The following is a 275,080-nucleotide window of genomic DNA, read 5'->3' on the forward strand; positions in this document are numbered from 1 at the left end:
ATTTCAAGGAATCTACTAGAGGATGTGCTCCAACAAAATAAAAGTAGAAAGGAGAAAGCATGGACCCAGAAAACAGGGGGATGCTGGCAAGCAGCACAGAAGAGCCCCAGTGTGGCTGCTGGGCCACAGGCCAAGGGCGCACCCAGTCCAGATGTTTGCAGGAAGACCGAGGACTCACAGGGTATCACTGCAAATTCAGGGTATAGATTCTCAGCCATGAATTCCCACCAACAGAACACATAGGCACCAGAAGTTCAGACCTGCATAGGAAAAGGTGGCATAACTAGACAGTATCTACATTTTATTATCAGCTTAAAAAATAGTAAGATTGCAGTTACATGAGTATTTACTGGGCAGTTTACTGACATGGGGGCTCCAGGTGCTGGTTCTTCTCCATTTGCCCTCAAATCTATTCTCCACCCTCTTCGCCCTGCTGTTTCTGGAGAGGCCGACTTCTAGGGATTGCATCACCAGGCTGCTCTGGCCTGTTGGCTTGAGATAGGGTTTGTCAATGGGAAGTGCTAACAGACCATCATCAGGGGGTAGGAGAATACAGACACCAGGATACGACCCCCCCTCCTGGTCTGTTTCTCTGTGGCCACACCTCTCATCAGGCAGCCCTCCCCCATGGCAATAGCTCTATAGCTCTCACCAGGCTCAGAATCATAACTTCCCCTTTGCCCCTTCCCGGTGAGGGGTGGCAGTGAGTTCTCACAGCTGCTAGTCGCTAGGTGCTTCACCTTTGATCCCAGTTCCCCATGTCTGCCAATTCCTTTGAAAATTGTCCCTAAAACCTTTAAATATGACATCTTTCTGCTGCTGCGATCCTAATAAATGTATTAAGTCTTAAGAGAGTCAAGCTTTTACAAAGGCATTAGTATAGTAGTGTAGAAGATAAATTTTTTTTTATATCTTCCCTTCTGAGATTAGCTAACAAATCATTCACAGTGGTGATGGTGGTGGTGGTGGTGGTGGTGGTGGTGGTGGTGGTGTGTGTGCGCGTGCTCACGTGCAAGAGAGAGAAAGAAAGAGAGAGAGGAGGGAAGAGAGAGAGAGTATGAGGAAAGAAAAACAGATTCTTTAGTACTGGTGCCTAGGCACTGTGTTTTAAAGAATAGGCATGTTCTGCCATGTAAAACACTTGCTAACAGTTAAATATATATTCAGTACTTTATTACTTTTCATTTTAAAAATGTTAAAAATAAAATTTTATTACAATATACTTCAAAGTCCTTACTCTAACACTACTATCATTGTCTCTATTCCCATGCAAGAAAAATCCTAAGTAATAATAGTTGTAATTCTAAGTAGTAATAATAGTTGAAATCACATATATATAATCTTGCATCCTGATTTTTCCACTTAAAAGTATATAATGAGCATGACTTCAAGTTGCTACATAATTTTCATAATCATTACTTGCAAATTCTACTGTGTATCTAATCATATGGAGGTACCATTAATCACAAACCACTGCTGCTCCATTTTCTCCAAGGCAATTTTCCCATAATCTGTATGAAAATTGTTCCTGTGCACAAAACAACATCAAAAAAATCTGACAGCCATGAGGGAGGTCTTTCCTTCTGAGTAAACCAGGTTAGGACAAAAGTATGCTTGCTCTAAAATTTAGAATGGTCTGCAAGATAGCGGGGTGAGTTGACCAATGCTTTGTATGTACTGAGAAGAGAGGAGCCCTGGGAAGAAGCCATCTTAGAGAATGTGGAGCTGCGGACCCTGGCTGAGACCAAAGACAATGCCTGAGCCCCAGACGGGGCCAGAGGTTCTAATACAGCAGTCAGTCTGTCACCAAATATTCAGGAGATGCCGGCGGCACACAGCCACACTACTGGAGATCCATGGATCTCCCATCCAGGTACTAACCAGGCCCGGCCCGGCTTAGCTTCCCAGATCAGATGAAATCAGGTGCGTTCAGGGTGGTATGGTTGCAGACGGGATCCATAATCTCAATGAGATCAAGATTTCCTGCTCCCAGGCAGAACACAGAGCACTGTGACTGCTCCAGGGGCCCAATGACAAGCAGGATCGACAGCATCCGCATCTACACCTAGTCCCTGTGGGGAGCTCATAGGCTCTGGGCGGTGAGTGGCAGCTGCCTGTGGCCCGTGGTGGCAGCAGCCCCATGCCTTCCAAAGCTGATGGCAGCGGGTATTTCTATAGGGAACTGGAGCCAGAGCACTGGGGACTCCATATGGCTGTTCAAATGACTGTTCAAAAGTAACCCACCAGCAATTCCCCAAATAATTGGGGAAACCCTGTGAGGCTGTCTAGCAGTTGGGATAGAGTTGGTTTTGGTTTTGTTTTAAATCAGGGGTCCCCAAACTACGGCCCGTGGGCCACATGCGCCCGGCCCCCTTAGGCCATTTATCCGGCCCCCGCCACACTTCTGGAAGGGTACCTCTTTCATTGGTGGTCAGTGAGAGGAGCATAGTTCCCATTGAAATATTGGTCAGTTTGTTGATTTAAATTTACTTGTTCTTTATTTTAAATATTGTTCCCGTTTTGTTTTTTTACTTTAAAATAAGATATGTGCAGTGTGCATAGGAATTTGTTCATAGTTTTTTTATAGTCCAGCCCTCCAACGGTCTGAGGGACAGTGAACTGGCCCCCTGTGTAAAAAGTTTGGGGACCCCTGTTTTAAACACTACTTCTTACTATTAACGGAGCTTTTAATTTTTCTTCCGGGTGAGGGTAGTCTAGGAAAGATAAATTGTACTTCACGATGTTCGTTAAGTGGAAGATCAACAAAAAGAAGGTAAATATGGGGAATTTACCCAAAATATTCTCAAAGAAAAATTTGCTATTAGACTGACAACAGGCATATTAAGCTTCACTGAAAAAGAAAACACCCAAGGGCTTCCAGCTACATGGGGAAATGCAACAGTAGTTGTGAGGTCTCAGGACTTGAGTAAAGAACTTTGTACGAATTAGCCCCCCAAAGAGGCAGGCGCTACAAAACAGATGCAGTGGAACTGCTCATTTTTCTGTCCAAGCAGAAGGGTGCCAGCATTCAACTTTCAGGCGGAAAGTTTGAATTCATTTCTTTGATGGCTAAGACACTTGACATTAACCCAACCATCTCTGCAGCTGATTTGCATGTCATAGATAAGAAAAAAAAAAGTCAAGCAGAATACCTAGACTAGTCTCACAGGTGAAGAGTTTTCCCCAAGTATATTTGATTAAAAACACGTGGACTTTCTCTTTTTAAATTGAATACATTCGTAAGCATTTAGAATAATTGGATTAGGGTGGTTTGGGTTACAAGCAATAGAAATCCAACTTGAACGGAGAAAAAGGCAGTTCATTGGAAAGATCCTGGGGGTAGTTCCTCACGGAATAAAGACAAATGGGACGGTTGAAGCTGCCCATGGCTGAAGGGGAGCTGGTTTGGGGTGACTTACTCCAGAGACAGGATCCTGGCTGGACCCGCTCTATCTTGCACTTCCGCTTTCCTCAGTACACTGGTTCCATTATTTTTCAGAAAAAGATGGCTTTCCTCCATAGCGAAGGTGGACAAAGCCCCCTCCACAATTACATTTTTTAAAATGTGTTTGTTAGAAAAATCCTGAAGGACTTTGATTGACCCAGCTTTGGTCACCTTCCATCTTCAATTAGTCATTGTGACAAAGGAGATGGTGCCCTACCTCTGGCCCAGTCTCAAGTTGGCAGATTCTACTAGCTGGGGAAAAGGCACAGACAGGGCCACTGGGAGGTTATTCTAAGCCAGGCTGGCTCTCCATTGGTGACTGAGACCAGAGATTAAGAAAATAAAGAAAACTGATTGACGATTGCATCAACCTCAAATTAACAATTTTGAATGAGCATTCTAGTTTGGTTTGTCCATTTGCATACATACACATTTTAATGTATAATATTATCATAGAGCTACTTTAAAATGCATGGTTTTGAAATCTATTTGAAGAAACAGGCCTAAAAACACAGAAACAATGCTCATCTCTTGGGAACTCTTGAGGATCTATCCTAAAAAAAAAGACCTTTGCTTATCAATATCTATGAAAAATGATTAGGTTTTACTAAATTATTTCCTCCCCTTATAGGACCTAAATTAGCCAATGCAGGAAGTGCCATTATGTGGCCTTTGTCAATAAAAAGATTACATAAAAACATAGCTCCATCCTCACAGGATATAGACATTATAAAAGGGAATTTTTCATTTTTATAAAAAATAACTTCGATTTTACAGTTTTTTTCCTATTTGGAACTTTCTTTTTACTTTATTTTTTTTCCTTCTTGTGCTTTTTCCTCTTTATTCTTACATTCTTATATTATGAGTTTTTCTTTTTACAGATCTAAAGTTCAAGTTTATGAATTTACCTCTGAATAAAGTCTTGGCTGAATCACATCAGTGATCTTATGTTCTAAATATTGTGATTGTTTTACATTTCCTCCTTGGTTCCACAGTTACTAAGCCGGGTGCTTCTTTATTTCTAAGTAGTTGGAATATTTGTCATTAATTTGGGATATGATCAGGAAACATGATGCCTGTCCCAGTAGAGCCCAAGCTCTTCATTGATCAGGCATCCCCAATTCAACTGCCCCGCACAGTGGGACACTCCTGCTTATCAGCAGGGCTGGCAGCCTCTTCAAGACTACTCTTGAGGTGGCTATGAGGATTCTACTTAGCAGTGCTGAGACCAACTGCCACGGGAGGTAAGACATAACCGACACACAAATTAATTGCAAGAATCACACAGGCAGTTTACTACTCACAAATCCTTTTGGAGTGCCTGGGTATAGCTTAAGGGGGCCCGTTCGCGTGCTCCTCTCGGCTGTCCTTGGTCAATAGTGTGGAGACAGTCCACATTCAATGTTGGAGTCTGGGCAACTACCACAGCAAGGAGGTCCCCCAGCTTTAGTACCTTTCCTGGCCAATGCCTTCTAACAGGTGTCAATCTATAGGATTATCACCTCAACCCACCTTTTAACAGGTGTCAATCTGTAGGATTATTACCTCAAACCATCTTTTTGGGAGTTCCTTGCAGGTAGCCCTTTTTATATTAATTTATATTAATTTTATATTAGTTATATTAATTTATATTAATCTACTGAAATGTTACATCAAGCCACTTTTAAGGTGTTCCTAGGGAAGCTGTAGGTTATGTTAACCTCCAGAGTTATGACACCAAGCCACTCTTTTACCTATATATAACTTCACACACAAACTGGGCCCTGTGCGATAGGCAGGGTCTGTTTATCATATCTGCACACACTATATTAATTCCTACCCAGATGGCATAACTTTATTTTTAATTTCCTTAATTGCTTTTAATATTATATCCTAATTATTTCTATATATCTTCCATATTTTTCTATATTTATATATATAAATATTTACTATAACACATTACTGCATTATTGCCTTTTAATGCTTTTTGAGGAATTTACTGTCATTTATTGTGTTTATCTTAGTATTTGATTCTTTTTAACTATCTGTGCATACTTTAAAGGGTGATTAATGGCCCTGACTGGTTGGCTCAGTGGTAGAGTATCAGCCTGGCATGTGGAAGTCCCAGGTTTGATTCCTGGTCAGGAAACACAGGAGAAGCACCCATTTGCTTCTCCACCCTTCCCTCTCTCCTTCCTCTGTCTCTCTCTTCCCCTTCCATAGCCAGGGCTCCACTGGAGCAAACTGGCCTGGGAGCTGAGGACGGCTTCATGGCCTCCACCTCAGGTACTAGAATGGCTACAGCTGCAATGGAGCAGCACCCGGGATGGGCAGATTATCGCCCCCTGGTGGGCATGCCAGGTGGATCCCAGTGGGGCGTATGCAGGAGTCTGACTGCCTCCCAGTTTCTAACTTAAGAAAAACACACAAAAAAGGTGATTATTCTATGTTTATGGATGCATAAAGTTTAAAATACATTTCTATTGACCTAACCCTATTACTTACGATTGTCTACTGCATCTACCAAACTGAAAACAGGGTGACAATGCCTTCTACAACTGTTCTGTACATACCTTCTGTATTTATAAGTTTTTGCTCGCATTTTATAATGCATTTACAACACAAAAAATTAATTGTATAGTCCTTTGTCAAATGAAGAACATTTGTTTTACATAAAATGTGTACTTGAGACAATTATTTAGATGTATCTCCTTTATTTAATTTGTTTCCATTTCTACCTCTGTTCTCCAGCTGTGATCTCCTCATCTTTGTTCCAATTTTAGTTCTCATTTTCCTGGCAAATATCTTTAATTACCATATCAGGGAGGCATTGGATATCAGGGTTTCTAAATCCTTGCCCACATATGATTTTTTTCTATTTCTTACCACATTAGATGGCCTAAGGAAGCATATCAGAGTTTCCAAACCTCATGTCTCTCTGGAAATTCCGATATGCCAGTTTTGGGATCATGTTAAGAATTCCTGCTAAAGGTAATGTTGTGTGACTAGCTGGTAAACACCTGCCTGTGCATTCTCAGGTGTACTTAGAAAAGGTAAAAGTTTGAGAACCAGTCTTTTAGAATTTAGTGTCATCGATACGGCTGAGGCTGTATTTTGTTTCTGTATCGGCAACCTGACTTTCTGTCAGGAGGTCCCCAACCAGGCCTGGGCCAGGGCCACCTCTGTGGCGAGTGCTGGTCGGCGCTGGGATTGGCAGCCTCTCCAGAGCCACATGCAGTGGAGAATGGGGGTTCTCTAAACAAGCGGCAGTGCTGTTACTAGAAGGTGGGGGCAGCGGTGCCAGGCAGCCAGAAACCACGTGTCCACCGCACACAAGCTGATGGGAAGGGACTTCACTAAACCAAACAGGATCTTTATGGGATTCTCACCGAGAGTTTGAAAATTATGTAATTTAAATCGAAGGGATTGGATTGAGGTCATTTCTGGACTTTGTGTCTCATTTCTTTTTCTAATGTACACAGGTCTGTTTAATTGGTTGGAAAATTTTTTTTCAAGTAAATAAACATATCTAAGACAATTCCTTAGGTGTATATGTACATTTTGTGTATAGACTGAGTAGACTATTAACTGAAAGCTACTTATTTTGGAAGAGAGGGTGGGGGCTGCCGGCCTAAGCGGAGGGGGGCAAATGCTTTCAAACTCAGGCAATTAAGGCATAAATTATCCCCACAGTTTGTCCTCATGCTTGTTATTTCAAAAACAAAGTGAAAATAAAATTAAAATACCTACGGGAATATTTTACAATACCAAAGAACAGAAAAATAGTATTAAAAAGTTACCAACGGCAATATAACTTAAAAATAACTTCAACTAAAACACTAAATAATATCAACTAAAAAAAAAAAGTTCAACTAAAACAAACATATTCAAATAGAAGCCACTGTAGGCCAAGATGTGGTTGACTACCGCAGGTTTTCTGCTCTGCTGGACTGACCACGTGAGGCCAGCGTTCCCAGCAGGGATGCCCAGAGCCTTTCGTGGAGAACAAGACCAAAGCCAAAGTCCATACTGAGTCTTGGCGTTTGGAATTCAGAAAGTCCTGTCTGGTATGCCAACTGGAGTCCGTGAATCTTTCCCAGACTTGTTGCCCACAAGTCCGTCTTTTCCATCCTGTACCATAGAGCTGTTTCTATTTTTACACCAAAGGCAGGGCTATGTTTTTACCCCTAGCAAATGCTCTGGGTCTTTATTTCAGCCTGCTGCCATCTAGAATCTGTGATAAGGCGCCTTTCCTTTACCTCCAAGTTTCTGGCAATCCACACATGTTCCTTTCTGTATCCTCCTCCAAATATCTAAGAATAAACAGGACACACTTTTTACATGGTAGTTTTAATGGAACCTAGACATTTGTAATGCTAGGAAAAATCTCCATTTCTTTCAGTGTTTATAGAGAAAGAAAATACTCTATGACCCTATTGACTGGTTTTATTGGGGGTGGGGGGTCGGGGGTGGAGCTGGACCTACTGGACCCGGAGAGAAGAAACTCTTCTAGATCCGTGGGAGCAGAGGCGGATCTATACTCACGGCACCACCTTGAGGGCAGGGCCAGGGTTGAGCGGTTCTGCAAAGGGATTCCTGTCTAAAACTATGGTGAAGGGCAGAAGAGTCAAAGTTAAAAAGAAGAGGCCCGGCCCTGGCCGGTTGGCTCAGTAGTGGAGCGTCGGCCTGGCGTGCAGAGGTCCCGGGTTCGGTTCCCGGCCAGGGCACACAGGAGAGGCGCCCATCTGCTTCTCCACCCCTCCCCCTCTCCTTCCTCTCTGTCTCTCTCTTCCTCTCCCGCAGCCAAGGCTCCATTGGAACAAAGATGGCCCGGGAGCTGGGGATGGCTCCTTGGCCTCAGCCCCAGGCGCTAGAGTGGCTCTGGTCACGACAGAGCGATGCCCCGGAGGGGCAGAGCGTCGCCCCCTGGTGGGCGTGCCGGGTGGGTCCCTGTCGGGCGCATGCGGGAGTCTGTCTGACTGTCTCTCCCCGTTTCCAGCTTCAGAGAAATACAAAAAAAAAAAAAAAAAAAAAAAAGAAGAGGCCCTGGCCACCTCCCCAACAAGGAGGCTTTCTCCTGTTTGAGCCTTTTGTTGCTGCTGTTTTTCTTTTTAGCTACATAACATAAACATGGAGGCTGTGGCTAAATGGCTCAGTAGATGAAGTGTTAACCTGGCATGTGGTCTGACCCTCTGTCAAAGTACAGCAATTGATAAAAACACAACTAAATGGAATAACTAGGTGGAACACGAGTTGATGCTTCCTTCTCTCCCCCACCCCATTCTATGGAAAATTATTTGTTTGAAACATCGTGGCAAAAAAAAATACAACTACAGCAAAAGCTTGGCCCTTTATAACTAAAGACAGGCTCATGCTGTCATAAAAAGGCAGCAAGGATGCTCCTGCCACCTGGCTCTGGGGAAAGGTAAGCATGTCCATCAGTTCACCTGGTTAGGCAAGAGGAAAGGATGAGGAAAACGTCCCAGAAGGTTTAGCAACATACAACCATCTCAGCCATCAAGAACTACACCAAATACAATCAAGTTGAAAATCCAGCAGTTCTAAACATTTTACTGACATCTAACTAATAAATTAACAGTCTGTGTGGGGTCTAAGATCCTCCCACCTTCTAAGTTCTTTTGGCTGGGGTAATAATCAAAAACACAGAAACAGACTAACAGGAGAAAAATCAAAATCTTAATACATGTGCACAGAAAATTCACACAGGCGTGAAGATTCATGAAGATTCCAAAGACAGGGAGGGAACATTGGGCATTTAAGACACTTTGGGCAAAGGAGAAGAGGGGGAAATGGGGTCTTAGATGTCAGAAGTGAGGACGGGTGATTTGCAGGTAGTTGAGGAAGAGCTGAACGCACCAACACACACCCGTGGCAGGAAAATCCAGTTAGGCAGCCAGAAACCATGGGACATGGGGGTTACCTAGCTAACAGGCACCTGTCTGATGTCTTCTTGTTTACCACATTAATTCAGATTAGACTAAGGCTAACACCCCAGAATATCCTTCCTGAAGCAGGTTTCTCTGTCTGAACTCTTGGGCAGGAAGAAGTGGAATGGAGGGTCAAAGGCTCCCTCCGAGTCTTGTTTCTTAAACAACATGAAAACCAGTAAGTATCTCACAAGAGTAGCTGCTGCAGGATGGCAGAATTTTGGTTACATTGATCTGCAACAGAAATTCTTTTTTAATAATGAAAGAAAGGAACACACACCCTGAAGATAATCTGATTTTGCTTTATTGAATACTATCCCACACCCAATATTTACAGATGTAATTAAGTGAAATGTATAAGATTATCGTATGGAACATTTTAAAAGGTTAATGTGAAACACTCCTAATGGAAATCAATTCATGTGTGTTAATACAATAATTCCTTTTTCAGCCAATATCCAACATGGTTCATTTCATAAAAACTCTATCTTCAAGAAGTGATACATCTGAGGAAATATAAAAAATTTCAAAAAAAATATTTCCGTATCTAGTCATAATCTTCCAGTTTTTCTGTAAAAGAAATCAGTAACAGTTATTGACATTCTAGCCACTGTGGATCAAATATAGATTTTTCTTAAATGCGTGACTCTTTAATGCCATATTTAACTTTAGTTCAGAAAACCTATGCATCTTTAATCATATTTTCATTATATACTTATTGGTAAGTACTTTTTTTGTTTAAAAGGAAACATATTCAAATTTAAAACCAGTTCCTAAGTGTTACTTTCAAAATAGCGACAATGCATATGGCCACAGGTTTGTACCCTGACTCTCCATCATGCTGGTCCATGGAAGGGAACAAGATGGACCACAGAATGAGAAAGCCCCCTAACCATTCTCAGTGTGACTCATTGTAGAAGCCAGTTACTTTCACAGATATTAGGAGAATACCAGAAATCAAGCATCTACCTCTGCATGTCTGAGAGAATACCAGGGACATGTGGACTAATGGCCCTAACTCAACAGACTGTCAGAATAGAAATGCAAAAAACATGGTGAGGAGGTCAGAGGAACAAGGGTGCATTACTTTCTCTACCTGCACAGAGTAAAGGTCTCTCTGGTTTAGGTGAGCTGGTTTTACCACCATTCAAGAAAAGAATATGGTATTTCTTTTCTTTAAAATATGGGCTGCACTATTACACAGTGTTTAATTCCTGTCTATACATTTTAAGTGATTTCAAAAATGTCAAAGATAAAATAAATCAGTGTGTCAGTAGTAGCAACTTCTATAGTATTAAAATCCTAAAAGCTGCTTGACCAGGTGGTGGTGCAGTGCATAGAGCATTGGACGGGGACGCAGAAGACCCAGGTTCGAGAACCCAAGGTTGCAGGCGTGAGTGCAGGCTCATTTGGCTTGAGCGCAGGCTCACCAGCTTGAGTGTGGGGTCACTGGCTTGAGCATGGGATCAGAGACGTGATCCCATGGTTGCTGGCTTGAGCTCAAAAGTTGCTGGCTCAATTGAGCCCAAGGTTGCTGGCTTGAGCCCCCTGGTCAAGGCACATATGAGAAATTAGTCAATGAACAACTAAGGTGCTACAACTACGAGTTGATTCTTTTCATCTCTCTCCCTTCCTGTCTGTCTGTCCCTCTCTCTCACACACATACCAAAAAGCCCCTTAAAAACTAACAGCAGTGTTTAATGGCATTCATTATTGCTAGACTCACACCGCTGATGGGGCATAAGCACAACTTAGATAATCATAGTGAATAAATATCATTTATTATCTACAATTTAAAAACATTCACTTGCCAAAAATATTCTTGAAATGTTGGTGGTGCTGGATTTTTTTTTTTTTTCAGTAAAAATTTCCCTTATACACAATAGGTTTCCTGTTCAACAAACGTATTTTTCCAGATAATATAAGGGCAAATTTCAGAATGTCATGTATGGATCATCATAGAGTCGAGATCACTGGAGTCAAAATTAATGGTGCTTGAAGGGTCATTTTTAAATAACAGCAATTATTCCTATTTATAAAGAAAATAGCTAACAAAAATATATAGAACTAAGGGTAAAAGTTGGAACAAAAGGGTAGGGTATATTTGCAATTAAACCACAGCAGAGAATATCCTCATCTAGTGATTATTCAATGTTAATGAATGCATGCATCTGTTTTAGATAATGCTTACTATGTTTCTATTAAATGCAAATACGCTATAAATTTAATTTTTTTCCTAAAATCCACATTTTGTCTGACAGTTGCCATATACCAAAATACAACACACTGATGATCGTTGTTCCTTGCTATCAGAACACTGTTGTCAGGGACACATGCTAGCTTTCTCAAAATGCAGGGCAGACGTACCTATGTGGTCAATAGTTGATCATCTTTCGAAGGGCATCATAGCACTTCCATTTGTCTGGGATGTAGAACGGCTCAAAAATGTGAGGAAATGGAGTGTCATACCCACATACTCTTGATATAGGAGCCTCCAGGTTCAGGAAGCACTCTTCCTGCAGATAAGAACACACGTAGTTAACTTCAAGAAGATACCTTTTTTTTTTGCAGAGATGAAACATTTCAACTTAAAATGCAATTACATCCAAGGGCATTAAAAGAAGTCTATTGTAATGTGAAAAAGCAGGTTTAAAAAACGCAGGTAACAAATAGCATGTTTCGCATGATCCCAAGTTTACTTAAAATGTTTCCATATATGTACATGCGTTTTATGTCTACGCACATCTGTTGTTTAATCCAAACCGGGACTGTACCAAACATGCTGTTCTACAAATATAAATGTCATGGTTGACAAAGTCATAAGTTCACAGTAAACTATAGCTTGAAATTAGTGACGGTATGTTTTCTCTTGATTCCTGTATTCTTTAAATTTTATATACAATAAACATGTATTACTTTCATAATAAATGCTTATAATCTACTCTATGCAGCCACACTGAACTTTTACCAGTTATTCAACTATGTTCTGGTTTCTCTCATAATCAGGCTTTTATAGATGGCCTTGGTCTCCTGGCCACTGATCCCACAAGACTCTGTTTTCTGCCAGACTAATCTCTGCATATTCTCATGTACCCCTCCAAGGGTCACCTCTGCTGGGAAGTTTGTCTGGACACCTCCCAGCCCTGCACCTGCCGTGACAAAGGAAAGGCTTTGGCTGAGCCCCACGGCACTGAGCTCAGCACAATCCACTGTAGCACCCTATTTTGTCTCCCGAAGAGATGATGGACTCCTCGAGGCTAGATACCTGGTGTAAAAATGTAAAATCTCAATTACAGAAAATTCTTGTCGTAGATCATCTTTAGGGGAAAAAATATTATTCCAGAGACAAATTTCAATTTGAAAATAAATTTTTAGAGAGTTAAAAGACATCTAAAAAGAGAAATATGTAATTAAACTACTCTTAGGAAAATAATAATTTTCTCACTCACAGCTATCACCTGAAATAAAACCTTTGGGTTTTTCTTAAATATACTTGAGCTCTACGTTGCTTTGCTTCACAAAGGATTTGAGGAGATCCACATTTTCTTATATATTTTACTAACTGTATTTTTATATTTACATTTGATTGAATTTTTTTCCATGAAGGGGTCCTGCTGTCTGACGCTCAATCCCTACCCTCTGTGCATATCTTCCAGTGAAAAGTATATTGGGGCAGAACTGGCACAGAAACAGGACAAATTAGCTCCAAAGAGCACCAGTTGGTCATCTATACACTTCCCCTGCCCCCAACAACCACTGTGATTTATAGTATCCAGCACCAATAAGCATTAGTTTTTCCTAGCTATAGGAACTCTTCAGTAACAACTTGAGAAGCTTGCATACATAAGATTTAAAAAGCCACTTAAGAAATTCCACTACTAATAAGCTCAAAAGAAATGACAGATCGAGTGAGTGGACTGTTCCTTGATCGCAGCAAGTAATTTTAAAGTGATTTAAATAGTCAAATTGGAATTAACTCAGTTTTATTATTTCCGGTGACACAGGCTGCTTTTCCATCATCCCTGCATACTGCATTTTTTATACACCAACTATCCATGGACACTGCAGAATACGGAAAGTCAAGGGCAAACAATTCCACAGAATGCCTCTCATATTACACTTGTTATATGATTGTTTCGAACTAGCCCTGGAAAGCTGGCCGACAACAAAATGATGTGTCAGTATTTATAAAAATCACTCCATTTAGCATAATGACTAAAATAAACAAACCCAATTTTTTTCAAATAGCAATGCTTCTAATTCCTCAAGAACGAGCATCATTTTTTACAAACAAGAGTCCATCTGTATGTTTGCATGAGCAAAGAGGACAATCTGCAAGGTCACACTTGAACTGTAAACAGTTGTCACCCTTCGACAGTGGGAATAGCAGGAGGTGAGAAAGAACTCTACTTCATATATATAAGTATTGTAGGGAATTTTTATGACATTTGTAATTAAATGGCGCTAAAATAAAGGGAAGGAGTAAAGTATAGAATTATCTTCTAGTGGGAAAAACAGTTTCTACTTTATATAATTAACAAACACAAATGTTATTTTACATGTAGCACTTCCTTAATTTGAAAACAGTTACAGTAAATTATGTGGACTTAAATGATTATAATCTACTATAGATTAGAATATAAAATGTACTGCAAAAGTCATGGAAGATAATTCAAGGATATGGAAGGCTATGATTCAATTTTATAAGGGTATCCCCTGACCAAATGAAACAGTTTGAAATGTTAATGCTTTGTTAACTAAAGTCTATTAAAGATTCAAATTATTTCTTCCAAGGACTTGTATTAAAACATCCTTTAAAGTAATTGGAAATAAGACATTTGGGTCAAGCAGCAGTAGAGAATTACTTCCCGCCGAACTGGTTCACTTACAAATGGTTTATGTGTGAGTGTTGTTTCTTTGGCAACCATCAAAACAGGGCCTCCTTGTTCTGTATGAGTTTTCTTCTTTGTACAGAAGCTACACACGCACAAATACTCACACGTTCACACAGTCTTAGCAAAGTATTTGAATCTCACTGACAGATTTGTAGAACAATATACCTGATTAGTTCTCCATGAAGCACAGATCTCTCTTCATTATGCACCACATTATGACACCATAACTATAGAAACCATGTGCCCTAAAGTTTCAAAACAATCCAGAAGAATCACGTTCTTTTCCATTAATCGTATTCTTCTTTGTATTCCATATCCACACTCTTATTTTAAAAACTGCAGTTGTTGATTTCTGATTCATCCACAGAAAATTAGGAAGAAATAATTACTTAGCCTACAAGATCAATGTGAGGATTCCAGGTAGTATCCATCACAGGAGCTAAGATGGGAAGGAAGTATCAATTGCTGGTTTCTCTCCCGAGGGAGCTTGACGTAGAAAACAATGATGAATGTGACTGTAAGATTCCAAAGCAGATCATACCATGATCTTAACATGTACCACGATCTATAACATGTAACCAGTGGCAACAGCAGAGAACCCAGACAGTTGCCAAGAGAAGCTTTTCTCCAGCTATTTGTAGTGCAAAGTTTCACCCTGAATCCAGTAAGGACGGAAAGTATTATGTATTGATAGTAACACCTGCATATATTTTGTGGTGGTATGTGCTTTCACATAAATAATCAGATATTTAATGAACAATAGATATTCTTTCCAAAAGACTATTGCATGAAATTCTAAATACAGTATTTGATTTCTAGGTTTTTCTGTAACTATGATCATTTTCCTTCTAAAATATGTTAAGAAGAATAATGACTAGTACAAGCATGGTGCTAAATGAATTCTATCTTATCATTTTCACAAATCCATGAGGTACGGACTATATCCCATTTCACAGATGAGAAAACCAAGCTGTAGAAATGTGCCCATGGTCAAACAGCCACATACTTAGCCAAGGTAGATTCCAAAGCCCATGTTCCTAGTCAGTCTTCTGCAATTCCAAAGCACTGCTATTGATGGTATCAGTACAAGAAAAAGAAATAAGAATAAAGAACAATGACATGAAAGGCAGGCTGGGATTAAGTTTTACAATAGAAGCTCTAGAGGACGATGGGGTTAAGTCTGGCCTACGAAGCCTTTTTCATATCTGTATGGAAGGTAGAGGCTAAGACGTGTGAAGAAGCTGAAGGTATCTTCAGCATGAAGGTAACACCCAGAGCAATAAACAGATGGTCCTCACAGGCTATACTAAATGATTCAAATAAGCGCATCTCAAATTGTTTCTACATTAGCCATCTGGTTTGCTATGCATATTATAACCAGAAAAGGAAGCAGACAGTGTGGAATAACAATTTCAAGTCATAAAAACCATAAACTCCAGCAAAATAAATTATTTGCCTAGTTTCTGTAACAAAACAAATTTATAAGTATCATGTTGAAATTGCAGAGGGCAGAGATCTTGTAAATTTTTTAGCAGGTAAAAGAGGTAAGTAAAAATAAAATATAGTCCATTACTATTTTAAGATAAATGAAGTATTACAGGTTTTTAAAAATCGTACTGCAATTATTTCTATGTTTTGGTGACAGTAATGTAGGGTATAAAACTATGTGTATGCAAATGCATGCATATGAGGGCTTCCGTGGGGTCATTCAAGATCACCCAACACTGAACCCCATTTTCTTAAAGCCTGAAGTACCTTGAGCATAAATCCTCCCGTCGCCCTGTCACAGGAGTTACAACACTGAAATCAGTCTCAGGCATTCCACACTGTGGCTTCACTTACTTTCAACAAGTCTTTCTGTTGTTTTAATGGCAGGGCTGGTAATATAGTTGATACAGCATGGAATCTGGAGTTTAAGTGCAGCATAAGGAAGGAGAGAGGCGACCACAGAGCAAATCAGTCAGATAGCATGCAGGCTTCAAGGAAAGCAAACCCACTGCTGCCCCCTGGTGGGCAGCAGGGACTTAGACACAAATTGCAAGTTCTGAGGTTCCAGTCAAGAACTTAAGAAAATGGTTTAAAAATTTCCTCCAAAAAGAACATAATTTCCAAGCAGTGCTACTATATAAAAGTAGCCTCTCAGAAGGGTACAAGTAAAAAGTAGATAAATTAATGTAATCAAGGCATGTATACTTCAATAGTCAAGAATGAAGACCATATAATATCATTTGATTTATTATTTTAAAAGCAATCATTTAGCTATTGTTTTTTAATTCAAGGAAATTCCACGCTCAGATTTTTTTCTAAGAACAATTCCAGATAGCTTTTATTCAGGTCTTCTATGACAAAAGGTTGGATATAACCCCATGTGCAGGAATATACACATATCTTGAGTTGGAAAGTTACAGAGTTTAAAGTGAGACAAGAAAAATTTAGGTCTTTTATATATGTTCTTACTTTCTGGCTGATAAAGTTCCTTTCATTTTCGTAAAAAGCTCCTCGACTAATTTTTCTAAATATTTTAAAGGAAAGTCAGAAAAGCAGGACACTGTAATGAGAAGCTCAGCACAAGTCAGCATTAGACATGCACTGCCTGTGGGATTATCTGATAAATCAGGATTGTATGTTCCTTTTCGGAATGATGAGAAGATCAGTCCACAACTTACTTTTAAGGTAATAACTCAAAATACTAATTTTTCAACTACTTTTCAAAGAAAAGATCTAGGTTCTACCACATAGAATAATTGTTATTATCCCACCATAATAAATTTAAACTGTGACAATATATTTTTGTTTCCAGGAGGGAGATGTGGGAGGGTAAATTAAGCTATAAATGCAATGCGCATTGAACAAGACACATTGATTATAAAGTTATTTGTTCTCTAGGAGAAAACATTAAGACAGAGCTCTAAATGATCTGTGAACATGCTGTTTTGAACCTGAATTCTGGTACCACTTGGTCCTTGTCTATTATTATTAATAATAAAACAATGGAGACTTTGCTTCTAAATGCAACTAGTTGTTCAGATGTCGTAATGAGCAGTGCAAAACTAAAACTCTAAATACGAGGAAAACTAAACTAATATATCAAAATGATGTATATTTGATAGCTTTAAAGCCCATGAACTTAGAAACTTATTTTTGATTATAAACTGATTAGTCCTCGATATTTAGACTTCCCCTAGCTTCCCAGTATTATCTTAAATTGGTTTTAAATCTGCCATAGCTAAACTTGCACATAGCTAAAATCTGAGTTTTAGCAGATGAGAAAAAATAATTCTGTTGTCTTAAATCATACTTTCTCAGCAAATGAGTCAAACCTGTAAAGACACTATGTCAGCAACTCCAAATTATTGAATTAAATAAATATAATTTTAGTAATGTAAAATACTTTTCATTTAAGCTAATGGTTTAAATATTATGTACCATATTTTTGAAACAGAGCTTAAAATATATTAGCCTGTACCAATTCTCTATACAGCACAGATCTATGAAATTAATTTCTCAGACAGCAGAGTCTCTAATCTACCTCCAAACTAACAGAATGCTCCCCTAAATATTAGAGCTATGTTTTTTTTTAATTTTTCTATACCACTCACACAAGATGTATTCAACAAACACTTGCTGATATAAAGTCTCTCACTTTTAAAATATAGTTGATACTATATAACTAAATAAAACAGTATATGAAATATAGTTTTACCCAGATTTTATAACACCTGAAACATTACAGTCAAGCCGAACTATTTTAACAAAGCATGTATGTAAAATCATAATCTGGACTAAATTAAAAGCTGCGATCTCTATTACTTAACTTCATTGGAATGTCTTCGATGTCTGCTGCCTTTTAAAAAAATTCCATTCTTCCTCTTTAATGCGAATTACTGACAATTTGGTACAAATTTTGTTTTCTAAGATTTTCCTTTCAGCTACTTAAAGAATGAAACTAAATTCTAAATTAGAATTTTCTTTAAATTCCAATTCCATTTTTAAAATGGAAGCTTATTTTCTGAAGTTAGAAATACTATTTCTGATCTAAACAGGTTTCCCTGGATATAGTCTAGCAACCTAAAAGAAGTTCAAGAATGATATTAAAATATGCACAAAAATAATTCATGGTTTAAATTTAATAGTTTTGTCAGAATATAAGCATGTTAATGTGAACTTATCTCTGAATCTTAATACACTAACTGTTTAAATTGTAGAACAAATTTCAATATCGAAATTTAACATTAAAGTCAATAATTTACCATACAATATAGATTGCTTTCTTGTCAAAATGATAGTTTTATAAATTCATTATTTTAAAATCAGAAATAAATAAAAGCAAGTAACAACTCAGGCCTAGATTTTATAAACGTTATCTAAAATCACTTTTTTAAAAAGTACATAGTGTTCATTATGGTCCAAGGACTATACTAAATACTTTATAAATATTAACTCATTTTAATTTTCATAAAAACTGAACTAGCAGTCACAAAGTTAAAACTAGCACTGCATCCAAACCACTCTGGTTTTCCAGGTAAAATCTGCAAATGTTTGGTTCTGCTTTCAAATTTTCCCCTAGATACATACAGTCTTAAGCTATGATCCATAGCTGCCTCACAATTTACAATGGCTAAAAAAATAATTTCTTCATTAAGTCTTCCTGCAACACATTCTCTTTATTTGCTGCAACCAGTCTCCAACGATGACTTGAGGTTTTAAAAGTTCAAAGTCCAAAGTTTAAATTCTTTTGAGATACATACTATGCGCAAATTTTGACATTTAAAAGGTACTGTGGCTACATCGCTTTTGTTAAAACAATTTATATTCAACAGAGTAGAAAAAAAGGCAATGCTCTCAAATTTCCACAGACCCTTAAGCTTCTTAAATTTTATAGTTCAAAATTCTTCCTATGGAATAAAGCATGAACAGCAGCAAAACTCGCGAGTGAAATTTCCTTAAGAATGTAGATGCATAATGACTAACCTAAGCGACCAGCAGCCCCAGGTCCTCTCACAGACAAACGCTCCGTGTAAGGTAGGGCTTTCGCTTGGCTGGGCACCAAGAAATGTAAATACTCGGTACAGCAACATCTGATGATGCTACAAAGCATTCATTTCTCTCTGCTTGTTTTTTCCACAAAATTCTTCGCATAGGATTCTGACATCATTAAATGGTGCTCAGAAGGCAGAAATGAATCCTGGCTGAAGCAACCTGACGATTCCTTTGTCTCGTGACATAAAAAAATAAATTCTCTTAGAATTTGGGGGACTGAACTTGCACTAAGAAATTTTCTGTTAGGATTTGTCACTTTCCCAATTTGGCAACCTATTTTTTTAAGTTCAAGACTAATTACAAAATGAAACTACTAGAATAGAGTGGTTTCACCCTCATCTGGCACAATCTTCCTAAAAAGTGTGAGAAGCTGGGTTTAAAAAATAATAGCTAAAATATTTCCTATTTTATAAATGATATGCTTTTGTTACCATATAGAGGGTTTTAAAAAATTGTATTTTCCTTTAAAAATGTTTGATTGCTAGTCTGTCTTTCAGTTCATTTAAAAGAAGGCTAAACAACTTGCTAAATAAGGCAAGGAAATGAAAAAAAAATCAACTTTAAAGATATAATGCCAACAGAAATGTGTCAATGTTGTCAGTGAAATTAAACACATTTTTTTAACTTAATCTTGGGTGTCACAGCAACACAGTCTTTAAGCTTGGTTTTGCTGAATGAAATCATACCAAGTTATTTTTCAGCAGTTTAATTCTGGTTAATGGTCAGTGCAATTTACTAGGAAAAGCACAGCAGAAATACCTGGTCTAGGCTATCATCAATAACTAGGGAGATGTGATCAAAAACTCATTAACTGGATCCCAGTAGTAGTTGTATTTCCAAAGTTTAATAATTGAACAAATTAGTAATGCAAACAAGTTTCTGGCAGCAATCTCTAACCTGAATAAGGAATGGCTTGTAAATACTTATTATTTATATGAGGATGACTTTCAGTAACATAATGAATTTCACCTGTTCATTAAATCTAGCAATTGTAATTATTAGTCTGTTATCAAATTGAAAGAAAATGCCAGAATCCAGACTATATTTTCCTGTTTACTGTATTTATATATCTATGTTTCTACCTGTAAAGATGGTTAATATTTCTTACAGAGATGTTTTTCAGGTTAAATGGCTATGCATCTGCATATGTTTATTTTCATATTAGAATTTCAAAAATGGAGAGATATTTCAGAATTAGGGGGTTAAATATATATGCTTCCTTTTTTTGCTCCCAATACAGGGTAAATTGTATGCTGATAAGAGGAACCCAAGTCTGCATGTATTGCGTGCTCAGCACGGACAAATTTGTAACACACCTGATAAAATCATAGATAGTCTAGTGAGGGAGTGGTTAGGGACTGAGATCTAGTTCAGGACACTTTTATAGTTAAATATAAAAATATAATATTAGAATTGCCCAAAAGTACTGTTTATTAATAAATTTAGGTGAACTAAATATATATAGTTCATATAAAATGGTAATGTTCACATAATTTATTGAGACGGACCAGAGCACTGACTTACAACTTTTTATCTACTTACTTGAGTCTGAACCCTATCAATTCCATCCGGTCTCTCAGTGAAGAAATAGAGGCTAACACACACAGCACTGACTCTCTGGAAGAGATCACTGGAGTTTCCCTCTATGTCATGTATCACACACAATGCTGTACATAGCACACACGGACACAAACAGTCCTGTGCTCCCTCAGCACATTCTGGACAGTATCTCGAGAAACAACACAGCGGCCTACAGTAAAAAAAATGTATTTGTCCATACGTCTAAAGGTTCAGAAAAAGGACTATGTACATGCGTACAGAGAGAACAGAAAAGCCAAACGTTCACTAATTAGTAACCAAAGAGATGTTTTTATTCAGTAATAAGCAAGTGTAATTATTTGTATAGTCTCACTTAATTCTTTCAACAACTCTGTGGTGGTGGGATAAGAGAGGAGCTCACAAGGTGCTTGCAGTTTCGCTGGTATTTGAACCAGCTCTCCTGGTAAATCTTGAGTATACTGAGAAAGATTTAAGAGTACGCTGTGGGCCAAAGAGTCTTGCTTGGACACAAGTTAATATTTATACCTGGTGCTACCATGATACCTGTGAAAGAAAAACTGGTGGAACCATCTCGTTTTTATCAAATCCAATCAAGATTTTTAAAAACTTTAATAAAAAGCTCTAAAGAAAAAAAAAAGCTTGAAAGATTTGCTACATTGCTGGTTATGTTGTGCGCCTTGTTGGCAGACTAGAAATAGATGGTAGGTTATACAAAAATGAGGGGTGGACTAAATTTGGACAATGGGTCAGAATTTGCTAACCCTTGCCTCCAAACAATCATATAAAAATGATATTCTAATTTTTCAGAAAAAAATGGACTCGGAAAACTTTGGTCAAGGTAACATTGGTTTAAATATATTTCTATTATTCTTTCTCTTATTTCACAAGAACCACGTAGCTCTATCTTTTTCTGTTGTGAAAGTTTCTAGGAGGGGCTGAGGCCAAAATAAAAAAAGAGGCTTAGCAGTTTAGCGCCTCTTTTGGGGGGAAAGGGCAGAGAACTGATGACTTTTAAATGAGAGTTACAGTTGGTTAGGATGGGATTTTTAGGTTTGCTTCTTTTAGATACTTGCTGGGGAGAAGATATGCAAAGGAGGGAAAAGGTGAACAAAGCCCCTTCTTTCTGCTGAATTACTAGCAGCTGACTAGATAGAGGGCAGGACCGGAGCTGTCAGAGAAACTGCACATTCAACCCATGGGAGGCGGGAAGTTAAAATTTTCTTCTAAAAGTAAATAAAAAAACCATGCAAGTGCCCCATTAGGAAATTAATTTTTTTTCTTTTCTCTTATTTCCTTTTATTTATCATAGAATCTAGATGAGCTCAGATATCTAATTTCCTAAGAATGTAACAGCTTTCTGATAGGTTAAAAAAATATTTTAAATAAACCTATGGTACAAATTTTACCCTAGCCTCAACTTAAATTGGAATAGGAAATTTAATCCTCTTCTCACAGCAAATTCTATAGAGTAAATTCCATACCTCATTTTGTAGAATTCTAAAAATAAAACTACTACAGAAGAAAATTTCTGAAGTATTTAAAGAAAAGGCTTTTAAGAACAAAATCAAATTCTTTTTTGTGCAATGAAAACAACAGACAACAGATAAGACATTGCAATTAAATTAATCTTAAATTACAATGTAAATTTAAGTGTGGTATATGCATTTCCCTGTCTCAGACTGTGCTTGCCAGCTTTGATTAGTGGTTATTGGCACAGTCTCTGCAGCTGAACTGGGTTGTTTATTAAATAGCTGTGGGCTCTCATATTACAGGTGTGAAGCTAGCTACAGACAGATAAGTGCCATCAAGTGGACATGGCTGTGAGTAGGTGGGTCTAGCCCCGTGCATGGAAGCAGATAGGTCCCAGTTGCCTGGACAAGTATTTCAGTTGTCCCTAGGAAAGTATCACTTTTAAAAGCTCGATTAAAAGATTATATATGTATGTAATATATCTGGGTTACAATGCATTAGAATTTCATCATTTTCAATTCCCAGTTCCCTAAAAGAGCATGCAGATATTTGACATAACAAATCACTAACCCACAAGGATTTTCCTTAAGTTTCCTCAAACACTAATTATGTAGCAAATCTAATTAAGTGCATATGATTCACTTCAGCAGTAGGTACTTCAGTTACTTCAGAATTGCCAAAAGGGATCTGAAGTGCCTATTCTCCCTCCAAAACAATCATGCCGTGCGCCAAACTGATAACCTTAAACACAGCTGCAAAGCACATGTGCCGTCTGGTTCTGTGAATACGGTGTTCACACATCAAGCGCCCTGTGAGCGATTTCGGATTCGGAACTACTGATGGCAGCTTTATGTTCCTGTTACACGATTATTTTACTTGAGTCTTAAGTCCCTTGTTTTGCCCAGCATGGCTTGCGCAGATTTCTAGAAGGCCATTATTTCCCTTCCCCTCACAACGTGCGCTGAAACTCTGAAAATCCCCCAAATTGATAAAAGTACAGCCAATCATCGTCTTACTGTTGAACTGGGTTTCCAGCTCTAAAGATCACATGAGAAAGAGTAAAGGGTGTTTGTGTGTTTGAGAACATTCATGAAATAATGAACATGTGATATATTTAATCTCATTCTGAAGAAAACCACATATACTGTGTTTATTATAAATGCTTTTCTTTTCATTACAAAAGGTAAGCATGCAAAAAAAATTTACAGGCCAATCTGAGCTATAGAAATTAAACTGCTTTTATTTCTGTAACTCAATTTCCATGGAAGGAAATTCCTTTCAGAGGGGCTCTCCAAATGGGGTGGGTTGCCGGATGCTTAAGGCCATGACCGAATTCCCCCTGAGGCTGTTAGATTGCTATGGCAACCACTCTCTCTATCAATAAGCAGCAGTTCTGAACACTAATATTCTGCAGAAGAAAAAAAAGGTTTCCTTTTCTGCAACAATATCAGTATGAACTAGTTTCAAATAAATAAGGTCTTTGCTAACTGAATTATTTCACTAGAAGTAAGCTTTATTATTAAATGCAAAATTAGTGAAATCAGCCATTGGAGTCCAGTTTCAAAAAAAGGTAAACCCTGTACCATCTAATCTAAGAATGTTACCGCTGGAGTGAGTCATATGAGTAGGTCCAGACAGAAGAAGAAAATCTCTCTCCAGAGAGCAAATGACGTATAAGAAGCAAAACTGACAACAAGAAAACAACATACGCTTCCATGCGGCTCTTGGAATTTTTAAAATAAGCTCATATTTTCAATAATTATACTTCCTATCTGTGGTTTTTTCCAGATATCTAAGTATTACTGTGCAGAGTAATAAATAAACTGATTACATATATTAAATTTGCCAGCTTTGTCTTCAGTGGCTCAAATATCAATAGGTAAATCTTTTAAAGTTGTGTCTTAATTTAGGTGTGTAAAACCAACATTGTAAAGGGTTGTTCATGTACACTAGTTTTCACACTGCATTAGAGGAGTAATGCCTGACACAGAGTAAGCATCAGTAAATCACTGTGAACCAAACAATCAAGTTTTCACTTATATTTTCAGTCTAGGGCACTCATGACCTTAGTCACTAATGAGACAAAAAATCAGCTAGACAGAAAGTGGGGTGTGGAGATGTTTATGCCTTAGCAATTACTACACTGTCTTACTCTTCTACCAGATGCCACAACGTTGCCACTGTCATCATGTCCCTCCCCTAGTTAGAAGTTTTTCTTGGCTCCCCAAAGCCTTTTCTTTATTTCTCCTTATTTCCCTCACAGCCCTGTACAGACATGCACAGACCTACCTCCATTGCAAATCTTACCATTTTATAGCACAAACCTGTCTCTTCTCAAAATCTGATTTTTCTATTCTCTGCTATCTTCACACAGTCCACTTTCCAAAGTCAGCTCTAGTGCCTTTTTACAGAAAGCCTTCAGGACCTTGATGGTGATTTTTAAAAACTTCATTTGTTCAATCATTTGTCAATCAAATAATTTAGAGGCCCATGATGTCCCTACCTCCACAGAGTTTCACACACTAGTGGGGAAAATACACAAGAGCAAGTCTGAGAAAGACTGTCCACAGATGTTGTGGCGAACACAACGGGGAGCTCTAAGTTGTACAGAGTGCTCAGGGAAGGGCTTTTTTGAGAAGGTGGCTCTGCCAGGTGACAAAATCAGTACAGAGGCACGGGGCAGAAGGAGCCTGGTGTGACACAGAGGTGGAGAGGAAGCAGTGGAAACTTCAGCACAGGTGTGTGTGTGTGTGTGGGGGGGGTGCACAACCAAGTAACAACAAGCAACGGAGGGGAAGGAGGGACAGACAGGTGGCCAGACGGCCACCAGACCAGCCCTGGCAGTGACAGATGGTCTTCATATTTTAGAGATCTATCTGTTACAGTGCACGTGCAAGAGTAGCTATGGAGAGTTATGTGATACTCCAGGTGAACTCAGGGTTCATCTATAGGAAACTGAATTATGATTAGAGATGAACCCCAGGGTGGCTGAGAATCTCAGACACAAAACAGTACAGGGAGGAGGTAGTAAGTCAGAGTACACAATAGGAGTCTGTCTCATTTTTGTGTAATGTAGGGGAGACTGTCATTTCATTCAGGACAAAACGTTTTAAGGATCAACACTGAAATGCCCACTTCACAGAAAGTTAGGAAAATAAAAATAGGAAATTTAAAATTGGAAGTATAGTACTTTGCTATATAGTTTGTGGCTAACTGGAATCCTTTCTTGGCTAGTATTCAAATATCTTTTCTGTTCTAGTAATCTATTTATCATCATATCCATATACTCATATTACTGATTTCCTCTTCTTATTTCTGCATCTCTCTCAGTGGATTTTTATGATTATGTACTGTAGAGAAAAAAAGCTCAAAATCGAGTAACCTAGCAATGTGCACAAAGTTCATATTTTTAAATGGCACCTGTTGTTCCTTTGGTAAGGAGTAGAAATTCACTGCAGATAGAAACAGATTTTCATTGCTTTATCTAGGGGTGGTTAGAGAAAAACTTGCCATTCCTTATTCTTGTGTCTTGTCTGTATTGTCAGTGACCAAGGTTAATTACAATTACAGCAAATTCAGAGCTGGTCCCATAATAATTTTGCTACCCAGCAACTTGGGGTGATTGTAAGGTAATCTAAATATGAAGGCAAAATACAACCTTTATATTTACAAAGTTCAGAAGGGTATATTTATATCTGTTTAGCATTCACAGGGGGTCCTCCGGTTACGACACAGTTCCATTCCTATGAGAGTGACAAACTCAAATTTTGGTGTAAGTTGAAACACACCCTAGCCTAAGTCAATTACCTATCCTAACACAGCGCTAAAATCATAATCTAGAACATACAAACCACATCCGAGCCACAGAAAAGGAAAAGGACATTACTGTACTGTACAGTGTACTGCATATTCTGCCGCATGCCATCAAACGAGTTTGCCCTCATAGTCCGTAAGTACAATGCAAGCTGCAACACCCACATCTCAATTTTTAAAAGTTTTATGGCAGTGAGCATCGTAAACTCAAAACGTCGTATGTCGAGACTGTTGTGACTCAATCACCCCCAATTCTATTTTATAAAAATTCAGATTCTTTGAAAATTCTATTATTTGGAATTATTCATTGGAATCTCTAGGTACAAACTCATTTCTTACAAAGTTTTAGTGAGTTCCAATTCATTATCTTTTCCTGTTGTGAAAAAATGTTTCCTCTGTGAAATACAGAATGACAAACCATCTCAATTTCTTTGGGTAGAGGACTTGGGTCCTTGTCTGCAGTCTGTTGTTATCAGCTGGGTAAGTGACAAGACAGTGTGGCTCTAGCTTTTCTATTCCATCATGCCAGAGCGCAGCGATCAGCATGATGATAAAGGAAACCGAACTCCAGTGCTGAAAGAGGAAATGCCCTTCCTGCCTCCCTTTAACAGGAGGCATCTTGGCAAACAATGTCTGGCACACAGCAGTAAGCCTGAGTGTGACCTAAAAAAGTCCAGTTTTCACTTATCTTCACATCTTTTATGCTGGGAGGAAGGCAAGGGCTGGAAAGTCATTAGCCCTTTAATACTGGAACAGAAGCCAGCAGATTTTGGGGAGAAAATAAGAATTTCATCCCTGAACTCCTAACAGAGCAAACTCTCTCAGGAGGTTGTCAGCTGACTACTTTGACAAACAAATAGCAAAAAAATAAAAAATAAACAAAAAAAATAAACCCAAGGACCTTAAGAAGTCATAAAGTGCTTTTTAGGTAAAGTTAATTCTGAATAAATACTGAAAGGGATTAACTTCACAGTAATGAGATAAAAAAGTACAAGATGAGACTTCCAATTAAGATGGTAGCAAAGGTAAACACAGTACTTGAATCCTCCTACAACCACATCAAAATTACAACTAAACTACAGACAACCATCACTTAGATATAGCTGAATGGAAGTCCTACAATAAGGAATTTAAAGAGAAGCCACACGGAGACAGCTACAAGGGGGCAGAGATATAGGAGGGGCTGGTCCCACACTCATGTGTGGTAGATAAAAATAAAAAATCAGAGGGATACCTGGGCTGGAGAAGTCCCCTCTGAGGAGTGAGGGGTCTCAGCCCTACACCAAGCCACCCAACCCAGGGTGCTAGTGCCAGGAAGAGAAGTCCCCATAAGGTAACTTCTGGCTGTAAAATCCAGAGGGGATTGTGGCTGAGTGAGATGGAGGGAGGGCTGCAGGAGTCTCAGGCAGTTCATTTTAAAGGGCCAGTGTACAGACTTACTGAGACACACTCAGTCCCTCTGAGCTCCAGCACTGGGGCAGTAGCCCATAAGGCACCAGGGACACATGGGGAGGAACTGAATTATCTGGCATCAAAGTGAGAGCTGGGAGGGCAGCCTCCTGCCAGACAAAACTGTTTTTAGATGCTGTTGTTTCTTTGATGAGCCCTCTTCCCACAGAGCCAGCAAACAGGGGCCACATCTGATTCTCCATCAACCTGGCTATCACTTTTGCCCTGCCCGGGTGACTGCTTGACACCTGCTCTGCCCAACTTGTGGGTCCACTCAATCAGTTTCCAGTGGCTTTTCTATAGGAAGGGCTTGTCCTGGCCCATGCTTCAGACTTTCCTAAAACCTCTCAAATAAGCAGCATCTGGCTTCCGCATACCTACTAAGTGGCCCCAGGCCTGGCACCAGCAGCAGCCTGCCTTGGTTCACAGCTTGACCTCACTTGGGAACTTCCAAGTCCAGCACAAGTAGCAGCCATCTGCAGATCATTTTGTGGCTCATGACAGGTGGATCCAGGCAAAACACAGGTGGCAGCTGACCTTGGCCTGCACCTCCTGGGAAGCCCCAGAACCAGCGTGCCTGCAGGAAAGCTTCAGACCACGTTAAAGCACCACCAAACCACCTCCTCAAGCAACACACTGAAGTGTGCATTCAGTGGGCAACAGAAACCCGCTGAAGTAAGTCCTTCTATGTGGAGTGGGCCCCTGCATAGCTGATACTCCACGGTGGTCAGATTCCTGGTCAGTGGTTGAAACCTGCCCTTGCTACGGATCAGCCTGGGGGTAAAGCCCTCCCTCTGATGTGTCAACAGCAATCAAGGCTCAACTACAAAAGAAAGGTGTACACACCCCACATGGAGGAGGCACACTTGGGAGTTCCCAGCTCAGGTAATCAAAGAGCCTGTGCTATTGGACCCTACAGGACACCTACTACAAAGACATAGCAGCTCTACCTAATATAGAGAAATAACACAGGGAAGCTGCCAAATGAAGAGATAAAGAAACATGTCCCAAATCAAAGAACAGAACAAAACTCCTGAGAAAGAACTAAGTCATCTAGTAAATGTAGAGTTCAAAACATTGGTTATAAGGACACTCAATGAACTTAATGAAAACCTCAGCAGCATAACAAAAGACATGAAATCCATACTAAAGAATCAGAAATAAAGCATACACTAACTGTAATAAAGAATAATTTACAGGGAATCAACAGTACGGTACAAGAAGTAGAGAATCAAATCAGCAATTTAGAATATAATAAAGCAGAAAACACCCATCAGAACAGTAAAAAGAAGAAGAAGAAAATGAAAAAAGAGGTAGTTTAAGGACCCCTGGGTCACCTTCAAGCACACTAACTTTCACATCATAGGGGTGCTTGCTGGAAAGAGAAGACAGAGAGAAAGAAATTGAAAGTCTATGGGAAAATGACAGAAAATTCCCCTAACGTGGTGAAGGAAATACACATAGAAGTCCAAGAAGTACAGAGTCCCAAACAAAGAGGTCACGCCAAGACACATCATAATTAAAATGCAAAAGGTTAAAGACAAAGAGGGAATCATAAAAGCAGTAAGAGAAAAACAGTTACCGTATTTTTCGCTCCCTATGTCTTATGGAGCGAATGTTCATTTTTTTTTTTTTAGCTGCTGCAGGTTCCCAGACAACGAGAAGAGTATTTGAACATTAAAATCTCTTCTCATTTATTAATAACAGTGCTAATGGTTGTTAATACTGCAGTTGAGTTTACATTGTGGAAATATTATTGTGGTATATTTTATTAAATATTTTAACACACCATTTGGTTCAGAATATTTCTTCTTATTTTCCTCCTTAAAACCCTAGTTGCGTCTTATGGTCAGGTGTATTTTATGGAGCAAAAAATATGGTAGTTACTTACAAAGGAGTTCCCATAAGACTGTCAGCTGATTTCTCAACAGAAACTTTGCAGGTCAGAGGGACTGGCATGAAATACCCAAAGTGATGAAAAGCAAGGACCTCCAACCAAGATTACTCTACTCAGCAAAGCCATCATTTAGAATCAAAGGACAGATAAAAAGACTTTCAAAAAGGAAAAAGTTAAAGAAGTTCATCACCAGCAAACCAGTTATAAGAAATGTTAAAAGGTCTTCTATAAGAGGAAGAAAAGAAAAAAAAGATATAAAATATGAAAACGGCAATTCAATTAATACATATCTATCAACAATTAAATCTAAATAACAAAATAAACAAGCAGAACAGAAGCAGATTCATAGAGAACATTTTTAATGTTGCCCGATGGGAGAAGGTTAGGCAGATGTTGTGAAAATGGTGAAGAGATTAAGAAGTTCAAATTGGTAGTCACAAAAGAGTCATGGGGATGTACAGTACAGCATAGGGAATATGGTCAATAATGTTATAAAAATAATGTATGGTGTTAGATAGGTATAAAATTTATCGGAATAATTACTTCATAAGTTACATAATGCCAAATCACTGAGGTGTACATCTGAAACTAATATAATATTTACCATATTTCCCCATGGATAAGATGATCCCATGTATACGATGCACCTTAATTTTGGGGCCCAAAATTTGAAAAAATATGTATTACATAAAGTTACTGAACTCAAGTTTTATTCATCATAAAATCCATACAACTCCTCATCACTGTCAAAACTCCCAGCTTGTCCTTATCCATGTCTGATGACGAATCACTGTCTTCAACCATTAATGAGCACAAAAACAAGTGTGAAAAAGCAGGAAATGCAAGTAAAACAATCTACAACCACTGTATAATATAAACCTTGTTTTTAGACCCCAAATTTCCCCCCCTAAAAAGATGCATCTTATACATGGGGAAATATGGTATGTCAACTGTAATTAAGAACTTTAAAAAAAGATAGAAAATCCATGTACTTATATAATCTGCTGGTTCTCACTGGTTTCTGCTGAGTTCTCACAATTGAATCCAGGTCTCTTAGTCCATTCTGAGATGAGGCCAGGTTTCTTGGGGTTTACCTGCAAGAGTCTGTTCTGTGCTGCTCTGGTGGTTTATATAGTAAAGAGCCGCCAGACCTTAGCAGAAAAGCTGACCAACATGAAGTCCATGGGAAAGTCCGGAAGACTAGACTGACGATCCAAACCTGCGAAGAAGTTGTCGAGACCCCTGGGGTTGGCAGTGTTCCCTGGTTATAAACTCTGTGCTTGGCAGCACTGAATAAAAACCTGAACATGTTGTCACTTGACAGGGAAGACTTCCTGGAGAAAGTACAGGAGGGCGAGCCCCCTCAACCTTCATTTCATACGCTGACAATGACTCACCTTCAACAACAAATACAATCACTTGCAGACACATCAGAATCCCATTAATCCCAAATAACTGATGCAAAATACACCTTGAAAACATCTAAAAACAATGTTCAACACCTTCAGAAGAAAATCATGGATGGTCTGAATGAAAACATTCATCTCTAACAGGGTTGAGAACTGCTCTCCCGAGAAGGTGAGGAACGGAAGCGAAGAACCCAGGAGCTGACGGGGCGAAGGAGTGCTCAAACACATGGGTGCAACAAGAACTGAACAAGAAAGAGAGCCACTTAAATTCCCTGGCTGAAGTCCCAGAGAGGCCCGTACCTTGGAAGAAAAGGAAAAGAGAGACAAGGGAAGTAGACATCACCCAGGTTCTTTATTGGAAGCCGATCTGAAGAGTCTCATTTTGTCTGCTTACTTAAAAATTGCACAAAAAAGAAAAGTAAAATTATCCAGAAAACTGTGCAAAGAAAATCAAATGAGTGACGTGCTCACAGGGCAGAGCAACCGTCTCCAAACAAAGCAAGCATCATTACAGTCTCCACATTCACAGCTCAATGGTGAGACTCAGAAGCTTCAGCTGAACTCAAATGCGGCCAGAATTACATCAGAAGCATATGAAGCAGCTTCTAGAAAACCAATCAAGGAGCAAAGGCACCGACCGGCAGTTGAGAAGAGATGGCACCAGGTGTACCATAACATGAACTATACCCATCAGAAGTGCAGCCTCTACCAGGAGATGGCAGAAGACATGGAAAAGGAATTGGAGGGAACCCCCTACTGTCAAAACCAGGTTCTTTGCTATGAGAAGAAAGCTCAAGAAAGGTAGATGGCAACCCTGTTGGCTGAGAGACAACTCACTGAGCTAAGAAAGGAAAAGGATCACATGAGACAAATAGTGGCTAACGTCCAATTCACCTCCAAACTTTTCCTGAAGGGACATTTTGCTCCTGATGTTCCTCATGCAGCCCACAGAGGTCTAGAATTACCAGGGATCCCCTGGGTCACCAGAACCCCAGGAAGGAGGAGGGTCATACTGGGAGGTTTCAAGGATCGAGGGTGCCAAGCAGGTTTAACTCATCTTCCACAGCAGCTGGGCCTGAACACCCACCACCATGGCAAGACATACGACTGTGTCTTCTCTGTAGAAAAATAATTTGAATTTATCTCTTTCAGTCTTTAAAGTCTAACTGCAGTCATTTAATTAATGTTATAATGGCCCATATTTAAGTTTAAAGGCATTATAATGTTGTTAGTAGCTTTTCAAATATAGATTTATTTAATATAATTCTTAAGAATACGTTACTTTCGTGCCATTAGATTGTCTAATATCAAATAATATAAGTATTATATTTTGACTTAAATAAAAGGTCTACTTTTACTGAAACCATCATTTAAGTTTGAAATGGACAGAGAACTTAAAACAATAAAGATTATTTTCTGTAAAAAAAAAACAATCTTTCCATAACACATCTTAATCTTAGAGTCCTAAGGAATTAGGACTACAGGGGTATTATTAATCTAATCATCAGATTCTAATCCATTTCCTGATTTCAAGATGGACTCTATCAATAGATGACCCGGGGCTGGTAAACCCTGTCACCATGGATCTCTAATGAAGTTATTCCATAGGCTCCATTAGTGGGGAAGGGAATGAATCTCTGAAGAATTAGGCATTTTCATTGTTCTCCAATTAGGTTACAGGTGGTCCAGGAACTTGAGACCACCTGTAACCTAATGCCCAACCTCTGCCAGTTCCCCCAGAAACAGAATTTTCAGGTCAAGCTAGGAGGAAGCTCCTTCTCCACAAACTCAATGGCCACTGGGGTCACCTCCCAGTTACCATTCCCTAGCGCTTTCTCTTCTGGCAGAAGTCTTGCTTACTGTTGAGGTTTAGTATTGAGGTACTTGAATGGAAAAATCCTTACCAAGTTCTCTTTGTTACACTGCTCTCGTGTCTTTTCAACCTAACTTGCAGACTAAAAAACAAAATTAGAGGTCCTTCAATGCACACTTGGTGTCCCAGCTCCCTTTTAGTTCTGTTAAGCTTCTAGAGGGTAAAGACCAATGAATACCTCACACCTCTTCATTCCTCTTATAGCACCTAGGGTAGCGCTGATGGGAACAGACTTCAACAGAGAAGTGCTGAAGGGCAAGTAAGTGAGCCAATGTAAAAGCCTTTCTCACTGTCTCCTTAAGTCTTTCCTGCTACCTCAAGGCATTTGCAGAAATGTCAATGCAAGGGTTTAAAAATCCCTACCCAGGCCCCGGCCAACTGGCTCAGTGGTAGAACATCAACACGGCATGTGGATGTCCCGGGTTCAATTCCTGGCCAGGACACACAGGAGAAGCACCCATCTGCTTCTCCACCCTTCCTCCTCTCCTTTTTCTCTGTCTCTCCCTTCCCCTCCCACAGCCACGGCTCCACTGGAGCAAAGTTGGCCCAGGTGCTGAGGATGGCTCAATGGCTTCTGCCTCAGGCACTAGAATGGCTCTGGTGCAACGGAGCAATGCCCCAGATGGGCAGAGCATCGCCCCCTGGTGGGCATGCTGGGTGGATCCCAGTCAGGCTCATGCGGGAGTCTGTCTCTGCCTCCCTGCTTCTCACTTCAGAAAAATACAAAAAAACCCAAAATAAAATAAAAATAAAAATTCCTACCCAAACCCCCTCCCTCAGGAGCTAGACTCTAATATATGCATGCTGATTGCGTAGTGATTTATTATTCTACAAGTGCCAAAAAGAAGAGTCACCCCTGGACTAAATGTTCTTTAAGGTCCTTGCTGTAGCACCCCTTAGGTCTGGTGTCTTTAGACCCTTTTCTGGGTCTTTGACCTCCTGTCTGTCTGTTTCACTGTACTGCAATGTAGGTTAAGAAACAAAGAAACTAATACTCACTGTGTGCCAAGCATGCACTGGATTTCTCTAAAATTCATACTTACAATTTTTAGAAGCCTGTGAGATAAGCTGAAAAAAACTGAGAGTCAGAAGACTAGGTAAACTTTCCCAGAACCTCAGAGATGCTAACAGACTCTACACTAGAGCCTGGCTATTACTTCAATATTAATACATCCTTATATCTCCGGTGCCTTGTTATGGAAAGATGCACGTCAAGAAACTTTTAACCTGGTTTTCTTTTTAACTTTTAAAAATTTAGAAATAATTATAGGTGATCAGGAAGTTGCAGAAATATTAATTACAGTCCTATGTATTCTTCACTCAGCTTCCCTCCATGGTGACATCTTACCAAACTCTAGTACAATAGCACAGCCTGGAAACTGACATTGGTATAGTACTGTTAACTGAACTACAAAACTTTTCAACATCTGTTTAACCTATGTATTTGTGTGTGTGTGTGTAATTGTGTGAATTTTGTCATTTCTAGATTTGAATAGTCACCATCACAATCAAGACATAGAACCATGTCCTCACAATGCCCTTTTTTATATTTGCACCCTCCCCATCTTCAATCCACTGGCAACCTGTACTCTTTCCTACATCGCTATAGTTCTGTCATTTCAAGAATGTTTATAAACATGGACTCATTCAGTATGTTAATTTTTGAGATTTTTTTCACCAAGCATAATGCCTTTCAATTTCATCTAGGCTGTGTATATGTCAATGGTTTGTTTCTCTTTATGGCTAATTAATTTTTCATGGTAAGTATGAATATAATACAATTTTTTTAGCAACTCTCCCACTGAAGGACATTTGAGTTGTTTTTAGTTTTTGCTATTATGAAAACGCTGTTGTATTTTTTTACTCGTTTTTGTGGGGATGTAAGTTTTCATTTCTGTCATCTATCTTATCTTTGGTGAAATATTTTTTCAGTCTTTGCCTACTTTATAAATTAGATCATTTCCTTTTTTAACTGTTGAGTTTTGAGAATTGCTTACATATGCTATGATATGTGATCTGTTAGATACACAGAGTAGTTTACAAATACTCACATCCAGTCTATCCATAGTCACCTTACCAAATCTGTAAATCTTACCATTTCCCAGAGGTTCTAATCTCCCCTTGAGAAGATGGTTTTCACCGTTTAACTCCAAGAATCAAACTTTCTGGGGTGCAAAAAAAAAATTGTGTTTTCCCACCTTCACTCCTTATTAAAGAGATTCTGACACTTCCCCGTGGGGATATCTTTTCCCACCCATTTGTTTATGTTGATAAGATGTTTTTCACCAATATGCTCTTATGCACAATTTTTAACCATCAAAGTGTTCCTTATATCTGTGAGTCTGTTTCTGTTCTGCTTGTTTGCTTTTGTCTTTTAGATTCAATTGTTGATAGATATGTATTTATTGCCATTTGAGAAGAAGAAAGATGTTCAGCATCATTAGCTATTAGGGAAATGGAAATTAAAACCACAGTGAAATATCACTGCATTCCTACTGGACTAGAAAAATAATGAAAGTGACACACAACACTCAGGAGGTGTGGAGATCTCGTACATCAGTGCAGGGAATGTAAAATGGTACAGACACTCTGGAAAAGTCTGGTAGTTTCTTATAAAACTAAGCATGCATGTACCATATGACAGCAATTTTCACACTCCTGGGCATTTATCCCACAGGACTCTGGCCTTTGTTAAGCAGTAGCACTGAGATTCTATACACCAGTTACCTTGTTGCAGAAACCGTTTTCTGCAAATTTTCTTACCAAATTTTAAAAAACTTTAAAGATAGTCTCAGATTTACAGAAAAAAAAAAAAATGTGAAAATAACATAGAGTTCTCACATACCCAAGCCCAGTTTCCACTACTACTAACATCTTACATTAGTATGACATATTTATCATAATTAACAAACCAATAATGATATATTATCATTAACTAAAGTCTGTTCTTTATTCACAATTCTTGGTTTCCCCCACTGTCCGTTCTCCCTTCCAGAAACCCCTCCCGAGCCCACGTTACATTCAGCCCCCCTGTTTTCCTGGATCTCCTTGGCTCTGATCATTTCTCAGATGTTCATTGTTTTTGATGACCACGGCAGTTTTAAGGAGTCCTGGTCAGGTATTTTGTAGAATATCCCTCTGCTGGGATTTGTCTGATGATTCTCTCATTATTGGACTTAAGTTATAGGGGTTTTCTTTCCTCAAGTGTTTTTAATCCCAAATTGTAATTCTAAATTGAAGACAGGTGATTGAAGTCTAATAACTTAAACTTCCAGGAACTAACAAGCAGTTTTCTGTCCACTCTCCTGTTAAAAAACTGCTTTGTTTTTTCTTATGGACATAATCAGCATCATTGAACAAATCAACTCAAATGCATGTCAATTATGACTATACACAAAAAGAAGCTTAAGACAGATAGATATAAGTTTTCTCTTCATCTTTAGATCTCTATGAACAACCTTCTTTAATTCCATGAGCAGAAGGCTTTGACAGTTCTTTAAAGCTCTGATCAGCATTTGTTCTAGACACTGAGTTTACAGTCTTAAAATCATATACCAAGGAACCACATTTTTCCATAAAATAGTATACAGAAAAAGGACAATTCATTGATAGAATGGCTAGATTCTGCCACAATTGCATGTTGTGAAGTAACAAGTTTTCACAAAAAGATTCAGTAAGATATGATGCAGACTGCTGTATGTTCAGTGTTTAAATGAATATATGATTTTATTACATCAAGTTCTAAAATACCATAAAGATATTTTTTTTCTAAAATATCTGATGCTCAGCAAAATACTCTCACTAGACCTATTTCTGTATGTCATTCAAATGTCGCCATGCACAGAATCAGTAATTTGCATACGTAAAATAATTTATTTTGTTGAATCACTGTGACTTCTCTCCATGTAGTGGGCAGTACTGGCTGTCTATCCAGCACCCATTCCTTCTTTTCCCCTCTAACAGTACCTAGACTTTCCTTAGGTAGCCACTCTTCTTCTTCCACCTCTCTCAGGTATTTTGAGGGAAGCTGACACTTCCCCCAGTTGAAGGATGGGCCTCCACTGACTTAGCAAATTTCGTATTCTATTCTCCTGACTTCAGACACTGGCTCAGGAAATATGATCTCTGTGACCTAATCAGGGTGGATCTAGAATTCTTTCTTAGACATGCGAAAGCCATGTGGCCACCATGAGGGACATCAGTTCTGAGATCAAACATCTGATACCCAGTCCCCTCTCACCTGACTTAAGAAAGAAAGGACAAGGTGAACACAGACAAGAAAGGAAGGCGGAGAGAGAAGGATGGGGAGAGAAGGGAGGATACTGGGGAAGGGGCAAGTGCATCAAACTGCAGGATCATCCCTGACCCTTAAGTGGTTGATTCACAGCCATAAAGGAGTGGCTGAGACTGGCCGCTATATATTCTAACACATACATGTTAGTGATGTGAGTGTGTTACATCTCCTGCTATAGTTCCCTGAGGTACCGTCCTGTCTCCCTTCTTCCTTTCACCATGAAAACTTATCAAAATGGCAGTCTACATTTCCTGTCCTGGTCCCCTTCTCCACCCATCATTCCTGGGGATTCCGACTTTATGGCACTCTCCTAGAGCAGGGCTCACGCTTGACTGCATATGAAAATCATCTGAAGAACTTGAGAAAACTGATGTCTCAGTCCCACTCTCTACCCCCAGCCCAAACTCTCATTAATTACTCTAGGCTTGGTCAAGGCACAAAGTTTTTTACAACCCAGGGAGATTCTACTGTGCAACCAGGGTTGAGAACCAGCGCACTGCTGACCAGACGCTACACGTGACAGTTGAATCACTGAAGTCAATGTGTTTTCCTCAGCTATCTCTACCTTAAGCTGAACTGATGGGGGGAAACAGTCATCATATAGGAAAAGTAATATTTTTCTCACTATTAATCCCCTAATGTTGAAAAAAAAGGAAAACAGCAAAATCAGTGTGTAGTATAGAGCTCTAGCAATATGGAGTTGAGTTGGGATGGCTAAAGTGTGGGAACACTGAGGGAAACAAACACTGAGAGATGTTATGCAAGGAAATACTGAAAGAGAAACCAACAAAGGTCAATTTGTATTATGTGTTCGCAAGCAACACAATATTTCAAAAGGCACTATTAGCAGAAAACAAATTAAAAAGGTAAGTTTCTGTAACTGAAATAAATAATGGTATTATTATAAACAGGCAGCTAATACTGAGCATACAAGGTGCCAATACTAAGCACTTGACTTGCATTATCTCATTGACCTTCATGAACCCTACGGCAGGGAAGACTCTTTGTTATCCTGATATTAGGGTGAGGAAACTGAGGTTTACAGAGCTAAGCAACTAAGTCAGATTGTGTGTGCCAGAGACAGTATCCAAAATCAGCCCTGTCCAATTCCCGAGACTGAGGTCTTAATTGTTATATTCCTCTACAAATTGTTATTGATTCAATTAAAAATCAGTTTAATTTTTTTTTAAACCCACAGGCAAATTAGGCTATATATATTTAAATCAAATTTACCAAGAACACTTTGAGCAATTACAGGACAGCAAGAACAAAAGACAAAGGCAAGTCTAGCCTAAGACGTAAAGTCCAAAAGCCACGCAAGTCACTCTGGGGATTCTCCGTCCATGTTTGCTGGTGATGATGGAGAAATCATAATTCTATACTGTTTTTGATTCATGCTGTTTTTATAACTTTAAAGTCCGCTCTATATGAAAATATTTCTCAATAACTCTGCTTTTCATTTCCACACAACCACAGGTCACTACCCCGAAGGCTCCTCTCATGGTGGCTGAGCAGATCCCAGTTCCTAAGGAACCCATTTTCTTTTCAATCACATACACCATAGGCTAGCTTCCCTGGACTCAGAACAGGAGACGTGGTCAGCAAGGGAGAAGTTACGGTAGTATTCCGCTAAGTGCTCATCTCTTAGCTGCTCAGTGATGCACACACGTATGCTCCAGACAGGGGTGCCCCAGGTTGGATTCCTCTTAAATGAATCCAAGAGGAAATGAATCCATTTCCTCTTAAATGAATGTTCCATGAAGGTAAGTATCACATTCCATTCATCATCAAATCTATTTGATATTCCCCAAATATCACAATATAAATGAAATGAGGTGAGAAAACCTGTTTAATTTCATGTTTGTATTTTCCTCCTGGAAATCTCAGATGTAACTGTTTCATTTACGATAAGTAATTGGGAGAGAAACAGAAAATCAGAAAAAAATTTTGTTTTGACTACTGCAAAATATATTATAGCTTCCAAGCATAGTAAACATTAGTTTACTGTTTCATATTAGGTGAGATACATTTGAGATGATAATACATCAGGGTAAAGAACTATTCTTCATTTAAGTGTAAACCCCCTTTTATTTATTTATTTTTTATTTATTTATTTTTTTTACAGAGACAGAGAGTGAGTCAGAGAGAGGGATAGACAGGGACAGACAGACAGGAACGGAGAGAGATGAGAAGCATCAACCATTAGTTTTTCATTGCGCATTGCAACACCTTAGTTGTTCATTGATTGCTTTCTCATATGTGCCTTGACCGTGGGCCTTCAGCAGACCGAGTAACCCCGTGCTGGAGCCAGTGATCTTGGGTTCAAGCTGGTGAGCTTTTTCCTCAAACTAGATGAGCCTGCACTCAAGCTGGAGACCTCGGGGTCTCGAACCCGGGTCCTCTGCATCCTAGTCTGACACTCCATCCACTGCGGCACTGCCTGGTCAGGCAAGTATAACCCCTTTTTTAAAATTTAGGCAAATTTTGGTTCTTTGAAAGTTTTTGAGCATTCAGTAAGTTACAGTCATGTTAATAAGAAATATAAACATTTTTAGGTGTAAAAGAACTGCTAAGAGTCAGACACAGAGCTCTTATCAGGCTCACAGATTAGGAATCCAGCATCATCCTCACAACCATGTGGACATTAGGTCATCTATGTCTGTACGGGTTAAACCACCAAGACCATTCCACAGGCACCTGTTCAGATAATCCTCCATGAAGAGAAACACAACTACAGAAACAGGGTTTTCCAGAAAAGGTTACTCAACAGAACTGGAAAAGATCCCAAGTTACAAGTCAGAAGGTGCGTGGTTTACTGTTCTCTACGCTCCTTTGCATCCAGACATTTAAGGGTAGAAAATGTGTGTCACCTCCATCCACAGCTGATATTCTGCACCCATGGCAGACCTTACTAACTGATCTTGGCCCTCTTTTTTCCTGAGCTCAGCGTCCTTTTCAAATGATGCTAGGAGCTTCTCTCAAGTGTGACAGGAGTTGCAGGTAGGGTGAAAGTTGTTATCATCCCTAGATAATCCATATTATCTCATTTATTATCTGTTATAATCTTACCACTCCCATAAGGTAAGCTTGTTTAGGTCAGGATAGACTTTATCTTGGGTATATTGTCTGTCTCTGTATTTTTATTGGATTTTTATTAATTTCACACTTGCGGGGGCATATCAGAGATGAGAAATATCTCTGAGATGTTATATTTTGTTTACATTTCAAAAATATGGTCAATATTGCATATGTATAAATAGTACAAGAAAATATTTGTTTATGTTCATTATAAAGCTAAAAGTTAGAAAATATCCGAGGACATATTTGCTACTATTTATACATGATATTATAATTAATAAAGTTTTAAAGTATAAATATATTCTATCAAATTTGGTAGGAAAAAGACATTATTTATAATGGCTTTATAAAAGTTGAAGTCTTGCTTTCTTTATTTAACAAACAAAAACACATGTGTTCACTTTGATATAACTTGGATTTTATTTTGCTCATTTGAGACTAAGGAGAAAGTGCTCATATTTGGTATATTTAAATTTAGCAATATATATTTAGCAATCTGCACAGTGTTTCCTATTTCATTAAAGATTCATAAGCAAATATAACATGTGGCTGATAAGCCAATCTCAAAAATGAACTAATTCTACCACTCTATTAATATTTTTAAAGAAGCTATGTTGAAGTTCACTTTAATTTAAAATTATAATTATTACTTTAATCAGAGTAAAAATTAGTTTGTTTTAAATTATCATTCTCCAAATTATCTCACCAAATTTACAAACAATAAATACATAATTTTAAAGATGAGGTCATCTTCCTAATATAAGTTACACATTTTAAAGTATCTTGTAGGAAACGGAGTTCCTAAACCTACATTAAACACATTCCCTCATTGGGAAGTTGTATCCTCATGGCTTCACTACACAGCACTTATGCAATACAACCAGAAGACTAGGTTCTTTCAACAAATACAGGCAACTCCAAACCCACAAATAAGTAAGAGAAAAGCCAGCTCAATCAAGGTATTTGTTGCATATAATGATGGCATTGAAGTGATGAGTAAGTCAAGACAGATCATGATTATAAATGGTGAAAGTGATACTTTTACAATATTATTAAATATTTTCTGTATGTTGTATACCATTCTAAAAATTTAACATTATTAACTCATTCAAACCTCACAATGGGCAGGGAGTTGGGGACCATTAATGGAAAAACTGAGGACAGAGAGATAAGAAGTGTGGGCCCTGGCCGGTTAGCTCAGTGGTAGAGTGTTGGCCTCGTGTGCAGGGGTCCCGGGTTCGATTCCCAGCCAGGGCACACAGGAGAAGCGCCCATCTGCTTCTCCACCGCTCCCCCTCTCCTTCCTCTCTGTCTCTCTCTTCCCGTCCCGCAGCCAAGGCTCCACTGGAGCAGGGTTGGCCCGGGCACTGAGGATGGCTCTGTGGCCTCTGCCTCAGGCGCTACAATGGCTCTGGTTGCAACAGAGCGATGCCCCAGAGGGGCAGAGCATCGCCCCCTGGTGGGCATGCTGGGTAGATCCCAGTCAGGCGCATGTGGGAGTCTGTCTGACTGCCTCCCCGTTTCCAACTTCAGAAAAATACAAAAAAAAAAAAAAAAAAAGTGTGTGCAACAGCACACTCTTGGTAAGGTGTCAGCCAGTATCCTGATTCCTATTGGTTGTTTTTAAAAGCAAGAAGTGAGAAAGAGAAGAAAAATGCAGGCTGTGACATGTAATTCTTTTCCACATAAAAAAATTCTGCAAGCATAGCTCTTTCCATAAAGACTGAGTGAAAGCAGAAGAGTTCTCTGGTTAGCATGCTCATGCAATCTGCTGCCCCGTCCCAGCTGCCTCTGGACAACTCCTCCTGAATTCCCAAGGAGAAGTGAGGGCTTATCTAGTATGTATTCCCATTATAACACACAGATGTGCAGACATAAACATATATATCAAAACCCACATCCTATACCATTGTAATGATCATACTGCATGCCTGACTATTACTCTTGTCAGCTTCATCTGGTTTTAGGAGTCCCAAACTGCTCTTTATAAAGAAAGGAGGAGGGGGTGATATGAGGGGTGGTGGATTACTGCCCAAACACCCACACTATTAGGACTTGACTGCCATTTTTACTAAGTATAGTGTATGCTCTGACAAGCAAAATTGAGGAAAGTCGCAGGAAGGTAATTAGCAGGCTGATTGAGCACTCAGTGTATCAAGCATCTCAAGACAAGTCCTAGAGTTGCTGGAGGAAAGTAGAGGGAGAGATGTCCACAAATCCAGTCTATTAAATAGAAGAGAAACAGTCAGGTGGAGAAGCCCTGGTCTGGAGCCAGATGCACGGGGTTTTATGCTTTCAAAATGGCAATATCCTGGGTCCACTGTGATAACAAAGAGGGGTGGGTGGTCTCCTCCAAATCCTCAGAATAATGGCGGGGGAAAATCTCTACTCAGAAAAGAGGAGATTGTGGTAGGAAGAGTAATTGCCCTGAAAAATGCCTACGTTCTAATCCCCAGGAAGTGTGAATGTTACCTTTTCATGACAAAAGAAATTTTGCAGACATGATCAAGGGCCTTAAAATGAGGAAATTACCTGAGATTATTGAGGTGGGCCCAATCTAACTGCATGAACCCTTAAATTTGGAAACTCCCCAGCTGTGGTCAGTGAGAGGGAGGTGTGACCGTGGAAGGAGGCAGAGAGATGCAGTATGGCTGGCTTTGAAGATGGAGGACACGCCATGAACCAAGGAAAGCAAGCTACCTAGAAGCTGGCAATGGCTAGGAGATCCTAGGGAGTCCTCTAGAAAGAAATTCAGCCCTAGGGACGCCTTAATTTGAGCCCAGTGAGACATGTCTCAGGCTCCAGACCTACAGAACTATCAACTAATAAATTTGTGCTGTGTTAAGCTACTAAGTTTATGGTAATTTGTTATGGCAACAATAGAAACTTAATATAGAAAACTTTGAATTCTAGGTCAATTCTGCTCCCTTAATGTGGAGGGGAAAACTGAAGTGGGGTGGTGGTGGTGGTGGTGGTGATGGTGGTGATGGTGGTAATGGTGGTAATGGTGGTAATGGTGGTGGTGGTGGTGGTGGTGGTGGTGATGGTGGTGGTGGTGATGGTAATGGTGGTGGTGGTGGTGGTGGTGGTGATGGTGGTGGTGATGGTGGTGGTGATGGTGGTGATGGTGGTGGTGGTGGTGGTGGTGGTGGTGGTGGTGGTGGTGGTGATGGTGGTGGTGATGGTGGTGATGGTGGTGGTGGTGTTGGTGTTGATGGTGGTGGTGGTGATGGTGATGGTGGTGGTGGTGATGGTGATGGTGGTGGTGGTGGTGGTGGTGTGTGTGTTAAAATCTCCAGCCTGAAAGAAAGGTCACATCTGACTCGGACAGCTCAAGGAAGGCTGAATGGAATGGAAGGACAAATTTTAAAGAATTAGAGCAAGCACAGAGAGAATAAGAGAATGACTCATATAAAAAGTTGATACAGTGAATCTTGTTTATCTTTGGAGAAATGCTGCTCTAATTCTAAACCCCGCCCCATGATTCTCCCTGGGAAGCCTGATTTGAATTAACTTAGAATGTCTAAAAGCAAACAAAATGAAGCCACACTGTTCAGTGCTCCTAAATGGTGTCTGCCCTCCACTGCAAGCCAAGGTCAAGAGTAATCTGTGCTTGAGACAGGGAGGCGGTCTACAAAACATTCTGTAACAAAGTTCCCACCTACGCTGCAGGGAAACAAAGCTAGCCACTGAGGGATTGATACAAATAAGATCATCTTCCTCTCCTTCTGCCAGTACTTCTAGGCAAAGAAAGCAGAAATCACAAGACAAAGTTAGTAGTACACAGCCCTGGCTGGTTGCCTCAGTAATGAAGCATCTGCCCGGCATGTGGATGTCTTGAGTTCGATTCCCTGTCAGGGCACACAGGAGAAGCACCCATCTGCTTCTCTACCCTTCCCCCTCTCCTTGCTCTCTATCTCTCTCTTCCCCTCCTGCAGCCAAGGCTTCATTGGAGCAAAGTTGGCCTAGGTGCTGAGGATGGCTCCATGGCCTCTGCCTCAGATGCTAAAATGGCTCCAGTTGCAATGGTGCAAAGCCCCAGATGGGCAGAGCATCGCCCCCTAGTGAGCATGTCGGTGGATCTCGGTTGGGCACATACAGGAGTCTGTCTCTATGCCTCCCCGCGTCTCACTTCAGAAAAATACAAAAAAAAAAGTTAGTGGTACACAAAACACTGAATTTTAAGAGTTCATTGTAAGAAGTATCTTGATTTCATCATTTTTCAATTAAGAGTGAAATTAAATTAAAAGAAGAATGGACATAATAAACACATTAGCTTAAGTTGATACCAATCCTATCCTATAGTCATAAGGTATTCACTTAGCTCTTGTTGGGAAAAAAAGTTCTGATGGAAAGGAGCATACTTTTATCCTTGTAAAGATTTAGAATGACTATGTAATATGGAAAAAAAGATGCAAAATGGGGGAGAAAGCCAGTTTGTGTTAGTGTTTCACTGAGTATTTTGTCACACAATGATACAGAATTACTTTTATATACAAATTAAATCATTATGATTCAAGAAAAATATACGACAATCAAATATAGCTTATGTTCTTAAAATGAGTAGACTCAATTAAAAATAACTCACTGGGGTTTATAAATGTTTTAACATCTGTTTTATAATTTAACTGTCAAACTAAATTATCCTAAACTTGAGACTGACTAACCAAGCCTACCAGTTATTTTTACTGTTTCAGAATCTTAAAATGATAGAACATGAATAAAAACCTTAGAAGTCACCCTAGTTTAACAACTTGCCTGAAGAGATAAATATCACTGACAGAAACTTTAATTTATCATTTATTTTTTTCCTTATAGAATCTTCTAGGGGAAAGTTTATGCTCTAAGTTGTGCAAAGGAAAAAAAAAAGAGAATGACATGGTCATTTATTGTGAATCTACTTTATGTCAGATATTTTGGTAGGTGCTTTACATATTTTTAAAGAATTTATTCTTCATATCGTCCCAGCAAAATACTACAAGCTACATCTTATAGATTAAAATTAAAAAAGGCAAAATACAAGATACTACTATTTTCTCCCTAACTAAAATAACTAAAACTCAATGTCTATTAGAACAAATAAATATTTCAAAAATTTTTTTAATAAAATGAATGAGGCTAAAGAAAATGTGAAACAAATAATAGATTAAATGCATTCTTGATATTCAAATTTACTGTCAATGATTTATAATTTTTTAATAGTAGACCAAAAGAAATATTTTTAAAAATAATTAAATAGTAAGACAAATAATAGCAGGTACACAATAAATTATGTTAATTTGGATAAAATTATGAAAATTGTGTTTGTATACATACATATTTATATGTAAATGGTAAAGTAAAATTGACATTTTTTTGTTTAATCTCAAGAGTACTCTTTAATATTGACATATTAAACAGTACAATATAATAATCTGGCACTAACTTTGATGTGCATAGTGAAAACACATTTAAATACATTCCATGTTAAAAATTAAGTTAGTTATATTTTCCTCTTTAATTTCTGATGAGGCTTGAAATGAATTCACAAACTAAATGGTGAACAACAGAAGATTATTTAAACTACTGGCACTTGATGGCTATTAAACAACATTTTTTTTGTGTGTGTATTTTTCTTAAGTTGGAAACGGGGAGGCAGTCAGACAGACTCCCGCATGCGCCTGACCGGGATCCACCGGGCATGCCCACCAGGGGGCGATGCTCTGTTGCATCCAGAGCCATTCTAGCACCTGAGGCAGAGCCATCCTCAGCACCGGGCAAACTTTGCTCCAATGGAGCTTCGGCTGCAGGAGGGGAAGAGAGACACAGAGAGGAAGGAGAGGGGGAGGGGTGGAGAAGCAGATGGGCACTTCTGTGTGCCCTGGCTGGGAATCGAACCCGGGACATCGCATGTCAGGCCGACGCTCTACCACTGAGCCAACTGGCCAGGGCTTAAACAACATTTTTTTTTTCATTTTTTCTGCAGCTGGAAACAGGGAGAGACAGTCAGACAGACTCCCGCATGCGCCCGACCGGGATCCACCCGACACGCCCACCAGGGGCGATGCTCTGCCCATCCTGGGCGTCGCCATGTTGCGACCAGAGCCACTCTAGCGCCTGGGGCAGAGGCCACAGAGCCATCCCCAGCGCCCGGGCCATCTTTGCTCCAATGGAGCCTTGGCTGCGGGAGGGGAAGAGAGAGACAGAGAGGGAAAGCGCGGCGGAGGGGTGGAGAAGCAAATGGGTGCTTCTCCTGTGTGCCCTGGCCGGGAATGGAACCCGGGTCCTCTGCACGCTAGGCCGACGCTCTACCACTGAGCCAACCGGCCAGGGCTTAAACAACATTTTTTAACATAATTAACAGTATGATATAATGCTCCTGATATGCTAAATGGGATAAAAAAGAAAAAGTAGAAAACAAAAACACTTACACAATGCATAATTGCACAAGTGAAAAATAAAATGATACACATATACACATAGGTATATAGAAACAAATATGATAAGAAATAACCGGAGTGACATAAGAGAAATGGCCCTGTGAGGAGTGCGCCCGACAAATCTCACCAAAATTTCAACAAGTTCATCAACCAGAGAAAGAAAAATCTATCCTTGGAGTGTCCGGGAGTTCCACACACTGAAGGCAAAGTGCTATTAACAAGACCACCCTCAGATGCCATTAAGAAAAAGGAAATCGAATATCATGGATACAAAAGATAGAGAAGTAGCACAGATAGATGTGGAAAAATCCATGGAGAAAAAATTTAATATATTGGAAACCTTGGAGCTAAATGACAGAGATTTTAAAATAGAAATCCTAAAAATACTCAGATATATACAGGAAAACACAGAAAGGCAATTTAGAGAGCTCAGAAAACAACTCAACGAACACAAAGAATATATTACCAAGGAAACTGAAACTATAAAAACAAATCAAACAGAGATGAAAAACTCAATTCACGAGCTCAAAAACGAGGTAACAAGCTTAGCTAATACAACAGGCCCGATAGAAAGTAGGATTAGTGACATAGAAGACAAGCAACTTCAGGCACAACAGAGAGAAGAAGAGAGACTCAAAAATTTTTTAAAATGAGAAAGCCCTACAGGAATTGTCTGACTCCATCAAAAAGAATAACATAAGAATAATAGGTATATAAGAGGGAAAAGAGAGAGAAAACAGAATGGAGAATATATTCAAACAAATAATAGATGAGAAGTTCCCAAGCCTTTGGAAAGAACTAAAGCCTCAAATTCCAGAAGTAAACAGAACACCGAGTTTTCTTAACCACAACAAACCTACTCCAAGGCACATCATAATGAAAATTGCAAAAACCAACGACTAAGAAAAAATTCTCAAAACAGCCAGGGAAAATAAGAATACAACATATAAAGGAACACCTATTAGATTATCATCAGATTTCTCAGCAGAAACTCTACAAGCTAGAAGAGAGTGGACCCCAATATTTAAAGCCCTGAAAGAGAGAAATTTTCAGCCAAGAATACTATACCCATCAAAGTTACCTTCAAATAAAAAGGAGAAATAGGCCCTGGCCGGTTGGCTCAGCGGTAGAGCATTGGCCTGGCGTGCGGGGGACCCAGGTTCGATTCCCGGCCAGGGCACATAGGAGAAGCGCCCATTTGCTTCTCCACCCCCAACCCCCTCCTTCCTCTCTGTCTCTCTCTTCCCTTCCCGCAGCCGGGGCTCCATTGGAGCAGAGATGGCCCGGGCGCTGGGGATGGCTCCTTGGCCTCTGCCCCAGGCGCTGGAGTGGCTCTGGTCGCGGCAGAGCATCGCCCCCTGGTGGGCAGAGCATCGCCCCTGGTGGGCGAGCCGGGTGGATCCCGGTCTGGCGCATGCGGGAGTCTGTCTGACTGTCTCTCCCTGTTTCCAGTTTCAAAATAAAAAAAAAAAAAGAAAAAAAAAGAAAAAGGAGAAATAAAAACATTCACACATACAGAAAAGATGAGGGAATTTATCATCAGAAAACCCCCACTCCAAAAAATACAAAACGGGGTTCTTTAACCAGATTCAAAGAACAAAACAAAACAAAACCACAAGTAAAGGCTCCACCAACAACACAATAAAACCAAACTTAAACTGTGACAACAAAAGCAAAAAAAAGAGGGAGAAGATGGAGATTAACAGTAGCAAAGGACGATGAAGTGCAGAAACACTCATAAGATAGGGTATTACAATAAATATGGTAGGCACCCTTTTCATTACTTAATGGTAACCACCCTTGAAAAAACCACCACAGAAGCACATGACTTAAAAAAGGTAGCAACAGAGGAAAGAAGTATGGAATACAAACAAACAAAAACAAATGATAGAAAAACAAAAGGGAAGAATCAAACAAGATACAAAACTAACAGAAAGCAATTTATAAAATGGCAATAGGGAACCCACAAGTGTCAATAATTACACTAACTGTAAATGGATTAAACTTACCAATAAAAAGACAGAGTAGCAGAATGAATTAAAAAAGAAAATCCAACTATATGCTGCCTACAAGAAACACATCTAAGCAACAAGGATAAAAACAAATTCAAAGGCTGGAAAACAATATTCCAAGCAAATAACATCCAAAAAAAAAAAAAAAAAAAAAAGGTGTAGCAATACTCATATCTAATAATGCTGACTACAAGACAAAAATAGTACTCAGAGACAAAAATGGTCATTTCATAATGATTAAGGGGATACTGAATCAAGAAGACATAACAACCCTTAATATATATGCACCAAACCAAGGAGCACCAAAATATATAAGACAGCTACTGATTGACCTAAAAACAAAAACTGACAAAAATACAATCATACTTGGAGACCTCAATATACCGCTGATGTCTCTAGATTGTTCATCCAAATAGAAATCAATAAACATATATTGGCCTTAAACGAAACACTAGAGCACCTAGATATGATAGACATCTACAGGACATTTCATCCCAAAGTGACAGAGTAGACATTTTTCTCTAGTGTACATGGAACATTCTCAAGAATTGACCATATGTTGGGACACAAAAATAACATCAGCAGATTCAGAAAAATTGAAATTGTACCAAGCATATTTTCTGATCATAAAGCCTTGAAACTAGAATTCAACTGTAAAAAAAGAGGGGAAGAAAACACACAAAAATGTGGAAACTAAACAACATATTTTTAAAAAATGAATGGGTCAAAGAAGAAATAAGCGCAGAAATCAAAAGACATATACAGACAAATGAAAATGACAATACGACATATCAGAATCTCTGGGATGCAGCAAAAGCAGTAACAAGAGGGAAGTTCATATCACTTCAGGCCTATATGAACAAACAAGAGAGAGCCCAAGTGAACCACTTAACTTCAGGAACTAGAAAAAGAAGAACAAAGACAATCCAAAACCCGCCGAAGAAAGGAAATAATAAAAATCAGAGTAGAAATAAATGAAGTAGAGAACAGAAAAACTATAGAAAAAATTAATAAAACAAGGAGCTGGTTCTTTGAAAAGATCAACAAAATTCACAAACCTTTGACAAGACTCACCAAGAAAAAAAGAGAAAGAACTCATATAAACAAAATCCAAAATGAAAGAGGAGAAATCACCACAGACATCATAGATTTACAAAGAATTATTATAGAATACTATGAAAAACTATATGCCACCAAATTCAACAATCTAGAAGAAATGGATAAATTCCTAGAACAATATAACCTTCCTAGACTGAGTCAAGAAGAAGCAGAAAGCCTAAACAGACCAATCAGCAGGGAGGAAATAGAAAAAACTATTAAAAACCTCCCCAAAAATAAAAGTCCAGGCCCAGACAGTTATACTAGTGAATTCTATCAAACATTCAAAGAAGACTTGGTTCCTATTCTACTCAAAGTCTTCCAAAAAATTGAAGAAGAAGCAATACTTTCAAACACATTTTATGAGGCCAACATAACCCTCATACCAAAACCTGGCAAGGACAGCACAAAAAAGAAAATTACAGACCAATACCTCTAATGAATACAGATGCTAAAATACTAAACAAAATACTGGCAAATTGAATACAACAACATATTAAAAAATAACTCATCATGATCAAGTGGGATTCATCCCAGAATCTCAAGGATGGTTCAATATACATAAAAGGTTAATGTAATACACCATATAAACAAAACAAAGAAAAACCACATGATCTTATCAATAGATGCAGAAAAGGCATTTGGTAAAATACAACACAATTTTATGTTTAAGACTCTCAACAAAATGGGTATAGAAGGAAAATATCTCAACATGATAAAGGCCATATATGATAAACCATCAGCCAACATCATATTATATGGCATAAAACTGAGGACTTTCCACCTTAAATCAGGAACAAGAGAGGGCTGTCCTCTCTCTCCACTCTTACTTACCATGGTGCTAGAAGTTCTGGCCAGAGCAATCAGACAAGAGAAAGAAATAAAAGGCATCCATATCGGAAAAGAAGAAGTAAAGGTATCACTTTTTGCAGATGATATGATCTTATACATCTAAAACCCCAAAGACTCCAAAAAAGATTACTAGAAACAATAAACCAATACAGTAAGGTCGCAGGGTACAAAATTCACATACAAAAATCCATAGCCTTTCTATATGCCAACAATAAAATATTAGAAAACGAACTCAAAAAAATAATCCCCTTCACGATTGCAACAACAAAAAAAAATACCTAGGAATAAACATAACAAAGAATGTAAAGGACCTATATAACAAAAACTACAAAGCATTGTTAAAGGAAATGGAAAAAGATACAATGATATGAAAAAATATTCCTTGTTCTTGGATAGGAAGAATAAATATAATCAAAATGGCCATATTACCCAAAGCAATATATAAATTTAATACAATTCCCATCAAAATTCCTATGACATTTTTTAAAGAAATGGAACAAAAAATCATTAGATTTATATGGAACTATAAAAAAACCCGAATAGCCAATGCAATCCTAAGGAAAAAGAATGAAGCTGGGGGCATTACAATACCTGACTTCAAACTATATTATAGGGCCGTGACAATCAAAACAGCATGGTATTGGCAGAAAAATAGACACTCAGACCAATGGAACAAAATAGAAAGTCCAGAAATAAAACCACATATATATGGTCAAATAATTTTTGATAAAGGGGCCAACAACACACAATGGAGAAAAGAAAGCCTCTTCAATAAATGGTGCTGGGAAAACTGGAAAGCCACATGCAAAAGAATGAAACTCAATTACAGCTTGTCCCCTTGTATGAAAATTAATTCAAAATGGATCAAAGACCTAAATATAAGACCTGAAACAATAAAGTACATAGAAGAAGACATAGGTACTAAACTCATGGACCTGGGTTTTAAAGAGCATTTTATGAATTTTACTCCAAACGCAAGAGAAGTGAAGGCAAAGATAAATGAATGGGACTACATCAGACTAAGAAGCTTTAGCACAGCAAGAGAAACAAACAACAAAATAAACAGACAGCCAACTAAATGGGAAATGATATTTTCAAACAACAGCTCAGATAAGGGCCTAATATCCAAAATATACAAAGAACTCATAAAACTCAACAACAAACAAGCAAACAATCCAATAAAAAAATGGGAAGAGGACATGAACAGACACTTCTCCCAGGAAGAAATACAAATGGCCAACAGATATATGAAAAGATGCTCATCTTCATTAGTTATTAGAGAAATGCAAATCAAAACTACAATGAGATACCACCTCACACCTATTAGATTAGCTATTATCAACAAGACAGGTAATAGCAAATGTTGGAGAGGCTGTGGAGAAAAAGGAACCCTCATTCACTGTTGGTGGGACTGTAAAGTAGTACAACCATTATGGAAGAAAGTATGGTGGTTCCTCAAAAAACTGAAAATAGAACTACCTTATGACCCAGCAATCCCTCTACTGGGTATATACCCCAAAAACTCAGAAACATTGATACGTAAAGACACATGTAGCCCCATGTTCATTGCAGCATTGTTCACAGTGGCCAAGACATGGAAACAAACAAAAAACCCTTCAATAGAAGACTGGATAAAGAAGATGTGGTACATATACACTATGGAATACTACTCAGCCATAAGAAATGATGACATAGGATTATTTATAACAAAATGGTGGGATCTTGATAACATTATATGGAGTGAAATAAGTAAATCAGAAAAAACCAAGAACTACATGATTCCATACATTGATGGGACATAAAAACAAGACTAAGAGACATGGACAAGAGTGTGGTGGTTATGGGGGGGGGGGGCGGGGGGGGGCACAAAGAAAACTAGATAGAAGGTGATGGAGGACAATCTGACTTTGGGTGATGGGTATGCAACATAATTGAATGACAAGATAACCTGGACATGTGTTCTTTGAATATATGTACCCTGATTTATTGATCTCACCCCATTAATAAAAATTTATTTATTAAAAAAAAAAAGAAATAACCACTGGCCCTGACCTGTGGTTTGCTCAGTTGGTGAGAGCGTATCCCAATATGCCAAGGTTGCAAGTTTGATCCCTGGTCAGGGCACATACAAGAATTACCAATGAATGCATAAATGGGTGGAAAAACTAATCAATGTCTCCTTCTCTTTCTCTCTCTCTCAAAAAGAAAATCAATAAAAAAAAAGAAGGAACCTCTGCTTTATGAACCTTATAGTTTTTTCCTCCCTCCCTCCCTTCCTTCTTTCCTCTTTCCCTCCCTCCCTCCTTCCTTCCTTTCTTTCTTCTTTCTCTCTCTCTCTCTTTCTGTTTTTTGCAAGAGAGAAAGACAGACAGACAGACAGGAAGGGAAGGGAGAGAGATGAGAAGCATCAGTTCTTCGTTTGCAGCACCTTAGTTGTTTATTGATTGCTTTCTCATATGCACCTTGACGGGGGGGGGGGGGGGAGACAGCCAAGCCAGTGACCTTGGTGTCATGCCTATGATCCCACGCTCAGCCAGATGAGCTGTGCTCAAGTTGGTGACCTTGGAGTTTTGAACCTGGGTCCTCAACATCCCAGGCCAATGCTCTATCCAGTGCACCACAACCTGGTCAGGCAGAACCTTATAGTGTAACTTCTTATTTTTTCCAATTTTGCTTATCTTATTCTACTTTATATTAATTTGTATATTTATTTTAGTTTTCATTAGACTGTAAGTTTTGGGGGGGAATGTCTTAGTTTCACTTGTAAAGACCTTTGCTGTATTTGGTGTGTAAAAATTTTTGCTATATTAAACAGAATGAAGTGTCAGGTAGTCTATGATTTTACTTTGAAAATAAAGTCTATATTTTTAAAGATTTTTTTTGGAGTCACATTTACAGTGTTATATAGTCTGAAATACATCTGGATACAATTCTATTCCAAAGGAGTATCTCTGATTTCAAAAAGAAATTCTACTCCATTGTGATGTGTATGCTTCACATTCTGCTAGAAGAATGAGACAGTGGGGACTAACAAATGTCAGCGTGGACATTTAGACCATCTGTATTAAAATAAAATATGCCTAATATGAATACAAAAAGTTAAGTTTTCTAAATGATATTCTGTAGTTTTGTGACCCTTTTGAGATTGATATTTTTCATTAAAAGGTATTTTGTAATCATTAATGGACACATTTGAAAAGTTAAGTTTCAACTGACTGAAAATTTAAGAGGTCTACTCCTTTTGTGCTGTGTGTGAAAAAAATTTAACACAAAATTATTAGCACAGAACACTAGAGAAAGAGGATAGGGACATTTAATACCAATACAGTCCAATATTAGAATATGCAAGAGAGAAAAGAAACAATTAGCTGTATTCCTATTATGCGTGTGGCAATGCACTAGGCACTCTGCATATATTAAATTATCTCATGTAATCCTATATGTAAGATGGGTCATCCCCATTTTACAGATAAGGAAATTGAGATTTATAAAGGAATATAACTTTTCTACGTAAACAGATGTATTACATAATACAATCTAACCTCAGTCTGTCTAATTAATAAAGACTTTCTTGCCAAGGCCATTATGCCTCTTGTGAAAAAAAAAGTTGGTGGTGAAGACTAGTTGAAGGGCTGAAAAGCTACAAGTAATATAACCTGAATGACAAGAGAGGCTTGAAGACCAAGGCTGTGCATCTTCAAGGGTAGAGAACAAAGTTTTCTGAACAAATCTTAGATGGGCTGGAGCTTGGCCTGATGAGGAATGCTTCTGGAAACTGATTCATCTCACTCAGTCTCATGGCAAACATCACTCCGGAACGCATGTGGTTTACCTGTGCCAGCCACGGACGCTGATTAGAGGGCAGATTGAGGGCCAGGCTCCAGCAGAAGAACCTCCAGCAGGCATGGAGCCAGCGTCCTGGAGGAAGCTGGGGTCGGAACAAAGGGGGTGTTCATGCTGGTGTCAATCCACAGCTGCATGATTCCTCGGGAAAATGCAAAGCTATGCTTTTCTCTGAGAGAATGTGTCATCACCTGAGTCATTTGTTTCCATAAGTTTCTGTAGCATTTCCATTAATGAAAATAAATGTTTTATCTATCTGATGGTGTCTTTCCACCAACAAATACCCTGTTGTCACAACCTTGCCCAGGTTATTAAATAGCTTCTTCCTATGAATGGAACCCCAGTCCACCAGCCCTGGCTGGCACGTGTGCTTCCGGGCTGAAGACACTTGCACTCATTCTTCAGATCTCAGAGAAAATCCTAAGCTCTTCATGAGTCTTCCGGACTGATTTTCTTAGGCGCATTCAGGCATCCTTCCTATGTGTTTAGATTGTATTATGCATGTTCCCATTGTACTGGTTTCTCAGTAATCACATGCTCACTGACAAATGTCTCTCCCCACTAAAATGCTACCTTCGACATGACCACTCTTTAATCCCGGCCTATGGTACAGTAGGTGCAGTATTCATTTGTCAATTAAACCTGCTATTTGTTGAATTTATCACTGAAGATATATATTGATACCTACCAGCAATTTAACATTGAATTTAACCTAATACAAAGTATTTTCAAAATATAACTCAAGGATGAAAGCATTTTTAGAAAAAGAATAACCATATAAAGAAAAACAAAAACAAAAAAAACAGTAATAGCTAATCCTTCCTGAGTACTGGGTGCCCTAGTTGTACATGTATTAATTCATTTCATCTTCACAGTAGCATTTTGCAGAATGTACTATTTCCCACATTTTCCAGACGAGAAAACTGAAGCAGAGGCAGATTAAAAAACCACCCAGGATCGCACAGCAAGTAAGGGGTGGAGCTGGGACTCGAATCCCGGCAGTCTGTCTCTAGAGTAGTTTCTCTTAACCACTGCCAGTCCTAACCCTCCTTGTGTTAGCAATTTCTTTTTCATTTAGTCCATGAAAGCAGTTCTTTGAGGCAGGAGGAATATACTAGCAGGACATGTCAAGTTGAACCAACTTGATCTGATCTCTTGGCTCTGCCTGTGGTTGAGTGGCAGGGTGGGAGCCATCCCCTGCTGGGGTTGAGTGTTCTGTGACAGACAATGAGACAACTGATGTCAACGTTATCTACATGTGGGCTGCTCCCACCACGTCAACATGTAGCACATTACCTCTCACCTAGCCCTTCCTGTTTCTAGTATTCTATAACATTTTAGAATCAGCCTGCCAAGTTTCAAGAATAACACCTGCTTGGACTTTGTTTAAAGTTGGACTGAATCCAATTTACTATTGTGGTGAATCTCCCTATCTATGAACGTAGCCTTTTTTTTTTAATCATTAAAGAATGTTTTTCTTATAATTTTAAGTTTTGTAATTTTTCCTTAAAGGTCTCAAATGATTTTTAAAGATTATTCCCCCATATCTTGTCATATTGTGCTAGCTTCTGATTTTAAAAGTAGTACTTCCAACATTTACTATTAAATATAATGTTTGTTGTAGGTGTTTGGTAGATAACCTTTATCAGGTAAAGAAAGTTACTAATTTGCTAAGGAAGTTTTTCTTCTTTTAATGATAAGCAGGTATTAATAATTACTGAATGTTTTTTCTGCAATCACTGAAATGATTATATAGTTTTTCTTCTTTTACTCAGCTAATGTAATAAATTATATTAATAGACTGTCTATTGTTAAACTGCCATTCCCAAAAGAAACTTGGCTTGGTCTTATTTTATTATTATTATTATTATTATTATTATTGTTATTTTTGAAAGAGACGGAACAGTTCAATGTGCCCTCACATGGGAATCGAACTGGCAACCTTCGTGCCAGGGCAATGCTCTAGCCATTAACTTTGTTTTGAATTCATTTCTGAATTAAGTTTGCTATGAGAACTTTGCATCTAAATTTATGAGTGAGATTGGCCTACATTTTCCTGTTTTTGAATTTTCCTTGTATGGTTTTGAAGTTATACTGACTTCATAAAATTAGATGGGCTAGTTCTCTCTTCTGTTTTTTGGATGAGTTTGTATATTAAACACTGAACTCCAGAAAAACTTATTTATAAAATAAATTAGGCCCGAAGCTTATTTAGAAAATAAGTTACTGCTTTAACTGCTTATACTATAAGAAGATTTTAGTTTTTCTTGGGCAAACTTTGGTAGTTTTTATTGTTCTAGGAAGGTCAGAACTAAACATTTAATTAACATTTACAAAATTAAATTAAGTTTGGGGAAACATAAGAGAACAAAAATTTGTAGCAAACTCACTAAATAAGATCCAGAAATCCAAAATACAAAATGCAGATTGGTAAAGAATATTAACATCTTTACCCCACCAAAGACAACAATGAAAACATAGATCTACCAAAAGCTCCTTATGAAGAATGAGAAATACCAGCGTAATGCTAACAGGTTTGCTCTCTTATACTCCTGACAAGTTATAAATCCAACTTAAAGTATTTTATCTTATCAGGACGGTAAGCACTTTTGAATTAATCACTTATTATTACTATAGCTTTCTCTGTCTTTAGCAAATGTTAGACTATTTTCTAATTTTTAGCAAATTTCTAATATTCCTTTGTGCTCCTAGAGAAAAATCTTTAGTCCGGTCCCATTTTTTACTTTTTCCCCATTAAATTATTATTCCAACTTAAAGATGTTAATCAAATTGCCTGAAACTGTGACACTAAGTTATGCTTCAGTCTTAACTGAAATTGAGCATTAAATGCCAATCAGAAATAAAATTATAAATCCATAATGTATGTGTCTGATCGGCTTTAGTGACATCATTTCCTCCTTCAAATTTTTGAAGAGATGTGAGGTAAAAACAGACCTTAACCCGAGGAACTTGTGAGTTAAAAATTTTATGACATCTCCAATTAACGCCCTCCCCATTATTCAAGGTTTCACACTAGAGAATTTGTCTATTACCTTAATGACTCATTTAGAATCCTGGGGGGGAAAAGTACTGCTTGCTATGTTTTCTAAAACACCATAAGGGATTTGAAATATAAAAGCTGTATTTTCTAAAAGCCTTCTAAAAAGTACTCATTTAACATTTTCAGACAAGAGTTTTCTTTAAGAAGTGACATCTGCTCATCTTTACGACCAAGATCAATTAAGTCAGCAGTTACATTGTGCACCCAAATTTCTACCAAGCAACTAAGAAGCTCCCAGAATGCTATTTAAATATGGCCTATAAAATAATTACATTTTAAAGGTATGTTGGAGAAAAGTGAACGTTTAGAAAGCTATAAGTAAGGAAAGCACTGAAAGTATTGTTGAGAGAGAGAGAGACCTTGAATTGGGAAGAACGAGGTAGAAAAGTAAAGAAAGAGTACATGACTGAGTCTCCAAAGCATTCACAGATGTTGTTAAACTTCATCCAATTTTTCTTGAGCTGTTTAGGAGGTCATGTCCAATTTCCTCACTCTGACATTTTAGATACTCCTGCAACCTCCATCATCATGCTGTAGGTTGAAAACAGGGTTAGCCGATTTCCCTAAAACATCAGTCTAAGCAAACAACCTAATTTAAGAACCACTACTTCCACACTTTCTTCTCTGCACTTAAATAAGCAAAATTAAAAGAAAATATAATGATGGTACAATAGCAAGAAGATTAGGGCAATGGCAAGCTAAAATTAAAGCTGAGAATAAAACAGATCTGAAGTCAGGAGCCAACTACCTTCTTCCAGGCCTGAAGGGAAACACAGCTTCAGGACGCAGCAGGATCCTTTCCTGAGGACTCAAGTTGTGAGCTCTGCCTGAGCAGCAAACAATACCTAGTCTCTAAGCCTGCAAGTCACCAACCCTACAACACTGCTGCGCCTCAAACAAAGTGAGATGCAAAAGGTTTTACAAATACTTCAAATCTATTCAACAAGTAACTCAAATAAAATAATCACTACTGAAACTAAAACCCAAGCACATAATGAGTCCAGAGAAATCGGTGACTAAAACTACTTGGCACAGAATAGGCAATTGTGTATTCTAAATGTTATTTTTAACTGAGTATACTTTTAACTGAGTTAACTAATGTAAAAGAATAAAATCTATGTTACTTTTCAAAGTATTTCTATCATCAAATCAATCCTATCTGTCCAGTAGCTTTTGTTTGTTGATAGTGTAAAAACAATTTTTAAAAAAGAAGTGTATTCAAATAACTTGCTACATATTTCACTTTATAAATGTTGATTTTTAAATTTCTGCTTTTTTATTCCTCCAGAGCAGTGATTTTCAACCTTTGTTTCTCACGCACTCATAAACTAATTACTAAAGAAAAAGGGGCCCTGACCTCTTCTTCCTTAGTAACTAATTTATTTGTGCCATGAGATGAAAATGGTTGTATTTAGTCAGGGGCACTGACCTTAGTAATTAGTGTGTGTTTGTGCCATGAAAAAAAAAGGTTGAAAATCACTGCTCCAGAGCATAGCAAAATAAACTTTTTAAAGGATATTAAAATATAGAGAAGAGTCCTTCAGTTATGTTTCTATTTTTGATGTGAGGATCTTGTTATCTTATAAAAAAAGGTTATAATACAATGCTGAAAAACAGCATTACATTTTGAACATCAAATTAAAGATCCAAACTTTCACACTCTGAGCTCACAACATGCAGACATATCATCTAACAATCAGTTATCTATATTATTTGAAGAACTGTAAACTAAGAACTTGCTTGCCAAATATCTCCTATGAGCGATATAGAAAATGTACTCGTGTTTGAAAACTTACATTATATACCTTTTAAAATTATATATAATAAAATCTTCCAGTTCTTAAAGAACAAAACAATATCATAAATATGATATTATAAATAATGCCTACTTGTGTTTTAAAATTGGCCAAAATTTATGACACAATTTGATAATTTCATAAAGTTTGTAGAATTATCTTGCTGCTTAAAAAAAAGGAAATGATTTTTTAACTAGGGATTATTTACAGAATCTATTTTTCTATCAGTAAAACTTGTAACAGTCATGTATTAAAACAAACTAAAAAGAAATTGTAATACTAATTCCAACAGGCCCAAATCTTCCTAAACATTCTCACAATATTTCATACAAGTGTCTTCAACTTTTACTACAAATACTATATCTGTTTTTCTATCAGAGACACATTTTTGGAAAACCTAGTCTGGAATAAGATGACCAAGGTTCAAATCTGCTACCCACTAACTGTGTCATTTTGATCAAGTTGCTAAACTTCTCTGTGCCTCAGTTCCTTCATCTGTAAAACAAAGATGACAGTGGTTACTATTTTATAGTATCACTCTTTGTTAATAGCTTTGTGTTAATGGTAAATGTAAATGTCAATATATCCTTTTTTTCACTTTTCATTTTTGCATTTTCCTTAAATACCCACAAATCAGTAACAAATGGTTTAGACATGAGCTAAAGAGAAAACACCCTTTAGAAAAAATGTATCTCTTCCAAACTAATTACCGTACCTAGTTTACACTTCAATGCCCCAATATTACCTGTAATTGAATTCCTTAATTACTTAGCTATATTTTTAAACCTTAAAATGTATAAGACTTTTAAAAAATTACTGAGAAACTTGAACATTCTTGGAAAACTTCTTTTAGGATAGATTGCTTCTATTAATATTTTCTTGGAGACCCACCTAAGTGGACCTGTTATCTGTGTAATAAAAAGCAAAGACAAAGTAGAAACATAACTCTGAGAAGTTATGCAGGATAATGAAAATATTGTTCTATGTCACCATTTACAAATTGATGCAATTTCCTAAACAAAAACAAAGAAATGGGTGATGGACATCAGGTTGACTTATTAGTAAAAACATTAAAACAAAAGTCAATTCACATCATCAATAGCTAAGAGAAAAATGTACATAATACAAATAAATTGAACAAAATTATAGAATAAAGGACTGACCTTCCAAGGAAGGATATGAATATTTGAAGAGTTTCTATTCACACTACATAAGAAAGGGGAGGAGAAGGAGCAGGGTGAGGGGGGAAAGGTGAGAGGGATAGAACTCTTACTGTTCTCACTTTCTGGTGGACTAGTTTTCTGAAAAAGAGATCTCGGTATAGGCAGCGTTGACTCGGTAGAGTCTTACCTTAGTTTGCTCAGCCCTTGCTGATTCCTAGGCAGCAGCTGGCATCTGTCCCCCAGGTAGGGTTATGTGGGCACTCCCAAGGGTATGCAAGAGATCAGAGCAGAGGAAGTAGGAACTTGGGTTGGACATTTCTCTTAAGATATTTTTTTTTAATTTCATATGTTCTGCCCTAATTTTTAGTTTCTGTTGTCTATCACCTATTTTTACCAGACTTATTCAGTTCTAACTCTTAAGTGGACCTAGCTATTTTTGAAAACACTCCTTTCTTTCCTCATCCTGACATAGAATTATGTAAACCCCACTAACTGAAGCCATAAGATGCAACAGAATTCCCCTCTGAGTTTAGGTAATAAAATGTAAAGACTTTTCCCTGTGTGATTTTTACATCCAAGTTTTAATAAAATAAAGCCCTATATACGGTTCTTGCCGTACACACTAGAAATTCTGCCCTTTTCAAGCGTCACCGTCATCATCCCATTTAGACTAACTCTGATATCTGCGAGTCTCAAACACAAGTAGTGCTGCCGCTCTACAGATGTTGTTGCCAAAAAAGACTGCTTCGTTCCATATGTTCACATTGCAATGTTTGTTTCAGAGCAGAGCTCGTATTTCACTTTATTCCAGAATTGTGTTTCAGCACAACTTCATATATTTTCCATATCCCTTCACATTATAACTGAAAACAACAAATCTACAATATAGCTTAAAACTAAACAAATATAAAAGCACAATTAATGATAGAACTGGTTGTTGCTTTCAAGGTCTGACCAGCTAGCAAATTCAAATAGGTTTACACTGACATATACCAGACACGCTAGCTAGCTATATGAGAAAATGCTTTTATCACCTACCGAAAACATATAGCTTTGCCAGAAAAATCAGCATTTCACACACCTAGTTAGTCCTCAATGTTTCATGATGATTATATCATGATTACAGAACTAAACATTTTGCAAAATAAGAAGGAATAAAATAAGTTTTTGGCATTCACAAGAGAGTATTTACAAAACTCTTAAGAAAAGCCTGACCTGTGGTGACGCAGTGGATAAAGCATTGACCTGGAATGCTGAGGTCATTGGTTCAAAACACTGGGCTTGCCTGGTCTTATTTGGGAGTTAATGCTTCCTGCTCCTCCCCCCTTCTCTCTCTCTCACTCTCTTTCTCTAAAAAATGAATAAAATCTAAAAAATACTCATAAGAAAAATTCTAGGATTCGTTCTAAAAAATAAGTCCTCTCTGTCTTTTGAACAAGCTTCTTATTCAGGCAGTAGGTAATGGGAATAGGTCAAAATGGGAGTAACTTTTTTTTTTTAATAGTTGGACAATCAGAAGTGGGTGTAATATCCTACACTTCCTACCAGATTGCTTTTCCTTAGCCTGACATGGAAGCTGAAAACTCTGTGGTCACTTACTATATCTATCTGAACATTTCTTCTTTAGATAAACATACTCTAATATAGAGGTCAGCTCTCCTTGACATACAGATAACCAAAAACTTCAGGAAAACCAAGGCAAATATGAAATAACACTTAAAATGCTTGAACTGTATAGAGCATGAAAAGATAGGAGTTATTTCACATGATCATACTCTACCTCTCTGGCAGCAAAAATCAAAATAAAACTTCACTGATAAATATGGATATTAAATTTTACCAATGAAATAGTTATCAATTTAAAAATATTATAGACAATAGAGACTGTTGGCTTTACAGTTGTAAGAAAAAAGACTTTCAACAAACAAACTAGTTTTCACCTGACAGGCCCACCAACTACCCTTCCCAGTATCTCAGGAAAAGTACCTCTATTTGTATGTATAAATATATAACATAAAATTCTTTCTTCTCAGAAGATATTACAATATACGCTGTGTCCAGAGGAAAACAAATTTGTGAGCTGGTAGCAAATAAGCCAAGTTTTGTGGAGTTTTTTTTAAGATACTTAAATAAAAAGTTTTTTAATTTATCTAATAATTTTTGAGAGGTAGGACATCAATTTTGTTGTTCCACTTATTTATGCATTCATTGGTTGATTCTTGCATGCATCCTGACCAGGACTCAAACCTACGATCGTGGCAAATCAGGACAATGCTCTAAACAACAAGCTAGCTACGCAGCTAGGGCCTCAAAAGCTTTGGTTCTTAAATAACCTTTTCAATAGAGGTAACACAATGATGATGTTATACGTAACTCTGTTTCAGACTATTGCCTAAATGCTTCTTCACGGATGAACAAATAATATTTTGTTCCAATTTTAAGAAATAAAGCAAGTAGTAAGAAAAGTCATACAAAATAAAATTTTCAAGTACCTAGCAAGTTTCTTCAAATAACATAACCAGCCTTTCAAAATGGAAATTTTTTTTTTTGAGGACATTTGTTCTGAAGGAAAAAATGAAAATTGGGCTTCCTTTTAGGGGAAATCATTTAAAAATGTTTTACGGACCCCCACTTGTTTTTTGTCTTCATTTCAAATTTGGAAAGAATGTCTTTGTTAATTATGTGTCATAATAACCCCCCTCTTTTCAACTTTGGCACATTATCCTCTAATAGTGCCATTAAAACTACAGTTAGCTATGATAGCCTTGGAAGGAATTAACAATGTAGGAGAAGTTTCATATATAACAAACACCCTATCCCATTACACAATTTTAAAAAACCACCAGTAAAAAAAGTTAATTCATATAGTATCCTTAGGGGGAAACACAAACACACACACTTCATATTGATAAATGATCCACTTTAAAAATGCTTTTCAAATGTACTAAGTAATTCTATCAATTTTTTTTGATCAACCATGTGAAAAAAAATTTTGCCTCCATCCAACCTCATTCCTTTACCTTCTTCCAGTATTATAACACTTCTTATTCTGGCCTACTAGAATGGAGAAGGCTTTCACAAACAACCTACCTAGAATTATGCTTAGTTTGTCCGTGGTGAGAGAAGAATTATAGTTTTGTTACAAAGATCCACGTTTGCTGAAACTAGCATAGAGAAAACTGTCAAATACAGCAAAGGGGAAAAAGAGAGAGAGAGGAAAGGAAGGAAGGAAAGGAGGAAAAAAGATACTGTGGGTCACTGATGCTAAAAAGGAATCCAAGTGCCATGCTCTCTAATAGGAGGATTAGCTGCACCTAGGCTACTGTGACTCCCGCGACTCACTGGAAACACAGAGTAGTCAAGGTCCTCGTTTTGTAAAATACGTGGGTTTTATTAAAATGAATACTGCATTTAACTCATTAGGTAAAATGATAGCTGAATACATAATAAAACATTCTATCATATTAAAAGACTATTTTATCAACAACTGTATATAGTATTTCATTTTTTTACTGTACCTGAACTATGGTTTTGGAACTGCCACAGGAAAGCTGGTTTTAATAAACTATAGGATTGTGTCATGTTGGAATATTATTCACAAAGTACATTCAATTTGGTCTGCTTGCATACTTGGGTAGAAATCTATGCCCAGAAAAGTTCATGGTTAAAAAAACAGTGCATAAATTTATTGTTAGGGTGACGAGGCAGGATATTCTTCAGCAATGAGCTGTAAAAGTAAGAGTAAGTTTCAATTTAACTGCTAATATAGAACTAATCTTTGGTATTTAAAATACTAGTGGAATAAAGGGAAAAAATAGTGCTAGAGCATTTAAATATACAGCCATCTCAGGGAAAACTGAGATTTTGTCTGGTTCAGAAAGCACCAAACGATATAGGTACAGTGAGTTTATTATACTATTTGTATTCTAAAGATGGGAATTTAAAATCAATCCAAGAAAGAAATGTAGCAATGAGAAAGGCAAGCTAATCCTTTCAATAACGGGAACTAATCAGAACTTGTTTTAAACAATGATACCCCTATAACTGTGGATGATATAAATGTGCATTTTGAAATGTCATCTCAAGGCACTTCTTAAAACATAAATATTTAGATGCTCCTAAAAGAATAGTCACGTATTATGCTCTTTACCTAATAGTTTGATAGAGACAAATAGGTTCTTGGTGCCATCAGCAATACAGAACTATCTTAATAATAAACATTAGATGATCCTCTCAAGATCTGAAACAGAAAAGTCTCTCTTCAAACGGATCAAGAATTAAAAATGAAGTGCCTTCTTTAACATTAACCTGAAATAAAAAATATTCAACATTTCCCCAATCAAATGCAAATTTCAGACATTTCCGCAAACTAAAACATCTTTAACACTTTCATTAATATTGATGAATTTAAAAAACCGAAACAATTATAAACTAGATGATTTCTGCTTATAGCTTTCATTTTCAACTGCTTATTTTTGCAGTAAGTGCTGTATGCAACTTGTCTTAATTTTCACAACTATTTAGATGGAGTAGAAAATTCATGAGAAGTAATTTCTCTTTTAATGTCTTTTAACTCAACAATGTTTTGGTAAACTGTGAACTCGTTCATAAAAACAGATAATGACCCTTTAACAAAACAAACTAATTTGGGCTATAAACTTAATAACACTAAGTTATCAAAATTAAATGTGCTTTCTACAGCAGCAACTTTACTGCCCACCAAGATGCATGACAAACTAGCTCAGAAATTCGACTCTGTTTCCAGGAAGTCAACTCAGTCCCTCACTGACTGTAAATAACACACTGACAATACACGCCTAACATTTCTTTACAAAGTCAATATGCTTCTTCATATTTACCCAAGACATTATACAAGGTGTCCAGGAGGGTTCGCCAGGTCATAGATACAGGCTAATTTATAAAATTTTAATAATCTTATTATAGTGTGAAAATTTTTAAGACAAGGTGGTATCCTTTAAATTTTTTTAAATACTTCACACCAAATAAGGAAATACTTTAAAACAATTATGCTAATTTTCTTTGAGATTACAACCAGATGTTCAAGTATTATTGCTCTGAAAGGAAAGTACAACTCTTCAGCTGCTAAAATACAGTTTAAAAAGATCAAACTATAGAAATCACTAACTTTTGACCCTGCTGGTTGGTTCAGAGGTAGAGTGTCAGCCCAGTGTGTGGATGTCCTGAGTTTAATTCCCAGTCAGGGCACTTAGGAGAAGTGACCATCTGCTTCTCCACCCTTCCTCTCCCCCTCCTCTTTTCTTTTCTTTTCTTTTCTTTTCTTTTCTTTTCTTTTCTTTTCTCTCTTTCTCTTTCTCTCTCTCTCTCCTCCTCCTCTTCCTCCCACAGCCATGGCTCAATTGGTTCAAGTGCATCAGCCCCAGGCACTGAGGATGGCTCTGTGAAACCTCTGTCTTAGGTGCTAAAAAAAAAAAAGAAAAAAAAGAAAAGAAAAAAAAAAAAAAACTAGCTCTATTACAAGCACAGCCCCGGGGTGGGGTGGGGCGGGGCAGGGGGGGGTTCTGGGTGGATCCCAGTCAGGGCACTTGTGTGAGTCTGTCTCTCTATCTCTCCTCCTCTTCACTTGGAAAACAACAAATAAAGAAATCACTAACTTTTTTAAAAAAGTATATTTTCCTTCAGAGAATCAATTTTCCACATTTAATGGTTTATTCATTCTATGAAACTTCATTGGTAACTATATGTGTCGCTGCTTGCTTTAGCCTCACTAGAGAATTATGAGGAGATAAAAAGCACTACCAGAATATTCAAAAGAAGCAACAGTTTGTCAGAAGGACACAGAGTAGAAATGTGAAGGATAACAGCATATAATATTAGTAAATTAACAGCGTATAATATCAGTAACTTTAAAAAGACAAATAAATTTTTTGTTGTCTGGTCAGCAAATTGGAGTAATGTATAAGGGGCAGCAATTCAATCTATTAGTCTTTATGACGAGAAACATCTATATATCACATAAACCAACAAGAACATCACTCTTCTTCAAAGAAGTGGCTAACACCAGCGATGCTTGGGGGGCAAAGGATTCACTTAAATTATCCAGTGCCTGCTTAGTGCCAGGCGTGGTGCTGGTCCAGGATTGCAGGTGTTATCAAGCAGACACAGCCCTCAAGCTCACAAAGCTTGCCTTCTGTTGGTGGAAGGACACTAAACAAAAAGACACCTGCAGACACTCAAGCTCTGTGACGACAGTTCCAGAGTCTTGTGAGGGAGATGACGCAGGCGGAGGAGCAACTGTAGATGGGCATCAGGGAGAGCCTTTCTGAGGAGGTGGTATTTCACAACTGAGCTTCCTGGAGAATCTACACACTCCCTTCTACCTGGTGACGAAGAGCCACATTTTTGTAACAGAACCTTTCAGTTGAGCTCGTTTCCTTTTGAACATTCCAGCAGAGTTAATTTTTCCCATCCAACTGGCAGATCAGAAAGTCTTAAGAGAGAGGGACAGGAGTGGTCTTGCAACATCACCAAAAGGACATAACAAAATGCTAACCAGAGGTTAAAAAGAAAGGGAGAAAAAAGAGGGAAGTTTAGTGTAGGGTGGTCAGCAATGGGGGAAGATCACATGAGGAACCCAGACCCAGGAACTTGGGCTAGAGCCGCCCACAACCATGCGCGCCAAAAGAAACTTCCCAGGAGTCCCTTGGAAAAGAGCGACCGTCTGCCAGCCAGTGAGATTTCACCACGTCATATTAGCTCAAACACCCTAGAGACCCTTTAAGTATTCCCCATGCGGTCACCCCATGCAACTTCCCTGGCCTCTGTCCCCCGGACCAGGGAACATTGTCAGGCAGGATGCGCTCTGTACTCAATAAAGCTTTTGCTTATCCACACTTCGTGGCTACGCCCCTTCTTTCTTCCTCGGCAGGGAAAAATACCTTACATTTAGTATGAATGCACCTTTGAATTCAAAGGGGACAACATCTGACTAGAAAAATACCAAGGATTGTGTGAGAGGATCGGGGGTATTTTATCATTATCCAGGGAGAAGAAATGTGGAAGGTTTTCTCTGACAGACTTCTGTCCAGAGGCTTTCAGAAGGAATCATGGCCACCCATTATAAAGCTAATACCAAAATAAGGGAGGGAAAATAACCAGGGGATTCAATATTTGTATCATTGCATGCTAGTAATGCTAGTCTCAGTATTACTGACCAATTAACATAGGAAAATTAAATAATCTGAATATCCCAATGTCATGCTGCTTTTGTTTTTACAACGAGAGCAAAGAATCAAACATATCAGCATGTTGGGAACAACACTTACAAAATTAACAAATCTATGCAATGGGGTTTCACTGATTTTAAAACTATCCCATATCACAAATATGAGTAACTAGTATCACTGTGAATGACAATTCCTAAACTCAAATGTACATAATTAAGAAACCATGTCACAATAACATGAAATTTTAAAAATCAACTTTATGAAAAAAACCAGCTTTTATATTTAAAACAACTTAGGGAGAACTATAAGACTTATCACGCCACATGGGAGAGACATTTAATTATAATACAGCTTTTAATTATTATTATGTTACATGTATAAAGAAAATAAAGAAATAATTAGGAAGAAAATAAAAATCAAAAAAAGTCTTATTTTTTTCCTAGGTACAAGGGAAAAAAAAACCCGTATATACATAGATTTCCTCTTTTCATAAAACTGGGCAAGTAAAACACCTCTAGGCTTGTACAGTGAGTTTTTCATTTACTGTATGCACACAAATGTTACAATGTTGTCAACTATACTTTTAATGAGGTAGTAAATCCACAACATTCCTGTTGTCATTAATATTTTTTCAAATATTTTACTATCAAAGGAACAACACCGAGAAAAATGCCCGTATACAGTTTTGTGTGCAATGCCAAAGTGACGATTGCTAGAATTCCTGAATCAGATGAAGACTTGATATATATTCTCAAGTTGATTTCCTGTAAACAGAAATCAATTTCTACATTCACTCTGCACCATCTCAACACTAAATATAATTATTTTTTAATCAGTACCACTCTCATGAATAACAAATGATACTGGTATCTCCTTTTTTAAATTTGCATTTTTAGCCTTAATAAATAGCATATGGTTTCATGTTTATAGCCATTAATAGTTCTAAAAATTGACTCTGACTTTTAAATAAAGGAGCTATTAATTTCCTTATTGATGTTTAAGAATATTTAATATAGTACACACATTAATCTTCCATCATGTGTCCCAATATTTTCCCAGCTGTCATTCTCCTATCAAATGTGCTTGTTTTCTGTCACTCAAAATGCTTCATTTTATGCAAATATATTACTGTGACAATATGACTGATCCTGTTGCTTTCTTTTTTGCTCAAAAATTCTTACCTATCTCAATATCAGTTATTTCCTATGCTTTTGTTTTCAGTTTTCTTTTAAAGATTTTATTTATTCATTTTAGCAAGAAGAGAAGCGGGGGAGGGAGCAGGAAGCATCAACTCCCATATGCACCTTGACTGGGCAAGTCCCTGGTTTTGAACTGGCAACCTCAGCATTCCAGGTCAATGCTTTATCCACTGTGCCACCACAGGTCAGGCAAGTTTTCTTTTCTTTTTCAGTTCATTTAGAATTTATTAGAGGAATGGAATGCAAAGAGCAGATTTGAGGGTTTTGGGGGGTTTTTTGAGAGTGGGAGGGCAGAGAGAAGCATCAACTTGTTGCTTCACTTAGTTGTATACCCACTGACTGTTTCTCACAGATGCCCTGACTGGGGCTCGAGCCTGCAACCTTAGCACTCCGGGACAATGCTCTATCCACTGCACCAACGGCCAGGGCCAGGCTTGAGAGGTATTTAAAACCCAACTGCTGAATGGGCTGGAGGTAGAAGAGAGAGAATGGGGCTGGGAGAGGGAAAAATTAGGGAGGCTAACAAGGAGGGGTTCAGATTAAGAACACGGCATTCCACGCTGAGCATATAGCATTAAGAGACTGAGTCCATTTCTGACTAATTTATTCCTTTCCTGTCCTTAAAAGTTATGTTTCTTGAAACAGTAGTCTACATTCCTTGTTTCCAGTCTTCACCATTCATTCACTCACCAGCCCAAATACATGTGGCTCCCAACCTGGCTCTCCTCTGCTGGAACCAAAGTCTTCCCGTTGCTCTGTTCCAGACAGCTGTCAGTCTTTAGCTGACAAACTCTGAAGACATTCAGGAACGTTGCCCATATACTCCATGGGAAAACGCTCCCTACTTGTCTTCTCTGATGGCTCTCTCCTCCTCCCTTCCTTCTCTCTGGCCACTCCATTCCACTCTCTTTTACAGATCTTCCTGTCTTTTTCTTCAATGCTGGTATACCTAAGGACTTCTTTAGGAACTCCCCTTGTAAGGATTATCCTTTTCTTCTGTGGTCATACCCAACCCCGTGGCCTCAGCCATCACAAGATAATGATTCCTCAAACCTTTCCTACACCTTAGTTTCTCTCCTGCGCTGCAGAGACAAACTTTCATCCCCATTTTAAATCTTACAAGTCTAAAATAAACTCATCATCTTCCAAAAAAAGATGTGCTTAAACCTGTTTTTCAATGATATTCTCCTAACTCAGTGTAACTGCACCTCCATTCAAAAATCATCCAACCTAGAAACCAGGCTAACTATTCTGAACCCCTGCCTGCCTCTGTTACCCACCTCAGTCCCGGCCCTACTCCTATTGTCAGCGAGTCTTTCCGAGTCCCCCTTCTCCTCTAAAATTCTCTTTCTCTCACCCCACTTCCATAGCCTAGGTTTAGAAGATCCACAAATCTCTCACATAAATTACTCAGTTTCATAATTAATCTCTTGTACTTCCTGCTTCAGCCCCCTCCCCTTTCCCCAATGCATTCTCAACATGGTGTCAGAGTTTTCTCTAGATTGTAAACCTTTCAATGTTATCCTTCTGCTTTACACCCATTTGCCTTAACTGGTATATATTGTGACTGTTTTTTGAATTTCTACTACTTCCTATTTTGCCAGGAACATTTATTAACTGTATTTTAAATACATTATATGGAAGAAGTGGATTTATTTCTACTCTGGTCATGTTTACTTCGTCCATATGAAAACAAATTCCTCAGTATTATATTTAAGATTCTTTAAGATTTAATTCATACCTACTGTTGACCCTTACTTTGTACTATAAGCTTCACATGCTACTCTTCAATTTAGTATAACCTCTTTAATCCCTAGAATATCAAATATTTTTCTTGCCTTCTTATTTGTATTCTTCCTTCCACCTGGAAACATCCTCACCCACCTTCACTTACAGGATCATACTGATCCTCTAAGAGATAAAATTTGGCTGTCACATCTGGGTTAGATGATTATTTCATAATTTCACAGTCTTCTAGATATTTCTCTATTCTAGATAGGATTATTATCTATTTAGCATCTATTTTTTTCTACTACTTTCTTAAGTGTATCTAAAACAAGGATTCTAATTCTTGAATGAAATGCCCAAATTAAGGCTGTACCCACAATGGTCAATAAGTATTGACTGAAAAAGTAAGGGTGAGCAGCACACCGGAGTCATAAAAAGATGTGAGAAATAACACTGGAAATATTGGTTTGGACAGATGAGGCCCTTGAATGCTGACATAAAGATCTATTTCTAAAGCCAAAGATCTATTGAAGGTTTTCAAGCAGAGAATGACCAGAATTTGATGCATGTTTTCAGAAAATAATGAATAGGAATGTGATATGAGAAGCTCAAGAAGACAATTTAAAAAGTTCCAAAAAAGCCTGACCAGGTGGTAGTGCAGTAGATAGAGCGTCGGACTGGGATGCAGAGGACCCAGGTTCGAGACCCCGAGGTCGCCAGCTTGAGCGCGGGCCATCTGGTTTGAGCAAAAGCCCACCAGCTTGAACCCAAGGTCGCTGGCTCCAGCAAGGGGTTACTTGGTCTGCTGAAGGCCCGCGGTCAAGACACGTATGAGAAAGCAATCAATGAACAACTAAGGTGTTGCAACACCCAATGAAAAACTAATGATTGATGCTTCTCATCTCTCTCTGTTCCTGTCTGTCTGTCCCTGTCTATCCCTCTCTCTGACTCACTCTCTGTCTCTGTAAAAAAAAAAAAAAAATTGCCTGACCTGTGGTGGCGCAGTGGATAAAGTGTCGACCTGGAAATGCTGAGGTCGCCAGTTCGAAACCCTGGGCTTGCCTGGTCAAGGCACATAAGAGAGTTGATGCTTCCAGCTCCTCCCCCCTTCTTTCTCTCCGTCTCTCTCTTCTCTCTCTCTCTCTGTCTCTCTCTCTCTCCCTCTCTCTCTCCTCTCTAAAAATGAATAAATAAAATAAAATGAAAAATGAAAAAAATAAAGTTCCAAAAAAGTGTTGAAAAGAAATAAAGCTCATTTTGGTAAAAGCTAATTGCTAGAAACTGGCAGATAGCATAGTTTCATGCTAAAATCCTTCCATATAAACTATTTTATCATACAAATTTCTTACCACTACCAAATTGAGCATGAAGTTGGCATTTTGAGCCTAGTACTCAAGAGCAAATATTTGAAGTTCAAATTAAAATTTTTTAAGAATAGACATGCAAATGGTCGAGCCTGCCCAAGAAAAAATGGGGAGAATTATAGGGCTGATGGTAGAACCTTGGCCACATTTACACTAATGAACAAAAGAGAAAAAGACATCTACAGAAACATGGTATAGTCAGGGCAAGGAGGAGGACCAAGAGTATAACTACAGTGAAGTTACTGGCCCCACCCATGATGCGTCTCTCAAAGATTTAGTCTTTGGTTCAGATCTATGGCTACAAAACACATTTGTCTAGTGCACATTCAACAGGCTTTGGGATAAAATGCTATTTATATCCGAATACTCTGTGTTATACTGCTTTACTGCTTTTCTGATGCTCTGGCTCCTTCTAAATAGATCTTGGTAGAGAAATACAATTTTCCTAATTATTGTATCTCCTTTGCATCACTAATTAAAAAATTTAAGATTATAAAGTTGCAGTAAATTATTGATGAAATTACTACTCTGATAGTTTTCTCTGATGACTCTTACTTTATCAACAGTAATTTTAACTAAACATAAATCCACAATGGTAAAAACTTAAGACCACTTAGGATCTTTTCCCTCTTCTTCAGATTGATGCTTTAACAGCGCTTGTAAATTTGGTAGTAATATTAAGCTCATTAGATCAGTGGTCCCCAATCTTTTATGGGCCACAGACCGGTTTAATGTCAGAAAATATTTTCACGGACCGGCCTTTAGGGTGGGACGGATAAATGCACAAAATAAAATTATGCGAATGGCGTAAAAACTGTGGTATTTGTAAATATAATTGTCACACTTACGATATTTATTGGGCTAAGTTAAAGAAGGAATGAGCATGTCCTCATTATTCAGGCTGTATTTAAATTTGTTATTTTGACAACGTTTCAGGTCTGACATCAATATGTGATATGATAGGCTCAGGTTCACTACCAATCATGAACATACGACAATAAAAATAAACATGAATCCACTGTGTACTCATATGCAACTTTATTAGAAGCGTCCTCTTAATATCGCACCAACAACATAACATGAGTAACATCCTCTCTGCCTCCAAACACTTTCCAGTTGCTATGGTAGAATGAGAGATAGTAGCCTATCTCTCAACAACCATAATGCTAAATCAGTGGGAGCCCTGAGCTTGTTTCTCTGCAATGAGATGGTCCCATCTAGGGGTAATGAGAGACAATGACACCCGAAGTGTGTTGCTTATGTCCAGTCTATTCTGTAATTTTGTTTTGGTTGCTGTCACTGCAAAAAATCCCGTTTCACATAAATAGGATGTCGGAAATGGCAACAGGGTTTTTAGTGCTTTTGTGGCGATCTCGGGGTATTCTGCCATGACTTTAATCCAGAACACTGGCAGTTGTAGTCTCAAACATATTTTTAAGGCCTCTGTCATTTGCGATCTCCAGTAGTTGATCCTCTTCTTGCATAGACATGCTGGATTCACCTGGTTTGTTGACAAGTGGATCGTGGATCCATTCCTTGGCAATTCATGGGTCTTCTGTGGTTGGGAAATAGCATTCAAACTCTTTTAAAAGCAAATACAGGTGATCGTGCACCAGCTGGGACAATGAAGGCTTGGGCTCAGTCTCTTCCAAAATTCCAGGGAATGTTTGAAACATGTCAAATATACCCCTGTTCACGCATCGTCCCCACAAATTCAGTTTGGCTTTAAATGCAGCTATTTTATCTGCCAACTTGAAGACAGCTGTCATTTTCCCCTGAAGTGACCGACTGAGTTCACTGAGGAGGTTAAATATGTCGCACAAGTGAGTTTGCCACCCATTCCTCGTCACTGAAATGTGCTGCTAGCGGTGACTTTTTTTCTGAGAGAAATCTCTGCAGCGGCTCTCATAATTCAAACACTCTGGCCAGGGACCTCCCTCGGGATAACCATCTTATTTCTGTGTATAACAGAAGGTGTCTGTGCTCCGTGTTCATTTCCTTACAAAGCTCCTCGAAAAGGCGCGAATGAAGGGTGTGTGCTTTGATGTGGTTAATAACTTTAACGACATCATTCAATACGCTGTTAAGTTCCGGCTAGCCAGCATTTCCCTGTGAATGACACAATGCGTAGATTCACAATCAGGTGCAACCTCCTTAATCCGAGTAGTTAAACCAGACATCCTTCCAGTCATGGCAGCATCTCCATCTGTGCATATGCTGACACAAAAAGACCATTTTAGTTTTCCTGATATATAGTCATCCAGCAATTTAAATAGTTCTGCAGCTGTGCTTTTGGTTGGCAATGGTAGTGCTCATAACATATCCTCATGCACATCCTCTTGATAAAGATAACGCACGTAAACAAGTAGCATTGCCTTGTTGTCAATATCTGTAGATTCGTCAACCTGGAGACTGTGCCACGGAGATTTATTAATCCTTTCCAACAATTGTGATTAAATGTCCTCTGCTATTTTCTCAATGTGCCGTGTGATGGTGGTAGCCGAAAGAGGCATCTGTGCTATCTTTTTATCTGCAGCCTCTCCTAGAAGTTCACGACAAATGTCTTTAGTGGATGGAAGGATCAATTCTTTACCAATGGTGAATGGCTTCTTAGCCTTAGCAATACGATTAGCCACCAAATATGATGCTCTCAGTGCACTCACATTTATTGATGTAGAGGCCAGTAGTAATTGTTTCTGTCCTTCTTGTTCTTGCTTTTTTCTTTTGAAATATTCCGAAGGCTTGTCTTTTAAAGTAGGGTGCTAGGTCTCCAAGTGGCGAAGCAGTTTTGAAGGCTTCATTGCCCCATTACTTAGCCGGTTGCCATATATTATGCAGAGAGGCCTTGGTGCGCGAGAATCATCAGTTGCAATAAATCCATACTTCAAGTAGGACTCCTGGTATTGTCTGTTAAATGAAGCCTTCCTTTTCTTCGAGGTCGTAGGTTCTTCTCCTGTCTCCTCACTGGCCCTTTTCCACTTCGCAAAAAAAAACTTTCGATGGAATTTTGTTTTTCACTCATTTTGCTAGTTTATGGGTTTTAGCGGCAACATATCACGTGACTGAGACAAGCGTCAAGAGTCTTAGACGGATGTAACAGAGGGAATCTGGTAATTTTTTAAAAATAAAACATCGTTCAAACTTAAATATAAATACAACGGAAATAATGTAAGTTATTTATTCTTTCTCTGCGGACCGGTACCAAATGGCCCACGGACTGGTACCGGTTCGTGGCCCAGGGGTTGGGGACCACTGATGTAAAGGATTATACAGGACTTTATCTAATGCAGTGGTCCCCAACCCCTGGGCCGCGGACTGGTACCGGTCTGTGGGCCATTTGGTACCACAGAGAAAGAATAAATAACTTACATTATTTCCATTTTATTTATACTTAAGTCTGAACGATGTTTTATTTTTTTAAAATGACCAGATTCCCTCTGTTACATCCGTCTAAGACTCACTCTTGACACTTGTCTTGGTTACATGATACATTTATCCATCCCACCCTAAAGGCCGGTCCGTGAAAATATCTTCTGACATTAAACCGGTCCGTGGCCCAAAAAAGGTTGGGGACCACTGCTTTACATGAAACAATAAAATTCCTTTACTTGAAATTATAAAAGTTTCCTTTTACACAAAGATTTGTATAACCCTTACAAAAATCTCCTCAAATATTAGAATACGATTACTTTAAAAAATGTATGCGGCATGTACAATTTCTGTGTTCTTATTCTAGGAAGAGAGACCGCACAGCAAGGATGGAACAATGGTATGGAAACTTACCATCCTCTCCAATTGGACTCTTTATTACAGACTTATTGCTTCCATGTGTTAAAAAAAAAAAAAAAAAATCAAACCTTTAAGCCAATCCCAATCCCTAAAATTTCTGGCACTCTTATTAAACATTGAATCCAGAAAAAACATTTTTTTATTATCACAGCCTATCAGAGCCACAATTTATTTCATTATGGGAATGTGTCAGAAATTAATAATAAAGGTTGGTTGCTATAAGGCTTAAACAAAGTATGCTATTTAAAGCTTAACGCTGTTAAAATACCACAAATTACTTGGTCTCAATATTTAAATAAATAATGCCCATTTTGAATATTCCATTCTAGCACATATAAATTCATTTGGCGGAATATTAAAACATGAGGTTAACACTTTTTTACACAATAAAGTTCTGTGTGTTTGTTTTTTACAGTTATGGCTACATAAAGCTGAGGAATACAAACATCACATAAAATTAATTCATATAATTTTCTTTAAACAGTGAAATCTTTGCTCAAACTATAAAATGAGATCAATGAATTACCTAAATTCTATTGTCTTGCACTTTTCCACAAATCAAGGTGCACAATGGGAATCTCCAAGTTCTGGTATGTGTGTCAAATGAAAGAAAGAGAAAGTTCCCTCACCCCAAAATGAGAACAGATGGGAATGTAAAATTAGATGGGAAGAGACAGTGAAGCTTTGGATGACCGACCTAGAAATCTTCCCCTGAGGGGCCAAATATAGCGGACCTCAGCTTTTTCCGCTTCCCAGTTAACTTCCAAATTAAATCCAATAGGAATGCAAAGCGGTTCTTAGATTCAATGTACTGGTTTTGATTTTTGTAAGCATATATTTTATAAAGAAACTATTGCTAAATATAAAACATTTTTATATTCAATATAAAGTAATCTCCTAATCATTTTTGTGAATTTAACCTTACTTCAAACTATTAACAATAAAACAATTTGGAATAATAGAATAAATGGCTTTATGAAAAAGAGGCAACAGGCATGAACAAACCTAAGATGCGGACACTGAACTCCTTTATAGTGGAAGTGCCATCTGCCGTAAGTTGAAAAACTATATAAATAAAATATAAATATATTTTATGTTCATTCTTTTCATATTTATCTGTATAACTAAAATCAATCTTAATAGTTATGCCAGCAATATTTCCTACACCTAGCAAAAAAGTTTTATTTGCTATCCAATCTTATACAGCATGACACAATGTTTCTAAAATACCAAGTATAACCTTAAAAGAATACTCTCTAGAGTGCTGTATTGTTTTCATTTCTTTTTATTTTTCAATATGGGTAATGATTTAGAATTTGAGAAAAACAAAAAAATCATGCTATCTAATTTGAATGTATTTAAAACAGTATTTTTATTACAAATAACCATTACATTATTAAACATGATAATAAAATATTTTCTAAATATTATTTTATTTGATAACAAAATAATAATTAAAATACAATTTTTAAGAGCAACTTTGTAAGATTAACCTTGAGCTTTTAAAAAGTTACCAAGTATCTTCCACAAAATAGTGTTTGTGGAGGTTATTTTCCATATGCTCACTTTCACATAAAATTTATATTCACTGATGCAAGGAGAACAATTTTAATCAATAGTTCTCAATTTATAGATCATTCTCATCCATAATTTCAAACTTCTTTTCCAAGACAAAAACGAAAAGTTCTCTGTGTACCTTTTCCCTGCCATCCCAGAAAATTGGCTTTCAATATCTTAACCCTGTTCTATTTTTTACCTTCCTAAGTATACACTACAAAAAAGAAATACAGAAATAAGACTCGTTCCAAGCAGTGAAAGCAACTGCACCTCACACTTAAGTAATTTCAGTTTAAACAATGCAATGGACTGGTAATTTGAAACGGGCTTCGCTTTTAATAGGGAACGAGGTCTTTCTTGAAGAAGGTACTCAGAAAAGTACATGGCATTTAGTTGAATGTGTGCAAAAACAATTACTGAAATGTAGATTTTGTTATTCAGAATACTCTAAATTACATGCAATCATTATCACCAAAAAGGGAGAAAGACCTCTCCAGGGTCTAGCTTGCTCTCTTCTGTTGACTTCCTTACCGATACATAAAAGCTAACAGGCAAACTTTGGGGGATATTATGTTGATTCTATTTGATTAAATTCATTTACACACTTTCCATTTGTGCAAATAAAATCTGAATTAAGAAAAACTGTGAACATTTTCAAATGCATCCACATGTTAATAAGTCAAATTCTAACTCCCCAAAATATTAAATGCAGATCCCCCTAACAATTTTACATTATTGCCTTAATTCATTTTCTGGTTAGTTGGTTGAATGATTTTAACATGGAAAACAGAGAACATTTAATAATAAATCCGAAACTTTTATCTTCCCCTTGGAGGTTTGGGACTGGGGTCTTTGAATAAAGAATGCACATGTACACACAAATATTTACTCAATATTCCTGTCCATGTCCCAGAGCTTTCACTGTCTTTTCAACCAAGTAAGTTACATGCACTGTGGATGACAAAACTATAAAAGGAACATGGCTGCCTTAGCTTGTCTGAGTTTCACAGATGGCAGACACTTGAGGATCCCTGGGCATATTCTCAGGAGTCAGAAAGTATTACAAAGTGTCTGTTTTGTTTAGGTGTCTCTATATCATGTAAATATAATTACATCCTGGATAATCGCCTTCACAACTTTTAGCACCTATTAATAACACATAATTTCAGGATCTTACTTTGAGACAATGTTTATGATTATGTTGGGTGTTAGCTTTTTATGCTAATTGTGTTTAACTCATGATAATGGTGTTCCTCAAACTGGAATTCATACATGCTCTTGAAGCTTGAGAAACATCTTTCTGTCAACATGAGTCCACATATTATTCAAGACCAAGAGACATTAGATTAGATAATTTTTCTAATTCCTTCTCAGTTTTAAAAATATGTGACATTCTATTGCATCTCACTAATAATTTATGAGATCAAATTTAAAAGTCAGCCTTAGAGAAAACTAACTTCACAAGGAGTGATATATGTTCTACTTGTTTTCCTTTTATATTTAAATGCAAATGAAATTTCTGAGCTAAGAATAAGATGGCATTCAGATGACAAAACAAACCAAGGCTATCAGATAACAGTTCTATTAGCAGTAGTCACTATCATTTCAAATGGTTTAGTGGACTACATTATTGACCAGAAGTCAGAAAATCCCAGTTTCTTTTTTCAGTTTGCCTCTAATTTGAAATAACATCTTAGTGTTGAAATAATTCATTCTTGCAACCTTTGTTTTGTTTTGTTTTTTTCTTGTTTTACAAAATTAGTACATTTTGCTAGTCAATGAACAAATACTGGGGTACTCATGTTACAGGATAAAAAGTATATTTCAAATTTAAATTTATTTAATAAATAGAAATATAAATCTATAAAACTCAATTTATTTTTTAAGTTTGATAGTGACAATATATATAACATAAAAATTACAGTATATTTTGTTTCTGAACATATAGATTATTTTGATCTAGCTTTAAAAACAATTATGTTTAAATTTGCTTCACCTAATTTAAAAATATTTATAATGTTTCAAATTATCACTTAAAGATATTTTATTGTTAGAAATCACTGTTTAGTGTTTAAAACTTTAAAAATAAAATTTTATCATTTCTCATATAACATAATCTTATATCAAGTTTTTAAACCATATACTCTTAAAAGGATTCTCAATTTATATGTATTTTAACAACAGAATTATATTACCACCCATAAAGAACAGTAAAATGTGTGCAAACTGCAAAGATATTTTGAATTTAAAATGCATGCAATTTACATTTGAAATATAATTATATAATTTTTAATATTAAAAATTAGGGGAAATGAAATTCATTTAAATCATTTTATTTATATCTGTAATACAAAGGTAAATAAAAGTTTTAAGTAAAAATTATTAATAAGGAGATATAGAGAAATTTTTCCTGATATGCAGCATCTTAAGTGAATACTTTTAAAACAGAAATAAGTTTTTAAACTATTTCTAAAGTGTTACAGATAATGAAACAAAATTTTACTAATTAAACTAATAAATTAAATTATTGATTTTGAAATCTAATGAATTTACATTATTAAACATAGACAGATTCAATTTTTGTTAGGTGAAGGCAAGGGAATCAGATCAATTTTTTAAGAACACATTTCATAACAAGCTCAAGTTTTATCAAGAAAGAAGTATCACAGTCAAATTTAAGAGAGTTTTCCTGTTAATCTAGCAAACATAATTGACATTAGATTATTAAACTCATTAAAAACTTTTTTCTTCCTATAAAAGGAATTTTCAGCTTTTATTATTTTAAGATTGCTTTTCTAGATGATGTAATTAGACCATTAACTAAAAGACAGTTCGTGGAGTCAAATGAAAAATGTGCACTTCCAAAAAGTGCATGCTTTTATATACTGTGATAAGTAATTTTTTCTTGGAAGAGACACGTGTAATTGCACAAATGTTCAAATCAATGCCAGAACGTTACTCTACCTGAACTGTAGAGCTGATCTCCGACGCAAAGCCGCCCGTCAAGGGAGCTTCGTGACTGATGAGCAGCCGCCCTGTTTTGATCACAGACTGGAAGGAAAAGAAAAACCTGATGTTAAAGAGAATACATGTTTTCAAGTACATGATGGTAGTTTGGGGTAAGTAATAAAAATAAATTACTTAAATTCAATAAATAATAAAAAATAGTAATTCAATTTTATGCCAAAGATGTTATAACACAACTCTTTCACCTGGACAGTCATTTGATTTTTGCTCTGTTTTTAAATATTTCAATATAGTCTATAATCTAGTACACAATGAAAATGAGATTTGTCATGCTATATATGTCATCAAAAATGCATTTCATTACAAAATATTTTTGTGTTGTAAACTGAATTACTGTATTTCACATTTTCATATCTTAATCTTTTTTTCTTCATATTACTTTAAAAGTAAAAGTGTTTTTAAATTCATTTTGGGGTATATTTATATACCTTTAAAATATGCCTTTAAAATACGGTTTTGTTGTGAAGGGAAACACAAAAATAGCTTGTAAACACCGCAGCGAAAGAAAAGTTTGTGCTACTAGATATTCAAGGAGAACTAGAAGGAAGAAATTGCAAAGGCAAAAGGTTTACAACCCCCTTTGTTCATGTGCGTTAAAATCTGGTTAAGAACTTCAACTCTATTTTAATGTAGAAAATGTCACAAATAATAAACATGTATTCTCAATACGGGCTCAGTGTGGTTGTTCACGCTGTGCATGATACACTCTGTACAATAAAAAACCAAAAAGTATAGCTATAATATACCATAGCAGGATACCAGCTCTGTTGGAAGGTAAAGAATATTAAAATCCAGAGCGAGCTATTACTGAAAATATGCTGAACAATTACTATATTACCAAAAAGAAATGGTAATTCCTCTTCTACATTTCTAATAATTTATCACCTTCCTTAAATTCTACATTACTATTTTATGGATATGAAATAAAATTTTCCAAGCAAAAATATGTACATAAATTAGTTTTTTCCTTTCATTCAAGGCAATTAGAGTATAGAATTTTAAAAGTATGCAGCAGTTTAAACCAGCAGATGTTAAACTCCAAGATATAGCCAGTAGCCATGACAAAAATAACTTGCTATATCTACTAAGTAAATAGTGACTGCAGAACATAAAATTTTATGAACACCATACCCACTCCCAATGAAATGCTAACACTAGAACGTTGGTGTTTGGATTTATGTGATGTGATTAATTATGCCATTTATGACCGTCACACATTAAATTTCAATGCACCTGGTTAGAAATATAAAGAGACAAAAATATTCCATAATCATGGAAAAACAAATGTATTCTCAAAGAATTCTCTAAAAGATGTCCTGATTTAAAGAATCACTAATTAAGAAAACAGATTTGACAGTGAGATCTTCCTTATAGCTCAGAAACCCAGACCTCTGCCAGTGTAATGGTGTCTAAAGGTGACAGTTAAAATCCATCCCAGTTAGATGATGCGTCTTAAATTTCTAAGAGGGAGAAATAAGAAACTTCTATAAAAATACTACTGTTACCTAAAACTCCACAAAACAGAAATGGTATTCTGCGCGGAGGCCTATCCAAATTCAAATGACAACCTTTAGAATGATCCCTGAAGACCAATAAGCAACCTAGGCCGATGGTTAGGCTTTCTACAGCCTGCAAAGTGCAGTGGGGAAACAAGCACAGCTGTACCTGGGCTTCCAACCCTGGAGCTCATGCAACATGATGTTTAAGCAGATGAAATCTAGAGACCCTGCGAGTCTTTCCACAACAGAAAGGCTAAATAAGCCAAGATATATCAATACAGTCAAGTATTACAGAGCTCCAAAGAAGAATAAGACTGAGGACATGAAACAATGCCCATCAGTTTGCTACAATAAGTAACTGGAGAACAATATAATCTCGTTTTTGTGGTAAACCACCACTACAGCAGTGGGGACACCAACAAACATAGCTGTATAGATGATGAGCCAATATGTGTAAAATGTCTGGAAAGATTCATTCCAAACTATCAAAACTTATTTCTCCTGAGAAACGACAGTAAAAGAATTGTAGGTAAGGACTTTTGGTTTTTACTTTATATAAAAGGTACTTTTATTATTGAAAGCATTTAAAATAAATATAAAATAAATAAAAATGAAGGGAAAACTTTTGAATTAATGTTGACGGTAAAAATACATATTATGTTGCACTCATAATTTCCTCAAAAGAAATAAATATGTTTTTTTATGGTATTTTAAGACTAATTTATGATACAAGGGAACCCAAATACTGGCAGCAAATAGGTACTAGGTACACTAAAAGCCCAGGAATCAGCCTTTTTATTTTTTTTTAATTCAAGGAAAGGAGAGAAGGCAGAGAGACAGACTCCTGCATGTGCCCCAACCAGGATCCATCAGGCAAGCCCACTAGGGGGCAATGCCCTGTCCATCTGGGGCACTGCTCCGTTGCTCAGCAACTGAGCTCTTCTTAGCACCTGAGGCGGAGGCTCCATGAAGCCATCCTCAGCTCCCAGGTCCAGTGACTAAAACCAATCAAGCCATGTCTATAGGAGGGGAAGAGAGAGAGAAAAAGAGAGAGAAAGAAATGAGAAGGGGAGAGGTAGAGAAACAGATGGGTGCTTCTCTAGCATGGCCTGACCAGGAATTGAACCCAGGACATCCACAAGCCCGGCCAACACTCTACCACTGAGCCAACCAGCTAGGGCCAGATTCAGCCTTCCCATGATAGTGTCTGTAGGATCTGCTGCAGGCCAGGGTCATATCCAGCTCATCTCTTGACCTGCAAGCTCTCAGATCCTAGACAATGTGGGGGAAAAGCGATTGGTATCTGAGAAGGTGTAGTTCTTCAAGCACCTCTGTATGAGTGTATGTGTGTTCTTGAACAGGATTTATGGTGGCAAGAAGAGAGCAGTCACAAATAATGCTCATAATCATAAACAACTGATTGCCACAAGAGTTGCTATGTGGCTAGGTTTTGAGCTCAGCATTTTACATTGATTACTTCATTTAATTTGGAAGGTACTTTTAAGTTTTTGTTTCTTTTTTTTTTTTTTAAGTTTTTGTTTCTTAAAATCAACCCTGATATGTAAAAGGTATTAAAATGAATTAAAAATTATATCAAAATTTAGAACATTGATATTTCAAAGTCAAACCCCTAAAAATAATTAGCATATATCATAAAAGATTGAGTCAATAATACAGTTCAATGATTTTGTAAGATATAATATAAATTAAACTTGATATGTAATTTTTATCCTTCACAATTTAAATTTACTAAAATTTCTGAAGATTGTTTCTTATACTATTTTGGAAATTATTAACACTATTAATATTATAATGAGATTATAGACATCTACAAGATTAGAGAGAGTGTCACTCTTCATTTCTTGTGATTCAACTATTTTGATTAAACTACATATTTTTGTCAACTGTAAGCAGGCAATTAATTTTTATACACCAACGCACAATGATATATAACTGCTAGGAACTTTTCTAGCCAAATTTAGCATTTTTACAAACTTAGTAAAGATTAAGATGGTGCTTTTCAATAAAGACAGCTGTTAAAATTTTAAGTAAGTAACTGTAGATATAAATACAAACAATTTTTCAATTTTACAAGTTTTCTCCTGAGATAAATGTATGTATATCACCACCTGAAAAAATTGTAGAGGTTTAAGCAACTGTTCAATATTAAAGCTGAACTGATCCAAGCCAGGAAAGCTCCCATAAGGCTGGATTTTCCAGTATCTGCTTCTTCAACTTCTTGCCACTGAAACGTGCTGCAAGGACCCTGGCCTTCGGCAGACGCGGCACCAGTAAGTTAGAGGGGACAAATGTACCAGGGAAAACTGTGCCAGTTAAAGACTGGACTGTGCACGCTGCCTCTGCATCCTCCACCGCAGAACAACAGGGCTTCGTTTCCTACAGGTCTTACGAAGATGTGTTGAGCCCTGCCAGAGCGCTCAGGTGGTTAGTGTCGTCCTGATGTACAATGGTTGCCCGTTTGATCCCCAGTCAGGGCATATACGGAAACAAGATTGATGTTGATGTTTCTGTCTCTCTCTTCGTTCCTCTCTTTCTAAGATCAATAAATAAAATTTGTTTTAAAAAGAACTTAAAAAACCATTCTGAAAGGCAAGGAATGAAACAACTGCCTGTGGGCTGTTGAGTCAGTCAGCACTGGCCTGCCCAGGATTTCTCCCATGGAATCTCACTCTTTCTCATTGTTTCAGTTAGTCATCTCCTTCCCCGGGGCAACAACAAAATATTATTACAAGAGAAACTATCAAAATCTCAACACTCAACACTGGACAACACTGCCAACAATAGATAGATCATGACACTCCTATTCTGACAGAACCCCAAAGATACCTTGTCCCTGGCGAGGCCCCTTCAGGACTCTTGCCCGTGTCCATCTTCTACCCAGAAAGCATTAATAATGGCCATAACTTCAAGTTTTCTAGGCACGATCTCTAGCACAATGCTCAGAATATGGTAGACACTCAAGAAATTTTATTAAAAATCTATTAAAATAATGTAACAATATTAAACATGTCCTTGTTTATCTTACAAAACTACTGCTTTCTTGACCAAATCCATTTTTAAAATGGTGCAAAAGTATATACTTCAGAATATCCCAAAACAATTTAAATATGAAATAACAGACTCCAAATTGAGGCTACTTTAATGTATGTTAAACAATACGGTATCTGTGATAACAGCAGAATGGCTAAGTTCGACTCCATTAAAATGACCGCACAGATTTTGGCTGTGCAAACATTGGATGTTATGTTTTAGTGAACGCAGCCTGTAAAGGTTTTAACACAGCCCAACCAGGAAAACTGTTAAACCACCATTCCATGAAAAAAGAAACAGACAGGCAGGCCGTTAAGCTTGCATATACCTGAAAATACAACAGTAACATTCAAAAAGCAAATATTTGTTATTAATTGCTTACTCAAAATCTATAGCAAGATTTTTTTTCAATACAGAGCAATTCAACCTGACCAACACCAAGTCCAGCTGCCTTTTCTGACCGCTGTAAGTAGAAAAAAAAACCACTTAGGCAATTTATAGCTCTTTTAACATTTTCTGTCTAAATATAAATATAAAGCTAATGAAAAGCAAAACTGACCTTTTCTACTTCCTTTTGAAATTGTATCTGCTTATAAATACATATGAGCAAGAGTAATAGTAAAATCATAGTTTCATTAATTAAAAGCATTAATATTTTATACAACTTACAAACAAGATTTTATTTAGCTTCAAATATCATTGCAAGTGAATTAAGTTTTTGAAATGTTCTCTTGTTTAGTAGCCAAATGCATTTTAAAAATTAACCAGAAAGACGTCACAATTAATCCCAGGCTAACAAGTGTATTAATATATGCCTAGAAACTATTACTAATCAGCATGATCTTCACACACAATCAGACCACAAGTTGATATTCTACTGGAGAAATGCCAATGCTAAAAGAACAATCACGAACTCCAGAGAAAGTCTGGAAAAGTCCGTTTTGGCAAGGATATCGGTGATAGGGTTACAAATATTTCGCTATTGTAGGAAAGTGGTGCAAAGTGAGAAAACCTAAATCCTTAGAGTTTTATCCCCCATGTGGAAAAAGCAGGTAAGGGAGCAAGCAGAGCATAATGAGAACTGAATAGTCAACAGGCGAAGACTTAGCAAGTAATACTGACAAAGGCATGAAACGTTTGGGAAAATTCCACACATCCTCACTGATTCATTCTTGCCTGAATTATCTGTACAATAAGAGCTGAAACACTGAAGAGCCTATGAAAAACTACTTTTAAAAATTAGATGTGAATATCTTCCTAAATGCTACATCAAAATACGTTAGATAAACATTTTCGTACCAGTAAGCCTTACTTTTTCAACCTGTTCCCTCATAGCCCCTCTAGGTGTCAGTCATGTCAGGCTACTCTGTGAATGTGACCCACGCTCTCCCAGCTCGGACTTCCTTCCCCAAATTGGTAGGCATTCTATCCCTCCCTCAAAACTCCTCAACAATCCCTTCTTCATGGGTCTGCCAACTAGCTACGCTTTCCCTTATTTAAAACCCCATGGTAACTTTTTTCTTCTTTTCATATCATATCATATCATATCATATCATATCATATATGCTAGCAACCATTTACTAATAGAATTCAAGGTAGCGGACAATGCAAAGATATTCCGTGAAACTTGAAATAGGGCACAAGGGCAAGAGTCAAGTACCAGGGTCAAGCACCATATGCCTGTCATTAGGAACACTACTAATTTACCTCACAGGACAGCACTGTGGACATCTCTATTGTTATCCCTTTCAACCATGATGATAAGGGTATAGTACTGGACTGGTGGATATTTATTAGATATGTAATTAAACATGAGTAAGTATATAAATAAATGTGTGTTAAAAGGTTTTTTTCCCCCACTGTCCCCGTTAGGGTAAAACATCATGCAAAACATAACACTTGTTAGGAGTCCATATATTTTTTTTTTGTAAGCCAAAACAAATTTTCAAAGATTGAAATAGCTACTTTTCGAGTTGCTTTTGTAATTTCATTCTTATTACCATTCTATCATTTTTCAAAAGGACTTAAAATATTTTCATAAACTTGTACTCAATCTCTGCTTCAATTCTATCAATTTCTTTTTATGAAAAGAAGAAATTACAGCATGTCATTTGAATACTAATACTGTTGACTTCCATGTTACAGAATTTTAAAAAAATTATTAACAAAGACTACTATTAAAAAAAAACAAGCTTTAGGCACTGTCCAGAGCATTGTCCCAGAGTGACAAGGCCACTGGCTTGAGCCTCAGATTTCCTATTCAAGCTCTGATCAGGGCTCAACCCCCAAGGTTACCGGATCAAGCCCCAGTAAGGGCACATATGAGAAGGAATCAATGGCACAACTAAGTGGAACAACAAGTTGATGCTCTTCTGTCAAAAAAAACAAAAGAGAGAGAGAGAGAGAGAGAAAGAAAGAAAAAAAAAAAGGAAGCCTTACTTTTGAAATATAATCAGGGTGTTGTATCCTCTACACCTATTCTTAGGTCTACCCTGAGATCCTTCAGGCTTCTTCTTTGGAATTTACTATGGCAGAATGCATTCAGAAGTACTATATAACAAAAACTTTATTGTATATATGGTTACATTCTACTACCAAGTGAAAAAGCGGGAGTATAATAGATACTACACACTCCTTGGCAAATTTAGACCCTGACCCAACAGTAAGGACCATTGGCGATAACATTCCACCACACTGATTAATTCAGGCAGTTTAGCTTCCTCCCAGTAAAACGGTTCTGTTACCACAGTGCTCCATACATACTGCATGTAGGGGGGAAGGGGGTCATTTTTCACAAATAACTCATGTACCTAGTTTAGCCTTTAGGTTATGATGATTACGAGCTGAATGAAAATTCAAGACAGTTTTATTTGTATGTTTAAACTTTACACCATTTTCAGTGTACACTTCTGTGTCATTAAACACATTCACACTGTTGTACAATCACCGCCACCATCCATCCCCAGCTCTTTTCATCCTCCCCAACGGAAACTCTGCACCCATTAACAATAACTGCTCCCAGCTCCTGGCAACCACCATTCTATCAATACTTTCTGTCCCTATAAATTTGACTACTTAAGAATCTTACATAAGTAAAAGTATCAGTGTTTCCTTTTGTGACTGACTTATTACATTGGGTATAATGTCTTCAAGGGTCGTCCTTGTTGTAAATTGTGTCAAAATGTCTCCCTTAAGGCTGAATAACATTCCATTCTGTGCATATACAATATTGTTTATCCATGCATCTCTTGGACACACGGATTACTTCTACTCTCTGGCTATTGTGGATAATGCTGCTATAAACATGAGTGTATAAATATCTGTTCAAGTCTCTGTTTTCACCTATTCTGGGTATATAATCAGAAGTGGAATTGCTGACCAAATGGTAATACTATGTTTAATTTTTTGAGAAAAAGCCATACCATTTCCATAGCAGTTACACCATTTTATATTCCCATCACCAATGCACAGGAATTTCAACTTCCATACAGCATCACCAACACTTGTTATTTTCGATTTTTTGTTTTGTTTTGTTTTGGATAGTGGACATCGTAATTGGTATGGGATAGTAACTTGTGGATTTGATTTGCATTTCCCTTATGATTACTGATGTGCAATCACTATCATTTTTTAATCTTTTTCTTTTCAATTTTTTAATCAGGCTCCTTGAATTTTGTTGTTATACAGAGTGTTTTAAGAGTGCTTAAAGTATCTAATTTCTTAAATTGATCTCTTTGGGGACTGGAAATAACATCTTTTCAGAATATGATATTCCATATGGGAAAAAATATAATCAAATTTATTGATTTGCCATATTCTCCTTCCTTAAAAAGCTTCATATCTGGTTTCCTCACCATTCTCCATTCCAAAACAGACACAAGGAGATTTCTTCAAAAGATCATAATGTCGCATAGATCCTTTGCCAAGCTGATTATCTAAAACAGCACTCTTCTCTTGAGAAATCTTCAATGGTAAATCAGCAAGCCAGAATCACAAAAATAACTTACAAACAGTAACTGCAGCTGTAGTCTACTGCCAAAGACACAATGGAGTCTAGTTACACACTACAGAACCTTGTGAGTCTGGAATCTTTGTTCCATACATACTCTGCCTGCAGTTTGAATAGAAGAATGCCAATAAAAAAAAGTTTGGAATATTGGTGGTACCAACCAAATTTTTACCTTCACCATCTTATTAGATGCTATTACCCAACAAAATTTTTAATGTTGTACAAATTCCAATAGTCTATGGTTCATATCAAAACCAATTTCTTGAGTCACTCACATGTACCAATACAGGGGAAACAAAGAAGAGTTAACCAAAGTCTTTATCGGCTTGTAACACGGGTTCCCACGTATCCTAAGGCAAATCATATTCAAAAAGAAGAGAAGTAATTTAAAGATTGTTAAGGAAGAATACTGGATTTAAAAATAAAGTTACATTTGTTTAAAATAATTTTTAAATCGATTTTAGAGTGAGCAAGAGAGAGGGAGAGAGAGAGAGAAAAACATCGATTTGTTGTTCCTCTGATTTATGCATTCCTTGGCTGATTCTTGTGTGTCCTGACCAGAGATGAAACCCACAACCTTGGCGTATCAAGATGACATTCTAACCAACTGAGCACCCAGCCAGGGCAAAAACAATGTTGTTGGTTTTTTTTTTTAATAGTTTTAAAGTTCAATTCTTAAGGTCTTTTTTAAATGACATTGAAAAAGTGAATTTTTCTTTTCTTAAACAAACAATTACTAATATTCTTTCCTTTTCTAATTCTAAGTCGCCATTTGGCAAATTTTTCTCAAGTGTTGACAAGAGAGGGAAATACTATGTCTGGCCATCATAAGAGTTCTAAAGGGTAGAAACTGACATCATTCCTTGTGCTTCCAGCATACCGTGTAATAAGAAAGTGACTTTAACCAAAACCAAGATTGTCAGCGGTTACTTTTTATACTGATGTTTTAAACACATATCAAGGGTAAAATTTCTCCTCAAGCCAGCTGGTTGTCTACCAAAGTAATACCTCTCTAAGGAATGATCAAAAGTATAAACACTGCTACACTGCTGCATCACCATGGACAAACACATTTATTTTTTTAAAGCTGGTCCAATTCTACTGGAGTAAATGGATTTTTAGTCCATTATGAAACAAAAAATCATGTGTAATTCATAATACATGGGCAAAGCTTAAAATCTTCTGGGTCTTTTTTTTGGGTATGACTCAAAAAAGTGGTTTAGTAAAACTCAATGGATGTTTCAGCAAGTTACACGTGTTTTTGAGTAAAAATAACTAAGATAGCATAGAAAGAATGTATATAAATTTCCTTCTCTCATTAAAACCAAGATGATGAGAAATTATTTATATGATAGGTGATATCAGGAAAAGCATTCCTTTAGCAGAGGGGTAGTCAACCTTTTTATACTCACTTTTGTATCTCTGTTAGTAGTAAAATTTTCTAACCACCCACAGGTTCCACAGTAATGGTGATTTATAAAGTAGGAAAGTAACTTTACTTTATAAAATTTATAAAGCAGAGTTACAGCAAGTTAAAGCATATAATAATAATTACTTACCAAGTACTTTATGTCGGATTTTTGCTAAGTTTGGCAGAATAAATCTTTATAAAACAACTTACTATACTTACAATCTATCTTTTTATTTATACTTTGGTTGCTCTGCTACTGCATGAAAAGCTGGAGCACCCACTAGTGGGCGGTAGGGACCAGGTTGACAACCACTGCTTTAGAAGGAAGGAATTTGTCTACAAAACATTCATTGATTATTTGAGAGAGACAATAAGGGGTAAGGCACAGAAATCTCAAGATCAAGAAGTACAGTGTCAACATTCACTGCTTTTGTTTGTTTGTTAAGGTGAGAGGAGGGGAGATAGTGAGGTAGACTCCCGAAGGTGCCCCAACCAGGATCCACCTGCAACCTGGTCTGATCAAGCTATCCTCAGCATCCCGGGGCCATCCTCGAAACAATCAGCCACTGGCTATGGGAGGAGAAGAGGAAAATATGGGGGCAGGGAGCAGATGGTTGCTTCTCCTGTGCGCCCTGACTGGGAATCAATCCTGGGATGTCCATATGCCAGGCCAACGCTCTATCTAATGAGCCATTGGCCAGGGCCTCAATATTCATTGTTAATGAAATATTAATAAGTTAAGATTTAAATAATATTAGTTTAATATTTAAAAATTAATTTACATTTATAATTAAGCCCTCTTTTTATCTTCAGGGAAAACTAAAATTTTCTTTCTTTATATTAATAAACCACAAAATATTAATAATCCATTCGGGTTAGATTTACAATTCTGCATCCACTTTTCTATTGACAAGGACCAATGAAGTAGAATAATATGACTGTGGCCATTATACCACAAAAAGTGAGATACACCTATAATACTTTAGATTATAAATGATAAAATAATCATATTTTTGAAGAGGGATCCAAGAAGATTTAATCCTTATTGACATACTTTATCATAAGCTGGCATTTTGCTATATCCTTTATGAATAAATTTATTATTATAAATAATAAAATATTACTAACCAAAAAAATGTTCCATCCCTCCAATAATTTTAAAAATAAGTAAAAAATAAGAATAAAATAATACCTCATTCACTAAAGTTACAAAATAATTTAAATTCTGGCAAGGGTATATAGTTACATTTTGCTTATGCAAACTAAATTGACATTAAACTTTTTAGAAATGTTTTGGGAATATATTTATCAAAAGCTACTAAATGCTCCAATTCCAAGAATAAGTAACTTCAATTCCAAGATTTATTCTCAGAAAAGGTTCAAAAAGAGGTAAAATACTGAATTTCTGGTTTAAAAATCTTCATGTGTATATGTGTGTACAGTGGGCCAAAAATGTTCAAAAAAAATTAAGAACACTTTTAAAACCAGGCCCTCATATTAAAGACTTAAATACCACACTTGGTTCATAGGCATATGCTGTTTAAAAGGGAAAAGCACTTTAAAAATATTGCATTTATAAGCCCTCCGTAGCTACCACACATTGCATACTGTCTAAAAACCAAGGGCTTCAAGAATTTTCTTTAATCTGTCTAACTTCCGCAGGGCCCTGAGCCTGTGAGCCCCGGTTCAGAGTGCAGAGCAGAGACAGCAGGCAGAGTGCTGGCCATGGAGGAGCAGCTCTGCCTGTAAGCGGAGCCCTGACGTGGAAGGCAAGGCTGGGTGCTGCCCAGCCTAACCTTCTGCTTGGAAATTCAAGAAAGAGATTCCCCCAGTAAACAAACAGAAAAAGCAGAATTGAGGAAACCCCCACTTTCCAGTTATCAGCAAAGGAGCCTGGACAAAATGATACCACTCTTCAAAACTGACTAAAGGAAGCAAAACATAAACCATAGAACCTACTGAAAAAAAAATGCTGAAAATTATCCTGATCCTTGAAAGGAAAAGCATGTCTCTGAAGATGATCTCCTCAAGATCCAAATGAAAGCGCTTAGGCAACTGCTGTGCATTCTCAACAGCGTGTGAGACCTAACTTCCAAGAGATAGGAATAACAACTCGAAAGAGGCCATAAGGGTAGATGAAAAAGGATATGGACAAGACCGAAAACTCTCATGTGGGAACTAAAACCACACTGTAAGGCTAAAACCCATGGTGGTGGTAATAATCTGTGTATCTGGTCATTCTCCCCTATTACCCTCCGCTAGCCCAGCATGGTGTTACCCTCCCAGCAAACTTCAAAACTATATCCTGAATGAAGGAGTATGGATAAATTGGCCTCCACTTGAGGTGTCAGAAAAACACAGGGGCAAGCAGACAGGAAGGTGAGGTGAGTAACGTGGTGTCCTTTGTCCTCTTTCCCTGGCATGGCACCGAGGACTCCCCCTAGGCTCACTCATCCCTTCAGGCGGCTGAGGACCACCGCTGGAGAAGCAGGAACAGGCCTTCCTCCCCTTCTTCCATTTCCCTTTTCTGAAGTGTGCCAGGGACCTGATCCTGCCCAAACAAGGCCTGGAAATGAGAGAAGAAAAAGGAGGAAGGCAAAGAGGTTCCTCTTCTCAGTGTGCAAGCAACTCAACGGATAAGGCACAGAGAAAACAGAGACTGCCTACAAATAGTTTTCCTTTAACAAGGAACACAAAACAGATGTCTCAGCAACCCTAAAGTAACGTGAACAGATGAGGCAATAAGAAGTGGTGAGTAATGAGGACAACCAGGGAACAGTCTCTGATGTAGGTGGTCAAACCCTCTGTCTTTTTTTTTAAGTACTGAGAAAGCCAAGCAAAATATGTCTCCAGATTGGATTCTGCTCAAGACTTTGCAACCTATACTTTAAGGAAACATCTTTCTGGCAAAACAATACCTTTTTTTTTTTTTGCTCCAAATGTCAAGATGTACTTTCTGCCATGTTATCTTTACCCACAAAATTATACACTGAATTTGGCAGCTTTCCATTCTGGCCTTCCCAAACATTTTGCGGATATTTACCAATATAAACATCCATTTTGTTGAACATTACATTTACCAGAGCCGACCCACTGTTTCAAAAGAAAGACATTTGAGCCATTTCTTCACCATGTGTTCCTAAACCCAGAAAAACAATAAGCTATCCAAGATAGCTTTAAGTTTTCAGTAGTCCTGCTGTATGTTCCAAAGTGACATCACAAGTGGAAATTACAGCATTTGAAATGTTAAGTGTACAGGAAGAAAAGGAGTCTACAGCTCTGAAACTCTTGCTCAAAAGGCACTGGGTCACCCTGAACTCCTGCATTCACGGGACCCTTCCACTCCTACCAGGCAGCCTCCGTTGTATGCATACACTAATAAAACTGAAAACCAGCTTGCCCATTGTTTTTAGTCCCTCACTGAAGAAATGCAGTACCGATAATATTTGCAATAGATAGAAAGTATTTTTATTGACAGAAAAGTTTAAATAATTCTATGAGAAATGTTTTTTAGAAAATTATTTTATACAAAAGGGAAGCTATAGAATTATTTTTATTACACCCCCATACACACTCACCACCACCATTTTTTGAAAATATAAACTGCTAATTTTGGCCATCAGCTCTGGGAGGTGGGCCACGCCAAGAGCAGTGACAGTGACATCCGAAGCCAGGCGTCTGTCTAAACCACAAGAAATCGGTATGAAGAGGAGGCACAGACACCATGGCCAGCATCGTCAAGGAGAGGAAGAGAATGAGGTGGCACCGTGAAAATGTCAGGTTTATCTCAGGACCCACGCAGAAAAGGCCCTCGAAAACCCAAAGATGTAAATAATGACAATACAACTGTGAAGCTCTCCCTGCAGAGTCATGATATGGGCTCAAGATGACAGGTATCCATTGCTTCCATCACTACTTCCATCTTCCCAGAGGCACCAACGCCCTGATGTGGCCCATCTTAGCTAAATTCAAAAACAGTGCTCAGATTGGGTTTCGGCCTTTCCTAATCATAAATTAATTTTTTTAAGTATAACTATTTATGTTTTGTTTTGTTTTATTGTATTTTTCTGAAGTTGGAAATTGGGAGACAGTCAGACAGACATCCGCATGCACCCAACCGGATCCACCCGGCATGCCCACCAGGGGGCGTTGCTCTGTTGCAACCAGAGCCATTCTAGTGCCTGAGGCAGAGGCCACAGAGCCATCCTCAGCGTCCGGGCCAACTTTGCTCCAATGGAGCCTTGGCTGTGGGAGGGGAAGAGAGAGACAGAGAGGAAGGAGAGGGGGAGGGGTGGAGAAGCAGATGGGTGCTTCTCCTGTGTGCCCTGGCCGGGAATCGAACCCGGGACTCCTGCACGCCAGGCCGACGCTCTACCACTGAGCCAACCGGCCAGGGCCACTATTTATGTTTTTAAATCTATTACACACTACTCCTTGAGTTCTGATAGTGATTAATATTATGATTATTTCTAATAAGTAAGGAAAAGATATTGGGGTTTTGTTATTTGACTATCCTAATCCTAAAGAACTTGTAAGAAATCACTCATAGAACTCTGTCTTAAAGACAAATAATCATTTCTCACACCTACTATAAAAAAAGTATTGCCTGACCTGTGGTGGCGCAGCGGGTAAAGCGTCAACCTGGAAACGCTGAGGTTGCTGGTTCAAAGCCCTGGGCTTGCCTGGTCAAGGCACATATGGGAGTTGATGCTTCCAGCTCCTCCCCCCTTCTCTCTCTCTGTCTCTCTCTCCTCTCTAAAAATGAATAAATAAATAAAAAAATTAAAAAAAAAAAATATGACCTATAAAATACGAGTACCTGTGTTTATATGCACACCTTTTTTCACACTTTTATCTGTAATATTTGAAATACATATATATATTTTAAACCACAGCATCCAGTGAAAACAGGAAACTACCATGAGGGTAGAAAATTAACATGACCTTGAACGCTACTTCTCCTTGGTCCCACAGCTTCATGATGCTGGAGCCTATCACCTTACTCGGGACAGCCAGCCATAATTCCGTAATTGGAGCCCGGCTGGCTCTGCATGATGGACACTAAAACCGTAATAATGTAACTGGCCGGGGACAGGGAGTCACCCTGCTCACTGAGCAAGACAGAGGGGAGGACCAGGTGGCTGGGGAAAGGCATTTGAGACATAAACCTGCAAATTCTCAGTAAGCTACAGCTACTGAGAGATCAATATCCTATCTGAAAAATGTCAAAGGTCAGTTTTTTCAATAAAATTAAGTGGCGAGATTAGTATTAGTAATAAACATATCAACACTACCTTCAATACCGAACTGTTTCAACACCACTTTTAAAATCACGAGATAAGAAGTCAACCAAAAAATCAGGGAGTTGGCATCTATTTTGAAATAATCATTTTTATATAAAGAGAAGTCCAATTCTTAAATAATGGTCTTCAATATACAGTCTCATCTTTTTTAAACAGAGACAGAGAGAGGGACAGATAGGGACAGAAAGACAGAAGAGAGTGAAATGAGAAGCATCAACTCAGTTGTGGCACCTTAGCTGTTCACTGAATGCTTTCTCATATGTGTCTTCATGGGGGGGGGGGGGGCTATAGCAGAGTGAGTGACCCTTTGCTCAAACCATCGACCTTGGGTGCAAGCCAGTAACCTTGGGCTTCAAGTCAGTGACCTTTGGCTCAAGCCAGCGACCCCGCACTCAAGCTGGTGAACCCTCATTCAAGCCAGCAACCTCAGGGTTTCGAACCTGGGTCCTCTGCATCCCGAACATTCTATCCACTGTACCACTGTCTGTTCAGGCACATTCCCATGTTTTAAGAAGCGTGTATTTAGTCTTGAAATAGAAACAATATAAATAGTAAAATGCACATAGGTGGGGGTAGGGGATCAGAAAGACTGATTACAAATAAAATCTAGATTCTTTATTTATTAATTGTGTGGCTACAGGTAAGTAAATTAACTTTCTTGAAACTAAGGTTTCAGATGTAAAATGAGGCTAATACTACCTATTTGCAAGGTTGCTGTGAGAACCACTATTCCCATACTGACACGACTGGCACGCAGAAGGCATTCACGGAATGGAACTGCACTGTTAGTATCATGATCACCATCACCACCAAATCATCCTGTCATGAACATAAAGACCAAAGACTTGGTCTTAGAGGGAAGTATGGCCCTAGCAAGAGTGAACAATACAAATTTTGAAGGTAAAAAAAAATTATCCTTATCAAATTTGACCTCATTTTCATTAAGAGATTTCAAGGTAATCTCTGGGTTCTAACAGATTCTAAGCCCTCACCAAGTGCAGAGTGTAAAACTCCAGGCCCCACATCCTCATCCAATTTCAGCAAAAAACAACACTGGCCGGCCGAACAGGGCCTAGGAGGCTGGGTCATCAGAGAGAGAAGGACTCTTTCCCAGGCCCATCATCCAGTCCAGCACTTTGCAAACTGCACTCACAGAGGCCCTTGTCCGGTGCTTCTCAACTCAAATAATATTCAGATAAACTCTCTTTAGAAGAAAAATTCTCAAAACATAAATTTAAATTATTTTTATGTACTTATATATGCACAAAATAAAAATATAAACTTTGTACAGTATGAATACTGCTTTTACATAACCATAAACATTTCAAGAACATATAAAAAATAAAAATAAAATTTATATCAACATTTTTTTAAGAGAAAGGTAAAGAGAGTGAGAGAGAAACAGACACCTAGAAAGGGAAAGAGATGAGAAGTAGAAGTATCAATTCTTTATTGAGGCACCTTAGTTGTTCATTGATTGCTTTCTCATATGTGCCTTGACCGTGGGGCTACAGCAGACTGATTGATCCCTTACTCAAGCCAGCGACCTTTGGACTCAAGCCAGTGACCTGTGGGCTCAAGCCGGTGACCAGGAGCTGGTACCTATCACTGATTTTCAACGCTTCTGGACTTTAGGCAGAAACACTGCATCAGTAGTCATTCTGTTTTCTTTTGTTTCAGTCAAACAAAGAAAAAAAGTCTGTAATCAAATTAATGTGGAAGACACATTATAGAGCCAGAACATTAATTAGAAAATTAGGGATACATAATAAGGGATATTTAACCCTTTGAGTAGTGAGTTTTTTTCATGCTTTCTGACTCCCGGGAGTGAGTTTTTTCAAAAAATTAAATTAGTTACAGTTTTATTAACTTAAAATCATTGTTTGATAACCAATTTATGGAAACAAGAACAACATACATTTGCCTTTTGGAATGTTGCCTTACACATTTTTAAAATTAAGATTTTTGTACGATCGTACTCTGGATGGTCAGGAGGCACAAAGACATACATGAACATTTGTACTACTCAAAGGGTTAAAAGCATAATTCAAATTCTTTTAAAATGTACATTATTGTTATACATAATTAATTCCATGATTTATAGGTTTTTACAAAAAACAGAAAAATATGTTACTCCACACAAGATATTTATACTGTTATATTAAATACATCATACACATATATGTATGTATATATGATATATACACATATATATGTATTGTGTATAATATATATATATATATATACAATGTATATGCATAAACATGAGTATATATTTTTGGGGGTGGGTATTTAGGTGTTTGTGGACAGAAGAGATAGTAAAGACAGGAGAAATTAGGATTTTAAAACAAAAGCAATCATTCAGCTCACTGTAAAATTTTAAGCCCATGAGAGGAGGCACATAGTTTTCTTACTGCTATACTTTGGTGCCTCAGTATATAGTAGATGCTCCATAAACTCATTTGCTAAAGGGCTAAACATTGTGTGTTTTTTCTTTTTAAAAGAAGTCTCATAAATAACATTAAAGAAACTATAACACCAATGGGCAAATTTTCTTTTTCCCCAGCTTTACTGAGATAATTGACATATAACAAATGTATAAGTTTAAGATGCATAATGTAATGATTTGGTAAATGTGTATGTTACAAAATGATTATTGCAATAGGTTAGTTCACACATCCATCACCTTACACAGTTATAATTGTGTAGCGTGAGTGTGAATGCATATGTGTGTGTGTCTGTGTGGTGAGAAGTTTTAAGATCTCTCTCCTAACAACTCTGAAGCTTGTAAGATAGCGTTGGAAACTGCAGTCATGCTGCACATTACATCCCCATCTGACCACCCTCACTCTTCCTCCCTCTTCCTATACTTACTCCTTGTCCCTGGAAACCACTAATCTGTTCTCTGTTTCTATGAGTTCTATGTTCTCTGTTTTTAGATAACACGTATAAGAGAGATCATACACTATTTAATTTTCTCTGCGTGAATTTATTCTTAATCATATATTCACATTTGTAAGCAACTATAGAAACCACAGAATTGAATCAGGAAACTACTTGTACTAGATTTCAGAGTAAAACCATCCACTGAAAGTATACAAATTTGAAAATATCCTCTCTTGTTACCCAAGAGTTGTCTAATTAGAAGGCTCTGTTTTGAACCATATCACTGTCAAATAAAACCAACAACAAAAAACTTACTGAGACAATTACATTTATCATGGTTAAATTATTAACAATTAGATCTCTTGCCAGCAAAGTTAAGCTAATTCAAAATGTTAAAATCGGTGTAGTTTAAAAGTCTGACTGATACCTCAAATTAAAGGAGCTACCTGATTTCAAACAGAGGAAAGTGAGAGTCAGTTGAATCTAGGAAGAACTACCATGAGACTATATATTTTCTTTCCAAATAACATGTATTTCCTAGAGTTCTGTGAGCTGCTCTAGCAAAGTAATCAAACCAAGGAGGGAGGGAGTCATGGGACCCTCTGGTTTATAGCCAAGTCAGAGGGAGTTGTGGGTAATCTGGGAAGCTACTCCTTGATATTTGTATCTGAGCTGGGGTGGGAGGCTTTAACCTGTAGGATCTCACACCACTCCAGGTAGACAGGGTCAGAATTCAGCTGAATGGTAGGATAACTAGCTGGTATCATGGAGAATTGCTTGGTGGAGAAAACTCCCACGCATTGGATGACCAGGAGTGTTAGAAGTGTTGTGAGTCTACTGCAAGGGGACTCCGAGCAATCCTATCTACATAAATGGCTTCTGTTTAAACTGTGTGGAAGTGGGTTTTTATTGTCCAATTACATTTTTAATGCTTAATATGTGTTACTTTTAGTAACTCTACTCTTTTAGAATTTTAGATTTATATATAATTACTCTTTGTAAAAATTTCAATATTAATAAACTATGTTAGGATTGTTTTAAATATCAAACATTGTATTTCCACGGATAAGTAACCACCTAAGATGATATATAAAGACTGTCCTAGTTTTATGGAGAGCACATAGATTTATTTTGACTTAAATCTATTTGATGCTTTTAAAAAATAACTTTAATTTCCACTCACTTTCTATTCAGATTGAGAAAATTTGTTGAAATAACTCATAACCAATAACCTTATCCAAATGTGGTTTTACAACTGAAATGCCAGTGAGTGGAAAACTAAGGTATTCAATCTGCCTCTTTATTTGACCAAAACAGAAATAAGTCCCAGTACTGTACGGAAGGAAATTTTATTTTAAAATTATTTTTATTTATTTATTTTTTTAGAGGGGGGAGAGAGAGAGAGAGAGAAGGAGGGGAGGAGCAGGAAGCTTCAACTCCCATATGTGCCTTGACCAGGCAAGCCCAGGGTTTTGAACCAGCAACCTCAGCATTCCAGGTCGATGCTTAATCCACTGCGCCACCACAGGTCAGGCAGAAATTTTATTTTAAAAATGCAACTTGAGCATGGTCTTTGGACTTGGGCAGCTTGGATCAACCCATGGCTTTGCTGCTCACTGACTGGGCAAGTTTTATAACCTGAGCCTCAGTTTCTTTGTCTATAAAATGGGTGGAGTGAAAATACCTGCTTAGGAGTACCACTGGGATATTGAAACGAAATAATACACATAACGTTTTTTTTTTCACATAATGCCTAGCACCACAGGAAGCATTCTACGATAACTATCATTATAGCATAAAATTGAGTTTTTGTTCCGTGTCAATTCATATTCTCTTTACACATTGGTTTTTAAATATTTATATTCTGTCTCTACTCACTTTTACTTAGCTGCAGAGTCTAATAAGTTAATAACTCAATCAAAATTCTGTACACAGCTTATGTTAAAAGTCTTTTTGTGGGTTAGATATAAGGCTTAATAACTGCCTTATCATTACCTTAAAAAAATATACACGAGAAAACCAACCATCTGCTGATGTTAGTTGCTAAAAACACTATAAACAAACGGAAATACATAAAAGAAAAAGGTCTTCAAGACTTGAGGAGTAGTTTTCCATGAGAATAGAGAATGTGAGTGATGCTTGAAAACTGATGCCTAGAATGGAAGTTGTCTCTTAATTGTACATAATTTCCTTGGTTTATACAATAAACATATGGCAGGAAGAGAAAAATTTAAACACAGAAAGGACACATGATTCGTCTTCCCATAGCAACAGACTGCTTGGAAATTATGAGCATTTGGTTACAAATATTACCCTAATAGAATTCTGGTTCGTCATATATCCCTGTGACAGGCTGGATGTTCTGGAGACCTTATAAATAAGTTTATACTATCCTATAACCTTGAATAGAACTCATTAATACATAACTAAGTTGTAAAATATCAATTAAGCTATTTGTTCTATTTGCACATACTTGCCTGGAAAATGACAAGATTATTGTAAAACACTTCACAGTTGCCATGGCTATGTAAATCTAGCAAATGAATCAAATTCAAATTAGTTGATAGACATATTTTTAACAAAAAGAGACATAGGTTTTTAAATAGAAAAATAAAAGAAAATTTCAGATCTTAGAAAAGACCACCAATTTCAATAGTTTTGAGTACAAGGACTCTAGCGTCCACAAAGTTAAATGACTTAACCAAGGTTACTACCTAGTTAGTGGTAAAGCCAAAACAAGGAACCTAATCTCGTTCCACAACAAGAAAACAATTCTTAAATAGTTAATCACATAATTCCTGAGCAAATAAACAATGTATACATTCACCATTTAAAACAAACAAACAAAAATGCTGCGAAGGCTTTACATATGATCACATTAAATCCTCACAACTCTAAGAGGGTCTTATCGATGAGTCAGAACCAGAGATTCAGGGTTACCTAACCCAAGTACACACAGGGAGTCAGTAATTACCCTTGAATAAGCACACTCGATCCATTGCACCATGTAGACTCTAGTGGTATGAGACTCATAATTACCATACCAATTTCACTCCATCTTCCCTGTGCTGATTAAAACTAGATGAACCCAAACCCAACTCTGCTTCAAATGATAAAATACAGTTCCAAAGTGGTCTAGTCATTGCAATCAAATGACAGCAGAAGTAGTATACAGAGATGGTCCTCAGACCCTTAGCTGTCCAGATACCACTCCTCCTGTCGTGAGGATAAGAAGCAGTATAAAGATATCCAGACTCTGGTATTCCCTGTCTTTTCCCCCTTTTTCCCCATTTCTATTAATCAAGGGCTGTGATCAGATTTTGAGAAGTTAAGTATGGGCCTCTGAGTAAGGGCTGAATATATGTTGCAAAGGCTAGAATTCTTTTTTCTTTTTTTCTTTCACCCACTGGTAAAACAATATTAAGATTAAGGCTAGAAGTCAACAGTCACACTCCTATGGGCACTTATAAAGAAATGCTGGAAGTTCTGTGAGGAAAGTAGAGGCCTCCATGATCTCAACTTCAAGCGTTGGCTCTCTCACCAAATGGAATGTCAAGAGAACTAGGCTGTGAGAAAGGGAAGTGGTCAGGGAAGACTGGGGTGAGCCACTGTGCACTACTGTGGACTGTCACACTGAAGTAAGAGTGGGCTGTGAAGAAAAAGTAAAAATAAAGGACAAAAATCCAGGCCCTTACAGAATTTACACACTAAAAGAATAATTAACAATTTCGGAGCAACACACACAGGCAAGTGCTTGCAATTAATGTTCCTTATAAATGTACCTAAAAACTTGACTAATTCTAAGAGCAGTGTTTCAACCTATAAATTAATTAAGCTACCATGGCAGTTAATTATTAATTACATTATTATATTCTTTTCCTTTACAATTATAAAAGAATATAAGTTCAAAAATATTAAATTTAGTTCATGTGTTTAATTTTTTTACACTCAAATTACATAACAAGGTTCATGTTTCCTTAACTTGAAGCCCACCCTCTTAACTCCAGGACCAAGAGTATTATCAGATACCTCTTTTGGATGTTCTATCTTAAAACTTTTGACACATAAGGAACCACAGCAATTCCTGTGAATGGCTGCCACCAGCATGTCACTGTTTGGGGTGTAGAGCATCTCTTCATTTACATATGATACACATAGAACACAAGATTTAATTTGAAACCAGCAGCTATCTGTGCTTTCATAGGCAGCAGATTTTCTTAAACTATAAAAGGACTTAATCTTTCAAGATGAGTAAATTGCAGAAGCAAATGTATTTTTTGGCTATTGTTTAACAAAAAAAGCTAACACAGCTCCTCCCAAAATGCTTTACATAAACAGAAAAGAACTTGCTCTAGTGACATTACCTAGCCTATGAGATATTTAGAAGTTCTGTTTGTCACAACAGGTCTCCCACAACAAAGAATGAACTGAAATAAAATGCAAACTGTGCCACGGTTGAGACACTCTGGTCTGAGAGTGTCACTGATTGTTAAAACTGCAGTTTCCAGAAAGTCTAGCAAGGACGATCAACACATAAATACTTCACCATCACTATAGCTATTTGAGGAGTCCTCTTCACCAGGATATCTGTTTATAGAAGAATAACCAAATTCCCCAGTAGGGAATTGAACTCTATTTTCTCTCATTCACTCTCTTTTTTCAATCACAGCCTTTATGCCAATAACTACCAGATCTGTCAGAGCCCCTCCCAGGTACACATCCTGGACACCTCACACTTTCCCCATATCAAAAGCTAATAGCTGCCTGACCAGACAGTGGCACAGTGAATAGTGTTGGCCTGGGAAGCAGAGGACCCAGGTTGGAAACCCCAGAGTTGCCGGTTTGAGTGTGGGCTCATCTGGATTAATCAGTGCGAGCTCACCCGTTTAAACGCGAGATCACAGACATGACCCTATGGTTGCTGGCTTGAGCCTAAGGTCGCAGTGGCTTGAGCAAGGAGTCACTGGCTCTGCTGTAGGCCCCAGGTCAAGGCACATAGGAGAAAGCAGTCAATGAACAACTAAGGTGCTGCAACAAAGAATTGATGTTTTTCATCTCTCTCCCTTCTTGTCTGTCTATCCTTTTCTCTCTCTCAAAAAAAAGGGAAAGGGAAAAAAAGCTAACACCCATCTCTCATCGCCCCCCACCTCTGCCCCAATCTCCCCTCCTCCTCTACTCCTCCACCACCTCTTGTATTCCCAGCCTTGGTGAATGTACCTCTGTTGACTGGTACTTAAACGGGAAGCCTGGGTACCCTTGTGTGTGGCCAGCAGCCAATGCGTCGTGGCCATTCACATGGAGGTTCACATTAGATTCGGGCAGATGGTAAAGAAACAGCAGAGCCAAAACTGGTGGGCCATTCCTTTATTCTAGCCTCGCACTGCCAAGCGAGTAAACACACACAGAGGGAAAACACTTCCCTTTCACTCAGACTCACAATGCTATTGGCACAACCAGGTTTTCCTAGAATCAAAGGCCCCCACCAGTCTCAGTCACCTCTGGTTCCCCATCTGCATACCTTCTCCCTTCTCTCTGCACAAACTGGCTTCTCCTTCAGCACCCTGCCATCTTGGTTTCCTCCTCTTCTTCTCCTTCTTCCTCCTTCTATAAAACTACCTGGGCCCACAAAGACCCCTCCTCCAGCATATATTAGCATAACAATGGCCCTTTCCAAGCAGGAATGCAATCCGTAATCAACTGCCCTGCTCTGAGGGCAAGCATGCATGTGGTTATCCAGTGCCATTTTTAACAATAAAAGTGAGCAAACTCAATACAGACTTTACAAACTCATGGGCCCAACACCTGGGCTCATACCACTCCCAGGTACTATCACTATATTTTGCACACAATTGGCACTTGATCCAAATGAATTTTTTTTCAAACCAATTTATAAGTGGTAAGCAAAAAGAAGACGAGTTAAAAAAAAAAAACATGCAGCAGAGAATGTAGTTCAGAATTAAAAAGCCATACATTTGGAAATGTATCCCATGTTTAAAAAAAGTCACAGGCCCCCAAAGAACCAAAGCCCCAGGATATGACTTACACAGTGAAAAAGATGCTGAGATTACAGATGACACTGACCAACTAGGGTGCAGACTCTGAGAAAAACTACTTTCCTTAAATATCAACCTTTACAGGCAAGACTATCCCAAAACATTTAACGAAAGAAAAATATATATGAAGGAAAAACAAGTACTGTAGAAGGATCAGTAATAAATTAACAATAACAACACTTACATAGAGTTGAAGTTTGCAATGTTCACATATTTTACCCCATTTTATTCTTTGAGAAACTTTGAGGCAAGTAGGTCTTATAATTACTGAGCAAAGATACTTGGAACTCCCACTGATAATACATGGGGGGTTTTAACAGCAATTTAGAAAGAGCTGTGGATCATTCTGAATGCTAAGTAGAAGAAAGCATCAAACCACCCTGACACAGCCAGAGCTCAAGTGGTCCTCAGCGCCCCACAGACTTCCACTAACACAGCCACGAGCAGGAATTCACAATGGTGATTACCCAAGGAGCTGCTATTTCAGGAACTGAACAGGGGTCACTTCAAAATCATTTCTATTCACCTTATGCGTCTAACAATAGAATTTGGTTGTCTGCTGACGTCCTTCTATAGAGCCTCCAAAAGTACAGACAATATGCTTTATTATTATGTGAGTCACCCTGTCTGACATATGATTCCGGAAGGTTTAAATAAATTGCAAAAATATCCAAGTGAATCAGAGAGGAGTCAGAATTTAAACTTCAACCACCAGATTCCCCTCTGCATCTAACATCAGCTCATCTGTAACACATCTTTGAAAAACTGACAATTCTGTTTATAAATATGCATTGATATCAGCCTGATTCACTATCATAGTTAGGGCCATAAATGATTGAGAACTCTTCTCCTGTGGTATAACAACTCAGGTCTAGGAAATAAAATTTAAGAATAATATTTCTGATATATTATCTGACTTGATTTTCATTCCTACTGTGACAGCTTCTGTTTTGGCAGGCAGGCAGACACAACCAAGAACAAAGGTTTTGTTGTTCAGTTCTAACTTTCCAAATAGAATTTTAAAAATGAGATCAGCAGAAGCAATTGTCTTGAAACATACACTCTATATTGCACGAGTTTGAGAGAGAAATGGTTTATTTTGATATTCCAAAAGCATTTGGCTTTAAACATTTAGAACTGAGAGCTTATATGCAAGTTACTCAGATTATGGCAATAACATAATGTGACATTGGAGCAGTTTTTCTGGCTCTAGGAAAAGAGACAGTCTGATTGGCTGGTAGAAAAACATAAGGACCAAAGTGTCTAACTGGAATTTAGACATTGTCTGGGTCCTTGAAGGTATGTATATAAGCAAATGTGTGACTGAAGGGGGATGAACAGAGATGGGGTAGTAAGCTGGTAAAGAATTTAGATGGACTGCTTGACCAAGCAGTGGCGCAGTGGATAGAGCATCGGACTGGGACACCAGGACCCAGGTTCAAAACCCCGAGGTCAACGGCTTGAGTGCAGGTTCATCTGGTTTGAGCAAGGCTCCCCAGGTTGAGCCCAAGGTCTCTGGCTTGAGCAAGGGGTCACTCAGTCTGCTGTAGACCTCCCCCATGAGGGCAATATGAGAAAGCAATCAAGGAGAAACTAAGATGCTGCAACAAAGAACTGATGCTTCTCATCTCTCTCCCTTCCTGTCTGTCTGTCCCTATCTATCCCTCTCTCTCTGTGTCTCTGTCACAAAAAATAAAAATAAAAAATAATTTAGATGGACTGAGTTATACATAAATATTAGGGGCTTGTGCCCAGCTTTCTACCTAAACCCTCTGGGAGAAGCTTTTTGATGGGTCCTTCAAGTCAGCTGTGGGTAGATAACACAGGATGGGGAAGTTTGGCAGGGCAGAACAGAATTGAGAGCTCTGAGCTTCTCCGTGTTCCTGGCTCCAGTAGGATGTCAGAGATCTAAAAACATTCCCATGGTCATTTTAAGGGAGGTCTAATAAAGTTTTTCTTACAGCAGTGCAAGGAAGGGGTAAGGACACTGAGTATGTATGGAGAACTTTGGGACCAGTCAATGGATCAGGAAGCAGTCAACATTTTATCTTACCCACCAAAATCACAATAAGATGCCTCAGCTTTCAATACAGCAATAGGGAATAACATGAAGACAACGATCAAAGCCCAAGGCAGGATGAAACACACAGGAAAGACCAGGGAGGATCAGGGAACAATGAGCCAGGGAACATGGACACCTTGCCGCTTCCAATGCTTCCCCTAGACTCTACCTGGAGTAAGCTGCAGTGGGGGTGAGGGTAGGGAAGGAGAGAGAATCACAGAAGGGAAACAAGAACCCTAAGAAGGATTATAAGTTCTGAAGACTTTGTAACATCTTGCATGTGATTGAATATTTACCTCCAAACGCTAAAGAGATGTTAACCTGAAGTAGTGATATTACATTTTTCTCACTACCAGCAGGAAAGAAGTTTCCAGAATTAAACTAAATTCAGTTGCAAAGAAATAAAGACACATTTCTGTACATCCACAAAAGTGTAGATTTTATATTGCTTAACAGTTTAGTTTTCACAGGCTAGAGAATCACAAATTATTTTAGTATCCAGAAAACCTTGCCTGACCAGGCCATGGTGCAATGGATAGAGGTTGACCCCTAGAAGACTGAGGACTCAGGTTCTAAACCCCCAGGACGCCAGCTTGAGCACAGGGTTGCCAGCTTGAGCGTAGGGTCATAGACATGACCCCAAGATCGCTGGCTTGAATCCCAAAGTTGCTAGCTTAAAGGTGGCTGGCTTGAGGAAGTGGTCACTAGTTTGATATAGTCCCATTTGGCATTGCGTTCTTTTTTTTGTTTCCTTTACACAAGGTGACATATCAGAAAAAATATTGCTACAAGAAATGTCAGAGATTTTACTGCCTGTGTTTTCTTCTAGAATTTTTATGGTTTTGAGTCAAATATTTAAGTCTAATCTATGTTGAGTTTATTCTGGTGTATGATATAAGAAGGTGGTCTAATTTCTTTCTTTTTTTTTTTTACGTATCTATCCAATTTTCCTAACACCATTTACTGGATAAACTATCTTTAACCCATTGTATGTTTTTGCCTAAAATGTCAGATATTAATTGACTATAAAGGAGTTGTTTATTTCTGGGTTCTCTAATTCAGTGCTATTAATCTATATGTTTGTTTTTATGCCAGTTCCATGCTATTTTGATTACTATGTCCTTTTAGTATAGTTTGATATCAGGTGGTGTGATTCCTCCAACATTGTTTTTCTTTCTGAAGACTGCTGTTGTTATTCAGATCTTTTATATAGCTCCTTATAAATTTGTGGAGTGTTCTAGTTTTGTGAAGCACAACACTGGCATCTTGATAGGCATTGCATTGGATTAATACATTGCTTTGAGTAATATGGACATTTTAATAATGTTAATTATTCCTATCCATGAATACAGTATATGCTTCCACTTATTTGTATCTTCCTCAGTTTCTTTCTTCGGTGTCTTATAATTTTCCAAGTACACGTCTTTTTCATCCTTGGTTAAATTTATTCCTATACATTCTTTTTGAAGCTATTATAAATAGGATTGTTTTCTTAGTTTCCCTTTCTGATAGTTCATTATTAATGTATAAAAATGCAAATGAGCCTGACCAGAGGTTGCACAGTGGATCAGCCTGGGATGCTGAGGACCCAGGTTCAAAACCCCAGGGTTGCCACTTTTAGCATGGGCTCATCTGGCTTGAGCATAAGCTCACCAGCTTGGCCCCAGGGTTGCCGGCTTGAGCGTTGAATTACAGATATGACCCCATGGTCACTGGCTTCAACCTAAAGGTTTCTGGCTTGAAGCCCAAGGTCGCTGGCTTAAGCAAGGGGTCACTGGCTCAGCTGGAGCCCCCCAGTCAAAGGACATTTGAGAAAGTAATTAATGAAAACTAAGGTGCTGCAATTAAGAGTTGATGCTTCTCATCTCCATTCCTGTCTGCATTTTTTTATTTGCTAAAAAAAAATAAAAAGCAACTGATTTCTAGATATTTATTTTGTATCTTGCTACTTTACTGAATTCATTTACCAGTTCTAGTAGTTTTTTGGTGAAATCTTTAGGAATCCTATATGCAGTATCATGTCATCTGCAAATAATGACAGCTCTACTTCTTTCTTTTCATTTTGGATGCCTTTTACTTCTTCTTCTTGCCTGACTGCTGTGGCTAGGACTTCCAGTACTATGCTAAATCAGAGTGGTGATAGCAGACATCCCTGTCTTGTCCCTGATCTTTAAGAAAATATTTGAAATTTTTGCTCATTGAGTATGATGCTGGCTATGGGTTTGTCATAGATGGCCTTTACTGTGTTGAGGTATGTTCCTTCTATGAGAGTTTTTAACATAAATGAGTGTTGAATTTTATATAATGCCTTTCCTGAATCTACTGATATATCATGTGGTATTTATCCTTCAATCTGTTTATATGGTGAATCATATTTATTGGTTTGTGGATGCTGTACCAACCTTGCATCCCCAGAATCAAGCCCACTTGATCATGATATATCACCTGTATATATTGCTGGATCCAGTTTGCTAATATTTTGTTGAGGATTTTAGCATCAATTCTTATCAGGCATACTCGCCTATAATCTTCTTTCTTTGTAGTGTCTTTATCCGGTTTTGAAATTAGGACAATGCTGGCCTTGTAAAATGAGCTTGGGAGTTTTCACCTCTTAATTTTTTTTTTCATCTCTTAAGTCTTTTGGAATAGTTTGAGAAGGATAAGTGTTAGTTCTTCTTTGAATGTTTGGTTAAATTCCCTGGTGAAGCCATCCAGCCCATGGACTTTTTATTTTGGGGGAGTTTTTTGATTACTGCTTCAGTTTCACTAGTTGTAATCTGTCTATTCAGATTCTCTGATTCTTCTGATTCAGTTTGTGTGTGTGTGTGTGTGTGTGTGTGTGTGTGTGTGTGTGTGTGTGTGTGTGACAGAGACAGAGAGATAGGGACAGACAGGAGGGGAGAGAGATGAGAAGCATCAATTCTTCATTGCGGCACCTTAGTTGTTCATTGATTGCTTTCTCATATGTGCCTTGACGGGGGCTACAGCACAGCTAGTGACACCTTGCTCAAGCCAGCCACATTGGGCTTTAAGCCAGCAACCTTTGGGCTCAAGCCAGTGACCATGGGGTCATGACTATGATTCCATGCTCAAACCAGAGACCCCCGCACTCAAACTAGTGAGCCTGTACTCAAGCCAGTGACCTCTGAGTTTCGAACCTGGGTCCTATGCATCCGAGTCCAATGCTCTATCCTCTGCACCACCTTCTGGTCAGGCATGATTTAGTTTTAAGAGATGTATGTTTCTTGGAACTTATCCATTTTATCCAGATTGTCCAATTTGTTGGCATATAGTTGTATATAAACCTCTCTTCTTCTTAATTTATTACAGCTGGCCATGACATGAAAGTTCTGTTCATGCTTCCTGGCAATCTTCTAACCTAACCGAGAAGTAAATACTTTGTCTAGTAGTACAGAGAACTCTATGCTAAGGAAAAGTCATTTGCCATTCCAATTATTACAATTCTGTTAGACTATACTAGACTCTGTAATTGATAGTATAAATAAAAAGAGAATCAGAACTTAAAATGATCTCCATTATTCTTTTATGAATGCCTAAATGGTGACCAAATGCAGTGACAGGTTCAGTAAGAAAGGAAGCTCAAAGCACCACCTATGAGTATGACTCAACCTCTAGCTTTGTCTACATTTTTTTTACTAGATATTTTGGAGGAATATTTTTCCTTTCTACAGAAAATCTTTCTGAACTGTCCAACAGAAACTAAAAGTAATCACAGAGGATAAGGACTAGTATTATTATTATCATCTCCATTCAGAAATGAGGAAATGGATCCACAGAGAGGTAGAATAATAGAATAAAATAGAATCAAACTTGGGCACTGTGAATCCAGAGTAGATGCTCAATAAAAGTTATTAAATTAAACCAAACCTAAGCTGGAAAAACTATGATTCAGAAATTCAAAGTTCCTTTCTTCTAGATACTGCTTTTGGTCAGCACATTTTAAACCAATAGTCCATGAGCATCCAATTAAAGAAACACTGTATCTTTTGTTTAAATAATTTGTCTGTTGTATTACAGATGTCTTTCTTCCATTGCCATACTCTTTCACTTTTTCCAAGATATCATTATTTTCTTGAGCCAAAAATCATAATAATATAATGACTATTGTCAGCTTCCACAAGGCAAGCTTTTTGGTAGAGAAGAAACTAATTCTTTCCATGAGCTGTTAAAAGACATTATCTGTTACTATTATAGTCAATGCACACACATAAAGTACAAACCACACAAACAAAAGGCCTGTTACCCATTTATCCCTCCGAACAAAAAGAAATCTGTTCTCTATTTAGATAATAACAAAACAAAAAGATTTATGTCTAATTCTTTTAATGGTAATTTTAACTGAGCTATTTTTTTATAATTATGCTGGAGCCCTTCAGGATTTGATTTATGAGCAACCCCTTTTAGAATCTCTATGGGATATTACCTCAAAAGGAAGTTTAATTTTCAAACATGTTTTTGAAACCACTCATTGCCTAGCTATTACTTCTACCATAACACACACCTTTAGTTACGCTATTACATGGTTCAAGATATATAATTACACATGCACCAAAACAAACTCAGAACTCTCATCTTACCTCTCTACATCTCTCCGGCCTTCACTTCTGTCATCCAACTCCTCAGCCTTCCACAGATACGAATACTTCACATGTGTTTCCCGATTATATTCTCCCCAACACAGAAACCCAGTTGCTTCTGTCATTTTATAGACTCGGTCTGATAGGTCCAGGCATCAGGAAATTTTGTTATGTTTTTCCTAGATACTTTGCTTATATTTAGAGCTCATAACTTCTCACTGTCGCAGTATACTGAAAAGTGAGTTAGTCTTTCATTCCCATATAAATTTATCAAAATAGGTCAATATAAACATATGCTTCACAGTTCTAATTTCCTACACTTACAATGAGATCCATTTAAAGATTTCTAAAAATATAGATACTCAAGGGCTTGTCCCACTAATTGCTAGCTGTTGACAAACAATGCTTAGGTTAGCCTGCTTTTATCCAGACATGAGTTTAAAATGTTCTTTCTGTGTATCCTGAATCTTCTGTATACAGATTCAGCTCCTATCACCTCATTAATGAGTAGTTTATTATGAACCACGGGCTCATGACTCCTTAATCCAGTGGTCCTCAAACCCCGGGCCACGGACCAGTACCGGTCCGTGGGCCATTTGGTACCGGTCCGCAGAGAAAGAATAAATAACTTACATTATTCCCGTTTTATTTATATTTAAGTCTGAACGATGTTTTATTTTTAAAAAATGACCAGATTCCCTCTGTTACATCTGTCTAAGACTCACTCTTGATGCTTGTCTCGGTCACGTGATACATTTATCCGTCCCACCCTAAAGGCCGGTCTGTGAAAATATTTTCTGACATTAAACCAGTCCATGGCCCCAAAAAGGTTGGGGACCACTGCCTTAATCCATCCAGTGGAGTACTCCTGCCTTTGGGACTATATCCATTGACATTCCAGCCTCATGCTCACGCTGAAGAACAAAACAGTAACTTTTGCCTGGTAATAATTAGGCTCAGTATTATTCTAACATTCCTGTACTTCTGTTGGGTCTCTGTACTGTCATGCTCCCTTTTGCTCTTTGTAGCTACGTTTTATCCTGTTTGCAGTGGTTTAGTAACTAGGCCCTGCCCAGCTAGCCTGTGACTGGAGTACACGGCATTAGAGCCCTCCTGGTGCTGCCTGAGTCCTTTTCCCCTAAACCCCAATCAAGAGATAGAATTCTCTGCCTGATAAAGAGATGCCAATCTCGACCACATGCCAACCCGTTCTCTATTCTGACCACTAGCTGAATACTCAGATGACAGATCTACCTTTATCCCAGTTTGACTTGGATCTCTGGACACCTACCCGAACGGCATACTTTATGTGTTCTCTTCCATTTAGTATGAGACCCCATTACCATTCAACTCTCTCTGGACATCACACAGATTCTTCAGCTCTACCATTACTATACTTTAGATCTAGCTGAAGAGTTACTTACCCCTAGCCCAGTTACTAATCATTACCACACTCCTCTCCCATAATCTCTGCTTTCAGAGTAAGTCATCATATTTTGCAGTCCTGGATGACTGATAAGTAGTGAAACTAACCCAACTGAGACTCCCATTTGATTCACACATGCTATACAGACTGCTACTGGGCTAGCTCTCATGAATTCTAGTACTTGCAATCAAAGTTGTTTGAATAAAACGTACTCCTTAAATGAACTTTCCACTATCCTTCTGGAACACTTCCTCTTATTCATCCAATCTCATTAAACAGGATCATCATCTAATTATCACTGTGTTCGCAAGGCTCTTTTCCATCACTTCACTTTACTCCCCTCAGTTACCAAATTCTGGGACCTGCCTCCCACACCTCTAAAAACAGGCTTTCCATTCTTACATGCTATTTAGTTCAGTCCCTCGGTGTGGTCTCTCCACCGAAGGAGCCTCTGCCTCCTTCAAATTGCCATTTCTAATACTAATCCCTTCAACCTCTATATAGCTCAGTCTTCAATGATAATGTTCCTCTGACCAATAACAAGAAAAGAAAATGTAATAGAAAAAATAGAGATCCTAATCATCACAGTAATTAAACCTCTAAGGTGTCTGTGAATAAATCTAAACAAACATGAGCAAGGAGTTTATGGGGAAATATACAAAACATCATTGGAGAAAACTAGAGAACTTGAATAAATGAAGAGATAAGACATATTCATAGAAAGAAAGAATCACTGTTGCCAAGATACCGTATTTCCCAAATAGCCTACAAATTAAATGCAATTCCCATCAAAACATCAACAAGTTGTATATGTTCATGTGTGTGTGTGTGTGTGTGTGTGTGTGTGTGTGTGTATGTAACCTGACAAGTTAATCTTCAATTTCCTATAGAAAATACAAGGACAAAAAATAACCAAGAAAATATGTGAAGAAGATCAAGCTGGGGAAATTGTCCTGCCAGATATCTAGATTTATTAAAGGCTATATTTTTAAGACAATAATGTAGTGAAAAACTTTAAAAAGATGCAAAGAAACATAACAGAGAGCCAATAAACAAATCATGCATACGTGAAAATTACATACTGACAGATGATGTATCATAAATCCATAAAAAAAAACATACTATTCAGAAAATGATTCAGGGTCAAAAATAAAACAGGGTTCCTACCATAGAGCCACTAAAAATATCAGATGGGATTAAAGATGATTAGAAACCTAAGTTTGAAAGATAAAACTTTAAAACTATTCAAAGAAATATAGAAGAATATCTTTAAACTTGTGGTAAGGAAGGATGTGAGACAGTAAAAAGTTGAATAAACCTTACCACAACAAAATTTAAAATTTATGTATATTAAAAGATACCATTACAAATTAGAAATTCAAGCCACAGACTGAGAAAAGATACTTGTAATATACATAACTCATGATTTCTTATCAAGAAAATATAAAGTGCTACAAATTAATTTTAAAAATTTAATTTATCATCAACAGAAAAATGTGCAAAAATCTATAGAAGAGGAGCTAGAATGGCCAATGCATTTATGAAAAGATGTTCAACCTCATTAGTAATTACAGAAATGCTGATCTGAACCCAGTAGGATACCATTCCACACAATCAGTACATTTTACATGTTGCTTGTGAGTGTGTAAATGGTATCACCACACTGTAGAACTATTTGAAAATATCTATTAAAGTGGAAAATATACATAAAATATGACCAAGAAGACTCAGTTTCAGGTATCTATCAATATAAGAAATAATGCATATATACATAAGAAAATACAAATAAAAATATCCCCTGAAACACTATACATGATAGAGAAAACTAGAAGATGACTTAAATATCCACTAATGAGAAAACAGAAGAATCAATTTTGAAATATTCATACAATGGAACACCAGTAGTTAGAATAAATTAGAAAAGGTATATACATATATGTGAGCATATTTTTCAAAATTGTGCTCTTACTGGACCATTATCATTATGCTCTTATTTATCCCACCTCTTTAAAATAAAGAAACATTCTCCTGAGCCTACTTCTGCCATTCTAACCATCCGATTTCATTTCCCCTTTGCCAAAAACATCTTGACAATTTTCTACATTAGCAGTTTCCAATTCCTCTCCTTTGATTTCCCTTAAACACACCTCAGTCAGGATTTTTCCCTAACATTTCACTAAATTTTTTCTCAAATTCTCCAATGACCTCTGTATTGATAAACCAGTTGCTCCATTCTCAGTGTTCATCTACAGATTCTGTCAGCATCATCTGGCATAACTGGCCACACCCTCTTCATTTGGCTCCCATCACTCCTCCGTCTCCTCTGCTGGTGCCTCCCCTTCCCCCCATCCCAGAAGGTTGGAGGGTCCCAAGGTCGCCTCGCCTCTCTCCATCTATTCTCTATCTACACTTAATCCCTTAGTGATCTTATCCAGTCTCATGAATTATACCATCAATATGCTGATGACTTCCATCTCAAATGTATATTCCCAGCTCAGTTCTTTTCCCCAAGCTCATGAAACACAAAAGTCAAAACTAATTCCTGATCTTCCCTCCACAAAGCATATCCTTGCAGTTATCACATTATAGTCAGCAGCAACTCCACCCTCTAAGAGCTCTAGTCAAAAAATTTGAGTCATCCTTGACTCCTCCTTCCCACTCCCTACACTCAATCAGTCAGTAAATCTTATTGTCTCTGCCTCAAAATTTTTTTTTAAATAAAACAATAAACCACCCAGAATCTGACCACTTCTGTCACTGCCTCTACTGTTACCCACCTTGGTCCAAGCCACCACCATGTCTCTTCCAAATTGCTACAATCGTCTCCTAACTGATCTCCCTGACTGCTCAGTGTATCCAACACAGCAACATGATCAAGCTTTCTGCAATGCATTCCATAATCTCACATAACAATGGCTCTCATTTCACTCAGAGTAGAAACCAAAGTACTAACACTCCATTCTCCAACCTCTTCCACCTCACTCACTGTGCCTGCTGTCACTGCGCCAGCCACATGAGCTCCTTGGTGTTTCCTACGTGCACCGGGCACACTTCTGCCTCACAGCGCCTGCACTGACTCTTCCCTGTGTGGCACATTCTTCCCCCAAGAGTGACATTTTTAGATGTACACTGCCTCTACATGCTGACATCAACACTCAGGACTATATATCCACCACAGGGAAGCCGATTTCTGTTCTCATAGATGGTCAATAATTACCTGTTTTTTACTGAACAGTTTAGAACTAATCTCAACACCTGTTTATCTTTTTAAAAAGTGTTAGTTTTATAAAATCATACCAGCCAAAACAGAACTTTAAAGAATACATTTAACTTTCATAATATACTTCATCTAAATATAAAATGATTTTTACCAAATAATTTCCTCTCCTTTCCCACATTTTCTATTTTACTCATTCCGTTCTTATAGCAGTTTCCTCCAACTGATGATGATCCGAACCTTTTATCCTAATGTAAACAATAAAGGACAACATGATTTCTACAACCACTGGGATTAATGAACATAGTTTTACCAGAAATCACCTACATAGATCTTTTCTAAGTGATGTAGTGCATAAAAAGCATAAATTTAACAGTTGTTAGAATCACTGAATTGCAGTGCAAATTTAGAAGGAACTTTAATATCTGGTCACCTAGTTCAGTTCTTCAATCAGCCAAATGCTTGATTATCTTCGGTAACAACCTTGTTTCCAGCCTGTCTCTGACCATTCGGTTATGAATAAAATTCACTGCTTTCTTAGGCAGCTCATCTATGCAGAAGGTTCCTCCTTCCACTGAGCAAGACCTGTTGCTCTAAATCACCTATCAAATAGGCCTGAATGTATCTGCACAAACCATAAAGAAAAAAAACAACTAACCTTTCCACCAACTATGACCTTCAAATACTTGGAAAAACATTCCCATTCCTTTATAAAAGATTCTCAAAATGAATAATCTAGAACATCTTCCACAATAATATGGCTTGAATTTTCCCTTCTCTTGGTTCTTTTCTAAACCCATCACAATGCATCTTAATTCCTCTTACAGTAATAGAGCATGAAAAAAGTAATTATTTTATTTCAAGTTGACCATAGAGAAACATGGATTTTGCTCCAAACTACGATATATTTTTCAAGAAGTGATAATGACATCCATTACAAAATATCATATAGAAAATATCTCTCTTAATCTCTTTCTCTTTCTAGATATAGACTCATCTACATGCATACCATACATGCAGATAAATGAAACAGCATTGACTCTGGAGCTGGGTTCAAATTCTGACTCATTTTTTATGTGAGCCAGGCTCAGTTATTTCCTCTTTCTGTGCCTGTGTTTTCACTGTAGCTCCTAAATATTGGTGTGATAAGAAAAAAATGAGCTAATACATGTAAAATGCATGCAGCAGCCGTACAGTGAAGGGTTTAGCTTTTTTTCCATAGAGCCCTGGGCTATACATAGAAATATGTAAGACTAGGAGACCTAAAATTACATTTATATTCATAGATCAAATTATTTTTCCAGCTAAAGTGAGATCTACAGTTTTAATCAAATTTAAGTAAATGCATATGTATATTCTGAACAGTGACTCTGATTATATACTTCAAATAAGTTCAGTACTACCTGATCACCTAAAAGTCTGGTAAAGCACAAAATTGTGTAAAACAGCCCTTCTTTCAAACAGTCCTTGGCAATGCTGAAAATATACACATAAACAAACTATGAATAATGTATTGATTGTATGGATAAAGGGCTGTGAGAACACAGCAACACATTAAAGCAACACAATATTCAAGACATAAGGCAATAATCCACAGCCTGATTTTTATTTAAAGAGAACAGAACATTTAAATGGCTGGAGAAGAATAATTATTTTAAATACTTTGAAAAAGCCAGTATTAATAAATTAGTCTTACATTTTATATCCAAACTTGAATGGCTGCAAAATCAGCCATTCCACATGGAGCAGGGACTAGTCAGTTTGGCTGGCCAGTATAGTCTGATCTTACTCTCAAACTGGACACTGGTACCCACATAGCTAAACAGAGCCATTTCCATCTGCAGGGCATGGCTGATCAGTGGTTCCCAACCCCAGAGCTCCCAGAAGCTCAATTCTCAACACAGTTTCTCTGCTCCTCAAAGCAATCAAAAGAACTTGTTCTGTTGCCATCAGATGTTGTATAAAGCTCAAAGGTGACAACACTGAGCGTGTTCGAGAAGTAGGATGTAACTCCTGATAGATATGTGTATTCCAAACTGCCCTCTTGATGTTCCGCTTATCTGTCAGACCTCAACCTTACTGGACTATCACCCCTGAGACAGAGGAATTCCAAATAGCTGACAAGCTGCCCCAAGGAGGGACTCCGGACATACCAGGACATTTTGATTCAACACCCACATGCTCGAAGCCCCTCAAGGAGGAGCATTCCGGACATACCAGGACTTTTGCCTCAGTATCCCCTCAGGCTCTCCCAAACACTATATAACTCGCCCCCAGTCTGTAACCGGCGCTCTTCTCCCCCAGGAGAAGTGCCCGGCAGGGTTCCTTTCTTCCTTTCAGTAAAGCCTGTTACTCTGGTCTTTCGGACTCCCATGGACTCCAACAACTCCAAGTTATTCTATGCACTCTGCAAGCAACTGCAAGGAGAATTGGTGTAGCAGAGACAATGACTACTCGGAGTGCACGGAGGGTCCTAGGGAAGCCTGCCTCACAATCCCTAAAACAGGTTTGCTGAGATAGCCCCGACCCCCAGTTCTTATGGGTATTTATTAATTAATACACACAAACAGAAGCAGAGATGAGAATGAAGAAGTCAGGAAGCAGAGACAAGAGTGAAGAAGTCAGGAAGAGGAACTTCTTTAAAGCAGACAAAAGGGTAAGTAAGGGAAGTAGCTCACTTTTGAGATATTTACCCCACCTACTGATTAACCAGAATTGCTAATTCCATCCCTATTGTGCTGTGTTCAGCACCATACTGAGTTCAGTCCTTTCTGTCAGTGATGCCACTGTGGCTTTTGCCTAAGGTCACTAAACTCTGTCCCTATTCTATGCTCCTATTCAGGGCTTCTACAAATTGGTAGGACCCAATTTTATACCGCATAATTACTTTTATAAGACCTACTATCTACCATTGGCCTTCGGACAGCGTAAAGCCAGTAGCCACGGCCACCATCACAGCAGCCTGGCTCATGCAGGTTCGCATTTGATTCGGACAGATGGTAATGAAAGAACGGAGCCAAGAACTGGTGGGCCATTAGCTTTAATCCTAGCTTCCACCGGGTGGGCAAGAAATACACACAGTGGGAAAACACTTCCCTTTCCATTCAGGGCTCCGAAAGCCACTGACTTATCCGAGTTTCCTAGAATCAAAGGTTTCTAGCTCACCAGCCTTATTCACCTCTGTTTCCCATCTCCTTCTCTCTGCACAAACTGGCTTCTCCTTTAGCACTCCGCCATCTTGGCTGCCTCTCTTCCCCTCCACGTGGCCTTACTCTCCTCTCCTCCAGCATGGGCTCCTCCTAGAACATAATCACTCTTCTCTCGGAATAACATGATCTCTCTTCCTTTTAAAACCTTTTGGCGTGAAAGCCCTCCCCCAACACATATTAATATAATCACGCCCATCCCAAGCAGGAAGGGCAACTAATATCATCACCTGGGAGACAGGCTTCCGCGTGGGCAGCGCTATATTTAACAAAGTGAGCATAATATATTGTATCTGCCCAAAAGACAGAATATAACAATCAACTAAGAAGACCAAGAACATAGTCTTTAGTATCATATTAACCTAGATTCAAATACCAGCTCAGACACTAATTCAAAAATAATCTCATTTACTTTGAAGATAGTATTCTAAGAATTGGCTGTTATATTTTCAGTGATTAACCATAGGTTAGTTACTCAGCTTGTCCAATCAGCTGTTTCCTCAAAAGTAAAATGAAAATGATAAAGCAAATATTTCTTAAGGTTGTAAGGATGAATAGAGGAGCAAAGGTAATGTGGATCAGCCAATGCTAATCTGCTCTGAAAATTGAACAATATAAATTTTAAATATCACTTATCAAGTTATTCATAATTCAATAGAAGTATCCTAGCTCTAAATTTACAGATAGAAACTCCTACCCCTCTAGCTGAGGCTCACTATTCATCTCTGATCACAGCCAACAAAAACTAAGTCCCCACAACCAATATTCAGCTAAATAGTCACAGTGTTTGTTTAAAACTATTTTCTTGGTTTCTTCATGGAATAATTAAAGGGCTCAAGGTGTGGTGACTGACACTATGTCCTCCATAAACTGTTGTTATTTATATTTTGTTTAATTTATTGGAGTTTGGTATTTCAGGAAGAAAAAAAAAAAGGTATAACTCCTTTAGAGATCTCTGACTAAAGCCAGATGTATATATAGAATATCCTGAAAGAGGAGGAGGTCTAACAAACTGAGACCCATCGGCAGCACTCCATTTCACTGGACATTTGACAAGTAAAGTAGATAAAATGAAGAGTTTAAGAACTATATGACATTTATACACAGAAATGCTAACTAATCCCTCTGATCCAAGGAAGCCTAATTAAGATGACTAGGACTCACAGTAATAAGCACTATGTTCTGAAAATTACCAATCCAGAGAGAAATAATCCAGAGTCAAGTATGAATAATAATGGCCTCCTCCAAGATATGAAAGCATGTAAATGTTTGGATATAAGTCACCAATTTGGTCCCAGTTGCTGACAACCACTAGGTTTCATTGTATAATTATAGAATTCCATTTTGTAAAAGTCATACTAAATTGATTTGGAAAAAGCCATTGCCATGGATACAGCTAGGCTGATAAACATTATGAGCCCTCTTAATAGATTACAGTAAAAATCAGAACCTTTGAAAATAAAATGGAATCAAATTTTTATTTGTTACTGGAATTAGGACATTTTAGGCTTGCTATGACAATGAGATAAGAGCAAAGATTACATAAAAATAAAAACAATGATTAAGTCCAAAAAAGTACTTAGTACTTAAAAACATAAAGAAAACTAATTATTACCATTGGATATATTAGTTGGAGGGTGGGTGACTAGAAAGAAAAAGATTTAAAAATGAAAAACAGTAGCAAATCATTAAATGAAAATATAAAACATTAAATTCGGTCTATGGCATTGTTATATATTGCTATGCAAATTATACATTTACAAGGCGATATGAAAAATGATAATGACTTGATTAAGGAATGAACTCCAAGGCAATTTTTGTCCTACATTTGGTTTTTTGTTTTTTGTTGTTGTTTCTTAAGTAAGAAGAGGGGAGACAGACAGACTCCTGCATGTACCCCAACTAGAATCCACCTGGCAGGCCCCCTACCAGGAGATGCTGTGCTGATCATAGGCTGTTGCTCAGCAACTAAGCAATTTTTAGTGCCTGGCATGGGGGCTCCACTGAGCCATCCTTAGCACCTGGGACCAACTATTTGAACCAACTGAGCCATAGCTGTGGGAAGGGAAGAGAGAGAGAAGGGAGAGGTGGAGAAGCAGGTGGTCATTTCTCCTGTGTGCCTTGACCAGAATTGAACCCAAGACATCTACACACCAGGTCGACACTCTACCACTGAGCCAACTGGCCAGGCCTGGGATTTGTTGTATTTTAATGTGGTTGCCATAAAGTAAGAGTAGGAGAGAGAGAATACATTTATATATATTTACATATAGTATACATATATACATATATGTATGTTACAGAGAGAATATAAATATTTATGTATATCACACAAAAAAAGAAATTCTACTCTTTATATGAGTCCCATAGTAAATCCTTTGATAAAAGACAGACCTTTAGAAAAAGCCTGATAAACAAATATGTAGGTTTATTAAACAGATCTACTGCAGAATCACAATGAGTTTGCTAGTTGTAAGAATGACTACTTTTCTCTCTGCTGACAGTTCAATAGAACTAGTTAGTCACCATTATGATGTAAAATCTCTGGTTGATGGAAGGGTATAAAGAACCTTCACTTCACATGTTAATATTGTGTTAACAGTGTGGTGATTATGAATTTTAAAATATACATTTGTAAGGCAGTAATCGTTATGATTTAATTTATATTTATTTCCAGTTAAGTGTCCAATATTTTGGGTGCATATTATGGATAAGCACTGTGCTAGGTGCTAGAGAATACTTTTTTTTCTTCCTGAGGTATAAATTTCACAAGAAGTGTTATGTGACTGATTTACAATTAAACAAAAATTTTAGTTGTAAATTAATGTTTACTTTGCATTACTCTAAAGTTTTTAATATTCATTAAGTGGCCTTAAAGATAGCTCAATAGTTTTGTCCCTATTATAAATGTACTGTTCAGTGATATTTTGTTTCAGTTAATGACTCTCATTAGTTGATAATCTCTGTGAATGCAGGAATCATGTTTATTCTGCTTACTACTGTATCCCCAAGGACCAGGTACCTAGAACATATAGGTCCACAATATATATTTGTTGACTAAACAAATGAGTGATTCACATTAAGTATTCAAACTGTAATATCATACAAGATTTTAAAGTTAATAAAGAGCATAGAGTGTTTATATGTAGTATCATCTTCCTTCCACTCCTTCAAGATTCTAGTTACACAGAACACAACTGATTGTAGAAGGAAAAAAGTATAAATATTTTCTAGCCAAAAGATACTATAATGTCAATATTCTAAAGATCACTCATGTTGTTTTTATAAAAGTCCTCTTCTGGCCTGACCAGGCAGTGGTACAGTGGATAGAGCATCGACCTGGGACACTGAGGATCCAGGTTCGAAACCTCGGGGTCACGAGCTTGACCATGGGCTCACCAGCTTGAGCAAGGGTTCACTGGCTTGCACGTGGGATCAGAGATATCATCTCATGGTAGCTGGCTTGAGTCCAAAGGTCGCTGGCTAGAGCAAAGGGTCACTGGCTCAGCTGGAGTTCCCTGGTCAAGGCACATATGAGAAAGCAGTCAATGAACAACTAAGGTGCCACAGTGAAGAATTGATGATTCTCCTCTCTCTCTCCCTTCTTGTCTGCCTGTCCCTGTCTGTTCCTCTCTCTCTCTCTCTCTCTCTCATGAAAAAAAAAAAAAAAAGATACCACTACATACTTATTAGAATGGCCAAAATCCAGAAACTGGTAACACCAAATGCCGAAGAAAGCTTGGAACTACAGGAACTCTCATTCACTGTTAAAGGATTGCAAAATGGTACAGCCACTTTGGAAGATGGCAGTTTATTACAAAACTAAACTACTCTTAACAGACAATCCATCATTCATGCTTCTTGAAATTTTCCAAAGGGTGCTGAAGTCTATGCCCACACAAAAACCAGCATACAGATGTTTATAAGAGTTTTATTCATAATATCAAAACTTGGAGACAACCAAGATGTCCTTCAATAGGTAAACAGATAAATAAACTGTGGTACACCCAGAAAATACATTTGGCACTAGAAAGAAATGAGCTGTCAAGTCATGAAAAGACTTAATGCATATTACTAACTGAGCCAATTGAAAAAGTTTACATACTTATGATTCCAATTATGTGACATTTTGGAAAAGGCAAAACTATAGAGACAGTAAAAAAGTAAAAACTTCAGTGTCCGCCAATGGTTCTGGGAGTGGGGAGAAGGGATAAATAAACCAAGCACAGAGGGCTTTTAGGGCAGAGAAAATACTCTGTATCAGCGATTTTCAACGCGTGTGCCACAAGAATTTTTCAAGAATTCAGTCAGGGGCACTGACCTCTTTTCCCTTAGATTGTCAAATAAAAAATTACAATAGCCAACACAACAACAACCATCTGGTGTGAATGAATCAAAATTATACCTTTTTATCAGATGAGCAAAAAACATATTTTTTGGTGTTCCACAGAATTTTAGTAATTCGTTTATATGTGCATGAGATGAAAAAAGTTGAAAATTGCTGTTCTATATGATACTACAATGATGAATATATATCATTATATATTTGTCCAAACCCACATAATGTACAATCCTGAGAGTGAGTCCAATCAATCACTTTGAGTGATTGTGATATATCAGTGTAGCTCATCCTTGATTAAAAAGAAAAATAACAAATACACACACACACACACACACACACACCTTTCTGATGGAAAATGTCGATAATGCGGGAAGCTATGCATGTATGGGCAATGAGAATATGAGAAATCTCTGTACATTCCTATCAATTTTTGGTAAACCTAAAACTGCTCTAAAAAATATAGTCTTTTTTTAAAAAGCGGGGCCTGCCGTAAAAGCTAGGGATTCGATGGCAAATACCTCTGCACTTTAATTCTCTGAAAACATTCTGGTATTTTAGCCTAGAACAAGAAACTGGGCTGTGCTGTAATGAGCCTGAGTTTAAAGAGAACAAGATATCAACACTGGAAGGTGTATTAGAAGAAGGTAATGACATATATACTTTGTTTTCAGAATGTTATGCATCAAAATGGTGATGTTTTAAATGTAAAAATTTAATGGTTCAGCATCATAAAAATCATTTCAAAGGATATTTGCCCTATCATTCTATAAAACTGAAAACCATACTTTATTTCTCTAAAATCTACTTTTCTTCCTGAATAATACATCATAAACCAGTTCCTAAATCTATAGCTATAATTTAAGCTACTTATTTTTAACAACTGCATAAAGTTCCACAGTAATGATACACAACAATTTACTCATTTATCTCCTTTTTATGGTCCATTCCATTTGTTTTCAGATACTCTCAACTATAATAAAACTGCAATAACTATCCTTTCATAACACTCTTTGCCTCCTCTGCTTTTGTTTCTACAGGGTAACAAACTAACATCTAATGAGCACATACTGTGTGCCAAGCACCATAAGATCTTCTTTGTACGATCTGATTTAATCCTGCCAACTACACAGTGAGAACAGAGCTTCCACGATGCCGAGCAGCTTTCCTGGTAGCTACCGGCTACTTGGTTTCTCTTTTCAAAAACTGTCTTTTTTGCCCTTTATTTCTACTGGGCAACCACAGAGAAACTTTGCATGCTATAGATACTGGCCCTTTCCCTCTACATGTGTTACATATATTTGTCAAATACTGCCATTGTTATTTCTTTGTTGTCAAATATTGTCTATAAGGTAATCAAATTTTGTAACTTTGCCAAAATCAAAATTTCAATTTAGGAAATGTTTAGTCAAATATCTCTCTCCTTTCTTTACAGCTTCTCTGTTTTCAGTCTTATTTAAAAATATCTACTCTAGTCCTAAATTATTTAATATTTTCTTAAATTTTCTTGTATTATTTATTTAGATTTAAATTTAAATCTTTTATATCAAGAACTTATTTTTATGTTTTAGGCAGGAATTTAATATATTTTCAGATTAAGATAAATCTGTCAGCATTTTTTTTATTAAACAAACTGTCTTTTCTAAGTAACGTTAAATATTTCCTTTTTTTTCTTTTTTTTTTTGTGTGTGTGTGTGTATTTTTCTGAACAGGGAGGTAGACAGACTCCTGCATGCGCCCGACCGGGATCCACCTGGCACACCCACCAGGGCGATGCTCTGCCCCATCTGGGCCGTTGCTCTGTTGCAACCAGAGCCATTCTAGTGCCTGAGGCAGAGGCCATTCTCAGCGCCCGGGCCAACTTTGCTCCAATGGAGCCTTGGCTGCGGGAGGAGAAGAGAGAGACAGAGAGGAAGGAGAGGGGGAGGGGTGGAGAAGCAGATGGGCACTTCTCCTGTGTGCCCTGGCCGGGAATCGAAGCCAGGACCCCTGCACGCCAGGCCAACACTCTACCACTGAGCCAACCAGCCAGGGCCCTTTTTTTTTTTCTTTTCCTCTTTTCCAAATGAGAAAAGGGGAGACAGATAGACAGACTCCCGCATGTGCCCCAACTGGGATCCACCTGGCAAGCCCCATTTGAAGCCGATGCTCTACCCTTTTGGGGCCATGCTCAAAACCAGCTATTTTTAGAGCCTAAGGGCATTAAAATCCTCTGAGCCCAGGGCAGATGTGCTCAAACCAATCGAATCATGGCTTCAGGAAGGAAAGAGTGAGAGAGAAGAAGGGGAGGGATGGAGAGATAGTTGCTTCTCCTGTGTGTCCTGACCAGGAATCGAACCTGGTACATCCACATGCCAGGCTGATGCTCTACCACTGAGCCAACCAGCCAATAGCACCTTTTTCGCATACTGTGTTATCTATTTTCGAGCACTATTTTACAATTTATTTCATTAACTGGCAAACCAACTTGAAAAATAAATCTAGTCATATCCATACAAGTTGCTTTCATGCTATAAAGGCAGAGTTGAGTAATCAAGACAAGAGACCATATGGCCCACAAAGCTGAAAATATTTACTATCAGACTCTTGACAGAACAAGTTTGCTAATCTGGACCTATATGTTAATTGCTAAGCATAGATTGTTAAACTGACTTTGAAGTTTTAATTTTAGCAAATAGAAAATCCCCTTTGCTGTTCTTTCTTAGATGTTTTTTGAATAGCATTCTTTTTTTCTTTTCTTTTTTTTTTTTTTTTTTTTGTATTTTTCTGAAGTTGGAAACGGGGAGAGACAGTCAGACAGACTCCGCATGTGCCCGACGGGGATCCACCCGGCACGCCCACCAGGGGGCAACGCTCTGCCCACCAGGGGGCGATGCTCTGCCCCTCCGGGGCGTCGCTGTGTTGCAACCAGAGCCACTCTAGCGCCTGGGGCAGAGGCCAAGGAGCCATCCCCAGCGCCCGGGCCATCTTTGCTCCAATGGAGCCTCGGCTGCAGGAGGGGAAGAGAGAGACAGAGAGGAAGGAGAGGGGGAGGGGTGGAGAAGCAGATGGGCGCCTCTCCTGTGTGCCCTGGCCGGGAATCGAACCCGGGACTTCTGCACGCCAGGCCGACGCTCTACCACTGAGCCAACTGGCCAGGGCCTGAATAGCATTCTTCTTAATGCAGCTGAAAACTTAAAACTCCATTAGGATTGAAATTGGGATTGCATGAAGTGGTTTTTATATGATATTGTTTTGCCATCCAGGAACACAGTATATTCAAGTCTTGTTGTACAGCCTTCCATAAGATTCCACTATTTTCTGCATATAGTCACAATTTTTTTTTTTTTTGTCAAAGGTATTCCTAAGTATTTTATAGTTTCTTTGTTTTAATCATGAATAGGATTTATTTTGGTCATTTTCCATTTCTGGCTATTAATAGTATAGGAGAAAAACTACTGATTTTTAAAATATACATTGTATATAAAGCTTCCTTTCTCAATTCTTTTATTAACTCTCACTGTTTAGTTCAAGTCTCCTGGGTTTCACTGTACAAAGATGTGTAGATCTAAAGTACAAGTAATTTTCTTTTTTCTTTTCTATATTTATAATAATTTAAAATTTTTCTAGTCTTTTAGCATTATTTAGATCAGGGGTCGGGAACCTATGGCTCGCAAGCCAGATATGGCTCTTTTGATGGCTGCATCTGACTCACAGACAAATCTTTAAAAAAAAAAATAACGTTAAAAATATAAAACATTCTCATGTATTACAATCCATTCATTTCCTACCGCTCATGTTCATGGTTGCAGATGGCTGGAGCCAATCACAGCTGTCCTCTGGGACAACACCAAATTTTTATTGGATAATGCATAAAGTACACGGGTCGTTGTACGGCTCTCATGGAATTACATTTTAAAATATGTGGCATTCATGGCTCTCTCAGCCAAAAAGGTTCCTGACCCCTGATTTAGATTCTCCAGAACAGTACTGACTAATAATGATGAGAGCAGGCCTCCCTGTTTTATTCCTGACCTGGCTGCTGGTTACTTCAACAACCTCAGCACCTACAACCACACCAAATTTGTTGCTGTTCCTACAAGTTAAGCATATTCCTGCCCTAGGCCATCTGCACATGCAACTAATGCTGCCTACTCTTCCTCCCCAGACAGGCATACCTTGTTTTATTGTTCTTTGCTTTACTGTGCTTCACAGATGTTGAATTTTTATTTTTACAAATTGAAGGCAAAACCCTCCAACAGCAAAAAGATTGAGACTTGTTTTATTGTTGTGATCTAGAACCAAGCTTGCTATATCTCCAATGTATACCTATATTTACATAGATTTCTTTTTTGCTTAAGTCAAATATCTGCTCAAAAAAAGCCAGCTGAGTGGTCACTCCTGACCAATTGTGTAACACAATACCTCCCTTTACCTCGCTATCCATTTAAAATTCATCATCCTTCATAACATTTACTGTGACCTGACATATATAGAAAGATATAGATATAGAGATAAGGATAGAGATAGATTTGCTGATTGTCTCCCCAATAGAATCTAAGCTCCAAGTGCATAAAATTCTGTCTGTTCTGTCTGCTGTTATGCCCTCCATTTCTAGAACACCTATAACGTTCTAGAAGGTGCTCAATGAATATCTGTCCAAGAAATAACTTGAAAGAATACATAATTTTAATGAGCCTTTAGCATCACAGTCTGACAGGATGTCTTCTACAGTATTTTAGCAAGGAGCCCTTGACACAGGACTTCTGAGCAAGTGCCAGGCTTCCCTGAGGGTTTCTTGGTGTCCTAGGCAGCTTTGAGATCCAGGTACTCACAGTCCATCTCCCCACTGTGGCAATTGTCCCCTTCCATCCTGCAGAGAGGAGAATATAGGTCTCAAGCCTTCTGAGTCCTCAGACTGGTCACTGCCTGGGTCAGGAGAACACTGTGCCTCTCTGCACACATGCCTTTTCTGGCTTGGGTCTGAATTAAAGAGCAGTGGAGGCATCAAAGACTGGTTATGACAGATAAAGTGTCATGTTCCCAAGCCCATCAAAATAAACACAAAACTCTGGAATGAGCACTTTGTGTGCAAAGAAAACATGGTTTCAGGGCAAGTCCTCTAGTTATCCCCTCCTTAACTCCAAGTTCCTCCTTCTAGAAATTCTCAAGCTGCTGTTCTAGATGGTTGAAAGGGTGCACAGAAGCACAGGTTTAGAATGCCACCTTTCCAGAACCGCCGCAGGAAACGGATTTCACTGCACTGTATGGAAAATACCACTTACTTTACAAAATTTGATTAGTTACTAAATATTCAGGAAAATGACCCACACCAGAGTGCACTACCTGCTTCAACATTTCTGAATATCGGAAACAAACACTCTGAAATAGCTCAGACTATTAGTTCACCAAACTTTTTAGGTTTTACCAGTCAATGCATTTTCTAAGTAATACTATAAATCATGAAAACAAAATTTAAATGTATATTTAAATAATATATTCTCACCTGAAAACGGGAAAGGAGTTTACTTATTTCCAACAGCATGACTGCCTTCTTATCCATCTAGGCATTTCCCAAATTTCCCTGTAGGAGATCACTTTAAATTTATTCCTGTACTATTAAACATTACATCTGGCGAGGGAAACTGTCTTACATACTTTATTTATTATATGTTATTTGGAAGGCTGTTGCTGTTTGTTCAGAGAGTACCCCATCTCATTCCAAAGAGCAGAATCATTACATATGGTGGTTGGAAAAAGCAACCACTGTGTCATCCCACAATCAGAAGAAAGAATATTTCCAACCCCCTACAGTGGGTGACTTTAATTGCTCACGAGAATAAAAAGCAAGGGAAGTTCCAGTGAGTCACAGACTTACTCTTACCAGATAGCCGTTCTACCATTAGCGGAGTGATTTATAGTTTACAAAACTTTCTCATAGCATTTGTTAGTTACCTCAAGTACAAACACTTTTAGGTCCATAAACAGAAGATTTACATCAAGGAGTATTATGGTCATACACCTAAAAGAAGGTTGCATTATTAAATGCAGATTATAGCTCAGGTTACTGAAGTCTATAGATTTCTAGGGAACCCAAATTTGAGAAGTAGAGTGTTAATGAGCTAATAGAACTTTAAAGGCATAATAGAGATAGACATCTAGGATACAAAAACTGAAATGAAATTGATGTGAACTGGAACCCAAATACTTTTTCAGGATGAGCATATTTCATCTACTGTTAAAAAAAAAAAAAAAAAAACAGCAAAATTAAATTAAAACGTGTGAATGCTAAAGAGGTGAAATAATCCTTATGCAATTAAATTTTTGGTTAACTAGATGATTTTGAATGGTCCACATGAATGTCCACAGTGAGACTCCTTGAAAGGACTTTAAAAGTTTACATGAATAAATCCTGCAGTGTCTTGTAAAGTTGTTTAATGCTATTATATAATTTGCATGGACAACATAAATAACTACATTGCTTTTCCTCAAGAAATTGAAATGAGTTATACAAATTAAACCAGATTTATCTTTTTTATTTTAGTAAGAGTGAGAGAGAAAGCAGAGGAGGACAGACAGGGACACACTGGAAGGGAGAGGGATGAGAAGCATCAACTCATAGTTGCAGCCCCTTAGTTGCTCATTGATTGCTTTCTCATATGTGCCTTGACCGGGGGGGCTCCAGCCAAGTCAATGACCCCCTGCTCAAGCCAGAAACCTTGGGCTCAAGCAAGCGACCTTGGACTTTAAGCCAGTGACTTTTGGGCTCAAGCCAGTGACCATGGGGTCGTGTCTATGATCCCATACTGAAGCCAATGACCCCTCACTCAAGCAGGGTGACTCCTTCCTTGTTCAATCTTGCGACCTCGGGATTTCCAACCTGGGTCCTCAGCATCCCAGGCCAATGTTCCATCCAATGCACCATCTCCTGGTCAGGCTAGACTTATATCTTTTATTTAACATAGACAATCTAGAATACATATTGAACCCATTTGGGGCATTTTAATTTATTCTAGTAATCTGAAAAGTACCCTATCTGTATTAACTAAAGTATCCAGAGAAGTGTTAATTCACTCAAAAATTCTTATTACCTTTTCTTTAATTATTGTAAACATTTTTTAATACTAAGAAGAAAAAGAAAGTTTTAATTTTATAAAGTAGGACAGAAAACAGAGAAGAGGTTGACTCACTTGCCCAAGGTCATCCAGCAACCAGTAGAAAACCAGGACCTCTCCATACCACTTAGCTCTGTGTACTCACCAGACCAAGCCGCTGGCCCTACAACCTGGGGGCTACAAAAGCCAGGACAGTACACATCCTGGTATCAAACTAAGGAAAGAGTGTATCAGGTTATTCTTACAAAAGGCTAAGGGCAGGCGCCTTCTATAGAAAAAACTGACAGCTCCAGCTGGAAGCCTTTCTCAACCATTCTCCAAAATAAGTTAAGTGAGCCAAACAAATTCAACTTCTTACTGTTTATTTCGGGTGAGTGACTTTGGGGAGACAACTGGTAAAATCAAGAAAAGGAGACTATTTCATGACTCACACTCTACACTTACTTGTCAAAAGACTCAACCATAGACACCTACCATTTTTCATTTTGATTAACGGGCCAAAGAGGGAAGCAAATTGGTCCTCGTTTTGTAGCCCTGGCTTGATAAGATGGCTCAAGGCTTTGGTTCAACAAGACAATACATGTTCTTTCTCAAGATTAATAGTCCTGGAAGTTTCAACAGGCCTCCCTTCCCCAAGGGTGGAACAGTTACAGACCACAATTTACTTGAGAGATTTTGGTTTTTAACATCATTTCTTTGTAACACAAGAACTCTCTCACTGAATGTCTTTATACGCAACATATTATTGGACTAAATATCTCACAACAGTTACACATTTTTAAAATGAGTTCATGGAAAAAAAATAAGACTATACAGTGGAATGTTATCATATTCACTAAAGAATTAGTTGTCCTAAAACAGACTCTGCAAAAACTGTCACCGCCATAATTTGGCAAAATCTACTAGCTACACAGCCTGAATTTATAGTAAGGGCAATATACATTTCAATAACTTAATTTTTGGATTAAGAGTAAACAATACTCCATTTACAAAAATGTCAGTGATAAATGGCTGAGATAATCTAACAAAGCACAGTTAACAGTACCCTAGTAAAAGAAATGGCTAAGTAGTTGGTAATGAATAAAACAATGCTTAGTAACAATATTAAGGCTTTTATTTTTTTTAAAGTTTGTAACAACTTAGATCTGTTGCCCCAAATATTGACTCTCTAAAGTATAAGTAAAGTCGGACCAGGCAGTGGTGCAGTGAATAGAGCATCGGCCTGGGACGTGGAGGACCCAGGTTCAAAACCCCAAGGTTGACAGCTTGAACACAGACTCATCCAGCTTGAGCACAGGGTCAATGGCTTGAGTGTGGGATCATAAACATGACCGCATGGTCACTGGCTTTACTGTAGCCCCCCCCCCCCAACAAGGCACATATGAGAAAGCAATCAATGAACAACTAAGGAGCAGCAACAAAAAAACTTCTGCTTCTCATTTCTCTCTGTTCCTGTCTGTCTGTCCCTATCTCTCCCTCTCTCTGACTCTCTGCCAAAAAAATAAAAGAATAAGTAAACAAGCCCTGGCCAGTTGGCTCAATGGTAGAGCATTGGCCTGGCGTGCAGGAGTCCCGGGTTCGATTCCCGGCCAGGGCACACAGGAGAAGCGCCCATCTGCTTCTCCACCCCTCCCCCTCTCCTTCCTCTCTGTCTCTCTCTTCCCCTCCTGCAGCCAAGGCTCCATTGGAGCAAAGATGGCCCGGGCACTGGGGATGGCTCTGCGGCCTCTGCCTCAGGCACTAGGATGGCTCTGGATGCAACAGAGCGACGCCCCAGATGGGCAGAGCATCGTCCCCTGGTGGCATGCGGGGTGGATCCCAGTCGGGCGCATGCGGGAGTCTGTCTGACTGCCTCCCCATTTCCAGCTTCGGAAAAATGCAAAAAAAAAAAAAAAAAAGAATAAGTAAACAATGTTGGCAAACACGGAGAAAACTAAAGTGCTATATGTTGATATGAACTAAAAATGTTGATGAAATTTTTGTGAACTAATAGTTTTTGACAAAAGATGCAGTCTTTCACAGATGCAAAATAGCCTCTTAAGTTCATTCAGTGATTGGTCAAAGGACAAAAGTATCTAAGTGCCCTTCTAAAAAAATAATATTCACTCAAGTATTAGTCCCAATATTATGCACTCTAATATGCTCAATATTGTATAGTTGGTTATTTCATAAAGGGTTGTTGTTGTTTTTTTATTTATTGACTTGAGAAAGAGAGAGTCAGAAAGAAAGAGACAGAGAGAGAGAGAGAGAGAGAGAGAGAGACAGGAACACTGGTCTGTTCCTGTATGTGCCCTGACTAGGGTTATAACTGGCAACCTATGCGCATCCAGACCACACTCTAATCAACAGAGCTATCTGGCCAGGGCAAGGTGTTTGTTTTTTTTTAATAGCCATTTTAATTTATTTTCGTAAGGATACCACATATCCACCACATTGTTTATTTGTTTTTATCTAAAACATCCCTAAATATGTGTGCATCTGCTAACATATCCAATGACATGGAACTCACTACCTTTTCAAGTAATCCAAAAATGAAGCATAAATAGCATAGATCTTCTAGGTCATGACAGAGGTCAGGTCTAAGGAGAAAACAAGTTCTACTGAGCATTCAGCTAGAGTCTAGTGGTTGGCAAACTCATTAGTCAACAGAGCCAAATAACAACATTACAATGATTGAAATTTCTTTTGAGAGCCTGAAGCCATAGGGAAGAACACACAAAAGTCCCACGAGCAGCCCCCTAAGGTAACCACTGTAACCTGAAAGTATGGGGGCAGGTTACCCACGAGTCTAACTCCCAAAAGGCAGCATAGCCACTGGAAAATCTGGCTCTAATTCCTAGCTGTGCAAGCTTTTCAACGGCCAAATTTTTCAGTCACATGGAAAGTGAGCTTATCAGGCTTCCTTAAAATTCCATTCTTCAAAAATAAGCCTCTCATCCCTAGAGAAACTAATTAAAAACAAAAATCCTATTTCCAACCATTTTCCTCTTGGTCAGAAATACTAATGAGAAACTAGACACTCAGATAAAAGGCTACTTAACAGATTAGTCAACACCCACTCCACCCTTTGGCACCACCAGCCCAACCTCCCCTGGTGGAGTATAAACATACTGAGACAGAAGAAACACATCTCAAGTGATTCACACCAAGATTAACAGTTCCAAGCCCCCAGCACAGGGACTTGTAGTATTGTTACGACATAAGATATCTGTCACACTCCAATGTCTCAATCTACAAAAATGGAGAATTAATCTTCCCTTTTTCCTCCTTACCAATCCACTTAAAGTTTGGAAAAATGTCAGAGGGGGTTAATATAACAAACTATAGAAATGATCCCTGAAAGTATAGTCTTTGGGAGTTAATATAAAATAGTATCAGTTCTATGATTAAAAGAACTAAGAACAATATGAGCCAAGAGAAAAGGGTCATTTTATCAGTTTCCAAATGTGACATGAGAAATAAGAAATAGAAAAATGCCCTAACAAAAAATTGCTACATAACATTATTAGTAATATGAATATAACTAAAGGGAAATTAATGATTAGAACCAAAGCATCAGTACCCTACAGCTTTTAGAAAAAAACTCAGCAAGAACTCATACATTTAGCACTGTAGGGGCTGAGTTATTCAACATATTTGAGAGTTCACGCCATTCATACCTTTAAGCAATAATATTGTATTTCAAAGTATGTAAAACAGAAATTAATCTATTCATGATGACAGGTAGAATTTGGATCATCAATTATAATACCATGGGATCAAGGTAGACGTCTACATTGTTTCTACATTAAATGACTACAAACAGCTGTAATTTATAAAAATATTCTTACGTACTTTTCTTTTCCCACAGAGTGCCTTGTTCTCAGGCTATCAATATATCCGCTTTAGTCTTGCCAGTATCTTACTCTCTGCCAACATAACTTTTCTACATCTTCTAATGTGTTGCTTCCAAATCTAATGTGAGCTATGACACTAAGTAAAGAAGCTTGTTAGAATTCTATGTGACGTAAAAGTTGAAGAGAGATAATTAAAGGACTCATAGACTCTCCTATGGAATTCGTGTTTGCATGCTTTTATGCACAGGTTTTACGGCAACCGCCTCAGCTCCTGAGAAGTCTTTTCTACCTACTTCAGTATTCTTAGCCACAGACTAAAAAATGGGACTCTAAGAAATCTAATCTCTGATAAGTGGAAAGTTCATATATTAAAGGACAAGAGATAAATTTTTATTTCATATTACTATATGCTACTACACATACTAGTAGCTGTGAGGACACAGATACAAAAGGCAGTGTCTTCTGAGAGAACTAGACTGATGTTAAAAACTACACCATAAAGGGAGACCTGCTGTGAGCGAGCTGGTGTCAAGTGCCCTGCGTACACTGAGAAGACAATTCCAGTGCAGACCTCTAAGATCACGGGGAACAGGTCAGAAAAAGCTTCCTGGAGGGAAATATTGTAAATTGAGCGTTGAAAGACTCAACAGATCTCAGATCCATCCAGGGGAAGAAAGGAGAGTAAACAGCATATGCCAAGGCACTGTAGTAACAAAGAACAGGGTGTTTTCAGGGAACCACAAACAATATCGCAGAGCTGGACGATCACCTATGTGTGGAGAAAATGGCAGAAAATGATATGAGATAGTACATGTAGGTCAGATAATGAAGGACCAAATATACAGTAGTAAGAGTCTATATTTTGTCTTGAGGGCAACCCAAAACCATCGACAGAACTGAACTGTAAAAGTAAGAAGCATTTCTTCAGTTTATAAAAATCACTCTGGCAAAATGGAAGGGCTTATAAGAAGCAAGAAGCCACTATGTCGTAAGCAATCATTATGGCTTGAAGAAGGCATGGTTCAAGAGGCACTGCAGGTGTTCCAGTGAAAATCAAAGTGGGTTTAAACTGAAGGGGGCAGAGGGGAAGATAGTAGCAACTATGTCAAGTCAAAAGGTAAATGCCAGAGGTGCTACATAGAAGTCACTATAAAACTTGGCTAATGGATGTCTGTTCTACTTGCAATTGGAGAAATAATTTACCATTTGAAAACAATAAAGCTAGTAAAAGAAAATTTAAAACTGTAAGGTATGCCTGTGGTGGTACAGTGGATAAAGTGTCAATCTGGAAAGCTCAGGTCCACGGTTCGAAACCCTGGGCTTGCCTGGTCAAGGCACAGGGGAGAGCGGATGCTTCCTGCTCCCCCTCCTTCTCTCTCTCTCCTCTCTAAAATAAATAAAATCTTTAAAAAACTATGCAAGGTATTTTATCAGAAATATGAAAGATAAATCCAGTATAAAATAAAAAAGGTAAATGAATAACTTTTTACAATATCTGTATTATTTTATTGTATTATTTAATTTTGAGATATAATAATTATATTCTAAAATGCTAAAATAGTTTTCCTTTATTTCACACAATCTTTAATGCAGAAGAGACTGTACTGGGGGTCCTCAGGTTATGACACAGTTCTGATCCTATGACAGTGATGTAACCCGAATTTGGTGTAAGTCAAAACACATCCTAGCCTAAGTCACTTACTTATCCTAACATAGTTGTAAAATCATATCTAGAACGTAAAAACACAACTAAGTCATAGAAAAAGGAAAAAGCACATAAATATACTGTACTGTATACTGTACTATACTAACAGGAAAAATGAGTGTAAAAAAATTTCTTACCTCTATTGGTAAGGTAAGGAATATACCTTATTATAGGTACCTTACCTTACCTTATATGGTTGGCTTGCACACTGGAAGGGGTATTGCAAGGTGGGAGAGAGTGAGCTATTGGGAGGAGGAAGCTGGAGAGGCAGGAGAACCTGCAGAAGGTGCTGGAGATACTGGGTCAGGTGAATCAGGATTGCCTAAGGAACATGCAGGACGCTGGAGATGATTCTACCTGTACTACAGGTGTTTAATCTCGAGAAGCAGCTGATGTAGAGGGTATAGGATCTGTTGCAGGCCTCTCTACCTTCTTAAGGAATTGTTACAGGCTAGTCTGGAAGGTTGATGACTTCTTCTCTTCCAAAATCTGCCTATAGCATTGCAAGGCATCCATAACAGCTCCGTAGACTCTACTAAATCTGTCATCGCTGGGGTCCTCAGCTTGAAATTTTGCCAACTCATCCTCTACCTTTGAAAAATCTTCTGCCAAACCCTTGGTAGTAAATCTCTTAGGGTTCTGGAGTTTCTATCTCTTCCTCTCCAATCAGCTGCTTCTCCAGCTGAATGAGGTTCTCAGCAGACAGTTCCTCTCCATGTGATGCCAGTAGCTCTGTGACATCCTCAGCCTCCACCTCCAAATTAAACTGTTTACCCATGGCAACAGCCTTCTCTGTTACAGCCTCCAGTGACTCCTCAAAGCCCACATAGTCTGTTAAGTACGACGCTAACAGCATAAGCCAAAACAATCACATCCCAATATTTTTAAACTTTAAAAGGAGTGAGCATCACAAACTCAAAACATCCTATATTGAGACTGTCATAAACCGAGGACCCCCTGTATAGGCTATCCTGCACAATCCTTCTCTTAACGTCTCTGCCAGATGATTATCAAGTTTCTCCCATTAATGAGGGCCTCATGACCATAAGAGGCAATTATTTCATTACATTTCATTTTTTGTATGAATAATAATTTCATATTATTAGTTCCAACTGATTTAAAATCCCTTTATGGATAAAATTGATATTCAATCTTTTTCCTTTGACATGAAATCACATGCAACTTATACCTAACATTTCCAAATACTACACTCAGGAGTTTCACATCATGACTCTGTTTTAATATCTGCACGGAAATTCTTAAAGTGCCTTTAAAAAGTCAAAATAAATAAAGAAGTTAATTTCCTCTACATAAAACCCACAGCCAGATCAGTGTGCCCTTGCAATGGCCCATTGTTTAGCTGTCAGGTGGGCTTTATTATCACATGCAGGAATCTCCCCAGTTGTTTCACTAGATATTCACTGGCGCTAGGGCAGAAGATCCATTGTAACTGCCAGTTAAGCGACTTGTTTTTCTTAATTTATTGTCAATAAGTAACACTGATTTTGCTACCCTATAATGATTTACTAACCCCGTCATCTAAAAGTTGGTAAACTCTGAGAGAATTTTTTTTAAACATTATTTATTAATTTTTGAGAGGAGAGAAAGAGAGAGAGGGAGAGAAGGAGGAAGGAGCAGGAAGCATCAACTCATAGTATTTGCTTCTCGTATGTGCCTTGACCAGGCAAGCCCGGGGTTTTGAACATGTGACCTCAGCATTCTAGATCAATGCTTTATCCACTGTGCCACCACAGGTCAGGCAAGGATTTATTATTTATAAAGCTAACTTCCCCTTCTTTCCCAGTCTCAATTCTCAATTCTGGTTACTAGCATAAGAAGTATAAAAGATATTCAGGCTGAAGTGCGAAATCCATTCACTCAAAAACATTACCTATACAGGAAGTTTCTTTACCTTTCTCAGTAAGTCAGAAATCCATATAATGTACTTTCCATTTCCTACTTAATAATTCATTCAGTTCAAGATCGGGCTTAAGAAATATCACATTCAATGTCTATCATTGCTGTCATTTAACACTGTTCAGTGGTTCTCGCCAAATGAGAAAAAAAAGTATATATACTAAAAGAGATAAAGTTGGTCTTACTTGCAGAGTAAGATTACCAATGTAGAATTCTGATAAAATCAACTAAGAAACTACTGAAATAAATAAAATGTTGGTGAAATGACAATATACATACTTGGAAATATACAAATCATACTTCCTGTGAAAAAATAAAATATGTAATAAAGAAGCCTTCCAACTCAAGATGATGGACTGAACACATATGCTTTAGTCTCCCCTGCTTTCCCAAGACAGGAAATGAATACAAAAGGGAGAAAAACCTAGGACAGCCAAAACATCTAGGTTGAGGAGAGGTGCATTTATTAGACAAGAGACTAAGACAATAAGACAAGTCTCTTGTGGATGTGTGATAAACTGTAGACTAAGCAGAGGAAGCTAAGCCCAGACACAGCGGGTGGGAGAGGGGTATGCACAGGGAAGAGAAGCTAATTCCTCTGCGACCCCAGATGGGCTTATAAGCAGGTAGGGAAAATGGGGATAAAAACTGGAAATAAAAATAGAGAAATTAAATAAAGCAGCTGTACCAAGTGTCCCACTTTCCCCAATGAAACATATCTATCCAACCCTGACCCCAGAAACAATCCAGGCAAAGAAGCTAGTCGCTGATAAAACCATTCAAATTGCCTACAAAGACAGGTCTATACCGTGAAGACTGATATCAAAGAGGCAAGCCTACTTCATCTGCATATCTAGAGGCACCCCCTCCTGCCTAAGGACAGACCTTTATTCACTCATCCTAAGTCAAGTCTCACACATGTGCACAGATCTACTACTCAACTTCATATACCCAGAACAACTGAAGACACGGCAGAAAACAAGCAGCATGCTACAAAAAGAACTGAGCATAAGGAAAAACAATTGATTTTTGATATTTTAATTAAAATTAAAATATTTGAAATAAGAATTAAAAGATAAAATAGAGCCTGACCAGGCAGTGGTACAATTGATAGAGCGTTGTACTAGGACTCAGAGGACCCAGGTTCAAAACCCAGAGGTCACCAGCTTGAGCACGGGCTCATCCGGCTTGAGCGCGGGGTCTCCGGCTTGAGCATAGGATCTTAGACGTGACCCCATGGTTGCTGGCTTGAACCCAAAGATCACTGGCTTGAAGCCCAAGGTTGCTGGCTTGAGTCCAAAGTCACTGGCTTGAGCAAGGGGTCACTCGCTTTGCTGTAGCTCCCGGGTCAAGACACGTATGAACAACTAAATTGCTGCAATGAAGAAGTGATGCTTCTCATATCTCTCCCTTCCTATCTGTCTGTCTCTGTCTCTCTGTCTCTGTCACACACACAAAAAAGATAAAATAAAGCCAGTCAGAGAAAGACAAGTACTATATGATTTCACTTATATGTGGAACCTAATGAACAAAATAGAATAAAATAACAAACAAAATAGAAACTGACTCACAGATAGAGAACAGATTAACAGCTGTCAGAGGGGAGGAGGGTGAGAGAGCTGAGTGAAAAAAATTAAGGGATTAAGAAAAAAAACAAACTCACAGACAACAGTATGGTGATTCCCAGAGGGAAAGGGAGTGGGGGGAGGGTGAACAGGACAAACGGGATACATGGTGATTGGGGTGGTGAACACAACACAATACAATATACAGAGGATGTGTTATAAAATTGCACACGTGAAACCCATCTAATTTTATTAACCAATGTCACTCCAATAAATTCAATAAAAATTAAGTAAATAAAAGATAATATAGAGAAAATGTCCGAAATGTTTCAAGAACACAATGGCCAACACCTAGCACAGAGAAGATGTGAAACACAGAATCAATCTAGAAGGTCTACTACTATCCAACTAATACAAATTTTTGAAAAAATATACAAAAAAGAAAGGATATAATTATTTTTAAATAATAAGTTCCCAAAGCAAAGTCGTAAGACACAAACAAGTTAAGAGAAATAGACTCACATTTAGACTCACATTGGTGGTAGTTCAGCATAAAAGTACCAAAGTACTAAGAAAAAGTTTCCAGAAAAACAGAGATTACTTACAAAAAAGTGAGAATTACACTGGTATAAAACTTTTTTACCCGAACATAACACAGGTATATAATGAAGGATTATCTTCAAAGTCCCAAGTGAAAGTTACTGTGAACCTAAAATTCTATATATATCTAGCCAAATATCAATCAAGTGTGAGTGCAAAATAAATAATTTTTTTCCAAATACAAGTGTTGAAAGCCTCCATCATCTATACACCTTTTACTTGAATAAACTATGTACATCCTTCATAAAAGTAAGAGAAAAAAATATAAAAGAGAAAGGCATAGGACCCAGTTTCAATAAATTTTTAAGTTAAATTATAACAGCTTGATACTACAAAACTACAGTGTTATACGAGACAAGGCAAGAAAATATTACCAACTATAGCATAAATGCTATGATTTTGTAAGTGTACCAGTTTAATGGGAAAGTAGTAAGTTAAAGATCATCAAAGTGAAGAACAGAAAGTCAACAAATGTAGACTTCTTACTTTATACCTAGAGTGTTAAACTAGGAACAGCATGAACCTAAAATCTTTATTATTTCACCATAAAATGAGGTAACGATTTGCTTCTTTTCACTGGTGTCCCTAATAGCAAACACTAACAGTTTAAACAAAATGAAAATCTTGACTACAACTCATAATTTAAGTGCATAAGGGGGTCACATCGAAAAGGATTAGAAGCAGAAAAGCGTAATTATATAACTTAACCTTGCTTTCTCCAGTTCCATAGGGGTGGGGGGAGCCAAATGAAATAAAACAGGAAAGTATGATTTATAAGGTGTATTATAGGAATTTATATATTTAGGAATATTATATCTTTTTAAAGTGTTATACAGGTAGGTAAATGTAAAAGAAAATTCCTGAAATGTTACAAAAGATGTTGCAAGCTCAAATTTAAAAGCATACCATCAGCAAAACTTACAATAATTATTAAAGCATGAAGTTAGTTAACTGTAAAATAACTACTCTAATATGAGGCCCTGATGTACTATGAAAAGCCAGAGTTCGAGAATTTAAGACCTGGGAGTGAACTGCAGTTCTACCACTTAGTAACTGAGGGACTGAGGGAGGTTCCTAATCTTTATGAGACTTGATTTTCTGATCTCTAAAATGGGAGTAATACTTCTTAGCATACAGGGCAACGGAAAGGATGTAAAAAAGAACATATATAGCTGTGACAGAAAGCCTGACACAAAATAACTAGGAACTAAAAAGCACATACTACCCCTCCCCATAAACACATTTCTACTGCCAACATCTTTGACACTTTCAAGTTACAGTCAAGTCACAGCACAAATCACAGTTATTAAATCATATCTGAAAATTACTTATAAATTGTGCTCAAACTCTGCTTGAGAAGCTGCATGCTTCTCAACAAAAGCAATAAAATAAAAAGCAAAGGTTCTGAAGCGAGGCAACCTGGCTGGATGAAGCCAGCTCTGTGAGCTGGGTGGCCTGGAGCAAGCTGCTCTACCTTCTCAAGCCTAAGTTTTCTCATCTATACAACAATGACATGAATGTCCAATTAATAGAACAGCTGTGAATATTAAAGGAGAGGTGAGTAAAAAATGTCATTTTAACTTTTTTAACAAAACTCCCTGCCCTCATGGAATTCAGAGGAATTAGCCACAGGTTACCACACAGGGCAATAAATGTAGGAGTGATATCCCTAATATAGCATTCAAGAATCTAGAACTTGTTTCAATTAGTACAACAATGGACAAGTTGTGGTTATGACAAAGAAAACTATGGGAACAATGACTTGGCAAATGGTGTAACCCAGTTCCTAATTGTCAGCTTTCTTAGTTTAGAACAGAACAACTGTTTTATCAGACAGGACGACCTTGCCCTGCCTGCCTGCTCTCCTGGCAAAGTCAACCTGCATCCAAGTTAATCCCAAAGAAAAAATGAGACACATTTTCATAGAAAAGGAGAAAGAAGGAAGGAAGGAAGGAAGGAAAGAAAGAAAGAAAGAAAGAAAGAAAGAAAGAAAGAAAGAAAGAAAGAAAGAAAGAAAGAAAGAAAGAAAGAAAGAAAGAAAGAAAGAAAGAAAGAAAGAAAGAAAGAAAGAAAGAAAGAAAGAAAGAAAGAAAGAAAGAAAGAAAGAAAGAAAGAAAGAAAGAAAGAAAGAAAGAAAGAAAGAAAGAAAGAAAGAAAGAAAGAAAGAAAGAAAGAAAGAAAGAAAGAAAGAAAGAAAGAAAGAAAGAAAGAAAGAAAGAAAGAAAGAAAGAAAGAAAGAAAGAAAGAAAGAAAGAAAGAAAGAAAGAAAGAAAGAAAGAAAGAAAGAAAGAAAGAAAGAAAGAAAGAAAGAAAGAAAGAAAGAAAGAAAGAAAGAAAGAAAGAAAGAAATAAATAAAATATAATAAAAAAGCATTTCATTTTACCCCAGGCAATATTGATTCTAAAAAGAAGTTTTACTCATTTCTTAAATAGGTTTTTGATATTAGAAAATTATAATCAGAATTGAATACACAATTTTTAACATACAACTTAAAATAACTTATGTTATGCCATCAGAAAAATATTAACTACTCTCAACATTTAAACATGTGAAATCAGTGATAATTTTAAAACCAAATAACCTTGTATTATCAAAGAGACATAGTTCTCATCTGGCCATAGGTATTCTGTAATTATATGTTTTTACTAAAAGCTTATTTTAAGAAAAAGGAGAAAAGAAAACAGAGATTTCCAATTTGTTTTCAGTCTAATAGATAATCTATTATTCTGATGTATAAGTGAAAGAAAACTTTTGGGTTACATTATAATATATGCTTTAGAATAAAAGTACTTCTATGCAACTTATTCAGAACTATAACACAAGATATGCCAAATTTACAATAACACAGCCAGACCCCACTATAGGAACCTGGTGATATTACTATGAAACTTGGCCTAAGAGGGGCCTCTAGTGGTTACTGTCAGTTACTAGTCCCCTTCGCACCACCAGCCTCCACCTTCTGGTCTTGTTCTCATTAATGTGCTCATTCTCTCCCTTCCCCCTCAGCAATTTAAATCTTCAAGCAAAACAACTACTATTCTATCCCTGAATTATTCAATTAAGTCCAAGAAAGCAACTAAAAAAATGTATATAACTGATACTCTTAAACCATTATGGAAAAAAAAACATTATGGGTCTCTAAAGGTAAATTCTCCATCGTACCCATAAGGCCAATTTAGAAACATTCAGTAAAATACAGATCCTAAACATCACCTTGCTAGGGTTAGCAATCTTAATAAAAATGAAATCTATAGTAGTCTAAAATAAACCTATAAAAATAAAAGACAAATTTAAAATCTACAAATTAGAACTAAAGTCACAAAATATAACATGTATGTTTTTGTTTATCTTCAGTGGTCTTATGTGTTTTTCAAACATGTTTTGCACTGTTCACAGGTACTTATCACTAACACTGAGTGTAAATCCAAGACTAAGCAAACTTGGTTCTTTATACAGTGTGTCCGTAAAGTCATGGTGCGCTTTTGACCGGTCACAGGAAAGCAACAAAAGATGATAGAAATGTGAAATCTGCACCAAATAAAAGTTTCATACCTATTCAGTGCAGTTCTATGTGGGCTCACGCACAGATTTTTTAGGGCTCCTTAGGTACCTATCCCGTATAGCCTCTACAGACTTGTCAGTGACTGATGGCCTACCAGAACGGGGTTTCTCCACCAAACTGCTGGTTTCCTTCAACTCCTTATCCCACCAAGTAATGTTATTCCTATGTGGTGGTGCTTCATTATAAACGCGCTGATATTCACGTTGCACTTTGGTCACGGATTCGAATTTAGTGAGCCACAGAACACACTGAACTTTCCTCTGTACCGTCCACATCTCGACTGGCATGGCCGTGGGCTGCTCCACTGTATACACGGTGTAACATCATCATCTGCACATGAGCACATGCTGCCACATCATCCTACAGAAACTGGGAGGGTTTTCCTTTTATTTGGTGCAGATTTCACATTTCTATCATCTTTTGTTGCTTTCCTGTGACCGGTCAAAAGTGCACCATGACTTTACGGACACACTGTATATAAATGAATACCCACATTCAGTTGACTAAGGTGTATCTCTTTTCCAGTTCTACACCTACAATATCCTTTTCTATTTTTATGGAAGGCCCCTACTTCCAGGACCACCACACACCCATCTACCCTGCTAGCCTTACCCTTATCTAGGGTCCAGTGAAGTCTTTGGAAGCAAGAACGGAAACAGCTGGGGTACAAGAGTAGAGGATGTTAAATCTAGGTACACTGAACCTAGTACTCAACTATCATCACTCCCTCATGCCACAGATAAACTACTCCCAGCCTGTCTCACCATGTCACATTGCTGCAGCCTTGCCTTGCTCCAGAGATAGCCTACCCCAAATACTCTGAGATAACAGAAACCTCAGAAGGTAGCCAAACAACAACCATTTGCATCTATGCACACAGAATCTTTTGCTACATAACTTAGGTTTAAAAAAGAGGAAACAAGAGGACAAGGTAGAGAGAAAAATCCTTTCTATGTTACTTCCTAAGCTTTGTTAAATTAAAAAAAAAAAACACTTCCCAAGTACCTCAAAAAAGTAGATTGCTTGTGGGGAAGGGGCTTTGAGACAGTATCTTATACCACAGTGTGTTGAAACAGACAAAAATCCTGGTCAGAAGCACTATATAATAGCTGTGCTGAATGAAAAAGTCACAGGTCACTCCTGGAAGCAGCAAAATGGCCAAAGGAAACAGGCCCCAGCTGCCCTCTTCCATCTCTACATTCTATGACAATGACTCACCTGCATTACAGACAAGGAAACGAGGGGGAAAAGGTTCTGAAAAGTTCAAATTGTATTCATAAGGTTTGAAGGGTAAAGCATTTGTTCTTGATTTATAAGAAAACAGTACAGGCCCTCCCTGGCCAATATACATGTCCAGTTTTAAAATTTGGTGATCTAGATTCCATGAACAGCTAGCAATAATGTGACAGAAAAAAAATAAGGTAGAATTTAAATTTAAAAAGGCTTAAAATCACAAAAATTGTGCACTGAAATGTACCAATGAAATAAACAGCTTTATACCTCAGTAAATGTAAATATTTTAATAGAGTATAACCATGTTCAATTTGTATTATTTATTTTTAAAAGATGAAATTATATACAAAAGGTTCTGAAAATATTTACATCCAAATGGTTAAGAATTATTTAAAGCTGTCCACAGAATAGTAACTCTCATTTACACAAAAAATGAAATTATCTTAAGAACTCATTTCCCAAAAATTATAGATAGAAGAAGTTTACTGTAGCCAATTTCACTTTGATTTTTAGAATAAATTGGCTCGATTCTAATAATTCAAAATGAATTTTAATATATTATAAAAAGTGGATAAAAGAAAAATAAAAACACAAGGTCAAACTAAGAAGACTTTAAAACAAATGTTTCAACAGAACAGATTAGTGGATTTATTCATAGAGCAATATTCTAGAGTCACTTTTTAAACTTTTGTATAAGCACCAAAAATAAGAAAAAGCACCAAAACATTTCAATATTATAAATTTTCTTAACACATTATCAAACTTTTCTCTTATTGATATTCCTAATTTTTCAGCAATATTTATTAAACACCAAGCCTATGCTAGGCATCTTTTCAGGTTCTGAGAATTTAATAGTGGGCCAACAGATAAAAATCACACCTCTTGGCCCTGGCCGGTTGGCTCAGTGGTAGAGCATTGGCCTGGCGTGCAGGAGTCCCAGGTTCGATTCCCGGCCAGGGCACACAGGAGAAGCGCCCATTTGCTTCTCCACCCCTCCCCCTCTCCTTCCTCTCTGTCTCTCTCTTCCCCTCCCGCAGCCAAGGCTCCATTGGAGCAAAGTTGGCCCGGGCTCTGAGGATGGCTCTATGGCCTCTGCCTCAGGTGCTGGAATGGCTCTGGTCGCAACAGAGCAATGCCCCAGATGGGCAGAGCATCGCCCTCTGGTGGGCATGCCGGGTGGATCCCAGTCAGGCACATGTGGGAGTCTGTCTGACTGCCTCCCCATTTCCAATTTCAGAAAAATACAAAAAAAGAATAAAAATAACATAGTATGTTAGATTGTGTTAATATCTCTAGAGAAAAAGAAAGAAGTAAAAGTGGGGAGTCTAGTAGGAGGGGTGGAATTCAGTATTATATCAGCTGGTCAGGAAAGGCCTTAATGACAAAATGGTATTTGAGTAGTGACCTAACAGAGTTAACCAAGGGCATTTCTTGAAAGGTGGGGTGTGAGATATGGTGAGATCAGGTAAATCCCTGTAGGAATTTTGACTTTCCCACTGAGCTTCACTGGAAATCATTGAGGCCTTTTAAGACTAGAAGAAGAACATGTGACTCATATTTGAAAAGATCAACTCTGCCTATGGCAATGAACGGTCAGAAGCACAAACTCAGTAGGCTCTGGCCAAATCCCAGGTGAGAAAGGCTTGCTAGTGATCTGGACCGGGATCAAAGGTAACAGTCGTAGAAGCAGTCTGATTTTGGACATACTGTGAAGGCAAGGCCAGCAAGATCTCTTTTAGAATTGAATGGGGGAAGGCAGAGCGTGAAAGAGAAATCAAAAAGACTCCAAGATGTAAAGGCAAACTCTTATTTATTTCAATAATTAACAAAATTTAATCTTCAATTAAAGTGAAGTATGTCAAATTGTGTCAATTTTCTGTATAAATGTGAAAATAAGCTTGTAAACTGTCATTTTTCATTGTTTGCAGTATTGTATATAGTTGATTCTAAGTTGAATGACATGATTCTCAAAAACTTGAGTTTCTTTCAAAGCCTGTCTGTCATTCTCTCCTGCCAAAGTCAAGTTATTATTTTCCATAAGCAGCTTCTCTGGATTTCTACTTACTTAAAATAAAAAAAAATCTTTTCAAGCTAAACAACACCTCAAGGCCTAAGTCTGCCTGGCCACTTTGCTAACATTGTAGCTCCCTTTCTAACCCGTTTTGATTGTGGTCTGTGTCTCGGCAGGAAAGCCCATTAGAGTCCACAACTCTTAACCACTGTTCTCACTCCTAGGAAGGCTCTGGAAGGGCAGCTCCCCTTAAGAGCTCCAATTTTACATCAGTATGACAGCTGAGCTGGATTATGAAAACTGGAACAAGGGGTGTGGACAGAGCTGAATGACAAAAGAAACTCCCCCAGGTCAGAGCACACCAAGGCTTTCTTGGAACCTATAAAAAGGCCCACTATAATAGGACTCCAAGGAAACTAATCAACAGGAGCACGTTCCCTGTTTTTCTTTTTAACTTTCTGTTAAAATACAACAATATACAAGAATGAGCACAGTGTGTTCTGCTTATTTTTCAAAACTTGAACCCATGTGTCTCTAACCGGTGGTGGCACAGTGGATAGCACATCGACCTAGGACACTGAGGAACCAGGTTCGAAACCCCGAGGTCACTGGTTTGAGCACAAGCTCATCCGGCTTGAGTGCAGGGTCTCCAGCTTGAGCGTGGAATCATAGACATGACCCCATGGTCGCTGGCTTGAGTCCAAAGGTCACTGGCTTGAAGCCCAAGGTTGCTGGTGTGAGCCCAATGTCACTGGCTTGAGCGAGGGGTCACTGGCTCAGTCAAGGTACGTATGAGAAGCAATGAACAACTGAAAAAAAGTGACACAAGTACTAGTTGATGGTTCTCATTTCTCTCCCTTCCTGTCTTTCTCAATGTCTTTCTCTCTCTCTCTCTCTCTCTCTCTCTCTCTAAAAATAAGGAAAATTTAAACCTATGTAAGGAGCACTCAGAACAAGAAACTGTTACCATAAACCCATACCCCTTCCTCAAGCCCTCTTCCAACTATTAAACACCATGTTAATCACTGACCTTACACCTAACACCAGACTAGTCTTGTCTATTTTTGAACTTTATATAAAATTTTTTTTTTTTAATTTTAGTGAGGAGGGGAGGCAGAGAGACAGACTCCCGCATGCACCCCAACCAAGATCCACACAGCAAGCCCACTATGAGGCAATGCTCTGCCCACCTGGGGCCACTGCTCCATTGAAAACAGAGCCATTTTTTTAGTGCCTGAGGCAGAGGCCATTGAGCCATCCTCAGCACCCGAAGCAAACCTACTGGGGCCATGGCCGCGGGAGGGGATGAGAAAGAAAATGAGAGAGAGAGAAGGGGAAGGGGGTAGAGTTGAAAAGCAGATGGGCACTTCTTCTGTGGGCCCTGACCAGGAATCCAACCTAGGATATCCACACACAGGGCGACACTCTACCACTGAGCCAACCAGCCAGGGCTAACTTCATAGAAATTTAATCATATACTATGTACTCAATTGAATCTGACTTTTAAAAGTCAAATTGTATTTGTGAGATGAAAACATACTGTTCCATTAAATTTTTGGTTCATTCTCATTGCCAAATAATATTCTATTTACTTCTTTTCCCATTCTCTGGTTGATGTGCATTCAAGTAGTTTATACTGTGAGACTATTAGAAATAGTGCTCCTAGGAACATTCTTGAACTTATCTTTTGTACATTTCTGTTGAGTGTACACACAGGAGTGGAACTGATGAGTTATAGGATTCAGGTAGATAACTCCAAACAATTTTTTAAATGGTTGTACCAATTTACATACCCAACAGTAGTATATGAAAGATGGGTTGATCTACATCCTCAGCAATACTTTGTATTTGGCTATTTGTCATTTTAGCCAGAATGATGTTTTTAGTGGTATCATATTATGGTATTAATTTGTACATCCTGATGGCTAAAGAAACATTTAAAAAACAAAACAAAAAAATCTGGACTTTTTTTTTTTTTTTAATTCACCATTTGGATACCTTCCTTTGTGAAGTGCCTTTTCAAGACTTTTGGAATGTCATTTTTATTTTTAATTGTAAGAGTATTTTATATTTCTGAATATAAATTTTGATGAGTTTCCCAAAATCTGTGGGTTGTCTATTTATTCTATTATTGGGACTTCTTGATAAATAAATTTTAAAATTTTAGTGAAGCCAAATGTTACCATCCTTTTAAAAGAATTAGTGTTCCTGGGTTTTGTTTTGTTTTGTTTTGTTTTAAGAAATCTTTGCCTGCACAAGATCATAGATACTCACCTATGCTTTCTCCTAAGAGCTTCATCATTTTTTTTCTTTGACAATTACAATTGGAATTCCATCTAGAGTTGACATTTCTGTGATACTTTCAATGGTAAATAAACCAGCATTGTTTATTAAAAAGACCCCCTTTTCCTCTCTGAATGCAATTTCACCTTTGTCCTGAATCAAACGACACAATAGTCTGTTTTTGGACTCTTAATTCTGTCCCATTGGTCTTTTTGTCTATCTTAACACCAATACAATGTTGTAATTACTATTGCCTTATAACACATTTTGACACTTGATAATTAGGTCCTCCAGCTTTATTCTTCAAAACTGCCTTAGCCTTATAACCGTTAACATAGTATGTGCTTCAGTTAGTTTGAATCTTCTTTATTTTCTCTGAATAATATTTTGTGATTTTTCTGCATAAAGTTCTTTTACATGCATCACATCGTCACCTAATAGAACTATACTACACTTTTATAGCAGTATTAAGTGCAGATTATTTTTATGTAACTAACCTAAGAAGCAGCCTGTAAAGCTATGAGAATGACAGTTTCTTAAAAATAATAAATATGGTCCTAATAAGTTGGCTCAGTGGTAGAGCATCACAGCCCATGTGGATGTCTTGGGCTCAATTTCTAGTCAGGGCACACAGGAGAAGTTACCATCTGCTTCTCCACCCCTCCCTCTTCTGTTTCTGTCTGTCGATCTCTCTCTCTCTCTTCCCTTCCCGCAGATGGCTCAATTGGTTCCAGTAAGTTGGGCCCAGGAGCTGAGGATGGCACCTTGATCTCCACCTTCAGGTGCTAAAAATAGCTCAGTTGCCAAGCAACCAAGCAAAAGCCCCAGATGGGCAGAGAATTACCCACAGGGGGCTTGCTGAGTGGCACCCAGTTGGGGCACATGCAGGAGTCTGTCTCTCTGCCTCCCCTTCTCTCACTTAATAAAAAGAAAAAGTAAATGTAAAATACCCTAAGGTCTTAGGACTCCTTTGCTATAGCAATAAATCAAGAAAAAAAAATATATGCAATGTTACCTAATAGTAGATAAAAACCACCATCACACAAACACAGAGCACTTAACCTTACTTATATACCAATATGGGAGTAGATGATATTGGTTATAGCCCAGGAAATGAGAACTAAACTGTGTCTTTGAGAGTAGACTATGGGAATCATATTAATAGTAAGCAACAAAATCAATCTAATCAGGCCAAAGTTGAAGAGGAAACTGAGATAGAAAACTATAAATCAAAGCAGCCAATTAACATAACATAACATTCAAACTGCAATCCATACTATTAAGGTTCTATAAAGAGTTAGCTTTGTTTTTATTAATAATCCCATCTCCATTTCTTTTGAAGAAGAAAATTTAACCAAACCATTTCTAACTATATTAAACCTAGCTTATTAAACCACAACCAATCAGAAGTTAAAAACACAGATGACCGCCCTGTGTCTATCTGCACTACCCATTACTCACAACTCAAATCAAGCTGGCCATGTGAAGGACAGTTTTCTAATATCCTCAACACTGAGAACTATGGAAGGAAAAAAAACCTAAGCAATTTATTTCTTTGAACATTTGACTTATGATATAGCATACATTTCTATCATGGTTTAAATTTTTAAAATTTTAAATGAGTTGAAAATGCTAACAAAGCTCAAAATTTCAGAAACAATACAAATTTGCCCAAGATATTAAGGGAATGACACTCAATCAATACTATATTTATACCTTGCAAACTGTGTCCACATCCCAAGGGAGTATAGTTCTCAGATCAATGATTTCACAAGACACTCCAAGCTTTTCTTGAGCCATGGAAGCCACCTCTCGGATCACATGAACCTGAAAAAAAGAGGAAAATATGTAGGGAATGGCTACAGAATTCAGGCCTAAAATATTAGCTGAGTTCTGACATCAGTAATAGAAGTAGCATTAAAGTCAGAGGAATTAATCTGCACCGAGAATTAAATAATTTGTTTTAGACATGAGGAACCTCATATTCCACCAAAATAATCAAATATAGATGTCTGAAAAACAGCTGGAGGAGGTTCCTAAAGAGAGTAAGAGGAGTCATTGCTCAAGAGACTGATTCCAAGATATCATCAAAGACATAAAGTCACAGGAGTAGGTGGGGTTTCTAGGAAACCAATGTAGAGGGATCAGTGAAAGGCAGGAAACATGGAACCCTGTAGATCAGTGGCCCCCAACCTTTTTTGGACCACAGACCGGTTTAATGTCAGAAAATATTTTCACGGACCAGCCTTTAGGGTGGGACGGATAAATGTATCACGTGACCTAGACAAGAGTCAAGAGTGAGTCTTAGACGGATGTAACAGAGGGAATCTGGTCATTTTTTAAAAATAAAACATCATTCAGACTTAAATATAAATAAAACAGAAATAATGTAAGTTATTTATTCTTTCTCTGCGGACTGGTACCAAATGGCCCACAGACCGGTCCCCGGGGGTTGGGGACCACAGCTGTAGATGACCAGCATTAAACAATGAAGAGGAGTTCACAAAAAAAAAGGAGAGAAGGAGAAAAAGGAAGAAGAAAGAAGAAGGAGAAGGAGGAGGAGGAGGAGGAGGAGGGAAAGAAAAGAAACAGGAAGAAATCAGGAGACTGTGTATTCCAAGCTAAAGAAAGGGCTTCCTGGAAAGAGGGATTAGTTTCGTACACCACAGCGAACTGGGATAGAATTGGACTTAACAGTGAGAAGGTTGGTGATGTTAGAAATAGTTTTAGTGAATTAGTGGTAACAAAGAACAAAATTCATAAGGTACAACATTATAAGGAAGTTAAGAAATTAAATACTGGTGGTAGAATTGTTCAAAGTTAGTAAGAAAAGAAAGGAGAAAGATATACTGGTATTTAAAAAAATGTTGGGTTAAAAATAAACTTTTTAGATAGTGAAGAGAAAACACACCTTTTTAATAAAAAGGACATGGAAAGAAGAAACTGAAGATGCAGGAGAGAGAAGAACCAACTGATGATCAGTCCTGGAGACAATAAGTGGAATATAATCTGAAAAATATTTGGAGAGGTGAGTATGACAGCCAGACACCTCTCCTTTGAAAACAAGGAAAACAGGAGAGGACTGAAAGAAGTATAGATGTAAAGGGAAAACAAGAAATGGGAGTTACTCTCTAATACTCTCTAACTTCCCCATTAAGAGAGGCGAAGACCCATGCTGAGAGTGGCGGGGATATGGATAAAAAGTTTTCCCACTGGAGATGAGAAACCATGAGGACTGTGGCTCTCGAAGCCAAAAATCAAATGAGAGAGGAGGCGGTTGTAATATTGTAAGTGATCTGCATTATCTTCTTTATACTACCACATTAAATTTTCTAAAACAAACAAGTATTTCCTTTACACAGAAAAAAGAACAATCAAGCACTTCGTTTAAAAGGTGATGTCTACGTCCAGAGACAGAGTTCTGAGCTTAAATGCTTGGAGAGAGAGCAATGTGACAAGCACCGGGGAAAGTGGAGGCAGATCAGTGGTCAGGTTTACTGGAAAAGAGAAAGGTACAGAATTCTGAGAGTGAACCGACCACTGGGCGGGGCCACATGATGAGCAAAGTGACCATGAGAGATAGCAGCAGATGAGGTGAAAAAGATAAGAGTATGTAAAATGCAGCAAGTAGTGGATAAACTATGCTCCAAAATAAAGTTTTTAATTAATATAGTTTTTAACATCACATTTTTTATGGCTTCACCATATGCATATATATTGTAATGAATAAATAAGGACCTGTCCTTCAGTAAAAAATCAGTACCAGATGTAGACATATGACCAAACAAGGCAAATTTGATATAAAGAAAGCATCATTTTCAATTCTTCATGTTATCAGATTAAAAGTAAGAGCACATGAACCTTACCGGTCGGTATAAATGTTACTGACCTGAGTGCCCCAGGCAACTAGAGTAACATCACTCCCTTCCTGTATGACTTCAGCCAGCGACAAGGGAACGTTGTACGGCTCTACAGGAACCTGTTCCACTGAATATAAAACAGGGAAAAGAATGAAAGGTTAATTATTTTCTTTCACGTGACATCTGTGCATAAAAGAACCTCACTGTGGCAAAGCTTTACTTATTCTTCCATAAATTCCAAGTTATTTATGACAGAAAAATCATCCAGTATACAGCTTCATGACATTACTACACAGATAAAAAAAAAATTCAATATAAATGTATGAAATGTATCAGCTATCCTGGAACAGAAAAAGAATGTTAGGTAAAAATTAAGACAATCAAGTGTAGGCTTTAGCCAATAATAATGTATCAAAATGTACCATACCATACGGATGTTAATATGTTACTAACAGAAGAAAGGGGGTGTTGGGGTATATGGAAATTCTCTGTACTACCTTTATTTTTATTTATTTTTATTTACTTTTTGTAAAGCTAAAAATGTTCTGAACAATAAAGTTAAGGGAACTGTTAATATATCCACTAAAACTTGATTGGACTGAATTAAGTTCCCAGACAAGAATGTCTATCAAGGAAAATATTTATAAAGGTTTAGGGGAAAAAAATTAATAACATCGTAGGGCCAAATTTTTTAGCATATTTTATTTTTGTACTTTGCATCTATGAATACTTTAGTAACCACAGCAGCTGACAACACTTTAATTTTCAAAGGTGAATCCTGTAAAACTCAGAGAGAAACTATCAGCTCCACCAGGCCAGAATGATGAACAGCCACCAGTATTCCAGAGAAAACGATTTCGTGATTTCTCTGCGCAGCCAAGTACAAACAATATAGATTTGACTGAATTCAAGAGAAAATCATAAGACAAATTATTAAATGAAATTGAGTAGGAAGGTGATAGATTAACCCATTATACTGGGAGGCCTTCTTGAATTCCTATGTGAGAACATTACAATGGAATTGGAGGGGGTGGGAGGAGAATGTTCCCTTTTGTTCATTTTCCCCATGGTTATATTATCATTGCTACATAATTATTTGAATTATTTTTAATTCAAAGAGTAAAATAAAAGGCTTCCTCTGCTCCCCAGCCAGCCCTTACAAATCCAATGGCCAAAAGTAATCAATGCTAACAGTTTCCAGGGTATCTGCAGCGGCCAGCTCTTTCTTTGTGGCACCCTGGTTTCTCAGGCCTATTCCTACAACTGGGAAATGCCCCACCTTATAAGGCAGGGCCCTTTCTCTACTACAGGAGTGAGGTCCATGTATTCATCTGCCCAGCTTCCCTGGCAGCTACAGCACAAAACACAGGCTCTGCCTAGCTATCAAATACACCCATGCAAGACTCGGAATTGAAACTGATGACACACAAGAGCAGCAAGTGTCTAGAATTTATTCAAGAGTACTGGTAACAGTGGGGGCAGATCTGGTATCCACCTCAGAAGTATTAATGCTTCAGACTGCAGTTCCATGTCCTCTGAAAATTGCTGGGGAGCATCTGCAGAACCAGTTATGCAGTGGAATTTTGGGTATTGCTTCTCAATGGACACACAGCCTCTAAGCCAGGTTCTCAGACACTCCAGAGATCCCCAGGCTATTTATTATCCTTCAATAAATCCCTTTGGCTTATATTGCTTCATCAGATCTGCTTCAAAATTAAAAATCCTGATGTAGTATCTTTTCAGATGTGTACAGTATACAAATATACAAATATAAAGACACATGTAAATTATTTTTCTTTTCACAGAATCACATTCATTGTACATGCTGCTAAGAACACTTCTAGACTAACTGGTGTTGACACAGTGGATCGAGTGTCTACGTGGAATGCTGAGGAGCCAGATTTGAAATCCCAAAGCTTAAACACAGGCTCATCAGGTTGAGTGTTGGGTCACCGGCTTGAGCATGGGATCACAGACATGATTCCCATGGTTGCTGGCTTGAAGCCTAAAGTAGCTGGAGTAAGCAAGGGATCACTGGCTTGCCCCAGCCAAGGAATGTATGTGAAGCAATCGATGAATAACTAAAAGTAACACAACTACTAGTGGATGCTTCTCATCTCTCTCCCTGTCTCTGTTAAAAAAAACAACAACAAAAAAACCTCACCCTTCTACAATCTCCCTATTTAGCTATATTTCTTGGTCATCTTTTTAGGTCAAAAATAGAGCTTTTTAAAAAAAATCATATTTATAAGTAAAAACTATCAAATTCAATGATGCTGTTATCAGTGATGTGCTAGAAATTTTTATTCCTTGTATATTTGTATATTTTTAATTTTTAAATTGATTTTTAGAGAGACCACCATTCAGAGTCCTTCTTTCCTGCTTTGCACATCAGTTGCCAGCTGGTAATCAGCAAATCCCTGGAACACAACTCTATGGCTGACACACCAAAAAAAAATAGATTGGCTCCTTGGCCCACCTCTGTTGAAAAGTTGCCAATGAAAAAACAATGTTGCCAATTAGAGACTGCTTCAAAGTATTAAACTACCCAGAATAGTAAGACCTCATTACTTTATCAATTAATTAAAGAACAACATGGCCAACAAAGCTTAATTCTCCATCAAAAAATATCATTCAGAGAATTATATTCAAGTGTTCTATAAAAAAAAAACAAAACCCACCAAAATCTCCTAAGATTTGCATAAATTTAATCCTGAGAGAAGAGTAAGAATTTTATGTTTATTTTCTTAAACTCCACAAACTGGTAACCTAGAGAGCAAGCTATAACTCACAGGTAACTTTTAGTTACATCAATATGAAAGATATTTTGTCTTACAGAAGTTCATTTCAAATGAGCATTCTTGGATGTCTATCCTACAGCTATGTCCTTTTGAAAGAAAGCAGTTAGAGGACTTAAGAGTATGAAACTTCAGGAACTGAGAAGCCCCTAAACAGTCATGTTACAGATTCTGTTTTCACAGTAGTAGGACTGAGACCACTCCTTTTTTCCACATGCTGATTCTATTTTAATCCATGTACAAATGATTAAGTAGCCCACAAAGAAATCCTTCAGCATCATGTATGTCAACAAAAATGTAACTGAAAAATGAGTCTTTCCGGGGCCAAAATGAAAAAGATGCCACTTTTGGTTCAACTATCAGAAAAGGTCATTTTTAATGTATATTATAAGTCCCACCTATATGCTTCCTTTGTAATGCCAAAGGCACTTATATTTATATTATATATACACTTACAGACTCATGACATGAATTACTTCATGCTAGGTTCCGTTTTATTTCCCATCTTCCTCCTTTTGCCTTTTAATTTTCTAAGTAGTTGTATTGTTTTTGACATCTTAAACACACTTTTAAAATAAGACAGAGTGTAAAAATATATATACTATTGCCCAGCCAGATAACTCAGTTGGTTAGAGCATCATCCTGACGCACAGAGGTTTCTGGTTCAATCCCTGGTCAGGGCATAAACAAGAACAGATCAATGTTTCTGTTTCTCTCTCACTCACTCTCTCTCACAAAATCAGTCAAGTAAAATATATATACTATTATATACACTTACTTAATAGTTATTACATAACACATATATACAGACATCGTGTAAGATGCTAGACTATGAAGTTGAAAGGCAGTCAGTCCCTGTCCTTGACAACACACACTCAACGGAAGTACAACGATGGAAAGAGATGATCAGAAAACAAAGAAAAACATGACATACCAATGGGGACGCACAGCTCTAGGAATACAGAGTAAAGCAACAACCTGCTTTAAAGGATCTAGGATCCTTCACCACCAAGGAAGGTAGAAGTGATAGGGGTCTCAGACATAAAGAGAAAAATAAAAAAGATATTCCATTTAGAAACAAAAGGTGTATACAAAGACACAGAGATGTAAAACTGTGTATGTGTATGTAAACATATACAAACACATGTAAACACAGATTTACATGATGTTTTAAGGTGAATACTGAAACCTTTAAATTATACTCCCAAGTTCCTACAAAGAATGTACCAATTCCTTATGATTTCATATATTATAACTCATGTAGAAAGCATCTGCAAAACAACAACTCATTCTTAATGACACAAGTTCCCCAGTGGGGCGCAATCTGACCATTACAGGGATTCTATGCTTCATTTCTCTGCTCAGGCACTAATCTACCATAATGCTAGTTTCCTCACAAATGTGAAACTTAATAGGGCTTTATTTATGTTGCAGTGAAAAAACATAAATGTTCTCTTTAAAAAGAAAAAGTGTATTTCTAAAATATACATTACATCATCCTGCCTGATTACTAACCGCATAGTCAGTCTCCATACCTGAGAAAGCCTATTTTCTCTGTCAGAATTTACAGAGTAACGATAGCGGGGTGGGCAAATCCACCCAACCAGGGCCCAGTCCTGGCTCTATCTCTGTATCTCTGTATCTGATTAATTTGGTGATCTCTGACAAAGCATTATGTTGCTTTTATGCCCTAGGATCCCACCTGTAAGCTGTAGAAAGCAGCATGTGCCCATCTGCTACACCATAGGGACAGAATAAGAACATATTAAGTTAATCACTGTAGACACCCTTCTATTGTAGTTCTTAGAAGACTAGCTTTATTATTTAAAATATAGGAGATATTTCAAAATGAATATGAAGCGATAAAATATCCCCTAATTTTTGTGAGCAGTATAATTCAATGATATAGTCATTAAGACTATAAAAGAAAGTTTTTATTCTAGGAAGTTATGCTGAACAGTTATTCTAACTCCTATTACCATTTGCTGAGTAAAACTTATATCTCTATATTACAGTTGTTATTTGTCTGAATAATCTTTCAGAATTGAGGTTATTAATCATGGTCATAATTTTTTGATAATTCTCACTTCTATACCAACAATTACTTCCAACACTGATGCTAAAAAGTACACTGAGAAAAATTTTTTCTAGTAATTACTTCTAAATTATTCCTCAAATTACCCTGTTTTCAATCTTCCCCTCACCTCTTCACCTCAAATTTCTGAAAATTTAAAGATTAACCCCTTAATATTAGAAAAACTGCATCAAAATACTGTTAACAATATTATATTTATTTATTTGTCTATAAAACCTGTTCTTGTTATAGTTGTTATATTAATATAATATTGCTGTCTAATCAGAAGACAAGATTAACTTTCCATCAATAAGAATAATGAACTGCTAAGCTGTGATACTATTTACCCCATGGTAGTTACTGGGGGTGTGCATGGACAGCATAAATTGGTATGTTAAGTCTCAATATCATGAGGGAGAGTAAACCAGAGAGGTCTCCTGGGACTGACAGTGGCTGAGGCACGATAATAACTTTCATGCCATAAGCATGAAGAATTACGCATTATGACAGGAAATAAGTTAATAAAATTCACTTCATCAAAAAATCAAAGAAGAAAATCACACAATCATCTCACCTAATGCCTAAAAATAATTTGATAAAATTCAACACTTAGGGAGAAGTGAGAGGAAGGAACTTCTGACCAAGTTAAAAATAAAGAGAAATTTCCTTAATTTGATATAGACTACTGACCAAGGTCCAAAGTAAAAAAAGATGAGACATTCCTAACAAAGGAAAAAATCTGAAATGTCTCACCAATTCTTGGGAAAATAAATATAACTATGATTAGCTATAGCAGAGGTCTCAAACTCGCGGCCCGCGGGCCGCATGCGGCCCGCCGAACAATTTTGTGCAGCCCGCAGACTAATCCACGAACTACAGTTTCTGGTCGTTTTGTGACACTGAAAAGTGTTGCATAACAGTTGCCTTTTGTAGACCTAGTGCGGCCCGCCAAATGGCTGTGATCTTGCTCTGCGGCCCACATGCTGAGTTGAGTTTGAGACCCCTGCAGAGGGTAAGGTTTTCTACCTAGATAATTAACTGAAATATTATTAAAGAATTATATAAGCTCTCCAAATGCAACATTAACATCAAAATTAAAAGCTTTTCTGTATACTGCTATAACCAATTAGAAAACTGTAATAAAAATACTATCCATATAGCAAAAAATCACGAAACATCTAGTAATAACCTTAACAACAATGTGTCAAACTAATAGAAATACCCACACAACTGACTCATGAACAGAAAAGGAATTTGAATAAATGAAGACAACTATGATCTTGGAAATGAAGAATCATTACAATTAAGATGAAAAATAGGAGAAAATAACTTTTTAAACTGTATGTTTGTGTGTGTGTATATTTATATTCATATTACAAATAGGTTAAACGTTGCTCTCAATGACAACCAGTGCAGGGCATAGATATAATGATGACATTTTCCAGAAGGTAACATTAAATTGTTGAGATCCAGTTGTTTCAAGGTGGACTTCTATTAAATATACTAGCAAAAAATTTTATAACAGAATACAGAAAATGTTTGAAAAATACAAGAATAAGCAAAATTCTAATACACAAGAGAATAAAAATGCAAGACTTTTAAGCTTCGTTTTCCCAAGTGAAATGTCCTACAAACATTTCTAGCTTTCATTTTTAGCTTGCAGGCTATTAATGGTTATATACTAAGTCTTGTCTGTGCATAGTAACTGCATCAGTAATACCCTAGCCTTTCAGTTTTTCACTAGCTGCCATCAATGGTTTATTGTGCAGGGCTTAATCAAATAGGAAACAAGAATGAAAGAAATAAAGGTTTTACACTTTTACTGTAAGAAAACAGAGGTTTTGCCTGACTAGGTGGTGGCACAATGGATAGAGCTTCGGCCTGGGACACTAGAACACTGAGGTCTGAAACCCCGAGGTCACTGGCTTGACTGTGGACTCATCTGGCTTGAGCACAGGCTCACCAGCTTGAGTGCGGGGCCTCCAGCTTGAGCCTGGAATCACAGACATGACCCCACGGTTACTAGCTTGAGCTCAAAGGTCACTGGCTTGAGCAAGGGGTCACTGACTTGGCTGGAGCTCCTCAGTCAAGGCACATATGAGAAAGCAATCAATAAACAACTAAGATGCCACAACTATGAGTTGATGCTTCTCATTTCTCTCCCCTTCCTTTCTCTCTCTCTAAAAAAAAAAAAAAAAAAAAGAGAGAGAGAGAGAGAAACAGAGGCTTATAATTTTCTTCTGTTTACTTCAACATAGTTTAGAATAGGCAGAATTTAGAAGCATAAATTATGGTACACCCTTCAAAATTTTATGAGCTAAAAATCAGATAAATCTTTGTAAAATGACATTAAAATACAAATATTGATCAACTTACGACCCATGCAACTTACGACCATTCGACCTTACGACCACAATCGCTAGCCACAACTGCTCCGCATCTGGCAGAGCAAGCATGGCCCAGCTGAGTGTACGACAGTGCGGGCCAGCTTCCAGCAGCACTACCATCTCCGCGTGCACCATTTCAACTGTTATCCCAGACTCGGTACAGCAATTTGTGTTTTGTGTCTTGGATATTTTTCATCAAACCCCTCCCAAGATGTCTACCAAGAGGAAATTGTCTTTGCAAATATTAGACCAGTTATACTGGTAATGCAGTGTAATGCAGTGAATGTAAAAATAAGAAACAAAATGGTGTAGAGACGATACAAATGGCATAAAATGAACAAAGAAAATTATGATATATAATAATGAAAGAAAATTATGATAAAATATGACTTAAAGATTTTTATAAAATCATTTCACAGTACTGTACATATAGCCTACTCAACTTACGACCAAATCGTGTTACAACCAGTCTGTCGGAACTAGTCGTGGTCGTAAGTCAAGCACTAGCTGTATATCCAAAATAAACTGGTAAGAAAAGTTACAAAATAATGTTGATAGTACTTTATATAACTCAGTTTATATGCAAATGTATTCTATACATTCACTTACATGTATCAATGCAAATATATAAAAAGGGCTCTGAGGAAAGCAGTTGAATAGAGCAAAGAAACTTGATCACTTTTCACTTTATAGTTCTATGATCCTTGAACTTTTTACAAATAGTGCATATTAAATCTTATTAAAAACATTAAATTTTATTAAAAACAAAAAATAAATCACTCTTTTTCATGTAGTGTAAGATTGGTCATTGAGAATATGTCCAGTTAAATTAGGACAATGATCAAAAACAGAAATCTGTCTAATGTCCAAAGTTAGTCTGAAAGTGAATGTAAATAATATAAAGAATATGCCACAGCACAAAAAATTCCACTGGGTCATATTCCACAAATATGTATTTCAGTTTATTATTAGGTCAATACAGATGATACATAAACAAATTCAAAGGTAATTCTGCCTTTCACGTTGACTGAAAATCTTTTGATTCTCCTCGCTACTCCTACTAGATCAGGCCTTCTCATCTCAAAATAGACTATTATGCTATTTTGAGATTAAGAATAATTAAGAATAGATCTATGAGAGAGCCAGAACGAAACCTGAACTGCCCTGCTGAGCTCCGCCTAAATTGCTGTCCTAAACATCAGCTATATAAAAAAGTTGTTGATTTAAGCCAGTTAATTTTAGGGGTGCCTTGTTAACTTGCTGATAGAACGTGACTTTTATAGTAAGAAAAATAAATGTTTTTAATAAAACAATATAAGGCATTTTTAACTTCTAATAATAACAGTTTACCCCAAAATATTAAAATACTTTATTTTCAGGTACATCTTTTGAATTGAAAAAAAAATTAAATCAGCTCAATAGTGCAATGGAACTACTTTATGATTAAGGATGCAACTCACATTTAGCAAACCTTACATATATGGATAAAATAACTGGTATGTGACTAGATCTGTTTTAATTACATAGCAAAGCCTAGTAACAGAACTAACTCATCCCTGGAAAAAACAATCACATCAACGACCACAGAACTAAGAACTTCCTCTGTGCAGATCATAAACTCAGTGCCTTTGTATCTGTTCATTCATCTATTTCATCTTTAAATCAACTTGATAAGCTAGGTAGTGCCATTGTCCTCATTGTACAGGTGAGAAAACTGAAATACAGAAAGGTTACATTGCTTGCCAAAGTCAGCCAGATAGTAACTAGTAAAAGCAGTAATTCAAACTCTGGTGGTCAGGATCCAGAATCCACGTTCTTAACCACTTTATTAGATGGAAGGCAAAAGGGATGCCTACAGGATAAAGAGCCGATTGCCTACCTAATGTGTCCAAACATAATGAAAATAGTCAATATTAAGGAGATTAGGAACCATGTTAGTAATAGAAACATGTAGTCTACGGCCATACCACCCTGAACGCGCCCGATCTCGTCTGATCTCGGAAGCTAACTAAGCAGGGTCGGGCCTGGTTAGTACTTGGATGGGAGAAACATGTAAAATTAAGCAAATAAAAACAGAGAAAAAAGCATTGTATTCAGAGAAAACCATTGCATACCAAAGAGGAAAAGAAAGAATGCTTTATTACTTTTATTTTTGGTTTGGTTCTAAATCATACTGATATTGTTAACAGCAATGTAAACACTAAAGAATGATCTGATCAATAATTATACTATACCTCTACAAAGACACTGGAGAAATTTTGAATATGTTGAGGGACGGTTGGAGGCTGCTGGGGAAATGATGGGATAAAATAAATTCTAGCAGGAAGTTAAAATAATGATGAAAATGTTAAAAAACAGTTGAAACATATTATTTACAAATAAGATAGTAAGTTATCAGAAAAAACTACTAAAAGAGTTGAAAAAATTGCTTGTGAGGAGAGAAGCATCAACTTAGTGAAAGTTAAGGTAAAAAACTGCTTTTTTTTGTTACAAGATACATTATTTGGCTGTTTAAAATTTGTGTGTTATTTCAATTTAAAAACTAATTAAAAATCTAACAAATAAATTAAATTCTCTCATTACTAGACCAAACAATTCTTGTCAGTGAGTGTACCTAGTATTAAATATACTAGCCTGCATAAAAATAATCTGTTTAATGATGCCAATCAAAACAAATTTAAAATGTGTAATACTAATTCCTCTCTTTTGTGTACACTGATATTGGGCAAAAATATCTTCAAAGTCTTCTACCATTCAAAACTACTTAAAATAATTTTCTTCTCTTCATAATGTATAGATTCATGCATAACCAGTGTATCTGCTTAAAAAAAGAAAAGTTCTCAGTATCATTATAACCTATTTTTGAGTGAAAGGATAATTTAAATCCTGGAAATAAAGTAGCACAAGGCTTTCAGTCTTATTTTTTTCTCACTAAAATAACCATAGATAAAAACTGTATTTACTTTGATATCACTAATGTCAATCATTCAATTAAATAAAATCAAAAAGTTCAAGACATACAGGAACAGCTTCTCCACAAGATGGTCTATATCTGATAATGACTCACTGACTCGTCCTTTCTGAATCATAACTATTCTGTACATGGTTAATACCGTCTAGGTTACTCTTCTTTACTAAATATCCTTCTGCCATTTTAAAGTTTATTTATATTTAAGTGTCATGATTATAAATAATCCAGCAATACTAGTTATATTCCTTCCAAATTTAGAAGACAAATTTTATACAGGTTAAATATTCAAAATAAGTAGAAAGAAAATTGCTGCATAAAGAATGTATTATCTATTTTTACTTTCATATTTGTAATTTACAAAGTTAATGGCTGAACTAAAAGAAGCTATTTCTGTTGTGTTGTAGACCAGCCATGTGAAGAGTCACCACAACACAGATGTTTGAACACAGAACAGTATATGAAGACCAGGTCCATAAATGAAGGGGTCAGAGACATCAAGAACAACTGTGACAGAACCAATACTGTGCATTCACCGAACAGTTTAATCCCTTCCCCAAAATGAGGAAGACTACATTTCTTAGCTACCTTTGTCTCTACTTGGGAACATGTGACTAGGTCCCTTCAAAGCAGCATAGAGCAGAAGTTCTGAAACACCTACAGACTTGTGGCGCAGTTTTTATAACTTTCAAAGAAGCAACTAATCCTATGCCACTGAAGAAATTAATGCAGTATATATTCAAACCTTGGACTACACACTACAATATAAGGAATACACTGCCTTAATAAAGATCTATTGATATTATATATTTCTATTCAATTAAAAAGTAGATAATTTTAATTATGAGAGAATAAAATAGCATATGTCTTGGCACGAAACTAGAACATGGGAAGAATCTGCTTCATTTATGTCCTCCTTTCAATAATGTTTAAAGAGGATGTAAAATAGGATAATGTTAGAAAGATAGCAGCCTTGGTCAGAACATATTCATTCAAACCTAACTCCATCGCCTATTTCTCTGTGAGCAAGCTTCTCAAACTCTCTGAACTTCAGTTTCAGAATACCATCACCTCAAAAGGCTTTTGTGAAGATTAAATGGAACCATCTGCACCATAAATGCCCAATATCTGGGTTTGAAAACTGGCTTTCAGCAAGCTAACTTCCCTAATGCTCAGGTTCCTATGACAGTGACAAATTTTTCTGAAAAGGTTGCTATAAGGATTAAATGAAATACGTCTACACAATGTAGCACAATGTCTAGCACATAAGTGTTCAAAAAGTGCTTAAAGATGAGGCAGATCCTCACATGGATTATCTCAATCCCTTCAACAACCTCCTGAGTACTACCACTCATAACAGATGGATTCCTACTGCAGCTATTAAGACAAACATAGCTTTTGTATTATGTTTATGAAAGGCTGCAGTTTATTGTGCTAATCAAACTGGGGATATTTGGATCTTAAAAGAAAAGCATCTTTTCTCTGACCAAGATGATGTATTATATCAGTCAAGATTATTATATTAGTACAGTCTACAGGGGACTGAAAATCCTATAATGTGATTAATAAGTTCTCCCCAGATCCTTTCATTTATCAAAGGAAAATTAAAGGAATAAAAGTAACACAAGGAGCTTTAAGGACTAACCTAATGGAATGGTGAGGATTTTCTCTTTTGATTTCTATTCGTCTCCCTCCTTCTCATCTCCAGTGAATGTATCTGCTTGGCCTCACAGACTTCTACTAGAGACTCTTACTCACTAAGATACAGGGAACTTGACCCAGTCTCACATCATCCCAGGCAAACAACACATAGAAAGTACACCTGTATGTCCACATACAAAATTCCAGCAAGAGGTCACATAGCTGGGCTCTTGAGTCACATGTCAAGCATCTGATGAGGTCAAAGAGGTCAGAAGGGATGACTAAAAGTCCCTTAAAAACCACATGGCGCCTGACCAGGCAGTGACGCAGTGGATAGAGCATCAGATTGGGATGCAGAAGACCCAGGTTCGAGACCCCTAGGTCGCTAGCTTGAGCGCAGGCTCATCTGGTTTGAGCAAAAGCTCACCAGCTTGGCCCTAAGGTCGCTGGCTCGAGCAAGGGGTTACTCAGTCTGCTGAAGGCCTGTGGTCAAGGCACATATGAGAAAGCAATCAATGAACACCTAAGGTGTCACAACGAAAAACTGATGATTGATGCTTCTTATCTCTCCATTCCTGTCTGTCTGTCCCTGTCTATCCCTCTCTCTGACTCTCTCTCTCTCTGTCTCTGTAAAGGGAAAAAAAAAAGCCACATGGCATGGGTTAAGAGTAGTGGCCTTGGGAAGAATATGTCTTACAAGAAAAATAATGGACCAACAGATGCTAAAAGATTATCTAATAAGAGACCTGTACACTATAACTACAAGCTAAAGCTTTGATTAACTATAACTGTATCAATCTGGAACAGGATTTAGTGATATAAATTACATAGATATAAATAAAAATTATAAATTAAAGGGAATTCTTTGAGTTAGCAAGTTAACTTTTATAGATGTCTTATACTTTACCTTCCAAGGAAGTCTTTATTTAGTACCCTTTAAATACTTTGTTTCAGGAATTACTGGTTTGTATAAAAGCTACTCTAGATTTGGAAAAATCATATTTTACCTTAATGATGTTGCAGGAGGGAAAAGCAGGTAATAGTTAATGCAAAGTAATAGTTGATGAGTAATAATTGATGTTTTCCTAAAATATTTCCTACTCCATCAATCTAATTCTGATGGAGCAGAGTGGGAAAAAAATATGCAGAGAATTACTTTCTTGTCAAAAAAATTCTGTTAATGAACACTAATAAAAATGCACTCATCTCTGTTCCTTAAATATATTTACTCATTCCCGTCACACTCAACAGCTCATATTTTCCTCTCTTTATTTCTCTGGATTATATTCTGATCATTTCTTCAGCCATGTCTTCCAGTTTGCTAATTCTGCCTTTATCTGTTCATAATTTCTAATTAAACTAGCAGAGATTTATTTCCCTTTCAATTATATTTTTCTTTTATAGAATTTTCATTCTGTTCTTTAAATTTGCTTGCCTCCTGCTTGGATCCTCAAATGTTTCTTTTATTTTCATATAAAACCTACTTTTTTGTATTCTCTGTATCAGTGGTCCCCAACCCTCGGGCCACAGACCAGTACCAGTCCGTGGGCCATTTGGTACCAGTCCGCAGAGAAAGAATAAATAACTTATCTTGACGCTTGTCTCAGTCACGTGATACATTTATCTGTCCCACCCTAAAGGCTGGTCCATGAAAATATTTTCTGACATTAAACCAGTCCATGGCCCCAAAAAAGTTGGGGACCACTGCTCTATATGACAGTTCTAATATCTGAAGTCTTAGTGGGCCTGCATCTGTCTTTTCTTTTTCCTGCAGAGAAAGACTACTTTTTTTGGACTTTTTCTATGAGACTACTTTGAAATGACACCAGAGAAGATTTTGTTTCCTTCTGACAGTTCTCATGGGGTGCCACCAACCCAGAAGCATTTGACATTAAATTATTAACCTAAAAGTTTCCAGACCACACTACAAGCACATATTTAAATCATAGTCCTAGGCAAGGGTCAACTTGTGATAAAAATTCTTTTCTCTTCACCAGCATAGAGTCAAGGCAGGTGATCATCCTCCCTCCCTCTACCCCTGCATCTCATATAGTAAATGTGGTCTGTGGGGTCCCGGCCTTATGCAAGGGTTGGCTCCAGGCAGATTTTCTACCTAAAGTGAGCACTAGACCTTATCTCCTGTTGCCAGTGCCCCATAATGTCATCAGAACAGAATCTCAGTGTCTCCAGGACCCGGCAAACACCTACAGAGAGACTCTGACATTCACTTATCTCCCAGGATTCTGACCTTCACATTTCAGAATTCCAGACTCCTAAACTACACGTCAGGTCAGTATACATTTAGAATACACACACATACACACACATGCACACACACACACAATTTATTTCAGGGTATCTAATCTATCATTCTCCCATTACTATCAGACACGGAAATCTTATTCTATACTTAGTCTGACACCTTCCTCTTCTTTCCCCACTTTAAATTCATTTAGACAGTATTACATATAATCTAAGGAATTTCTAACCCATCTCCCTCTGCTAATTTCTCCTCACCATTTCTTAGACAGGCTGTTAAAGCCTCCTAGCTCAGTCTTAATGACCAGTCTTTTCATCACACTAAAATTTGGAGGCAGTGAGACAAAGACATCAGTTCCAGGCTGTCCTTTGGGTTTCAATCCATCCGAGCAGGTCCTAGTTTGTCCTTGCTCTTCCCTACTTCATGTTCATCTTCCCTTCCTGACAGTCTACTTGCTCTAGACTTCAGAATACAGCACCAAACACAGAAGCAGAAACTTTTCATAGACTATTCTGCTTCTCCAAATGTATACTTTTAGGTGTGATGCCTGTAATACATTCCTTATTATGCAGTGTAATCCATCAAACGGATATAGCTTATTTTATTCAACTGACCAACATCCCCTAGTGATGGATTAAATGGTGCTGCAATGGACAGTAACATTTTTTTTTAAGACCTTTATCAGTTTATCTCTGAAACAGATTCTTAGAAGTAGACTCTGGGTCAAGGGTAAATAATATTTCTAAGACTTCTATTCCCTCCTTAAAACTTATGACTCCTTCTGGAGACCATGCAAGCAGCTCTGGCAGTCATAGAGTGGCAGTTGTCATATCCACCTCCTATCACTGTGCAATAATAAATTTTCAGTTGGGCACTAAGCGAAAAACTGCTTTTCTCAGTGGTCCTGTAATTAAATTCTGACCTGTAGGATGTGAGTAGATTCAAACGGTACAATTTATAAACTACTCTTTAAAGAGAAGAGTTCCTGTCCCCTTATCCCTTTCCCTCTCCCCCCTTCCTGGTGGCTGGAATGTTTATGTGATGATGGAAACAGAGCAGCCATCTGGGTCCAGGATCTGAAAGGCACATGTCGAACACAACAAAGAAACCAAACAGAAGAGCCCTGGTACTCTGACAACTGAGGAGCCACCACAGTAGCCCTGGACTGACAATCTAGATATTTATGGGAGAGAAGTAAACTTCCATCTTATTTATAGTCTTATTATGGAGCAAGCCCAACTAATATACCTAATGATTTTAGAACTGTCTAATTCATGAATATATCTATTTATTTATTATATCATTCCATAAATAAAATATAAGGGCTTAAATATATAAATTTTATAAACATTGCCTTAGACTACTCAAAAGTTCCCTTTACTTATACTTTACTATTTTCCTTTTAGTTAAGATTACTGGGCCCTGGCCGGTTGGCTCAGCGGTAGAGCATCGGCCTGGCGTGCGGGGGGACCCAGGTTCGATTCCTGGCCAGGGCACATAGGAGAGGCGCCCATTTGCTTCTCCACCCCCCTCCTTCCTCTCTGTCTCTCTCTTCCCCTCCTGCAGCCAAGGCTCCATTGGAGCAAAGATGGCCCGGGCGCTGGGGATGGCTCCTTGGCCTCTGCCCCAGGCGCTAGAGTGGCTCTGGTCACAAAAGAGCGACGCCCCGGAGGGGCAGAGCATCGCCCCCTGGTGGGCAGAGTGTCGCCCCTGGTGGGTGTGCCAGGTGGATCCCGGTCGGGCGCATGCGGGAGTCTGTCTGACTGTCCCTCCCCGTTTCCAGCTTCAGAAAAAGAAAAAAAAAAAAGATTACTGGATAATCAACCGAAATTAGCTATTATGTAATGAACACAACTCCTAATTATTTTTAAAAAGTACTGTCAGCCTATTATTTATAATGTTATATACCTCTATATTTCTTACCTTATGCACCTTCTTAAAAACTCTAAATGTAAAGGTCTATACCTTTGATCCACTAAGTTTTAACTATTCCCAAATGTATGCTCGATTTTCAAAAAGAATGTAAGAAAAAAGTCAAATAACTGATTATTTATGGATACCAAAAGTTTTTCTACTGCCACCACTTAGAAATCATCAGGCTACTCTGGTCTTTGAAATAAAAGCACCTTCTTTTACTGTTCAATTAGACTGTCAATACAGACATGTCTTCCACAAGGTACTGCAGATAACTGAATCAAAATACTCCATTTCTTTTTATATTGTTCCAGACATGTGGAAGTTGGACATTTACTTCGCCAGCATGAAGCAGATCGGAGAAATTAACAGATCGAGCTAAAGAGTAGGCTGCGTGTGGGCAGCAACTGAAGAATCAGTATCAGAACATTCAAAGCTCCCATCTCCCACCCCACAAAATAAGCAGAAATCAGAATATGGGCAGCAGTCAGATACTGATTTGAACCAGAGACCAAGTCAAAGTAAACCATGGGTTAAAAGCACCCTGAATTCTAATATAAGAACCAATAATAAAGTAAAAATAAAATAAAATAAATAAAAGGAGATAAACAACTTCAGATATTGCTTCAGAACTGACTGTAAGCAATGATTCTCACAATTTAATATGAGTCAGAATTATCAGGAGGGCTATTACGACAGAGACAGCTGGGCCTTACTCCCAGGGGTTCTATCTAACACAGTAGGTCTTAAAGGAAGACTGACAATTCACATTTCCAATAAATTCTCAGGAATCTTATGCTGCTGGCCCTAGGATCAACTTTGATAATCACCTAGTGAACATTCAGATGAAGACTTTGGTGGCTACATTTTCTCCTTTCTTCATCAGAGAAACTCTCTTAGCTGTGAAAAAACTAGAGCCTCCAGGATCTTTACTGAGCCACTAGGAATCAAGAAATCAGAGTTAGAGTCCTTAAAATGGCACATAACCAATCATTGGGAAACTTCTGAAAAACTTCTGAATAATGATCGTCATCAGAAACTTACACAAACTCTCCCAGGGCCAAGCCTACAACAAATGTCTCAAGTTTATTTGCTTATATGGAATCCAATAACATTAAACATTTTCCTTACCAATCCTGATTTCAAAATTTCAGTTAAGTGAATATAACTTTTCTAAATGTTTCTTATGCAGCCTCCATTCATTAAATACTGGGGGGGAATCTGCATTAATTGATTAGCTATAACAGTTGGTTGACCTTCCAAATATAATAATACCCATATGGATAGAAATCAAATAGCTACTCTGTATACACAATCCGTGTTTTCCTCTTCACCTCCAGATTTTAAATTCTTACATTAATTATTTTTTATCCCATGATAGGATATAGATTACAATAGAGTTCCTAAAAAATATAGAGACTCAATTTAAAATATGTTTAACCTAAGAGCAACTAGAACTCGGACAAATTTCTAACGGAAGTGTAAAATGGCACAATCACATTGAAAAACTCTCTTTAGCAAGTTCTGTCAAGCTAAATCCACATCTGTCTTGTGACACACCAATTCCATTCCTGGATGTTTATTACCCAAATGAAGAAAAAACATGTTCACAAAAGCCCATGTAAAAGAATGTCCCTAGCAACCTTGTACAAAATAGGCAAAACTGACAAACTGTGATCTATTCATACAACGGAATGTTACTCAGCAATGAAAAAACAATAAACTACTTGACATAAGCACTAATATGAATGAGTCTCAAAAACATTAGGTTGCGCAAAAGAAGCCAAACACAAAAGAACATATATAGTACTGTGCGATTCCATTAATAGGAAGTTCCAAAATGTGCAACTAATCTGCAATAACAGCAATCAGAAAGTGGCTAAGTTTAGGATAGGGAAAATGGATTGCCAGGGATGATAAATGGACTCATCATTCCTAGAGTGACAAATGTTCTACGTCTTGTTTTGCACAGTGGTTACAGGGATGTATATAGGATTGTCAAAATCTATGAACGGAAATAATATCTATGCATTTTATTGTATGTAAATCACATCACAATAAAACAATGTGTTTTTCAGCTTAACTATTCAAAGAATGATTTGCCAAAGCAATGTTCCTGAATTCAAAATATACTTTAGGCAAAACAAATAATTTTATCTTAAAATTTTTATTACAGTTGATAAATAAGCAGTCACAGTGAGTATTTACAGAATCATGATTTTAAGCTACAAGGAGCATGACTGAACACCATAGTTTTCCTTAAACAGTCATCCCAATGTAGACCTGATGTCACAGTATTAACAGTGCTTCCTTCACTATCAAAAGTGTTCTACTTTACATTATGACTTACATAGACACTTTAGCTTTAAGAGCATTTAATATCATTTAGTATAATGAGCTCATTCACTTTTTCATTCAACCCACACTTACAAAGCCTCTACTGTGTAGATGACCATAGTCCTTAGGTTCTTAAAAAATTCACACTGCTTCTTTTTTCCACAATGAAAATATAAAATGGCTAGATGGATTTTCCCTAAACTTAACATAAAATATGCCTAAGAACAAACTATTAAACAAATCAGAATTTTTTATAAGGTAAATATAAACCAAACTTGCAAGAAAAAGAATAATTTTTGAACTGTAAAAAAATATATAAAGATATTCACAAATATAAAATAAAGAAAACCTTTACCTGCTGCCCTGTAAAGTATTTTAGGTTCAAAAAATATACAAGGATTTTTATCCTCTATGCATGACAAAAGAAGTCCCTTGGCCTGGAAAGGGCTTCTGGGTACAACCACCTGCAAAAACAGATTTTTTTTAAAGACAATTTTAGTAAAAATGTATCCTAGTATACTCACTTATAAGAAGGGTTGATATTTAAATAACCAACTGTTACTAATTAAAAACAGAAATATGGCATTTTTAGCCTAGTTACCATTTTTTTAAAAATTTACATACTGTCCTTAAAAATTCCACTTGTTCAACATTTATCAGATGCCTATCATATTCTGGTGACTAAAACTACTCTTCTTTTAAGTAGCTAAACTTGTATATATATACTTTTTTCTTCTGCAAAAAAGCATTCATCAAAACAAAACAGTAAAATTGTCAACATCTTTCTGTATTATAAATATTTTCTACTAATACTTTATTGCTGATTTCAAAGACTGTGCAACTCTCTTCTACCATTTTAAATATTAAAATCTCCTTTTCCATTTAAAACATGGTCTGCATTGTCTATACCAGGGGTCTCAAACTCAACTCAGCATGTGGGCCGCAGAGCAAGATCACAGCCATTCGGCGGGCCGCACTAGATCTACAAAAGGCAACTGTTACGCAACACTTTTCTCACTGCAGTTGAAAACAAAAAAAATCAGGACAACAAGCACAATCGTACATGCAGTTTACTCAGTGTCACAAAACGACCAGAAACTGTAGTTCGCATCACAACTGCTGTTAACTAAGCTAATATCTAGCTAGGATGCTAGAGAAATGAAAAATACAAGTAGGCCCCTAGGCTTACTTAATTTTATCCAAAATATTTTGAACTTCGTGGATTAGTCTGCAGGCCGCACAAAATTGTTCTGCGGGCCGTGAGTTTGAGACTCCTGGTCTATACAGAAACGTAATCCACTGAACTTTACGATCTAGAGGGCACTGTAACATCCAGTTATTAAAAAGTTAAAAGAAAAGTGTAGTAGATACTACATACTTCCAGTTAACAGAAAAGGGCTCCAGAACCTTCTTGAGGATGGGATTGATAATGAGGAAGATGACAATGACAGCAGGTAGCACGTGTGTTAAGTAGGCCAAGAACTCTACGTGGACTAACTCAGCTACTATCCACAAAAACCCCACAGGTAGCTATTATTTCCCCCAATATAGAAATTCAGAATAAAGCTTAGAGAAAGATCAAATAGCTTGCCCAAGGTTAGGTTGCTTGCTAGACCAGGGATACCCACCCAGTTCTGAATGACATCAACAGCTCAAGCTCTTAACTTCTACACCATTTTGCCTCAAATTACAAACTGTGTCTAATTTTTAATGAATGTTAAATAACTTCATAAAGACAAGAGTTACATTGGAAGAGATACCAATAAAATAAATCTGAATTAGGTGCTCTGTAGTGGAGCTCTCGCCAGGCGTATGGATGTCCTGGCTTTGATTCTGCTCAGGGCACAAACACAGAAGAAATGACCACCTGCTTCTCCACCCTTCCCCTCTCCCTCTCACTCTCTCTCTCCCCCACCTCCAGCAAGTTGGCCTGGGTGCTGAGGATGGCTCCGTGATGCTCTCCACCTCAGGTGCTAAAAATTGCTCAGTTGCTGAGCAACAGAGCAATGCCCCAGATGGGCATAGCACTGCCCCTAGGTGACTTGCCCAGTCAATTCCCATCCAGGTGCATGTGGGAGTCTGTCTCTCTCCCCTACTCTCACTAAATTAAAAAAAAAATCTAAATTTATCACAAAGGCTCAAATAAGCTTCCTTGAAGCAAACTATATTTGGCTTTCAAAATCATTTTAATACCATTTTTATTGAAGGGTTTTCATTTAAAAAGTAAAACAGCAGCTCAAGTCTCACTATTTCATTTTCTATAAATTAATTGCTAAACACATTGCTTACCACAACACAATGTCTTTCTAATGTTCCTACTTAATTTTTCTTTATCAGATTGTATTTATTTTTAGCATTTTGTGCTATATGTATATTTTCATTTCGGGTTTAAAAAAAGAGAGAAAGAGGAGAAGAGTAGAGAAAGTAGGGGATTGAGAGAAGAGATCTGTTCTTAAAAATACTGGGTAACATCATAACCATTAAAGGTGAATCAATGTTCAGCACAAACACAAAAATAACTATTGTCTTAAATGTGGTTTCTGTCCCAACTTACCACTTCCATATTACATTGAAAAATCATGCAACCTGTACTCAACTGAAAAAACTTTGACTTAGCTCTAGTAGAAAAAAATAAATATATAAAACATAAGAATATGTTTAAAACCAGTTCATATAAGGTCTACCGGAAAGTTCTGTCCATTTTTGGAATAAAACAAAATAAAAATTTTTCTTACCGTCAATAAACTTTATTAAATAATATATTTCCACACCAATCCTATCTTCTGAATATGGTCTGAAATGGTTTGCTGAGCTGAATTAAGCCTTTCTGCGATCTCCGATGTTGTCAGAAAAGGATCTTGCTCCAACATGGTCTTAACAACATCATCATCAATCAAAGATGGACGTCCAGAACGTGGCTTATCAAAAAGGTCGAAATCACCTGTTTCAAATTTTTCAAACCATCTTCTGCATGTCCTATCAGAAACTGTACCTTCACCAAACACTTTCAATAAATTTCTACATGCTTCTGTAGCATTTCTTCCTTGTTGAAATTCATATACAATACAGTGGCGTAAATGAACTTTATCAGTAGCCATGGGTACACTATCGCTTCACACATAAGACTAACGTGAATCAACTTTGTTTTAGTTAATTTGCTACGTCAGTATGTATACATTAAGTGATAAAAATAGAGAGGCACACATGTGCCAAATAAACATGTGCTTACATGTCAAAACTTGTGATAGAAACAGACAGAACTTTCTGGTAGACCTTATATTTTCAAAAAATAGACACAGTCCTGGGTGAATACATCTATGAGTTTTTATGATGATTCCCTAAAGAGCTCTTCAGTAAACAGAAAAGAAGAAAATTAAAATATTAAGACTGAAAATATGCAAAATGTTTTCATTACATGACCTAAGCTATTATAGAAACCTAAGATTGTTTTGGAAGGCTATAAAAGAGAGATGCTTCAAAATTAATCATTTGAGCAAATAGTATCTTACCTGGACTGAAAAGCACACCTAGGTAACAAAGGCTTTTCTTAGTTTATTTAAAAAGAAATAGACTAACAGCAATAGTCTTATTCCTCTATGAATTAAACAGAAGATTATTAGTTTACCCCACAATCCATTAAGTGAAAAGACCTATTAAGAAAGAAACATAGAGCAAACAAGAAAAATAAACCAACTATGTTCTCAGTCTTATTCATTGAAGCCTGAAATCAATATCAGGGTCAAGCAAGGTGCTGCTTAAAAAAAACACCCTATAAACCTGAGCAATGGATTAGTGAATCTAAAAAAAAAAATACAAAGCTCTCTTTTAAAAAGAATTGTTTACATAAATTCTAAAACTCCTGTTTGCTTTCCTCTGGATAAGCATATTAGTTAAGATTAATAGAATGAACCAAAATGGAAACATCAAATGAAGATTTAAAAGAGTACACAAAGGAAGATACCTTGATTCCTGGGCAGTGGGCAAAAAAAGCTTCAGGACTCTGAGAATGATAAAGACCCCCATGGCCGACACAGCCCCAAGGAGAACGTATGGTGAGGCTTCCACAATTAAAAAGATCCCCAGAGCGATATCGATACTTGGCAGCTTCATTAACAATCTGAGGAGGGAAAAGAGAAGGGACATGTCACAAGTTCTTTATTCCCACCCATTTCCTTGAACCACTTTATGAGATCTTTAAACTTATGCCCATAACAACATAACTTGCAATGCACTAACTCAAAGGTAACAAAAGTCCCTAATATAGGGGGTGGGAGAGTGGAGGCAAAACTTCAATATTTCATGGACTTAACCTACAAATGATCAACTACAGTAAAATGCAATCTTCCTACCTGATCAAAAGCAGGAAAAATATAATCTGCAAACTGAATTTCTGCAATGGCGGTAGCACCAGTGACTGCAAGTCCAATCCCAAATCCAATAATTCCTTGTTCACATAACGGAGTATTAAAAACTCTATCTTTTCCTTAAAAAAAAATAAAGTCATGTTACTATGACAAATGAAAGTAATGCAATGCATAATACAACTGAGAAGTCAATGAATGGGTAATAGTGAGATGAAAAAACAACACATAGAACAAGTGAAGGAAACTGAAAATAACTAGAATGTGGCTGACTTAAACACAAACACAGCAATTAGACTAACTCTACGTAATCTAAGTGTTATCATTAAAAGACAGATTGTCACACTGGGATTAAAAAAAAGCAAAACCTAACTACTGAAAAGAAAATAATAAAGATATCAGAAAGTTATAAGTAAAAAGAAGAAAAAAATATGCACAGTGAAAAACCAATCCGAAGAAAGTTGTTGCTATATTAAAAGCAGACAAGGTAGATTTAAAGGAAAAGTCATTACCAGAGACAGAAAGGGAAAATTCATTCTTTAAAAGTTGATTTACAAGGACATAATTCTGAATTTAAACTATGTGATATTTGAACACCTTTAACAAACATGACTTAACTGATATATGCAGGACACTACACCTAACAGCTAAGAATGCAAAACTTTTATTGGTGAACAGAGAATACTGGTATTAACTGACCACAGATGGGGTTATATATCTAATCTAACAAATTTCAAATAATTAAAATCATATATTCCCTGACCAGTGATGGCACAGTAGATTGAGCCTTGGCCCTGGACGCTGAGGGACCTAGTTTAAAACCCCAAGGTTGGCTTGAGTGCAGGCTTGCTGGCTTGAGTGTGGGTTTATCACCATGAAAGGCAGCTAACTTGAAGCCCAAGGTTGCTGGCTTGAGCAAGAGGTCACTGGTTCGGCTTGAGCCCCCTGGTCAAGGCACATATTAGAAACAATCAATGAACAACTAAATTAAAGAAACTATGAGTTGATGCTTCTCATCTCTCTCCTCCCCGATCCTTCTCCCCCTTCCTGTCTCTCTCTCAAAAACAAAATTGTATAGACGATACTCTCTCACCATAGTGAAATTAAGATAGAAATTGATAACAAAGATAATTAGAAAATCTTTATGTTAGAAAATAAAAGTTTATATGTCTAAGTAACTCATGACTCAAAGAAGAAATTATAATGAAAATTAGAAAATATTTTGACCTAAATGATAATGAAAACTATCTATCCCAACTTACTGAGGTTCCATTTTCAATAAAGGCAGAGTAACCCTTCCACATCTAATGATTATAAACTTCAAACAAAATATAACAAATAACTACTTATATGCATCAGAAAGGCAAAAATAGGCCTAAACTGAAAGACACTGGACTCTGAGAAGAAATGAATCACAGTGGATGAGCATGACATTTATAGGCATATCCCCTGAAGGGACTTCCCAGTCCAAGTGATATGAGACAGCTAGAATTCAGACAGACAGACATGGTCTTATCGACCTAAGGTATTAAAGGATGGAGTATGGAGCTGCCAGTCGCTGGATATTTAAAAATTAAATGCCTAAAAGAAGGGAACTACATGGGGCTACCCCAAAATCTGTGCATTAACTCTTCCCCAACCCTTGGCTGACTCCCATGGCTGCAGGACACTCCAAAAGCCCAGGAGTTTTCACCCAAAAGCTCAAAGAGCTGAGCATAGATTTCAGCTCTGCCCACTAAAAAGAAGACAGAATTTGGAGTTAGACATTCTTCAAATTAAAGAAACTTGATAAACAAACACTTTAGGCTTTCCATTAAAACCACAAGGGACAATGTTATTAGCATACAAGTCAATTCTCATCTAAAATTTTACCACCTCTCAACCAATATCAGCATTTCAGGAAAGAGTCTACTTTCAAGGACCTGGATGAATGGACACAAGCAACAGCCAGTCTGATCAATTGGCCAAAGTTTAGGGCCAGATCTGGGATTCATATTTCAGTTCCATAATCCAAGGGTACCAGTTCTTCCTGGTACATAGAATTTACTTTCCGCTCAATCAGTCCTTTTGAATGTGAACCACAAATAGGGCAGGTGCTAGGAAATGCCAACTAGACATATTTTACAGTTTGCACTTTAAAAGCAGCTGCAAAAACTTAAGAGCATGATTCATACTCATCACGATCTGTGACTACCTTCCGATTGTAATCTCTATTCCTCATCAGTTCCCTATTTGACTGTGAGTTGCTTGATAACTTCTGAAAATCTATGATTCCATTGAATTAAGAACAATTCACTGGTAGAAAATGAACAGAGATTCCAGCTGCCACCTGTGGAGACCACACCCATGGAATACCTCAACCATCGGAACCAGAGAAACTGTGTTCTTACTTACTCCTTGCTGCTTCGAGCTCACTGGATTCAGATATTTTTCATCTCAGTAAATATAGCATTTTTTTATTGCTATAAAGCAGAAAAGTTGAGTTTCTCAGAATTCTTACTCCAAAAGATGCTTAGTTTGAGGAAATAGCTTAATTCTCTCTTCCTGTTTCTATGATCTATCAAAAATATTGCTTTAACATAAATTAAATGTTAAAGATTTGTTTTTATCTTCTCTCAAACTGGTAGTTATTGAGAGTAAAAGCACACATAAAATGTATAATACTGATGATTTTCCTGTTACAAAGCAATTAACCTAACATAAAGTTTATAAACACAGTATCGGCCTGACCGGGCGGTGGCACAGTGGATAGAACGTCGGGGTGGGATGCGGAGGACCCAGGTTCGAGACCCTGAGGTCGCCAGCTTGAGTGCGGGCTCATCTGGTTTGAGCAAAAGCTCACCAGCTTGGACTCAAGGTCACTGGCTTGAGCAAGGGGTTACTCGGTCTGCTGAAGGCCCGCGGTCAAGGCACATATGAGAAAGCAATCAATGAACAACTAAGGTCTCACAACAAAAAACTGATAATTGATGCTTCTCAGATCTCTCCGTTCCTGTCCGTCTGTCCCTATCTATCCCTCTCTCTGAATCTCTGTCTCTGTAAAAAAAAAAAAAAAAACCCACAGTATCATAATGGGTAAATTAATAGCATGTTCAGTGATTTTAGCCAAGACAGATGTGGATTTCTGTGTCATCTCCACAATTTACTGAAGTCCTAAAGCTCAATTTCTATCTATAACAGAAGAATAGTGATACTGAAAAAACTAAAACTTCATACTTATTCAAACATTTACAAAGTACCTAATATTGTGTAGACACTATTCAAGAGTCAAAGGATACAGAAGAAAAAAGTATATTCTTATGGAACTTACATTCCAATCAGGAAAAAGACAAAAACAAAATAAATGAGTAAAATACATATGTGAAATGATGACAAATGCTTTGGAGAAGAATACAGCAGGAGTAGGTGATTAGGGGAGCAGGCAGGACTACTGCCATTTTAAATAGGAAGAGAGGTGACAGTTAAAGGAAGAGTTGAAGGAAGTGAGGACATGTACCATGCATACATCCAAGAAAATATATGTTCCCGGCAGGAGGACCAGCTAGTGCAAAGGTCCTGGGGTATGAGCATGTTTAGCACATCAGGGGAAAGGCAAAAAGTTCAGAATGTCTTGTCTGAAGTAAAAGAAATAGTGATAGGAAATAAAGTTGAAGAGTTAAGAGGATGAGATGGGAAGATGGCACAGATAAGACAGGACCTTGTAGGTCACTGTAAACACTCTGACTTCTACTATGAGAAAGAGTTAAATAGTTGAACTGACAGGAATTCAATGAGCAAAATCATACCATTCTCAATCATCCTATTACATTTCAATAGGATCCCCCTGGCAGGTATTTGGTAAACAGCCTGTAAATAAGCAAGTGTGGACACAGCAAGACTGAACAGGATACTACAAGGATCCCAGTAAGAGATAATTAAATATAATAGCAGGTGAGACTTTGGATATACAGTGTGTCGGTAAAGACGTGCACTTTTGACCGGTCACAGGAAAGCAACAAAAGATGATAGAAATGTGAAATCACCAAATAAAAGGAAAACTCTCCCAGTTTCATACCTATTCAGTGCAGTTCAATGTGGGCTCACGCACAGATTTTTTAGGGTTCCTTAGGTAGCTATCCCATATAGCCTCTACAGACTTGTCACTGACTGATGGCCTACCAGAACGGGGTTTCTCCACCAAGCTGCCAGTTTCCTTCAACTGCTTATCCCACCAAGTAATGTTATTCCTATGTGGTGGTGCTTCGTTATAAACGCGCCGATATTCACGCTGCACTTTGGTCACGAATTCAAATTTAGCGAGCCACAGAACACACTGAACTTTCCTCTGTACCGTCCACATCTCGACTGGCATGGCCGTGGGCTGCTCCGCTGTATACACAGTGTTACGTCATCATCCTACAGAAACTGGGAGGGTTTTCCTTTCATTTGGTGCAGATTTCACATTTCTATCATCTTTTGTTGCTTTCCTGTGACCAGTCAAAAGTACACCATGACTTTATGGCACACTGTAATCTAAAGATAGAGTCAAAAGGATTTGTTGATAAATGAATGTGGAGTATTAGTCACAGATGCTAAAGATGATTCAAAGGCTTTTGCCCTGAGCACCTTGAAGCAGAAAGTTACCATTAACCAAAAAAGAGAAAACCACAAAGAAACATGCTGAGATATCAAGAGCTCAGTTTTGGAAATACTAAGTTTGAGATGCCTTCAGACATTAAGTTAAAGCTATTAATTCGACTGTTTGACATAGAAGTCTTAAGCATAAAATAGCAGTAAAAAACATGAGACTAGATGAGGTTACTAAGTAAATTTAAATGACTACATAGAGAAAAAAAATCCAGTATTACAAAGACAAGAGGTGAGAAGTAAATCTGCAACGAAAAAAATGAGAAGAAAAAAATAAGCAAAAGCATTTGCAGGATAACTAAAGACTGTGCTGATCTAGAAGCCAATGAAGAAAGTGTTTCTAAGGGAGAGTGTAATCAACTTGTGTAGTATGCTACAAATAGAAATTAAGATGAGGGCTGAGGTTATAACTGGTGACCTCAACGTAAGTGTCTGCAAAGCAGGAGGGAGGGAGAAAACAGAAGTCCAATACAAGAGGGAATGAGGAAGAGAAATTGAAGACCATGAGTAATGACAATTATCTGTAGAAATTTTGCTGTAAAGGAGAGGGGGAAAAAATAGCAACAACTAGTTGAAGAAGAACATGGGACTAAGAAAGGAATTAAAAAAAACAATGGAAGAATTAATGGTACATATGCAGGGTGATAGAAATTATCGTAGAGAAGGGGAAACTGATGATTTTGAAAAAATTAATGAAACAGAGAAAGGGAGAAGGAAGAATGGCTACAACTACGTCTTTAAAAAGGTGACAGACAGGAAAGGAGTCTAGTGTGGAAGGGTTGACAGGAACCTTTACATTCATTCAAAACAGAAGAAAAGAGTATGAGCACTGATGCTGGAACATGGATATATGTGGTGGTAAGAGCTTGTCAAAGTTCTCTGTTAATTGTACCTATCTTTGTAAGAAAATAAGAAATTAGATATTAGCAAAAGTACGAGCAGAGAAGGCAGTGTTGAGAGAAAAGGAAGTACGGAGAGTGAACGGCCCGGGACGAGCACGCAGCATGACGGCAGACGGCGTGAGCGAGCTCTGCAAAGGGCTAGTCGTGAAATGAAAGTGAAATCGGTTGGCAAGATGATACATGTTGCTCCAACAACATTCAGCTCGAGGATTTAAGATTTAGACAGAGAGATTTGACTAGAATTGGACTTTAGCAGGCAAACAATAACATGAAATAAATAGAAACTGGGTATAAAGGGAAGAAAAGTCATCAGGAGAGTAAGAGACAATGAAAGGTCAGTGAAATTCACACAGATTTTAAGAATCGATAAGGTCGAAAGATTGTTGGGATGGAGGTACTAGAAGCAGAGATGGAGATGTTCAAGATGGAGGTCAGGGTTGGGGATGATTCAAGTTGAGATTATGAAGGTTGAGATTATGAAGGACCTGCAGTTACTGACTGACGAAGTCAGAGGTACGACTATCAGAGTGAGAAGATGAAATAGGATGAAGGATAAGATCACTGGGAGAGAGAAGAGTAAAAAACTGAGAAGCCAGAATATTCAGAAGACCATCTACTTGGGTACTGACAGAAGTACCAGAGAGACTGACAGTGAACCAGCTAGGAACAGAGAAGTTTGGCCTGGGGTCAACATATGACAAGGAAGGATAGTGGGGCAATTGTTTAAAAGCAATACTATTAGTAACAAAAAGTTTTTTAAAAAAATTTCACATGATTAATTGGAAAAAAGATATCACGGGTAAATTAATCTTTCACTTAAACAAAGATTTCTAAATTAAATAAAGTATAGGAACACTCCAAATATTATCAACTAGAAAAAAAATAAATGAATTCAAAGTTATACCTACAAGGAATTCAGAAGGGGTAAAAACACGTTCTTTCTACAAAGCAAAAGGAAAAATCAGGTAGAGAATCCATGAGATAACTTAATGAACATGTAAAACTAATGGTTGTGTATGAAAAAACAGCAAGCAGAAAAATGAACTGCAGAGTTACAAACCCAAGCACTACTGAAGAGCTGACCGACAGGTGCACATTTGTCAAATAGGGAAACTGAGTCTTGACTTAAGTGACTTACCCAAAGTCAACAGGCAGTAACTGACAGCTCTGGTACTCTAATTAAGACTTGCTCCATTGTACTAGGGATATTTCTTTCTGAAATCGGTTGTTACAAACTACTCAATTCATAAATGCTAAAATTTATCAAATTAGACCTTAATTATCTGGCACCACAGCAGATGCAAAAGAATAGTTCTAAACATTTAATCTGAATGTAGCAAGTCTTTATGGACAGTTCCTAAAATTCCCTGAAATATTTCTCAAAAATAAGAAAGTTGGGTTAAATCTTCATAGAACATGACCTAGTTACCAGTAATGAAGTAAAATAAAAGCATCTCTAAAGCATGATTTTTAAAGAAAATGGTCAAGTAAGTACTTGAGAATTTTTTTTTAAGTACTTGAGAATTTTTTTAAAGAACATTTAAAAGGGTTGCTTCAAACTTTGGTAGCACTATTATTGTGTATAAATGTACACATCTTTCTGTCTCAATAAGGAAATATAAAATTGCCAAGCTTGTGCATAAAACTAAGATGTCACAGATAGTGAACTGATGTAGTTTTTACACCATCCATTCTTATGGAAAAAAAGGTGGAAGAAAAGGGGAGCAATTAAAGACATAAAAGGGGCCTGACCAGGTGATAGAGCAGGGGATAGAGTATCAGACTGGGACGCTGAAAACCTATGTTAGAAACCCCAAGGCCACTGACCTGAGTGCGGGGTCGCCGGCTTGATCATGGAATCATAGACGTGACCCCATGGTCACTGGCTTGAAACCAAGGTCGCTATGGTCACTGGCTTCAGCCCAAGATCACTGGCTTGAGCAAGGGGTCACTGACTTGGCTCACATCCCCAGGTCAAGGCACATATGAAAAAGTAATCAATGAACAACTAAAGTGCCACAAATATGAGTTGATGTTGCTCATCTCTCTCCCTTCCTGTCTGTCCCTGTCTGTCCCTTTGTCTCTCTCTCTCGCAAAATAAAAAATAAAAATATAGATATAAAGAAAATTTCAGGGAAAGTCCTCATCAGTTCAGATTCAACTGAGTATCTCCAACTGACTATATGAATTTCATAGTTCAAATGATCTTAATTATTACCGAGTTATTAAAAAAAAAAATTTAATTACATTCAACATTCCTTGCTTGCTATGCTCTTTAAGTTAGGCATAAACTTTAAAGAGACTTTCCCTTTTTAATGAATTACCAAAAAAATGATGTTGATACTAAAAGTTGGGTCTTCTTTTGTTTGCCAAGAAATTACTACTAGCAATTATCATATTAGAAACTGCTAAAAATATAAAACATTATAATGAAATTATTTTAAAATCAACAAAGTACTCAATTAGTCACAACTTAAATAAGATCTTTAGTGAATAAGTTGCACCCTAAGAGGTCGAGCAAACTGAGGCTATAATAAGAAAGATGTCTCAAGTATGTATAGGTTCCTAAGTTTATTAGACAGATACAACAAAGGGTAATACTGAATCTTCCCATATCCTTTTGACACCAGAGGCTTTAATTCTGACCTAGTGAAAATATAACTTGATATGTTTTCACCCGATGGAATATAGTTAAACAATATATACTTGACCATGTACAAGGCACTGTAGTTAGATGCTAGAAACAGCATAAAGGTGTGATACCATTTAAACATTCAAACAACTTACGTAATATGGAGAGAAATCAAATAGAAAAAACTACAATACAAGAAAGTAATGTAAAAATAAAAGGCCATTTGAAAAGAGTAGATTCTTCCATGCTCTGAGGAATCCTGCAAAGTTTCATGAAAGAGAAGGCACTGGAATTGAACACTAAAAAAAAAGATGGGCAGGGTTTTGACACTTCGGTTGTTTTCAGGTCTTGGCCTCTGTGAATAATGCAGCAATGAACATAGGGATACATATATCTTTGCAAATAAATGTTTTCAAATTTTTCAGGTAGATACCCAGAAGAGGTATGCATGAACAAGGATGGATCCTGAGAATAGTACACTAAGCAAAATAAGTCAGGCAGAAAAAGTTAACCATATGAATTCACTCATGCGTGGGATATAAAACTGACAGCAACAAATGAACAAACAAGAAAAACAAAACAAAGCTCACAGCCACAGACAACAGTATGGTGGTTACCAGAGGGAAAGAGGGCAAAGGAGTTCTTAAGGGTAAAGGGGGTCAAATATATGGCAACAGAAGATCATTTGACTTTGGGTGGTGGGCACACAATGCAACATACAGATCAAGTATAAAGAGATGTACACTTGAAGGGGATGGGATCAGAGAAGGTGAAGGGATTAGTGAAATTATGTATACATAACACAGAGATATAGATAACAGGACAGCAAATCCCAGAGGGAAGTGGGGAAGGAAGATTGGAGTGGGGGGGTGGGGGGTGTACTGAAGGGCACATTGTTGGAGATGAGGGTGTTATATTGAGTGGGACACTTGAATCCAAGTTAACACAATAAATTTAAAAATTTAATAAAAAAAGAAAGTATAAGTACACTTGAACCCTATATACTGTTATTAACTAATGTCACCCTAATCAATTTAAAGAAAAAGAATGGGCAGAATTTTGAAAGGCACATGTGTAAGAGTGTGACAGAGGCACAGAGGCAGGAAACAAAGTGCAAAATCAAAGTTCGAAAATAAACCAAGGAAGCTGAAGCATAGAGATATGAGAAACAGTACTGGGATAAAAAGGCAAGAAGTTTGCAACGTGTGTAAGGTAGCATAGTAGTTAAAGGTATGGGTTCTGGAGTCAGAACACCTGGGTTTCAATGTAGTTCCTCTGCTTCAGGTGTGTGGCTCGGATCATGCTTCAGTTTTTGCATTAATAAAATTAGAATAAACATAATTAACCTGCCTATCAACCAGGGTTGATCTGAGGGGGTCAAATAAGAAAAGGCAAGTATAACTTCTTTGTTAACCATAAAGTGCTACATAATATGTGATAAGAAAAATAAAGATAGTAATAAGTGATAAGAAAAATTAGGCCTGGCCAATGTCTCAGTGGATAGAGCACTGGCCTGGTGTATGAACGTCCTGGGTTTGATTCTTAGTCAGGGCACACAGGAGAAGTGACCATCTGCTTCTCCTCCCTCTCACTCCCTTCTCTCACTCATCCCCTCCTGCAGCCAGTGGCTCAATTGGTTTGAACATAGCCCCAGGCACTGAGCATAGCTCCACTGGAGCGTATCAGCCTCAGGCACTAAAAATAGGTTGGTACTCAAGCATCAGCCCAAGATGGGGTGCATGTGGGAGTTTGCCTTACTATCTAGCCTCCTCTCACCTAAAGAAAAAGAAAAAGAAAAAAGAAAAGAAAAATTGAAAAAAGAAAGGGTTCGAGAACCACTATAGAATCGAAGAGATTGAACAGTTGTTAGTTGAGAGGCACTAGAAAGCAGAGAAGTCCCAGAAGGTTGTCACTGAGAAGTACCGAGACCCACATGTGGTCTTCAAGACTCTCCCAGCAGGAAGAGTCCACTCAGCACTGCAGCCTGCCTACCCCAGCTAGAAGACACATGGAAATAACACAAAAACTCATTTCAGGCAAACCGTTCTTTACTATGTCTTTTAAAAAGAGAACTACAGTTTTGTCATGGAAGAGGAACTCTTTGGCTCCTCTTTCATTAAAATCAAGTTGACAAGGTTCTTGATGTGACTGTATAAATTTCTTTAGTGAAGCTATTTATAAAACTTATTAAGAGATTAAAATTGGAGTTTAGAGAAATATACACTAAAAACAATTTTTCAAATAAATGTACACAGAGCTGATACTAAAAAACAATTCCAAAAACATGAATACAAAAAGTATTTCTAAATAAACCTGTAATGACTTCACTTTGCTTAAACACAACCTAAGCTGTTTTTTCCAGAAAGTCAAAATAAATACTGTCATCATCCTTGTGATACCAGCTGGATTTAAGGGCAAGCTATCTAATTTTTTTTTAATCTTCCTTCATTTATATGGAAATGAGATGTTTCCTCAAACATATTTGTACCCAGTACCTACGTCAACACCAAAGCCCAAAGCACACAAATTGCTCCAGCTGATTCCTGAATATAAGTGAAAACAGCATGCCGACATCATCTAAAACCTACGTGCGTCATTCACCAAGGAGGACATTACCAGGCTGTCCATTTAAATTAACCTGCCTAGCTCTAAAAATAGCCTAAACTTCCTATCTAAATAGGTTGGTGCCCTTTTCTCAGAAGCAAAGGGAACAACATGACAAAGAAGCATGAAAAATAAATGAGCTTTCCCCTTTGCAAACAGGAAGAAGTTGACATTAAACCAATTCTAAGTCCAAATTGAAGAGCTGTTAATAAAATAAAGCTCAAAAGGATGAAAAACTAGTTTCAACCAGAAAATAAACAACATTCACTAACTGTATCTGCTCTTTTTAAAATAGCTATGAGTCTCACTGATATACAAATTCAAGGCCCACATATAGGCAGAGCTAAGCACAAATATCCTAACTATGATCCTTAATATGGTCCCAAAAGTAATAGTCTAAAAGCCCCAAATGATTGATGTTTGGCCAAAAAGAAAAGTTCAGTTTGAAAATTCAATTATATCACTGTATTCTAAATCTTAAGTGTGTTATAATTTTTATACCCTACAGCATTATAACTCCTTATGCTAGAGCAGTGGTAGCCAACCTGGTCCCTACCGCCCACTAGTGGGTGTTCCAGTTGTCATGGTGGGCGGTAGCAGAGCAACCAAAGTATATATAAATAAAAAGATAGATTTAACTAAAATAAGTTGTTTTATAAAGATTTATTCTGCCAAACTTAGCTAAAATCTGACATAAAGTACTTGGTAAGTAATTATTATTATATGCTTTAACTTGCTGTAACTCTGCTTTATAAATTTTATAAAGTAAAGTTACTTCCCTACTTTATAAATCACCATTACTGTAGAACTGGTAGGCGGTTAGAAAATTTTACTACTAACAGAGATACAAAAGTGGGCAGTAGGTATAAAAAGGTTGACTACTCCTGTGCTAGAGTTATATGTTTCTTCCACTAAAATCAATTATAACCAACAAATCCTACACATACTTCTGCAATCTAGTTACTTGCACTTTTACAGTTCACACTACAATGAGTTACTGAAAGTATAACCAGAAAAACCATCAATGGAATTTATCAAAAGGCAGAAAACAACTAGTAAAGAGCATAATCTGGCTAGTGAATCCATTCATCTATCTAATAGTCACTGTGTGGGAAAACACAGTTGTCCACCATATTAATATTAGGTAAAGTATGTGTGAATTCATGTCTGTGTATATATGTATACTTATACACGTGTCATCCAAGTAATGCTTAACAAGCTTAAATAGCATAACGTAAAAATGCTATTCACAATAAGGATAGTGTTCAACTCACTAAAATATCTAGGATACAGTCAAGTACAAAGAACTTAAAATAAGATTTCTGAACAATCAAAAGAAATATGAAAAAGTTGATAGACTATATACTTAAACCCTCACTCACAGCAGCATTAGAGAATTCCACTAGAAATCATTCACTGATACGCAATACTCTTACTGTGTCAGTTAAATGAACCTTCACTTTGTGTGCACTAAATCATGACAACTAGCTTCCCATTCTTCCATTCGTTCAACCAATTTGTGTTTGGCATCACAGGAGATATGAAGATGAACTTTATACAGAAGTAAAATATGGGACAAAATAAGTATAATGAGTTATAGAGGTAGCACTAGATGGAAACAGACAAGAACAATTCAGAGAAATTACTTCCACATAGCAAAGGCTGTGAGAAAGAGGTGCTGGGTTTGGAAATACAAGTCAGATTTGAAAAAGAGGAAGGACTTTCTGAGGGGCAGAAGCTGTAAGAAAGTCAGCGGGGCAGGGAAGCTTTGGTAATCTGGTGAGTAGTATGAACATAGCAAGGAATATAGGGTTAAAAAACTAAAGTCAGAAAGAAAAGTGAAAGGCAGTTAGTTCACTTAAGATCTTCAATGCTAAGCTAAGAAAACTGGACTCTACTATTAAACATTGGGAAGGTTTTAAGCAAGGAAGTATTGTGATAGGAGCTGTACTTAGGGAAAATTAATCTCACAGATGTATATAATGTAAACTAGAGCAGGAAGGAGTAAAAACAAAGACTCTTATCCCATATACTACTCAAAAGTATTGAGGGCATGAACTATGATAGTGACAGTAGGGACAGCAGAAAGAGAAACCCCAAGGTAAATTCAAGAACCTGACAACTCTGAAGTTTTTCTCTTTTTATTAATTTTTTTTTTTTCTTAAGTGAGAAGTGGGGAGGCAGAAAGACAGACTCATACCAGGATCCATCCAGCAAGCCCATCTGGGGCCGTTGCTCCATTGCTCAGCAACTGAACTATTTTAGCACCTGAAGCAAGGTAATGGAGCCATCCTCAGTGCTCAGGGCTAACTTGCTCCAACCTATCCATGGTTGCAGGGGGGGAAGGGAGAGATAGAGAGAGAGAAAGGAGGGGGAGAAGTGGAGAAGCAGATGGTCGCTACTGTGTGCCCTGATTGGGAATCGAACCAAGGACATCCACGGGCCGGGCCATCACTCTACTGCTGAGCCAATAGGCCAGGAGCTCTGAAGTTTTAAAAGTGAGTTGCTCTGAGCATCTATTAGCAGAATCTAAAAGTCAGACAGTGCTCAAACGTCACCATGCATAAAAAAATGTAAGGAAAATGGGTTCTAGAAATGTAAAACTAATATGTATAAGCATAAGGATGAATTTCACTTGAAATACTGGACAGAGAAATTTTTTTCAATGTCAGACCCATTTCTTAAACAAATGGTCAGGAGAAAGCAAGAAAGTATCATGATGTATAACATGATGGAACCCTTTAGTCTGGTCCAACCCAGGCAGCCAGCTAAAATAAGCAATGGTACAAAGCATAATCTAGTGTTTCAAAATTAAAGAAATCTATCCTCTATATGCTATTACAGGATAATCATTCCCACGAAGCTTTAGTCATCTAATCTATTTCTGACCCCACTTTTCTATGAAAATTGCATTTAGGACAACAAGTCTCCATGGCCTCCCACTTGCATACCTAACAGAAACTTGTCTAATCTACCTTCCACTCAATATTTAACTCCTGACAATTACCCTAGATCCTTTTCTCTCCATTTGCCTCAACTTCCAAACCATCACAAGCCAGATCAATTCTCCCTGGCTGACTCTCTACCGACCCCTTCCTGACTCCATCTTCCCTCTACTATCATAGTTTAGATTCTCATTACCTTTCAGATAGACACTGTGGTTCTGAAACTGTGGTCCTTAGACCACCAGCAGCAATAACACCTGAAACCTTATTAAAAGTAAAAGTTCGCCTGACCAGGCGGTGGCGCAGTGAGTAGAGCGTCGGACTGGGATGCAGAGGACCCAGGTTCGAGACCCCGAGGTCGCCAGCTTGAGCACAGACTCATCTGGTTTGAGCAAAATCCCACCAGCTTGAACCCAAGGTCGCTGGCTCCAGCAAGGGGTTACTCGGTCTACTGAAGGCCTGCGGTCAAGGCACATATGAGAAAGCAATCAATGAACAACTAAGGTGTTGCAACACGCAATGAAAACTTAATGATTGATGCTTCTCATCTCTCTCTGTTCCTGTCTGTCTGTCCCTGTCTATGCCTCTCTCTGACTCATTCTCTGTCTCTGTTAAAAAAAAAAAAAAAAAGTAAAAGTTCAGCCCTGGCCAGTTGGCTCAACGGTAGAGCATCGGCCCAGCATGTGATGTCCCAGGTTTGATTCCTAGTCAGGGCACAAAGGAGAAGTGACCATCTGCTTCTCCATCCCGCCCCCTCCCCTCTCTCTCTTCCTCTCCTACAGCCATGGTTCAACTGGTTCAAGCACATCGGTTCCGGTTGCTAAGGATAGCTCCATGGAGCCTCTGCCTCAGGTGCTAAAAATAGCTTGGTTGCAAGCATGGCCCCAGATGGGCAGAGAATTGGCCCCAGATGGAGGTTGCTGGGTGGATCCTGGTCGGGATGCATGCAGGAGCCTATTTCCCCAACTCTCACTTAAAAAAGAAGAAACAAATAATAATAATAAAAATTCTTGGGCCCCACCTCAGACCTATTGAATTAGAAACTCATGGAGCAGAACCCAGTAATCTCTGATTGAGCAAGCCTTCCAAGTGGTTCTGATGGGTGCTCAAGTTTAAGAACCTCTGGATTCAACAACCACCTCGATCCTGGTCTCCTTGCCTTAAGTCTTACATGTTGTGGCCAGAGTTATGTTCTAAATTACCAATTTAAGTTGCCACCTTCTACAACAGTTTTCAGAATACTACATGAACCCACTTTAAACAGAAAAAAGTTAATACACTTCAAATCTTAAATTATTTGTAGTTATTTGTACAAATGAAATAGTTTTATAAAACTAGCAATAATTCATTACATTTATCAAACACATATATCAGTACATTTTTTTTCCAAAGAAAACGCAAAATCAACACATTAAACAATTTTAATTAGAAATCAGGTTTTTCTGAATCTAAATCACAATGTCTGGTTTAATCACAGAAAGATGAGGTCTTAAGTCTGGTTCTTTTTTTTTTAAAGAGAGAAGGGGGCAGGGGACAGGCTGACAGGAAGAGATGAGACACATCAACTCATAGTCGTGTCACTGTAGTTGTTCATTGATTACTTTCTCATATGTGCCTTGACTGGGGGGGGGGGGGGGGGAGTTCCAGCCAAGCCAGTGACTCCTTTCCTTGCTCAAGCCAGCAACCTTTGGGCTCAAGCCAGAGACCATGGGGTCATGTCTATGATCCCACGCTCAAGCCAGTGACCCTGTGGTCAAGCTGGTTGAGCCCATACTCAAGAGCTGGTGAGCCTGCGCTCAAGCCAGCAACCTCAGGGTTTCAAACCTGGGTCCTTAGTGTCCCAAGCCAAAGCTCTATCCACTGCGCCACCTCCTGGTCAGGCAGGCCTGGTTCTGGTGTGAAAACTTGAGAAAGTTACTAATCTTCTCTGTGCCTCACATTCTACATCTGCAAAATGGGTAAAGAGAACCAATGTCATAGCATTGTGAGAACTAGGTGAGTTAATGAATATGAACTTCCTAGAAGAGTGCTGGGCATGTAGGAAGCACTGTAACAGTTCACTGCTACTATTATCACCATCATTATTGTTACTAATATTATGCTAAGGTAGCAAATTCCTGTATATGTAAACATAGTACTGACTGCTAATTATCTCTGATTATTCACTCCTCTTATACACTAACAGAACCCCAGAATATAACTGAGCACATATCCACACAGAATAAAGACTACATCCCAGCCCACCTCCCTCACAGCTAGATGAAGAATGAACCTCCAGGATTCTGCCAGGTGATAGAAAAACGTTGGAGATCTGAGGGCTTCTTTAAAAGAATTTCAACCAATTCTCCCAATTCTAGAGGCCCAATCCTCTTCATCCCTATTCCCAGCGGTACTTGGTGTTGCCAACTCCTGAGCCTTTGGGTAATCCTGTGACGTAAAGAAGGCTGGTTCTTGGCTGCCCCCTGCCCATTCCAGATTCTGTTTTTCCAAACCTATTAAGCCCTTTGCCTTCCAGCTTCCAACATTTTGTTCATGTCGTCTCCAGTGCCATTCTCCCCATCCTCGTGGGTACAGGCCTTTACGAAAGAAGATCCTTTGACATTTTAGTGGACTTTCTGGAGAACAGTTGATGCCTATGTTCAACCGTCTCGTCTACCAGTTACAGATGTTGTTTTCTATCAAAACTCTCAGTGCATAATTTAGTTCCTCTGTCATTTAAATTCTGACCTAAATAAAAGAAACCTAAATACAGGCACTTCTTATATAGCTTTATATTGTTATTTCATTCTTAAACTGCTATTTTACTTACCATGTAATTATTCTTTGGCCTATGAAGTGTATTAGGATTTCCTTAAGGGCAAGGACCACATCTTAAAATTTTTAGTAACTTCTAGAGCTGTTCTCAAACTTGGCTGTATAACTGAATCACCTGGTAACCTTTTAAAACTCCAACACCCTGGCCACACCCCAGCCCAGTAACTCAGAACCCTGAAGGGAGACCTAAAGCATGAGAATTGCAACGTACAGGCCGGGGTGAGAAGTGGTGCTATGAAGCGAATCCTGGTGTCACTGTCTGGAGACCTGGTTCAAACACGTATCCCACATAAGCACACACACAAGTGAAAGGCAACCATCTTCCTTAGACAGCGTCTGCAGCAAGCACCCAGGCCTAACAAGTTGGTCTCTGCAACCTGGAAAATAACCTGAGTAAATACAGGACATACTGAAGTGCCTTAGCCCAAGTCAAAGTTCAGGGATGTTTTTTTCTGCTTGTCACATGACACTTTAATGTTAATCACCTACCTCCTGTGTCCACTGGTCAATGTGGCAATGGTTACAGTCAGTGCCAGCCTTTCTCTATTGAATGCACTTCAGCCCAGTGCTGCCTTCATATCCCTTCATTACTTGCAACAGTTGGCCCAGCAGTCATATCACATGCTTGAATGGACGCGGGACTATTTTGATTGGCAACCTTCTGTTCTTCAGAAACTATAAAAATGACCCAAACAGAAACTGATGGAGTTGCCAGGCAGCAGAAACTCCAGGATATCTATGTAAGGGAGTTTAGGAGAAGCACTCTCATTGGAGACTAAAGTCAGATAGCTTGTCTTAACCTAACATTTTCATAGCTAGCCAGTTGTTTTTATTTAGATATTATGTATGCATGAGATGATTTGGGGGAACTGATAAAAATTAAAGTCACCTTGAGCATCCAATACCACGATGATAGCAATGGTAGGGCCCATAGATTCTTATGTTGTGCACCATCAACATAGTCCTATTGATCACCTTTTATTTTTTCCCCAGATGTTCTCTAGAGAAGTGGTTTTCAAACTTTTTACACTTGAGGACCAATGAAAATTAAAGAATTATTTCAGGAACTGCTAAGGCAGAAATCACCCCGAGCATAAGGAAATTCAACTAAAATCATTGGGTCTATAATCTCCATACAACATCAAGGTGGTTAACTCTTTTGCAGACCAGCACAAAACTTATGGCAGACCAACAGTTAAAAAACACTGCCCTGGCCAGTTGGCTCAGTGGTAGAGCATCAGCCCAGTGTGTGGATGTCCCGGTTTCAATTTCTAGTCAGGGCACACAGGAGAAGCAACAATCTGCTTCTCCCTCCCTCCCCCTTCTTTCTCATTCTCTCTCTCTCTCCCTCTCTCTCTTCCCCAGAGTACATCAGCCCCAGGTGCTTAGAATGGCTCCATGGAGCCTCTGCATCAGGCGCTAAAAATAACTCAGTTGTGAGCATGGCCCCAGATGAGGGTTGCCAGGTGGATCATGGTTGGAGTGCATGCAGAAATCTGTCTATCTGTCCTTCTTTCACTTGAAAAAGAAGGAAAACAAAATAACAACAAAAAATACTGCCACAGAGGATGGACACCAGACCACTTGTGGTTGCACACGCAGTGACAGCAAGAGGAGGACAGGCAGGGAAAAACAGTGACAAGTTGCTAAAACCTCCACAAAAGGGACCCACAGGGAAAAATAGATATCATGTGGTCTGGAAGGGAGAAAATGTATTAAATGCTGACAACTGGGCTTGATCTCTTAGCAGTACAACAGAAATTAGGGAGGAAAGGCTCAATCCATTGAACAAAGACCCCACTAGAGACCAAAAATAGTAAATAATACCAGAAGGGTACCTGCAAAAATAAAACTAAGCAAGGAAATCCTGATATGTTAGGTTCTTCTCTCCATGAAAGTCATGGATCTAGCCACAACTCTTAAAAAGAACGATGTCTATCCTCTGATCCTGTAATTCCTTGGAACAGAGATTCTGAGACAGATGGGACACAGGGCGGAAATAAGTAACAGCAGTGGCACTATAAAGTGCAGTAAGACGGCTGTGGCTCCCTCAGGAAAATAAATATTGACAGCCAAGAATCACCTAGCCTAGAAAACAAATCTTACTTCACTGAGATTTTTAGGTGAAATACAGTCACAGTAAAGCTGAGTGGTGAGCTGCCTTCTGCCCAAGGCCTGAAGAAAGATATACCGTGAGGCCCCAGATGGGCGAAGCATCAGCCCAGATGGGGGTTGGCAGATGAATCCTGGTCAGGCGCACGCAGGTGTCTGTCTATCTCCCCTCCTCTCACTTAAATAAAAAAAATAAAAAGAAAGAAAGAAAAGAAAAATAGTGTGAACTAGATGTAAGGACAAATAAAGAGAATCTGGCCAGAGGTGAATGAAGGGGTACTTCACTGAGATGTTTTGCTCAAATTCTGCTGAGAAGTACCTGAGAGATACCAGAAAAGGCAGGGTAGGCTACAGGCACACAGTAAATCCAGCTTTCCTCCTGAGTCACTTTCAGCAAACTGTGGGGTGAATGCAGCCACTCAAGAGAACACAATCTATGCAATAATTGTATGCCAAGATATCTAACTTTTCTCTTTTTATATAAAGGAATTAAACATTAGGAACAGAGTCATATCCATATAAGTATCAATATATACACACATACAGAATAATTAGAAGCTAAATGGCTGCCTGGCCTATAGCAGCACAGTGAACAGAGCACCAACCAGGAGCGCTGAGGCTGCTGGTTTGAAACCCTGGGCTTGCCCAGTCAAGGCACATACGACAAGAAAGCAATGAACAGCTAAAGTGAAGCAACGACGAGTTGATACTTCTCGCTCACTGTCCCTCTCTCTCCTCTTTCTGTAAAATCAATAAATAAAATCTTAAAAAAAAAAAAAAAGCTAAATGGCTAAACTGTCCTTGGGCATAAACTCCTCAGCATCTGTCCCTGACTAAAGAAAAGGGCCTTCCTCAGGCACATGACGCAGTTCAGTAGGTAGGTGCCCTACTGAACCGAGGAATTGGTTGAAAATGCTGTGAAGCTTTCCAGTGTCTATCCTAGCACTGTTTAATTTAGATTTGAACAGATGTGTTGCGTTTATGCCACTTAGGATTTCTCTCTTTGGTTTAAGAATTAACATGTTCCACCTGGCCTGCGGTGGCACAGTGGATAAAGCATCGACCTTGAATGCCAAGGTCGCTGGTTCGAAACCCTGGGCTTGCCTGGTTAGGTACATACAACAAGCAAGAAGCAAGCAGTGAACAACTGAAGTGAAGCAACTATGAATTGACTTCTTACTGGCCTCCTCTCTCTGTAAAATTAACAAGTAAAATCATTAAAAAAAAATTAATGTTACAAAAGTGATGTAAAAGTTTTCTGTTGCCCTGGCCGGTTGGCTCAGCGGTAGAGCGTCGGCCTAGCGTGCGGAGGACCCGGGTTCGATTCCCGGCCAGGGCACACAGGAGAAGCACCCATTTGCTTCTCCACCCCTCCGCCACGCTTTCCTCTCTGTCTCTCTCTTCCCCTCCTGCAGCCAAGGCTCCATTGGAGCAAAAATGGCCCGGGCGCTGGGGATGGCTCTGTGGCCTCTGCCTCAGGCGCTAGAGTGGCTCTGGTCGCAACATGGCGACCCCCAGGATGGGCAGAGCATCGCCCCCTGGTGGGCAGAGCGTCGCCCCTGGTGGGCGTGCCGGGTGGATCCCAGTCGGGCGCATGCGGGAGTCTGTCAGACTGTCTCTCCCTGTTTCTAGCTTCAGAAAAATGAAAAAAAAAAAAAAAGTTTTCTGTTGAGTTTTGAGGAACCTCCACTTTTTCAAAAATGAAATGCTCAAATTGAGCTTCTACAGGATTAATTAAGAATGTAATACTGTGTCTGTGTGTTCCCTTTTGGCTCAGAAGTAAGTGTCTTTGTTTGTGCTGGACTCCGAGCTGGCAGACACTAGAAGAGGAAAAGATGAGGGCTCAATGACAGCCTGCCCAGAAACTGAGATGAGGGCAGATCCTTTATTACCAACGACGCTTGAATGTACAGGAGTCAAAACTACAGAAACAGAATCTTTCGGCTAATTTAAGATTGGCCAGCTGCCACCACCTCTGACTGATGGCCAGAGGACCTCGGGGAGAGAGATGGCAGGATGCCACCAGAGAAGGTCAAGAACTTCGTTGCTGAAGCTGCCTTTGGGTGTAGCTGCTCACTAGGAAACTGAAAACTTTTTGTCCAACAAGATTCCCAAGTGATTCCTTAGCACATGACATTTGCCAGCCTTTACCTAACTCATCCCTCATCCCCTCTGCCAATCAAAGCAACTGAGAAATCCCATCTATGCCAAATGGGAACAGAAAACAAAGGCACTATGCTCCAGTCCTCTAAGACTTTAACATAGTCTCGCTCAACAAATCTCTGGCAACTGACATTAATGCTGTCTTCCATGCAGGCTGTTTTTACTGGCTAATCCAATTTGACTGGACAAGTCGTTTTGCCTGGTGATTTAATTATTATGTGACTTTATAACTGTAGTAAAGGTGCTTGACAGTGGAATTACAAGTTAGAATTAGAACAGAGAATATCTAGCTTGTAAGAACCTACACATTTAGATTCAAACCTCCTGAGACAGGTAAGGGATTTAAGGTAAGTGACAATATCAGCTCAATACCTGAACACAATGTCAATATAAAGCTACTAGAAAGCTGCCATGGCCATCAGACATGAAACTTCTAGAAGAAAGAGCATCCTTAATTGTAATTCAGTGGACTTTGTAACGTCTTCTTCAGATGAACAAAATAGGATGGGGGAATCCAGGGATTCAGATACTGAGCAATCTAAACTATCCATATAAAAATTGTTATACTGCCTGACCAGGCAGTGGCGCAGTGGATAGAGCATCGGACTGGGATGCAGAAGACCCAGGTTCGAGACCCCGAGGTCGCCAGCTTGAGTACGGGCTCATCTGGTTTGAGCAAAAGCCCACCAGCTTGAACCCAAGGTCGCTGGCTCCAGCAAGGGGTTACTCGGTCTGCTGAAGGCCCACGGTCAAGGCACGTATGAGAAAGCAATCAATGAACAACTAGGTGTTGCAATGCGCACTGAAAAACTAATAATTGATGCTTCTCATCTCTCTCCATTCCTGTCTGTCTGTCCCTGTCTAATAAATAAAATTTAAAAAAAAAATTGTTATACTGATCTCCTTTCAGCCCTGATAATTTCTGGGATCTAGAAAGAAAAACCTTCTAATTCAAAATTATTTAAATCAAATAAGCAACTCTGATTACAGAAGAAGAAAAGGAGGGAAGGAGGAGGAAAGGAGGGAAAGAAGGAAGGAAAAAAGGGAGGGAGGGAGGGAGGGAGGGAGGGAGGGAGGGAGGGAGGGAGGGAGGGAGGGAGGAAAAAAAAGATAACACTGGCTTCAATGTGCAAAAATTTTTAAATGACCTGTCCAAAATAAAATAATTACATGTATCTAATTTAAAAAATACTATGCCCTGGCCAGTTAGCCCGGTTGGTTAGAGCGTCATCCCCACACACCAAGGTTGTGGGTTCCATTCCTGGTCAGGGTATATTCAAGAATCAACCAACAGGCCCTGGCCAATTGGCTCAGTAGATAGAGCATCAGCACAGCGTGCAGAAGTTCTGGGTTTGATTCCTGGCCAGGACACACAGGAGAAGTGACCATTTGCTTCTCTTCCTCTCCCTCTCCCCCTTCACTCTCTCTTCCTCTCTCACAGCCAGTGGCTTGGTTGGTCCCAGGCTCAGCCTCAGGAGCTGAGGATAGCTCGGTTGGTCTGAGTGATGTGAGCATGGGCCCCAGACGGGGGTTGCCAGGTGGATCCCAATTGGGGAGCACTCAAGAGTCTGACTGTCTCCCCATTCTCTCACTTAAAAAAAATTACCACTGAATGCATAAGTGGAACAAAGAGTTGTTTCTCTCTTTCCCTCTCAAATCAATATAAATATTCAATAATTTTTTTAAAATACTGAAGAAAAAGTGTTCTTCACTCCGTTAAAAGTACCAGTGTGGGAGAAAATTTTCTTAAGACTTGGTACCAGATATGAGAAAGCTAACTCAAAAAAGTCATACTTAATATTACATGGACATATGGGGACATATGACCCTGGCCAGTAGCACAGATAGAGCATCCTCCCAAAGCCAAGTCACCCAACCAGACCCCAAGGTTACTGGTTCAAGCCCCAGTCAGGGCAAATATAAGAAGCAATCAATGGGTACACAACTAAGTAGAGCAGCAAGATGATGCTTCTCTCTATCTCCTCTTCCTCTCAAAAATAAACAAACGTCATATTTGACATTGAAAATGTAAAACAAAAGATCTTTTACTCTCTTAATATATACTTTTCTTAATAAAATATAATTTCACTTTTCTAATTCTTAATTGTGATGTTTAAAAAATAAATGAATTAGCTTTTCTGACAGTAATAACCTATAATATCATTTTTCTTGGTCTACTTTAGTCCTAATCTATTGCCTAAGCCCATTATACACATTTAATAATTCTGAAAGCCTGCCATTGTCAAATAAGTTTGATAAAAACCGGCTTAAGGGCATTACAGTGATGCTTAAAATGTCAGAAAGAACACCTGTTGAGAGCTCTAACATTTATTGTTTAATCAACTAAGGAAAAAAATATTGCCAAAGAACAGCTGCTACTGCAAAACAACATAATGCATTCATCAAAAAACTTGCTCACAAAAACAGAATTTTTTACAACTTTAATATGGATTAGTAATGACCAGCTTCTTATTCCATGAATAATCAAAGCCCTTGAACTTTGTTTATTAAAATTCCTTACATATTCTTTTTATATCTTGTGTTTTTATATAAATGAGTTGTTCATTTACAGGAAGGAAAAACAATATAGTGCAAAAAGTTCAAAACTGTTTTTTAGGAACCTTGAGTTCTGGATCTGGCTCACCCACTTGCCCCTGGGCAAACGGGTACATTTCACCTCTCAGAACTTCCGTTTCCACAGCAGGAGAGGGCCTAGATCAGGGTTCCTCAACCTGGCACTATCGACATTCTGGGCCAGATAACTCTCTGTTTGATGAATGAGGGCTGCCCTGTGCACTGTGAGTCTGCATCCCTGACTGTACCCACTATACACCCAGTGACAACCCCCAGCTATGTCTCTAGACATGTCAACCGTCAACTGTGGTGATGCTCATTTTAATGTTTACAAAAATTGAAATACAATGATCACTTGTGCCAATTCTAATTTCAGTGGATTCTACAGTCTTGTTTTTGGAATGAAAGTTTACAAAAGGATATCAAAGCAACTTATAAAAGGGAAACTAACATAAATGAAGTACCTATCGATGTTTTTATCCCATTTTCTAGGATAACCCCTTTTAACTGGATAAAAAAGAAGAGCTAAAGAGCAAATTAAACATGTCCTTTAATTAATTCCATCACAAATGCACTTTTAGAAAACAAAGGGGCCTTGTATGATCAGCAGTAATTTAAAGTGCCTGACTTTGGGGAAGTAGAAAAACACCTAAAGCTGCTAACAATCCTTTAAAAATACTTTTTAATAGACATATAGAGAAAGAATGTTAATATCATCTTACTGATACCTGTTTTCACTCCCAATTTTTGGAACAGTTAGACATCTTAGAACCTGTAATTGGAACCGACTCTTCTCTGAAGTCATAAATGCATACACTTCAATAGGCAGAATAAACCATGTATTCTATTGCCCTGAAGAACTGTCATTAGCTGAGTTGTTTTTTTCTTCAGGAAAATTAGTTTCAACTGCTCAGAAGACAAACCCCATCTCACAAACTGCCACTCTTCAATGGAAGCCCGACACTAAACCCACAAGTGTGATTATCACCCACGTAACTCTTTCTCTGCAGCAGAAATATATAATAAAAGGTCACGCCTGACCTGTGGTGGCACAGTGGATAAAGCCTCGACCTGGAACGCTGAGGTCGCCAGTTCAAAACCCTGGGCTTGCCTGGTCAAGGCACATATGGGAATTGAAGCTTCCTGCTCCTCCCCCTCTTCACTCTCTCTCTCTCTCTCCTTTAAAATGAATAAATAAAAATAATTTTTTTTAAAAAAAGGTCACTTTCTGTTGCTATTGTTTCATAATTCATTTAAAGTATATAGCTCACAAAAATTAGGGGATATTTTATCACTCTGTATTCATTTTAAAATATCCCCTAATTTTTGTGAGCAGTATACATGAAACCTGTCAAAGAATTTTGCACATTTACAAATTACACTGGAAAAGGGATATTTTAAGAGAAAAATTAAGTGCCTAAACAGAGGCAGATTAAGGTCGGTTGAGGCCCCAGATGCAGAAGAAAATATTGGGCCCCTTAAAAAAAAAGAGAGAAAAAGACAGGGAAATAAAAATACATTTTAACCATATTTTTAAATAAATTTAAAATATTATGTACTATTAATGTTAAAGTTGCACATATGAAACTAAACTTGGTGTCATTAGAAAAAAGTGTAAAGTTGGGGTTTTGCAGGCCCTTCAGAAGTCAGGGCCCAGGGCATGCGCTCAGTGCGCCCACCATTAAATACGCCTCTGTGCCTAAGGTTGCCCAGGGTTCATTTTTTTTTTTAACTTAGAAATTAAATTTAATGAGATGACTGACCAATAGAGTACATAGGTTTCAGGTGAACATCTCTATATCATTTGAACTGTTGATAGGGTTATGTGCCCATCAGCCCAGGATTCTAAGATGATTTAACAACTGTTATTAATTTAAAAACCTCTAACTGTAAAGAAAATCAAAGTATAAAGTAAGTGAGTTTCACTTTCAGAAAGACATAAAAACATAAAGGTTACCTAGATGTGTGTACACGAGGACCACCTGGTACCTTCCCTTCACTTTACCGTTCAGGACACTGAGGCCCAGAGTCAACTCCCAAATATCGGCATATTATAGATAAAGACTCACATTCTCCACATGCCTGTCCTAATTTCTCTACCTTTTTTCTTCCTTTTCCCATGTGAGAAGAGGGGAAATAGAGAGGCAGACTCCTTCAGGATCTGCCCCAAACAGGATCCACCTGGCAACCCCCATCTAAGGCTGACGCTCTGCCCATCTGAGGCCACGCTCCCAACCAAGCTCTTTTTAGCACCTGAGGTGAGACTCCAGAGCCATCCTCAGTGCCCAAGGCCAATACATTCGAACCAATCAAGCCATGGCTGCGGGAGAGGAAGAGAGAGAGAGAGAGAGAGAGAGAGAGAGAGAGGAGAGGGGAAAGGGTGGAGAAGCAGATGGTCGCTTCTCCTGTGTGCCCTGACATGTCAAACCCGGCACAACCGCATGCCAGGCCAACGCTATACCACTGAGCCAACCAGCCAGGGCCCTAGTTTCCCTTCCTAAATTCAGTGTATTAAAGTAATCTGGTTATACTATTTCTAGGATATTTACATAAGAAGTAGTTATAGTCATTCTCCCAAGTTGATAAGACAAGCCACAGCTGTGGTATAGAGAAATAAACACAGAAATGGAAAAACATCAAATCCCATGAACAGGTGAATATTTAGGCCTGTAGATTAATTCAGTAAGTCCTTTGCTGTTCCTTTCTCACCTAAGTAAGTCTCCTCCCATGAGGAGACCAAAATATAACCTTAAGAGCACACCCCAACAACATTCGTATCGGTACAGAACAGTGTTAAATAAAAGCATACCCTGTGTCTGACGTGCCAGTGTCTTCTTTGACTAAAACACAAGCACGTTCCATCACACTAAGAATGACAATAATGAGGACAAATTTTTGAATACGACATGTGGAATCTGTCACATAACATAAGTGAAAGAATGTATGGTATTCTACATACAAACCAAACATACCTTAAACATCCACCTTTAATTGACCTCCTCTACCCCCTTCTTCCCTGGATTCCCCAAGCTCCTAACGTTGCTCCTGATCAAGGAACCTCCTCACCTAAAAAGTTTAAAACTACCATTTGGTTGGTCTTTAATGTGTTGATGAGGTTAATACTCATCAACTTTCAATTTTCAAAGCACTCCCATTATTTTGTTCTCTCAAAGGACAAGGAAGCAGAAAATAAAAATAATTTTATAAAAAGGACAAGGAAGGAGGAAAGGAAGGAGAAAGTGTGATGCTAAACCCACACTTCTTCCCTGGATCATCTGAAATACAATATAATCCTACCTCCCTTTTTTATAGCATTGCCCCTAATTATACGATTCCTTCTTTTTTTACATTAAGTAGCATTAAGCTTTATAATATTACATCAGGAACCCACAATCCTCCAAATGCTCCCTCTGATGGAATCTGAAACTCTTCCCCGCAATCCCAGAACCTGGTTAACAGGGACGGTCTCATTTCAAAGCAAAGGCTGCCACCTACTGACTGAACTGTGACTCCTTCCTCCTCAACACTCAGCCTTCCCCAGAGCCAATCAATCCCTCACCATAGGTTGTTTTTACGGTCATTTCAGCAATGTATTCAACCAAATAGCAATATAATCTTTTAATCATTTTAACTTCAAAAAAAAACCACTAAGCAGACATATTTCCATATAGCTAAAAATTCTCAGCCTATGGGCAGAAAATTATTTTTAAAAGGCAAGTGCTATTTTTTAAATATGCAAAAAGTTCTATTTTAATAATATATTTCTCTTCACTGTTTTCTTTACACTTTACTTCTGAAAATTGAAGCTCACCCCCTCTTCATTAGAGACAGTAGTGGCGATTTAATTGTTCCTAATGATCAACCTGGAATTATTCAAAATTTGAACTCATATTCCTAAAGCTGTTGAAAAATTCACAGCAGTTCCTGACAAAAAAGCTAAAAGAGCTGTTCATTAGCTCAGCCCCCTTTCATGTAAACATAAATCTAGAGTAGCCCTCCGAGCGCAGTCGATTTTTAAGTGAGACTTAGTTTCTCCATTTTTTAACCTATTTTTTAAGAAAGAAAATCAAACTAGTCAAAAATCAGCAAAGGAAGAAAAGCAAATCCCCTTTCTGAGGTCATAGGCCACTGTCTTGGCGAGACAGTGCAGGGTAAATTCACTCAGCATTCACTGACACTATGTTAAGAGCTAGGAATACACAGACAAGTTAACTTTAAGAAGTTCACTTGTTAACTTGTTGCCTTTAAGAAGTTGTCTGGGTGCACAGATTTGGTGGAAAGACAATGTTGGGCAAACCAGTGTGTTAGGCTTGCGTTCTTGTTCTTTGCCTGATTGGTGCATGAGCACAGGGCAGTACCTCGTGTACATGGTCTATGTAAGGCTGCAGATACTTGCCCTCAGGGCGGCAAATTGTAGACTGCAGATCGCAACCCACCACTGAGACATGCGGTTTGTTCCCTGGTCCCTTGCCCTCCACTGTGAAAGCAGGTTCTCCTTTGGTTTTTATCTTTTCTTTCTTCTTTTGGCCTGCCTGTTCTTGCAAGCCTCCAATAAATGAAATGGCTCACCATTTTCTGGCTCCACAGTTCCTCTACCATCTGCCAGAATTCAGTGTGAATCTGCATGGCCACGACGACCAGCCTTACAATTACAATATAACCTGCAAGATGTATAGATGTAAAATCTGAATAGTGATTAAGTAGTACCTCGGTCTTCTTGAGGGTCCGGATGCTTTATAGAGGAACAGTCTGAAGGTGAAACAGGAGTCCACAAAGTAATCAGATGGGAGAGAGATACAAATGGCATGTACAAAGGAAGAGAGACGAAAAAAACCAGGGCTTAGGGAGACCATCCAGGAAGTCAGTGTTAGTCAAAAATAAAGTGAATGAGGTCAGGTAGATAGGTAGGGGGCAGGCAGACTGCAAAGTCTTTTGTATATCCCCCCAAGAAATTTGTGTTTCAGAATGATCACACTGGCAAGAGGGTAGGGATTGGATTGGAGGGAAGATAATTACTAAGAAAAAAGATGAAACTGTTCAAGCAGAAGTGATTGAGATTCCAGGGCAGTGAGAATGGGAAAAAGAGTCCGTATAAGGACAAACTACGAAGATAAAATTGTAGATAGAACTTGATTGTGGGGAAACAGAAAAAAGGGAGAGACTAGGATATAGTAACCTAGTTTCTGGGTTAGGGTGTTGGTAGATTCACCAACCTAGAAAAGGTACTGGGAGGCATGTATTCGCTGGGGGGATGAAATGAATTCTGCTGAACTTGAAAATAAGTTTGGAAATACTGAGTTTGAAGTGACTGGATGTGGGGGAAACAGCTGTGTTAGGTTTGCTCACAGGTTTACCAGCTGCAAGCACTTTGTGCAGTTAGTGCATGAGCACGTGACAGCACCACTGTAAGGGTGTCAGTGATTCCCCTGAGGGCGATGAGGTCAGATCAGGTCCCGCCACTGAGAGGTGCGCTTTGTTTCCTGATCCTTTGCCCTCAACTGCGAAAAGCAGGTTTTCCTTTTCCTTTGTTTTTTTTTTTCTTTCTTTTCTTTCTTCTTTTGGCTTGCCTGTCTTTACGAGCCTCCGATAAATTGGGATAGCTCACCATTTTCTGGCTCCACGGTTCCTTTACCGTCTTCCCAAACTCAATTTGAATCTGTATGGCCATGGCCACCAGCCTTACATCTGGCGTAGTTAGCAGGATTTGGATCAGACTGGTATGGAGCAGCTGACACCCAAGAAGGGTGGGATAGAGGAGTGGTCGTTGCTCTCTAGTGTATCGTTCCCCATGGCTCTCCTTTCGGGGCCGTGAGCTGGGTGTTTTCTGTGACCCTGCAAGAGGAAGCTGCCTGTGCGAGAAGCTGCCTGAAGTCAAAAGCCCCAAGGTGAGCTGCTGACTGAGCGGCAACAATCGCATGAGCTGGAACGGTCACTAGAGAAAAAGCTGCAGGTCTGAGAACTGCAGGTCAGGCTACAAGCTGAGAACCAGTGACAGTGTGAACTGGAGCGAGCTCTGGAGAAGGAGTCCAACCGATCTCAAAAGTTGCAGTGTGAGATGCAGGCTGAACACCAAACGGCACCTGGAACTGGAATGACCTCTGGAGGATTTACAGGTTCGTGAGCTCAAGTCTGCCCTGGAAGTAGAACGCTGGCACCAACAGTTGGTGGAGACACAACCGCAGGTTCAGGAGCTTGAATCTCAGCTTCAGGCTAGAGCCAGCAGCCATAGGAGCTGAAGCAGGTGCAGAAGATAGAGCTGCATGCAAGCAAATGGAGTGGCTTTGAACTGGTGGAAGCAGGTGTTTCCAACTCTACTAAGGAGGAAGTTTGGGCTGAAGCTGCTGTCTGCAGACTCAGAGCCTGGCCAGTAGTCACCCAGAAGGTAAAAACCCAGCATCCAAGAGTCCTTCGGGGCAGCCCCCCCCCCCCCCACAGGTAATGAAGCACTCCGTGGTCCAGCCCTACCCTCAGGCAGAGCTGATGGAGTTGGGGGCACAATTTAGACAGAAACGTACCAAAACCCTCATAGCCTGGTTGCTAGAGTTGTGAGACATAGAGTGGATGGCATCATGCTCTCTGGAACAGAGATGGAGAAACTGGCTGCCATTACCACACACTCCTCCTTAAGGCAGCATCTTCAGAACTGCCATGACAACCCAGGAAACCATACCCTGTTAGAATGGGTGATGGCTGCCATTCGTACAGTCTGACAGAATGCTAGAGACATGCCAGGAGCAGTGAATAGGTGGCATTGCTATAGTGAGCAGGTCAAGGTCCTTCGGGAACTAGGTATGAAGAATGCCGTTTCAATCCAAGGTCCCGTCAGCCAGATAAGGAAGTGTTTACAGCAGGGATGAGGGACCTCATTCTCTGCAATACCCCATCTGCCCTTTTTGGGTCCCTAGTGGCTATCTTGGGCCCCCAGGTGGGGCAGCCCATCAATACAGTTATGCAGATGGTAGCAAATTTGGGAGAGCTGGAGGCTGCTTGGGATCATAAAGGAGTGAGGGCTACTGCCTGTGCTGCCTCCCCAACTAATAAGGGAAATGGGCCTATAAAGGTTACCCGAACACAGATGTGGGAAGATTTGACTGCAGCTGGGGCAGATAGGGAGAAATTGGATGGCAAGTCTAATAAAGTTCTTTTGGAACTTTGGCAGCAGGTTAAACCAGAACAGAGGTTCCAGCGGCTGAGAAGAAAGGCCCCAACAGCTACCAATAAAACGGTTGATGCATGAGTGGCATGGTTACAAGATTATATGATGGAGACAGCCGAGGGAGAGGAGGATCCAAGACCCAGTGTTCCAGTTCAACTGGGGGAAGGCCGAGAGACCTATCTAACAGGAATGGGCAGGGACTGGAGGCCCCACATGGAACTGGCTATCCCCTGGTCCCCTTCCAGTGTACAACGGGTGTTGGTCTCAGTGGATACAGGTACAGAATGTTCCCTCCTCAATGGGAACCCATAGCAGTTTGCTGGGACCCCAGTGGCCATTGACAGTTATGAAGGCCAAACTGTTCAAGTGAAGCCAATAACTATTCCATTGGGGATAGAAGACTGCCTCCTAAGCCATATAAAGTATATGTATCTCCTATTCCTGAATATATTTTGGGCATAGATGTCTTACAAGGACTGTGGTTGGAAACGACAACTTGGGAGTTCCGGCTATAGGCCCGAGTCAGGAAGGCAATATTGTGGGGACATGTAGCACATTCCCCCTTACAATTACCTGTTCCCCTGTGGCGTGTGCCTGAAGTTGGGAAGGGAGACAATGGACCTTTAGAGTATTACCCCAGGGCTACTTGCATAGCCCCACCTTGTACCATGGGCTGGTGGCTACTGACCTGGCTAAATGGAAACAGCCAGAGGCAGTTCTTATGTACCATTATATCAATGATATTATGCTAACTAGTGATTCTCTTCCAGAATTGGAGCAAGCAGTCCCTACCCTGCTATCCCACATGAAACCATGTGGCTGGGTGGTCAATGAGGGCAAATCACAAGGACCTGAATTATCTATTAAGTTCTTGGGAGTTGTCTGGTCAGGTAAGACAAAGGTTATCCCTAATGCAGTTATAGATAAGATACAAGCACTCCGCATGCCCACTACTGTAAAACAGTTACAGGAATTTCTAGGTCTGTCGGGGTATTTGGAAAGTATTAATACCCCATTTGGCTTAGTTACTGCACACCCCTTATATAACCTTAATCAGAAGGGGTTCCTCAGGGATTGGACTGAGCAGGCACAAGGTGCATTGGCAGCAGCTAAGAGAGCTGTCAAGGCAGCACAGGCCTTGAAATCTGATTCCGCCAGGCCCTGTGAGCGTGATGTCCATGTAACCCCTGAGGGGTCTGGATGGGGCTTGTGGCAATGGACAGAGCACTTATGGTAACCTATTGGGTTTTGGTCCCAATTGTGGAAAGGCGCTGAAGTCAATTACTCATCAGTGGAGAAACAGTTGGCAACTGTATATGCTGCCCTCCTGGCCTCTGAGAGTATTACAACCACAACTCCAGTTATCGCCAAGACCATATACCCTAGCCTGACCAGGCGGTGGCACAGTGGATAGAGCGTCGAACTAGGATGTGGAGGACCCAGGTTTAAGACCACATGGTCGCCAGCTTGAGCGCGGGCTCATCTGGTTTGAGGAAAGCTCACCAGCTTGGAGCCAAGGTCGCTGGCTCGAGCAAGGGGTTACTCTGTCTGCTGAACGCCCACAGTCAAGGCACATATGAGAAAGCAATCAATGAACAACTAAGATTTTGCAACAAAAAACTAATGATTTATGCTTCTCATCTCTCTCCATTCATGTCTGTCTGTCCCTATCTATTACTCTCTCTGACTCTCTCTCTGACTCTGTAAAAATAAAAAAATTTTTTTTAAAAAAAGACTATATACCCTATTGCAGAATGGGTGAGATTGGGCAACCAAACTTTGTAGTAATATGGCCCAAACCTCCACCCTGGCCAAGTGGGGTGCATACGTGTAACAACACTGTGCTCTTAGCCCTAGCCACTGAGAACAGAACTGCAGGAAGTCTTGGGTCCAGTCACCTATGCAACCTTAGAGTCAGGTGCAGCTGGGGCTCAGGAGGCAGAACCTGAGGTCAGTCCCTACCAGGAGGGGCAGGTGCCCATCCCCGAGGATGCCTGGTATACTGATGGTTCCAGCAAGTGCCAACCTGACAAACAGATGGCCATAGCCCTCCTTCTGGCCACTGAGACTATTTGTATGACACAGGTATTGGTCAAAGCAGCCAATGGGTGAAATTAAGAGCCATATGGCTACTTGCCCATAATGAACCTTTACCTCTGGTGATTTGCACTAACAGCTGGGCTGTTAGTAATGCACCATTCACTATGGGGTCAGGCCATGTGGCAGGACTTATGGGAACTAGGACACCAGAAGCAGGTGACAGTATATATCACGTCATGGGCGTGCCCCTCTAGCCCATCCTGGGAATAATGAGGCAGACACCTTGGCAAGGGTGCGATGGTTGGAGACTGTGCCATCAGTGTCTGCTTCATGTGGGGACAGAAAACTATGCAGGCTACAGTTAAGGCATGGAGGTACTTGCAGCTTACAAGCAATGTGCAGTGTGTTCCAAGGAGCACCCCTGGAGACAACTAGTGTCACCTGCACAGACCCAGAGAGGTTGTATTCCACTGACATGGTGGCAGACAGACATCACTGGACCCTCACCAAAGTAGGACAGGTACCAGTATGCAGTCACCTGTGTAGATACTGCCACTGGTCTGCTTACTGCTTACCCTGCCTGTAACCTTGACCAGAGGGCAGTCATTCAGGCTCTGGACTGCCTGAGTGCTGTGTACGGGTGGCCACTGGTCCCTGAAAGTGACAACTGGTTCTATGGTAAGGCAATGGGCTCAAGAGCTGGAGTAGACTAGAAGTACCATGTTCCCTACCACCCCCAGGCTGCTGGTATCACTGAGCAGTATAATGGACTCTTAAAGCAGGGACTGTGACAGCAGGAGGGCACCAGCTCCCTTACTGAATGGACACACTGCTTGTGGACAGTGCTCCAGTTTTTGAATGAGAGACTTTGATGGGGTTAGGGGGTGGCAGCTCCAGTGGAGGCCCATCTGCACGGGGCAGCTGCTCCCATCCAGGTGCAGATATGCCCAAGGACGCTTTACTCAAGCCGGGCTTTGGATGGCAGGGCAATGTGCTCCTGCCTGCTCCAACAGCAGAGGGACAGGACCCAGGAAATCAACCTGCGTGAAAGGGAAGACAGAAGCAGAAGAGCAACCTGGGAGTTCCCGGTACGCGAGAAGGAGCACGCTATGGTTTCTTGGATTCAGAGAAGAGTGGAACAAGAATGAAGAACTAGAAAAAATATCTTTATGACCCTCATCCCTTATTCTGCTAGCACACAGGAGCCTTACAGTGTCAAAGGTTAGAAGAAAGATGGATTTCAACTCCTCCCCCTAAATTTAACTGCTTTGCCAGATCAGATAAAACTGAGAAAAATAAATAAGTGGTCAAAAGTACCTGAAGGCATCCCTCACAATACAGGGGTGAAACATTCCTTACAAAAAGTCAGGAGTAAGAAGAATGGGATGGGCCTCAATGCATTTTAATAGTCTAAATCAAATGAAATAAGTGAAAGCAAGAGGCAGAAACTGATCACATGTATAGCAAAAGACACACGAGCTAAGATAAAATGTGTAGAAAGATAATATAACAATTCATTTTATATGTCAACTTGGTTAGGTAATGGAGCCCCAGTTGTTTAATCAAATGCCAGTCTGGATATTGCTGTGAAGGTATTTTTCAGATGTGATTAACATTTAAATCAGTATACCTTAAGTAAAGAGGATTACCCTTCATAATGTGGCTGGATCTAATCCAATTGCTTAAAGGCCTTAGGAGAAAAGATTGAGGTTTCTCAGAGGAGAAGAAATTTAGCCTCAAGAGCACAATATATAAACCATGCCTGGGTTTCCAGCCTGCTGGCTTGCCCTACAGATTTCAGACTTGCCAGCCCCAAAATTGTGTGAGTCAATTCCTTAAAATATAAATCTATTACTCACTCTTTCTCTCTCTAGATAAACACACACACAAATATATATACATATGTACACAGAACATTTCCTAATACTTCTATTCCTGAAGAACCCTGACTATACAGATAATAAAAGATGAAATCTATTAACAAAGACCAATAGGACAGAATCTTAAACTAGAGGTAACAGAATTGAAACTGGCTAAGGCAGGCAGCCACAAAGATTCCTGGACATATGATTGACATGATAAATAATACATCTAATGAAGATTATTTTGGAATCTATAATATGTATAATATGAACTAGGTCAAAAGGACACTATAGTTAGAGCACATTTAGAGGAATCTAGGCCAAAGGATTCTATGAGTGGCTATAGAAATGAAAAGGAACCCATTCATACAATAAGGATATGACAATAATTTAACAGGTATATTTTTGTATTCTAAGATCTTTAAAAGTTGTACAGGAATATTGTACAAATATAAAGATATTAACTTACCGTATTTGTCTCGCAAGCCAACAGTACATCTGAAGACTCCACCAAAGGCAACATCTTCACCAAATATTACTGAAAAACAATGTATAAAGAACACCTTTTATTTCATAATCCCTAAAAGACAGTAACAATGAGGAATAAGTAATTTCGAAGTTTACATTTTAAATCAGAAAACAGAAATGAACTATAGATCCAAATCAAAGTTCCTCAATTTCGATATTATTTACTGTGGGGAAACTGGTCTCCCCAGAATTGGTAAACAGCCTGCACAAGATGGAGTCAGTGTGGACAGGTCAGCTACATCAGATCCAGCCACGCGTGACTAAGGGAAACAGGCAGAAACAGTATACCTGCATGCCCACCTTATGTAAGCTTCACTTACGTAACCTCTCTGTAATCATGGTTTGGTGCCACTTTTGTGTGATTTACTATAAAACTCTTGTGAATTGCATCAGGCTGCTGCCATCACCCAATAAAGCATGAATCATCTGCCTACTGTTCCACGCACCTTCCTTCAGCTCCTGGCCCCTCGCACCATTGCCTCCCTTGCCTCCAAACTCAGACACAACATTGACATTGCGGACTGGGACTGGATGATTCTTTTGACGCAGCATGCCGGCATACCATATTTCTGATCTCCACCCAGTGGATGACAGTTGCCCCCTGACACACAGTTGCAACAGCCAAAAGTGTCTCTAGTCATTGTTATATGTTAGAGGAGGAAGGGGGATTAAAATTGCTCAGGTTAGGAAAGCACCACTGATGTACAAGCTCATCTTGTTTTACCGTTAAGAAATTGAGGCCACAGAAGTAGTAAAGTAACATGCTAAGTCAGAAAGCAAGAGGCAGAAATATGACTCACACTCCAGGCTCCCAAGTCCCTGGTCAGTGGTTTTTTTATACATGATAATATACAATGAGAGTCAGTGACTGGAAAAGCCAAAGGCAAAACATTCCAAGCTGAGAGAACAGTCACAAATAGGAAAGTGGGTTAGATTGTGTAAAACAGAAAGGAAGAAAGTATGGCGGGACATAGTGAGCAAGAAAAATAATAATATAAGTACAAATTAAGAGGAGCCTGTATAAGGCAAAGAAATGAAAATAAGAGGAATTCACAGTGCTAAATTCTAGTCACATTAATGTCACCTAATGAGTTTTGTAGACTTCAGAAAAAGAACTCACCCTTCTCTACTAACCTAGATTAATCATCCTCAGAAAGCATTTGCAACAAAGCAGGCCCATCAGTCTAGCTCTCACTTTGTGCTTAAAAATAACCTGTTTTTCACTTGATTTTAAAAACAAAAATTCTCAAGTGGAAGTCCAAGGTATGTAGTACAGTCAATCATATTTATAGAACATATAACGGGACAATTCTTTTTACATTAATAATTTAATTTGATAAGTTACTTATAAAGTCAGTCCCCCCAAAAATCTTTACAAGTTGTATGATAATGTATCCTAAAGGAAAGCAGAGAATGGAATCTTGATTTTATAAATAGATAGCTGAATGAAGTATTTTTCATTTTTTCTATATGCTAGAGAAACAGGAGTACAGAGTAGGCATTAATCCAGAAGGTATTAATATAATATCAGGACCACACATACTACGCAAGAAAGTAAACTGGATGATGTTAAATACACGACAACTAATTCATAATGAATGAATTAAAATGTGTTAATATCACAACTGGATTATTGAACCTTAATCATAGTCAGGTCTTTTATAAATTTCAGGTAGATATAATGTTAACCAGTAAGCTTCCAACAAGTATTTCCAGCAAGTCTTCAATCATGAAGTAACACAGCTACCACAATCAATCTCAAAGGAAGTTTACCTGCAGTAGGATCTTTAGCCAATGAGTTATCTAAGGCACTTGTTACTGCCTGGAAAAGATTCATTTTCTGAGTCTGCCCTGTAAAAACAAAAAAAATTTTAAGTCATATTTCATACAGTTGATTATAATTTGATTAAAATCAAGGAAGAAAGGAAAGTACAGAACATATTTCATAAATTTACTGGATCATTTACAATGATGACTCTATGGAAGATAAAAGCAATAGACTTCAAGAGGATTGTTGATAAGGCAAAATTACACAAAATTAAACAATTAAAGAATAAGTATAAAAATGGAAGAAGGAATATAATCAAATGACCAACTGTGTGTAGAAAATAAATAAAAGCTATGCCAAGTCAGGAAAGGTTACCAGTCAAAGTGAGTGGTCAGGAAAGATGCCCCACAGTGGTGGTAAGAACATAACATAAGCCGTAAGAAATGCTCATGACCAGTGGCATGTGTTGAATGTGCCAGTGATAGCAAATGGTCATGGGCCACAGAACAATGAGAAAGGCTAACAAGAAACTTTAGTACCCAGAACTGCTGGTGTTTGGAGAATACTAGAATCCAGTGCCTAAACTCATCAGACTTGGTTCTTATTATTATTTTATTTGCTCAAGTCAGAATCCCTGCAAGTCAACCTCCATCTCTCTAAATAGGTTAAATGGACCAAGACATGTAAAGCACTTAGAACTATGCCTGACACAGTGAATGCTGAAAAAATATTAGCTATTTATTATTAGATTCTGGACTTTGTCCATGTCCTTCATCTTGACCTGGGCATTAATTCTGAAGGGTACAAAGCTGTATTTGATAAAGTTCCAAATACTGAAATTCAGAAATGTTATGACTTTGGAGGTACAATTTAAGCTTTGATGCTGCCCATTGCCCACAATCACCTTAGAACTTTGGGTCAACTCCTCTCTAACACCACTCCAGAGCAGAGAAAGGCTTCTGCCTGAACCTTCTCTGTTCCACCAGCCTAGTCTTTGTTTTAGAGCCTAATCAATGTACCAGTACTCACTTTAACCCAGAGCCATGCTGATATAAGATTCCTTTACACCTGCTTCCTGCCCTGGCCACTGCCCAGTCTAAGCTCTGTGCTCCTCGGTAGTGTGGGCTGTTCCAAACTCCAAGGTCTAATTCCCAGGGTGGGATGCAACAGCTATTGCTATTGCTTTCAACCCTCTGGCCATGAGACACTGGTCACTCATTTTATTTTCCTGGAAACCTATCTTCTTCCCAAGACTCCTTGGCAGGCTATGGCATATGACATCTCAAATCTTCCATCATCTACTGACACACTGCCTACTGTTTCTCCATCTGCTGTGGCCTTCAACACTGCTAAATGCCCAGACTTCAGTTCCTGGCAATGCCCAATCAGATCTGCCCTGCTGCCTTCTGTGCCCAGAAAAAAGGTCTACTTATACTCCTATTTCTGGTAGAGATAACAGGAATTCATTCCAAATACATTGTATGTCTAAAGAAACAAAGTCACACCACATGTCCATGATCAATTTATAAGTTACTTTTCCTCAAGCTAAGGCTATTATCATTTAATAGATACTTTCCTTAAGTCCTTCTCCAGTCTATAAAAACTCTTTAAAGTATTTATTAGTAACCAGCATCAGAAGGTAATGGTTTAAGATAGTGTCTTTCAACCACCAGTCCAAGGACCAGTCTGCCAGAAATTTCATACCAGTCCACAAAAGAGTTAATCACCCTGACATTGTATAAAGATAACAGACCCAATGATCTTAGTCAAGTTCACTTTATGCTCAGGGTGATTTCTGCCTTAGTGGTCCCTGAAATAATTCTATTTACGTCAGTCCCCAAGTGTAAAAAAGACAAAACCACTGGTTTAAGGTAAATCTTCTTCCCAACCACCATGACATTTCCACTCTTTCTCCTATTTCATACATTTCCTAGAGTAAGATTTTTATTTGTCGATTAGCTAAGAACGTAGGAAGATAAAAAAAATGCTTAAACATCTAAGGTGGTATTTATTTCAAATATCCTGACCATTAGAATTATTACAAAATTTTGCCAAGATATCTTATTATGTTTCTGCTCAGCAAATTTCCAGTCAGAAGACTATAATAATAAAAATCACACAGGGCAGGCCAGTTGGCTCAGTGGTAGAGTGTTGGCCTGGCATGTGGAACTCCCAGGTTCCATTCCCAGTCAGGGCACACAGGAGAAGCATCCATCTGCTTCTCCACCCCTCCCCGTCTCACTTCCCTCTCTCTCTCTCTCTCTCTCACACTCTTTCTCATTCTCTCTCTCTCTCTCTCTCTCTTCTCTTCTCCTCTTGCAGCCATGGCTCGATTAGAGCAAGTTGGCCCCGGGTGCTGGGGATGGCTCCATGGCCTTCACCTCAGGCACTAGAATGGCTCCAGTTGCAATTGGAGCAAGGGCCCCAGATGGGCAGAGCATCGCCACCTAGTGGGCTTGATGGGTGGATCCCGGTCAGGGCACATGTGGGAGTCTGTCTCTGTCTCCCCTCCTCTCACTGAAAAAAAAAAAAATCATGCAAAGTAAATCTGAAAAGTACTGCTTTATAACCACAAAGAAATTACTTATCTTGTATGAAAATAATTTACAAGGTTATTTAAAGGTTATATTTCCATGGGAGCACATAAACTTTCACTCCTGAATACTTTTTTTCAAATAAAGTAAAAATTTTAGGGTTTTGGATTAACTGCTATTCTACCAGATGCTTTTAAGAGTTTTAAATAACAACTTTTTAAATTTTTAAATAATTTTTTTATTTTTCAATTACAGTTGATGTACAACACTACATTAGTTTCAAGTGTACAACTCAGTGATTAGACATTTACATAAATTAAGAAGTGATCACCGCAACATTTCTAGTACCAACCTGGCACCATAGTTATTACAGTATTCCTGACTCTATTCCTGTGCTGTGCTTTACATCCTCATGACTATTCTGTAACCACCAACTTGTACTACTTAATCCCCTCACCTCTTCCAACCATCCTCGTGACCCCCGCTCCCATCAGACAACCATCAACATAGTCTTAAATGAAAAATTTTAATACAGCAACATCTCACTTTGATTCTTTTTAAAGCTGTAGGATGCTTTCTGGATGGATCAGGAAGAAATCACAAGTTATTCACAGGTAAAATTATTTTAAATATCTAATTTCCTTATAAGTGCTTATTATCCTGTAGCTTATACCAAAGACCATTGGTAAAATGTCTGTGTTCCCTTATGATAAGCACACCTAACTAATTTTGTGTCACCGGTAAGACCTTTAAAAAGAAAAAAGAAGAAAGGTGGTCTACAAACACCACTAAAAAGTTATTCACAGTATTATAAACAACCAGATCATCACTGCTGCAAAGATACAGTGGCGTGAGGTTGGAATGGAAAAGACACAACAGATCATAAGCTCTAAGACAGCATGTATTTTTACCTGCCTTTGATCAGAGCTACACGCTCAGTGTTTACATAACGTCTGACAGAATATTTATTAAAATGCAAATGAAGGATCTATAAACACAAATGCCTTTTTAACATGCCTGTGTATACTGCATACCCAGGAAAAGGAAGAAAGTAAACAGTAATTGGGCAGAGGGCGGGAGGGCGAGGGGGTAACCAAATAGGGAGGCCCTAAAAACCCTTAAAGTTGAAAAGACTGGGCCGATCCCTACACTCCCCCTCTAAAAACATGTGTAACTTCAGTCATGATATGACAAGTGACGTGTTCCTTCTTGGTCTCAGATGACTGGCCAGTTTGTATGTTTTTGGAGAGGTCAGTAATTAACTATTGAGCATGCAGTTAATCACGTAACAGAACGCGGTGGTCAGGATCTAGCATGCAGGGATGCTTGCTCAACATGAGTGATGTCCTTATAGATGTTCTTTAACTTTGTCTCCAGGGCACTGGCATCTTGAGTCCTTGGGAAACCACCTGCAAAACAACTCCCTCTGTCCCTTGGAAGGACATAAAGATAACATTATATTGTTAATGAGAGAGGCTATTCATTCCTGCTAAGAATTATTATTACTGGACTGTTTAACTCCTTATACTTGGAAGGACATGAAGCAAAGATTAAATTCCTTATTTATACCATATTTGTAAGCTATGAGTACACAGTAGTTAACCCTTAATATACTATTAACCCCTTATAGTTCCATGACTCAGTGGTGACACACAAATTGAACTCCAGCTTGTTCCAGTAACACTTATGCCCACCTTTATTTAATCTCCCTTAGCTCCCTCTTTAATCTCAAATGCTTAAAAGAACTAAAAATTGTTATTCTCCAAAGCATCTATCTTAGTCTGTTTGAAACCGGAAATATCAGTATTTAGAAATATCGGCATTTGTGTTGCCTGTCACCAATGCAGCCCAATAAGCAGAAACAGGGATTGAATCTTTTACGGGCACTTTATTCAGATGCCTGATGATCTGAGGAGAAGCAGGAAGGTGTGTAGTTATGTTCCCAATGCCATTTCAACCCCCTATCCTTAGCCAACCTTTTTTTAAGGGGAAGAAAAGGGTATGTAAGAATTTTGGAATCTCAGGGGAGAGCTAATCAGATCATAGTCAAAGTTAATTGGATCATAGTCAGCAGTCCTTGAGGCACAAAGCTTTGCCTGCAGACCACTGAGGCACAAAAATGGACTACTTTCAGTCCCCTGGGGCACAAAAGTGGAATACTGGTACTTGCAGACCTTAATAAATTATGCAGGCTACCTGACCTGTGGTGGCACAGTGGATAAAGCACTGACCTGGAACGCTGAGGTCGCTGGTTTTAAACCCTGGGCTTGCCTGGTCAAGGCTTATATGCAAGTTGATGCTTTCTTCTCTTCTCCCCTTCTCTCTCTCTCTCTCTCTCCTTTCTCTTTAAAAATGAGTAAATAAATTTTTTTAAATGTTTAAAAATAAATCATGTAGGTCACTGAGGCATTCCACACCTGGAACAAAGCCTCTACCTGCATTAACGCACAGATGGTAATCAAACCTACATTATTACTCAAGCTAAAATTTTAACTCTTCAGTTCCCCGTATCATGTTGAGGTCCTGCTTCCAGGTGTATCCTGTTCAGATCAAATATGTTTTTATAAAAATTATCTACAGGTTTGGATGTTCTTACACTGACATATCCAACAGTCAGCAGTTCTCCACTTGGGTGTCTTGGGCTTTTTTTAAATCAACAAGCACAGAACTGAACTCTTTCTTTTTATTTTATTTTAGTCTCTTTCCACCCTCATTTCACCCCTTTTCTCCCCCCTCCCCCTACTCCCACCCCCTTTCCCTCAGGCTATTGCTACACTATTTTCTGTGTCTACATGTTCTATGTATATAATTTGACTACTCCCTTCATCTTCTTTGACTGCATCCCTTCTTCCCCCTTCCCTCTGACAGCTGTCCATCTGTTCCCTGTGACCCTGCCTCTGTTTCTATTTTGTTTCTCAGTTTACTGTGTTCATTAGATTCCACATATAAGTGAGATCATATGGTATTTGTCTTTCTCTGCCTGGCTTATTTTACTTAGCAGAATAATCTCCAAGTCCATATCCTCACTAAAGGTAAGATTTCCTTCTTTTTAACAGCTATGTAGTATTCCATTGTACAATATAAATATACTACAGCTTTTTTGTCCACTGATGGACACTTAGGCTGTTTTCAGATCTTGACTATTGTAAACAATGCTGCAATGAACATGGGGGTGCATATCTTCTTCTTTTGAATTTAGTGACAAAACTGAACCCTTTGTATCTATGCCCAGAATGCTACTTTTTGCATTTTGGCAAACAGCAGTGTCCTCCACCCAGATGCCCGAGCCAGAAACCAAGGAGGCATCTTTGAATATCTTCCTTTTATTTATTACTGGCATCCAATCCAACAAATCCTACTTCTAAATATATTACTTCCAAAACACAGCTTACAATGTGGCACTACTATTCTATTTCCGGAACCCACCCATCATCTCTTTCAGGAAACCACCTCCTAACTGCCTGACTTAGTTAGCTCTGGCTGCTATAACAAAATACTACCATAGATTGGGTGGGTTAAACCAAGTTTAGTTCTCACAGTTACGGATGTTGGGAAAACCAGGTGAGTTTCTGGTGAGGACCTTCTTCATGGTTTGCAGAAGGCTACCTTCTCGCTGATATCCTCACTTGGTAGAAAAAGAGATAGATAATTTCTCTTTTTATATAGCCTCTAATCCCATTCATGAGGGCTCCACCCTCATGGCTTCACTATATCAGGAACTGAGGGCTTCAACAAATGAATTGGGGGGGAAATATTCAGTCGATAGTACTGCCTCCTCACTTGTATTTTTTCATCCCTCCATATCATTCATCAGAGCAGCAATGAGTCCTAAGAAATAATGCATGTCATATTACTCCTGTATTCAAAATCCTTCAAAGCCTCTGTACCTGAAAAAAGCCCGTTTTTCACCACGTGCACAAGGCCCTCCTTGATCTTATCAGTGCCCTTCTCCAAGTTCAAACAACTATATCCTCTAACATGGGTAATTACAATATTCCTCTAACTGACTTCTCTGCCTTTACTTTCACTAATCCATTCCATAACTCTCCTAATAACACAAGCACATCTCAAGATACTTTCTTTCCTAAAAATATTCAGTAGTCCCTCACAGCCCATAGAACAAAATCTAAACCTAAGTGTAATTCACCTAGAATATATAGGTATATAGAGTACACTGGAAATACTCAATCTCTTCTCTCCCGTAACCTTTATTCTGGCTTTTGTCACCTCCATTTATTTACCTTACCAAACTTATCTTCTACCTCTTCTCCATTTCCTCCAAACAAACTCACTAGCTCCCATTTCTCATACAAACCCCATACTTTCTAACCTCTCTACTCATGTTCCCTTCCCTACAGACTCTTTACTGCAGGGGTCCCCAAACTTTTTACACAGGGGGCCAGTTCACTGTCCCTCAGACCGTTGGAGTGCCGGACTATAAAAAAAAACTATGAACAAATCCCTATGCACACTGCACATATCTTATTTTAAAGTAAAAAAACAAAACGGGAACAAATACAATATTTAAAATAAAGAACAAGTAAATTTAAATCAACAAACTGACCAGTATTTCAATGGGAGCTATGGGCCTGCTTTTGGCTAATGAGATGGTCAAAGTCCGGTTCCATATTTGTCACTGCTAGCCCTAACAAGTGATATGACGCACTTCCGGGGCCATGACGTGTGCGTCCCCCATCACTGGAAGTAGTACTGTACGTGAGCGATGCCGCGCTTTGCATCCACATCCTGTGCTCCTCTCACTGACCATCAATGAAAGAGGTGCCCCTTCTGGAAGTGCGGCGGGGGCCGGATAAATGGCCTCAGGGGGCCGCATGCAGCCCGCAGGCCGTAGTTTGGGGACCCCTGCTTTACTGGAAAGAAGACCCTCTCTCCCACAAAAAAAGGACTCCGCAGTCTACCCTAGATCTTTACAACAGCCTACCTCCCCCTCCTCAGCATATGCCAACCGCAATGGCCTTCTCAGTCACCAGACACAAGCTCACCCCACCTCAGGGCTCTGCCCTTGCCTCTTGTTCTTCCTGGTAAACACTGTCCCACCCTGGTCTTTGCAGAGGTGACTCCTTTGTCATTCCTCACAGATGGCTTAAAGGTCACCTCCTCAGAGTCAATCCTGACCCCCAATCTATTTAAGTAGTTCCTTTCATGTGCCAAATAACCAAAATCAGAGAAAATACTTTGCAGCACCTATGAAAGACAGAAAGTTAATATCTTCATTAATACCTGTAGCATACAAAACATTGGTATAAAAGTACAGTTGACCTTTAAACAACATAAATTTGAATGCAGGGATCCATGTAACTGGGCCTGTGTATTCTCCGATTTCACATTTTCAAATTCAACCAATCTCAGATAGAAAACAGTATTTTTACATTCCCAACCACAGTTTCCAAACCTCAGTTTCCTGAACACAGATTCTAAACTGTGGATTGAAAATGCTGTTAGATAACATGTCCATATGCACAAACATTGCTGATACCAACTTCAATGTATGTGTGTTTTAACACACCACCAAGCAATTCTGCAACACCAGCTGGATGTTCTATAACTCAACCTAATTCTAACACTGTCTACCTGGAGGTAACATCAGATTCCACAGCTTAAAGGCTCAGCCCTAAAAGAATGCCCTCACCCCCCAATTCAGAGGCCAATCGCAAGTCCAGGTTGTCATCGAGTGTGCTTCTGACTGACCAGCTACAGATCAGAGGTTCCCACAACCCCCTTCTTGGGTTCAATTAATTTGCTAAAACAGCTCACAGAACTCAAGAGAAACGGTTTACTTACTAGATTACTGGTTTATTATAAAAGGATATAACTCAGACTCATAGATAGAGAGCAAACTGACAGCTCTCAGGGGCTGGGGGCTGGGAAGGCAGGGGTGGAGAGATTGATCAAAAAAAGAGAAGAAACTCATGGACATAGGTAACAGTGTAGTGATTGGCTAGGGGCGGTTGGGGGGTATGGGGAGATAAATGGTGCTGGACACTTGACTTGGAGTGGTGAACACACCATACAGCGTACAAATAATGTGTTGTATAATCGTGCACCTGAAAACTGTAATTTTTTTTTAAAGAGTGTCACCCCAATAAGTTCAATAAAATGGAAATGGGGGGAAAAAAGGCTATAACTGAGGAAGAGCCAGATGGAAGCGATACACAGGGAAAGGTACATGGGAGGGCAAGGAGCTTCCATTCTCAAGCGTGTAGCACTCTCCCAAAGCCCCACCTGTTCACCAACCCAGAAGCTCTTGAATTTTATTACATAGGCATAATGGGTTATGGGATCTGGCAATCCAACCTATCTCCAGTCCCTCTCCCCCCCCCCCCCCACAGGTGGGAGTGAAAGCTCCAAGTCCCTAATCACAAAGGTTGGTTCCTCTGGTGACCAGGCCCCATCCTTCAGCGACTTAGGGGCTTTCCGAAAGTCAACATTAACATAACAAGACACCTTTATTACTCTCATCACAGGAAATTTCAAGGGCTTTAGGAGCTCTGTGTCAGGAATGGAACAAAGCTTAAATATATATTTTTTATGATACATCACAATATCACAGTACATCTGTGGCATTAGCCTGGCATACAATACTCATACTCTTACATAAGGTCTACCGGAAAGTTCTGTCCATTTCTATCACAAGTTTCGACACATAAGCACGTTTATTTGGTGCATGTGTGCCTCTCTATTTTTATCACTTAATGTATACATACTGACGTAGCAAATTAACTAAAACAAAGTTGATTCACGTTAGTTTTATGTGTGAAGCCATAGTGTACCCATGGCTACTGATAAAGTTCATTTACGCCACTGTAATTTTTACAAATTTCAACAAGGAAGAAATGCTACAGAAGCATGTCTGTCGCATCCATCACATTCCCCGGACTTAGCACCCTCCGACTATCGCTTGTTTTTGTCCTTACAAAATTTTTTGAAGGGCAAAAATTGGCCCTGGCTGGTTGGCTCAGCGGTAGAGTGTCGGCCTGGCATGCGGGGGACCCGGGTTCGATTCCCGGCCAGGGCACACAGGAGAAGCGCCCATTTGCTTCTCCACCCCCCTCCTCCTTCCTCTCTGTCTCTCTCTTCCCCTCCCGCAGCCAAGGCTCCATTGGAGCAAAGATGGCCCGGGCGCTGGGGATGGCTCCTTGGCCTCTGCCCCAGGCGGCAGAGCGACCCCCCCCCAGGGGCAGAGCATCGCCCCCTGGTGGGCAGAGCGTTGCCCCTGGTGGGCGTGCCAGGTGGATCCCGGTCGGGCGCATGCGGGAGTCTGTCTGACTGTCTCTCCCCGTTTCCAGCTTCAGAAAAATACAAAAAAAAAAAAAAAAGGGCAAAAATTAAAAAATGAAGAAGATATCAAACAAGCACTGGTTCAATTTTTCGCATCAAAAGATAAAACATTTTTCAAAAATGGGATATACAAATTGCCCTCACGCTGGCAAGAAATCATTAATAATAATGGCAATTATATTATTTAATAAAGTTTATTGACGGTAAGAAAAATTTGTATTTTGTTTTATTCCAAAAACGGACAGAACTTTCCAGTAGACCTTATACATACAGATGGGAGAATAAAATGGAAATCTGAGCTATGCATTAATATCCCTTAAAATGCTAATTTCTTCAAGTCAGATATATATGATCCCTGAGACTTTATCACAAAGAAATAATCTCAGATACATAAAAGACAAATGAAATTTTTCTACCTGCATTATTTACAATATAACACAGCAAAGCTGTAACAACTAAAGCATAACAGTAATTATTTAACATTCCTTTTACAGTCGTCCCTCATATTGCAGTTCACTTTTCGTGGCCTCACTGTATCACGGATTTTAAAATTGTATATATCTGATTTTGTATCACAGATTTTTGCTATATTGCAGAATTTTGCGGTATATAGGTATTTTTAAATATTTATTATTTTAATTATTTTTGTGGTAAAATAAGCATTTTCTAGCCTAAAAATTTTTTTTAAATATTAATTAAAACATATTAAAAGAATATTACTGTATATTCACTGGTGAGTACCCATATAGAATTTTATATGTTGTTAAAATTACGTAGGTTTAAGAGTGTAGAAAGTGTTTAAGAGCATAGGAAGTGTTTATAAGAGTGTGGGAAAGGTTAATAACAGTGTGGGAAAGGTTTATAAGAGTGTGGGGAGGGTTTATAAAGCCTTAAAATATATATAAATAATAAAATAAATAAGGTCGCTACTTCTTGGATTTCCACCTATCGTGGGGGTTCTGGAACCTAACCCCTGCGACAGACGAGAGACCAGTGTACTGCTGAGTGTAGTCACAGACTGTTAAGATTACCATACATATCATTTTATTTAGTCCTAATAACAAACTTCTGAAGTAGGTATTATTAACTCCTTACTTATAAAGAAATTGAGGCTTACAGAAGGTACTCGATGAGTCCAAATTTACACATAGCAGGGCCAAAACAGAAAGAGGCTCAGACAACCTGAGTCTAGGGTCAAGATTTTAACCATTCAATTATTGTGTTTCTATTTAACAAAACATGTCTTCTAAAGTTTATAAAAACTGTAAGTCAAATATTTTAAAGACAGAACTTGAGGTCCATTTTATTGGTGATAAAACATTGCTATTCACCTTTATGGCATCTATTAACTGTTTCACAAAACTGCGACACCTCTTAGTAAATTATTTCTACATGCATTTTAGCACATTGTTCAGAGTAAAGCTTTGGAATGTGAGTAATTCCAAAGCTGAAGCTACCACTAACTTATCTATGTAACCTTGGACAAACTATCTCAAGATTTCAGTTACCCATAGCCCTGTCTAGATAACTGGGTTAGTTAGAGCACTGTCTTAAGATGCAATGGTTGTGGGTTCAATCCCCAATCAGGGTACATACAGGAACAGACTGATGTATTTCTCTCTCTCTCTCTCTCTCTCTCTCTCTCTCCCTTCCTTCCTCTCTCTAAAATAAATATATAGAATTTAAAAAATAATAAAGGTATGTCATCAGATACATTATAAAAATAAAATAAATTTTTAAAAAGTTAAAAAATATATATTTTAATTAACCCAACTGAAAAATAGTAGTAAAAACATTACCAGCCTCTTTAAGGTTGTCATGGGCATTAAATGAAATCATGAAAGTAAACTTCTATGGTAAGCCCTCAGTGAACGTTCATTCTCAATTACTCACAAGTAAAGACACATTCCAGCACCAAAGAAGATTTTAGACAAGGCCAAGGTAACCATTTTCTTATTGTTTCCGATGTTCTGATGACAGACGCTGGACTTTTGAAGATTACATAAAACTTGCAGAAGAAATCGTAAAAGTCATGCAACTGTCCTACTGTGAGGTGTGCTCCCTGTCCTTCCTACCCTTGGAAGCACTCGAATGGCTTCCTCCTCCCTTCACCTATATCGATTACGCCTCCTTGGCTCAGTGGCAGCCTAGCCCAGCACAAATTCAGTACTAGGGTTAAATAGGAAGCCGAGATTCCTTCCCATCTCTAGGAAAAAAACTATTCTGTGACCTTGGGAAAACCAATTCAACTACTTCCTCCATTTTCCCTAATCTGCCAAAGAGAAACACAAACACAAAAAAAGAGCATTTCTTTCTTTTAAATACTGCTATACCTATTGTTAGTGGTCTAGCCCCGGGCAAGCGGGGACAACACCAGGGCCAGGGTTGGGAAAGCAAGGCTGAAGAACGGAGAAAGGGAGGCGCCCTCTCGGCACCACCCTGCCACCAGGCCCTTCCAGACTTCAATGTATCGTGTACCCTCTCAACCAAGTCGAGGGTACAGAAGCGCTGCCTCTCAAGAATGAACAGTAACAGAGCCAGGAGGAAACCACAGTCAGAGCCAGGGTGGACCAAGGCTCCCGAGAGCAGGGCACGGGTTGTGCGGGATGCCCTCGGGCGGGCGCGAAAAGGCAATCCTCGCTCACCGTACTCCTGGGACTCCGGGTCGGGCTGGAAAGTGAAGTGAGCCACCTGCCGCCTCTGGGCTGCATCCCGGACAGCCGAGGAGGGCTGGAGGAAGCCCTGCAGCAGCCCAGCACACCGCAGCCGACGCCACGGTCCCTCGGCTCCGTCCACACCTAGCCTCAGCAGCCTGCCCGCAGTCGCCGCTACAGCAGCCATCCCCATTCGCCGCTGGGGTTTGCGAGCTGCGCCGCCGCCGCACACTGCCGGCAGGGAGGGCGGAGCTCCAAGGCAGCTTCTGCATAGGTTAGGCCAAAGGGTCGGTCCCATACAGAGGACCAATAGGAGTACTGAAATCGGGGGTGGGAAAGGCAAGGAGAAAAGCCAAACAGCGTTTGCCGAAGTGCGCATGCGGAAGAGGGTCTGAATGCGTGGGAGTGCACAGGTGAGCTCCAATGAAATTGTTCCTGGAGGTGGAACCTTCCCAAAGTCAGGTGAGCTGGCCCTGGACCGGATGCTGGTCTGCAGTGTTCCACACTATCCTTGCTTTTTTTTTTCTTTCCTGATGTTGTTTACACTGTCAGTTTTGATAGCTTTCTCATTTTAACATTTATACTTTCTTTTTAAACGTAAGCCTTTTTTAATCCTCTATTTTTTACTTCTATATCCTGTAATGAGTGGAAAGATTACAGGTTGACATTGGTTATTGGTGTTTAGTTTAAGAAAACTTTGGGAATCCCTGCTCGAAACCTCCCTCAAATGCTTAATAAGTTTGTATAGACTTGTATTAGCTTTTTAAAATTTATTTGACAATGAAAGAGAGAAACTTAGATTTCATCCTGCGAATCCAATGGATAGATTTGCAATGCATTTTTACCCAGGTGCAGGAAAAATGATCTGACAGGTTTATTCTGATGAGCCTAGAAACCTGGAGAAGTTGAGTCATTGATTTACAGTTAAAATAATCAGTTTTGTAAATTTTCTTTTTAAAACTAGAAATGTTTAAAAGGATACTTTCTATGTACATGAATTTACAAATCATAGTAAAATATGACAGAAACAAAAGTGAAAGTGTTTCCATCCGATTAAGGGAGGAGGGTGGGAAAGGAAGCCAAAATTTTGTGTCTACATATGCTGGTTAAGAAGTTTGAACTTCCAACTATATGCATTCAAGAACAACAAAGAGAGTACCAACAGATTTGTCATCCCATCAAATCACTTTTTTTTCCTATAAGGTGACCAACTTTTTTTACAATGAAAAGGAGGGTAAAAATAAATTGAAGAAAACAATATCATAAGTAAAAGAAACATTTTATTCATTGCAACAATAATACACGATAATATAAATGCATAATAAAAACACTTGTAATATTTTATATTGTAATTATGTTTCCATGCCTATTAATTTTTAATAATAATTGTAAGGAAATTGAATGAATATTTGTCAATGTATCATCTTGTAACAATATATAGGAAATATCTGAACAAGAAATATCCCTCATATTGAATTTTATGGCAAGTGCCACAGCTAGAGTATCAACATTCAATCTCAATTTCTCACTTGTCCAAAAATCATTAGCAATTGAAACACTCTTTCAACTCCTGCATTAGTTCCAGGGCAGCACAATGTAAATTGAACAAGAATAAATAAAATTTCACATGGAATATGTTCATTTTTGAAATGGCTGAATATTTCCACCCATCTTTTATCAATTTTTATGTGTTCATTTTCACATTGTATTAATTTTTCAGCATTTAAATATACATTCAGTCTTCTAATTTCTTCAAAAAGATGATTGTCATCTATTTTGATGTCTGGCAGTTCTTTAGATAAAAACTCAAGACAAGATTCAATATCTGTCCAATATATTTGCAATGATGTCAAAAAACACCATTAAAACTGTTATTTCCCGCGATGTTTGTTTCAGACCATTCTTCGATATATTGAAAACATGTCTGGTAAAAATTCTGCACTTCTTCGATAAACTTTTTCATTATGCCCGGATTTGATTCCTCTGACAATTTTCTTTTTATAATAAAAGAAAGAAATTTTTCTTCAAAACAAGATTTATATTGAAGGATAAAGTCATTCAAAATAAGACTAACTTCTGTAGCTGAAATGTGTTCACCTTCAATCTTTTGAATTGTTTTGTGAAAAATAGATGCTTGATTATCTACAAAATACATTTATTATTAAAAAATGACTCCAGGATTTTAGGACATTTGTCTAAACTTAAAAAAATATGAACAGAGAGGCTCAAATAATTGTAGAACATGCTCTGTAGCAGGTGTTAGAGCAAGCCATCTGACTTTTGAATATCCTAAAAGGTTTTTGTATTCAACATTTGCTTCTTCACAAAATTGCTTTAAAGTAGCAACACAAATGGTAAAAATGACTGAAAAGCAAATAAATTGTAGTTATTATTACTTCTACATCGATTGGCATGGCACACGACACTGTGTTGATTGGATTTGACAAAATATGTGCATTTCAACCTATTCTTAGTATTTTCTTTTGGAGTAACTCTTGTAATTTTACATACATGTTATTCACCCTTTTGCGTCTTAGCCCACCAAAATTTGTATTTGTATTATCAGCTGTTAGTGCAACAACTTTGGATTTCAAATTGTTTTTAGTCATTACTCTGTATAGATGGTTTGACAAAATTTCAGAAGTTTCACCCTCAATGGATTCTAAATTTAAATTTTTTACTTGAGCCCTGGCCAGTTGGCTCAGTGGTAGAGCGTCAGCCTGGCGTGCAGGAGTCCCAGGTTCAATTCCCAGCCAGGGCGCACAGGAGAAGCGCCCATCTGCTTCTCTACCCCTCCCCCTCTCATTCCTCTCTGTCTCGCTCTTCCCCTCCCGCAGCCAAGGCTCCATTGGAGCAAAGTTGGCACGGGCACTGAGGATGGCTCTGTGGCCTCTGCCTCAGGCGCTAGAATGGCTCTGGTTGCAACAGAGCAGCAGCCCAGATGGGCAGAACATTGCCCCCTGGTGGGCATGCCGGGTAGATCCTGGTCAGGCACATGCGAGAGTCTGTCTGACTGCCTCCCCATTTCCAACTTCAGAAAAATACAAAAAAAAATTTTTTTTTACTTGAATGCCCTTGGTAACATTAAAATATCTTACTATTATTGCATACAATTTAATTTCATTAAGTTTTGATGCATCAGATAAAATCATTACAAATGCTGCAGTTTCCAAATCCTCTGTATTTTGTCACAATAATTTTTAAATACTGATTTCAAAATAGCCTTGTATTTTGTCCTGGCACGTGAAAATTTTGCATTGTGAAACTTTTTCAATAATTTAGTTGTACAATCCATCCTCCGAAAACTTTGTGGATTATGGTATGAAATGCAAATGTTCCCTCCATTGCAGCCAACTGTTTTTCATCTTCAGAATAATTTGAAGTTTTAAAAAACTTGTTACTTTATAACTGGAAGCCGATGTATCTAATGATTGCTTATGTTTATTGGTGGTCAAGTGTTTTGTTATTGCTGCTCTGTCCCCAATTGCAATACAAAGTTCTCCACTGCAAATATTGCACAAAACAATAGTATCTTTCTTGATATGAGGAATGGAAATTCCTTTTTCAATTTATCTTTGAAATGGCATTTTCTTTTTTTTATTTTTCCATCCCTAATGAACTTTAAAATTAAAAATAAAATATAGAGCTACAAGAATGATGCAATCACATTAGGAACTAAAAACGTTACTTCATGATAGATGAATTTTCTGCAAGCTAAATTAACAAAACTAAATATCAAGCAAAACCACTAATTTGGAGTTATATTTGGGTGTATTTATCATTTTCTAATTTAAAAACGTGTTTTATGCAACTATTTAATCAAAATGTGTTATTAATAGTCATGGTTTGAGGTTAGATTTCCACTTTAAAACTTGATTTTCAGAAAAATACTTGTAAATAAAGTTATATATATTTGGAAGTTATTAAATATATAATGAATTAATAAAATGTGAATTGTGCTTACCTGTCTATGATGGAATATTCACTGAAAAAGAAATAATCGTGAGTCTACAATGTCGTATGTGCCATGTCGTGTTTCAGTAAGAAGTACACAAAGCCATTTGCATGCTCCGTATATTGCATGCTCTCTCAAGGTCTCCTGTGCAGAGCGCATGTGTCTCATAATCATGTCTCACCACACTGTACTGGTCCTTGATGAATCACCATGTCAAATACAAATACGTCACATCACACGCAATGGATCAACTCTGCATAGATTGAATACAGACATTTACAAATTAGTCTTCCAATATCAAAAAGGAGGAAATGTAGGAGGACACTTTTCGAGGGAGGACAGAACTTAAAAAGGGGGGATTGTTTTCCCTAAAGGAGGATGATTGGTCACCTTAAAGATAGGCAAAGTTGCTGTTCATTCTTTAGAGTGACTCCTGACTCACTTTTTGTTACTGTGCTTCACTACCTGGGCAGCCTGTACCTATTTAGACGCAGCTTTTGGACAGCTCTCTTCTATAGAAACATACCTTGTAATATTTTATCTTTATATCCTGTTACCTGCTTCTATTTAATCTTAACCAGAGGCACTGAGGAGGCAAATAGCAAAGGAGTCAAAATCTTGATTTTGAATTTTAAAATAGATTTTAAAGCCAATGGTAGAGACAATAATTAGAGAAGAGACTTTAACTTTTAAAGACTGGTTTCTGAGTACTAAACCTTTAAAACCTAAATGATTTAGGGTACAAAATACATGACTTAAACAGAAAATTATAAAGAGCATGCTCATTAAGAGCCAGTTTTTACCATCTTCCGTAAAAATAAAGCCAAAAAAACACAAAGAACTGTAGGTGCATTTATTTGTAGATGGGCCTGGAAGAGTATCACAGAATTCTCAAATTCACTACGAGGGCATGGCATTTGGAACAGAAGAATACTTCTCTCATATGCCAAGAGAGGTGCAGATGTGGCATCTAGGTCCAGGACATTTGAGGCTGCCCACCAGTCAGAATGATAAGGAACTTGCATCCACAATATACTTTTTAAATTTAACAATAAAAAAATACTGCCGCTCTGGATGACCAGTAATTTCTTATGAAACTAAACATACACTTACTATCTGATTCAGGAATCAGGCCCCTTAATATTTACCCAAGGAGTTGGAAACCTATGCCCACACAAAAACCTGCCTAGGAATGTTTATTGTGGCTGTATTCATAATTGCTAAAATTTGGAAGCAACCAAAATGTCCTCCTTCAGAAAGTGATTAGACAAATGAACTGTGGTACATCCAGACAATGGAATACTATTCTGTGCTAAAAAGAAGTGACCTATCACCCTGGCCAGTTAGCTCAGTGGTTGGAGTGTTGGTCTGGCGTGCAGGCATCCCAGGTTCAATCCCTGGTCAGGGCAAACATAAGAGGCAACCATTTGCTTATCTTCTCCTTCCCACTCTCCTCTCTCTCTTCTCCTCTCACAATCAGTGGCTTGATTGGCTTGACTGTCGGCCCCAGGCGCTGAGGATAGCTTGGTTGGTCCAAGTGTCAGCCTCAGGCACTGAGGATAGCTCAGGTGATTAGAGCATCAGCCCCAGATAGGGGTTGCCAGGTGGATTCCAATCAGGGCACATGTGGTAGTCTGTATTTATCTCCCCTCCTCTTACTTAAAAAAAGAAAGAAAGATAAAAGGAAGTGAGCTGCTATCAAGTCATGAAGAAACTTAAATTCATATTATTAAGTGAAAGAAGCCAACCTAAAAAGGTTACATACTGTATAATTCCAACTATATGGCATTCTGGAAAAGCAAAAACCAGAAAGACAATAAAAATATCACTGTCTTCCAGGGGTTTGATAGGAAGGAAGGGATAAATGGATAAAGCACAAAGGATTTTAAGGGCAGTGAAACTGTTCTGTATGATAATGTAATGGGATATACACATCAGTTTACATTTATCAAAACCCGTAGTCTGTAAAACAACAAGAACAAACCTTAGAGTAAACTATGGACTTTGTGTGGTAATGATGTGTGTGGGTTCATTGACTATAACAAAAGTATCACTTTGGTATAGATGATGTCAGTGGGGAAGTCCATGCTTGTGTGAAGAGAGGGGGTATACAAGAACTCTGAGTACTTTTTGCTGAATTTTTCTGTAAACATAAAACTGCTCTAAAAATAAAGTCTATTTGTTTAAATAGACAAAGGTTTTGAATAGATGTTTCTCCAAATAAAATATACAAATGGCTAATAAACACATGAAAAGATGTTCGACATTATTATTCATCAGAGAAACGCAAATCAAAACCACAATGCGATGCCATTTCATATCACTAGGATGACTAAAATATGACATCTATAACACGTGTTGGTTAGGATAAGGAGCAACTGGAACCCTTGTACATTGCTGGTGGGAATGTAAAATCCTGCAACTAAACGTGAAAAATAGCATATCACTCCTCAACATGTTAAACAGATTTATCATATGACCCAAAAATTCCACTGCTAAGTACACACCAAGATAAATGAAAGCTACGTACACACAAAAGCTGTACACAAATGCCCATAGAAGCATTCTTTATAGTAGCCAAAAAGTGGAAACAATGCAAATGTCCATCAAGTGATGTGGATGAACAAAACATAGGAGGGTAGCTATACAATAGAATATTATTTAGCAATAAGAATAAATGGGGCAATATTATATGGATGAGCCTCAAAAACATTATGCTAAGTGAAAGAAACCAACCACAAAAGACCACTTACTGTACAATTCCATTTATACAAAATGTCCTGAATAGACAAATTAATGCGAACAGAAAGTTGATTAGTGTTTTCCAGGGGCTGAGGTGCAGAGATAGTGGGAAGTGACTGTTAATGGGTATGGAGCTTTGGGGGCAGTGAGGAAAATATTCTAAAATTAAATAATAGTAGTGGTTGCACAACTTTGTGAAAATACTAAAAAACAAACAAATACCACAACAAAGCACTAAAAGAGTACAACTAAACCCTGACCAGATAGCTTAGTTGGTTAGAAAGTCGTCCCAACATGCCAAGGTTGCAGGTTCAATCCCCAGTCAGGACACACACAAAAATGTATGATTACATAAATAAGTGGAACAACAGATTGCTGTTTCTCTCCTCTCTCTCGCTTTCTCCACACACCTTCCTCTTTCCCTTTCTTTCTCTCTAAAATAAATCAATAAAAAATTAATTCATTAAAGTGGGTTTAACATGTATCCTTCTCAAACTATTCCAAAAAAGAATGAATTTAATGCCATAAAAATTGTATCTTTGCAAAAACTTCTGTTTAAAAACCAAGTTATAGAAAAATAAGAAAATTACAGTTGTACACCTAAATATGCCCTACAGCATGTTTTTGACAACATTTGTGTTAGTTCACGGACTCTGTTTGAAATTGGTTTCAGTTCAGGGCCTGGGGATACTTAGATTTTCATTATTTTGCTGATTACTACATGGAATGATCCTGTTGGGATCATTCCAAAAAGAAAGTCCAAAATATAGTCAAAGCCAGTGTATTAGTTTCCCAGGGCTGCAGTAACAAAGCACCACTGGGTACAGAAGTGCATTGTCCCACGGTCCAGGAGGTTAGAAGTCCAAGATGAAAGTGTTGGCTCCCTTTGAAACTTGTAGGGGAATCCTTCCCTGCCTCTTCATACCTTCTGGTGGTTTGTTGGCAATCCTTAGTATTCTTTGGCTTGCAGCTGCCTCAGTTCAATCTCTCCCTTTTTGATCACATGATGTTCTTACTCTTCTTCCTTTCTCTTCTCTGGTATCTTCACATGAATATCTTCTTACAAGGACACCAGTTTTGCTGACTTAGGAGCCCACCCTGCTCCTGTATGATCTCATCCTAACCTACCTAATTACACATACAACTCCATTTCCAAATAAAGTCACATTCTGAAGTACTAAGTGTTAGCTCCTGGATATTAGACTTAACATATCTTTTTAAGGAATGGATATAATTCAACCGGAGTCTTGGTGGTAAAACAGAAGCTGGGTGCTATGCTTAGTATATAGTGTTTCTTTTATCCCTCCTACCTCAAAGCCCCACTCATATGTCAGGCTGGGACCTACTCCTAATTTAGAGCTCTCCTTCCCCCTTTTGCCAACTTGTATTATGAATTTACCTTTGCCACCCAGCTTAGTGTATCCCAAGGTTCTCTTTACCATGCCACAGTCGCAGAGCTCCAGGGAAAAGCAACCTGGTCTCAACTCTCCAGGCAGAGGAGAACAGAAGCTCCATATCCACGCATGCTGCAAATGACTTTTCCAGTCTACCTGAATCATTACCAGCTAGAAGCAGCTGTCATTGGGACTTGGACATGAGCTGCAAAGTATAGAATGGTGACAACAATTCCAGTGCCGTGCGGACTTTTCCTGTGTGGACTTTTCCTGGACTCCTGCTCCCTGTGACAGCTCCTAACAGACTGAACTGTGGTTGGGTTGCTTTTCTCAGGGATTTGGCATGGTGATGGGGCCAACTTGGACTTGGTGAACATGTTAAGGACACTACTCTTTTATGGATTCTTGCTGTATTGGCCAAGAGTTTGCTTAAAGGCTTTTAATCACTGTAAAAAAAATAGAAGACTGGATAAAGAAGATGGGGCACATATACACCATGGTATACTATTCAGCTAGAAGAAGTGATGACATCAGATCACTTACAGCAGAATGGTGGAATCTTGATAACATTATGCGGAGTGAAATAAGCAAATCAGAAAAAAACAAGAACGGCAGGATTCCATACATTGGTGGGACATAAAAGCGAGACTAAGAGACATGGACAGGAGTGTGGTGGTTACAGGGGGTGGGGGGAGGGAAGGAGGGAGAAAGAGAAGGGGAGGGGGAGGGGTACAAAAAAAAAAACTGGATAGAGGGTGACGGAGGATGATCTCTCTTTTGGTGATGGGTATGCAGCAGAACTGAATGACAAGATAACCTGGAAATGTTTTCTTTGAATATATGTACCCTGATTTATTGATGTCACCCCATTAAAATAAAAATTTATTTATTAAAAAAAAAAAAACAGAAGCTGGGGCTTTTGAAGAACTTTCTGGAGATACTTGCATAGTCATGAGTTTTTATATATGGTTAGATTCATTTTAATTCAATATTCTATCATTTGAGGAAGAGTTAAATAAATATTTGGTCTGTATAAGATTTTTATAAGCAATTTTTAAAATGTCTATTTTATTGATTTCAGAGTGGGGGAGTGAGAGAGTGGGAGAGACAGGAACATCAATCTGTTCCTGTCTGTGCCCTGACCAGGATCGAAACTGCAACCTCTGTGCTTTGGGACGATGCTCTAACCAACCAAGCTATCTGGCCAGGGCTACACAAGATTTTTAAAGTAATATATTATACAGATCATGTATCATAGAAATATACACATGAAACCTTTATGATCCTATTAACCAATGTCACCACAATAAATTAAATAAAAAAATTTAAAACCCACTCAAAAAATAAAGATAATAACAAGGCAAATAATACAGATAAATAACTAACAATACAAGTAAAATAATATGTTAATTCTCCTTAAATGTTTGATGACCTCTCTTATAGAAAAATGATTAAATTTGCTATTTGGTTTTAGAAGGAAGTTACATTTGTACAGCTAAATATGCCTTCCAGCATATATCTGAATTCTCTACTTCACTTAAAAAAAATAAACAGAGTAAAAAAGAAAACAAATTTAATACAATAATTTATATCTACAGAATAGTGATGACACACAGAAGTCTAAAAACTCCAAATTTATGTTTAAGTAAATAATAAACAAACTTGGCATTAAGATCACAGAGGTGAAGGAAGTTTAGAAAATGCTTTGTTTAGAGAAAGAAGATAATCTGAATAGTCCCATACTTACTAAAGAAATTAAACTGATACTATAAAATGTTCCTGTAGAGAAAACTCCAAGCTCAGATGGCTTTATTGTTGAATGCTATCAAATATTTAAAGAATAAATATTGCCAATTCTATAAAAAAAATACCAAGATACAACAGATAAGGTAATACTTTCCAACTCACTCTATGACAGCATTGCCTTCATATTAAAATCAGATAAGGACATTATACAAAGGAAAACTATAAGCAAACATTCTTCATGAACACAAATGCAAAAATACTCAACAAAGTTCTAGAAAATATAATTAAGCGATATATTGAAAAAGTACATCATGGCCAAATGGTGTTAAACATGGAAATGCGAGTTTAGTTTAACATTTGAAAATGAGTCAGTGCAATTTACCATATCAACAAACTAAAAGACAAAAACTGTGATCATTTCAATAGAGGCAGAAAAAACATAAACAATTAAAAGGCAGAGATTGTCAGATTGGATTGTAAAAAAATCCATCTAAATGTTAGCTAAAGGAGAAACACATTAGATTTAAAGATATAAAAGTAAAAGGATAGAAAAAGACATAAATAACATGCAAACAACCACCGTGAAAAGGTAAAGTGGCTATTCTAATATCAGATAAAATAGATTATAACACAAAAATAGTTGCTAGAGATACATAAGGACATTTTTTTAAAGATTTTATTTTATTCATTTTAGAGAGGGGAGAGAGGGGGTGGGTGGGTGGGGAGAAACAGGAAGCATCAACTCCCAGATGTGCCTTGACCAGGCAAGCCCAGGGTTTTGAACCGGAGATATCAGCATTCCAGGTCGACGCTTCATCCACTGCGCCACCACAGGTCAGGCCATAAGGATATTTTACAATGATTAAAAGCTCAATGCATCAGGGAACTGGATTGACAACAGAGCACTAAAACACACAAAGCAAAACATGACAGAAAAGAGGGGAGAAATTGACTTAGATATCCTACTTTCAATAACGGATGGAACAACTAGCAGAATATTAGCAAGGAAATATACAACTTGAATGTACTGTAAATTAATGTAACACATGTCTATGAGTTTCCACCCAACAGCATAGCGTTATGTACCTTCTTCTCAAGGGCACATGGAACATTCTCCAGGATATACCATGTGTTAAGCCATAAAATATACCTTACTATATTCAAAAGAATAGAAATAATACAAAGTATGTCTTCTGATCAAAATGGAATGAAATTGTAACAAAGAAATTTGGGACAGTCACAAGTATGTAAAATTAAATAACATACTTCCAAATAACCAATGGTTCAAAAAAAAATCAAAAGGAAAATTGGAAAAAATATTTTGAGATGATTGAAAATGAAGATACAATATATCAAAATTCATGGGATATAGCTAGAGAAATGCTTATAAGCAAAACATATCAAAACTTACAAATGCCTATGTTAAAAAAAAAAAGAGCTCAGTGGTAGAGAGGATAAGCTCAGTGTGTGGACATCCTGAGTTCAATCCCAGTCAGGGTACACAGAAGAAGCACCCATCTGCTTCTCTACCCCTCCCCCTCTTGCTTCTCTCTCTCTTCCCCTCCTGCAGCCATGGCTCTATTAGAGCAAGTTGGCCCTGGGCGCTGAGGATGCCTCCTTGGCTTCTGCCTTAGGTGTTAAGAAGAGCTCAGTTGCTGAGCAATGAGCAATGCCCCAGATGGGCAGAACATCATGCCTTAATGGGATGGCTGGGTGGATCCCACTCAGGGCACATGCAGGAGTCTATCTCTCTGTCTCCCTTCCTCTCACTGAACAAAAAACTAAAAATAAAAAAACAAGAAAGGTTTAATCAACTGCTTGATCTCCAACTATAAAACATTGGGAAAGAGAGTAAATCAAACTTAAAGTAAGCAGAAAGAAATAAAGATAGAATGAAAATTAAATTTTAAAAAGAGACCAAGCAGTGGCACAGTGGGAGAGCAACAGCCTGGAACCTAGAAGACCCAGAATCAAAACCCTGAGGTCACCACTTGAGCTCAGACTCACCAGCTTGAGCACCGGGTCACTGGCTTGAGCCCAAAGGTCACTGGCTTGAAGCCCAAGGTCTCTGGATTGAAGCCAAAGGTCTTTGGCTTTAGCCCAAGGTCACTGGATTGAGCAAGGGGTCATTAGCTTTGCTGTGCCCCTCCCCCCAGTCAAGGCACATATGGGAACGCAATCAATGAACAACTAAGGTGCCACAGTGAAGAACTGATGCTTCTCATCTCTCCCTTCCTGTCTGTCTGTCCCTATCTGTCCTTCTCTCTCTCTCTCTTTCTCTCTCTCTTTCTCTCTCTCTGTCTCTCATAAAAAATTTAAAAAATTTTTTTAAAGAGAATATAAATAATAGGGGAGAAATCATTAAAACCTAAAGCTGCTTTATTTTTTTAAAGATCAAGGAAGTTGACAGACTTTTAGCTACGTTGACTAAGGAAAAAAAGAGAGACTCAAATGACTAGAATTGGAAATGCAGGTAGAAGGAATGAAGGGGTCAAAAACAAAAAAGGGAAGTAGGTGAGTAAATACAAAAGCTATTATCCTTTTCCTTTTCTTAATTCTATCAAAAGACCAATGATTGTTTAAAGTAAAAATTATAACATTGTATTGTGTGGTGTATCAGCGGTGGGATTCAAATAATTTAACAACCGGTTCTCTGCCCTAATGACCGTTAAAAGTATAAAAAATGATATATCAATATCAAAAGGTAGTTTATTATTTCATGCATTTAATACTGAAATAAAAATCATAAAAGAGGTACACAAAACTAGATTATGTTATAAGAAAGTTTTAAAATATTAATAAAAATATTAAATAATGCCAGACAAAAACAATAAAACTGTTATTTAAGGTATTTCCATATTGCTTCTTTTTTGTGTGTGACAGAGACAAAGAGAGAGACTGCGACAGACAGACAGAAAGGGAGAGAGATAAGAAGCATCAATTCTTCATTGCAGCACCTTAATTGTTCATTGATTGCTTTCTCATATGTGCATTAACCAGGGGGCTAGAGCTGAGCCAGTGACTCTTTGCTCAAACCAGCATCATCAGGCTCAAGCCAGCCATCTTGGGCTTCAAGCCAGCAACTCCACACTCAAGCTGGTGAGCTCATGCTCAAGCCAGATCAGCCCATGCTCAAGCTGGCAACCTCAGGGTTTTGAACCTGGGTCCTCTGCGTCCCAATCCAATGTTCCATCCACTGTGCCACCATCTGGTCAGGCTCCATATTACTTCTTGATTGGCATCCTCACTTGCAATTTTTTTCACTATGGATGGAGTGAACATTGCTACAGGTGCTTAGAATACACTGTTGCGCAGAGAATGATAAAAAAGAGCAAGGAGCCTGACCAGGTGGTGGTGCAGTGGATAGAGCATTGGATTGGGACACAGAGGACCCAGGTTCGCGACCCTGAGGTTGTCAACTTGAGCATGGGTTCATCTGGTTTGAGCAAGGCTCACCAGCTTGAGCGAGGGATATCTGACTTGAGCAAGGGGTCATTCAGTCTGCTGTAGCCCCCCCGGTCAAGGCACATGTGAGAAAGCAATCATTGAACAACTAAGGTGTCACAACAAAGAATTGATGCGTCTCATCTGTTTCCCTTTCTGTCTGTCTGTCCCTATCTGTCCTTCTCTCTGTCTCTCTCTCTGTCTCTGTCACAAAAAAGAAAAAAAAGAATAAGGAATGTACATTTGTGATTTCCACATTGGGTCGCTTCCCAGGTGCCCACCTGAGAGAGAACCCTGATTACAAGTGCCATTTTAACAACTGGTTCACTGAACTCTACAAGAAATTAGGTATCGGTTCTGCCAAACTGGTACAAGCCAGCTGAATCCCAACACTGGGATGTATATCTAGAAAAATGTATGACAGTAATAGTACAAAGGATGAGAGTGTAAATGGTATTATATTGCTCAAAGATCTTACCATTTGCTTGAAGTGATGTAACAGTAAGTCTAAGAGGATAGTGATAAAGGTTGGGAATGTCGGAAGCATCTTTATCATCATCCTGTAAAAGAAAAATGGCTACATAAATATAGTAGACTAGATTTACTCTTATATACTATAAAGGCAGTAAGAGAAATTGATTTAAATACCAGTTCTTCCATCTCTGGCTGTATGTATGACCCTGGGTGTATCACTTAAAGACTCTGAGTTTCATGGGAGAACATTAAAATTTACCTAAAGAGATGTCATGATGATAAAATTATGTAATACATAAAAGTTCTGGATCACAGAAGTTTCTCAATAAATATTTTAATTAATTAATTAGCTAATCAGCACATATAAAAGATTTAATACAGTACCTGTCCCAGAAAAACATAAGCTCTGATTTTTTTTTTAAATATTTTATTTATTTATTTATTTTTTTTTTTAGAGCGAGAGGAGTGAGAGAGAGAGAGAAGGGGGACGAGCAGGAAGCATCAACTCCCATATGTGCCTTGACCAGGCAAGCCCAAGGTTTGGAACCAGCGACCTCAGTGTTCCAGGTCGACGCTTTATCCCACTGCGCCACCACAGGTCAGGCCAGCTCTGATTTTTTTTAACATTTAGTTATGGGTTGTAGTAACTTGGTGAAGACACCAGGTGGCATGAGACAACAAAAATTATTGCCACTTTATAGTACTCTTTAGAATACAATTGCACAATGATTTGCATAATACATATGTTCATGAAGGTTGATATTCAAATTTTGAAAGCAACCAACAAATTTTAAGATGACTTTATTAGCTCATCTGTTCATAGTAATTTCATTTCAATATTTCATGTTCTTGCCTTTGCTTCCTAAAGTTATAACAGGTCAAACCCCAAATGTTGCCAACATTATTTTTATTTTCCCCCAACTTTCTTAGGAAGTAGTTTTTAACTCTAGTTTCTAGATGAGAAAACAGAGACTTAGGATAAAAATGAGGTTTAAACCAAGGCTTGACACAAATAGCTTTAAAAATTAGCCTGACCAGGTGGTGGCGCAGTGGATAGACTGTCAGACTGGGACGCGGAGGATCCAGGTTCAAAACCCTGCATGGGCTCATCTGGTTTGAGCGAAGCTCACCAGCTTGAGCCCAGGGTCACTGGCTTGAGCAAGGGGTCACTTGGTCTGTTGGAGCTTCCCGGTCAAGGCACATATGAGAAAGCAATCAATGAACAACTAAGGTGCCGCAACGAAGAATTGATGCTTTTCATCTCTCTCCCTTCCTGTCTGTCCCTATCTGTCCCTCTCTCTGACTGTCTCTGTCACACACACACACACACACACACACACACACACACACACACACACACACAAAATGTAACATGGTCTCCCATGGTCCTTAACTCCTCTAAAGAGGTATGAATTAAATAATTGCTAGAGTAATTCTTTCAAAAATATATAGGAAGCAATCTCCAAGCTTATTATGCTTTATAAGCTTTCATATGGCTGTACGGTGTTTAATTTAACAGGTATATTGTAAAGATTTTTTTTTTTTTTGCAAAGAGAGAAGAGAGAAAGAGAGAAGAGAGAGACAGAGACAAACAGGAAGGGAGAGAGATGAACATTAATTCATAGTTGAGTCACATTAGTTGTTCATTGATTGCTTAACATATGTGCCTTGACTGGGGGGCTCTAGCTGAGCCAGTGATCCCTTGCTCAAGCCAGCAACCTTGGGCTCAAGCCAGTGACTATGGGGTCATGTCTATGATTTCACACTCAAGCCAGTGACCCACGCTCAAGCTGGTGAGCCCATGCTCAAGCCAAATGAGCCCGTGCTTAAACTGGCAACATCAGGATCTTGAACCTGGGCCCTCAGCATCCCAGATCAACACTCTATCCACTGTGCCACTGCCTGGTCAGGCAAGAATTTTTAAGTAAAAGTGTATTAATGTAAAATGTTTACATAATGCTTATATCCAAGGGTCTTAATATACTTTGTGATTTAAAAAAAAATAAGACATATTATACAAGCATCACAATATTCTATTTACAAATAAAAGAATACAGTGCATATGGGGAGAAGTAATTTAATCAGTCATTCCTTCTAAATTTGTTTTGAAATTGGTTTTAGAGTTTTCATATGCTTGGTTTCCCAGGCCAAAGTAACATTTACTTGTTCTCTTTTTCATTTAACAAATATTTATTGACCACTATATAGAGACTAATATTTAGTCCAGACAGAAATCATCCCATCAAAAGTCTTAATCTCTGAAGTTAAAAAAATCATATTGTAGAATAATTTCTGGGCTGGCTCACTCAACCTCAAGACCATCCACCATTCCACTGACACTATGGCTGGTTCTTGTTCAGAAGCTTCCATGACCCAAATGTGTGGCTCCAGAGTTGTAACCAATGTCTGCCGCCCTGAGAGAGAAGTATTCCTGGAGCTTGATAAGGTCTTATTCAAGGTCTATGGGATGAGAGTATAAGACAAACAGTTACTACTAATTTCTTTTCTGGGCATGGTTCAACAACCAACATAAACTTCCTTTACAATTAAAAGAAAAAATCCTTGGTGCACAGAAATATCCATTCATTGGAAACATTCCAATGACATTCATAGGACAAATATAGACAAGCCATTCCAGTGACCATTATGCAACTCACGTAGTATGTAATACAAACTAGAGTGAAATAGCACCCTTAACAAATATGGTAATGTTTCTCAGTGTGGTCCCTGAATACTGCATCATTATCAGCTAGAATGAGACAAAATCTGGAATCCCAGACTCTATCCCAGACCTAACAACTTAGTAGCTCCTCCTGGGATAGGGTGGGAATTCACATTAAATTTCTAACAGTTTCATTAGGTGACTGTGGTATGAAAGTTGAAAATTAAATATTGGAGCTTGATCTGTGGTGGCGCAGTGGATAAAGTGTTGACCTGGAATGCTGAGGTCGCTGGTTCAAAATGCTGGACTTCCCTGGTCAAGGCACATATGGGAGTTGATGCTTCCTGCTGCTAGCCCCCTTCTCTCTGTCTCTCCCTCTTTTCTAAGAGTGAATTAAAACATTTTAAAAAAGAAGTTAAGAAAAAAAATTTTTAGAAGAGAAATTAAATATCGGAGATTTATTTTATCCAAGGATCAAGGAAAGCTATATGAAGGTAGTAGAGAACTTTCCATTGTTTTATTTATCATCTTCACAATTCTTCAAACTTTAATAAACTCAAACCAGAGAATTCTTTTGTTTAAAATAATCATAGAATATTATAGAAAAAAGATATTATCAAATATGGTAATCTTCAAACTAAGTTCTGCAAGGTCTGGTGGCATGCAGGAGGCCAGTCAATGGGGGATCTGGGTCTCCTCACCCTGTTTAACCAGTTTAACCTCTAGTTTGTAAAAACTGCTTTAAATATGCCGGAATCCAAAGAAAGAAGTGGTACACGGGTCCTAATTGGAAGAGATTGGATCTTTAATTGTTTCTTTAGCAGGTGACCCTATAAGTCTCTTTGTCATGGAAAAATTCTTCTATGTATCATCCCAGTGACACTCATGAAGTCTGTCTCACACTACACATCTCAATAAATTTTTAGCTTTGTCTAAAATCTCATCGCATAAAGGAAATTCTTATCCATGACAAAGGATTCTCCAGCCTCGTTGGCCCCCTCAGTGCAGTTAACTCACAAGTAAAACTGCACATGCAATGATGACAGTGTGCATGAGGGCTGGTCAGTTACCACCCAATCAATGACTCTGCAGTGTCAACCTGCCTTTACAAGGTTGGTGGAATTGTTCTAGAGTGGATCTCTTTTTTCTTCAGAGTGATAAGCATAGTGCTCAACGGATAAGTCAGCAAAGAAACTCATTCTGGCAAAAGTGGTGAGGTGGCAGAAAATCTAGCTCTTTAAGAAGTGGTTGAGTTAGATCAGTAGCATGAATGTTTAAAATATGCATTTATATGGAAAATATTATATAGTTATATTTGCAATGATATAGCTTTTAAGTAGATGTTATGAAGCAATTTATTCAAAACAAAGGATACCAAGCTATTTCAGTTAAACAAGGTAGGAAGATTCTCAAACTGACAACTGCAGACCTTGAATTGACCTTGGCTCCTCACAAGCAGTCACAGCAAATGATGTCACACAGTTTCAGTTAAAAGAAATAGGTCCATAACAAGAAAATGGGGCCAACCATGACCACACTCTTCTGCATGTATAATTGGCTTCAGCTCAAACTATCTGTAAAATGATCATTTTAAATGAAATAGAAAGTGGCATGCTAATCCCTAGCTTCTTCTCAGCACTCATCTTTCTGGGCTGATACAAAACATTTGACGCTATTGACTAACCAGTGTTTCCTCTGTTAGTCTGCCACTTTGCTCTCCCCTGCCACTCTGTTATTACCTTCAGAGGTTGCTCTTCCTCCTCCCACCCTTCTAAATGGAAGTATCCTTCAAAGCTGCTACTTCTGTCTCTCACAAATTTCACTCTTTCTACTCTCACTCAATGATCACTGTAACTCTCCTCCTTGAGGGTTACCATGTACCAAAGATGTTTTACAAGTATTTTCTCTCATCTTCAGAGCAATTCTATTAGTTAAGGACAATTCTTATCAATCTTTAATGAACAAACTGAGGTTCAGAGGATTCATTCACTTCCTTATGGACATACATCTGCAAGGGACATAGCCTGGATTCAAACTCTAAGCTCAGATCTAATGCCTGACCTTTACCCATGCTGTCCATGATGGCTGTAATGTGAAGCCCAGTACTACCTACAACAAGGTGGGATTAGCAAAGATGCAGCCTGGCAGATCAATGGACAGAAAGAAAAATTCAGAAATAGTCCCAGGTTTATATAAAAGGTGCTATGTGATACACATGGTATTTCAAATCAGTAGAAAAATGATGGGTTTTCCAGAAAATTTTAATTTTAATTTAATCACATTTAAGGTGAAAGTTTAAATATATCAAAATTCTGATTGGATTTAGATTTTTAATTTAAAAAGACAAACTAAATATTTAATTATTTTATATGTATATCCTATGTTCTTATGTTTTCTGTATTTACTTGCATTTTCTAGGTACATGTTTATATAATGTGGACAAGGAGAAGGACTTGTAATACATGCTACTGATGGTGGAAAACATAAATAAATTGCTAAATGACTTGTTTACCAAAAACAAAATTTCCACAGGAAAAAATAAACTTAAACAAATCTATAACTCCAGGCCTCTATTTTCATCTTCCCTCTGCTGTGCTGCAGACATCTTATGTCCAATTATAGTTCACTGTCTCACCATCACCATCTTTCATACTCAAGTAGGAGAATGTTCTCTGAACACTTAACTGCAACTGTGACCCGGAGAATGGCAAACTTTCTAGAATTTAGTTCCTTTTCTTATAAGTAGAAAGTGTGACCTGGAAAATTCCTGAAGGCTTTTCCACTCTAAAATTATGATTCTCTAGTCCTTCTGTTGCAATTTAAGAGGGAAAATAAATAGCTACTCTTTCCTTTCCTGAATTTAGAGCCAATTAAGAAATAAAACACACTAAACAGACAATGGTAACCAAATGAATTGCTTTCTTGCTGATACTGTTGTTTGAAAATGTAGCTTGAATCCGTGGCCATGGGAACATGCTAACACGGAATTAAACACAGAACTAAACTCACCCACATGGCAGAGACTGAGCTTGGCACCACAGTCCCCCCTGCTGCCCTGCCCCACACAGCAGAGAGAGAAGATCAGGGGAAAGAATGTGAGGTTGAGCCATGCATTCTCATGGCCTCCTCGCAACCTTACCAGAGGTAGGAACCGAGCTGAAGTCCCAGGTGTGAAGTCATAAAGGAATGAGAAAGAGCTCTCCAACTTCCATGGGAAGTTACTCCTCTCACTCTAACTTCAATCACATACTCCCCCATACCTCTTGAAAACTGGTGTAGTTCAGAGTCCTTTTGCTTGCATTTAGAAAAAAAATTATAGTACTCTCTAAATTGATCTTCCCATCTCTCGCTTTCCCACCATTTTCTCCATTCTGTGCATTTCTTCTGGGTTAATCTTTTAAAATCATGTTAAAGGCATTGGATAGCTACACAAAATCTGAGCTTGAAATCGGGAAACGTGAATTTTAATTCCAGTTCATTACTAATTAGCTGTATGACCCTGAGCAAGCCAATTTACTTTCCTTGGTTTAGAGAATCCTTATCCAAAGCATGGCATGGTTTGACCATCTCTTCCTATTTCCATAATATCAATTTAAGTTTCAAACACTTTCAGTAAACGTGTCTATACTATAAACACCTTAACATGGTGTGTACCTATGGCTTTATTCAATTGACTAATTAGTTCCAGATTTTATTCCCAGAAGTTTCTAGAGGGTCTGTCTTTTCTAGCAAAATAAATCTCTACAACATTCAGTACTTTATTCTTTCTGTGCTGTTCTTTCATCTGCAGGGTACCTCCCCACCTCCAACACTGCTTCTCCAGAGCCTATTTATTCTAGAAGATCCAGCAAAAACAATGCTTCTTTCCCAAGCCTTTTAAGATGTTCCCAGCCAGAAGTGACCTCACATTCCGATCTAGGTTGGAGCTATATTTGTCACATACCCACCTGTGTCAGAGAAATGTACTGCTCACTGAATGGGCCTGCCTCACCCCCACTCTCCTTGCAGCTAGGTGGAGCCTTGTGACTAGTTCTAGACAATGATCTCATGTGTAGAAGGGATACATTCTGTTTCTGGGCCGAATGACCCTTCAGTTTTCTCTTCTCTTTGGGCGACAAGCTGACAACTATGTGTTTAGGTTTCCATTGCACAAGACCTTGTGACATGAAAGACATGAAGGACAGCTTGATTAAGCAAGCCAGATTTGTTACCACAGCATAGCCCAGCCTATTCTAATACAACAACTAGAAGGCTGAGCGTCACATGGCCAACAGATGTTTCTTTAATTGTATACAGAGATTTCAACAGTATGATGGTAGTAGGGTACCAATATTTATTATACCTGTTTATTTATAATTAATAATCAAACAATCTATGAGATAAATACTAATTATTTATAGTAATAATGTTATGGTTTATTGTTTGTTATCTTATATACAATATTACATATTATATCACTATTTTACTATTTATAATAAATACAAAACATTTCTTATATATATATTTTTTTACCTAAAATTCAGCTTTTTAATCTAATACTTAAGACATAATTAAATTTCTGCTCTAAGTAATAGAGCAAAGACATAAATGAGAGTTCTAGGCTTTTAGGACTTGTATTCCTTCTTGGGGTTTTTTTGCATTTCATGAGATTTTGGCCACTTCTTAAAAATACAAATGACTTAATAACAAATAATGGATTAAATCTGAGGCTCAGAGTGTTAGGTAGCCTACCTCAGTTCACATGGGCAGAACTAGGGGCTCCATCACCTTCAGCATAAAACAGCCTGGCTCAGGCCCTGGCTGGTTGGCTCAGTGGTAGGGCATTGGCCCAGTGTGTAGATGTCCTGGATTCGATTCCCAGTCAGGGCACTCAAAAGAAATAAGAATCTGCTTCTCCTTCTCTTCCTCCTCCCACTTCTTTGTCTCTCTCTCTGTTTCTCTCTCTCTCTCTCTCTCTGTCTCTTCTTCTCCCACAGCCTTGGCTCAATTGATTTGAGCTCATTCCCAGATGCTGACGATAGCTTCATGGAGCCTCCACCTCAGGTGCTAAAAATAGCTTGCTTGTGAGCATGGCCCCAGATGGGCAGATCGTCAGCCTCAAATGGGGGTTGCAGGAGGGTGGATCCCTGTCAGAGTGTATGCTGGAGGTTGTCTTTCTATTTTCCATTTTCTCACTTGGAAAAGAAGAAAAGAAAAAAAAAGAAACAGCCTGGCTTGGGAAAATAACCCGGGGGTACTGGGGGATCATGCTTTTGCCTTCTCTATACATTTTCTTCAAGAGTCATCCCTTTTCTCTGTGCTCATCTTAGAGGGTAGAAGTGTGTGGCTGGGAGGAATACACTGATAATCTGCTCAGGGTCTAGAGTGAGACTTCAAGAGGCAGGTTTGAGTAACAACAGCTGATTAATACCTCAATCCATTTGCTTCTGGCCTCTGCCTTTGCTATGTGTGTATGGAGTGCACATCTGGGGCCAGAACTACACTGTGTAGGATCTATAGAAAAGGCCAGGCCATGCCTCCTAAAGGCCCCTTCTTAGCTCTTCCCTACGCAGCCCTGGATGTCACCTTAAAGTGCATGTGGAACAGATATCAGTTTGAATGAGGGACAAATAATGACCCTGTTTGTGGCACCCATAAATTTCTGTAAATCTCGGAGGATTCCAGTTCTAGTTCCTGGCTGAGTAATCTTAGATACTTATCTTCCTTAATTCCCTCTGCTCAGCCCAGAAGTCAGCCTTCAGAGAGAGTCCCCCTTTGCCCAGATGCCCTGACCCACCTGCTCCTCCACGCAAATATGCCCTCTCCAACCCCTGCATCCCAGCCAAGCACACCAGCTGCCTGCCACTGCTCCCCCAGAGTCCTAGCAACCTCTCCTGTGTTAAAGCCAGTGAATACCTTTGGGCCTTTATAAGGTCTCTTTAGCAGAATATGATGCTGTGACCAGTCCCTCCACTGAAGAGCTCTCTTTTCCCCTGTTCAATAAAAGTGTCTCTTGATTCAAAATAAAGAAAAAAGAAAGAGAGAGAGAAAGAAAGAAAGACAGAAAGGGAGACAGAGAAATAAAATGAAAGAAAAAAAGTCACCCTTTTTATTATCTTTTAAATTGTTGTTATAAACAATGATTAAGAATACTCTCAAAAGTATTAGGGCTAATGGGCCAATGAACACCCATTTATCCATGATCCAGATTCAATAATTATCAAGATTTTACCTACATGCTTCACCCATTTTTAAAATTTTACAAATATTCATGGTTTCTTACATAACCACATAACCATTATCATGCAACAACATTTTCCGTTTTTACACTGATTTTTTTTTATTTAAATTAACAGAAAAAAATTAATCTTGCTGAAAGAATTTTTTGAAATGCCATATAGTAACCCCAGGTGAAACCTGAAGGTGGTACTCAAGTTCACCGAAGCAGAGGTTCTGACTGTTTCGGGTCCTCAGCAGTTTCCAGGTCTTGTAAGTGGTGTCCTTAGCTGACACAGGATGCCAGGCAGTCAGCCAGCCAGTTCTCAAACAAAAACGCCTCCTCCTGAAAGGAGAGGTTATCTCTGCTCCTCTCCAACAAAGCCTCTTCCCTAAGTCAGATGGCAGGATGATTTTGTTCCAGATACCTGTTGCATCCACCGGGTACGAGAACAAACATTGGAGACTTTCAGGAGCTTAGATCGTACTTTATTGGCCAAGTTTAACCTGCGCAGGGGCGAACTCCCAAGATGTCCGGAGACACCGTACTCACAAGGAGCTGCAAACGAGAGTCGCACCTGGCGCTTACAACTAGGTCCTTATATATCCTAAGTGAGCAAGCATTATACAGAAGCAGATGTGGCAGTTAGCTATTCGCTAGGGAGGTCGCACGTAGCATAGCAACAGGGGCAGGGTTTAGCATAGTGGCAAATTTCAAACATAAACTTCTGATAAGGGTTTCTGACCAATAGAATGCAGGATGTTTGTCCTCCTTTGTGCTGATCTTCTTAGTTCTCAGCCTCACAGGGGCCCTATCAGCACCTCCCTGTTCCTGCTCCTTCAATAGTTACACTCTGGCAGCCACAGCACACTGATCTTCTTTGTCCTCAGCCTCACAGGGGCCCTATCAGCACCTCCCTGTTCCTGCTCCTTCAATAGTTACACTCTGGCAGCCACAGCACACCTCCCCGAATCTAACAATACCTTCAGACGAGTGAGAGTAGGATGGGAGAAGGTGTGAAATGTGTAAGAAGAGACTTAAGGAAACTAGACATTTCACAAATCTTTGAAGTGTGTGTGTGTGTGTGTGTGTGTGTGTGTGTGTGTGTGTGTTTTACTACAGTCATCCCATTGAAAATGTGAAAATCTGGGACCTGGTTTGGTATTTATGACAGTTCTCCTATCATACTACCTGTAATCTTTGATTTTTTTAAAAGGAGCTAAATATGAACAAGCTGTGACTTATTAGCTGTGTATCCTGGGTAAGTCATTTGTCCTAAAGCATTGGTTTCCTCACGTAGGCGGTGGGGATGCTGAATTTTACCTCTCATTAGTGTTAGTACAGTGAGGACTAGAGCAACTTTGCACAGTAGAAGTCATCCTGTGGGGACCAGGTTATAATGGGTAGAATATGCTTCAAAGAACTTCTCCAGGGTTCTCCAGCTAATCCCTGTACTCCAACCTTAGAGTAGGTGTGACTTCTGCCCATTTATCTTCTTTTCCATCCCTGATCATAAAACTTCAGGAAGGTTGACACTTATGCCCAGGTCACCCATACAGCATAATCATGAGAAGGACGCAGGAGGCAGTGGGGTGAGGGTTTAATCTTTACTTAGGAGAGCTTTCCCTCGAATTTGGTTCCTAAGACAGGCTTAAGTACTTGCCTGAGACATCACGGTGAAATTTCAAGTGCAAACTAGAAATGAAAAGAAGCACAGGGGAAAAATAAACGCACACTGCCTTGTTTATATATATTGTTTATATATATTATATATATATTATATTACTTTTAAACTTGTGTGGAATTAGATTTTGCTGAACCTATTTGCTTAAAATGGGTAAGTCACTGAATGATGTTTTTTCCCTAGAAAAAAAGATCTGTGATGGCTTAATAAGGCTTGGGGTAAGTAGAGAAAGGAAATTTGTGTGAATCTGTGTTTGCCATCTGTAGGGAGAAGTGAGAGAGGAGCACAGTAATCAATTATAGAGAGCTTCACAAGGAATGGGCCATATACGAGGTTGAAAACTTTTCCCACTCTTGAATCCAACTAGGTACAGCCCCATGTGTGGCCCCAAAGCCCTTCTGTGGGCCTTACAAACACACTAGATGGCGGTCTGGGGATTTCATTACAATCAAGCACAATAACAGTAACAATAAGAATAAATAATAATAGAGAAGACTTAGTCAAAAGCCAGTCAAATACTGTTTTACCCATGAAAGCTCCTGGCAGGCAGTATCTTTTGACAAGTTGTGGTTGAGAGGCCAGATTGGTTGTCAATGCCTTTTTCTCCCTCTAAATTCAGGGAGACTGCCTCCAGTGCTTTACTCCAGCTAGGTAGAAGTGGAAATCAGTTTCTCACCCACAGCTTGAAGCCTGTTCTGTAATGTGGGGGATTAATGGAATTTTCCTCATGATTCAGGGAGCAATGCCGATTGAGGTAGCTTCTCTAATCATTTGTAGCCTGCACACTCTTTGTTAGCACATCTTCAACCTGGTTACTTGAGCAATATTAGGTTATGATGGACAAAAGGAAAAGGAATTTGTTTTGTTTTAGGTTTTCTTTTTAAATATTTTATTTCAAAATCATTTCAGACATACACAAAGTTGCAAAACCTGTAGAAAGAATTTCCATATACCCTCCACTTATCTTTTAAGACCTTGACACTTTTGAAGAGTATAAGTCTATGGTTTGAAGGTATCTCTCAGTTCGGGTTTGATTGATGTTTGCTCATGATTAAATTTAGATTATGCACTTTTTTTTTGGTGAGAATGCCGTAGAAATGATGTTATGTTCTCCTCATGGGGCTTATCAGAAGCCACATAGGCACATGGTATCAATTTATCCCTTTAATGTTGAGGCTAACTTCTTCGGTCTCTTGGTTAAAGTGGTTTCTGCCAGATTACTGTATTGTAATGTTACAATTTTTCTCTTTGTAATGAATAATTATCTTGTGGGAAGATACGTTGAGCCTATGTAAATACTACCATGTGCTAATTTTGGCATCCATTGATGATTCTTGCCTAAAACAATTATTATTGTGGTTTTTGCCAAACAAGATTTTTCTATTTCCATCATTCTTTCTATACTTATTACTTAGAATCCTACTTTAATAAATATCTTTTTCTTACCCTTCATTTAATTATTTATTCAGTGATTTACTTACATCAGCATAGACCCACGGATTCTTGTTTCATTCATGGGTTATAATTCATTACTATCATTAATTGTGATAGTAATGAACGCATCATTAATTGTGTTGTTTCGAGTGTATCAGAGATAGCCAGCCGGAGCCGCTTCAAGTTGGCTTTTGTTTTTTTTGGCACGTTCCCATCATATTTGGAGGCTTGAGAACTTACATACTTGTTACCTGCTTTCTACATTCTACTTCTTTAAGGACTGGGGTTCAAGGATTATGGGCCACTTCTAGCTGTGCATAAATAAAGAAATTAAATAAATGAGAAACATACTTAGGAAAAGATGAAATCAACAAAAGGTAAACTTAGCTTTTTAAATATGTTATGAAAGTTTGTTTTCTCAATGTTTTAAATTCATGGTTCATTTTTAACTGGTGCAAATATTCATATTTGAACTAGCCTCCCAAGAAGATGACCTAGGGGCTGCCAAGAGGTCATCGTCACTAATGTCAGAACCCGACAATTATAACTCTTCCTCCCTCATAACCAACTAGAGTCCTCTTTCAAAACTTCCATTGTGGACTAGCGTTTTTATACCCAGTACTGGTTATAGATACAACAAACTTAGATTTTTCTATCTTTGGAATTACACAGTGTATATGTTCTCCAATATAAGTCATCATTATTCAGAGAGGTTAGTAAAATTTGGATTCAGAGAAAAGAAATTGTGTTTTGTCCATCTTTGGGACTTAATCCTGACATTCTTGAAGGTAGAGTTACCAGCCAAAGTCTACAGGCACTAAGTGGGGTATGTGCTTCAGGTCCATGGTGATGCAAGATGCTGCACCAGCTGCTCTCGATTGCTACAGAAAGCTCACGCTGAAGCTGTCAAACACCTACTGCCGCATGATTGTGTTATGGGTTACAGGTTAGAAAGCAGACAAAATGCAGCACAGGTAGGAAGGACAACACGATTTAATCTTTTATCACTCAAGCAATTGGAATTTTGGCAATTACTGCTGTTGACTTAGCTGTGTACTTATTTGCCATGTATTTATTGAGCACCTACTGGGTTCAAGGCCAGACCCAGGTCCTAGTGTGACACCAGGTGCATGAAACAGTTCAAAAGGTTTCTTCATGAGGTTTAGAGATTCTTTATAGAAAAAAAAGTGTAATTGGAACACATAAACATGCACACACATAGACATACATAAATAAGAAATTGCGGAGGCAATTAAGAGGTGCTTCTCCTCTTAATTATCGAATAGATGTTACTATTTTGATAATTCAGTAAAATAATTTCTTTAGAAATTTTTCAAGAAAAAGTTCAAACTATTAAAAATAAAATTACATTTTAAAATCAAGTGTTAACAACATACAACGTGGTTCTATTTATATGAAGTTCTAGAATAGGCAAAATTAAGAGCAGAGCATAGACCCCAGAGACAAACTGCCTGGGTTCAAATCCCATTTCTGCTGCCATTTATTCATTGTTTCACTTTATCTGTATTCTTTAACCTCCTTCTGCCTCATTTTCTTACATGTAAAATGGGTTTCATAATAGTACATCAGAGAAGGGTCGTCAGGATTAAATAAGCCAATACTTGTAAAATGTTCAGCTCAAGGCCCAGCATCACAGATATATTGTATTTAAAATGCATTCTAAGGAATTCCTGCTAGGCAGCTTCCAGTGATGAATAAAGGATTGTATGGGAGTAAAAATTTACAGAGCGAACACACAAATAGGATTTTCTGTTCTAATCACAAAAAGCAACCAGGTTAACTTGATAGATATAAAGATTATTATGCTGCAAAATCATATACTATTTTTCCTGAAAACTATAATCACCTCACATTAAGTGATGACATTTAGAATTCCTTCACATACTGAGCCTACTTTCCAATTCTGCTCATCTAATTTCAATTATATTCCATACCCATGTTTACCATCATCTTTGTTACAAACACACGTTTTAAACACCACATAGCTTATACCCTAGTAGCTAGAAATCCCAAGCTTTCGACCCTTTCTTCACCTGCCTCTTAATTTAAATTCCCCTGAACCTTCTTCCACCTTCATATTTAGTGAATCTCTTTGGATGCACACTCTTCAGGATTCTAGAACATTTGTCTTCTTTTCTGCCTCTTCCTGACAATATCAGTTTCGAGAATAGGAGTGCATGAAGGTCACTAAAGTCCTAAGGGCATCAAGACAGCCTTAGAAACAAGAAAAGCCCTTGGTCATGAAAGAGACTCCTTGATTCTGGTCATTCAAGAACAAATCTACCTGTGCCTATTTAATCTTCCTTTGTTGCTTCAAATTGCAGTAAGGAGGAATAAGGGGTCTTGATATCTTGTGGTTTCAGTCCTGTAAAACTCTCCTGGGCTCTTTCTATCTCTGAAGGCTGAGCACAGCCTATTTTGGCCTGTAGTCACAATGCATAAAGGAGGGTCAAGGGCATGGAATGGAGTGGGAATCTTGGGTAAAGTAGTGGAAAAGTTGCAGAGAGGCAGTTGAGTGTGACCTGTCTGTTCTGAACCACTTCCCTGAAGAGTCTTAAAAGTGCTACTCCAATGTGATTGCCTGCATAAGGGCATGCCTAACCTTAAAACAGTAACCTAACACATCTGTACTGAGTCCCTGAAATATCTTTAAGAACTGAGAATAAAGGGCTTATAATCAAAACTGGGAGAAATAATATGTTAGTATGAATGAGTTTTGAAATGCAAATGAGGATCCAGATCTTTGTTTGAGTTGAGGGAGAGAGACTCAGAAACTAGAAAGACCAGGGAAGCTAAGGGGGAAACGAGAATTAAACACTGACGGCGGGTAAATACAAAGCAGAGGCTCCAGAGAAACACTTCCTGGCATTTCACCAGCATAGGGCTCACCTTTATCAGTACAGTCGATCAAATGTATGTGCAAAGGACACCAGCTAGCCAGGTTTGCTCAGGCCCAAGGCACTGGCCTGTACTGAGAGGTTTCCTACGATGTGACAATTTCTGTGCTAAAACCAGGTTCTTTGGCAAACCAAGACCATCACTCTAACTAACTATATCTCATGGCCAGTGTGGCTTCAGGGGAAGTAATGTTAGACAGAAATTATTTGGGTAAGGACCTGAGGACACACTTCATCATCCAAAGATATAAATTATGGGGTATTTATTTTAGTTTATTGGAGCTGCTGCCTAAACTTCTTCCTGCCTTCACCATGAATAATAGCAGGCAACAGATCCACAGCCTTTATAAGTAAGATTTTAACCTTCAGTGAAAGACAAACTATTCCCCAAATGGACAATAATAAATAATAAATAAACTGGTTGTAATGAAAGCAATCGGTTCCTTCGAGCTTGAAAATGGTGTGACTTGATTAATGATCCTGGGATTATAATACAGATGTTGGAATTCTTATAAATAACATACTTCTGCCACTAACTGTAGCTACCATTTACTTGTTGCCCCTTGTCCAACATATGTTGAGTTTTTCTTTCCTTGAATTGTAACAGTAAAATAATGAGCCACTGTCCATCAGGTTACATTTTGGCTTTTTACTTTTTTTTTATTTTTTTTATTTTATTTTATTTTTTATATTTTTTCTGAAGCTGGAAACAGGGAGAGACAGTCAGACAGACTCCCGCATGCGCCCAACCGGGATCCACCCAGCACGCCCACCAGGGGCGACGCTCTGCCCACCAGGGGGCGATGCTCTGCCCATCCGGGGCGTCGCTCTGCCGTGACCAGAGCCACTCTAGCGCCTGGGTCAGAGGCCAAGGAGCCATCCCCAGCGCCTGGGCCATCTTTGCTCCAATGGAGCCTTGGCTGCGGGAGGGAAAGAGAGAGAGACAGAGAGGAAGGAGGGGGGGGGGTGGAGAAGCAAATGGGCCCTTCTCCTATGTGCCCTGGGCGGGAATCGAACCCGGGTCCCCCGCACGCCAGGCCGACGCTCTACTGCTGAGCCAACCGGCCAGGGCCGGCTTTTTACTTTTTATTTGGGCATCGCAATTACAACATTGAGAATAATGATTAAAAATATGGTATTGGTCTGTACTGACTTGAACCACTTACTAGCAGATGGCTTTGGGTAAATTTGTGACTCAGCTTCCTTTTCTGCAAAATGGTCATAGTAATACAGTAGTTTTTACCTCCATGAGATGCTGTGATGATTAATGTGCTCAACACATTTTAGCTATTACTATCGACAGAAGAAAAATTTTGAGATGTTCTAAATTAAATTACAGCAGCCAGAGAATGAGGAAGACAAGAATTATTAACTAGTTAATAGATGTGTGTCAATGAACAAAAGACCACCGACATTCTTGAATGTATGTTGGAGCTTTAAATCAATTTCCAAGCTTCTATAAGCCAACCACTAGGCCTACCACATCGTGCATATGCGAAAACTTCAGGACTCTTGCCCCTCACCAATCAAAAGTAGTAAATGTTTTTTCCTTACAGACTGTGCACCTACCATAGAATTGCCCATGCGTCACTCCCTCCCCCCTTATCTGTAGCCAATGTAAATTCTTTCAAAACAGCCTAAATCTTTCTTCCTCAGAACGTAGTGTATAAAAGTGCTTGTCAACTTCAGGATGGTGGCTATGCTGCCTGCTCCATGTAGCCCTGCTGCTGGTGGTTTAGATTTTATGCCCAAGGATCTAGTCCTTTTCTGGCTAGCATATGGTCCAATAAAACCTTTCTTTAAAAAGGTTTTAGGCCCTGACTGGGTGGCTAAGTGGATAAAGCATTGTCCCAGTGTGCCAGGTTCAATTCCTGAGCAAAGCATATATGAGAAGCAATCAATGAGTGCACAACTAAATGGAACAACTAAGTGGAACAACAAATTGATGCTTCTCTCTCTCTGCCTTTCTCTGCCTTCTTCTCTCTCTCTCTCTCTCTTCCTCTCTTTCTCCCTCAATTAAATAAAAATTGTTTAAAAAAAAAGGTTTTCAGCCATGGAAGTTATGTTTTAATTTGTTTAACATTATTTGCTGTATTAGTTATTCATACTCTCTTATTCAACTTGGAAGTTTGTGTGACATACATTTGCAAAGTGATTCACCAGGAATAGGAGCTGGGAACTTAAAACATTGAACTTGAAGAAATAAATGTTATTACTTCCAACTAGGCAGTAATGTTTGCAGTAGTTTGGTGCATTACCAATCTCAGGTGATCCCTATGTTGATGGTAACCAGCACAGACACCCAAGTAGCGTAGCACACTGCAGTTCAGAATGGCTGGACCCAGGCTTGGTCAGCTTCAGCTTCCCACTCAAACAACGTAATTGTGTTCAATGATCTAAGTGTGAAGATCATAGCCTGACCAAAGAAGTATGATACACTTTCCTGCTGTCCAATTAGAGGTACAGTTTAAAGTGCTGTTTTCAGGATCTTGACTTTAAATAATCCTTAAAGTGACTTTAACTTTCACATGTAGCTGTTTCTGAGTGGTAGTTAATTTTACACCTGGATTCTTATTTTATTTTGATCTTCTGTGTTCCTTATTCCCATATATACTGCCCAAGCCAGAAACCTAACAATTGTCCATTTCCTTTTCTACCTTCCCCAATTAAAGAGGTCATTTTATTGGCTTACCTCTTAACGATTGAATCCATTATCTTCTCTGCATCCCTAGTCCACTGTCATAGTTTAAGCCCTCCCTATCTCAGTCCTAGCCTTTAACAATAATATATATGCTTACATCTCCACTAGTCTGTTTTTCTCAAAGAGTGAAAGGGACATTTTAAAGTGCAAATAGATCTTGTCTCTACCCTGCTTTAAAGCCTATGATGATCCCAGGCTGATGGCAGGAAGAGAACCGACTCTACAGCATGGAGTACACAGTCCTTCCTGCCTGGCCCTTACACCCCACTCCCACTCCAGCTCTGTGGGGCCCCCACCAGCTTGGGGGAATAGGCACTGTCTTATTTATTTTTGCATTCCAGCACTTACTCCACTCCTGGATTTGATCATGTTTGCACAATGAAGGAATGCCTACATGCATAATAACAAGCATGAACTTTATTATTTATTTTTTTTTTTTTTCATTTTTCTGAAGCTGGAAACAGGGAGAGACAGTCAGACAGACTCCCGCATGCGCCCAACCGGGATCCACCCGGCACGCCCACCATGGGGCGATGCTCTGCCCATCCTGGGCGTCGCCATGTTGCGACCAGAGCCACTCTAGCGCCTGAGGCAGAGGCCACAGAGCCATCCCCAGCGCCCGGGCCATCTTTGCTCCAATGGAGCCTTGGCTGCGGGAGGGGAAGAGAGAGACAGAAAGGAAAGCGCGGCGGAGGGGTGGAGAAGCAAATGGGCGCTTCTCCTGTGTGCCCTGGCTGGGAATCGAACCCGGGTCCTCCGCACGCTAGGCCGATGATGAACTTTATTTTTAAAACCAGTTTTTACCTCTTGGTTTTCTACAAAGAGTTCAAATTAATTTCAGCTTGTGAAAGTAAAACTTTAAAGTTCAGCCAGACTCAATTTGGACACTTAAGAATATGGAAACCATATTTTATAAGTATATATGCATATATTTATATGTATTCAATATACATGTATATATACACACACAGATATATTTTATAAAACAAACTTCTTTTAGATAAAAAGACTTTATTTTTTTTATTTTTAAAAATTTTTATTGAATTTGTTGGGATGATATTGGTTAATACAATTATATAGGTTTCAGGTGAATAATTACAATATATATCATTCAGGCATCCCCAAACTATGGCCCACGGGCCGCATGTGGCCACCTGAAACCATTTATACAGCTCCCGCAGCACTTCCGGAAGGGCCACCTCTTTCACTGGTGGTCAGTGAGAGGAGCACTGTATGTGGCGGCCCCCCAACGGTCTGGGGGACAGTGAACTGGCCCCCTGTGTAAAAAGTTTGGGGACCCCTGAAAATATTGCATGTGTGTTCGCTAGCCCAAGTCAAGTCTCCTTCCATCACCATCTATCCCCCCATCTGCTCCACATCCCCGCACCTTCCTCTCCCTCCTGCAATCCCCACACTGCTGTCTGTGTTTGTAAGTTTTTCTTTGCTCAATCCCTTCACCTTTTTCACCCAGCCCCAATCCCCCTCCCTTCTGACAGTGATCAGTCTGTTCTTCATATCTATGAGTCTGTTTCTACTTTGTTTTTTAGTTGTTGTTGTTTTTTATTAGATTCACATATAAGTGAAATCAGGTGGTACTTGTCTTTCTCTGACTGGCTTATTTCACTTAGCATAATAGTATCCAGGTCCATCCATGCTGTCACAAAAGGTAAGATTTCCTTCTTTTTTCACAGCTGAGTAGTATTCCAATGTGTAAATGTACCACAGCTTTTTAATTTATTCATCTACTGATGGGCTCTTGGGCTGCTTCCAAATCTTAGCTATTGTAAATAATGCTGCAATGAACATAAGAATGAATATATTCTTTTGAATTAGTGTTCAGGTTTCCTTAGATATATTCCCAGAAGTGGAATTACTAGGTCAAAAGTTTTATTTTTATTTTCTTGAGGTAACATGCTTTCCACAGTAGCTACACCAGTCTGCATTCCTACCAACAGTGCACAAGGTTCCCTTTTCTCCACATTCTTGACTACACTTGTTTGTTGATTCATTGATGATAGCCATTCTGACAGGTGTGAGTGATAGCTATCTCATTGTGGTTTTAATTTGTATTTCTCTGATGATTAGTGACATTGAGTGTCTTTTCATATGTCTATTGGCCATCTGTATGTTTTCTTTGGAGAAGAAATTCAGATCCTTTGCCCATTTCTTAATTGAATTGGGTTTTTTTTGGTGTTGAGTTTTATAAGTTCCTTGGAAATTTTATATATTAAGCCCTATCAGACATATCAGTGAATATGGTCTCCCATTCAGTGGGTTGTCTTTCATTTTATTGATTGTTTCCTTTGCTGTGCAAAAACTTCTTAGTTTGATGTTGTCTCATTTGTTTACTTTTTCTTTTATTTCTCTTTTCTGAGGTGTATATCTGAAAAAATATTGCTATGAAATATGTCTGAGATTTTACTGCCTGTGTTTCCTTCTAAAATTTTTATGGTTTGAGTCAACATGTAAGTCTTTAATCCATTTTGAGTTTATTATTGTGTATGGAGTAAGAAAGTGGTTCAGTTTGATTTGTTTTTTTTTGCATGTATCCATCCAATATTCCCAACACCATTTACTAAATATACCACATTTATCCCATTGTATATTTTAATCTTTTTGTCAAATATTAAATAACTATAAAGGTATAGGTTTATTTCTGGGCTCTCTATTCTGTTCCACTAATCTATATATCTGCTTTTATGTCAGTACTAAGCTGTATTGATGTCCTCGTAGTATAGTTTAATATCAGGTGGTATGATTCCTCCAACATTGTTCTTTTTTTCTCAAATTTGCTGTTGCTATTCCAGGTCTGTTGTGGTTCCATATACATTTTTGGAGTGTTTGTTCTAGTTCTGTGAAATACACCACTGGCTTCTTGATAGGTATTATATTGAATTTATAGATTGCTTTGGATAATATGGGCATTTTAATTATACTAACTGTTCTATCCATGGACACGGTATATGCTTCCACTTATTTGTATCTTCTTTAATTTCTTTTTTCAGTGTCTTATAATTTTTTAAGTACAGATCTTTTACATCCTTGGTTAAATTTATATCTAGATATTTTATTCTTTTTGAAGCAATTGTGAATGAGATTGTTTTCTTTTTCCCTTTCTAATAATTCATTTTTGGTGTATAAAAATGCAACTGTTTTCTGGATATTTATTTTGTATCCTGCTACCTTACTGAATTTAATGATCAGTTCTAGTAGTTCTTTTGGTGAAGTTCATAGGATTCTGTATATACAGTATCATGTCATGTGCAAATAATGACAGCCTTACTTCTTCCTTTCCAATTTGGATGCCTTTTATTTCTTCTTCTTGTCTGATTGCTGTGGCTAGGATTTCTAGTACTATGTTTAATAGGAGTGGTAAAAGACATCCCTGTCTTGTTCCTGATCTTAAGGAAAACATTTGTAGTTTTTCCCATTGAATATAATGTTGGTTGTGGGTTTGTCATATATGACCTTTATTATGTTGAGATATGTTCCCTCTACTCCTAGTTTTCTGAGTTTTTATCATAAATGGGTGCTGGATTTTATCAAATGCTTTCTCGGCATCTATTGATATGATCATATAATTTTTATCTTTTTATTTTGTTTAAGTGGTATATATATCATGTCAATTTTGATTTGCAGATATTGTACTAATCTTACTTCCCTAGAATAAATACTACTTGATCATGGCGTATGATCTTTTTAATGTATTGCTGTATCTGGTTTGTTAATATTTTGTTGAGAATTTTAGCATTTATGTTCATCATGAATATTGGCTTAAAATTTTCTTTCCTTGTAGTGTCTTTATCTGGTTTTAGAATTGGAATAATGCTGTTCCCATAAAATAAGCTTGGAGTCTGCTTTCCTCTTGAATTTTTTGGAAAAAATTGAGGAGAGATGTTTGTTCTTGTTTGAATGTTTAGTAGAATTTACCTGTGAAGCCATCCAGTCCAGAACTTCTGTTAGCTAGGAGGTTTTTAATACCTACTTCAATTTCATTAGTTGTAATCTGTCTATTCAGGTTCTTTGATTCTTACTCAGTTTTGGAAGATTGTATGTTTCTTGGAATTTATTCACTTTATCCAGATTGTCAAATTTGATAGCATATTGTTAGTTGTTCATAACATTTTTTTATAATCCTTTGTATTTCTTTGGTGTCAGTTGGTACTTCTTCTGTTTCATTTATGATTTTATTTACTTGATTCCTCTCATTTTTATCTAAATTTTTTATTTTTAAAAGCCTAAATATTTTTAGTACATGAAGATGTTGATGTTCTCATCTTTTTGCCAGAAAAAAAGGTATGTTTTTAAATTAAATAGTGACAATTAAACTAACTTTTAAAGCAAGCATCTAGGCTTTGAGATAGCTAAGCTGTATCATTATAAAACTTGAGAGTAAAGAGACCAAAGTACAACCAAAAGGAAAAGCAAGGAGCTACTGTTACTAGCAGCCCAACGAGAAGCGATCAGGCCAACGGAGGCACACCTGAATAAGGTGTGGCCGTACCCTGGCAGACTGTCTTGTTGACCGATGCATGTGGCAATGTACTGGACATTATTTCAAACAGCTGCACTGATTTTCATAGCTAAACTAAATTCTTCTTATGTGCCAACCACTGTACTAGGCCACAGGAAGGCCTAGAATAGATGGCCAGGAAATAGATCTTGACATCAGGAGTTAACAATCTAGCAGGCGAGACAAATAAAAAAGCCATTAATTTTATAATATGGGGGCATATTCAAAATGCTATAAAACTCAGTGAAGGAGCTTCAGCTTGAGTGATGGGACCACCAAGGTGCCCAAATCAAGAGATGTTTTTTAAGGGAGATGATGTAAAGAGAAATAGTGAGGCGGATCCATCAGAGGACCCAGTGTGAGTTTCGGCAGGAAGTTTGTGACTCGTGGCATGTAAGAGGCCAGGTGGGAAGTGGGAGTGATGAAGGAAATGAAGTAAGTTGAGGACAGATAATCCAGTGTAAAGGGCAACCTAAATAATGAATGGAGGACAAAAGTCACAAACTCATTATCCTAATCTGACGCTCATAAACAAGACCACTACAGAGTGGGTGATTTCACTGTGGGCCATTCTTCATCCATAAAGCAATAGGGAATATTGAGCTAAGGTAATTTTAATTTGTTAAATTTCAAAACCTATGGGACATAATAGTGAAACTAAGAGACATTTATAAGAGTGTGGTGGTTACGGGGGGGAGGGGGGAATGGGAGAGGGATAGGGGGTGGGGAGGGGCACAAAGAAAACAAGATAGAAGGTGACAGAGGACAATCTGACTTTGGGTGGTGGGTATGCAACATAATTGAACGACAAGATAACCTGGACTTGTTATCTTTGAATATATGTATCCTGATTTATTGATGTCACCCCATTAAAAAAATAAAATTATATAAAAAAAAAAAATTTCAAAACCTATAATCATGCTTTTTATTCAATGTTGTAGATACTGTCCTCTTATTAACCACAGTTATTAAAATACTAACCAAGTAATATATTATCTAACTAAACACAAGGGTTTGCTAAATGTAGCCAGCCTCATCAGAGATAGCTATTTTATCTCCTTTCCAGGAAAATATGCTTTATTTTAGTGTTGTGGTGTTCCCTTCCTTTTACATTTATGTATTTATTTATACTCCTACTTCTTCTACAAGTGATTTAATGTAGTCTGTAGTGGCTATAGAATAATATGAAGATAAAATATAAGTGGGAATCTTATATTGTGATAAGGAAAAATGGGGGGGGGAGTTCAAGACCAAGGGGAAAAGAATACAAATATGCAGATCATAAAAGCAGATATCATTCTTTCAGAAGAGCTTCAAATCTGTCTCTGAGCTTCCTGGAAATCAAAGCAAAAAGGGGTATGCCCCAGTCAGCTCTGTATCCTCACCAGAAGAACAGAAGTATACCAGTTGCTCAGGAAACATGGGTTCTAGATCGGGTCTTCTACTAACTGTGTGACCTTGGGACAGGAACTGAGCCACTCTGTGTTTCAGTCATCATCTGTGAAATGTATATCTCACTTACTTGTCTTCAAAAGAATCAAATGGGATCATAAACTCAAAGTGTTTTGAATAATATAAAATATCATGCAAATTTAAGGCATTATTATTTCTAACAGAATGCTGAAAAATTGCCTTCAATATATTTGCCATCCATCTACAGTTGTATGAACTCAGTCATTATCTCTGCCAGCACGGTAATCAGTTTGGCATTCACATCAATTTACCAAGTAAATAAAACACCAGCAGCCCACAAGAATGTCATTTGCCTGGATTTAGATAGTATAATTTCTAGGAAGTGTCATCTGTCCCTTGATAGAAACAGCATCTCTGATTTATACCAGCCCAGTAAAAGCAGCTCTCAACTCTCCCACTATAGATAGTTCCCTCTTTTGCTATTTATTTATGTATTTATTTGGAACCTCAAGTGCAGACAGAGCCATGAGTTAACTTATGCTTATCGCATTATCGTCCCATTTATGGCACATTACCATCACTGATACATGCATATATCTTCTCTTGATTTTTATATAAACTTATTACTTATCTCCTTTTCTCCATTGCCATTGCCTCCCTCCAAATATGCATCCATTTTTAATATTTGACATGCATCATTTTATTTTACATTTCTTTATATATAAAATGTGTTTTCTGTGTGAACTCATTAACACAGATGTTACTGTACTCTAAAGTTTATTAGGTTTCTTCACTCTTTTGAAGAGCTATGCATGATGGCCCGTGGACATCCAGTCTATCATTGATAGCTTTCCCCACATTTACTCCCCCATTGCCCCCTTGCTGGACACCCAGACTGCCTCCACTTCTTTGCCCATCAATGTGTTGTCCTAAACATTCTTCAATGTTACTCTATGAATAGGTTTTATTCATATAAGCCAAACAATAGTAATTATAATTCTCAAGGAACAGTTTAAAGGAGAAATTCTCCTTGTAACAAAATAGATGAAGTATGATCTCTCCTAACACAGGAAGGAATAAATAAAAAGTTAGAATTGTACACCTAAAACCAATATAATTTTGTTAACCGGTGTCACCTCAACAAATTCAATAAAATGTTTTAAAAAGAAAATGTTAGATATATAGAAGAATTTAAATGGTTGAGTTTAAAATGAAAAAAAATTGTTTTAAAAAAGGTGGATAATAGCAGAATCATTGATATAGATGTAAATCTGGAGAGTACAAGACAGGAAAGTATATGGGAGAAACTGGCAGAATTATAGGAATACCCATTCTTCTTTTGGTATTTCTAGGGTGTGGGTAGTGGGAAGTAAGAAACATGAAAGATTGGCAAGATCAATGATTGACTTCTGAAATTAATACCTTAACTCAGGTATAAATACTGATTCATTTTACCATGTACTTGGCTCACCTACATAATTGTGAATCACAAGTCACTCATACAAAAGTAACAGCCTTCCCTTTCTCTTGCAACTAGGTACATCAACTGCCAAGACTCCTACTCTGTGAACTCAAGACCTAATTGGGCTTTCATTTCCCTCCCCATTCTAGCAATGATTGGCCTCAGGACATAATGTTCATGTCATGATTTATACATTTGGGAACATATTCAGTCTCCTCATCCAGTGACACTTACTGGGCTAAATATGAGGCCAATAAACACAACTAAAATCTAATCATTGTTTCCTCTGCATATCCTTCTACACTTGGGTTGCAAAAGAGGAGTGATTGTTCCTCTGAGCAAATGTCAATAGTTTGATGAGTTTGAACAAGTCAAGAGTCCTGTGGGATGCTGGTGTTTGATTTTAGGTTAACTTAATGGTGACCAAGGCATTTGAAATTCTTATTTTCTTTGCTTCTACAATTCCTCTCCCACTTATTGTGATGTTTTAAATAATGAGGAGAAAATGTGATTTAGATAGCCAAGCTGTTTATAGATGAGGAAGATAAAATCAATTAAATTGCTGAGGTTATAACATCAACCCTAGTGTCAAAATTAGAATAGATGATACTCATTTCCCTTAGTCTTTGCTTTGTTAATAGTTCACACTCCCAATGTTTATGTTGTGTCTCTTGAGTAGGATAATGTTTATCTTTTTGGTAGATCCCCTGGCAGCTACTTTCTTAGTCAATTTCACTTGGACTGGTCTTGAAAGTAGTTTACATTGAGATCTCCTCTGTCACCTGATCCAAACCTCAGGGCAAGCAGAAGAGAAAAAATGGGGGAATAGATGTACTCTAATCATCAAAACCACATATTCTGGGGTGAGAAGCTCACTTATGTACATTAAAATGCATCAAAGAGCAGTAAAACATGCCCTGGCAGGTTGGGTCAGTGGTAGAGTGTCAGCCCCATGTGTGGAAGTCCTGGTTTGATTCCTGGTCAGGGCATACAGGAGAAGTGACCATCTGCTTCTCCACCCTTTCCCCTCTCCCATTTTACTTTCTCTCTCTTCTCCCATAGCCATGGCTCTGTTGGTTCCAGCAAGTTGGAGTTGGCCCCCTGTGCTAAGGATGGCTCCATGGAGTCTCACCTCAGGTGCTAAAAATAGCTAGGTTGCCGAGCAACCTGCAAGGGCCCCAGATGGGCAAAGCATTGCTGGGAGTGGGCTTGCCTGGTAGATATAGGTGGGGAGCATGCAGGAGCTTATCTCTCTGTCTCCCCTTCTCTCACTTAAAAAAAAGAGCAGTAAAAGTTTGGGTGAGTCTTAGAACATTTCTGGCTTCTGTTTCCTCATTTGTACAATTAGCATATTAGTGAGATGATGTCTAAGTATCTTCCACTTCTTTCACTGCCCACTGCTGACTGTCCTCTTTGCATGGATTTTCTTCTTCAGCAATCCCTCCAAATTAAGGAAAAGCTGTGTATCTAGATACATATAGATAGCTATTATACATGATATCACTGAATGTCCACTATGTTCTGGGCATTTTATACTCATTGCTCCATTTAATCCTCAAAATAATGTTGCAAGGTGTCACTAACTGTATTTTACATATGAGAGACCAGAAATTTAGAGAGGTTAAGCAAATTGTCTAAAACCAGTAGTTAGTAAGTAATGGAGTTTGGGTTCAAGTTGATCACCCCCGAAATCTGTACTCTTTACATTAAAACATGCCACCATTTACACATATGAGTATAAACCAATGTGTAGATTGTCAAGGCCAGAATTGTTCTCTTTCCCTCCCCACCAGTACTACTGACCATAGGGTAAAGTGCTTGTGTTTTTCAGGTGATGTGGGAGATATTGAGAATGCCAAAAAGTTATCATAGGGTCTTGCATTTACAGAAACAAGTAGAGAGAGAGAGAGAGAGGGATGCCAAAACAGAATGAATAAAGTAGTTCAGAGGAGAGGATTCTTATTCTGAGCTGGGGATTTTCTGGGCAGCTTCACAAACGTAGTAGAAATTGAAGGTATGAGGCCTAGAGAGATGTCTTTGTCTAAGCAGAATGAAGGCTTGTATGTTACTTAAGATGCTTCCAACTACATATAACAGATGACATATAACTCAGCTTGGCTTAAATATTAAGGGAATTTTATTATCTCATACAATAAGAATTCCCAAGGTAAGATGGCGTCAGAATTAACCTCACACTCTGGAGCAAAACGAAGGCCTCACGCTCTGGAGCAAAACGAAGGACACATGGATATTTCATCTCTGTTGTCTGCCGTCCTAATCTTCATTTACCTCATGGTTGCAGGAAAGCTACTGCAGTTCATGATATTAAATGCAGACTTAACCAGATGCAGAAGAATAAGTACTGCTTCTTTCCATGAATTTATTTTTTCTTTCTTTCTTTTTTTTTTTTTTCTGAAGCTGGAAACAGGGAGGCAGTCAGACAGACTCCCACATGCGCCCGACCGGGATCCACCCAGCACGCCCACCAGGGGGCGATGCTCTGCCCATCCGGGCCATCGCTCTGTCGCGACCAGAGCCACTCCAGTGCCTGAGGCAAAGGCCACAGAGCCATCCCCAGAGCCTGGGCCATCTTTGCTCCAATGGAGCCTCAGCTGCGGGAGGGGAAGAGAGGGACAGAGAGGAAGGAGAGGGGGAGGGCTGGAGAAGCAGATGGGCGCCTCTGCTGTGTGCCCTGGCTGGGAATCAAACCCGGGACTTCCGCACGCCAGGCCGAGCCAACCGGCCAGGGCCTCCATGAATTTATTTTTAAGATACATTTCCTAGAGGCCGCAAGCAGACCTCCCTTCATGTTTCATCTGCCAGAATTAAGATATGTGCCCAGGCCTAAACCAATCACTGGTAGACAATGATAAGACCAAGTTAGGTTTAGGCCAGTCAGGATTGGCTCCCAGAGCTGTGAATAGAGCCACTCTTCTCTGGGCCCCTTGGGGGAGGGGGGACACCTCTGTAGCGGAGCAGGCAGGTAGCGTGGCTTTGGTACACACAAAGATAGGGAGGTGGCAATGTTCTGGAAACTTGACACAGAGAACTAACGCAAACAGGATTGAAGCGATAGGTAAATACGCCAAATAGAAATTTTCAGAACTACCTGTTAAAAATACAGAAGGTAGAAAGGAACAAATAAAAGAACTTATCTTTGGGTAAGCTATATTATTATATATAATACAAAAGATGCTATATTAGTATTTCTTTCTTATATTAAGAAAATTGGGCTAACTTCAAAGGATTTTAGCATAGTTTCTATTCTTTCTAGATCATTAACTCATTTTTAAATATCCCCTATAATTTCTAGTTTTTTTTTTTTTTTTCATTTTCAGAATTGCTCTAAACATCAGATAGATTGCCAGCACTCTTCTTGTTCCTTTACCATTGATTATTTCTTTCATGCGTAATTGGTTAATTTCTGACTACTGGGCAAAGGGCTCTTCCAACCTTAACAGCAAGAAAGGAAGGGATGACATGAAGACTTGGGAGGTAGAGCCATCAGGGGCACTCCAACACAGAAATAGATAAAAAGGAAAGTTCAGTCTTGCCAACAGGTAAAGATTTTCTCTTCAAAGTTGGAAAAAATTTAAGGCCAATAAGTACAGGAAGAAATAGATGAATAAATTAAGCTAACATTTATTGTGCATGTATGCTGTGTCAAGCACTGTACTAAGCACTTTTCAGGTACTACTCCACTCGTTCTCCACAACGACCCTGCAAATGAGGTGAAGGGTCTGCAACTGTGATTTGGAGATAAGTACTGAGGCATGCAACAGTTAAAAAACATTTCCAAGATCACACAAGTAGTTGAGTGGTGGGTCCAAGCTTCACATTCCCGCAGATGGTTCAGATACACTCTCTTTTCATTACTGCCTCTTTAGGAGGACAGATTCTTGTAAATCAGTAATAAAAACAACTGCTATTCATTAAGTACTTACTAAATGTCTGGCATTGTGTTACACACTTTTGAGCATATCAACTTTTCAGAGCAAGCAGGGAAGGTATTATTATTCCCATTTTACAAGTAGAGAAACCAAGATTTGGAGAGATTAAACAATTATGGACGAAATCACACAGTGTACGCAGCACCAAAATTCAAATTCAGATCTGAATAACTCCAAAGCCAATACCCTTAATTACACAAACAATGGAAATGGATAAACTTTCTTGTGAGGATCTGAATTATAATTCAAGACTAGAACAGATAGGCACTAAAGGCGAGGTATATGCCAGTCATTGTGAAAGTTGCTTTCACATCATTATTTCAGTTTATCTCAATTACTAGCATTTTTAAGGATTAGGCCTCACTTCTGAAAATTTAGGATCAAGTTGGGTATTTATTATTGATGTCTAGGTAAAATGAAGATCCATAAACTAGAAACTCTTAAAAATTAATATAATTATTTTTTAAAAAAGGCCTAGGATGGTTGAGTCAGAAGACCTAGAGCCTAGTTTTGGGTCTAAAAATAAGCAATACATTGTTGGGCAAGTTGTTCACTTTCTGGGCTCAGTTTTTTAATCTAGAAAGTGACACATTGGCCTGAATGATATTCTGGGGGGAAAAAAGCCTTCTTAGGGGTTCCAGGAATGTGTGGTTCAGGGAGTAATTCCTGGCTTTCAGTGGTTTACAAATGTCAAAATCACTCAGTTCACAGAGTGAGACAGAAGAAAAGGAACTTTTATTTCCTCATTACCTCCCTTTTATTTCTACTCACATGCCCACCTTACTTGGGAGTCTACTGACCAGCTGGCACGGCCCTCCTAAGAGAGGCTGGGTGTCATTACATCAGACTGTCCACTTGCCCTGTTTTCCTGACTCCCCTTGCTGGTATCTCCTGGCATCTGACCCCCATTTGCCTTTCCTCATTGTTCTTCCCCAACTCCCTCATAGACTCAGGCATTCAGCAAGTATCAGGAGCTCACAGGGTGTATCTAACAGAGGCCTTTCCTTTCCTGTTTCTTTTAATCAAGCAAAATAAACAAACACATAAAATTGAAATGGACTTGTAGACACTATTTCAATTCAGGAGAAAGAACTAGTGATTGCCAGAGGGGAGGGAGGTTGGGGGACTGGCTGAACAGATGGGTAGTTACAACAAGTCACAGGGATATAAAGAATAGCACAGGGAATAGTCAGTTATACTGTGGTAGGCAGTTAGACAGACATGAGCAGAGCAAGGACTAGAGGCCAGCCACAGGCAGCTACCAAGGCAGAAAGCCCCAGATGCCTGGTATCTCCCCTAAAGTTCCCAGTCCAGAAGGTCTATGGTGGGGCTCCGAGAATCCTTTCCCCACCCCACAGATGCAATAGGGGTTCTTATTATCAGGCCAGTTTTAGAAAGACTGATGTACCACATAAGAAAGAAATCAAGGATTGTGAATATGACATAGGAGGTTTAATATAAAACCTTAAGAAGCTTATAATCTAATTAGGGAAACTATCCAGGTACATAAAATGATGGTCGTCAATACAAGGCAGGATAAATAAATGTGAAATGAGTGCATTAAACCATGTAAGCGCATGAGAGCAGAATAGGTTCAGGAGGAGGAAGCTCTAGGCTGGCTCAGGAGTAGGACTTGGGTTATATGGCTGAAGACATAAAGAATATGAGCAAGTGTGAAGAGCGTGGGGAGGGCAGTGGCATGGAATGGCAAAAATGCCAGAGAACAGGGAGTCCAACCTGAGCAAAGGAAATGCAGAACAGAAATTACAAGATCAAACTCAATCTTGTGGGGAACAGGGAGCCATTCAAGATGTATGAGCCGAAGAGGCAACTGATGAAAGTTTTTAGGTGGTGAATCTGGTTATGACATTCATCAAAGGTTCAGAGGTTCTTATCTCAAGGGCTTGTTAAACTACAGTAGTTGGGCCCCACTGGAAGTTTCTGGTCTAGAATAAGATCTGGAAGAAGCTGGAGAATTTGCATGTCTAACTAAGTTCCCAAGTGAAACTAGCACTGCTAGTGCAGGAACCACATGTGAGAGCCACTGCTGTTCATGATGAATTAAACACAATAAAGACCGAGGTGGGGATGGCTGAGTGGCACGGTGATGGTTTAAAAATGGAAGTGAAAGAATAGGAAGGAATCATGAAAGTAATTGGTATGTAGTTAGAATAAGCGTGGGACAAGAAGAAAAAATGGGAGACAAAATTAGAGTTCAAAGCTATGGACCAAAAATAGCAAGAAAAAAAAAAGAGAATGTTGTATGTAGAGCCACCTTAATTATAGAAAGACAAAAATCTCAGTCTGCATGAGTTGCTGCTTGAGTTGAATCCTTCTTGCTGTTCCACATTGCCTTCAGTCGGAGAAAGTTAAGCAGCAAGGACAAGCCAGTGAGGACAAAATGAATGCAGAGATTTGCAACAGTGTGAGGGAAGTGCTCGAAGCACTCAGATAGATTGGGTAAGCGGTGATTGACAATGTCTTCTAACCTGACCTGACCCACTTAGCAAGCTTGTCCTTGGCTGAGCCCTGTAGCTTTGTTTTAAATCAGTCATTTACACAGACTGACACCCAAACCAGAAATTCCTGCTTAAAACTGGGAACACAGCTGTTGTCACTGCCACTCCACACACCCCCGGGGGCCGTGAACCTTGACTCACAAGACTACCAGCTGCCAAACTTCTGGGATAGGCAGCACCTCAGTACTTCTCGCCCTATGGAAAATTAGAGCCAGCCTGTGTGGAGGGGAAGGAGTCTCCAGCCCCGGCAGGGGAGACTCTGGCTATGACAGTCAGGCCTTGGGGGAATCCCTGCTGGAGAGGAAAGCCAGAGACAGCAACAGAGTGGGGAAGGACGGGACTCCTTGCACCTGTCCTCACCAGCCTCCCAAAGCTGTGGGCATACACTGCTTGCCCCTTGTGTCTTGTCAACACTGCTATGCATTTGTTCTACCACGCATGGTATCAGCGAGAACTAGAAAGTCTGCCAGGGCTTCTGAGCTACAGCAAAAAAAGAAAAATTTTCCCTCAAAACCTAGAAAGAGGAGAAATAGAAATGAGCACCTGGAGGGCAGGGACTTTACTTTACTTATTTGAATGTAGAAATACTTCATCAAGGCCAATGTATCATGTTATGCCTATAGAAAAGCAAACCTCTAATTCTATACGTAATCCTCCCTGTCAGTCAAAGGCATGTCTGGAAGAAGGAGCCTGTCTCTGTGAACATCCTTCATTCCTAAAATCTCAGTGCTGGGAGCTGGATGATACCCATAAAAGACGTCTCATCCTGTCTAGCACCCTATGGTTACATCAGTCTTTTGGGCTAGCTAGTTTGCTAACATGGCTAATATAGTTGCTCTGTAAGAAAGTTATTAGGCAGTGGGAATAATGAACAAAACCCATGAAGCCTGACCTGTGGTGGCACAGTGGATAAAGCGTCAACCTGAAATGCTGAGGTCGCCGGTTCGAAACCCTGGGCTTGCCTGGTCAAGGCACATAGGAGTTGATGCTTCCAGCTCCTCCCCACCTTCTCTCTCTGTCTCTCTCTCCTCTCTCTCTCCCTTTCTGTCTCTCTCTCTCCCCTATAAAGTGAATAAATAAAAAATTTAAAAAAAATTAAAAACAAACAAGAACAACTAAATCAATTATAGAGAATGTTAGATAAATCCTATAAAAAGCAATAAAGCAAGGAAGGAGAATATGGAGCACAGGGAGCAGGGAGATTATGATTTTGAATGTGCCATTTAAGGAAGGCCTCATTAGGAAAATGACATTTGAACAAACACAAAGAGATGAGGAAGCAAGTCTAATGACTATTGGGAAAAAGCATTCTAGAAGAGAAAGCAGCAAGCCTGAGGGCCATAAAGCAGGAGGAGTGAGCCTAACATGTTCAGGAGATGGCTGCACCCAGCAGGAAAGGCCCACCCTGCAAGGACTTGGGTATTTACTCTCCTAACGTGGGACTCAGTTGGAGGGTGTTGAGCAGAGGAGCAAAGTGCTCTGACTCACATTTGAACACAGCATGTTGTGTAACAAGCAGAGTAGAGAGGGACAAGAGAAAAAGCAAAGAGAACAATTAGGAAGTTACTTCAATGATCCAAGGTGATATAGGCGGAGTTGGTAAGGATTGTTCAAATTCTAGATCTAGCTTGAGAGTGGAACCAACAGGATTCTCTGGTTAGATAGCCTTGTGTCCTCTTCTCCCTACAAAAGTTTAATCAAATCTTACAAAGATATTGGGTTGGCCACCACACATCAAAGATGGCTTAAAAGCAAAACCACTCCAAACAAACCAAAAAACCCGTGACGGCATCATAATCTTTGTTTGGGAATTTATATTATAGGGCAAATATTAACTTATCCCTAAAAACAAAACATTAGAGGCTTATTCTGGATTACTTTACACAAAATAAAAAATAATAAAATATCTTTACGCAACCATAAGGTAGAATATTTCATAGGAATCAATGTTATATTTATGAAGAATTTAAATGAGTTAGGAAAATGCCTATGAGAAAGGTAAGTGGAAGAATAAGTATAAAATTATAAATATATTACCATGATCGAGCAAATATGCAAAATGTTAAAAGTAATTAAGTCAAAATGATGAGATTAGGAGTCATTTATGCTTTTACTGTATTTTTCAAGTAGATAAAGATGAGACTATTTTTCTTTTATAGTAACAGAAAAAGAAACCCACTGTGAAATTCACAAGCAAAAACTTCCATTTATGCTTGTTTTCAATTTAAGGAGACGAATTGGAGGCAATACACCAAGTTTATTTAGGCTGACGAGTCTCAACAAAGTGAAGAAAATATGCTCAAGTATCCCCAAATATGAAGTCCAGTGTGGCTCCTAACCCTTCTCCAAAGAATTTCCCTCCTTGTCTCTTTTCAATGTTTCCTCCCCACCCACCACCCATGACCTCCATTCCCCTAATTCCTGAGATTTTTCTTCAGGGTAGTCTTACCTAGTCCACCATTGCTCCATGAATAACTAGCATGCATATACTTAAAAAAAAAAAAAAAGTATTATAATATCCTTAGACTAAGTGAAGACTCTGTAACAGTTTGAACCGCATCCTCTGTTCCACATAATTGAATGCCAACTGTGTTCTTACTTCACTTCATTCTTGTAGCAAGAATGTCAACAACCATCCACAATCTCCTCCTCCTTACTTCACCTGTGTCTATATGAACCTCTCTGACCTTATCCTCTCAATATGCTAATTTAAGTACTTCTAATAACATAGCATGAAAGTTCCATATACATGTATATGTATGCCTCTATAAACCTTGTAACACAATAAACATTATTTACTACTTTATTAAGCAACCAATTCATGTAATTAATAATACACTTTGCTTTACAATATAATGCACATTCCCTCTGGAGGTAAATGTGGAGAAGTAGAGCAGAAAGAAAGAAATTAAGGAAACAATCCTCTTCACTACTGCAACAACAACAAAAAAAAAGTATCTAGGAATAAATTTAACCAAGGAGGTAAAAGACTTACTTGGAAAATTATAAGACATTGAAAAAAGAAGTCAAGGAAGATACAAACAAGTGGAAGCATATACTGTGTTCATGGATAAGAAGAATAAACATCATTACAATGCTTATATTACCCAAAGCAATCTATATAGTCAATGCAATTCCTATTAAAATACCAATGGCATACTTCACAGATTTAGAACAAATAATACAAAATGAATATGGAACCAAAAAAGAACCTGAATGGGCTCAGAAATCTTGAAAATAAAGAACACGGTGGGGGGTATCACACTTCCTGATACCAGTTATACTACAAGGACACTGTAATCAAAACAACTTGGTATTGGCACAAGAGCAGGCATACAGATCAATGGAACAGAACAGAGAACCCAGAATTATACCTACACCCTACTGTCAATTGATATTTGACAAAGGAGGCAAGAGTATACAGTGGAGTAAATACAGTCTCTTTAATAAATAGTGTTGGGAATATTGGACAGGTACATGCAAAAAAATGAAACTAGATTACCAATTTATACCACTCACAAGAACAAATTCAAAATGAATAAAAGACTTAAATGTAAGTTGTGAAACTATAAAATCCTTGGAAGAAAACATGGGCAGTAAACGCTCCGATATCTCTCGTAGCAATATTTCTGCCAATAAATCTCTGTGGACAAGTGAAATAAAGGACAAAATAAACAAATGGGACTATATCAAACTAAAAAGCTTTTGCACAGCAAAAGACATCATTAACAAAATAAAGATAGTCCACACAATGGGAGAACATATTTGCTGATATGTCTGATAAGGAGTTAATAACCAAAACTTATAAAGAACTTCAAATGTCAACACCGGGAAGGTAAACAGTCCAATTAAAAAATGGGCAAAGGATCTGAAGACACACTTCTTCAAAGAGGACATACAGATGACCAATAGATATATAAAAAAATGTTTGTCACTAATCAGCAGAGAAATGCAAATTAAAACCACAATGAGATACCACCTCACACCTGTCAGAATGGCTCTTTAACAAATAAACACACAAGCGCTGGGGAGGATGTGGAGAAAAGGGAACCCTCCTGCACTGCTGGTGGGAATGCAGACTGGAGCAGCCACTGTGGAAAAACAGTATGGCGTTTCCTCAAACAATTAAAAATGGAACTGCCTTTTGACCCAGCTATACTACTTTTAGGAATATATCCTAAGAATTCCAAAACACTAATTCAAAAGAAGATATGCACTCCCATGTTTATTGCAGCATTGTTTACAATAGCCAAGATCTGGAAACAGCCCAAGTGTCCATCAATGGATGAATGGATTTTTATCCATTTTTTTAAGCAGTGGTACATATACAAAATGGAATACTATGTGGCTGTGAAAAAGAAAGAAACCTTACCTTTCGTCATGGCATGGATGGACCTGAAGATTATTATATTAAGTTAAATAAGCCAGGCAGAGAAAGAAAAATATCATATGATCTCACTTATATCTGCAATCTAATAAACATGGTGAACTGAGGAATGGAAGAGGCAGAGGCGGGGTCACGTGGAGCCAAGGGACAGCTGTCAGAGGGAAGGGAGGTGGAGGGATGGGATAAGAGAAGGTGAAGGGATTAGTGAAATTATATATACGTAACACATAGATACAGATAACAGGACAGCAAATCCCAGAGGGAAGGGGGGATGTGTCTTCCCTTAGCTAATTTTGCTACCACACCAATACATTTAAAGAAAATAACTTGGCCCTGGCCGGTTGGCTCAGCGGTAGAGCATTGGCCTGGCGTGCGGGGGACCCGGGTTCGATTCCCGGCCAGGGCACATAGGAGAAGTGCCCATTTGCTTCTCCACCCCACCCCCCTCCTTCGTCTCTGTCTCTCTCTTCCCCTCCTGCAGCCAAGGCTCCATTGGAGCAGAGAGGGCCCGGGCACTGGGGATGGCTCCTTGGCCTCTGCCCC

At 38.3% G+C, this 275,080-nt stretch overlaps 1 protein-coding gene and 1 non-coding gene across 2 annotated transcripts; one reads left to right on the top strand and one right to left on the bottom strand.

Moving 5' to 3' along the window:
• Positions 1–11,739: 11,739 nt before the first annotated feature.
• Positions 11,740–225,188, bottom strand: BCKDHB (branched chain keto acid dehydrogenase E1 subunit beta). The gene is made up of 10 exons (XM_066358974.1): positions 224,935–225,188; positions 212,462–212,539; positions 210,630–210,698; positions 175,719–175,852; positions 175,331–175,486; positions 171,725–171,833; positions 153,020–153,117; positions 150,847–150,957; positions 80,201–80,287; positions 11,740–11,888 (listed from the first exon to the last, which is right to left on the bottom strand). Exons 1-10 carry the CDS (start codon positions 225,134–225,136, stop codon positions 11,748–11,750), a joined length of 1,185 nt encoding a protein of 394 aa, XP_066215071.1. The 5' UTR covers positions 225,137–225,188; the 3' UTR covers positions 11,740–11,747.
• On the top strand, positions 41,332–41,407 carry TRNAT-CGU (transfer RNA threonine (anticodon CGU)). Its single transcript has one exon. It is a non-coding gene; the product is annotated as a tRNA-Thr (tRNA).
• Positions 225,189–275,080: the final 49,892 nt, after the last annotated feature.

The sequence above is a fragment of the Saccopteryx leptura genome, chromosome 1 (assembly GCF_036850995.1).
Source record: "Saccopteryx leptura isolate mSacLep1 chromosome 1, mSacLep1_pri_phased_curated, whole genome shotgun sequence".
Classification (NCBI taxonomy): Eukaryota; Metazoa; Chordata; class Mammalia; order Chiroptera; family Emballonuridae; genus Saccopteryx; species Saccopteryx leptura.

Excerpts from the sequence above, each read along its gene's own strand:
- BCKDHB (XM_066358974.1), bottom strand. The coding sequence starts at position 225,136 with ATGGGGATGGCTGCTGTAGCGGCGACTGCGGGCAGGCTGCTGAGGCTA. Across the intron at positions 150,958-153,019 it reads TAGTTGCCTGGGGCACTCAG|GTTCATGTGATCCGAGAGGT; the intron begins GTCAGTAACATT and ends TCTTTTTTTCAG. Across the intron at positions 11,889-80,200 it reads AGATCAGCTCTACAGTTCAG|GAAGAGTGCTTCCTGAACCT; the intron begins GTAGAGTAACGT and ends TCTTATCTGCAG.